This window comes from Hyperolius riggenbachi, chromosome 10, assembly GCF_040937935.1.
Source record: "Hyperolius riggenbachi isolate aHypRig1 chromosome 10, aHypRig1.pri, whole genome shotgun sequence".
Taxonomy (NCBI): domain Eukaryota; kingdom Metazoa; phylum Chordata; class Amphibia; order Anura; family Hyperoliidae; genus Hyperolius; species Hyperolius riggenbachi.
This window is the reverse complement of record NC_090655.1, coordinates 130,453,887-130,733,384: the sequence shown is the minus strand read 5'-3', so window position 1 is coordinate 130,733,384 and position 279,498 is coordinate 130,453,887. Positions and strand designations below refer to the sequence as shown.

General features: G+C 43.7%; 3 protein-coding genes and 1 long non-coding RNA gene across 8 annotated transcripts in view; 3 read left to right on the top strand and 1 right to left on the bottom strand.

The window, feature by feature from the left end:
* Nucleotides 1–38,846: 38,846 nt before the first annotated feature.
* Nucleotides 38,847–157,326, bottom strand: SYNPO2L (synaptopodin 2 like). The gene is made up of 4 exons (XM_068258048.1): nt 157,062–157,326; nt 116,042–116,193; nt 92,733–93,421; nt 38,847–51,250 (listed from the first exon to the last, which is right to left on the bottom strand). Exons 1-4 carry the CDS (start codon nt 157,164–157,166, stop codon nt 49,014–49,016), a joined length of 3,183 nt encoding a protein of 1,060 aa, XP_068114149.1. The 5' UTR covers nt 157,167–157,326; the 3' UTR covers nt 38,847–49,013.
* On the top strand, nt 71,961–103,498 carry LOC137536071 (uncharacterized). Its single transcript, XR_011024515.1, has 5 exons — nt 71,961–72,027; nt 74,980–75,080; nt 95,091–95,251; nt 95,372–95,430; nt 103,486–103,498. It is a non-coding gene; the product is annotated as an uncharacterized lncRNA (long non-coding RNA).
* A 23,612-nt stretch (nt 157,327–180,938) lies between the features above and the next one.
* Nucleotides 180,939–253,747, top strand: SEC24C (SEC24 homolog C, COPII coat complex component). 5 transcript variants are annotated; one of them, XM_068258044.1, is made up of 25 exons: nt 180,939–181,061; nt 190,203–190,389; nt 190,912–191,001; nt 191,320–191,458; nt 198,756–198,928; nt 207,819–208,274; nt 209,190–209,341; nt 213,350–213,415; nt 220,287–220,398; nt 223,391–223,518; nt 226,963–227,101; nt 229,782–229,897; nt 230,906–231,030; nt 234,717–234,908; nt 235,626–235,719; nt 235,807–235,923; nt 236,794–236,964; nt 237,277–237,373; nt 239,303–239,448; nt 241,264–241,402; nt 243,475–243,593; nt 244,938–245,117; nt 246,325–246,516; nt 248,656–248,745; nt 252,844–253,747. In XM_068258044.1, exons 2-25 carry the CDS (start codon nt 190,227–190,229, stop codon nt 252,982–252,984), a joined length of 3,537 nt encoding a protein of 1,178 aa, XP_068114145.1. In that variant the 5' UTR covers nt 180,939–181,061; nt 190,203–190,226; the 3' UTR covers nt 252,985–253,747. The 5 variants fall into 5 exon arrangements, with proteins under 5 accessions (XP_068114145.1, XP_068114144.1, XP_068114147.1 ...); XM_068258043.1 differs by having other exon boundaries at nt 213,347–213,415; XM_068258046.1 differs by lacking the exon at nt 190,912–191,001 and having other exon boundaries at nt 213,347–213,415.
* A 15,900-nt stretch (nt 253,748–269,647) lies between these two features.
* Nucleotides 269,648–279,498, top strand: part of FUT11 (fucosyltransferase 11) — a 22,067-nt gene continuing 12,216 nt past the window's right edge. Inside the window, exon 1 of the mRNA XM_068258042.1 lies at nt 269,648–270,800. Coding sequence (XP_068114143.1) covers nt 269,784–270,800 — 1,017 coding nt within the window. The 5' untranslated portion in view covers nt 269,648–269,783. The remainder of the gene's footprint in view (nt 270,801–279,498) is intronic.

Sequence of the window (279,498 nt, the reverse complement as noted above, 5' to 3'; positions counted from 1 at the left end):
CCAAAATTCTCAACCGCTATCATGTAACAGTAAAGAGAATAAATAGCAAGATCCAGCATTTCAGCACTTTGTACATCACTTGTAGCTTATGTAGGCTCCTCTATTGATTACTGATCTTGTTCATTCATTTTCTGCATTAATAACAACAATTAGGACAGTATTGTATTTTATATCCCGAATTCTCCAGGACTGTCCCGAATTCCACTGCTCTGTCCATGTACCGTCCCCTCCCTATAAAATACCATACTACCTATGGTCAGTCACCTGACTGATCCTGCAGATTAGTGCCATGCAACTCAAGTCACGACTCATCCTACCCACTCCCTGCCTCCTCCATTCCCAGTTAGCTGACAGTGTGGCAGAGTGCATTGCGGACAGCTGTGTGACCTGCAGGCAGGAAATAGGAAGTGTTAGAGCCCAGCGCTGGAACAAAAGGTGAATTACTTACACAGCATCCAGGAAGACCAATGTGGAGGGAGGCGAGAAGTGGAACCACTGGCTCCAGGAGAGCTGTGGAGAAGGGGAACTAATGGCACCAAGGAGAGCCGTGTGGGGAGAATGGAACTACAGGCACCCAGGAGACCTATGTGGGTTAGAGCAGAAGTGGAACTACTTGCATCAGGAGCCCGGTGTGTGTGTGTGGGGGGGGGGGGGGGGAGGTAGTGTAACTACTGGAACCAGGGCTACCATTGTGGGGAAGTTGGAAAGTGTAACTACTGGCACTAGGAGACCCGTGTTGGGGAGAGAGGGGGAATTACTGGCAACAGGGAGACCTGTGTGAGGGAGCGGGGAAGTGGAACTACTGGCACCAGGAGACCTGTGTGAGGTAGGGAGGAGAAACTACTGGCAACAAGGGGGCCTACATGAAGGAGGGGGAACTACTGGCCCCAGGGAGATCTGTGTGGGGCTGAGGGGGGGGGGGGGCTACTGACACCAGAAAGGCGTATGAGAGGAATCGGCGCGGGAGACTTGGGCGCAGGATACAGCTGGTATATGGCTGATCCTGCTGCTGCACAAGTCCCGACCATGTTAAATACTATTCCCCCTCCAGGACGTCATGGATGGTGGGGAATGAAATAACTTGGCTTCCAGCAATTGCTGGAAGCTGAATTATTGTGTTTTAAAAGTAACTTCAGCTTCATCTTCTGACGGCACCGAAGTTACTTCCTGTGCGCCCAAGTCTCCTGCGCTGGATTCGCTGTGTTCGCCAGAAAGTCGTATGTTGGGGAGGGAGGGGGCAGGTAACTGTACAGAGGAAAAGTGTGGCAGGGTATGTCTTACGGTCCCTCTTTATTGGCTTCAAAAGTTTGGAAGTATGGTGTATTTCATTCAAATAACAATTACAAAATAACCTCAAATATATAATAAAAAACACCGGAGGAATTTATCAAGCAAGTGACAAAATAATGACTTGTTTACCTTTGCAAAAACTATTCTCTTTCCTAAGGGCTCTTTCACATGGACAGCAAAACAGCACGTTTTACAGTGGTATGAAGCTCAGTTTTTCTTCTTTGCACTAAAAGATTCTTTACAGTATAAAACCTACTACCAGAAAAAAAAATTGGTAGCAGAACAGCATTCAAACAGGTAAACACAGCACTTTCTTCTTCAGTGGGAAGCTTAGTTCCACTGCAGAAGTTGAGCAAGTAATTACATTACCTTGTTTGTTTATTTATCAGCCACTATAAACATTGGTAGCTGTGCTTCAGCTGAACACAAGCACACAGAACAAAGTGCACAGAAGACAAATTCTCACTGGATACATATCAGATAGTTTAACACAGTGTGCATTTAAAAACGAGTGCTTCTCCAGCAGTCTGCAGGATATCTCCGCCACCATCACTGCTTCAGTTTGCCGCATCTGCTTGCACCCATTGAGAAAGAACACTCTGTTGTTCGAAACAACGCCGTCTGTCTGGGTAATACTTGGCGGGGTTTGCCCCTTCACCACGCTGTTATGAACTATCTGATATGCATCATACTATTTGCATTCGATTATCCAAAGGGCTTTTTTACATGCAATGTGCCCACAAAATGGATATTTGACTCAAATTGCCCATACATGCAGTATCTCTATAGACATACAGGTTAAGATTTTCTCCTGATCCTCGCATATGTTTGTATTCAAATATGGACATTGCTGTATTTATGTACTTGTACCCTATAATGTATTTTATGCACGATTTTGATTGTATAGGCCATCTGACCGATTGTGTAGACCGTGTTATATCTTTTGTACAATATACTTCCTTTTTGCAACCAAAATTGCATGGTGTGCGTATCTCATTGTATACATAATAAAAAGTAAGAAAACATGTTTTATTGAATGTTATGTTAGAGTTTAATTCCACTCACAAGCTGCAAAAGTGATAAATATCGGACGCCTCCTAGGCACTCATAGAAAACATTGGTAAAAGTATGAAATTTTGGCACCCGCTGTACCCGATAAATAGCAGGAGCCGGGTGCATCCGCAAAGAAAAATTTGGCTACAAATAGCAGGTGTTGGCATACTTGTACCAATATTTTCTATGGGCGCCCATGAGGCACCCAAACTTCTGCTGCTAACGGGCACCCGAATTTCCATCACTGGGAGGGCAGGGTTACATACCAATACATATGTGCCGTAGCTATAGTTAGTATTTCTGATGCTAAATCCAGGATAATTAACACAAAAATGGGTATCCTGAATAATTTACTGCATTCTACTATTTGCCTCTACAGTGTCTTTTTAAAGTGTACCAGAAACAAAGACTCTTCAAAGTTTTATACATACCTGGGGCTTCTTCCAGACCCATCCGCACAGATCGCTCCCACGCCGCCATCCTCAGTCTTCTCCATCTTCTGTACCGGGTGCCGTAATTTTGGGCAGTCACGGCTAGTCTGAGCAAGCGCAGTACGCTCCCTCTGTCTCCCTCTGGCAGAGAATAGTACTTCGCCTGCGCAGTACTATTCTCCGCAGCGCACTGCGCTTGCCAATGGCGTAGGGCCCGCAGTCGCAACGGTCGCCATGGCGACCGGGCCCAGCTACTGAGGAGGCGGAGGAGGGGCCCGGGGGGCCCATGTCCGCTTGGAGGGCAATGTGGCCCGTGCGCGCTATTGGGAGGGGGGAGCCGCAGCCGCGGGGAGGGCAGCCCGACCTCTCCCTCCCTTCCTCTCCCCGGGCCCCCCCCCCTCAGATGCAGAGTGAGCGCGCACGGAAGCGCTGTAGGCAGCTTGCTCAGACTGGCCGCGGCTGGCCAAACTTACGGGACCCGATGCAGAAGACGGAGAAGACTAAGGAAGACAATGTGGAAGCGATCCGTGCGGATGGGGCTGGAGGAAGCCCCAGGAATGTATAAATCGTATAAATGTATAATATGTATAAAAAGTCTATGTCTCTGGTTTCCTTTAAGTATCTCTTGACAGCGTGCATTATTATAGTTGTTTCAACCAATTATGCAAACAAGAACCAATTATGAAAGAAACTAATTCATGCTGCAAAAAACGCTTAACATCTAAGGCACACTAAGATAAGTGAATATGACATAGTGAGTATGAGGTGAGAATTCCATCTAAGAATGATTAGGGTTTCATGTGACCAGCATTAAAATCTAATCAGAGAATTACTGGCAGAAGTGAGGAAGCCAGGTTGGGGAAGATTTGCTGAACCACTTGTAACGTGAACAGGCTTTCTGCCCTCTCCCTTGGCTGCTGGCTCACACCTTTCTCATAACTAGCAATGACAGTCATGTATGGCTATGAGAAATATAAATATGTGCCATTATCAGATAGGAACCCATACCTACTTTTTCTTTGCTACTTCCTATCATTCCACACAGGTTTCTGGATTTATTGTATATGCATATACTCTGTAATAATATTTCAGTAGATCAGATCACTATAATTTACTTTAAGAATACTGCATTGTCCTGATGGCTAAGTTTAGAAGAGAGAATGTTCTTTAGCTTTATAAAATCACAGTATTCAAGGAACAAGGGAATGGGTGACATCAGAACTAAAAAGAGCACTAGAAGTTTAGGTCTTTTGTTGTAGTCCTAACATTGTCTCCTGCTCTGCACTTATGAACAGTTAGCAGCTCTGAGACAGCTCATGGCGGATTATAGTTCTCTGTACCACCAAATTCACCAAATACACCACAGACATTAAAGGGACACTTAACTGAAAAAAACAAATTGCTCATTTACTTACCTGGGACTTCTACCAGCCCCCTGAAGTCCTCCTGCTCCCTTATCATAATTCCGCGCTCCACTGTTCCTCCGCTGTCCCCTTCTACAAGCCGGATGACCCACGAGACGCTCGGCCACTGTGCATGCGCAGTGCTGGCTGTGTGCCTTCTTGTACTCCAGTGGTCAGTAGCATACTGCATGATAGCAACTTTTGCTTACTGTGCAAGCATAGAGCACACCCATTTAAGGAGGCGCATGTCACAGGGCCACGCATCCAGCGTACGGAGGCTGACAACGAGGGAACCAGCACGGGATGATGGCAAAGGACAAGCAAGACTTCAGGGGCCCGGAAAAAGCCTCAGGTAAGTAACTGGGCAGTTTTTATTTCAGTTAAAGTTTCCTTTAAAGGGGAACTTCAGCCTAAATAAACATACTGTCATTAAATTACATTAGTTATGTTAATTAAAACAGATAGGTAATATAATTTCTTACCCACACTGTTTTAAAAGAACAAGAAAATATTTGTTGTTTCATGGGGGCAGCAATCTTTTTCATGGGGGCAGCCATCTTTTTGGTTGAAGGGAGGTGACAGGGAGCATGAGACACAGTTCCAACTGTCCTGTGTCCTGATCACCCCTCCCAGCTGCGCACGCTAGGCCTCAAATCTCAAATCCAAATAAAAAAAAAATTGCACCAAAACAGCAGAAGGTGAACTACAACATTAGAAATCCCATCATGCTTTGCACAGCATCAGAAGAAAAATGCCTGGGCAGTTTTATTCTGTGCAGCTAAAAATGAGGCTTTGGTAAGAAAAACAAAGCTATGATGCTGTGAAACTGTTAAAGAAACACCAATCCTTTTCAGTGCTGCTGAGTAGAGTTAGTCTGGAGGTTCACTTTCAAGAGACAGTTAAGCAAAAAATAAATAAATTATGATATAATGATTTGTATGTGTAGTACAGCTAAGGAATAAAACATTAGGAGCAGAGACATAAGTCTAATATTGTTTCCAGTACAGGAAGAGTTAAGAAACTCCAGTTGCAGAATGGCGGAGAAGGCGCCCGTGGTGTGAATATACTGTGTGTCTTATTGCGGAGTAATATTGTACATATAAAAAAGTGATGTATGGTCCTACCTTAAAAAAGTAGTTGTAACGATCGGTGAAGCACAGAGAGGATCTGATTACCAGTGATCTGCAGAATCACTGGGAATACAGTTGTATACCAATTATACGTGATCTGCAGTATCACTGATAATCCGATATACTAGCTAACCTCTGTTCACCTGAGTAGAGTGTAACAGTAACACTTTGAGGACTAGGCCTCAGTGCAGCAAGGAGTACTGCACAGATTCCTTCCGCAGACCTGAGCTCTCCAAGACGGGAGGAGTCAGACTGACAATAGGAGGGAAAGTCTGAAAGTGACCCTCAGGAGGAAGGGTCGCTAACAGAGCGAGGAACCGCCTCTAACGGTAAGGTCGGTTCTCGGGGTCGGACAAGCCAGGTCGTACACACACGGACCGATAAAGTACAAGATCAGGAGGCAAAGACGGAGTCAAAGTACAGGCAGGGTTCAGCAACGGGGTATCAGATATATCGGGGTACAAAATCAGGAGGCCGAAGCAGAGTCAAAGAACGAGCCGGGGTTCGGCAACAGAGTATCAGAAATATCGAAGTACAAGATCAGAGTTCAGGAGGATAGTCAAGGCAGGCAAAAGTCATAACAGATAATCACAATCAAACTAGTACTTTAGCTATCAACAGAATCTAGCTAAGTGTAGGATTACAGCTCCAGCTGGTCCCGGCACACTTGCGGATCTGACTACGGATCTGGGTGCTCCCACATATGTGATCGCACGCCAGACAAAGAGCAAGTGAACAACCAGCAGTATATATACTCTAGGACCTTTCCAGGACCTCCCTAATTGCTGGTCCAATGAGAGCAGTGGAATTTGTCAGCTGACCCAGCTGGTCAGCCGACTCCCTTCTAACTGCTATTTAAACTCTGCCTTTGTGCTCGCGCGCGTGTAAGTCTGAATCTTGGTGGACTATCAGTCCCAGCCACACCAGTACTGTCATGCAATGCATCTAGTGCGGGTGCCGCCTCTGATGCGGATTCCGCCGTTACCAATGCGGATTCCGCCGTACTGCCTATGCGGCATGCGGCGTTTTTTCCGCGTCGTGACGCCATGCTGGACGCGGAAACGGCCGCCTCACCTCGAGAGACAGCGGCCTCTCCACGTTTCCTTACAGTACCCCCCCCCCCCCCGAGGAGTGGACTCCGGACAACTCCCACCAGGTTTCTCGGGGTGTAAGGCATGAAACTCCCTCACCAACTCATCCGCATGCATACGGTTCCCAGGTACCCATTGCCTCTCCTCGATGCCATACCCTTTCCAATGTATGAGGTACTGTACCGAGTTTTGTACCTTGCGAGCATCTAATATTTTTTCCACTTCATATTCGGGTTGGGTATCTACCAACACGGGAGGAGGAGGAGTAGGACCCACCTGGACTGCAGGTTTAAGAAGGGACACGTGGAAGGACTTCACCCCCCGCATGCTGGTGGGAAGGTCAATGGTATACGTAACATTGTTAATCTTTTTAGTCACGGAAAATGGGCCCACAAACCTGGGACGTGTGGATACCCAGACTAGATCTCCTGGCTGAAACTTCCATTCCACGGACCGTCTCTTATCTGCTTGACCCTTCTGACTCTGGAACGCCTTCTGCAAATTCCCCTTAACAATTCCCCAATTGTCCCTGAGTGACCTCTGCCAATCCTCTAGTGCAGGAAATGGGGACGAGACAACTGGAAAAGGGGAGAATTTGGGTGACCTCCCTGTTACAATCTGGAATGGGGAAAACCCAGACGAGGAATTCTTTAAATTATTTTGGGCGAATTCCGCGAAGGGCAAAAATTTCACCCAGTCACTTTGTGCCTCTGCAACGTAACATCTCAGGAATTGCTCCAGAGATTGGTTAATGCGTTCTGTCTGCCCATTCGTCTGTGGGTGGTAGCCTGACGAGAACGACAATTTCATGCCCATTTGGTGACAAAATGCCCTCCAGAATCCAGACACAAACTGGACTCCCCTATCAGACACAATGTCTTCCGGAATGCCATGCAGCCGGAAGACGTGAATGATAAACAATTCGGCTAATTCTTGAGCCGAGGGGAGTCCTTTCAGGGGCACAAAATGGGCCATCTTGCTAAACCGGTCGACTACCACCCAAATAACAGACATGCCTTCAGACCTGGGCAATTCCCCCACAAAATCCATGGACAGGTGGGTCCATGGCTCACTCGGGGTGGGCAAAGGCTGCAACCTTCCTACAGGTGCCAGCCGGGAGGGTTTACTCCTGGCACATACCGCACACTCCTTGCAATCTGTTGCCAAGGAAGGCCACCAAGCACACCTGGCAATCAGATCCTGCGTTCTGGCCGCTCCAGGATGACCAGCATTCTTGTGGGTGTGAAAGAGTTGCAGAACTTGTAACCGGAATGGCAGTGGGATAAACAAGACCCCTTCGGGTTTCCCCTCAGGAACATCCCGCTGAAAGGGACCCAAAATCTCTGTCCAATCCTCCCAAGTCTCCGTGGCGGCTAACACCAGTTTCTGCGGGATGATGGATTCAGGAGCGGGGGGCTGTGCTGTCTCAGGTTCAAAACACCTGGAGAGGGCATCTGCTTTGACGTTTTTGCTGCCTGGAGTGTACGTGATTATGAACCTGAATCTCGTAAAAAATAAGGACCACCGGGCCTGACGGGGACTCAGCCTCTTAGCCCCCTCGATGTATTCCAAGTTCTTGTGGTCAGTGTAAACAGTGATCGTGTGCTCTGCCCCCTCTAACTAGTGGCGCCACTCCTCAAATGCCAACTTAATAGCCAGAAGTTCCCGGTTGCCTATATCATAATTTTTTTCTGCAGGTGAAAACCTGCGGGAAAAATAAGCACATGGGTGTAGTCTGCCCTGCAACCCAGAACGTTGAGACAGCACCGCCCCCACCCCAACTTCTGAGGCATCAACCTCCACAATGAAGGGAAAGGACGTGTCAACATGCCTCAAAATTGGTGCTGAGCAATTTTTTCAATAGAGCAAATGCCGCCACGGCTTCAGGAGACCAGTGGTTGGTATCCGCCCCTTTTTTCGTGAGACTGGTAAGGGGGGCAACTAACGTGGAGTATCCCTTAATGAACCTCCTGTAATAGTTCGCGAACCCTAAAAATCTCTGCAGGGCCTTCAACCCCACTGGCTGTGGCCACTCCAACACGGCTGTGACCTTGGCAGGATCCATTGAGAGGCCCGAGGTGGGAATTACGTATCCCAGAAACGTGACCGTGGTCACTTCAAATATACATTTTTCCACCTTAGCGTAGAGCCTATTCTGTCTTAATTTGTTTAGGACAAATTTCACGTGGACCCTGTGTTCGGAGAGGTTATTGGAGTAAATTAGTATATCATCGAGGTATACCAGTACGAATTTACCCAATACCTCCCGGAATACCTCATTGATTAGTTCCTAGAAGACGGCTGGCGCATTGCACAACCCGAAGGGCATCACTAAGTACTCGTAATGCCCATCGGGTGTGTTAAAGGCCGTCTTCCATTCATCGCCCCTTCTAATGCGCATTAGGTTGTATGCCCCCCTCAGATCTAACTTAGAAAAGATCTTAGCAGTAGTGACCTGCGTGAATAAGTCGTCTATCAATGGTAACGGATAGCGATTCTTCACCGTGATTTTATTGAGACCTCGGTAATCGATACAAGGTCGAAGACCCCCGTCTTTCTTCTTAACGAAAAAGAAGCCGGCCCCAGCAGGTGACCGAGAGGGCCGAATAAACCCCTTGGCCAAGTTGTCACGAATGTATTCCTGCATAGCCAACTTCTCGGGACCGGACAAGTTATACAGGTGACCCCTAGGGGGCATACAACCAGCACGGAGATCAATGGGGCAATCGAACGGGCGATGAGGAGGTAATTGATCAGCAGACTTGGGACAAAAAACATCAGAAAAATCGGAATATACCTCGGGAACACCCTCCACGTAAACCTTGGTCTGACCCAATGTCACCTTCCCCAGACACTGCTGATGACAATGATCGGACCATCTGGTTACCTGGCCCGTAGCCCAGTCGATTTGTGGAGAGTGGGCTTGTAACCAAGGCATGCCTAGGATAATAGTGGAGGTTGACATATGTAAAACGAAAAACTGTAATTGTTCCCCATGCAGTACCCCTATCGTGACCTTCACCTGCGGAGTCTGTGACAGGGGACGATCCCGTTGCAGAGGGGAATCGTCTACTGCCGTGACCTGAATGGGGGGTGTCACAGGAGTGAGCGGAATACCCAACTCCTGAGCAAACTCAAAGTTCATAAAATTGGCCGCTGAGCCTGAGTCAATGAAAGCCTCAGTAGCCACAGATTTCTTCTCCCATGTAACTGTACAAGGGAGAAGCAATTTCTTTTCTTTAAGGGGTGCAAGTGGCGTGCCTAGGGTGCCACCCCCCACTACTCCTAGGCAAATTCGTTTCCCGACTTGTTCGGGCAGTTGATCCGCCATTCTCCGCTTTCGCTCCACCTGGGTCAATTTCGAACAACCAATCTGCATTGGTTCGGGTGGAGGCAAGGCCGGAGGAGATGAGACAGATGAAGATGGTGTTACTAAGGGTGCAGCGGAGGGTGCCGCATATGATGTTACCCTGGCACGGGGACTGCCCCGAATCTGCCTCTGATGGCGTACTCGACGGTCGACTCGAATGGCCGATGTGATGGCCTCATCGACTGTCCTGGGCTCGGGCAAGGTTAGCATTAAATCGGAGACCTCCTCCGATAACCCAGACAAGAAGTAATCCATGAGGGCAAAATTATCAAATCTGGCCGTGACTGACCATCTGCGAAATTCTGCCGCGTAATCCTCGACTGAACCCCCGTCTTGCCGCAAAAGTTTAAACTTCCGCTCAGAGGTTGCCGCAAGGTCAGGGTCGTCATAAATTACGGCCATGGACTTAAAGAATTCCTCTACCGAGGTCAGAGCAGTATCGGTAGGAGGCAGGATGTATGCCCATGACTGGGAGTCACCAGTCAGCAAAGTTTTAATAAAGGTGACCCGTTGGGTCTCAGTCCCCGAGGATCGGGGTCTCAACTCGAAGTACGATAACACTCTACTCTTAAAATTCCGGAAGTCAGACTTGTGGCCGGAAAATTTATCTGGTATGGGCATACGTATGTCAGCACTAGGAGGGGATCGCACTGAATCAACTGACGTCTGGAGAGTTCGCACAGAGCCTGATAAGACATCAATCATAGTCTTGTGGCTACCCAGCACTTGGTTGATGTTTTCCACCGAAGTGGCAAGTGCGCCCAGACGGTCAGTGTGTGCGTCCATTTGCATTTTTTGGTCTGGCGTTCTGTAACGATCGGTGAAGCACAGAGAGGATCTGATTACCAGTGATCTGCAGAATCACTGGGAATACAGTTGTATACCAGATTATACGTGATCTGCAGTATCACTGATAATCCGATATACTAGCTAACCTCTGTTCACCTGAGTAGAGTGTAACAGTAACACTTTGAGGACTAGGCCTCAGTGCAGCAAGGAGTACTGCACAGATTCCTTCCGCAGACCTGAGCTCTCCAAGACGGGAGGAGTCAGACTGACAGTAGGAGGGATAGTCTGAAAGTGACCCTCAGGAGGAAGGGTCGCTAACAGAGCGAGGAACCGCCTCTAACGGTAAGGTCGGTTCTCGAGGTCGGACAAGCCAGGTCGTACACACACGGACAGATAAAGTACAAGATCAGGAGGCAAAGACGGAGTCAAAGTACAGGCAGGGTTCAGCAACGGGGTATCAGATATATCGGGGTACAAAATCAGGAGGCCGAAGCAGAGTCAAAGAACGAGCCGGGGTTCGGCAACAGAGTATCAGAAATATCGAAGTACAAGATCAGAGTTCAGGAGGATAGTCAAGGCAGGCAAAAGTCATAACAGATAATCACAATCAAACTAGTACTTTAGCTATCAACAGAATCTAGCTAAGTGTAGGATTACAGCTCCAGCTGGTCCCGGCACACTTGCGGATCTGACTACGGATCTGGGTGCTCCCACATATGTGATCGCACGCCAGACAAAGAGCAAGTGAACAACCAGCAGTATATATACTCTAGGACCTTTCCAGGACCTCCCTGATTGCTGGTCCAATGAGAGCAGTGGAATTTGTCAGCTGACCCAGCTGGTCAGCCGACTCCCTTCTAACTGCTATTTAAACTCTGCCTCTGTGCTCGCGCGCGTGTAAGTCTGAATCTTGGTGGACTATCAGTCCCAGCCACACCAGTACTGTCATGCAATGTATCTAGTGCGGGTGCCGCCTCTGATGCGGATTCTGCCGTTACCAATGCGGATTCCGCCGTACTGCCTATGCGGCATGCAGCGTTTTTTCCGCGTCGTGACGCCATGCTGGACGCGGAAACGGCCGCCTCACCTCGAGAGACAGCGGCCTTTCCGCGTTTCCTTACAGTAGTCCATCCACTAGGTTATAAAAGAACAAATACTTTATTCGGCACTTTTAAAAGATAACGCGTTTCGCGAATTTGTTCTTTTATAACCTAGTGGATGGACTACTTTTTTAAGGTAGGACCATACATCACTTTTTATGTGTACAATATTACTCTGCAATAAGACACACAGTATATTCACAACACGTGCGCCTCCTCCACCATCCTGCAGACGACTCTCCCCAGGCTTGGAGTTACCACTTTGGCAAGTAGTCTTTTTCGAAGGAACAGCGACCACCGGCAGAAAAAGCCAAGCAGGGACGGTACCTCCCCGCACGCGCATTAAATGGTTGCCGAACTTACAACCTAATTTTGTGAGTATAATAGCTTAAGATCTACTCTTTGATATCTCAAGCGTTACTCTCAATACTACACCAGATTGGGCGCCCAGTTCTCTTCCCGTCCTTTTCTCTACCTACCCTAACCAAGAAACTCCAGTTGTTATCTATGCTCTTTGATATCTCAAGCGTTACTCTCAATACTACACCAGATTGGGCGCCCAGTTCTCTTCCCGTCCTTTTCTCTACCTACCCTAACCAAGAAACTCCAGTTGTTATCTATGCAGAAGAGCGTTGAGCTCCACAACTTTCAAAGTCACAGAGAGGTCTGTCTTCTGAAGCTTATTATCTCAAGGGTCTGGCACTGTAATTTTTTTTTCCTGCAGACAGAGAACAGGTTTAAAAGTTCACTTGCCTGCTCTGTAAAATCATTTAGAATGCCGAGTAGTGTGTAAACTGCAAATATTAGAGAATGATGCTATGTTATAAAAAAAAAAACCTATATAACTGAAAATAAAAATATGAGAAATTTTCTTTGCTACTAATGTTCAAGTAATTATCCATCCTAAACATACATTTCATTATATCATAATTTTTTTTTTTTCGCTTCAGTGTCTCTGTAAAGGATCGCTATTGCAAAAAAAATCAACTATTTAAAATACATACATATTATTAGACGTACAATTGAGTAAAATTCACTACTAATACCCTTTTTCCTATGTCCCCGTCACTTACACTAGGGAGAAAACATCTGGCACATCAGTATTTTATTATTATCATATCAATTTCTCTATTATTCACAACAACACTCCCTGGAAAGGATCTATACAGAGATATCGGTCAGCCTTCTTATTTTCTTGCACACTATTTTAGCAGTTGAACTGAGCAACTTCCCATCAGTAACAGCTTTTGAAAATCAAGAAACCCTGAGAATACCCAAAGAGGAGAAGAGTCCAATACTAGAGATAGTGGCGAACTGCTCGCCAGCCAATAGCTATGTGCAAGCTGACACTGCAAAACTTTTGGGTCGCATTGTTCCGCAGCAGTACGTATGCCCTGGGCCCAGACGCATTCATTAGTACGCATGCCCTGGCCTGGCGGTGCACATCCTTGATTGCGCGCCTGTGGCCGGGCACACTTTGTGACGTCACACTCATGCGTAAAGCGTATCCGGCTACAGGCGCGCAATTAGGGACGCGCACAGCCAGGCCAGGACATGCATACAAATGAACTCATACGGGGCACAGGTCATGCGTACTACGGCAGGACATTGGGAACCAGAAGTAGTACAGGGCCAGCCTGCCCATAGCTATTTGTGGCGAGCAGTTCGCCTATACAGGTGAGCTGCTCGCATACATCACTATCCAAAACGTGTCAGAGTAATAATACTTAGTGTAAGTGACAGCAACATAAAAAAGGAGTAATTTATGGTGCATTTTACTCTGGGACAAATTTACATCTTATATGTATGTATTTGAAATTTTACAATTTTTCATGATAGTTGTCCTTTAGCATAGTGTGTGACCCTGGGGAGCACTGAGAAGTTACAGGGGAGCTGGTAGCCCTGCAGCCCAGTTTCCGAAGGGAAGGGATTGTGCTCTACTTTAGTATGTCTGTCACAGTACATATTGGCATACAAGGTTCCCTTAATGAACTGTCACTCCCCAGTGCCAGGCGGTAACAGTAAATTCGGGCGCCTGAGGCAAGTGGACAAATCGGGCGCCGCCATTCACTCCCATAATAAATATCGTTTAATGGGCGCCCGACAGGAAAAAAGGGCGCCGGAGAAAAATAACGTTTTATAAGCGGCGCCCGGAGACTTTTACTGTTTTATAACTGCTTCTCATGATTACACATTATTTTATGATTTATAATTTTTTAAACATTATTTTTAAACGAAAAACAGTACAATCTTTTTTAAAACATTATTTTTAAACGAAAAACAGCACAATATTTTTTCCGCACGTTATTAATGCTTATCACAGGGGGGTCTTAGGTTTAGGCACCACCAGGGGGGTCTTAGGTTTAGGCACCATCAGGGGAGTCTTAGGTTTAGGCACCACCAGGGGGGTCTTAGGTTTAGGCACCAACACGGGGGTCTAGGGGTTAGGGGTAGGTACAGGGAGGGTTACTTACTATTTTTTTTAAACGTTATTATACGTTTCACTTTTTAAACGGAAGATTAACGTTTTCACAATTGCCAATTTCATGCACATTATTTAATGATTTATAACTTTATAAAACATTATTTTTAAACGAAATATAGTACATTATATTTTTAAACGTTATCCATGTTTATCGTTTAAAACCCGGCGCCCTTTTTTCCCAGCGCCCCTTTTTAACGTACGCGTGCCAGGCTGCCAACAGCACTCATGCAGCGCCAAACAAACCATCAAACTCCCACCACCATTTTTTACTGTAAGCAAGACACACTTGTCTTTGTAATCCTCGCTTTGTTGTCTTTACACACACTTGACACTAGCTGAGCTAATAACATTTTTTTTATCTCTGTTGTGTATCTTGGTCTTCCTTTTACTCAGTTTCAAATGATAACGCTAATACCAAAAAATTGCATGCAATGTGAGACTTGGTCGTTGGCTGAGCTGGGAACCAGGCACTTTTGTAAAGTATGCTCCAACTGAATGGATGGTTTTCTAGTGTCATCTAGTGGCTATGTTGGAACATTACAGGTGATCATTCCATAAGCAGAGTAACATTGTTGACCAACCTGTATAATGCAGATGGATTTTGTGTAATGCCTATGGAGCTGTTGGGGAACTAGACTTCCAATCATGTTTGCCAGTGTCTGAAAATAAGGCTTTAGCAACCATTTTATGACTTTCATAAAAGATGGATTTTATAATGCATTACTTTGATTTTTATTGCTGGTTAATAAAAAGACTTTAGGCGTAGTATTATGTTTACCTCTTTCTGTTTAATTTTGCCTGTTTTGAAAAGCAAAAAATGACAAATGACCTTACCCAGTAATAACCATTAACTTGTCCCTAGTCCTTATAGGTAAAACAGGATAAGGCTGGATCCACACTATAAGCGCTTTTCTGAGCGCTTGTGATTGCTGAGCGCTTTCTGAGCGCTTTTTAAAAATCACTCCCATTCACTTTCAATAAGATCGCAGTAAAAATCACATAAAAATCGGCGCGATCACGCAGTTGCATATGCGGTGATTTTTTTCCGTGATTTTTACTGCGATTTTAATGAAATGAATGGGAGTGATTTTTAAAAAGCTCTCAGCAATTACAAGCGCTCAGCAAGAGCTCAGAAAAGCACTTATATATAGTGTGGATCCAGCCTAAATGTTTAATTAAATATTCTTTAGCAACCTTCAAGCACTTTAGGAAAATATTTCTTTGAAGCATGTCTATACAGTATATTAAAAATATTCATTGTCAAAGTGCTAGAAGGTTGCAAACAACTGTACTTGGACTGATTTAATAAATACACTGCATGATTAAGCAGCGCAGTTTTAGGCCCTGTTCAGTAGTGGAGGCAGCCAGCAGGAGGGATTTGGCGTTACATCCCCAGATGCTATAGCGTAGGCTGGCGGGCGCAATGCTCTGCAGAGTGGGGCGCGCTAGGCGGCTGTAGTGACCCCCTTTGGTGACAGTGTGGCCACATATGACAGGGAGGGCGCTGCTGTCGGGGACTCTCACTTCAGGACAGCAGATGGGCGATCAGAGTGGAGAGGAATGCACCCCACGGAGCTGCGCATCTCCAGTCTCTGCTTCTGCTTGTGCTTATGGAGCTCTGCTCTCTGCAAAGGGAGAGAGACAAGGGGACACTTTGGGCAGCTACTGACCCGCCTTTTACAGACGGGCCGCCTCTTGGCATGTGCCTAGTGTGCCTTATGGTAAACCCGGTACTGCTTAGCTGGCTCTACTGCAGGAAGGTTTTATTAGTTTATTGCCCCTCTACAGCAAAAAATTGCTTCCCCCACTACTCTATGGGAGGGGAACCTGAAATTGTCAATTCAGCAAGGCCCGGACTGGTGCAAAAAGGGCATGGGGAGGGCTAACATGATAGGGCTAGACTGGCCTCCGGCAGGGTAAGGGTTAACTGCGGGCCTTAGTGTGGGTACATTCAGCCTGGCCAATAGGAGAGTGCAGGGGGTTGGATCAGCAGGAAAAATGGGTTTATAGGTGGGGGGTGCAGCCTGGTCTCTTCAGGGAATTCAGCCACGCGACAAGCTCGACAAGCTGCATGGCTAGTTCCCCTTACCATGGAGGTTGAGGCCTTAATCCAGCGGATCCGAGAAGAGGCGGCTGCCCGGGGAATTGGCTGGGTCTCCAGCCAGATGAATATGCTGGATGCAGCACCAGCATCAGTTGCCGCAGGAGTGTCCACGAGGGCTCGGGTGGTCCGTCCCCTCGAGCGTCTCAGCCCAGACTCCTCACCCAGAGCCCAGCACCACTCAGGGAGCCCTGCGCAGGACCCTCCAACACCTCCTGCCAAGCACAGCAAAGCTTCGGGCTAGAAGGCGGCTGGGAGGAATCCAAATCCTCGGCGGGGCTCCCCAGAGGAGCCCGCAAAACGGCTTTCCCGGCTGCACTGCCGGCGTCAAAAGGTGCCTCCCCGGCGGCAGTTCCCCGTCTGGGGAATGGGCCTGCTCGGCGCGGGGATCCATCCGGAGCTGGCGCTTCCACCCCCAGCAGCACAGCGTCCAAACCAGGGAGGCCGGCCCATCCTTCTGGACCACCATCTGACAGCTCGGCTGGGCCCGCGGCAGCAGCCATCTTGGATCTGACGGCCAAGTCTTCTAGGCATGCCACGCAGCCCTCTGTGTCTGGCTCAGCAGCTGCTCGCCCCAGCGGGCAGGCCTCCCCCTACTTTCCCCCTCCAGCCGATGGCTGTGTCTGGCTCAGCAGCTGCTCGCCCCAGCGGGCAGGCCTCCCCCTACTTTCCCCCTCCAGCCGATGGCCGCAGTCAGGACAACAGGAGCAGGAGACCCCAGTCCGATGCTGAAGACCCAGGGAGCCCTCCTCGAGGAGTCACCGGGGATTCCCCCAGGCAGAGCTCTGTCTCCTCCACGGAGGGTGAAGGTGAAGATGGACATCATGATGGATCTGGAGCATCGGCTGACCTGGGCTCAAGCTCAGTGCAGCCAGGTGAGATTGCTGTGGATCTGGGGCAGATTAGTGGGAGAGGGGCAGGTGGGCAGACTAGGAGGGGTTCTGGGTCAAATGTTTCTGTGCCTTCACATGCTCTTTCTGCTTCTGTTGATGTTTCTCCTCTGTCTCTTGTTAACACATTGTTGTTGGGATTACAGGATGCTTTACAGGCCTCGCCACCCCCTCTCCCGCAATTACCTACTCTGTCAGCCGCTTGGGTGGGTTCTAGTCAGGTGTCGGCTACGGCGAGTCAGGTTTCAATGAGTTCAGGGTTGGTGCAGATTGTACCCTCCCCATTACCAGTGAGTACAGTTGGTCAGGTTGCTGGTTTGTTATCGGTACCCCCGCCCCCCGTAATGGTCACACGGTGGTGGTTACCCCTACCCCCACCCTCACATCCGAGCAAGTGAGATTGTCAGGCTTGGCTAAGGGTGAGGTTTACGTATGTTTTGAGGGTCCCTTAGGGACTCATTTAAGGCCAGAAGTACGAGAAATAATTTGGAGGGGAGAATATATCGAGTTATTCTCTTTGCTCCCTTTGGAAAAATTTAACCTCGATATGGTTAAACCGGATGAGAGCAAGAGAGAGGAGGAGGAGCATAGGCGCTATCGGTTAATCCCGCGTACTTTTCAAAACTGGCGCCATGCCTTTTCTATATATGCAAGTATAATTGGGGAGCGATAACCGGACTGTTGCTCTGGGTTATTCTGTTACTTGGATTGTGTGGGCAAGGCATATCAGGCCTACGGCGGGATTGCTTGACTGAGATACGATAAGCAATTTCGGCAGCGTAAGGCGGTTCGTCCCTCCATCCGTTGGGATCAGAAGGACATCACGTTATGGATGGAGTTGACGATGACGATGCTGACCGGACGTGGCAGTCAGCCCTTTCAAGTGGGGGCCAGCGGTTCTGGAGCCTCCGGGCAGCTGGCCGCAAAGAAAAAGGGATTGTGCTGGCAATACAACGAGGGTTATTGTCGATTCGGCGGTTCCTGGCGCTTTTTAAACACGAGTGTTCCTCCTGTGGTGGCAACCACTCCTCCTCCAAATGCTTCAAATGCAAGGGGCGTTCCACGGATCCTTCAGGTAAGAGGGAGGACGCCGGTGAGGGTCACAAAGATGGAACGGTTTCTAAGTCGATACCCTGATTTATCAACCGCTTCCCTATTGTTACTTGGTTTTACGGACGGCTTTGTGATTCCTAGTGTTTGTACCTCCACTGCTCGCCCCCTTTCCGTAACCTTAAATCAGTTGCCCTGGGCCCAGACGTCATTTCACAGAAGTTGGCCAAGGAAGTTTCCTTGGGGCGCATGGCGGGCCCATTTAGCGAACCTCCACTCGAAGACCTGGTGGTCTCTCCATTAGGGCTGCTTCCCAAAAAGGAGCCCAACGCATTCAGGCTTATACATCATCTCTCGTATCCCAAGGGTTTGTCAGTCAATGACAGCATAGATCTGGGGGAGTCGTCAGTGATGTACACGTCGTTTGATGAAGCGGTTAAGTGGGTTAGGAAACTGGGCCAAGGGGACCTCATGGCAAAGATGGATGTGGAATCTGCGTTTCGCCTTTTGCCCGTGCATCCTGATAGTTTTCGTCTCTTGGGATGTTTTTGGGAAGATGTTTCTATGTGGATTTATGTCTCCTCACAGGTTGTTCCATTTCCTGCCAGCTTTTCGAGTCATTTAGCACGTTCATTGAATGGGTGGTGTCGGGTTTGAGATCCGTTATCCATTACCTAGACTACTTCCTTTTCCTGGGCCACAGAGACTCGTCGCATTGCGGTTACTTGCTATCGACCATGCAGCAGGTGTGCCAGTTGTTCGGGATCCCCCTCACGGAGGATAAGACTGAGGGTCCTCAAACTACCATCAAATTTTTGGGCATTATTATTGATTCGGACGACATGGAATGTCGTCTTCCAGAAGACAAAGTGGCGGACCTGCGGAACTCAATAGCAAAGGCTTTGGCTGGGACAAAGATTACTCTCCGGGCACTTCAATCTTTGCTGCATAAGCTAAATTTTGCCTGCAGGATTATGCCAATTGGGTGCATTTCCTGCAGGCGGTTGGCTTTGGCGACAGCAGGGGTTAGCATGCCCCATCACCGAATTAGGTTGCGCAAGGAGTTGCGCAATGATTTGGCCATGTGGGTCTCCTTCCTGGCCAACTTCAATGGGAGTTCAGTATGAATGGATGAGGGTAGTGATAACTATGACCTCGAGCTGTTTACTGATGCTTCTGGGGCCCACGGCTATGGGGCTTATTTTGTTGGTCAGTGGAGTGCTGCCCCTTGGCCGGAGGACTGGGTCCAGGCGGGTTTCACAGAGAATTTACTGTTATTGGAATTGTTTCCCATCGCAGTGGCGGTGGAGCTGTGGGCAAAGCACCTCAGTAACAAAAGGATTAAATTCAATTGTGACAACCTGGGAGTTGTAATGGCCATAAATCGAATTTCAGCTTCATCCCCCCTGCTATTTGTCTGCTTCGGCATTTGGTGTTGGCTTGCCTTAGTCACAATATGTATGTGTCTGCTGTACATATTCCTGGAATTGCTAACGACGTGGCTGACGCCCTCTCTCGTTTCCAGTGGGATCGTTTCCGAAGAGAGGCTCCGGGAGCCTAGCAACAGGGTCTACCTTGCCCAGAGGTCTTATGGACGATTCCTTTCGAATGATAGAGGAGTGGATGCAACGGTCGGTGTTGGCTTCTACTTGGAGCGGTTATTGGGCGGTCTGGTCACAGTGGGCTGATTTGTTACAGCAATTCGGCACCTGCGCATCGGTCGAGGATCGTTTATGTGTATTGTTCCATTTTATGGCATGTAACGGGTCTGCAGGTGTATCGCCATCGGCGTTGGCTAAAAAACTCACGGCCCTTGCCTTTTTGTTTAAAATGCAAGGGGTCCCTGACATTACGAAGGATTCTTGGGTACGTTTAGCCTTGAAGGGCTATCGGTTGGGTGTCGCTGAGCGCGACATGCGTCGTCTGGTGTCTTTCGAAATTTTGTCTGCCATGTTTGCACGTCTGTCTGAAGACTGTTTTTCACCTTACGAGGTCCGTTTGTTTGCTGCTGCTTTCTCGCTTGCTTTCTTTGGGGCCTTTTGGGTAGGCGAACTGGTGAGTCCGAGTAAAGTTAAGCCTGGTGGTTTTTTGGGGGGCGATGTATGCATATCCTCGGGGTCGGTGGTCCTCTATTTGTGGAGATCAAAGACCGATCAATTAGGTAAAGATAGGGCAGTAACCCTTTTTCCAGTGTGGTGCAGTCAGTCAGATCGTTTCTGGAGGTTAGGCCTCAGCAGGGAGTGTCTTTTCTTTGTCAAGCGGATGGGTAATCTCTGTCCAGTTTTCAATTTGTGGCAGTTTTTAGAAAGCTGCTTAGTCTCTTAGGTCACGACCCTGCCAGTTTTGCATCCCATTCTTTTCGAATTAGGGCCGCTACTGAGGCTGCAAGATAGGGTTTGGACAATTCATGGATAAAACGAATAGGACGTTGGAAATCATCACGTTTTCTCTATTATGTCAGGCCACATTTGTTGTAAATTTTGGGTATTATTTTTTAGGTAGTGTTCTGGGGTCTGCTACATGTGTTTTTTTGTTATGTTGTTACGTGTTTCAGACATTTCACCTTGCCTGGTATGGATCCTCGGCCATTTGTACGTTGCCTGGGGAGCTTGGCGAACATGAGTGAGGCCTGAGGGCCGGCAGCTGGGTTTATCTCGTGCTCAGGCTAGTGTACGATGGATTGGGGTGCCCGGTATGTTGTGGGCTCACGTTGTGCTGGAAGTTCACCTCTTTGCTAGGTTGGATCGCCCCCCCCCCCCCCTTGATGTATTGGTGATCCATGCAGGCGGTAACGAATTGGCCTCGCGCCCAACCAGAAAAATTGTACGGGACATTAAATTAGATTTTTTACGTTGCAGTCTTGTTTCCTAAATACAATAGTGGTTTGGTCAGAGGTAGTGGGCTGGCTTCGCTGGAGACAGGCTAGATCCATTGACAGGGTGAATAGGGCCCTTAAAAAAACTGAACAGGGAGGTGTCGCAATTTGTGGTCCGGAATGGTGGGGTAGCGGTACGCCATGTGGATCTGGAAGTTGGCTTCCAGGTTTTTGAGATTGGACGGGGTTCACCTTAACGCTGTGGGTACAGATCTTTAGACCTTAGCTTTGAGTGAAGGGATCCAAAGGGCTCTCAGGTTGTGGTGGACCGCGCAGGCATAAAGTGTCCTGCCAGCTCGGTGTGGAGGGGGTGTGGCATCCGGAGGTTGTCAAAGTAATGGAAGGTGAGGTTTTGCCTTGGTGCGGATACCTCTGAAGAAGGTCAAAGTCTTCGGAAAGATGGATATGTTGAGCGGAATGCAGCTGTCCCTGAGCCGGCGTTCGCGGCTGGGGTCCTATACAAAAGGGCTGCATTCCTACATCTTGTATATGTTAGTTGTGGTACCTCCGGATCCCTCCCCCATATTCTTTTCATATTGTTCTGTTGTTAATCAATAAAGTTTAAAGGCTGCTCTGGCCTTTATTTTCCCACGTTAAAATGTAGTCCTTTGTCTTTGTTCAAGTTTTTTGTTTATCATGTGGTGCGGGTACAAGCCAATGGCTGAGGGGTTTGAATAGAAGGAGGCTAATAGGATATGTCCTCATCAAGAAAAACACACACTAACTTTATGGGAACTCTGCTATTCATAGCATTGTGAATTCAGACAGATAACATTTATTCACCAAACACGCTGGTGCCCCCTGCTGGTCATATAGCCATTGTCTATATGCAACTGAAGCCCTCTCCAACTGACTTGCTCAGCTTCTGCTTGATTATCACTGCAAGCTAGGTGTATTATGTGTGCACTTCTCATTGGCTTATAAGCAGCCTGCAGGCTTTATAAAGCAGCAGAGAACTGTTTGGGAGTGAGTTTCTCCAATTGTGTGTTTGGTTAGTTTTAGAGCAGTAGGAGACAGGCCTTGGAGGTGGCAGCTCCAAGGTTTTGGCTGCGCTCACATATGGTGTTAGATGCTGGCTCTGGGGCCCCGGGCAGTGAGAGTTCCCGGGGCCCCAGGCTGGCTCATGCACCATTGTTTTTAATTATTGTAGTATCCCATGCAGTTTTGTTAGGAGGGGGGCAGATAAGAGGGAATATCCTGCACGCTGGTGCCCCCTGCTGGTCATATAGCCATTGTCTATATGATACTAAAGCCCTCTCCAACTAATTGGCTGACTTGCTCAGCTTCTGCTTGATTATCACTGCAAGCTAGGTGTATTATGTGTGCACTTCTCATTGGCTTATAAGCAGCCTGCAGGCTTTATAAAGCAGCAGAGAACTGTTTGGGAGTGAGTTTCTCCAATTGTGTGTTTGGTAAGTTTTAGAGCAGTAGGAGACAGGCCTTGGAGGTGGCAGCTCCAAGGTTTTGGCTGCGCTCACATATGGTGTTAGATGCTGGTTCTGGGGCCCCGGGCAGTGAGAGTTCCCGGGGCCCCAGGCTGGCTCATGCACCATTGTTTTTAGATAACATTTATTCGTCACAGCAGGCATTGCCCTGCGCCTCCACTTGCGACATTGTGCCTGCGCTTGCTGTAGTTTTACGCACAGTGCATCCAAATCCCCATAGCCATGCATGGCACACCTATAGCGATTTGGATGCAAATTTGCATCAGCATGGGTGCTGCATCCATATTGGAAATGGACTTGGCAATTCTGTAAAAACTCAGCCAAAAGGTGGTAACAGCATTCAATATCAAGACAACCACTAGGGGGACCTTAGGGTTAGGCACCACCAGGGGGGTCTTAGAGTTAAACACCACTCCAAAGGGGAAGCAGGAAATTTGGACGCTTGAGGCAAGTGGCCAAAAAGGGTGCCACCATTCACTCCCATAATAAATATTGTTTGACGGGCGCTGAACAGGAAAAAAGGGCGCCCAGAGATTTTTAACATTTTCAAACTGCGCTTGTGATGATTTAAGTTTACAAAATGTGCCCATGATGAATTACGTTTGCAAATATACTACATATGTTTTGTATTTAACTAAAACGTTATTTAAAATGTTATCACTTGCTGTTTGTAAAGCATTATCATCCACATAATAAAGTGATCAGTGAGTAAATTGTAATATATTTTTTACAGTCACTATTTGTAAAACATTATTATCCAGACAATAAAGTTATCACTAAGGCGGGTTAGGCACCACCAGGGGAGATTTAGGGTTAGGCACCACCAGGGGGGTCTTAGGGTTAGGCACCACCAGGGGAGATTTAGGGTTAGGCACCACCAGGGGGTCTTAGAGTTAGGCACCACCAGGGGGTCACAGGGCCTGTACACACTGCTGCGCTTGCGTTGCGTTTTTAAAAACGCAAGGTCTTTTGAAAAAGAATGAAAATCGTGATAACTTGTACACACTGGTGCGATGCGTTTTTAAAAAAACGCAAACGCAGTGCCTGCTGCGCTTTTTTAAGCGCAGCGCATGAAAAACGCATGAAAAATGCGCGCTTGCGTTTTTGCCTGCGTTTTTCAGAAGTCAGTATTCCAGAAGACTCTGCAATGTCCTGATTCCTGTTGAAATGTAAACTAGAAAAAAAACAAAGGATTCTTTAGCCAATCAGCAATTACAAGAAAAACGCAAACGCACAAAAAACGCAGGCAAAAGCGCATGCGTTTTTAAAACTACAGGCACTTTAAAAACGCATGCGCTTGCGTTTTTGCCTGCGTTTTTCAGTGTGCACAGGCCCTTAGGGTTAGGCACCAGCAAGGGGGGGTCTTAGGGTTAGATAGAGGGAGGGTTCTGTGTGAGAGTAGGGTTAGGTATAGTTGTAGTAAAATGTTAGTAATATTAATTAATGTTTTACTACAGTTATTACGAACCTACTTATATATGTTTTTTCATTGTTATAAACAATATTTTCAGATTTTATTACATAAAGAAACGATAAATGAAGGTTATACGCAATATTATACAATTATAACGATTATACATATATTATCGTTTTTTAACAAACGCAATTTTAAGTTTCACTTTTAATACAGGGAAGATTATTGTTTTCACAATTTGTGATTTTATAGACATTATTAAATGTTTTTAATTTGTAAAATATTATTGTAAACGAAATACAACACAATATGTTTATAAACGCTATTACCTTTTATCGTTTACACCACACGTCCTTTTCTCCCAATGCCCTTTTTGCATGGACGCCTCTAAAGGTGCCCATTAGCAACACGATCCCGGAGTCGATTGATCATTTCTGATTGCCTTGGGAAACAATCAGTCGTGTTCATTAACGGCCAAATAACCACTAACCGATTTAATCAGATTTATGTTACTGATGTGTGTTTCAGAGCAATCTGATTGCATTGGGTAGTAATTTGGCTGTTAATGGGTACAACCAATAATTTCTGATTGATTGCTGCAGTGATCTGAAACAAATGAGCGGCTGCGGGATTGTTTCATTAATGGGCACCTGGACGCCGGTTTACCACTTGGGGCTAATGTTGTGACGTGATGCTCTGCCCTCTCGCATTGCACCACAACGTCATAACAAAATTCATATCACCCTGCAGCAGAGTGCACCTACGGGGTCATATGCACAGTACCGCCATTAATTCTCCCCCCTCCCCAGGACCCACACACGCCACCTGCACACCCTTCGCCGACCTTCGCCGTCCCTCGCCTAGTGACCTACTCTTGTTTTCCCTGTCGTATTTGTGGAATTCCTTGCATGTGTGCCGCACTATCACTAACAAGTAAAATTTCTGCATCGCGCATTGACTTCAGTGCATTCCGCTGCGTCACAGCGGAAGTCGCACTGTAACACATTGTTAAGGTGTACTGGGCCCCATACACTTTCATTGCTGTTGCGTTACCCTGCGTGCAGAAAGGGTAACGCAACGCAAAAAATTGTATTGTACTAATGTTTTAGCTATTTCCTTCGCCCCTTTCAATGGGAGCCTTTATTGCATGGTATGTCAATTTGTATTTTTATTGCATAGTATGTCAGTATGGTTGGCATGTCAATTTTGTCTTCTTTTTCAATCATATAAAAAAAATATTTTTTTAAAGATTTAAAAAAAAAAGTTTTCCTTCTGTAATGTTGGTGAGTTCTGTGACATAGGGTGGCACAAGGACACTAAGGCGTCAATTCACCAAGCATTACCACATTCGATAATGCTGAAAACAGCTGATTTTACCAATCACTTAGGAAAGTGTCAATTTATCAAGGCTGTTACCGCATGGAAAGGTGAAATTACCCACTTGTGCGGTAAACACCTCAACAAATGTCAGTAAATGTCAATTCATGAAGGTTACAGCATGTGGTAAAGCCCTGGATGATTACTGGCCGTTCTCCTCTGCCGGAATCAGTACGGGACTCACAACACTCACAGAAGCAAAGACAATTCCCTATGACTGACAGGAGCAGAAGCCAATAGGAACAGCACCAGTCTCCTGCAAGTGATTTTGGTTAGACCCGAAGCCTTCTCTGGAAGGTCCTACTTTACTACCCCTCCCCCCCTCCCCCAGGCAGGGAGCAGAGAGAGATAGAACAAAAGATGTTTCCCCTGCCTCCCTTCGGCAGTTTAACCTCTTACATTCCTGTTTGAAGATGCATAGTAGCTAGTGGTGAAATCCCCTAAGCAGGGCATGTTTAAAGTTTTTTGGAAGTTCATCTAAGCTGCGACAAAGAAATAAAATGTTCACAAAGACTACTCGAGACTAATAGAGAGATTCAGAGCGAGCAGAGGCAGTATAACAAAACATGCACATCTACAGGGATGTCAGGATGCCTCTTACTATGGTAATGCTGTCTCTGCATGGAGAACAGATGTAGCAACACAGACAACTCACACTCTCGAGCTGTTAAAACTGGGCTTCGGGAAATTACCGAACTTCTACCGCACCTGTGTAAATATTGATGTATTAGCACACAAAAGTCTAAAATACCGAATGCGGTATTTTCCCCACTTGTTTTTTGTTTATCAAACAGCCTTGATGAATTGACACCTAAGTGTTATGCTGATAGGTGTGTTAACTTTGCCTTAAAGATACATTTATAGTCGGACACATTATTTCTACTGTCACGTTGCCGGTGAGTTGGGCACAGCAGCTCACACTGCTGCCACAAAACTCCCCAGCAGCGTTAAATACTATTCCCCAACCGCAGGAGCCCTGAATTACCTTTATGCGCCCCACACAGCATAACATTGCTGCTATGGGGTGCTTGCTTTCGGCGCCCGGCAGTAAGCTCTGTGGGCCAAAACCACCTGCTTCGGCAGGATGTGCTCTGTGCCATGGAGGGGAAAGGATGCAGGTTCAGGACAGGCACTGTCTGCCATGGAGGAACATATGTGTGTGATGGTCACATTTCCACAGAAGGACTTCATATCTGCTGGGGAAATGGGATCAATAGCTTTATGCTTGTCTTTTTGTGTGTCATAAGGGGGCATGTCACCTGCTATGTGAGAGCTACTACAGTAGAGGGAGTATTTTGCATTGTGTAACAGCAGTATTAGAACATGATGCCTGCTTGGTGTATTTTGTGTGACATGTGAGAGTACAGCCAGCAGGGTGCACTGTGTGATGGTTACCTGGCAGCTGGCTACAAGGAAGGGCTATACCTGCCACGGGGATTTAATGAAAGGAGGATACTGGAAGAACTAAACTCCCAAGAGACAATAAATATAGTAGGGTCTTGGTTATCTGGCACAGGCGGGGATTACCTGAAGAGTTTAAACAACTGGGGGCCTCTTTCCTTCCCCCCCCCCCCCCCCCCACACACACACACAGCAGATGCAGTGCACAGCGGAAACCACTTACCAGAAATTCAGGTGCAGGAACTTTTCACTTCTTGTAGCTTTTGGCTGCTTTGCTGCAACCTCTGTATGGCTCCCGATGCATGCATGTGACCTGATGCAGGTCAGATTACACGTTGGGAGCGTATATGGATGATGCTGCAGAACAGCCAACAGCTGTAAATGTGAAGATGACCAGCAAGGTCTGGTACTGTAAGTGGTTTCTACTGTGCACTGCTCTGCATTAAATGGAGAAAGGCATGCCCCCTCTGTTCTCTCTTTTACTGCTAGTTGTATGAGAATCCCTTCATTACTTTATGCAGCTCTGTCTCTAGGGGCGGGCAAGGTGGGTCTCCATCTGGGGTGCAGTTAGGAAAGGGGTGGGCACAGTGATTAAGGAAGGAGCTGTGGGCACACTGGGACCAGTCCCCTCAACGCAGATCACTTCCTTGCTGTCCTCTTCCTGGATGCTACGGTAGATGCCCTGTTATCTTCAGCCAGTCGGGGCCAGACTGGACCGGACTGCAGTCTGCCTGCACTCGCTCCCCCATTACGCCCCTGCATCTGGGAGTGTTCTGCACCTGTGCAGTAGTACGGGGGGGGGGGGGGGCATAGAGGGGCTGTGCATAGCTGGGCTGTGCATGAGCAGTTTGCCTCGACTTGCGAAGCTAATGGGGCATCTGCCGGAGCTTTCAGGAGCCAGAGGAGGACGGCGAGAAGCGATCTGCATGGAGGGGCCTGGAGGAAGCCCCAGGTATGTATAAAACATTTTCACCCTTTCGTCTCAGGTTTCTTGTCTCGTGTCGCACAAAGTCCCTTTGCTGCCTCAATGAGGATCCATCCGTGCAGGCTCCGCCTGCAGCTGCTGACATCCTTTGATCTCCTGATAGGCTGGAACTGCATGGGCACAATAGAAGGAAGTGAGTCACTGCACAACACAGCATATGGCCAATTGGAGGAGAGCAGAAAGCTTTGTGAATGCTGTCTCTCCCTCCTCCCATCTCATCAGGATTTGCTGCGGTCTAGCTGCCTATGATCTGACCACCAAGAGGGCAAGTAGATTTGCATACAGTATTTGAAAATACCATCTAGTTTGTGTAACGAAAAATCCGCAAGCCGGATGGATTGCGGAAATATGGTCGCATCCAATCCGGCAAGCGGACTTTCCAACGCGGGATGCGGAAATTCGTCCGCATCCGCTGCGCAAACTCGTCCGAGCACTCTGCTCCAAACTCACCAGCATGCTGCTCACCGGGGCTCTGCCATCTTGCCTCTAGGGGGCGGGTGCGCACGACAGACACGCCTTTATACTCTTAGAAAGCATGTCAGCTGACATTTTAGCCTGCTCTGATTGGTTGCTGCCTGGGGTGGAGACTTCTCTCCCAGGCAGTATATAGGGAGGTGCTTTTCAGTCACACTTCGTCTGTGTTTGCGATACCCTGTGTCAGCACTCAGACCTAGTCAGCCTTGTCTCTGATATTGTGTTATATATTGGTTTATCACCAATATATGCACATATTATACTGTTTGATTTATCGTGTATGATTCTGTGCCTGTCTTGACTACTCTTCTGCTTCCTGATTCTGTACTTCGCCAGCCCGTACCGTTATCGACTATTGGCTTGGTTTCCGACTATTCTCTTGTCTCACGTTTCTGTACTGCTGCCGCCTGATCTGTTGCCGAACCTCATTTTGTCTGACCTTTCTCCCTTCAGTGGAACGTCTCCCACTGTAGGGTTCTATCAGAGGCTTGCCTCTTTGAGACGACCGCCACTAGCAAACCCTTGCTGCTAGAGGCCGAGACTCCTCCACTCCGTCCTTTGGAGGATCTCACACACAGGGTTCCCATTCAGAGGTAACCACACCTCTGAGGAATTACGGTGTGGTGGATATTTCCACAGACTTGAATTTACGCTGTATATTATTATTATTGTTGTCTGCTGTTCCAGCTTGCTGGAGGTTGTATCTCTGTGCCCTATAGAGATACTCTATTGTACCAAGCACCCTCTTGCATACGATTGTATCATGTCACACTATACTTGCATTATTGGTGATTCTGCAGATCACCATATAATCAGGTATAGCATCTGTATTATTGGTGTTACTGCAGATCACCAGTAATCAGAATAGCGGTGCTTGCTGACACTAATCGTTACAGTTTGCTCTGAGCGCATTACACCCAGTTCTACAATTATCTTAAAGGTTTTCAGCCTTCCCAGTATGCAACTAGTGCTATTCATCTGACTGACAGGGGGGACAGAAGGAGACACAAAGTGACACGGGACAGAGGAGGCACAGAGGGGGACACTGGAGGTACAGGGGACATAGATGGCACTATCAGCCGACTTAAGAACGGATTCAGGTTAAGAACGAAACTCCAGTCCCTATCTCGTTCGTTACCCCGGGACTACCTGTATTTTATCCATATCGGTCACTTACGAATTGAACAACTGTTAACCTGAGTGTCCACCTTTAATGGAGGGGTGTTGCCCCCGTTCTTCTACTTCTACGGACAGCGACATGTTTTAACCCAAGTGGGGTTGGGTCTAATTTCCCCACCTGCCTACTGAGTGGTTACCTGAGGTAACCCACCCTTCTCATATATTTACTCTTTTGACCAATTGGTTTAACAGATTGCACTATTGGCGCTCTCGATCTTCTTTGTTTTTCAAAAAACTCAGAAAATTGCTTAGGTCTATAAATCAAGAAATCAACCAAAATTTCACTAATATTTATCCAAAAAATCAGTCATTCCCAATCAACTATATCAATAAAAGGGTAAAATCTGATCAGATTTCTTGCTCAAATAAAAAAAAACTGAATTGATATTCTATTATCCATTACAGTAGACTATCTGTAATTTTAACAATATTTTAGTATGTCCTATTCTGTAAAGATGAAGCCGGCACCATCTGTTTCTGCTCTTTTATTACCCACTACCGCACAGGTACAGTTTCACTTCCTAACTTTTGAATGGGGAAGCGGGCAGAGGGGGGAGCGCTAGCGGAGGGGGTGGGGGGAATTTCCGACCCCCCCCCCGCGATCGGGGCATGCTCCCCCCTTATGCCTGCGACCCCATAGGGGGGCAGTATTCGGGCGAACAGGGCCCTGTTCGTGCCGAACAGGGGCCCTGTTCGGCCAGGCAATGAGCCGTTCGGGCGAACCCGAACAGTTTGGCCGAACACCACCAGGTGTTCGGCCGAACGCGAACATCACCCGAACAGGGTGATGTTCTGCAGAACCCGAACAGTGGCGAACACTGTTCGCCCAACACTAGGTGTGAGTAGTGGGTGCCATGTTGGGGCTGGGTGCAAGTACTGTGCCATGTAGGTGTGAGTACTGGGTGCCAGCTATAGGGTGAAGGGGTGCAGGTATTGGGTGTCATGTGGCTGTTTGGTGCAAGTACTAAATGCCATATTGAGGCCGGATGTGAGTATTGGGTGCATGGTGCTCGGTGCAAGTACTGGGTGCTTGCTATAGTGGGGGTTACTGGTTGAGTGTAATGTATGTGGGAGCTGAATATTGGTGGGATTGTTGTGGGTGCAAGGGGTGGGAGATCACTGTAAGTACTGCTATGAATGGCATAGTTGCTGCTAGGGGAGGTAGAGGTCAGTGTGGTTGCTGGGGAAAGGGTAGGTCAGTGTGGTTGCTGGGGGGAGAAGTAACCGTGGGTGCTGTGGAAGGTAGAGGTCAGTATGGGTGCTGGAGGAAAGGGAGGTCACTGTGGGTCCATTGGGGGAGATCACTGTGGGTCTTGGGAGGTAGAGGTCATTGTGGGTGCAGGGGGTGGGAGGTCACTTTGGGTGCTGCTATGAATGGCATAGTTGCTGCTAAGGGGAGGTAGAGGTCAGTGTGGGTTCTGGGGGAAGGGTAGGCTATTGTGGGTGCTGTGGAAGGAAGAGATCAGTATGGGTGCTGGAGGAAGGGGAGGTCACTGTGGGTGCTGGGAGAAGTCTGTGTAGTTACCAGAGGAAAGAGTGGATGCTGGGTGTTGGGAGAGGCCACTGTGGGAGCTGGCAATGGGAGAGGTCACTGTAGGTGCTGCTTTTGGGATTGGATGTCGCTGTGGGTGCTGCAGGGGACAGGGAGGTAGCCACTGGGGGAGGGAAAAATCACTGTGGGTGCTGGGGGAGGGATAGGTCAGTATGGGTGCTGGGGTAGGCAGGATCACTGCTAGAGCTGGGGAGGGAGAGGTCACTTTTTGGGTGCTAGGTGGAGGGAGAGGTCACTGTGGGTACTGGGGGAGGGAGAGGTCACTGTGGGTGCTGGGGGAGGGAGAGGTCACTGTGGGTGCTAGGTGGAGGAAGAAGTCACTGTGGATGCTAGGTGGAGGAAGAAGTCACTGTGGGTGCTGGGGAGGGAGAGGTCACTGTGGGTGCTGGGTAGGGAGAGGTCACTGTGGGTGCTAGATGGAGGGAAAGGTCACTGTGGGTGCTGGGTAGGGGAGAGGTCACTGTGGGTGAAAGGTGAAGGAAGATGTCACTGTGGGTACTAGGGAGGGAGAGGTCAGTATGGGTCCTAGGTGGTGGGAGAGGTCACTGTGATTCCTAGGTGAAGGGAGATGTTACTGTGGGTACTGGGGAGGGAGAGGTCAGTATGAGTCCTAGGTGGAGGGAGAGGTCACCGGGTACTAGGTGGAGGGAGAGGTCACGATGGGCACTGGGGAGGGAGAGGTCAATATGGGTCCTAGGTGGAGGGAGAGGTCACTGGGTACTAGGTGGAGGGAGAGGTCACTGGGTCCTAGGTGGAGGGAGAGGTCACTGTGAGTGCTGGGGGAGGGAGTGGTCACTGGCTACTCGGTGGAGGGAGAGGTCAATATGGGTACTAGGTGGAGGGAGAGGTCACTATGGGTGCTGGGGGAGGGAGAGGTCAGTATGGGTCCTAGGTGGAGGGAGAGGTCACTGTGATTGCTAGGTGAAGGGAGATGTCACTGTGGGTACTGGGGAGGGAAAGGTCAGTATGGGTCCTAGGTGGAGGGAGAGGTCACTAAGTACTAGGTGGAGGGAGTGGTCACTATGGGTACTGGGGAGGGAGAGGTCAAGATGGGTCCTAGGTGGAGGGAGAGGTCACTGGGTACTAGGTGGAGGGAGAGGTCACTATGGGTCCTAGGTGGAGGGAGAGGTCACTGTGACTGCTGGGGGAGGGAGTGGTCACTGGGTACTAGGTGGAGGGAGAGGTCATTATGGGTACTGGGGAGGGAAAGGTCAATATGGGTACTAGGTGGAGGGAGAAGTCACTATGGGTGCCCCCAGCACCCATAGTGACCTCTCCCCAGAGGGAGAGGTCAGTATGGGTCCTAGGTGGAGGGAGAGGTCAGTATGCCACACTAGGACTTCTGTCTGGGCCACTTCACTTGAAAGTGTCCCAGGCGGGGGCGGAGCTTCCCGTGGATGGGCGGGGCTTATCGCGGTCGGGGGCGGAGCTTATTTTGCGAGCCGAGAGGGGCTTTTTTTGAAAGATTTTAAAAAGGGGGGTGCTTGGGCACCCAGAGCACCCCCCTGTGCACGTGCCTGCTAGGTGCTATGCACCTGCAGAGGGAAATTCCTGTCGGCAGGTGGAGCTGTGGAGTGTAGAGGAACAGCTCCTCTGCCCTACCACACACGCCAGACAGGAATTGTACGAAGGGAAGAAATGCAATCGCAAGAGAAGCGATTGAGAGTGAGCACAGAGACAGATTGTGTATGTGTGCATAAAACTAGTCGCCAACCCGCGACTGTGCACACACCACAGCAGATAAGAAGCAGGAACGCGATCGCGAGAGGTGCGATCGCCAGACGTGACACAAGGTTACAGCAAGGCGGAGCACGAGAGTAGCAAAGGCACAGCAAATCATACAAAGAGAAGATGCGGAAAATAACAAACGCTAGCTAACCGCGAACACCGCACTCATTTGCAACAGTGCACGCGGTTATGCGCAGTCTCCACGTGATAAGCACAATAGAGACAAGCACGCCTAACTAACCATCGACAGACAAACATGAAACAGGGGACGCGAACGCTTGCTTAACGGTTACCTCACCGAGCCTCCAGCAAGCGGTCGTAGCAGACAAGACAGACACACGAAAACGGACAAGCGAGAGATAGGATCCACAGCACTAGCGAAAAGTGGCTAGCGCGATCCAGGTACAGAGTAGGAGAACAGAAGGATCCCCAGCGCTAGTGAAAAGTAGCTAGCGCGATCCCAGAAGGCAGAACAGAAGGATCCCCAGCGCTAGCGAAAAGTAGCTAGCGCAATCCCACAAGACAGAACAGAAGGAACCCCAGCGCTAGCGAAAAGTAGCTAGCGCGATCCCAGAAGACAGAACAGAAGGATCCCCAGCGCTAGTGAAAAGTAGCTAGCGCGATCCCAGGAGACAGAACAGAAGAGATAGCTGGTAGCAACCGCTGCACTAGCTATACTCCAAGAATAGAGATCAGAACCATTTCCTGTCGACCACCGTTGGGACAGGACAATGGCAACAGGCAAGACAAGACAGAACAGGCAATACAGATAATACAACCTGACTGGGCTAGAAGGGGAGCCTAAAGCAACCCCCAGGAATTAACTATACTAGATAGCAATGGCTGACACTCCAGCAGTGTCCATCAGGAACAGACCATGGAAGGGAAATGTCCAGCAAAGCATTCTGGGATCAGAATGCTTTTATAGTGCCAGTCATCAAAAGAAGGCAGGTAACGGATTTGCATGACTAATGTATGCAAATCCCTCAGCAACACAAGCTGCACAACTGACAGAAGGTCTCCTTTCCAGAGTCCTGCAGCAAGCAAACCTAAACAATGGTCAAAAGGCTGCCTGCCTGCGCAGGCAGCTGAGCGGATTCTCACACATATCCAACAGTTACACTTGGGTATATATAGCATGTATGGTTAGCAGCAGCCAATACAATTCAAATCTTTTTCCACCAATCATAACAATCCTGTATGTGTCGGACCTGATGGGGAACTGATCTGCTGCTGCTCGATAGGTCCAAAAAATACTGGTCCCTCCCACTCACCAACACCCCCCCCATGAGTCATGGGTTCTGACCCCCTTGGTCCGCCCTTCACTGCAGTGACTCCATCTCCCCGCCCTAGGCGGACCTGATGGAAGTCCTGCAGGATGACGTGCAATGGGTGGCGCAAAGCGTCGTTCCCGCACGTCTGGGCGGATGTATGGAGACGCGAGCGGCTAAAACAGCCGCCGACGTCACCAGATGTATAGTAGGAGGTCAGAGCCTGGAGAAAATCAGAAGCCACATAGCTGGGTGCGACGATAACACAGGATTGTTATGATTGGTGGAAAAAGATTTGAATTGTATTGGCTGCTGCTAACCATACATGCTATATATACCCATGTGTAACTGTTAGATATTTGATTGTCATTCAGCATAGCTTGACAAAGAGGCGTGCAGCCTTGAAACATTGCTTTTACTTGCTGGAATGCTTCAAATATAGTAAAAGAGCAGAAACCTAAACAGATGGTGCTGGCTTCATCTTTACCGTCTGCTGATTGCTCCGGAGTGCTGCTGGATTATTAGCCTGGCACATCGCTTGCTATCAACAGGAGGTGTGCAATCACACAACTACTTGCGAGTATGTCCTATTCTCACACAGAATCCCCCCTCACACTTACTGATCCTCACAGGTGGTCCCTAACACTAAGGCTGGTTTCACAGTGGGACGTTACAGGCGCACGTTAGAGCAGCCTGTAACGCACCCCCACCGCACAGCAATGATAAATCAATGGGCTGTTCACAGTGCCCACGTTGCGTTACACAGTAACGCTTCACGTCAAGACAACGTACTGCATGCAGTACTTTATACGCGGCTAAGCCACGTTAGACTGTTTGCACATGCTCAGTACGGGTGTTTTTTCATTTTAGGGGCGGAGAGGAGGCGGGGAGAGGCCGCTACGTAGCCAGGCACATGGCTACTTATTATTCACTGCACTTGCAGTGTTTACATCCTGGAGCGGCCGCTGATTGGCTGGCGGGACCACGTGATGTGGAGAGCTCCACTCACGTGGTCTCCACAGCACCTCGGACAGAGCTGCTTGTAACGCGGCTCTTGGCAGCGTCCTGCTCCAACACCACCAGGCGTTGCGTTAGGGGCACGTTATGTGCCCTATAACGTCCCCTAAACGCAACGTCCTGGTGTGGAAGAGGCCTAAAACTACCTTGTGGGAAGCTAACCTTAACCCCCCCATGCCTAACCATTAGGACACCCCCGGGGGGTGCTCCACGTCTGCTATTTATAGCCACAATATACAGTGCCCCAGCTCCCGTTGTTTTATCAGGCAAGTCTTGCACCCAAACTTGCAGCTATAGACTATTTGTTAATGCACATTGGCGGCTGCCAAATGTTATGGTGCGCATCATGCCCAAATTTACATGACCTGACAAAAGAGCGTCTGATATCTTATTTATTTTGACATGCACATACTGTACACTAGACAGAGGCAGACATAGGCCCGTGCAGCTACACAGGGTCCCCATGCCCTCTAGGGCTCATGCAGCTGCACCATGGTTAGGGCATGATTATTCTGTAGGCTCTTCTCTGTGTATTTCTCTTTTTAGCTCAGGAGGAACAGTGATATTTGCTTGTGGCCCAGTCATATACAAGTACAAAATGTGTGCTACATTAACACAGTACCTACAGAATCTAACCTAGAGTCATGTACTTTTATGTTATCGACATTATTTAGATCCAACCATAATATGCTATGATTATGACTACTCACTTGGGGCCCCTTTATTTATTCTGCACAGGGGCCCACTATTGGATTTGTCAACCACAAGTACTAGATATGTTGATACTGAGTTACTTAGGGTGGCACAATTTCATATTAGTTAATCACAATGATTGCTAAAGGGAACCCGGAGCGACAGGTGTATGGAGGCTGCCATATTTATTTCCTTTTAACTACTTTTGGACCTTGCTAATTGAAATTTACGCCCTGTTTTGATGGCTGTCTGCCAGGACGTAGATTTCAATTCCCCGCCGCTGCGCGCATCCGCCATTTTCGTCGCTCCCGCCAATCTTGCCACTGAATCCCTGCTGTCTCCTGTCGCAGCTCCCTCGGCTCTGAAGTCTCTATGATTGCAGAGTTTCTGTGAGCGGGTCAGGAACCGATTTGGCTCCTGGCCCTGTCTTTCAATGTAAGCAACTCCCATTGGCTTACATTGAAAGACAGGGCCAGGAGCCAATGAAAGCGGCTCTTGGGCAGCTCACAGGAACTCTGGCGTCATAGAGACATGAGGCGGTGACGGCTGTTGCGTCGGGTATGTGCAGCAATTCGTCGGGATTCTGCCGTTTCTGTACCAACAGTCTCTGGTCCTTAAAGGGGCAGAGACCGCTGGTACTTAAGTGGTTAAACAATAACAGTTGCCTGCCTGGCTATCCTGCTCATCTTTCTGGTTAGTAGTGTCTGGATTACACACCTGAAACAAGTGTGCTGCTAGTCTTGTCAGATTTTTGTCAGAAACATCTGATCTGCATGCGTGTTCAGGGTCTACGGCTAAAACTATTAGAAACAGAGGATCAGCAGGACAGCCAAGCAAAGTGCAATGTTTAAAATGAAATAAACATAAATAAATATGTCAGCCTCCTTATCGATCTCACTTCAGGTTACCTTTAAGTAAAATAGTAGTGCCATGTGCCCACACCCACAGTGAATTTTTCTTTAGCAAATCTAGATTGTCCTAAATTTATTATAGAAAGTCCACACAGCTGCAGTCAGATAGCTACTATTTTACTAACCTTTTCGGCCCTTCCACACCGAGTCCGTTGAGCTGCAACAATCACACAGTCAGACATCACTGCATCACAAAGAGATGCAATGATATTCCCATGAGGCTTTACACACTCAGTGCAGCACAACAGGTTCCGACAAAATAATGCACAGCATGCTGTACATTAACTGGATACAAATGTGTTTACAGTGGCAGTGAGGCATACTTTCATTCTACTGTATGCTTCACTGTATGGCACACCGTAACATGTGCTGCAATATTTTGTCTACTTTTAATTCCAGCACAACTGACTACGTGAAAGGACCCTTTATTAATACTTATTAACCACTTCACCACTGAGGGGTTTTACCCCCTGAGCACCAGAGCAATTTTCACCTTTCAGCGCTCCTTCCATTCATTTGTCTATAACTTTATTATTACTTATCGCAATGAAATGAACTATGTCTTGTTTTTTTCGCCACCAATTAGGCTTTCTTTAGGTGGGACATTATGCCAAGAATTATTTTTTTCTAAATGTGTTTTAATGGGAAAATAGGAAAAATGTGGGGAAAAAATAATTATTTTTCAGTTTTCGGCCATTATAGTTTTTAAATAATGCATGCTACTGTAATTAAAACCCATGAAACGTATTTGCCCTTTTGTCCCGGTTATAAAACCATTTAAATTATGTCCCTATCACAATGTTTGGCGCCAATATTTTATTTGGAAATAAAGGTGCATTTTTTTCAGTTTTGCGTCCATCCCTAATTACAAGCCCATAGTTTATAAAGTAACAGTGTTATACCCTCTTGACATAAATATTTAAAAAGTTCAGCCCCTAAGGTAACTATTTATGTATTTTTTTTAATTGTAAATTTTTTAATTTTTTTTTAATTACAAAAAAAAAAAATGGGGAGTGTGGGAGGTAATGAGTTAATTTTATGTGTAAAAGTCATTTATTTGTATGTGAAAAATGTGTAGGGTGTAGTTTACTATTTGGCCACAAGATGGCCACAGTAACTTTTTGTTTTAATGCGACCTCCAAGCTTCCTTCCGGAAGCTTGGAGGAAGAATAAGGAGGCTGGACACGTGAGTTTTTTCTCACAATGATCGCGCTGCCCATAGGAGAGCAGCTGATCTTTGCTGGCTTAGATCAACGAACGGGAATGGATTTTCCCGTTCATTGATCTCTGGGCGAGCGGGCGGCGGCGTGTTTACTAGCGGCGGGCGGCGTGTTTACGAGCGGGAGCGCGGGCAGCGTCGGGAACACGGAAAGTACGTGTTTCTCCGTCCCTGGTTTTTAAAGGATGGAAAAAGGGGCGGAGAAATACGTACGCGCGGGGGTAAAGTGGTTAAGCATGAATGAGGGGATGGTTGCAAACTTTGAGAACATAATAACAGACACTCTTTAGTAGATCCAGTCCTGATTGTATCAATTAGATTCTGCACTGTTTCTTAATGCTGCCCAGCTCTGCAGAGTCTTTGTAAAGCTGACCCTTTGTCCTCTTTCAGAGGGACAGAAAAATGGGGCATTTATCGTGTCATTTAGCCACCCTATTGCTGGGAGTAAGTGCTTTTCTGTCTAAATATAATGCAACCGGGTAAGGGCCTGTTTCCACTACATGCAGATTCTGGATGCAAAAAAAGACTCCACTGAATGCCTATGGGTCTGTTTCCACAAATGTTTTCATTGTGTGGGAAAACGGCTGCATGATGCAGAAATCTGGATTCATTAGAGTCAGTTTTTCTGCATCCAGAATCCGTGTGTAATGGAAACAGGTGCTCAATAGCCATATCCCCCCCCCCCCCCCCCCCCGCATACATTACCTGATCCGGCCAGTGCGAGTCTCCCGGTCTCTGCTGTCTTCTTCTCCGCTCTGTGCTCCAGGCCTGCAGCTTCACTGTACTTCCTGTCCGGGAAAGTTTAAACAGTAGAGAGCACTCTACTGTTTAAACTTCCTGTCCAGACAGGAAGAAGTGAAGCCTGCCAGAGCTCAGCGGAGAAGGAGCAACGGTGACAGCAGGCCACCGGATCAGGTCATTTATTGCCGCTAGCGTCGGTCGTAGTTGCATTTTGGATGTGGAAATAGGCCCTTACTGCATGAGATAACTGCTAGAGTTGGATGTTTGTAGCTGCTGCAAGCACCCAGCAAAGAAATAGAAGGAGCTGACAGGTAAATTTTACTCAAGCTTTCTTCAAGTACCCTCTGTTTATGTGTGATAATGAATAAAAATGTACAACTGTTTTTGTTTCATTAAAACTTTATTGAAACCTTTGTAAATCTGTAACAGTGACAGGCAGCAAGTAGTACATCTAGCGGTACCCTCGGATGTTCCTGTCCCCAGTTCAGCTGTCATCTCGTTTTCAATATCATTTTGGAACATTAAAAAAAAAATTGATTGTTAATGAAATATCCAGCTTGAAGTTCAGAATAATTCCCTTTTATTTGTTTTTATTTCTTCCAAGAGGAAAACTTTTATTTTTTATATGAACTTTGGCCAATCGTAACTTTAAGGCCCAGAAACACTTGCAACTTAGGTCACCCAAAACATTCATTGAAGTTTGTATTGGATTCATTTTTTCAAGTGCCCCCCAATGCCTGCCAACTGCTTATTTGCGATCAGTTATGCCGGAAAAGCCATGACTGAGTGCTATTGTTGAACACTGCCTCAGGAACTCTTTGCTTGATCCAACTCATCCACCCCTCCCCTTTCCCCAGAGCAGAACAAGCTGATCAGCAAGTAGCCAAGCAGTTTGTTTCAGATGACCATTTTTGCAGGTGTACACCAAAACTGGATTTCAAAAGTTTTTACTTAAACAGATTTTTGACAGCTTCCAAGCCACTTTTGTCCCTTCATCTTCATTGTTCATAAGCAAAGCAAACTAATATTTGGACATTACTTTCTACCAAAAGTACCAAAAATTGTCACCTTTCATAATTGTTAAGGCCAGTCCTTTGCCGAGTTTGTTCACTCTCCCAACAGTCATGTCTCTGATGCTTTCTGACGCACTTCAATATAAGTTTAAGGAAGGAGAGTTAGACGTTTATATGTTTTATGGGATACCACCAGTTACAGTTAAAGGAATACATCTCCTGTATGAAATGCGGAAAAGAAGGCTCCACTTGCTGGTCCATCAAAGTGAGAATCTGGATGCAGCAGCTGAGACAGTCATTCTTCAAATTCTTTAGTACAAATGCTCATCAAGAAATGTTTTTTTTGGATGGTGCATTTCCGTACACGTTTACAGTAAAAAGAAAGTCTATTGTCCATATGGAGAGCCTCTTTGCTTTAACAGAGATGCACAACAATCAAGAGTTCCAGTGTTTATGGGTTGATGTTACCTGTGTTCATATTTTAATCCTACACGAAACCTTAAACAGAAAACATTATTGATATACGGCCTCTGTAAACATGAACCCCTATCCATCAATTTACTTAGAGAAGTTGATTAATGTCAGACCATCATGCTCCTCCTTAGACATTCACTTGCATGTTCTCATCCCAAGTCCTTCTTACCAAACCAATTAAGAAACCCCTGTTAATTATATTTTTCATTTCCCTCCACTTAAGACCAGTGGTGCTGCTACAGAGCCAAGGGCTCCCAAGTGAAGATTTTACATGCCAACCCTCACCCCATCCCCTAAGCAATCACTTGATACAAAGCATCAAAATCTGCTTTCCAAGGACATCCATATTGTAAGAAAGATGTAAGGGGGTGGGGGATTGGGGAAGTGGAGGTGACTGTTTGGTAATGGTTACTAAATCATGTAAAGAGATGATCTTTATGATTTTTAGCACCAATGAAGAGTAAAGGCATGAGTTAAAAGATGACCATATGTGGTCTTTCTGTCCTAAGGACCCCGGTGCAGTCACCATCTTTGCATCCTTTATTTACCCACCTGCTGAAGTCTATCTTCCCCAGCAAATTAACAAACCCTTCATTATTTATTTTACTTTGCTTTTGGTTTCTTTTTCCTTTGAACAGAGTTACATAAAGCATATTGTACAGCTAAAGTCAGCCATACACTAAACAACTGTACTGCAATCAGCACCATAATTAACATTACAATCAACAGCACATTCAACACATCCCCAAGGACCAACATTGTGGTTCTGTATTTCGATTGTGATTTTAATCGTAATGTTAGAAACATAAAAAAAACACTACAATTTCGGCCCAATTAAATGTTTTTGTCTAAATGGGCAAAAATGTATAGTGTATGGCCTGCTTTACTCTTATAGTACCTCCAGTAGAGCTAATTTAGGAATGTCCAATTTGAAGAAGCTAGACCAGGAACCAGTAAAACAAGTCTAGATGACCCAAGAAAAGCTTTCCTTTTTTTGACAGTGGTCCAAGTCATGAAGTAGTGGTAGGTCAGGCGTGGTGGCTAAAGCTTGAACAAGTAATCTGATCTCAATCACTGCAGTTCATTATCTGCCACATAACAAGATGAAACCATAAAAAAATAAGCCTGTACTTAAAATGCATGCATTGCATCAGGGCAAATCAGGCAAAACTTTTAGGTGCATGAAATTATTAGTGCAGCCTTCGTACTTATTTATGTAATGGTTTAGTCCATAAATGAAAGCTATCTTGATTTGTCGCTAACATCAGTAACTGTGAATTATGAAAGGTTCCCATATTTTTTGTAGGTTTAGGGGAAGAACCTTAATGAGTCAGAAATATCCATCTGCCTCACTAGTCTTGATCATACCTTCTATTAGTAATCACAGTGCGAAAGATACCAAGCATATACTGGAGTTTACATAGGTTATGAGGATGGAATTAAAATAAAAGCACAAACTGGATTAGTCAGATCATAGCATAAATTACAATTAAAAAGCACTGCTGTTTTTCCCTATGCATAGCCTAGTCTAGTTTTCTAATTGGGATGTAAGGCTCATCAAAAGTAAAAGAAAAGTAAACATGCAATTGGTGCATCTGCAAGCAAGCAGTGTCAAAGGGTATTATGAGTACAGTTGTGATCAAAATAAAAAATTAAAGTGGATTTATAGCCAGGAATTAAACATTGCACAGATGATTAGAAAGCAGCAGCATTAATTGGTATTTAGCTAACAATTAAAAAAAAAAAAAAGACAGTGACTGACAACCTCTGATTAACTTCCAGATTATGTAATTATGCCTCCAATATCATGCCTCACATGAAGCATGCTGGGATATTTATGCCAGTAGAAGTTGCAGGTAGCTCCACCTAGTCTCTGCTTCTCTAGAGCTGCAGTAGAATTTTTTTGCATTTTTTTCTTTTTAATAACTCTTTTTTTGAGTAAGCTGCGAGTTTAACCAAGGTGGTGCCCAAGGACAGCATACCTTACTTAAATAGGTGTATAATCATTTAGACTGCATATATTCAGAAAATATCTTATTTTGCAATGAAAGTAAAACATTTTAAATGATAGTCTGCTACCTGCATTGGTTTTATTCAATTCCAGAATTAATTGAATAATGGTCTTTAAACAGCTAAATCCCATAGTGCACTCTCTAATAGCATGTCTAAACATAGCACAGAGAAGCACTGGAAAAAAAAAATCTCCTTTTTACAGATAAAAAGAACCCCACTGTGATTCCTCCCAAACAGTTGTAAGCAAGCTCTTAGAATCCTATAATATTAGTTCATAGCCATGGAAATAATGAATGCTTTGCTCGTCTTCCATCATTCTGGGCTGGTGCACACCGAGCGGCTTTTTCAGCGTTTCTGCAGCCGCTTGCGGCTGCGGATCCGCTTGGTCAATGTATCTCAATGGGGTGGTTCACACCAGAGCGGGAGGCGTTTTGCAGAAACGAAAAATACCGGGGTGAAGCATTTTTTGGATTTCTGATGCGTTTCTGCCTCAATGTTAAGTATAGGAAAAACACAAACCACTCTGAAAAACGCCTGTTCAGAGCGGTTTTGCCGGCGTTTTTGTTACAGAAGCTGTTCAGTAACAGCTTTACTGTAACAATATATGAAATGTACTATACTGAAATCCGCTGCAGCAATCCGCAAAACGCTAGCAAAACGCCATAGAAAAATAAGAAAAAGCGTTTCAAAATCTGCTAGCATTTTGCGGATCTGCTAGCGGTTTTTGGTGTGCACCAGGCCTTAATTACATTTTAGACTTAGAAATGAAGATAGAAAGAGGTCTGGTTTGGCTGCCCTATTTACAGCTCTGAAAGAAGAGTTAAAGAACAAGTAACAGATTATGTTTGCAAATATATTTTGCCCCTTTATTTGAAAACATAAAGGGGGCAAGAGGTGTCCAATGATAGATAAAACTGTGTTAAAAACTGCTAAAATAATAAAGGGAAAGGTGGCTTACCTCAATAACGACACATTCATACACATATGAAGTTTAATTATGCACAAGCAATGTGTTTTGTGGGTCTAACGGCCAGTTTCTCAAGCCAAATACAGTGCCAGAGATGTATCTAGTGCCAAGAACAGAGTGCTCCGTTTTTGGCTGTAGATACATCTCTTGCAGTATATAAATGTGTCATTATTGAGGTAAGCCACCTCTCCCTTTATTTTTTTAGCTGTTTTTAACACAGTTTTATCTATCATTGGGCGCCTCTTTCCCCCTTTGTGCTTTTCCTCTTCCTTTGGAGGGGTGTACTCCGTTACCAAGTGGCTCTGCCACTGATAGGTCCTTTGTTGTTTTGCCAAGAAGAGTGCAACCTAATTCAGTTCCAGCTGCTCACCCGAGTGGAGTCAGGTTTATAAATCTCCCCCTGCCTTCCGTGGTTGGTTGCCCCCTGTGCAACCTTCCTTTGTGAGTACCACAACACTTTTTTCACATTTGCCATTGAACTTGTGACATATTGCACCATTGGGGCTCCCATTGTTTCTGTGTTCTTTTTTAGGGTGTTGCTCACCATCTACAGCAATTTGCAACCATGATTTACAGTATTTATTTGTAATAATATATTAAAGAAACTAACATCTCAATGAAAGCATATAGATGGCTGAAAGTATGTAACTCATACTCAAGGCTGTTTCTGGACGTACGCAGTCAGGGTAATTCTGGGCTTGAGGGTTCTCCATTATTGGCAAACATGCCAACGTCCGAACAAGTTGGGGTAGGCCACATATTAGAAGGTAGTTTGTGCTGGTAACTGCTGCAAACACCCCATGCCTTCATACTACTGCCTTGTGACATCTTGCTGCTTCCTCTGTAGCCGCTTTGTGGGAAATGTACTGGCTTATGCATCAGATACCACTGTTGCATTGGGCCCTCCACAGTCTCCAACCTATTCTCCTACCATCACTAGATCATCATGTGACTTAGTCAGGCAATGGAGTTGCATAACCCAGTACTGGAAGAACAGTGGATGGTAGAGCTGAACTACTGCAGTGAGCTTAGAACAGGTGTAGGTAACTCTGCACAATCCATTGTGCTTTCTTGCAGAGCTCTCGGCAAAGGAGAGTAAAAAGAAAAGTGGTTGGTAAAGGGGGACTGGCATGGGAGATAGATTGAGTTGCCTGTGCAGCACTGAAGCATGAGAGAGCCAGCACATCTATACGTTATATGTTAGTACTAATAAAAAGGCCCGCCCGTTAAAAAACGGGCGCTAGGTCACAGCCGCTACCCCCCGCAATGCGCGCACATACGCGTCCTGCTTGCTCATTCCCCACCACTGTCTGAAGTATATGCACACAGGGAGCTGCTTGCTTGGCAGCGCAATGAGAACCTCTGTGAACCACACACAGCAAACTGTCAGATCCGGCCCTGTGTCCTAACTGCCCTGGCTGCGCACATGCTCAGTACAAAAAAGCCAGGGACACACAACCATTCAGTTGATGACCAGGCCGGCCTTTGCTATGAGCGACCTGAGCGGTCGCTCAGGGCGCCATGCTCTCAAGGGCGCATGCGCCCTGTTGCCCCTTGCCGACCCGCTGTCTCTCCCTGCATCCTCTTCGTCTGTAGTTAGAGCAGGACTACAAGAACATGGTCGCCACAAATGCGGACAATCAGCGGCCATTTTCTTATAGCTCTGCTCTAACTACAGATGGAGCGGAGGCGGGGAGAGAAGAGTGACGTCGGCGCTGGAGCTGGATGTTAGGTGAGTCAGTCTCTGCCCGGCCCGCTGCCGCAGAAGGAGGGGGGATTGCCTGGGGGCATACTGGGGCAAACTACCTAGACTGGAGGCATACTGGGGGCGTACTACCTACACTGGGGGCATACTACCTATACTGGGGGCATACTACCTACACTGGGGGCATACTGGGGGAATACTACCTACACTGGGGGCATACTGGGGCAAACGACCTACACTGGGGGCATACTACATACACTGGGGGCATACTACCTACACTGGGGGCATACTGGGGGCATACTGGGGCAAAATACCTACACTGGGGGCATACTACCTACACTGGGGGCATACTACCTATACTGGGGGCATACTGCCTACACTGGAGACATACTACCTACGCTGGGGGCATACTACCTACACTGGGGGCATACTGGGGCATACTACCTACACTGGGGGCATACTGGGGCATACTACCTACACTGGGGCATACTACCTACACTGGGGGCATACTGAGGCATACTACCTACACTGGGGGCATACTACCTACACTGGGGAATACTACCTACACTGGGGGCATACTACCTACACTGGGAGCAACTATGCTACTACACTGGGGGCAACTGTACTAGCTACACTGGGGGCAGCTATGCTACCTATATGGGGCAATTATACTACCTACACTGGAGGTAACTATGCTACCTATATGGAGACAACTATGCTACTTACACTGGGGGCAACCATACTAGCTACCTTTACTGTGGCAACTATACTACCTATGCTTGGCTATCTACACTGAGGGCACCTACACATGAGATCCTATACTGAGGGCACCTATACATGGCTACCTACCTACCTACCTATACTGAGTCTGAGGGCATTTTTTGGGGAGGGACGCACCACAGCTATAACGAGTGTTGCAAATTGTTGGTGCTATATTTGGGCCTGTGTGTGTGCGTGCGTATGTGTGTACGCGCGCAAAGAGGATGGGGAGGCACCAAAATCCGATTTCGCTCAGGGTGCAGTGAAACCTAAGGCCCGCCCTGGTTGATGACACAGGGACACTTGCATTTTATTGTATAGGATGGTCACATGCAATAAGGGGATTATCATCATAGCACATGTACATAACTACAGACAGGGATCAGTGGGGGTGTCTTGCTGGGGGCACCAGAGTGGTAGAAAGGACTCTATTCATACTTCTGGGGCAGTGTTCACTATTACTTTAGTGCTTCTTTTGATTTTTTTGGAGCCCTCTGTAACTTTTTTTTATAACTCCCATAGACTTACTTGTGAGGTCATAATCAAAAATCCCAGAAATGTCGTAATAAGCAACAAAAACAAACAAATAATTAAAAGTCCTACTAGAGAAATCTATTGAACTCTGTTGCAGAAAAATTACATACACAACCCCTCAACCCTCACAGACATGCTTTAAAGTGTGCTTATTCTTAAGTGTGCTTAAAGTAAATGTAAAGCAAATAAAAAAAAAAAGGTCAGATACTTACCTACGGACAGAGAAGACTCTGGATCCTATAGCGCCTTCCCTGTTCTCTCTTGTTTCCCTCATTCCAATGCCGTCACCTCCGTTTACATTTGCCGCCCCGAAGGGCTTCAGAAGCACACGTGTCTCTGAGTGCTTCCGAAGAAGGATTCACAGTCGTGTATTCAACCAGTTGGTTGAATACACGCTAAGGGGATGACAACACTGGAACAAGGGAAGCAAGAGAAGATGGGGAAGGCTCTACAGGATCCAGAGCCTTCCCTGTTCATAGGTAAGTATCTGACTTTTTTTAATCAGTTTACATTTACTTTAAAGGTTGCTTATTCATTAATCCACAAATGATGTGCAAAGCATCACAATACCTTCATAATTGTATCATTCGATTTATTAGGAGCTTTATACAGGTAAGGATTTTGGGACAAATAAAACTAATTTTATTTAGTGAAGTAGACTTTTCTTCAACATAATGGCCTCAATTCTGGAATGGTTATCGAACAAATTACCTCATGTGAGGTCATTTACCTCTTGAGGTAATGACATTTAGCAATTCTGGTAGGTTTTAGTCATGTTTTACCTCATGGGGTAAATTATGAGGTAATCATAGCTATTCTCATGGAAATTAGGGGGCATGTTAGCACATAATTTACCAATCAGTTTAAGACCTGCCTGTACCTGGAGGTAAAGTTAATTTGTATGCATTTTGCACTTTTTAGTGGAGTTCCTATTGCTGTTTTAGTGTCATGCCTATTCAGGCTGTGTAATAGAAAAGAATAGTAGAAATTAAACTCCAAATATTTACTGGATTTTTTTTATTTTTATAAGGGATGCCTATAAATATAATTTTCATAGGTTGCTACATAATCAAATACACCTTCTCCCTCAAAAAAACAAACAAACCTCTTCCAAAGACTATCCTAACTTATGGAAGACAATTAAAGACTACTATTATTTATTTACTCTGAGCTTACTGCTGAATTACCTCATGTTTTACCTCACTTTATGCATTTACCTCAAATTTTACCTCATGTTTGGAAATGGAGAAAAAACTTTCAGAATTGCTAACAAAAAAGAGGAAAACAACTCATGAGGTATTTTACCTACAAAAAAATATTTACCTCACATAGCTACCAGAATTAAGGCCATTTTCTTTGATATACAGAGATCCTAAACACAAAGTTTGAAGAACTGTAGACCTTGATGAAAGAATTGGACAGTCCTATCTCAGAATGACAGTGATGGTCTTTACCCTATAAGGCCCCGTTCACACTTGCGGTTTAGTAAAAACCGCACCGGATGTCCGGACCGCACCGTATCCGGACCGGACCTGATCCGTACGGTTCCTATCCGGATCCGGTCCGTTTGCATCCGGTTTCCGTGCGGTGTGAACACGGTTGCGGTCCGGATCCGGTTTCTTAAGGAGATAACATCCTTTTAATTACCTGGGGTCTGGAAGGTCAGCAGAAGGGTCTGGGGTCATTGTTGGAGACAGGTGGACGTGTGGAGACCATCCGTGGGGACAGAGACTGCAGTTGGGACCATGGATCCAGGCATTTTTTACTCGTAAACCTGGGAATTCTCTCTGTTGTTCGCCTCCTTCAGACATATCAGACATGTTGCTGGCAAAAAGAGCTCCAGCATGAAATTGCTGCTGCCCCACTCTTCGCTGGGCCCATGTGGTCCTCATCCAAAATGCATAGGAAGTGGGGTAGAACGTCCGTTTTTTGTAGCCAGTGTGTTGTGCGCTCTCCGGCTCTCATTGCTTTGTATTGCCCGGATGGTGCAGTCCGGCTCCGCTCCGGATACGGCTGCCAGAGGAGCCGGACCAAAAAATAGCGCATGTTGGAACGGACGCCGGAGTCCGGATCCGGCCCGGATCCGGTCCGGCTCCGGTCCGGCAGAACGGACGCATGTGAACGGACGCATAGGCTTTCATTGCCATGCCGTGCGTCCGTTCCGTCCGTTCTGAAAGCGGTCCGGCTCCGGCACGGCGATTCCGGACGGCCACCGCTAATGTGAACCGGGCCTTACTCCCAAGCACACATCAACATTCACCAGAAAAGTCTACAATAAATGTGATATTGATTGTGATAATTACTATCAATCATGCATTTTTGCTTTTATTTATTTAAAATGCCACATATAAATAAATCCAAATAACAACATCAATTGCTGAATACTTCTAATCTGGCATCACGAATACAACCAACATATTTTCTAAATGTAATCACAGAATAGATGTAATGTAGAGTTGGGTTAAACAGACACGTTTACAGTCCACGCAAGTAACCATGCGACTCTCTTCAGTATTGGTTTGTTGGAACCTGAAGATGTTATTATGGCAACGCATAACAAAGAGGTTCTTAGGTAACTCTGTCCATCATATGATGAGCACCAAACTGGTATCTCATTATTTTAGTTAGCACAGGTACAGAATTTAAGTGATGGTATAACATAAAACACATCCCTTGATCAATGCTGAAACTGCACTAGTCTCCTCAAATATTTGTATACATTTCATGTATCTTCCAGTCTTTCTCACTGCATGCTCATTTTTTTAATGAGTCTGACACTACATGCTTTTTACATTCTGTACATTAGTTATACTTGGCATTTGCATTTTGCCTTCAGTGAAAATGTAATGCACAATGTTCCATCTTTGTCCATCATCAACATTTCTGACCTGTTTCTGTATTTCCTATTAAGTTCTTGAAAACTAGCAGTCTTGGCTTAACATAATGATATCTTGTGAGATATACAAGGATTGCAAAGGAATTATTCAGCCCATATTTATTACAAGACGACAGGCAAGCAAACAGAGCTTCCAATAGCAGTTTTACTAAAGGGGGAAGAACATCTTGGGGCATATTTAAAATAATCAAAAGTGAACTTTGGCTGGCCTCCAAACATTGGCCTGCATTCCTGTTTGAGATGCAGAGAATCTAGGCTTTGGTACTTGGATTCTAGAAATTGATACTCTGGGAGAGGTACCTGAACTAATAGGACCTAGAACCGAAGCAGGACGGTTGTTATACTGTGGAGACTCTAGGACAGGAGGATGATAAGGTGCCGGGCCTGTAACATTGGTAGGTGTAGATTGGCTGGTCACATCCGTTCTCCACACTGGTTCTGCAAGGGTTGTTGCAGATCGTGGGGCTAGCACAGTTGGAGCCATGTTATATGAGGATGACATTGGAGTTGGAGTTGAGAAACGCTTGATCTCATGGGCTCTAGTTTTCACCGGAACTTGTCTACCTGGACTAGGGATATTTATTTTTTGAGCTTCCTGGCTTGAAGAATCGTTAAAACAAAACATTGCTGGATTTAGCTGGTAAGGCTGATGACGCATAAAATCAATGGCTTGCATTCTTGGTTTGCCACTGGTACCTTTTTTAACTTTACTCTCTACTCTGCCGCCTTGAGATTTGGAGGCAGCTAATGGATGAAATGGAGAAACCAAGGGGTTGTATCCAATTGGAGGAGGTGCGCGAATATTAGATGAGTATTTCCAAGATGACGGAAGAGATGGAGTTGGTGAGGGCGTTCTTGGCCTTGAGTTAGGCCTCGAGTAAGATCTATGTTCTGAATCTACAACAAATTTGTCCATGCGGCTTTGCCGCTTTGCAAACAGTTCTGCTCCTTTACCTTTTAGTTCAGGTAATTCTTGGCATCCATTCACAAATCCTTCTATAGGTGTCTTTAAAATGGGTTTAGGTGCCACTGGTGGAGGAACTTTACTTTTCCGTCCTGAGGGTTGCATGAAATTGCAAGCTTCAGCTCCTAAGCTAAGAAAGTCCTCTTCTGGTCCAGACTCAAAACCTGCACCATGTTGCTCATGTTTGGGTTTATCATCAAGGTTTTGAACCATAGACAACAGTTCTGGGTTAGGCTGGTACTTCTTCTCCTCCTTTTTCACAAACATCTGTTTTTTGCCACCTCTTTTACGGGCTTCATTTAAGATTCCAGTGCGCCCAGCAGGTACAGAAATTTTTTGTTCTCTTGAAGTTACAGATTCTGGTGAATGGGCAGCAGCTGATGTATAAGAAGGTGTGTGGCTTTGAGGACTGGTAAACTGTGATGCTATAGGTGTGACTGGGGTTGTTGTTGTTGTTGTGGAATCTGTAATATTTGATTGTGAGACAACTGCTGGAGGTCCTGGCTGACGTGAAGGAGATGACAGATAGATGGATGCAGTAGTGGTCCGTGGTGCTCCAGGTGCTGGAATATAAAGAGATGCAACTGAGCTAACTGGAGTTTTTTGAGGACTTGAAGGTACATTTGGTGTCATTGGTATGAATGGTGGCGGAGCTGCATTTGCTGTCATTGGTATGAATGGTGGTGAAGCAACATTTTGCACTGGTGAGCTTTCAGTTTTTTTTGCTGGCATTGGGTTAAACATGACCGATGAGGCTATATTCCGCTGTCCAACTTGACCTGGAGTAAATGGTCGTGCAGACCTGTTGAAGATGCTTGCTCCAGAGACAGGTGATTGAGCATTATCAGCTTGTGGAACTTGAATGGGCGGGGTAGATAATGATATCTGTGCACTTGTCACCTTGGTATTCTCAGAACCCTGAGCTTCATAGTTTCTATTTAAATGAACTGCTTGATTGATATTTCCATTGAGCACTGACTTCCGAGGAGGGGCAGTGGGGGTCTTCTGATGAGCTTGAGGAATTTGTGCTGGTATATTTTCTACAGCCTGTTCTGATTTTTGCCTTTGCATTTCAAATAGTGCAGCTCCTTTCCCAGATGCCTCACTTAGACCCTTTTCTTCAGAATGCTCTTGTTGCATTTTGGGCTTTTCAATGTCCAGATATGTGCTGTCCCAATCTGAATTGTTTGTCAAACTACGTGCATCGGAGAAACCTTCCTCATCAAATTCTGACTCACTAGTTGGAAGCACACCGTCCTCGTCTTCGATATAACGATCTTCGTCTACACTTCCGAAACTCACAAGCGTGTATTTCTTTGCTCTCTGGCGTCTCTTTTTAAACATAAGAACACCTTTTGAGTGTGGATTTGGCGCATCAGTTAACAAAGATGCAATGGTTCTACATTTGGTTCTTGCCTCTTTCACGTGTTTCTCTTGTACGTTTTCACTACGGGGAAGTTCTGAAAGATACAATTGAATAACTATGAGTTAGCTACTATTCTGAATATAAAACTGATATTTTACAGAATAACACATTAGTGAAAAATCAGCAATAAAACACATTCAAAGGTTGCAAGGTTTAACCAATCATGTTGACCTTCTAGGTAAATGTACCTATTTTACTCTATGATATAATCCCAGACTCCCTAAAGCTCATATAATGATGGCATTTTCAGTAAGTGTCCCCTGGTTCCACAGTGACTGCCTCTTTCCTGACAAATATGGCAATGGAAACAAAGGCGCCAGCAGAGTAAAAATTGATCATAGGCAAAAACAGATAAAAGTTGGGGGGCAAGGATGGACTTACCTCCCCAAAACCAAACACAACCACTATGTATAGTTTAAACAAGATTTAATTCATACTCCAGAACAAATGCAACGCATTTCTCGGGTCTCTAGCCGCAAAAATGCCATCATTATATGAGCTTTGTAACATGAAAGTCCATAGACTTTCATATCATCATTCACATGGTAACATGAAAGTCCATAGACTTTTATATCATCATTCACACTACAACAGTGAGGCTCTGTTTACATCTAAAATCGAAAGCACTGACAGGCTCAGCAACGATTTTCGATTTTTTTTGCACATTTTCATTGTTCCCCCTCCCAGTGCTCCACTGCATGGTACGATTTTGTGCAGCGCTTTTGCAGAGCGATTACATTTTTTAACTTCCTGATGTCAGTCAGGAAGCGAACTCTTTGACCCGGAAAAGAGTAAATACAATGTATTTATTCTTAAAACCGCAAACACACTCGCCACATAAAGCGATTTTGTGAGCGTTTATCACTCTTCCTTTACCTTCCATTAGAGCAAAATCACCCTAAAAATGGTAAAGGCACCGCTTTGTGGAGTGCAAAGCGGACGAAATGCACAGATATGAACCTTTTCATAGAGAATCATTGCACAAGCATTTTGTGGGCGATTTTGAAAATCACCTGCACTTGAAAAAAGCCTGAAAACGCCCTAGATGTGAACGAGCCCTCAATTGCTGTGCAGTGCATTTCCACTCATTGGGAGTGAAATTCATAGAAATGTGTGGAAATGCACAACTCACAAACCCATTAATGTTCTAGGGCAGGTATGGGCAAACTTGGCCCTCCAGCTGTTGAGGAACTACAAGTCCCACAATGCAGTGCAGGAGTCTGACAGCCACAGCCATGACTCATAAAGGCAAAAGCATTGTGGGATTTGTAGTTCCTTAACAGCTGGAGGGCCAAGTTTGCCCATGCCTGTTCTAGGGACAGTGCAATTACTGCTAAGTATTCTCATATTATATGAATTATGATAAATGAATTGAACTGAGAGTATACCGTACATGTTTTTTATTGTTTTTAACTCTGATTGTTGATCATGAGATATTGAAGAGATATTAATTAAAATTGTTTATATACTTTTTCTAATCATGGAGTGGTGCTATTCATTACAGGCCGCTGTTTTCTTGGGGTTTTTTTTTTTTGCCCACCCCTATTTGATTAAATGTGCACAGTATTCCTTGTGTACAGGTAAGAATGCATCACTAATAAAATCATTTTCCTATAGCATAGCAGCTAAGATAGAAGCTGAACACAAAAGATCACATGTACTGTACATATACACATGGATATAGGCAACCACCCATATGTATATTGGTCAATCGTCCCATTAAAGAACCCTCTTCAGGAAAGATGTTATTTTACTTTCATATAGTTTGTAAAGGAATCAGAACCAGTTTTGAGACTTAAGCTTAGTACACACATTTGATTTTTATTGACCAATACTTTGCCAACTTTACCACTTCTATGTAGTATGAGGGCTTATCCACACAATCTGTTCATAGTGTTCTAAAGCTGTTGTCCCTCATACTACATGGCAGTAGTACTGGTAAATTGTCCAGTGATTGGCCAAACAATATTTCCTGACTTCCTATTGTAACAGGAAGTGGGTAAATATTTCTGAAGCAAGCCAAGACAGCAAAAAATTACAACTATTTTTGCACCATGAGAATGAGATAGAACTCCCTTCGCATTTTGAGCAATGTCCTTAATCTCTTGCACAAGGACCACCAGCAGTAATAATAATAACAATAATTAAATAGTTAAACTCCTTTCCACACTATCCAAAACGTATTTTTTGGGGGAGTCGAGTTAAGTTTTACTTTGCCCAGCTATAGTGTAGACTGCAATGATGTTGTAAAATGCCGTTTAAAGCCATTTTCTACTCCGAATACTTCACGGGGTAGTTAACAGGGGATGTGACTGCTTTCAGAAAGCAAAAGAACCTTATTAGCAATGTGAAAGGGAAATAGCTGGCAGTACTGACTTACTGACATTTAGTAAACCACACTACCCCCACCTCCCTTCCCAAGTTGTGCTACTGAAGGAGCGGGCTTTACTTCCGCTGTACATATGTTCACCAGGGAATTGGCAATGGTGCAGGTATATAAAAGGTGACATAGCATTCTGTACATAAATTAATCCTTGGGTGAATTGATAAGTGCTGGAATATTAAAATGACCTCCGAGACTGCACACTGTTCTTAAAGTGGTAATATCCTGTCACTTTAAAATGTTTATTAGCATTTGTAGATATTTGTGTTTTCTGGAAAGAATTATATAAGCTTTTTTTTAGAGTTTTTCCCCCTGAACACTTTTTGGGTAAAAAAAAATAAAAATGTGTATATATATATATATATATATATATATATATATATATATATATATGAATAAAAAAACTTTAAAAAAAAACCACACATTCAAGTTGTGTATGTGTAGTGTATGTGTATAGCTGAACACTGTAAAAATGGTAGGACTTTAATTATAAGCACCTTATATACTGCAAATACTTCAACTCGTCTTCAATAGCAGCAAACACTATTATTAAAGACTTGCAAAGAATAACTGACATTTCTACAGTACTAAAAGTAACTCTATGCTGACCTTAGGAGCTGTGCTCAGAGACAACGCAAGGACACACTGTCTACAACCCGCTTTAGCTGTTATCCTCTCTTACCAACCTTGTAAACACTGTCACTATGACTAGCACCAACTATATATATATATATATATATATATATATATATATATATATATATATGTGTGTATATATTGTATACACACACAAAAATGAAAGTAACTATACAATGTTACAATAAAAACATGTTTACATGACACTAACAAATGACACTATGTTAGACGATGATTCCAGATCCAGAAACAAAAACAGCATATATGTATCTGTAGCTTATCAAGCAAATTAGACTTTGACATTAAGGAATGTTGTTATGCAGCACTATATGCTATGTTATATTTTAATCTAGTGAAGTCAAGTACAGCAACGTCCAAGAGGTGTTATCAAACGACGCACATCAACTCACTTTGAATGCACTTCTCTTACCAAGCTCTTCACCTTGTCAAGCCAGTCACTCAACACCATTACTGACATAGTATAAAAGAAGACATGTCAAATCACAGGCACTCCCTGTGCTAAAAATATCAGCATGTTCCTCTGTACCTCTTTTAATAATCATCGTTAGTGGTAAGAACATTACAACAAAGCGTAACAAAATAAATATCTGTTGCTTGATGTAGTTAGAGAAACAATGTTTTTCTAGTAGCAGACATGAATTACCTGCATACAGATTATCTGTGCTGTGGTAGGAAGATACTGGTGAATCAGGCATGACACAGGCACCATTAGAGTTACAATGTTCCATATAGAGATGACCGGGGACAAGTGCACTCCAAGCTGGAGCCAAACCAAAGTAGGAAAATCTCCACAGCCCGCCACTGCCCTTTCCACAAGCCTTTTTAAGTCCCCACTTTTGTCTTCCCTGGCAAAGCTGCTGGGCTCACAGGCTCGTAGAAGCTGATGAGATCATGGAGTCTATTTTTATTAGCCAAGGCTTATCGCTGGACTGGGGAATGGACATTGTCACCTGTCACTTCACTTATGTTCCTCTGTGGCTGTGATTGAGCTAGAAAGAGATATTTTTCCCAGTCGCCCCCCCCCCCCCCCCCTCCTTTTAAAAGGAGTGTGAACAATGATATGTATTCCAGTCTGGAAACATAAGGTCAATACACTTGGAATACCTCATTTATTCGTAAAGATTGAAATGTTTGAATTCAGTTGATTAACTTTGTTGATTAACTTCGTACAAACACGGATTTATCTAACTGGAAAAAACGTCCATAAGAGTACAAAAATATACTCTTCAGAGTTAATCAAAGGGGTCAGTATACTCAAAGGTGATAGCTTGGCTCAGAGTAGAGTTCCTAGCTTTGTTCTCTCACCACCTTGGAGACTCAACTCTATCACTATGCAGGGCCGGTTTAAGGGGCCCTGTGGCAAACTGTAGCATTGGGGCCCCCCTGCACAAAGCCCCCCCGCCATTACCCCTCTGCTCCCCGAGGTCCCTGTAAGTATAATAACAGCCATAGTTACCTGTCAGTCCCAGCGGGTGAGCGGACAGGCAGCGGCTGCACTGTGAGGCATGCTGTCTTCCTCCCACTCTATGACGTGCCACGTGTTTACACATGACGCATCGGGTCATAGAGAAGGAGGGACACAGCGTGTCTCAAAGTGCAGCCGCTGCCCGCCCACTCACCCGTTGGGACTGACAGGTAATTATTGCTGCTATGCTACAGTACTATACTTGCAGGGCCCCGGGAGCAGTGTGATCGGGGGAAGCAGACAGCATATAGCAAGGTCGGCGGTGCGGGGCCCAAGCAGAGGTCGGGGCCCTTTGCCTCTATGGCAGCGCCGGCCCTGTCGCTATGTTTGATGTGATATTTGATATGATATAACAAATTAAAAATCCAGTAGGTAACAGGAATCCCCTCATTAACAGCACAGAATGTCCCTAGTTGAATTCACTTTGGCCCTTATTCAATTCATTTCTTCTAGTAAAATTTTTACTAGGAGATAATTTTTAACTTCCTTTTAAAATAATGTCATAAATGTAGTTCACGTTTTCTCCAAGGTGAAATGTTCGCAACTTATATACAATTAACTTTTTTCCCAAGTTTTCTCCTAGGTGATATTTTCACAATTTGTCAATAAAATCCATTTTAAACCATCAGCAAGCAAGAAAATACGCAAATTAAGTTTGATGGTGCTTCTCGCCTACTTTTTAGTACTTTTTTAATTGCAAAATGCTGAAAATGTATTTTTAAGAGGAGATGAAAAATTATCTCCTAGGAGAAAACTTAGGAGAAAAAGAATTGCATAAGGGCCCAAGGCCCTTATACAAGTCACCCTTTTCTCCTACGGTTTCTCCTAGGTGATATTTTCACACCTGAATATTAAATGCCTTTTAAGCCAACAGCAAGCAATAAGATACTCATTATTTTGACAGTACTTCTTCATCTACTTTTTGCAACTTTTTCAATTGCAGAATGCTGGAAAGTTATTTTAAACAAAAGATGAACAATGATCTCCTAGGAGATACTTGTTCATCTTCTATTTAAAATAACTTTTCAACACTTTGCAATTAAAAAGTACCAAACAAATAGGTGAAAAAGTACTATAAAAATATGTTGAGTATTTTCTTGTTTGTAAATGCTTTAAAGGGCATTTTATTGACAAGGTGTGAAAATATCACCTGGGGTAAACTCAGAAGTAAAGGTAATTTGCATATGGGTCTATATGTGTAAAGCCATGTCTACATATTCAATTTTGATTGGCCAATCAGTGACCAATTTTACCACTTCAATGTAGTATGAGAGTTTACCTACACAATCAGCTCATAGTACGCGCATACTACATAGAAGTGGTAGAGTTGACCAATCACAATTGATGGTGTATACTGGGCTTTAGCCAGACTGAAATACCAAGGAGTCCAACAGAAAAGACATCCTATTGGATGTGCCTATCATTTTTAGCAAAGGCTGATTATCAATAGAATAAGACTCTTTATTGTCATTGTACAATGAACATTGTACAACAATTTTATGTCAATTTCCAATACAGAATAACCAACAACAACATAAAAATGAATAAAAACAAAAAATGACTTCTGAACCTATTTGTCTTGGTCTTCATGAGTCTGAAACATCTACCAGAGGGCAGACGTTCAAACAACACATTTCCGGGGTGTGAGGGGTCTTGTAATATTTTCCTAATGTTTCTAAAACAATAGGAAGTGTATAACTCTTCTAGTGAAAGGAGAGGACAGCCAACTATCTGAGTACAGTTTGAAAGGTGAATACTTGAAAAATTCTCTGTTCATTTTTAGAAGAACATGAGTCTATAACACTTAAAAGCGCACATGAAATGTGCTGAAAGTTTATAATAGAGATTGTGGGGTGCAGGACCACTTACTTCTAACATGCTTTCTGCTGTTCCTCGTCTTTGGGCTCCCTCCCATTCCAGGACCATTTCCCCTCACAGCCTATTGGATGGTCAACAATCAATGAACACGCAAATCTGAACTGAGCATGCGCAAGATAGAAACCGAGCAAACCCAGTGAAACAAAAAAGCGCTTGTGCACATCTTCTTTCTTTCTTTTTTTTTTTTTTTTACTTTTAAAACTGTCTTTATATGAAAGGAGGCATCTGGCAAATGTCCTGTGAATTGACAGTAGAGACATATTCCATTCCATATTTTATTTTATGTTCCCTGAACATAGTGTTCCTGAGATTGGAACAACAGAAGACATGTACAGATAACCGATGTGTGTTGTACTCTCAATAGAGATGGTCAATGAAATGCTAATAATTCCAGTTTGCGTGCAAATTGTATGCAGCTTGGGACTGGATGAGTCAGATGCACTTCCTCTTGATTTTCATTGGCCCAATTCCAAGTTGCATATCATTTGCATGCAAGCTAGAACTATTCACGCCTCATTGACCATCTATCTATAATTTTTAGACAGTTCACTAAATATGCAAATCCCTGCTAGGTTGGCATGATAAAAAAAAAATCCTCAAATAATGTCCAAGGAACATGAATAACTAGTGAAAACTCAAATGAATAAGGAAAACTGTGCTGAAAAATGTAGCTAATATTGAAAGCAAACTTTTTCAGGTACTAAACAACAAAAGACTCTTCTTACAAAAATCAGTGCTAGCAGACAGCAAAGTGAAGGTAGGCATGATTCTGTGTGTCCATCATTTGCATCTTTTACATGTACAGTGGGTTGCAAAAGTATTTGGCCCCCTTGAAGTTTTCCACATTTTGCCATATTACTGCCACAAACATGAATCAATTTTATTGGAATTCCACATGAAAGACCAACACAAAGCGGTGTACACATGAGAAGTGGAACGAAAATCATACATGATTCCAAACATTTTTTACAAATAAATAACTGCAAATGGGTGTGTGCATAATTATTCGGCCCCCTTTGATCTGAGTGCAGTCAGTTGCCTATAGACATTGCCTGATGAGTGCTAATGACTAAATAGAGTGCACCTGTGTGTGTAATCTAATGTCAGTACAAATACAGCTGCTCTGTGAGGGCCTCAGAGGTTGTCTAAGAGAATATTGGGAGCAACAACACCGTGAAGTCCAAAGAACACGCAAGACAGGTCAGGGATCAAGTTATTGAGAAATTTAAAGCAGGCTTAGGCTACAAAAAGATTTCCAAAGCCTTGAACATCCCACGGAGCACTATTCAAGCGATCATTCAGAAATGGAAGGAGTATGGCACAACTGTAAACCTACCAAGACAAGGCCATCCACCTAAACTCACAGGCCGAACAAGGAGAGCGCTGATCAGAAATGCAGTCAAGAGGCCCATGGTGACTCTGGACGAGCTGCAGAGATCTACAGCTCAGGTGGGAGACTCTGTCCATAGGACAACTATTAGTCATGCACTGTACAAAGTTGGCCTTTATGGAAGAGTGGCAAGAAGAAAGGCTTTGTTAACAGAAAGCATAAGAAGTCCCGTTTTCAGTTTGCCCCAAGCCATGTGGGGGACACAGCAACCATGTAGAAGAAGGTGCTCTGGTCAGATGAGACCAAAATGGAACTTTTTGGCCAAAATGCAAAACGCTATGTGTGGCGGAAAACTAACACTGCACATCACTCTGAACACACCATCCCCACTGTCAAATATGGTGGTGGCAGTATCATGCTCTGGGGGTGCTTCTCTTCAGCAGGGACGGGGAAGCTGGTCAGAGTTGATGCGAAGATGGATGGAGCCAAATACAGGGCTAACTTGGAAGAAAACCTCTTGGAGACTGCAAAAGACTTGAGACTGGGGCAGAGGTTCACCTTCCAGCAGGACAATGACCCTAAACATAAAGCCAGGGCAACAATGGAATGGTTTAAAACAAAACATATCCATGTGTTAGAATGGCCCAGTCAGATCTACATCCAATCGAAAATCTGTGCTAAGATCTGAACACTGCTGTTCTTCACAAACGCTGTCCATCTAATCTGACTGAGCTGGAGCTGTTTTGCAAAGAAGAATGGGCAAGGATTTCAGTCACTAGATGTGCAAAGCTGGTAGAGACATACCCTAAAATACTGGCAGCTGTAATTGCAGCAAAAGGTGGTTCTACAAAGTATTGACTCGAGGGGCTGAATAATTACGCACACCTCAATGTTTGGAATGATTTATGATTTTTGATCCACTTCTCACATGTACACCACTTTGTATTGGTCTTTCACGTGGAATTCCAATAAAATTGATGTATGTTTGTGGCAGTAATGTGACAAAATGTGGAAAACTTCAAGAGAGGCCGAATACTTTTGCAAGCCTCTGTATGTGAGGTATTTTGCAAGGGACATCATGGGATAAGCACTAACCTCTCTGTGCCAAAAAGTTTATCTGGTGCATGTATCAGATTGCAAAATAATGGTATTGCCACATAGCTTCGCCTCCTGAAGATAATGACCGGATTATGGTGCTAATGAAAACAACTTACAGAAACTGCCTTCTATGCAGAATAATCACCTGTTCAGACATTCCATAGGCTTCAGAGGCCACAAGTGCTGCATTCTCTGCGTTACTTTCTATAAGAAAACTGATTTGGTCTATGCTCATAGGTTTGTTAGTTAAAACAGTGCCCCATAACTGAATGTTACCATGATCTTATTTTCTTAGGGTCTGTACACACCAAACTACTTATGTCGCCCGCCGGGGATCAGAAAACAATGAGGTTGGTTGTCACTGGGAGTGATTTGATCCACCGGGCAAATTACTTGCGAATCATGGCTTTGGGTTCGTGCAGGGCCGGCCCTAGGTTTCACAGCGCCCTGAGCAAAACCTGATTTATGTGCCACAGCCCCCCCCCCCCCCCCCCCTTCATCCTCTTTGCACGTGCACACACACACAGACCCATATGCAATTCACCTTTTCTCCTGAGTTACCTTTTTGAAGTCGTGACACATCACACTAAACGCTCAGTTCTCCATGACACATCACTTATGTATAATAGAAAATACTAATAACCACTAAATGTGTGAAAAGAGTGCATTATCCTGAATACACTTAAAAATGAAGGCTAGAAACTTTTAGGAATATTAATAAAAAATCAGTGGGACAGTAGGGCCCCCCCCCCCCCCCCCCAATTTGGAATGATAATACAGCACCGACAATTTTCACCACGCGTTATAGCCACAGTGCGAACCCCCCCCCCGCCCCCCCAAAAAAAATATAGGTAGGTAGCCAGGTATAGGTGCCCCCATTATGGGATCTCATGTGTAGGTGCTCTCAATATAGGTAGCCAAGCATAGGTGCCCCCAGTATAAGAAGTCAGGTGTAGGTCCCCCCCCCTTAGGTAGCCAGGCGTCAGTACCTCCAGTATAGGTAGAAAGGTGTTGATGCCCTCAGTATATAGCCAGGAGTAGGTGCCCTCTCTCAGTTAGATAGCCAGCTCTAGGTGCCCCCTTGGAAGGCGGCGCCCTGAGCGACTGCTCGGGTCGCTCAGGTCAAAGGTCAGCTATGGGTTCGTGCACCTCCGCACACACGCCTGATTATTGGCTGGGGCGGTTGTTATCGGCTGTCTCAGCCAACTTGAGTCAGGAGTGTGTATGGGCCTTTAAACCCATAGTCAGAACAATGGAACGGATGTATGTCTGTAGAGAATCCTCAGTCTTTGAAGATAAGTTTAAAGAGAAACTCCGACCAAGAATTTGAACTTTATCCCAATCAGTAGCTGATACCCCCTTTTACATGAGAAATCTATTCCTTTTCACAAACAGACCATCAGGGGGCGCTGTATGATTGATATTGTGGTGAAACCCATCCCACAAGAAACTCTGAGGACCGTGGTACTCCTGGCAGTTTCCTGTCTGTGAACCTTGTTGCGTTGTGGGAAATAGCTGTTTACAGCTGTTTCCAACTGCCAAAAAAGCATGCAGCAGCTACATCACCTGCCAACAGTAAAAATGTCACCATGTAATAAATGTCAGAAAGTAAATCAGGGATTTAAAAGATTTTACAATGGGCAAACACTGACTAAATCATTTATACATAATTATTGTAAAAATGAAGCACTTTCTTTATTACATTATTTTCACTGGAGTTCCTCTTTAAGTCAACCAACCAAGAGGAAAGGATGGATCAACTGGTTAAGGTATTTCCATCTGTGTGCTTCCCATGACAATGCTACAAATGCTTTTGTTTTATCATATCATAAACATGCTTACTCAGCTCATTTACTAGATTGGGTAAACCTTAGCCCTGGTGCACACAATTTTGATTGGTTAATAGCTGACCAATTTTACCACATCTGTGCAGTATAATGGCCAACGGACGTTGAATACTATAAACGATGGTATAGTTTACGAGGAAGTGGTAAAATTGGCCAACCATTGACCAATCAAAATTGAAAGTGTGTACCAGCCTCAAGGGCTTATTTCCACTATGTCAGAATTCCAGACGCTATACGCACATAAACAATGTATTAGTACTGACAGTTCACTGAAAATCATTGGGCTGTTTTCACCTGTGTTTTTTTGTGCATGTCACTGTCCAAAAATAAACTGACAGCATGCAGCAATTGTTCAGACACCATGCACGTTCATTCACTAAGGAACATGGTGCAGCCCTTGACAGCATGTGTGTGTATATCGCATACGAATGCACGCATTGTCCGGAGCACTCAATTTTACCCGCACATTAAAGGACAACTGTAATGAGAGGGATATGCAGGATGCCCTATTTATTTCCTCCTAAGCTATACCACTTCCCTGGCAGCCTTGCTGATCTCTAATACTTTTAGCCATAAACCCTTAACAAGCATGCTGTAGATCAGATGTTTCTGACATAATTGTCAGCTCTGACAAGATTAGCCACATGCTTGTTTCTGGTGTGATTCAAATACTGCTGCAGCTTAATAGATCAGCAGGGTGGCCAGGCAACTGGTATTGTTTACAGTCAATGGGAATCATTAAAAAAACAAACAAAAAAACACAGCCAGATACTTACAAAAGGAGAGGGAAGGCTCTGGGTCCTATAGAGCCTTCCCATTCCTCTCTCGGCCCCTGTTCTAGCCCTGGCTCCTGGTTTTTGCTCTCTCTGCTGCTTCGGACCACTCCATACTGCGCAGGTGTGAGCAACCTCTCTTGCAGACTGGGACTCGGCTCCCAAAAATTATCGATCGAAGTCCCCCGCGGCAGGGAATTCAAACGAGGAAGCTATCGCTGTAACGAGGGGACCGGGAGAGGAGAGGGAATGCTCTATAGGACCCAGAGCCTTCCCTCTCCTTAGATAAGTATCTTGCTGATTTGTTTATGTTTTAAATGACATTGACTTTAAACAGAAATAAATATGGCCGCCTCTGTATTCTTCTCACTTCAGTAGTCCTTTAATTTTTTTATTGTTTATTTCATTCTAGTTGACATGTAATGGTGTCAGTGGTCTAAGGCTTGGTTCAAGCTAGAGAAAAAATGCTAGGATTTAGTGGGTGGAGGCGCAGGCAGGGCCAGGAAATGGAGGCACAATATTTCCAGACACCACAGACCTTGTGGATGTAAATGGAATCAGTGCAAGCCAGTGGGAATAGACAGTGTACATTCTCCCTAGGCTGTTTTTTCCTTTTGTTCAGTTTAAGGCAGAATCATAGAGCTATCATTGGATTGCAAACGACCAATAGGAATCCTCCCTGGCACCAGGGAGGATTCTCTTTGGTTTACGGATGAATGGTGGACCAATGAGAATCCTTGCTGTTGCTAGGGAGGATTTCCACAGTTTTTTTTTTTGCATTCCAGTGGTTTTTTACAGTATTGTTTACATCCTATGCTTCCAAATGAGCCTATCTGCCATCTCTGCCATGGCAGTCACGTGACACAGGGGAGAGATCAAATTACAACTTGTGATTAAACACAAATAAGGGGGAATTAAACAGGATGACTCTCTAAATACATACAGGGTGCATTTCTCTATGTTGTCCTTCTGTCCTGTGCAAGAGTTCAAGTCCACTTTAAGGAAAATACACAAACAATTCATGTTCAGCATTGTGACCAGGGGCGTAGCAATAGCCATAGCAGCCATAGCAACTGCTATGGGGCCGTGGAGAGGAGGGGACCCCAGTGGTACTTGATGTGTTCACTTTGTTTCTCCACCCTCAGACTTTGTCTCAGTGCCCATGGACTACACACAGTGTACATTGCTTGGAAATGTAAATTGCTTACTCAGCTCCTATCCATAAGGTAGGAGCAAGAGGTATTGCTCAAGAGTGCCTGCATCTGATGGTCCCATAAAAATTTTGCTATGGGGCCCCATAGTCTCTAGCTACGCCACTGAGTGTTACTGCTGACAAAAGTACCCAAAAGTACTCTCTTGTTTCAAAGCAAGAGTGCTACAGCACAACATTTCTCAGAAATGTGTATTTTGATCTCTGATTGCCTATACAATTATCTTTTTACAATAAATATTTTTACTTTAAAATGTAACAAATATGTACAGAGTGACCTGATATATTTAAAGGCAGAATATGAAGGTGCCATCTTAATTCCCTTGTGAAAAATAAAACTTGCATGCACAATATGCATGCAGTCAGCTTTCCTAAAACATCTGATACACACTTCTGGATCAGTGGCTGACAAAAGTACTACACCGAGGGCTTGTTCACATCTAAAATCGACATCGCTGACGGCAGTGATTTTAGTTTTTGTGCACGTTTTTTTCCCCCCTCCCGGTGTGCTTACCTGCGTGCTTCGATTTTGTGTAAAGCGCTTTTCAAAGCACTTTTGCAGAGCGATTTGTTTTTTCACTGCCTGACGCAAGTCAGAAAGTGAACTCTTTGACCCGGAAAAGAATAAATACAATATAGTTATTCTTAAAAACGCTTGGGAAATTGCTATACCAATCGCTTTTTCAAGCGTTTTGCGATTTACCTATACCTTCCATTGAGCAAAAACGCTCAGAAAATGGTACAGGCAGCGCTTTGCTGAGCGGATTGGAAAAGAAACGCTTAGATGTGAACACTCTCATAGGGAATCGTTGTACAAACGCTTTTAGAGCGATTTCGAAAATCACCGGTGCTTAAAAAAGGGTGAAAACGCCCTAGGTGTGAACAAGCCCTGAGAGAAACTGCTATTAGGCCTTGTTCACATCATAAATCGCAATTGCTGACGCCAGTGTTTGGCAATTTTGTGTATCATTTTTTTTTGCGCTTCCCGGCGCTTGTACAGCGCTTTTCTAAGCGCTTTTGCAGAGAGATTTGTTTTTTCACTTCCTGACGTCAGTCAGAAAGTGAACTCTTTGACCCAGAAAATAATAAATATAATGTATTTATTCTTAAAAGCGCTCAGGAAATCGCTATACAAAGCGCTTTTTCAAGTGCTTTGCGATTTCCCTATACCTTCCATTGAGGCAAATCGCCCTGAAAATGGTACAGGCAGCGCTTTGGTGAGTGGATCGGAAACAAACTGCTCATATGTGAACACTCTCATAAGGAATCATTGCACAAGCGATTTTAGGGCGATTTTAAAAATCGCCGGCACTTAAAAAACCCTGAAAACGCCCTTAGTGTGAACAAGACCTTACAGTCCTTATTCTAAAAATGTCCCTTCCTTGGCTGTTACTTTGACACTATTCCTTTAAAGGACTTCCGAGGCCAGACATGCAAAAATAGATCATTACCTGAGTGCTTTTTAAACCCATGGAGGAAGCCATCGGCATCCTCTGTTCATTTCCGCCGCAATTATTCATTTAGAACTGGCTCCAGGTCGGGTCCCGACCCCACAGCACGGGTCATTTCATTATTCCCCTCCAAAGATGGCCGCCGAGCTGAGCCGCGGCTGCACAGTACGCATTGACGCGAGTGCGGCTGCGCAGCTCTTAGTCCTCCTCCAGCCGCGCCTGATGAACGCACAGGAGGACACAGGGAGCGAGTACGCGGCTGGAGGAGGGCTGAGAGATGCGCAGCCGCACTTGCGTCAATGTGTACCGTGCAACCACGGCTCAGCTCGGCGGCCATCTTTGGAGGGGAATAATGAAATGACCCGTGCTGTGGGGTCGGGTCCCGACCTGGGGCCAGTTCTAAGTGAATAATTGCGGCAGAAATGAACGGAGGGCGCCAATGGCTTCCTCCATGGGTTTAAAAAGCACTCAGGTAATGATCTATTTTTGCATGTCTGGCCTCGGAAGTCCTTTAAGGCAGTCCAAGTCAAAGAACCAGAAATAAAGCCCTTTACGCACGTTAGATGAAATACAACCACCTTTGCAGAGAATCCAGTTACTGTACAGCAGTCCCCCGATCCCTTGGCCATTTGGCAAGCCAGCCAACAGCCAAGAGCATTGTTCTCTTAACTCACCCAGCTCCCATGTGACTTCACACCCGCGCTGAGCTGTCAACCCTCCCCCTTCCCACATAGCAACATTACACATTGCTGTGCTAGCCTACAGGCTTTTTGCTAGCCTACAGGCTAGTAACACGTCTGTACAGTGTCGGCCCTGCAACATTGCCCAAAGGATCAGGTCCCGATTCCCACCAGGTGACATACCATGTACGTGTGCATGAGGTTTAAAGTGTACCCAAGGTGACATGTGACATGATGAAATAAACGTTTTATGTGCAAAACATATCAATAACCAGGCTGTTTTACATGTTTTATTTTGCTGCCTGAAAGAGTTCATTTTTAGGCATGGAAGTAACAGCTTCTGTCTTGTCGGTACCTTGTCAGTAATATAGTAAACACCACTGATAAGCAAATTACAGCCATACAAGTTTTCCTGGCAGAATACAACTTCTGAGAGCATGGGGGGTAGAAAAAGATCAATAGTTAACGTATTTTCATTTAAAGACATTTAATAGGCTGCCACTGAGCAGAGAGAAAACAAAACATCAATAGTTAAATGCACTTATTTGCTAAAATAACAGTACTGTAATATACCCTCATGACATACATATTAAAGAGCTGAGTCCCTAAGGCAATTATTTATGCCTTTTTTTTTTACGTAAAAAAAGCCACTGTCACGTGTTCCTCTTCACTAATCCCAGATGTGTAAATCGCGCCACGTAAGAGCGGCAGGCAAGCCTGGATTTACCTCATAGGAGCCTATAGGCACATATGTCCTGGCACTTTAGATTGTGCCATCCATGAACCTACAAATCCCCACCCTCAATTGCACCCAAAGTGTGCTGTCTTTCCCAGTTGTCACTTCTCCCTTACTTCCCTTAGCCTAGTACAACAGAGTAACCAAGCAGCTCAGGGTGACCCAAACTACTAGGAATGTATATGGGGATAAAAGGAACCAAAAAGCCCTCCTACTAAAAAAGCAAAGCCTAGTGTAATTGCCTTCTTAAAACAGAAGGAAATTTGCAAAAATTCAGTTATAAATGAACAGTTGTGGTTACCCACAATGCACACCTACTAAATATGCAAATTAAATATGGGTTTGATATGGCTGTATAAAACTTAAAGCTATAGGCTTGCTATAAACCAGCGGTTCTGGATGCTTGCTTGGCTTAACAAGGGCGAAAAGGGATAATTTGCATATTTAGTAGGTGTGCAATTATTGCAAATTTCCTTCTGTTTTAAGAAGGCAATTACACCAGGCTTCCCTTAGCCTGTCATAGGTAGCTACAGATACCCATTAGTATTAGTTATCCAGAATACCATCAATTTCAATTAGCTAGAGCTACCCCCAATTATTAGGTAGGTAGAAGAACATCAGTATTAAAGGGAACCTTAACCGGCGGGGGGAAAAAAATCACTTACCTGGGGGCTTTCCCAAGCCTCCTGCAGCCGTCCGGTGCCCGCGCCGGTCCTTCGGTGCCCTCCGGTCTCCCTCCGCCGCTAAGTTTCGTTTTCGGACGACTGCCAGTCGTCCTCGGGCCTCTTCCGCATTCCTCGTCGTAAACTGCAGTAAAGCGCGTCCGCATGACGCCAAACGTGTCATGTGCATGACGCCAAACGCGTCATGCGGACGCGCTTTACTGCAGTTTACGACTAGGAATGCGGAAGTGGCCCGAGGACGACTGGCAGTCGTCCGAAAACGAAACTTAGCGGCGGAGGGAGACCGGAGGGCACCGAAGGACCGGCGCGGGCACCGGACGGCTGCAGGAGGCTTGGGAAAGCCCCCAGGTAAGTGAATTTATTTTTCCTCGCCAGTTAAGGTTCCCTTTAAGTAGCTAGAGGTGGCCCTGACTGAAGGGAGATCTGGTCAGTTGAATGCCAAGAGCGGGGTTAGTAACCTCTCATTTACACTCTCATCAGGACTCTGCATAGGGAAGGAGGCACCAGGGGAGGGGAGTGAGCCACCTTTCCATCATCAGGCGCTTGTAGGCACGTGCCTACAGTGCCTCATAGTAAATCCAGCCCTGGCGGCAGGTGCGCGCACACGCTCCACACTGATTGACAGGACATACGGTACGTCCTGTTTGTATTAGTGAGGCACAATCTGGATGTACCGGTACATCCACATTGCAGTAAGAGGTTAATATTAGATACTGTAAGTGACAGCTACATAGGAAGAAAATTGAAGTGCATTTTATTCTGGAACAAATGTACATTTTATATATGAACATTATGTTTTAGTTTTTGGACCTGTAAATTACACTTTTTTCAAATGAAAGTAAAGCATCTGCTGCACCAGTTCATCTGTGTTCTCCTCTTCAGTGATATACAGCTGCCACTGCTGTATATCCCTGCCCTGCTATATGGGTGACATCACTCTGGCCACACACAGGACAATAGGTCAAACGATCATGCTTGAACTTAGATTTTGTGTTGGCAGGAAATCTAGCGTTAAATCTTTCACTCACAGGGAGCAACAGATATCTCTACAAAATTCAAAGTTTGATCCTTTATTTTGTATCTTGAAAGGTCTGTATAAAATATTGAAAGAATTAAAGGGCAGCTGAAGTAAGAGGTATATGGAGGCTGCCATATTTATGTCCTTCTAAGCAATACCAGTTACCTGGCTGTCCTGCTGATCCTCTGCCTCTAATACTTTTAGGCTACTTGCACACCAAGACGTTGCGTTAGGTGCTACGTTAAGGTCGCATAACGTGCACCTAATGCAACGTATGGTGGTGCGGGAGAGGACGGTAGAGTGAGCCGCGTTAGGCGGCTCTATCCGTATAAGGTCTCCCAGAGTGGCGCTGATTGGCCGGCGGGACCACGTGATGCGGAGCGAGACACTCCGCATCACGTGGTCCCGCCGGCCAATCAGCGGCCGCCAGTGCAGTGAATATTAAGTAGCCATGTGCGTGGCTACTGTAGCTGGCTCTCCCCGCCTCCTCTCCGCCCCCCACTGAGCATGTGCAAACAGTCTAACGCGGCTATAGCCGCTCTAACACCGTAGCATGCCGCACTTTCTGAACAACAAGCAGCGTTACATGTAACGCAACGTGGGCTGTGTGAACAGCCCACTTGTGTTACATTGCTGTGCGTTGGGGGAGCGTTACAGGCGCACTAACATGCGCCTGTAACGTCTTAGTGTGTAAGCAGCCTTAGCCATTTAGACATTAATTGTCAGATCTGGCATGATTAGCTGCATATTTGTTTCTGGTCTAATTCAGACACAACTGCAGCTAAATAGATCAGCAAAGCTGCCAGGCAACTGGTACTGTTTAAAAGGAAATACATTTTTCAGCCTCCATATACCTCTTGCTTCAGGTTCCCTTTTAAGAGACACTGAAGCCAGGCTAAATTCCCTTTTTTAACTTGTATTTACAGTATGTTCATCACTATAACCCAAGCTAAACCGACGATATCCCACGGCAAAACGAGGGGTTAATACCCTCCAAATCCCCTTTGTTCAATCCGGGGAGCCCTTCCTGAATGAGGCAGAGCTTAGGGCTGTAGCTCTGCCTCTCAGCGCGTCAATCCCGGCAGATCGCTGCCTCTCCCCGCCCCTCTCAATCTGCCTTCACAGAGATGGGCGGGGGAGAGGCAGAGATCCTCGCGGCGATTGACACGTATGGAGGCAGAGCTGCAGCTCATAGCTCTGCCTCCATGAGCAGCAAAATCCACAAGCAAGAAAGTCATGGATTTTGCAGGGGGGATTTGGGGGGTATTAACCCCTCGTTTTGCCGCGGGATAGCAGCGATTTAACTTGGGTTATAGTTATGAACATAAATACAAGTTAAAAAAGGGAATTTAGCCCGGCTTCAGTGTCTCTTTAAGTACCTTTAGAGATGATCGATGAGATGCACATTATTTTTGGCTTGCATGCAAACTTAATGCAATTTGCATGCAGCTTGGAACTGGGCCAATCAAAGGCTACCAATTTGGATTTGCCCAGTTCCAACTTGCAGACAATTTGCATGAGAACTACAGGCAAACCAGAATCATGTGCATCTAATTGACCATCTTTGTCCAATTGCTCTGCACATAAAAGATGAATCACTGATTGAAAAGCAAATCAATATTTTATTAGACCTTCTAAAACTGCCTGTGTGTGTATGCAGCATTTAGGGGGCTGGATTGGCAGATGGCAGTACATCAATGAGGAGGAGAGGACCACCAGAGAAGAGATACAGCAGGTTTGTTCCTTTTAAAGTCCTTTCACGCTGAAACCTTGCGTTGTAAGGCCTCTTTTCCACAAACTGTTTCTAGGCAATGAAATGCCTCTCAAACTCTCACAACTGCTCACTGCTGCCTGGTAACTGCTTGTCGCTGCCTTGTAACTGCTTACTGCTGCCTGGCAACTGCTTGCTGAGCACACAGCTCAACAGTTTGTGGAAAAGAGGCCTTACTGACACTGCTTTGCGCACTGTAACAGTTCACACGTCAACAGTTGCGCTATGATGCAACTGATTCCATTGTTACAACACAGAACATGCAATGCGTTGCTAGAAACACAGATTGATATGCACAATGTTAGGCAATGATGTTTGTGGTTGTGTTATACTGTATGTAATAATGCAATGCACTGCAGTGCCCAAGTATGGAACTAGCATCAGGCCGGTTTCACCTTCGGTTGCCGTGAGGTGCAATTGGCTGATTGCACTGCACCGCAACATCAAAAAAAGCCTATGGAGATTACTGCGGCAGTGAGCTGTAATGGACCAATAAAATGCACAAACTGATGCATTTCTATGGTCCGTTTACAGGCTGCACAAATCTGCATTCAATTATTAACAACGTGGATTTACTGTATCTGCATCTCATTGGCACTGGACAGTATTTAACATTAATTGCGCATGAAATAATAATTCAAAAATTACTGCTGTAACAATCAGTAAATCTTCAGCAACCCCTTACTGCTTGCATACTTTCTCTCCCCACCATGTCTAAAGCAGAGTTGTCCAAGTTCAGTCAATGATGGCCATATCCATGCCAGTATTTAGAGATGGTCATGACCATTTTACTTGTTAAAGAGGAGCTGTTAGGTATAAGGTCTCAGAGAAAATAAACACATATATCAGTAGCTAAAGATTGGCTGTACTTACATTACATATGCATTTCACTGTCCACGTTTGGATTTCACAGAATTTGTATATAGTATATGCAGAGAATGATGCTCCTGACAGCCCATGGCAGGTTCCATGTTTGTGAAGCCAAATGTGTCGTCATGTCCTGCCTGCTTCTGATCACAGAACAGCTCGTACAGAATAACACAGTGTGCAGTGAATATTAATGAGCCATGTGGCTAGGAACAATAGCGGACTCCTGCAGAGTAATCTTCCCGGAGATTTATCTGTGCTGTGAGTTTAGAAGCTGCTGAAACTTGATCCCGTCTTCTCCTTAGCAGCCGAGGGGAGGGCCCCAGAATGCTTTGCAGTATGGAATGCGGCTTGCGTCCTCCTTAGGAGCTTAGCTTTGGTGATAAGCACACATTAAATGTAAGAGAGATTTTTATCTTTAGTAATGTCTTTTGGCTTCTGTCTAAACTGTTTAACACAGGAGAATAGAGGTTTAAATTAGCTTCTGCAGCCTGACAGTTACTCTTTAAAACCCACATGCCCTCATTCAATTCCATCTGTTAGGCCTCCTTTCCACGGACCGCTGATAGGCAGTGAAATGCCTCTCAAACTCAACAGCTCACTGCTGCCTAGTAACTGCCTGTTGCTGCATGATAACTGCTTACTTCTGCCTGGTAACTGCTTGCTGAGTACACAGCTCAACATTTCGTGGAAAGGAGGCCTTAATTGGAGCTGTACTAAAAATATGTGAAAACCAAGGCCTGGGTGACTAGACTTGGACACCTCTGGACTAAGGCCTCTTTTCCACGGGCAGTTGAACTGTGTGTGCTCAGCAAGCAGTTGCCAGACAGCAGCGAGCAGTTACCAGGCAGCAGTGAGCAGTTATTAGACAGCAGCAAGCATTAGTGAGAGTATGAGAGGCATTTCACTGCCTATCAACTGCCCATGGAAAAGAGGCCTAAAGCAACACCTAATGCTATCAGAGGTAGAGCTTCATATGACACACCAATCACTCTATCTCCTGCATGCAAGGTTCAGACTGAGGCCTCTTTTCCATGGACAGTTTATAGGCAGTGAAATGCCTCTCAAACGTTCACAACTGCTCACTGCTGCCTGGTAACTGCTTGCTGAGCACACAGTTCAACTGCTCGTGGAAAAGAGGCCTTAGACTGGGATTGAGCAGGCAGCTTTGGGTCTCTGATGACAGGAAGAATTTTTGTATCAGGCATTTTCCTTTTTATTTACAAAACTGTAGAGTTTTCTAAAAAAACAAAAAAAAAAAAAACATATATGCATAATTAAATGAAAATAATATTGTATTAAATGCACATAAGAATCTATACCTGAACTAGGGCTTCATGTGTGTGATGCAGGAAGTATAATGTAGCCAATTTTAGTCTTCAGCTAAGTGCCAATTGCTAGCTGATTTGCTCCTGGCAGCATGCAGAGGAAGTTCTAGTAAGAAAGTGATCTGCAGGAGCACCTGTTATCTCTCTACCCTGATGTCCTGAGGTTTCATAAAATAACTAAAGAAATGTTCATTATCAACTCGAATAAAAAATTAAAAAAAATAGACACCACAATCAGCTAACATTCTTCCCACTTCTGTCCTATGCTGTTGAAGCAATCATACAGCTGATGCATAGGCAGATCTTTCCTTAAGTTGAACTAAAGATGAACATGTGCATGCTCTCCAAATAATCACTAAGCAGGATTGAGAGTCATACAAGATGTAATTCTTGTGACTCTTAAAGGACAACTACAGTATAGCGAAAAATTGTAATACATTACCGTAATTAAAATCCAATACATACATTTAAAATGTACATTTCTCCTAGCGTTAAAATGCACTGTAAAATACTTTTTCTCCTGTGTTGCTGTCACTTACAGTAGATTTTAAAAAGCTGACAGATCTGACAGATTTTGGCCTAATCCATCTTCTAGTGGAGGTTTCATAGTATTTCCCTTATTCTTCCCAAAAGCACTTCCTGAAAAGAATCTATACTAATATTCCGGAAATTCTCCTACTCGTTTGCACACTATGCTGGTAGTTGGAAAGCGCAACTGCCATTCGGTAAGTGGTTTTGTAAATAAATACCCGAGTCCAAAACATGTCAGATCTGTCAGATTTTCACTATCTACTCTAAATAGTGCATTTTACTTTGGAAAAAAAATGTACATTTTATATGTATATACTTTACATTTTACAATTTTTGTGATAGTTGTGCTTTAAAGTGTTCATAGCTTTTAGTGGAAGATCAGAACTCACTGAGTTATTCTTATAGCCATGAAAGGCATACCAGATAATATCATCCCTGTAAGTTGTGGTACCCTGTGCATTTATTAGTACAGGGTACTGCACTAGAGACATGACTAATTACTTTGTGAGCTATAGAAATAAGAGTCAGCATAAGGTATTTGATGCGTCTATTGGAATTTTCTAGCTTAGTTATTGCAAAACAAATGGGGAAAAAAGCACCTTTCCCAAACTGTATTATCCCTCTTACTCCAACATGCAACATGCTCAGGAAGGTAGAGCTTGTTGTCATGGGACTATACTCCTTGGCAAAAAGCAACTAACGGCATTTAACTTGGTAGGGTTTCCGTCAAAATGGGGAAATTCAACTAACACAGAGAAGAGCCAGCTGCAAGAAACTGTCAAGATTCTTCGTCAAAATAGTACATGTCTTCCTCACGACCAGAAGAAGTGGCCCAAGACTGGGATCCTAAGGAAGAGCCCAAACACCTCCTAATGACATACAGAAGAAATAAATTATTCAATTTTATGTTTCTATGATCGCTTTGTTATAGAGGCAATTGGATAGGGCTGTAAACCTCCATCTGTCAATTACCAGGTATCCATTCTGGTCAGGGGGTGGCATTAGAGCTCCCATGTCCAACTGTAGTGAGCATGGTGCTTGCGAGAGGCTAAGTGCTTTCCCCCCTTACAAGGATTTCCAAATGCTGACATGGTGAGCTGGAAACAACAATTGATGGGATTCCACATGCTCATGGGGTCTCTCTCTCTGTGCAATAAAAAGCCCTATAGCTGTGGGACAAGGATGAGTACAACGCATTAGGTAACCCTCATGCTGTTTTTTTCCCCCAAAAAAACTGAGCTTGACCTTTAATTATTTTTTTTACATTGCAAGAGCACAGTTTCGTTGTGCAGTTTCAGGTTAGACCTACTTCAGGCAGATATCTTAAATATGTATGTGCTAATTAGATACATTATTATACAGCGTAAATGCTATAAGGTAGTGGTGGGTAGGATGGAGGCGCCCAATGTGCGTTCTATTTTAGTATTTTTAAATACAAATAAAAAGTTATATAATAAAAAGAGAGGTAATTGCTTGACTCTCCAGAAGATATGACACCAGTTCAACTGGAAAAATAAGTTTTTATTCAAAAAGCAATCTGACAACGCATTTCACGGGTAATGGCCCGCTTCCTCAGGAGAATACAAAAAGCCTTGATAGCATATTGTATTGACCTGAGGAAGCGGGCCATGACTCGTGAAACGCATTGTCAAATTGCTGTGCTCTAAAATCGAACGCACATTGGGCGCCTCCATCCTACCCCCTACCAGACAGACCTCCTTTGGAGGTAATAGCTGTGCAGTGTTTCTGGGAAGTCTATCGTTCTACAGGAGAGCGACCAACCATTATCCAGCAGGACCTAGAGTACAGAGCAGGGACAGTTAATTCCCTGCAGGCTACCTTTGTGAGTATAGAGTTTATCCTCCCTATACCTAACGATACTGCACTCCCGGTCTCTCTCTACTTCTCACCTAGGTATTCTTGGCCCTTACAAGAATCATCAAAGAAAAAAGCCCTATAAATGCTGTAAGGTTTGTTATTGTTATAGTTATGCATTTGTTTAGTTTACAATTCACTTGCAATTGTTAATAATCCTGTTTCTTCTTTCTTTTTCCCAGAAATCTAGCAAAATGGAATATTAGCATGTCATTTGAATCACAGTCTGTCTCTAATCATGATGTAAGCTGTAACGGGTTGCCCAGCAGAGATCCCCCAGAAGGTTAGAACAACATATGACATGATCCACAAACATCTCTATCTAGGCCATGTGAAAATGGTTGTAGGATGACTTGGGACTTTTTTTAAACCGGCTAGCTGATGTGATGGATTATTGAAGTTCCAGAGGTGTCAGAGGAATGCAGGAGGTCCTGGACAGCACATGTTTCAGGGATGATCACACATTAGCTCTGTTACTATTTTTGCACAATTTGTCTACTTTTAAAAAGCTGTTTGTTATTTCTGCTTTCAGTATGAATGTCATGACATAGTATTAAGTAGCAAATATTTTTTAATGGAATGTTTTTTCTATGCAGTCTATATGTAGTCACATTTGCCTTGATCCAATCTACTAGTTCCACTTTTGAATTGGAATTGAGAGAATATCAATTTCCTGTAGACTGATTTTTATAGTCAGTGATATGCAAACAATTCTAACTTGATGTAAAAGTTAATGCTAATGTTATATGAATTAATGCAGCTTGAAAATGAACCAATCAAATGCTGCAATGTTTCATTGGACCACTTTCAAGCTGCAAATATTTGCATAAAATTACTATAGAAATCACCATCAACTCAGAATTACTTGCATCTCATTGACCATCCCTAGTGGCTTTAGCCTGTTTTGACAAATCTATTTGGAAAAGGAATGACAGAATCAGGCAAAGAGTCTTAACTGGATTATATAAAGATTAATAATTTTGTTCTGCATTAGTATTTAGATGCTTGTAGTCAATGAAATGGTGTATTAGCATCAAAAGAATGGATGATTACCGAGTCGTAAATGATGACCACCCCTTCCTCTTTCGTTAGGCTGCTCTCACTGGCCAACTGTCACTATCTCTGGTCTTGCGATATTATACATGATTAATGCACACTGGATTAGTGACAGTTAGTCAAAGGGACATCTTAAGGGGCCCATACACCTATTTTCCCGCCGATATACGGCCGATTCGATCACAGTGATCGAATCGGCTGTGAAATCGTTGCGCACACCGCTGACAGAACGATCGATTTCCGTCTGACATCGATCGTTCCCGTCGATCCGTCCGTGTGGAAGATTTTTCTCGATCGCCGGCGGGTCAGGAGTGCGTCGATAGTGGCGTTCGAATGCCCGACGACCGACGCAATACAGCGGGTATACATTACCTGTTCCGGCCGGCGCGAGTCCCCTCTGTCTGAAGGGTTGGGTGCAAATTACGACTCTGGCCAGAGTCTTACACTATAAACTGTACATAGGTTCACTTTAAAATGCTGGTTATTAAGTAGCTGTAGGAGACTAAATAATGAAGAGAGAGTTACAGAAGTACAAGTGACCATCAAAACTGACAGTGGTTTTAAAAACTCAAAAATTCAAACGTTTTCTGTTAATGTATGATCCTGACATTTTACTTAAAAACCAGGACTTTCAAATTTATCTTGCTACCACTGATGAGGTAAATCAGTATATTTTCTGATCAGGCAAAGAGAGTTCATCCTTTTGAAAACCCCTCCTTATAAAAACTATTGCTAGTGAACATATGAGGAGCATTATGTACAGAACTCCACATTTCTAGCATTGAACAGAGGGAAACCCTGAAATGGAACAGGCTTTCGCTAATTTTAATTAATACGGTAATTCAGTATTTAGTGAATGTGTGAACGTTTTCAACCATCATTTCAGACAGAAGATTTTTTTTTTGTTAATTTACTTATTTATTGTGGAGCATATGAGCAATTTTATCTATTCATTATTAAAAGGAAGGTGTAGTAAAACATATGGTTACACTGAACTTTACATAAAGTAACTTCTTAGCACATGGCTGGATATTACAGGTAAAAGTAGACTGGATTCACTTCTCTTAATTGCAAATTGCTGAATCACTCCAAAAATGCATGTGGGAATATTCTATAAAGCGCAAATATTAAGCAAAATACTTAATGTGCTATTTTTAAAGATGAAAATCGAATGGCTCAACTTTGCAGTTTACCCGTATTATTATTTCAAAAGATATAATATTACATTCTATACGAAATACGTTTGCATATATTTTTACTTGGTCATTCAGAACCTGTTAAAATGATAACATGCTGCACAATACCGGTTCAAATATACTTTTTGTATCTGAACTCTAAACAAGTCATATTTGGTATTACATCTATTGCCAAAAAACATCCCAGAGTTAGTATGCTAAAATATACTTTATTATTCTTTTTAGAAGCTTGAATACCAATGCCTATATCATTTTGCATGTAATTATGCATAGATTGCATTTATACCACATTTATAAAAAGATTAAGCATATAGCAAAACAAATAAAAATTTGACAAATAGCTAAGTCATTCATCCTTCTATAAACTTTGTATGACAGGAAAATCAAAATTCACAATATTTAATTACCGTAGTTGTGTTCCCCAAAAATGTTTATGTAATTTTCCTAAGAAACCTGCTCTTTAAATATAGCTATATATGCTTGTACATCATACATTTTGGACTAATATATATATATATATATAATATGTATATATATATATATATACACATTTGCTCTGCCATTTGTTGTTAGGGTAGAAAAAGACATACAGATGTTATGTTATTTCTAAGTTCCATAGCTACAGTGGAAACAGAGTTTCCTACTTACAGAACAAAGCCTGCAACGGTCAGAATTCCATTGTCTTATCTTTCATGAAGTATTAAATGTAAGGTTCTTCTGACTGATAAGTGGTTTCTACACAGTGAAATCCCTCCTAAAATATTTAGCTGACTGCTGGACTCCTGGCAGAGCTTCTGTTTTGGGATCAGTCCAGAGGTATAAGCGATGACGTTTATGTTAGTAAAGGATGGAACATTCCCTGCTGCTAATGGCACTGCTGAAAAGAGGATGAAGCCTAATCTTTCAGCTGTCTCTATTGTTTATGTGAGCTATGTTATTACTTATAATTATGTGAACAGATAGGCAGAAGTTACCAATATGATAAGTGCCCCATAATAGCAAGTTGATGGCGACATTGGCGATTACATGCCAGTGACACAGAGCTTTCCAGTAAGTAAGCTAACACATTGCTGATGCTGCAGGTTCGGCCGAGGGCTGGGCAATAGTATCATTATTCAGCCTCTCCTTGTAAATGGCCAGGGTGATAAGGTACAAGAAGCTAGTTGGGATAAACAACAGTACGGCTGAACAAATAAGCCAGCTCCTGTTCTGACCTTAAACTTGTTTTATATCACATGTAATCCTGTCTATAAATGATAGTCAGTACTGTATTTTTTGGACTATAAGACTCACCTTTTCTCCTCCAAAAGTGGGGAAAAAAGTCACGGCGTCTTATAGTACAAATGCAGAGAGTTCCTGACTTGTGAACCTCCAACCTGCCGTAATGCTGGGGATTCCCTGTACTGTGCCCATGCAGAGGAGGACACAGGGGGACAAACGGACGACACAGGGGGACACAAAGTGGCATAGAGGAGGACACAAGGGGGACAGAGGAGGACACATGGGGGACACGGGAGGACACAAGAGAGACAGAGGATGACACAGGGAGACACAAGAGGTACAAGGGGCCATGAGGTACAAAGGGGGCATGATCTAGATGCCCCTTCACCATGGATGCACCAGGTTTAGTATATATTTTTTTTCCCTGGTATTTGTCCTCTAAACCTAGGTTCATCCTATGGTCAGGAGCATCTTATGGTCCGAAAAATATGGCAAATATTAGTGAAATAAATATGGTGCTATATATCTGGAAACCATCCTGATCACTGTTTTTTGCTTAGCTAAACGGAATAAGCGAGTTTATTCTCAATGCATTCAGAACACTTAATCGAATTGATTGAAGTCCCCAAAGTCTCCAAAGTCACAAAACTTTATTTGTACAGAATGATTAAAACATATTGCTGTAAAACAGGGACAGTCTGCTTTTTTGGGCTCTTGCTCTTTATCAAGCCGTCCAACTGGACAAATAAAGTTTTTGTGACTTTGGAGACTGTGCAGACTTCAATCAGTTCAAAGTTGTGAGGATCCTGATGGTACCCAGTGGAAGGTCAAGCACATCTCACCCCGTTTAGGGGTCTTGGTCCTTTGAGATTAGATTTACCTCCAAAAGTGAAAAAAAAATAAAAAAAAAATAGAAAGTTGGCTGGGACAATTCAGATATATTTTTACTCAGAAATGCTACTAGTACAAGATACTGGGAGCTCAACGGTAACAAATATTTGGAAGATATTTCTTATGTCCTCTTGCACAGTCGTTTTGACCACATTCACTGCCATGGATTAGTTGGAGTTCGGAAGATTGAATTCAGAAACCTGAATTCTGCTGCACACCACAAGTGGACAGCATCATAGGGAGGTCACTTTCTTGCGGTTCACGCTCGGCTTTTGTGTGACTCCGATGCTTTCTCCTTCTGGCTTCTAAAGAGGACCCCCGTGACCCTGTCCATTTGTTCGGGTGCTGAAATGGGTTGTGCGCCAGGATTTGGGTTTCAAAATTCAACCTCCTAAATTCAAAAACCAACACTCTTTGTTTCCAAAGGGTAGCCTAGATTCAGTAAATCTGCAGAGACATACAACAAGCACTACTGACAGCAGAAAGTACTTTACAACACAGCTGCATGCTAAAGTCCTATTCTGACCCATACCATGCAGTAAATTCTAAATATTATGCAAATATAACAACATTAAAGGGAACCAGAGACGAAGCACCCTTATGTATTTTACCATATATATCAGTAGGAACATTAAAGAAAACACCTACCCTGCTCTGTTTCATTCTTCACTTTTCAGCTTGCTTCTTATCAGCCCTGATAAAATCCCTGCCTGAGCATTCAGTCTGGCTTTGCTATAATGACTCAGCTATAATGATTGCTGAGGGCAGGCTTGGGCTTGAAAAGACACCATAAAACACAGACTCAGCTATAATGATTCCTGAGCAAAGCCAGACTGAATGCTCAGTCGGGTATTTTATGAGGGCTGGTAAGAAGCAAGCTGAGCAGTGAAGAATGAAACAAAAAGCAGGGTAGGTGTTTTCTATAATGTTCCCACTGATATATATGGTAAAATACATGAGGGTGCTTCGTCTCTGGTTCACTTTTCTCACAGTGGTAGAAATAACTATTCCAATTCCCTCACCAACTCAAAAAATCCTTGCACCCCAGCCAGGGCACTGCAAGGAGATGGTATGTTCTCCCCATGTCTGCGTGGGTTACCTCCAGACACTCCGGTTTCCTCCCAAATTTAAAAACCTACAGATATATTAATTGGCTTTCCCCCTAAATTGACCCTAAACTATAATGGACTAGGGACTAGATTGTGAGCCACTCTGTGGGACAGTTAATAAAAAGACTATATACCCTGTAAAGCACTGCTGAAGATGTCAGTACTATATAAATACTGAATAATAATAACACACACTAACTAGCCACCATTCCACAGTACAATGGATGCTGGGAGAACAAATGTCCGTGTCTTTTACAGGGCCTGGGTAAGGTATATACCAGATGAAGAAGGCATCTAATAGGATACATTTAACCACTAAGATGCCTGACTGGCTCCCTTACTCATCCCAAGCTACTGATTGCAGATTAGGGCATTATTGGATAGCTGCTGACCTCGCAAACTCTTTCTTACATATCAGTGTTATTAGGTTCTTACTAACTAACCAAATAACCTGTATTAAGGATGACTGACTTTTATCTGAATTGGCAACCTATTTGAAGTATGTTGAATATACAGGACCCCTGTGATCAGCAACCCTGCTACACTGTCTGCCCCCTGTAATATTCTGGTTACCATTGACTGAGAATAATATGACAACTGGTGATTTTGGGGTTTCAGTACTTTCTGAGTCTCTACTCTTCAACAAGTTTGCAGCCAATAAAGACAAGGAGAATAGAGAACATGTTAATGTTAATGTTTCAGCTAGCAAGCCTGATGCATGTATTTGTGCCATATTGTAGGCAAAACAACAGCCCAAGCTGATGACACACACTTTAAAATAAAACATCCTTTGTTTATTTATTTAATACCATTAGTGAAAAACTATTCAGTGTTACCCACTTCCTGAGGTTTAAAATTCTCAGCACGTGAACTTTTTTTTTTTTTTTCCTAAATGAAATCGCCTCAGTCACATTTTGTGGAGAGTTTGATTAAATGTATTTATTCTGATAGGGTTTGGAAAGTTTAGAAATGGAGGGTTTTGCTCCTTATTAAGTGGATTATGCGTATGCTGGGATGTCAGGATAACTCATGATGCCCCCTATTGAGCAAAGGCCTAAATACTAAATAAAAAACGTTTTGAGGTAGAAAAGAGGGACTCATTTAAGACACTCCCCTGTCACACCCCTAATCACACCCTCATCACACCCATAGTCACACATACCACAACAAATTCATTAGCAAAATATGTAGTTTTATCATTCAAAGCACACTGTTCCTTTCTATTATCATTGATTTTCCTTCATATTAATGTTTAAAAGAAATACAGTACATTCATGTAAAGGATGGGAATAAAGTTTAGAGGCAATTAACTCATTCCGCATCACTGCATCGTGTATCTCCGCCCCTCTGGACTTCATTATAAACCCAGAGGCGTAGATGCACGCATCTTCAGTTCACAAGCAGGGCCCGCTCGAGCCTGCGACCCCTGTGATGCCAGTGATCAAAGTGAAGGTTAACACACAAACAAATTACTTCCTGTGTACTATTTAGTACACAGGCAAGTGTGGGGACATCTAGTTGACAAAAAAATAAAAATACAGACCACATACATACAAACTACATGTAAATTACCGCTACATAAATAAATCCTCTATTATTTATTAACCCTTTTTTATCCCCCTGCCCATTATTATCAAAATAAAACACTTGCAAAATAAAATAAAAAAAGTGACAGCATTAAAAAAAAAAAGTACATAAATAGTTACCTTAGGGAGTTTTTAATATGTATGTCATTAGTGTATATGACTGTTATTTTTGCAAATAAGGGCTTGTAATTATTTATATAGTATAAAGAAGCATAAGGGGGGGGGGGGGGACACCCTTATTTCCAAATAACATATTGTCGCCATACATTGTAGTAGGGACATAATTTAAATGTTGTAATAACTGGGAAAAATAGGCAAATAAAATGTGTGGGTTTATCTATCCTAGCAGATTTTATTTGAAAACTATAATATCAGAAAAGTAAGAAATTATTCATTTTTTCATTTTCCTTCTTCCACCCTTTAGAATGCATATAAAATAAAATAGTTCTTAGCAAAAAGTACCACTCAAAGCCTAATTTTGTGGTGAAAAAACAATGTAAAGATCATTTAGCTGTGATAAGTAGCGATAAAGTTATTTGGCGAATGAATGGGAGAAGTATGAAATGTGAAAATTGCTCTAGTTTTTAAGGGTAAAAACCTTAGTGTGGAAGTGGTTAAACACATTTTTCAGTCCAAAATATTTGGCCCTCTAAGTAAGGGACATATGGGAGTTATGCCTGGCAGCAGAATTCTGATGAAGCTCCACCAGGCCCGGGATAAGGCAGAGGCAAGAGAGGCTCCAGCCTCTGGGCGCAATGCAGGAGGGGGGCGCACAACTCATTCAGCTATCATTCCCCTACTGTGTTTGAAGCAAGGAGAAATAAGAAAAGGGGATACATGGCAATGACAGATAACTAGAGATTAAGGTGTTGGTGGTGGGGTAGTGGGGGGCCCTGGGTCACCTCTTAGTCTAATAGTAATCAGTGTGTGATGGCTGGGGTGGGTGGGATGGAGGGGCGCACTTTGATGCCTCAGCCTTGGGTGCTGGAGGACCTTGTCCTGGCTCTGCTTGGCACATTTGAGCAATGACGGCCTTCTTTTCCCTTCTGGTTGAGTGAACCCCACAGAATGTCTTCAGTTGAAAATAACTTTTCAGCACTCTTTAAAAAAAATACCACAAAATAGGTGAAAAGTACTGAGTATTTTCTGAGTATGTTCTTGCCTGCTGGTGGTTTAAAAACGCTTGATCAATACAATATAAAAATATAACCTAGGAGAAATCTTAGGAGCAAAAATAAATTGAATAAGGGCCTTAGAGAGAGATAGAGAGCATCCAGTGCATGGACACAGAGATGTGCAGTTATCCCTCTCCACACACAACAATAAAGAGATTGGGGACAGACTGGTCCTCCCTGCTCCTGGGCCCCATAGCATCTGCTGTGGCTGCCATTGCTGTTGCTACACCTCTAGCATCAAGGTACAAATGATGTGATCACATTTAACTGGAGTATTGCTTCACCAAAGCTTGGCATATCAGACAGCTGCGAGCAGCTGAGTATGCTTTTCCCAGTACTGATCTCATGCCCAAAGCTTCTCTTGCTCTCTGCTCAGAAATAGCTTACATGCAATGTGTGTGTGCAGAATGGGCAAAGGCTAAACCATGTTAAAGTAAGTTGTTCCCTTGCCCTTTTGATAGGATGAACCATAATTCTGCAATGCAACTGTACAAGTAGGCAAACTAAAACATAGTAGAGCCATTAAAGAAACATTAACACTATTCTGGCAGAATGCTCTACAAGAGATTTATTTTTCATCAAACGGTTGTGTCATCTAAAACAGCCATCTTATTTGGCGATTAGTATCAGCTGCATTTTCATTTTTCAACAAAAGGTATTTTTTTTATCATCACACAAAGTGAACCTGTTGAGTTACAAATCCAGACTACAGTATTACATTATTAAAATTAACCATCATCCTCTAATTATTTCTAATACCAAGACGTCTTTCAAAGAACGGCCTGTCAGCTGCTCCGTGCACTAGCCAGGTGCTTGCTAGCCCTCGGTACAGGCAGTGCTGGTGCGTCTGCTGCATTGAGTCACATTTGAGCGTGGCCACACTTAGTGTTGGCTAACTGCACCATGCGTAAGTCGCTAACACAAGCTGGGTTACAAACATTCGGCTGCTCAGCATCCAGCAGATGGGAAGTTTAAATGCTCGACAAGCATCTGCCTGTGAAAGAGTCCTTACTTTTTTCACCTAACTATGCCTGATACTAACTATCGGTCTAAAACTATGTTAGGCTCAAACCACTGAGCACTGTTATGCTTTATGCTGCTCATACACATTCAATATCTTCCTGATATTGCTCTCACACCTCCTATTCTACCTTGCACCACTAGAAATTAGACAAGATTTCAGTGGGTCATGCTGCCCCGCCCCTGCTAGCTTTGTACTGCACAATGTAGGACAAAGCCATGGGAACCTAGATTGCATACTGCTGCTGCCCATGCTACAACCCCCCACCACACCCCTAGTTCCCAACACTGGCAATGAGATTAGTGGATATACCAAATCAATTTTTGATCAGTAAAATGATTGAACATCCATGAGCATGTTGTCTTTTTATTATTTTAATGGAAATTTTCACTATCCATTATCTATTGTGAAAGTTAGAGGCAGAAGTGCAGTGTTGAGAAAAGTTTCATGCATTTAAACGTTTACTCTTCAAAGTTTAAGAATGCTGTTCCCCAGAACAACACTATCCTTGCTAAACCAACATTACCGATGTCAAGAAGTTTAACAAGTTGTATCACAGTAACATACCTGTGTCCGCTCTGGAGCTGCTGATGTTTCACACTACAATTATCTTACTGACAGGAACTAGTAAGTGGAAGTGATTAGGCAAACTGGAAAACCTGCTTCCGCAGGGCTGTGCAGACCCGCTCCCCATGTCATGAATGAGTCATGGCCGTAAAACTAGAGACCAGGAACCTGATTCAAATACATATGTCACAACTTCACAAGTGTTACACTGACACACATGGAACTCGCATAAATGGAAATGCCAGGTTCAATTGCAAGTGGATAACAAATACATGACTTGGATGACCTCGCATACAAGCGGTAGCACACATTTATTTTGTGAGTCAATGGTGTATTTTTGCTGGGAGAAGCATATTTCTGGTTCAAAAATGGGCAAGAACACTTTCACCTGCCCTCTCCAGGTGCAATCAATAATTCAATTCCAGCTGGTTGAGGTCTAGTAAAACATAAAATGTGTGGAAGGTCACACTTAGCAGAATCACATGAGTTTTCCAATAAGTTCTTTAGGGAAAACTCATGTGATTCTGCTAAGTATGACCCTGTCCTTTGTCAAGTGATCACTAGTTTTTGATTATTTTTTTTTTAAATAAGAACAAAGGAGTTAGTTTAACTGTACATCTCTGATAATCTTAGTGGACCTTATCTATGCATGCCCATTCGGATGTGCTCATTCATGACAAGCATAGTCAAGTTGTCAAATATATTTAGAGCAGGGGCATCAAACTCAAATACACAGCGGCCTAAATTGCAAACTTAGACCAAGTCGCAGGTCTAGCACAATGTCTAGTGGACATCTTTATCTCTTGGTGTCTAATTGCTCCCCTCTCTGCTCTATATAGTTCCCTTGTGTCTAGTGCCCCCTCCCCTTCTCTTATACAGATTACTGGTGTATAATAGCCCCCTCCCTCCTCTATACAGTTTCCTGGTGTCTAGTGCCCACCAAATCTTCGTCCAAATAAATCACCCAAAAAAAAGCATGCTGGTGTAAGATCACCATGCTTTAACACCTCCAACATCTTTGTAGGACTCTAGCAATTGGTGAGGAATGCATAAACTCTAGCTAGCAATTGTAAATGGATGCCATCATATTTATATAGCTGGTTACTTTATTGCCTAACTTATTAGGATTGAATATGCCAGAAAACCGTATACAATCATTCGAAATATTGAACAGAACATACTTAGGGATGGTTAATGAGATGCAAATAATTCCGTGTTATGGCAGATACCACCTTGTATTGTGGGAGCATAACATGGTACGGAAGCAAATAGCTACTGTAAGTGCTCCATTAGGAATAGCTAACAAATGATATCACTCTCTATGATCTATTTGTAAGGTACTTTTTCGTGTTCTGGTATCTGAACTCTCCTGATTGGAATGCCAAAAGCATTTTTCGGCATCAGTATTCTCTACACAACAGTTCATGCCTATGTGTCAGCAGAGTTGTCCTATTTAAGAGCTAGCAAACTAGTGAACATTATAAACATTATGTTTATAAAGGGGGCCCAGCTTCCAATTTCCAGACAAAGTAAAGTCACTACAGTATGTTGTAGCTCCCACTCTTAAGTCAGATAATGGCCCTGATTCACCTAACAGCGGCAAGATTGTTGTGCGCAGGCAGCCCATGGCAATTTTACCGATTCTAACACCGGAGGAGCACTGCCACTAACCCATTGCCACCACGCAAACACGTTACTGTATAAATATATGACGTTTGGGAGGGAGACACCGTGTTATTTTCTTACGGTACCGCCACACCGCCAAATTTGCACTGTGAAGCAGGTTTATTATTTTTGCTATGTTATCTTTTCCAAGAACACAATAGAAAAACAGGCCTTCAGGGATTACCGTGTTAGTACACGGCAAACCCTGTCTGGCATCCGGCCAAACAGAAAAGTGATGCTCACTTCCTGTTCTAAAGTACGCTTCCGCACATGCGTGACGCAGATAACTGCCGCAGGTTTTTAAGATGAACACGTGTTACCATAGACTTACATGACTTCCGGCCTGACACAAATCGCCACAGGTTGCTGCAGGAGTCGCCCGGTAATGTAGGCAGGGCTGCTCAAATCCGACCCGGGAGACATCCGGATAGTTGCTATCCGGATATATCCCAGGAAAGCCGTGTGGGGGGGGAGCTTAGGGGGGGGTCAATCTTACTACAAAGACATCTTCTTCGGCTCCGTACGTGTCGCCTCCCATCATGCGTTCCAAGCGCCGCATTCGCCCGTCACGTAACTACAAACACTTCCTCCTTCCGGGTTGAAGGAGGAAGTGTTTGTGTCACATGACTGGCGAATGCGGCGCTTGGAACGCTTGGTGGGAGGCGACGCGTACGGAGCCAAAGAAGATGGCATTGTGGTAAGATTGACCCCCCTAAGCCCCATCCCCCCCCCCCCCCCGCACAGCTTTTCTGGGAGATATCCGGGTAGCAATTATCCGGATGTCTCCCGGGTCGGATTTGAGTAGCCCTGAATGTAGGTATTGAATGGCGTTAGATAGGGCACTTCCAGTGCAGCATACCGTAACGTGGGGAGTGTGAACTCCCCCATAGATTAACAGTAGGCTGCGTCGGGGTGCGGTAAATTTACTGCACCGCCTCAGTGGGAAAGGGCCCTAAAGGGGAACTCTTCACTGGGTTGGGAAATGTTTTTTATAAAAAAGTGATTTCATTGATTGATTGGGGTGTACTCCTCCTCCCATTTACCCTTAAGGCTGGTTTCACAGTGGGATGTTACAGGCGCACGTTAGAGCAGCTTGTAACGCACCCCACCGCACAGCAATGAAAAATCAATGGGCCGTTCACAGTGCCCACGTTGCGTTACACAGTAACGCTGCGCCATTACACAATGTACTGCATGCAGTACTTTGTAAGTGGCAGAGCCGCGTTAGACTGCTTGGACATGCGCAGTAATGTTGGGGAGGAGCAGAGAGCGGCCAAGCACATGGCTAATTAATAATCACTGCACTCAGTGACGTACAGTGTTTACTTCCTGGAGCGGCCGCTCTGTGCGGCGATTGGCCGGGCGGGACCACGTGATGCCGCATGCGTCCAAGAGTGTGCATCACGGCATCACGGACGCCAGAGTGAGCTGCACAACGCGGCTCACTCTGACGTCCACCTTAGAGAGTACCAGGCGTTGCGTTAGGGGCACGTTATGCGACCATAACGTCCCCTAAAACGCAACGTCCTGGTGTGAAACCAGCCTTAAGGTTTTTTTTTTTTAGTTAAAACAGAAGGAATTTACAATGATGCAGCATTGTGAACATCACAATGCACCACTACTGAATATGCAAATTATTTCTTTATGACTCTGAAGTAAGGCTTGCATCCAGAACAGTTGGTGCCTAGCAAACCTATGGCTTTACAGAGCCACACCAACCCCACAAGCAGACAGCCTGTTTCGCACTTTTGGTCCTCGTCAGTGCATGGCAGGGATTGATATGGTTAAGAAATGAAAAGGAACAAGATTTGTCATTTTCACCTTTCAAAAAATGTTTGTTTTTCAGATGCAAACATTTCTCTTCTCTACTTATCTTAACATGGATTTAACAATCCTAAAACTCTATCTCTATACTATATATCAGCGCTGCGTAATATGTTGGCGCTTTATAAATACAATAAATAAATAAATAATAATAAATAAATATAACATGCTAGCTGAATGAAGGTGAATAGACATAGACTATTTGTAACACTCTCTAGGACAGTGATGGCTAACCTTGGCACTCCAGCTGTGACAAAACTACAAATCCCATCATGCCTCTGCCTCCCCGAGTTATGCTTAAAGCTGTCAGAGTATTGCAATGCCTCATGGGACTTGTAGTTCCACCACAGCTGGAGTGCCAAGGTTAGCCATCACTGCTCTAGGATAAAGCTCAATCCTGCAGGCAGCACTGCGGGGTATGAGCACTGTATACGGTAGAGGTGACTCTCTGGTACACCAGAGTGACATCTACTGTTACAATGGGAAGGGGAGAAGGGATGGCATCACAACACATGATGGAGCAGCTTCCAGTGGGCAGAGTAACAATGAGAACCGTGCACTGCTGTTGCTTATACATCTGCCCCACTGGATCTTTATTCAACCTCATGGGTGTCCCCGTGCTAGATTCTTTGTCAAGATGGCCTGAATGGCCAATGTGACCGGGTTCCATCTATCTTGTGTGCGTAGTTTAAGTCTGAAAGATAAGTGGGGGTCAATTACTAAATAGACTGCCCCTGGAAAATCTGCTTATTAATGTTGACAAAGCAAAAAATGTAAGAGATCCCGAGGCGGACGTAAAGACAAAAATTAGATACTTACCTAAGAAAAGAGAAGCCTCTGGATTCTCCAGAAGCTTCTATCATCCTCCTGGAGACCACAACTGCTGCCCAGGACCCCCTTTATGATTGCAATCGGGCACCTCTTCATTCACTGCGCAGCCTTACTCCACCATCTCAAAACAGCCGCACCTGCACAATAGCATGGAGCCGTTCAGGTGCGAGTGGCTTCAGCATACTGTAAAGGCGCAGCCATATTGGCACAAGTGCAGTGCTACCACACTCGTGCATGCATCACCATATTCCATGGCAATGTACAAAGTAAGGAACAAACAGGAGGTACAAAATAATACAGACAATGGTATACACCAATCTACGAACAAAATACAGAATCAGAACAAAATACAGAATCAGATCAAAATACAGAATTGCTAATAACAGTGACAAAAGTTACATGAATAAAATGTGTAACAAATTCTAAATTCCAAGACACAAAAGGATGAGAGAGACCTGCCCTTGTGAGCTTACAATCTAAAGCAGGCTTTCTCAACCAGGGGTCCCTGGAAACCCAGGATTCCTTGAGTACTCTGCGGAGGTTCCTTGGCATTTTCCCCCATGGGGGGGGGGGGGGGGGGGGATTATATTAAGGCACACTATAATATGGCCTTCTGTAAAAAAACACTTAATTGGTTGTCAGAATAATAATGAGCATATTAATAAAAAGCACTAGAATAAGGTTACAGTATAATGAGGAGCAGTATAATAGGGGATAGTTAAATAAACAGCCATTCCTACTTTTAAAGACCATGGGCCATATTCTATTGCTGAACTCGCCAGCGCTAAGCACTGGCGAGTTCTTAACTTAGGCGATGGGGGCATCGCCTAATCTAATTAAACTTTAGACCCCCCCAGGCGGAAAAGAACTCGCTTGGGCGATATAATCGCCCAGCGAGTTCTTAACACGGAATCCAATTACCCTTATCATGTCTCCGGGAAGCGATGCTTCCCGGCAGACATGAGCGTTAGCTTAGACCTGCAAAAAGCAGGTCTAAACTAGCTAACGCACGTCGTCGCCGCAGCATCTGGGGGTCTCCTTTAATAAGGAGACCCCCAGAGCTCCCCGTCGGGTCGCCGCACAGTTTAGAAGCCAGCGCGCAGCTCTGCCGGGCTCCTCTGTCATACGTACCGCCGCCGATCACCCGCCGCCTCTCGCCGCAAAATCCGTCACGTAATTACAGTGTATCTAACACTGTAATTACTGTGCGCATAGAAGGAGCCCGGGCAAAGCATCTTTGAATCTGCAGCCGGGCTCCCCATTGGTCCGCTGTGTGAGCCATTTTATTGGTTCAGACAGCAGACCAATGGGGAGCCCGGCTGCAGATTCAAAGATGCTTTGCCCGGGCTCCTTCTATGCGCACAGTAATTACAGTGTTAGATACACTGTAATTACGTGACGGATTTTGCGGCGAGAGGCGGCGGGTGATCGGCGGCGGTACGTATGACAGAGGAGCCCGGCAGAGCTGCGCGCTGGCTTCTAAACTGTGCGGCGACCCGACGGGGAGCTCTGGGGGTCTCCTTATTAAAGGAGACCCCCAGATGCTGCGGCGGAAGATGTCGGCGATGTTCGGCGGACGAGTGCGCATGTGTGGGGAGTGAGGCCGTGGTGCTGATGGACAGCACCACAGCGTAAACCTCACTCCCCATCGCTCGGTAACAGGGAGCATCGCTCAGGCTTTCGCCTGAGTAATGCTCCCTAACGATCGGCCATCGCGCGAAGGAAATGGGCAATAGGATTTGCCGGTAATCCTCGCGCGATGGCAAGGTGATAAGTAGCTCGCATCTGCAAGCTACTTATCACCTTGAATAGGATATGGCCCCATGTCTCCTGCAAGATAAATGCAGGGGTTCCTTGAGATCCAAAGATTATTTGCAGGGTTCCTCCAGGGTAAAAAGGTTGATAAAGGTTGCTCTAAATCTAAATGATCCAGAGGATTCAGAGACTTCCCTATTTTTCCCTATAATTTTTGTCTTTAGGTTTGTCTTTTGTACACTTTAAATAGCCCTGCTGTAAAAGTTTCCAGACCATTGATATGGAACCTCAACATCTAGTTTGCTTCTCAGGTGAGCTGGGAATATGGTTCAACAACTGTGACACATTAGCCCTCATTCAAATCACAGTTCTCCAGAGTTTTCTCTCAGGTGATGCTTTCACACCTTATCAATAAAATGCTCTTCAGCAAGCAATAAAATACTCAAAATAACTTTGATATTACTTTTTTGTCTACTTCTTAGTAATTTTTCAATTGCCACATGCTAAAAACTTGTTTGATAACTTTTACAACTATTTCTGGTGAAAAAACTCAAGAGAAAAGTTAACTTAAAGGGAAGGCGCAAACAGAAAAGAAAAATCAGAAAAAAAAGATCTACTTACCTTCAGCCCTGGCAGCCTATGTGTCCCTCGCCGCAGCTCCGGTGTCCCGGGATCCCCTCTGTTTCAGATGCCAGCCTCGCCGGGTCGGCATATTCTGCGCCTTGAGCAAGCACGCGGCCGCACCACTCGTGATCACGCTCACATGGTCTGGAGCATTCTGCGCAGGTGCAGTACTTCTGCGTCTGCAGGGAATGCTCCAAGACACGTGAGCACGATCGTGCAGGGCACAGAAGATGCCGACTTAGCGAGGTCGGCATCTGCAACGGAGGGGATCCCGGAACAACGGATCTGCGGCGAGGGACACATAGGCTGCCAGGTGCTGGAGGAAGCCCCAGGTAAGTAGATTTTATTTTTTTTTCTGCTCACACCTTCCCTTTAATAAGGGTCATTTTGAGAAACATATTGAAATGTTGGGTCAAAAGTAAAATTCAATTTTTCTACTCTACACATTCACCATCATCATCATCACAATCATTATTATTATCACTTAATGTTAAATCTTTGCATATTTTGGTTCAGAAAAACTCCTGATTGAATAAGACTGGTCTCATTGCACAAGTTAAACCAGGTAATTTTGTAATTGGTCTGATCTTATAAGTGATCAGCGCTGCGTAATATGTTGGCACTTTATAAATACAACAAATAAATAAGTGATAGTTATGTCTTAGTAAAAATGTATCCTACATTTTCTCATAGGAAACATGTTTGCACTATATAATTTTTACTTTTTGGTCAGAAAAACATTCTCAAAATAAGTTGACCCAAATTGAGTTGACTTTAGTATTTTTAGTACTTTGCCACTTGTTAGGTGCTAAATTTATAGTTTGTTGAGAAGATGAGGAGACATCATTAGAGAGAAATCTCAAGGGAAAAGATTGACTCAGGACATTAATGTTTGATTATTACAATTATGCTGATATACAGTAGCTGAAATACAATACTGTAATTTAGTTACTTGAGCTGTATAATGAAGATGGGAGTCACAGAATCTAAAAAAAACACTCTTAATTTTTGCATTCCACAGCATGAAATCTTATGCTTAGAGCATTTAATATATTTCATATGACAAAATTGTTGCTGATCGGTGTAATTAAAGTATAGCTTGCTTCCAGTAGCATTCTTTAACTTCTGTACAAATGTTAGCTGAAATCTAATATAGCCTCCATATGTAGTAAAAGAGTAAACTTATCTATTAAAAGTTGATAACATTCAATCCACCACTAAAGAAAGTCTAGGCATGTGGAGAGAGACATTTAATCTCTCCTCCAGGAATCCTGCACTTGAAACTAGTACTGACAACTGTTTCATCAATGATTGCAAAGCTAGAAGCAAATCATATAATACATGGACATTCACTATTACATGGAATGAGGATGGTAGGGTTTATTTTTGGATACAAATGAGAACTATTACTTACTTGCTTCTTTGGCTTTATCAGAGTAGGTTGTGGTCAGATCTTCATCTACAGGGTGCTCCACTGGTCCTATCATTGGGATAAGATGCCTCTCAGCTCGGATGCTCTTTGTAACATGGGGGAGCAGTAAACTCTCAGGTGAGGTTGCAGTGATATTGGATATTGGCTCAGACTCTTCAGCTGGCAAGAAGCCTTCCACATCTGAGAAGGGAGTTTCAGCTCTGCTACCATCAGGCTGGTATGTTATTTCTCTTTTGGCCACTCCAGTTGGCTGCAAGACACCCTCTGCTGCACCACCAGGACCACTTTCATAGCCACTCATCTCAGATAGTGACTGTTGCTCGTTCTCTGCCTTGTTGCTGTTGCCAGGTGGAGATCTTGGACTCTTCTTGCGTGCCCTGCGGTGCTTCTCTGGAGCAGCCTGTTGCTGGCTATGATGCTGTTGTGTACTTTGCTGATGGCCTGAAGATGCTTTGGTGTCAGCGTCACTGTCAGTCTCCCCGTAGTAAGCCTCACTATCAGGAGGAGAGGTAATGCTCTCCAGGTGCAGCAGTCGAGGTTGGCCAGGCGTGTTAGAAATTACTAGGGAAGTACCCCAAGAAGTTGGGGGTTCTGGGCTTCTGATGGTGTTTGGGCTGCTAGGGGACGGATACACTCTGTGGGACCGAGGTGTCTGGGCTCCTGCTGCTGCCCTGCATAGGATGAAAAAAACAAACAGAGTCACATTACATGCAGTCAGTTCTAAGTTGGGAGGAGTGCACAGAAGAGGAGAATGCTTTAGTATCAAGGCTGTGAGCTAGACAGAAAGTTCAAGAGACCCAGAGGCTGTCCAGGCTATATACTTATCCGCTCAATACTTCTCATCCCTGGGGGAAAATGCTCTGCCAACACTGGGTTGTAATGGATAAGACTTATTAATGTAACAGAATAGCTTTAATTTCATATCTACCAAGCATTCAGATGACCATAAACTCGGGAAACCTAAAATTGTTATATCAATTTTTAATTGGCTACTACAGGCTAAAGTGCATAATCAGTTAACATAGCACTATGTTTTTTCTTCTTAAATGAATTAGCATTTAAAATAATCTTTATAAATTACAGATGTCACTGACCCCACCTTCCAGTAAAGGCTCGTACACATGTGTAACTTTTCCGCCCAACTATCGTCCAAACTTGGTCTGTTGGACGATAGTCGGGCTTGTGAATGGGTGACAAATGACTACACAAGCGACTGATAACAGGCGGTTTGCCTGATCCAACAGGCAGATCGACTCACACGACTGTTGGTCTGATATCGTGCAGTTGGCCGAATGTGTACAAGTTGTTTGAACGTCTAGTACTTGTTTTTAATGTGGCCATATCGTGAGGTCCGTCGTTCCGCTTGAATGTGCAGTATGCAAATGAGTTGGTCGTTTAGTTGGTTGGTGTGTGGAAAATACAAGTCCTGCAATCGCTTGGTCATGCAGTCGGTCATGTTGTTAGGTTGGTCATGCGGAAAAGTTGCACGTGTGCAGGAGCCTTAAGTGTGGTAACATTGTTGCAAATTGCTCAGCAGGAAAAGAATGGTGTGGTTGCCTATGGCATCAAAACAAATCGTGTCTGTTAGGGTTGGTGCACACCAAGAGCACTTTTGAGCGCTTTAAAATCGCTAGCGCTTCAAAAAGCGCTTGGCTAATGCCTTTCTATGGGATTGATCACACCAGAGTGATGTGATTTTTTTCCTGCAGCATTTTGGAGGAGCATAAGTATATGAAAAGTTGAAAAATGAAAAAATCGTTTTTTGCCCAAAGCTGATCCCCTCTAGATCAGTGTTTACAAGAATTACAAAATCACAACAACAAAACAGTCCAAAATCACTAGGCATAAACAGGAAATCGTTAGGCACATGCCCAGAATCACTACTGCAAATCTCTACAAAAATCGCTAAGCATTGTAATCTGACATCATCTGTTATTAGAATGTAGTGACTTGATCAGCTGTAGTTTATAATACAATTTATAGCACACAGCTAATTGCGATAAAATGCATTGAGAAGAAACATTGCAAGACTGAGGAATGACATATCACTCGATCACTACAACCATCTAATCTGGTGCACTGCAATTTAAAACCAGGAACTTCTCAGGACATGATTGAATGTTTAATGTAATCACAGACAGTGACACTTCACATCACATGTCTTTCAGAATGTCATCTTCTCCATTACTGACACTATCCCCTAGTTAGACTTTTTTACATTTACGTACATTTTTATCTGTTAGTGGTAACATGAATCTGACTGACTTCAGAGAATGGCTATCTTTAACATTTACTTATTTAAATGAAATATCCTAATTCTTCCTTTTTTGTTGTAAGCAGGTAACTGTGGATGCTTGAAGTCAAGCCATTACATGATCCTATGATAGGTTAGCTTCACGCAGATTTCTATAAGCTACTTGTGCTATGGAGGTAGCTCACCCTCTGCTGGGGCCGGAACAGCACTGCTTTACTGAGTCAGAAAACTCATTCAAACCAAAACTGTAAGTTGTTATTCATAGATCTAGAAAAATAAATAGTAGAGGGTAAAGGTCTGCACAAGTTTTATGTTTACATTAACAGAGAATTATGAGATGGCAAACAGGTGTGAATTTTTGTTTCAGCAGTTTTGTGCTCCAGCAGGACTTTCACAGAACAGAATTTTCCACTCAGCCAAGATCAGGTCAGTCTATCCATGCAACAATCATTCCTAACTATATCACCTGAAAGGGCCTTAAATTGCACAGAAATCTATTAGGCCCCCTGCACACCATGTCACGCTTCCCTGCCACATCCACGTTGCAAGGGCCATGCAAGTCTATGGAGACTTGCACAGTTCACACAATGTGACGTGGTGCACTGGAAGGATCCAAATTGCTGCAATTATGGTGCAAAGTCTGCAGCGCGTTACCGTATGACCCGTGCCTACTGCATGGATTATGCACTAATGCAAGTCAATGGGCAACGCAGCAAGGGTGTACAACGGAAGCGCTGTGTGACGCGGTGCACATACATTGACCAACAAGAATCCCAAATGACATACCTCCTGCCCAGCAAGGAGTACATCCTTAGCTGGGGGGTGGCACTATGCATATGATCCTGTTGCCACGCTGTGACACAGCACCCAAAATACTACAATTAGGTGTGCAACCGGCCTTGTTTTATCTGACCCTGAAATAATTATCATCATCAGAGCTATATAAATCTCATGAATATGCTTACTGGTGTAGTAACTGATGGGCTGATGTATGAAGAACTGTCAGATTTAAGCTGATGGCCTGATGCCCTACTCCTGTCCAGCGAAATTCCCTGAAAATAATTACATACATTTATAAGAGTACTGAAGAAAATGGATGAGCACCAATGTCACTGCATGCAAATAAACATCATCAGGAGAACGTGCAGCATCTTTGGGAGATATTTTCTTTCTTTTGCTTTCTTTGTGGATGTTGGAAATTGTGACAAACAGTCTTTGTATGTTTAAGATTGAAAGGTAATGTTTTATTTTATTTTATTGTAACCCCCCCCCCCCCCCCCCCCCACACACACACACAAAATGTATTCATTTTATATGTAACTAGTAAAAAAGCCCGCCCATTAAAGAATTGGCACTAGGTTACGGGCGCTCCCCCCCTCCCCCCAGCAATGCGAGCACAGATGTGTCGCGCTCGCCCGTCCTCCACAGTTGTCTGCAGTATATGCACACAGGGAGATGTTGCTTGCTTGGCAGTTGGAAAAAGATGTTATTTCCCACAATGCAATGAGGTTCACAGACAGCAAACTGTGAAGGATGAGGGTTGGAACTCAATGGTGGATGACCAAGGTAAGGCAGTTATTAAATTCTTTCTTTGCTTCTGTATTCACAAGGGAAACATCACTGTTGCAACTTACAGATGTAGAAGAGTCTCAATATTCCAACTGTAATATTAAATACTCAACGCAGGAAAAAGTGAAGGCAAGACTAAATAAATTAAAAATAGACAAGGCACCTGGCCCGGATGGCATGCATCCTCGGGAATTAAGTTCAGTTATAGATATACCCCTTTATCTTATCTTTTGTGACGCTCTTTCAACTGGCAGAGTCCCAGTGGATTGGCATACAACCCACGTTTTCCCATTATTTAAGAAGGGCAAAAAAATCAGATCCAGGAAATTATAGACCAGTAAGTTTAACATCAGTTGTATGCAAACTATTTGAGGGGTTGCTAAGAGATACTATACATGAAATCATAGTAGAAAATAATCTTATTTCTCAGCATCAACATGGATTTACTAAAGACAGGTCCTGTTTAACTAACATGCTCAGCTTTTATGAGGTAGTTGTAATGATCTGCGATCGATTTCCACCGACAGCGCACTCCAGGTGCGCTGAAGCAGATGGGAATCCCCACAATCACGGAAGAAGTGTACCCAGTATGTGCAAACACATATGCAGAGGGAAATTCCAACCAGCAGGTGGAGCTGTGGAGTACAGAGAAGCAGGTTCTCTGTACAACCACAGATGTCAGATTGGAATTGCACGACTTGAAACAGAACAGAGCAAACAGAAACAAGATAGCAAGATAGTAGAGGACAGGAACAGAAACAGACTATATGTCTATCGTCCCCCGGCGACGATAGACATATGAAACAGACCAGAGGGTGAAGACCAATCACACAAGAGGCGATTGCTATCAGAGATACAAGACTGAGTAAAGACAGAGCATAAAGGAAGATACAGCAATAGGTACAATGTGAAGGCCAAGGAAAATAACAAATGAAGTAGCTAAACGCGGTCACCGCACGTTATGCACAACAGTGACAAGCGCGTTAACCTCACGGTCACTGCACGTTAAGCGCAACAGTGACAAAACGTACCAACCCTGACTAACATGGAGAACAAAGTCAAACAGATAGCGGGAACGCTTGCTAATCGGTTGTCTCACACCAGACAACAGCAAGCGTTCCTTCCAGACAGAACAGACAGAAGGAGTAACCAGTAGCAACCGCAGCTAAGCTCATTGGAACAGCGCCACACGTAATTTTGAATATAGAAACATATAACACTTTATTCAATTTTGTACTTCCAATATAAACATTAAAACATTAAAAACATGACATGCCACAACCATGGCATGTCATGTTTTTAATGTTTTAATGTTTATATTGGAAGTACAAAATTGAATAAAGTGTTATATGTTTCTATATTCAAAATTTACGTGTGGTGCTGTTCCAATGAGCTGAACTCTGTCCTTTCTAGCCCCTTTATTGCTCTAGCACACACTAAGGGTAAGAGTGCAAGGTGTTCTGTGTAAACCGCAGCTAAGGTTATACTCCAAGATACAGACAAGAGGGGAACGCTGGCTAAACGGAGGCCTCACACCAGACAACAGCAAGCGTTCGTTCCAGACAAAACAGACAGAAGGAGTAACCAGTAGCAACCGCAGCTAAGGTTATACTCCAAGATTCAGACAAGGGAGATCCACCGCCTCTAACGCTATGGCGAATGCAATCTAAGAACAGGACAGAACGATTCACTGTCAGCCACTGCTGGCGACAGAACAATCGCATGGACAAGACAAGACAGAATAGGCAGTACAAATATACACAAACCTGACTGCAATAATAGGAGTGCAAGGAGCACTCCCCAAGAATAAACTACACTAGAATATAGACAATACAATCCAAACAGGCTGAGGCTCAAGGTGAGTCTATCAAACAGAACTTATGACGAGCAAGGAACTCTGGGAGGAAGTGACATATATACTGAAAACCTTCCAAGGAAGCAGACAAGCAATTTGCATGACATGTGGATGCAAATCAGTCCACAGCAGCAAGCTGACAAAAAAGGCCTCTTTTCCCTGGACTGCATTATGCAACCTGCATAAGAAACCAACCAAATGTCCAGGGAAACACGGCCAGCAAAGCTGATTCTAACAGTATTGAACACTAATGTGGATATTGGGAATTCTGTACATGTGATATACTTGGACTTTGCAAAGCCCTTCGACACTGTTCCACACAAAAGTCTGGTGCAAAAGTTGAGGATGCAAGGACTGGGGAAGAGTCTGTGTGCATGGATAGGGAACTGGCTAATGGACAGAAAACAAAGCGTTGTGGTCAATGGATCATACTCAAAATGGGTGACTGTTAGCAGTGGGGTCCCATAGGGGTCTGTACTGGGTCCAGTGCTCTTCAATTTATTTATTAATGACCTAGTAGATGCAGTAGTAAGCAATGTAGCTATTTTTGCAGTTGATACAAAATTGTGCAGAATCATCAACTCTCAGGAAGATATTGCAACAGGATCTGGATAGGATGGCTATATGGGCACATAAATGGCAGATGAAATTCAATGTTGAAAAATTTCATGCATTTTGGTCATACCAATGGTCTAGCACCATACAAAATAAATGGGATACAGTTGGGGACATCAAACTTGGAGAAGGACTTAGGAGTACTCATCGACAACAAGTTAAATAATCGTACTCAATGCCAAGCCACTGCAGCTAAAGCTAACAAAATTTTGGGATGCATTAAAAGGGAAATAAAAACTCGAGATGCTAGCATAATATTGCCCCTGTTTAACTCTATAGTAAGGCCACATCTGGAATATGAAATTCAGTTCTGGGCACCACATTACAGGAAAGATATTGCAGTTTTAGAGCAGGTGCAGAGACAAACAACAAAATTGATACGTGGGATGGAAGGTCTCACTTACCAAGAAAGGTTAGATAAACTGGGTTTATTTAGTCTCAGGCCCGACCCTAGACTTTTTGCCGCCTGAGGCAAAATTCAAAAAATCGCCGCCCCTCCCCCCCCCCAAGCCGTGTGTGTGTGGGGGGGGGGGGGGCGCCCGAGCTGGAGGGGATAGCGGGCAGGAAGGGGGTATTGGGCCTGGCGGCGGGGAGGGGGGTCGGACCCCCCCCTCCCTCGCCTGGATCCCCCGTCCTCCGCTCCCCTCCAGCTTTAGAAGTGAGGTCGCTGGCTGCAGCTATATTGTAAGAGGCAACGGGCGGGGATCACTCACCTCTTCCTCGTTCCAGCCCGAGCCTGCGCTCCACTGACGTCACTTCCTGCGCAGGAAGTGATGTCAGTGGAGCGCAGGCTTGGGCTGGAACGAGGAAGAGGTGAGTCCTCCCCGCCCGTTGCCTCTTACAATATAGCTGCAGCCAGCGACCTCACTTCTAAAGCTGGAGGGGAGCGGAGGACGGGGGACCCAGGCGAGGGAGGGGGGGGTCCGACCCCCCTCCCCGCCGCTAGGCCCAATACCCCCTTCCTGCCCGCTATCCCCTCCAGCTCGGGCGGCCCCCCACACACACAGACGGGCGGCTGCCGCCCCTCCAGAAGTGCCGCCTGAGGCAAAAGTTTCACCCCGCCTCATGGGCGGGCCGGCCCTGTTTAGTCTACTTATTTAGTAATTAGAGGGGATCTAATTAATATGTATAAATACATCAGAGGGCAATATAAAAGCTTGGTGGAGGAGCTTTTTGTCCCTAGGCCTTCTCAAAGGACTAGAGGACATGATCTGCGCATGGAGGAAAAACGTTTTAGCCATTTATTTAGGAAAGGGTTCTTTACAGTAAGAGTGCTTAAGATGTGGAATGCATTGCCACAGGAAGTAGTTATGGCAAATTTTATACCTGCATTTAAAGGGGGCTTAGATGCTTTCCTTGCGTTGAAAGACATCCATGGCTACAATTACTAGGTAATGCGCAGTGATGTTGATCCAGGGATTTTATCAGATTGCCATCTGGAGTCGGGAAGGAATTTTTCCCTTTTGGGGCTAATTGGACCATGCCTTGTGAGGGTTTTTCTCCTTCCTCTGGATCAACAGGGATATGTGCGGGAGCAGGCTGGTGTTGTACTTTGTTCTCTGGTTGAACTCGATGGTCGTAGGTCTTTTTTCAACCCAAATAACTATGTAACTATGTAAGTCTGGAAGCAGGACCACACACACACATAGGGACAGGACGCAGCCAGAGACACAGGGGTTTTATTATATAGGATTGTTCACTTCCTGTACCCTTGCTTTACAGCACTATGCTTATAGGCGAAGGCCAGATGTAGTTTATATTTGCAGATTTTTTGAGTTAAGAATTTGCTATAAACTCTAACTTATTACAAAATTGAGTTTATTCACAACATAAATTTATTTACAAAAAAAAACAACTCATCATCTATTTCTTTCAAAAGAAACACTACAGCACAATTCCCCAGTAGTTATGTCTCGTACACACCATGCAATTTTACAGTCAGATTGGTGGGAAATTTCCGGTCATTCAATCATTTTCTGCATTTATGATCTACTTCTGTACGTGAAAAGATTCGATTTTGCGATCAGTATTACACAAAATCAATCCCTTTCTCGATCGGAAGCAGATCAGACATGGTGGAAATTATCTAATGATGCTACATTTTCAATTGATCTTACAGGAAAATTGCACGGTGCACCAGGGCAGGCATTAGAGTTTTCATCCATCATTTTAGCAACATGAAACAAAGTAAATCTGTCTAACTTGACACCTGCAGCTATTAACCAAGTCATCAGATAGCAGTGGCATTTGCTCTTACTTATCCTCATCCCACTGAACGAACAAAGGTGATAATTCATCCTAAAATAAGCTACCACACATCTCACTGAACAACACAGCAGTCCAAATGACATAAGAGGATTGTCTGCGAAGTGATAATACTCCCACCTACAGACAGATTATGCAGCTGACATGTCACTAAAGTCTGTGTAGTTTCACCACATGTTTGTGTTTCACACGTGAGGGCGTTCAGATTGTTTTTACAACAAAACACAGCTCATTGCTACAATCCAAACACATACAGGGATAAGATGATTAAATGCATTACTTCAGTATCAATTGCTGCACTTTCCCAAACATCCCCCATCCCTCTATGTTAACAGTAGACACGCAGACAGCTTAATGGTGACTCATCAATGTACTGCTGCTTTACACTGTACAGTCAGCAGCGTGGGGGAGGGACTTTGCCCCAGCTATGTTGCACAACTGAAGTGGGGTGAAAGGCATGGACATGGAAAAAAAGCTGGCTTTGCTGTGTGGAGAGGCTACCTGAATCACAGGACTGGCTGACCAAAATTAGTAATATTTTTGAAGGTAAAACGTTTTTCCATTAATGCAATTAGCTGTCTGTAATTCCACCATATAAATGGCTTTAGAGTTAAGCACTTCATATGTGTTTTATGCTCAAATGCCTACTCTATATTCACTTTTTCACACTATGCAGATTATTAGGGATAAATCGTAATTGCTGAATTCTGATTTTGTCAGATTTATGACTTACCATAAACATTTCTAACTTATTAACAGATTTTTCAACTCCATGTATTTTGCATTGAAGTGTTTGGAGGCACCTTTCCAAGTTAAATGCAAAGATTCCAATGAGCTATTGTTACCACATTTGCTATGAATGTCAGGGGCAGGGCCACTTATGAGAGCATTTCCTATTTTTTTTTTTATACACACATATTTTAACTCCTTTTCCATTTTTTTGTGACATGTTTACACCATTACAATACATAGCAAATTTAGTTTCAATAGGCTGTATGCAATTAACTTTTCTCTTAAGTTTTCTCATAGATCATCATTTTTCATTTTGCCTAAAACATAACTTTTTAGCACCTAGCAACTGAAGAAAAAATACTAAAAACAAGTAAGCAAAAATCAATATTAAAATTATGTTGAGTACTTTCGTGCAGGGCAGGATTTACCATAAGGCACTGTAGGCACGTGCCTGCAGGTGTCTGATGATAGAAAGGCGGCTGATTCCCCTCCCCTCCCCTAGTAATGAGCAGAGCATAAATGAGAGGTTTCTCGTCTGACTCTCGGCAATTAACTGACCAGATCTCCCTTCAGTCAGGGGCAACACTAGCTAGATAACACTGAAGGTACCTCTAGCTACCTAATGCTAAGGGGCCTCTATAGCTACCTATGACGGGCAAGGGAAATAAGGGAGAAGTAAGAGCTAGACCAGCCAGTACACTTGGGATGCAGTTTGGTTGGGGTTTGTAGGTTCATGAAGGGCGAAGTTTAGGGTGCCAGGAAATCGGTGCCTGTAGGTTCCTGCGAGGTAAATTCGGGCCTGCTTTTGTGTTTACTGGGGTTTTAAAAACGAAAATGTAATTGATGATATGGAAAACTATTTCCTGTGAGAGACCTCAGGAGAAAAGTGAATCGAATAAGGGTTAATATCATGCTGGAGGGCGGGGGCTTCGCATTTCTTGGGGAAAGTGCACCGTAGACTTGAACAAAAAATATTTGGGGTTGATGAAACCTAACATACAGTATAAGCAAATACTGAATTTTTTATTTCAACTTCGAAATGCCCATTTATGACCACTTCAGATTCTGAATTCTGTGAAATTCATAAGCTCACCTATACAGATCACACACATCTTTTATTAAGTTGTGTAAAACCTGGCTTGGCATCCATGGTCTATGTAATTCCGGTATAATATCATATGTTACATTGCTCTGGGAATAGCTGCATATCCAGATCTTACATCAAGTCATAGCTAAATACATACATATTACTAAAGCTAGCACAGATTCCTCAGTGTTTACATATGCAGAAACGTTTCCGCAGCTATTAGAGGCTTGTGGAAAGGCACTGGTTCGGGCAGCTGTTTGAAAGACATTAATGTTCAGCCAGCAAGCAAGACAAGCAGTTAATGCCATGTGAAAATCAATAGTTCACTGCTGTGACTGATGCTATTTCTCCCCAACAGGTGGACAGAGTCCTTCATGCTGGGATTAGGTAAGGTGGGTGAGGGGATCGCTATTTTCAGACATGTTAAGCTGTTGACTTTGCTGCTATGTCTCCTGCTTGTTCTCTATGCAGCTGTATAAAAAAAAAACGTCCTTTGGTCAAATTTGAGCTTGGTCCACACATAAATCTGTACATTTTCAGTCTAGTCCTGTCCTATCAGTTTTGCATCAGTTTTATCTGACTATGTTTATTTATCTATTCAAAATACTACTTTATATCCATAGGTTTACAGTATTTGGACATTCTGATAATGATCCAAACTAGTCTGTTTCTCTGGATCTGCACTTGATCTATATCTGTAACTTTCACTGTACTCAAGTCCAATTTAGTGATGGTCATGTCTAGGAGAACGCATGAAGAAGAATATGATCAGTTTGGTCAGGTGATAGATATGCAAGTCTCTGATTTGCTAGTCTCAATCATGTGCTAAAGCAGAATGTGATCACAGCAAATCATAGCTTTGCAAATCTATCAGCTGATCAAACAAAGCACATGCTTTAACTCCATGAGTTCTCCTAGACATTGACCATCACTTATCCTACTGATCACTTCTATACAAAATCGATCAGAAATCAGATTGGACCTGTCTGAAATTATCGATTCGACCCATGGATCTGATGGCAAATTGTATGGTGTGTACCTAGCATAACATCCAAGGTCGCAGCAGCCGTCATCTGAGGGTCCCATTAGCTGTCATCAGAGGGTCCAGCAATCCCATCCAGTATCCCCGCTCTTTAAGTGTCCCAGTCGCCGGCTCATCTTTACTGCAGTCTTGCTTGTATGCAGCCTCGCGGTGATCACGCGGTGATTACGCGCTGCCGCCTTGCCGACTTCCTCCATAGTTACGGCATCCTCTTCTTAGTTACAGTGCCCCCTTCTGTGTGATGAGCAGCGCACGTGCACCTGACGTCATGCGTCAGATCATACTGTACATACGTGACCCCGGCGCACGTGCGCCACTCGTCACACAGAAGGGGCACTGTAACTAAGAAAAGGATGCCGTAACTATGGAGGAAGTTGGTGGGGCGGCAGCGCGTAATCACCTCGTGATCACCGCGAGGCTGCATACAAGCAAGAGGAGCCAGCGACTGGGACACTTAAAGAGCGGGGATACTGGTTGGGATTGCTGGACCCTCTGATGACAGCTAATGGGACCCTCAGATGACGGCTGCTGCGACCCTTTGGTAATGACAGTCAGATGGAGGAGGGAAGGATCGCGGCAACAGGATCAGGTGAGATGCAGCAGGGGTGAAGTGTAGTGTAGTTTGGGTTGGCTGGAGGGGTTAGTTAGTAAAGTAGAGTGTAGTTTGGGTTGGCTGAAGGTGTTAGTGAGGGAAGTGTAGTGTAGTGTAGTGTAGTTGGTGGTGGTTGTAGGGGTTAGTGAAGTAAGGTGTAGTTGGTGGGGGCAGCAGGGGTAAGTGAAGTGTAGTGTAGCAGGTGTTAGTATAGATGGGCAGTGTAGCTTAGATAAAGACAGTTTTGAGGGAGTTAGAGGTCCATAAGAAGCCCCTGCACCATAGACGCACCTAGGTTTAGTTGTTTTTTTTTCCTGATTTTTGCCCTCTAAATCTAGGTGCGTCTTATATGCCGGAGCATCTTATATTCCGAAAAATACGGTAAAAATATATTTAAAGAGTGACGGCAGATTATATTGAGTGGAATGTTTCATGATAACTACTAGGTAATGCAGGACTGCATACTAAAGCTTGTAGTACAGGCAGTATCGATATAAATGTGACACAGCACTCGGTATCAGTCCCAGACAGCAGCTTTCCTGAAAAGGTCCATTGGTAAAGCAGCAAATCTCCAATCCATTATGTAACTATTATTTATGTTACATAACAACCTCTCCAGAGTCCAAACCACTACTGTACCAACACTCGACATCCTCTTGTGAATGTCTGCTACCGAGCAGCTAGCCTGATGTAGAACGTTTTTCTAAAAATAACCACAAATAGTCGAACATTCTGGGAAATAAGACCAATCTATTCATGTTTTATTCTTTTTTCAAATGGATTCTGAAGCTTTTTTTTTTTTAAGATTTCCTATTTTTCACTTATGGTCTTCCATACCCCAACACCATCATTACACAGTACAGACTGAAAACCATCTACCATACTGAAAATGGACACTGCACCCCAACACTTCACTCCTTATTACTCCAGCCTGTTCCCTAACCTTTTAGACTAATCTGCAAGAAACTGTGTAACCTGCCATCTTGTGAATTGTCTAAAAAGAAAGCATAATGAGAGTTTATCAAAGCGCTGATGCTGGAGAAGGGTGAGGTGAGACCAGGCCTTGTGTTTAGGATTCCAGACACTGAAAGATCCAACAAGGGAGGAACCAATTTTCTACCCACAACAGACATGAAGATGGTTTATGAGGTACTTCAAGAAAAAGTGTACTTACAGCAGGATTGTTAACCACAAAATCAAATTCCATTTAACCACCCTGGCGTTCTGATTAAATCGCCAGGGTGGCTGCGGGAGGGTTTTTTTAAAATAAAAACTGAAAGTTGGCTGCATGAAAGCCCACTAGAGGGCGCTCCGGAGGCGATCTTCCGATCGCCTCCGGCGCCCAGAATAAACAAGGAAGGCCGCAATGAGCGGCCTTCCTTGTTTTGCTTACATCGTCGCCATAGCGACGAGCGGAGTGACGTCATCGACGTCAGCCGACGTCCTGACGTCAGCCGCCTCCGATCCAGCCCTTAGCGCTGGCCGGAACTTTTTGTTTCCGGCTACGCTGGGCTCAGGCGGCTGGGGGGACCCTCTTTCGCCGCTGCTCGCGGCGGATCGCCGCAGAGTGGCGGCGATCAGGCAGCACACGCGGCTGGCAAAGTGCCGGCTGCGTGTGCTGCTTTTTATTTCATCAAAATCGGCCCAGCAGGGCCTGAGCGGCAGCCTCTGGCGGTGTTGGACGAGCTGAGCTCGTCCAGACCGCTCAGCAGGTTAAACACTGCAATGTGTTTGTAATGCTGCCAAGAATCTCACTCTGCAGTGCAAGCTCTCCAATCTATTTAGAACTGTCTCTGCTGTAGTTATCTTTTTTTCAGTCACCCAGCCTCTATTCTATACCATCACTGAGGAGAAAGCTTGTCATCTCCCCTCCAACATTCCTGCTTCTCATTGATTGGTCTGAGCATACATATGCATGACAGGCTGAGGCTGCAACATGATCCTGTGGTCACGTGTTTACAAGCAAGCCAGAGATGATGCGGCAGAATGGAGGAGAAAAGAAAAAAAAAATGTCATCAGGATTTAGCTTCACTCTATGGGAAAAAGACATGGCCCCTGCCAGGAGCAGAATTCTCTTCATTTACTATATAAAATTCACTGAAATCAAAAAGCGGACAGTACAATATATCCGTTTCGTAAGTAGATCAAGTATTTATTTACTTATATGTGTTTTTTTTTCCTGGTATAGTATGGCTGATCCTCCCGCTTTAAGTAGTATCTTTATCTTAAATGCCAGTGTAAGCCCTTTAAAGCAAACCTATGAGATTTGTGATGCACACATGTATGCTGCGTACACACTTGCGATAACAATCGTTCGTAAACACCAATTAACGATCGCTCGTCCGACAATTGCATAATGTTCTTTCCGTCGTGATCAGAAGCGATCGTTAAGGAGAGCGAGGAAAGTGCAATCATTGCACGAGCGAATTTTCCAACAAGTTGGATCCTATCGCGCGATCATCGCTGTTAAAGAAAGGTGTGTACAGCAATCGTGCGAGAACGATCGTTACAGAATGTAGTGCGCAACTGCGCATATAACTGGAACCTACGTATTTCCGGTGTATTGTGTTTGGTAACGATCGTTCTGTGAGAATTTTGAAAAAAACACATGAAACATCAATCTTGCTGTTAATCCAAATGTTTTCTAAAACATTAATTACGTCATATCCGTGGGCGCACGCAACCATTCTTCACTGATCGTTCGTTTCTGCAATAACAATCGCTGTGCTACATTCTCAGTTGCCTAATTTGCATTTACTGCTCTGCTTATCCAACTATCGTTCGTCGCGGAACTATCGTTCCTAACGAACGATCGTTATCGCAGGTGTTTGCGTACCATTAGATACACACCTGGGGAGGGGAAGCCTCTGGGGTCTCCAGAGGCTTCCCTGTCCAGAGGCTTCCCCGTCCTCCACCGCCAGGCTGTTCCAATGCTGAGACCCCCTGAAACATGACCTGACCCGGTCCGTGCTACTGTACAATACATGCTCTTACAGGGGTGTTGATAGGATCCTAAGAGATCTGGGGCACTTTTGGGGACTCTTGCCAAAAAATGGGTGTGGCCACGCACCCAAATGTGGGTGTGATCATGGGTGGGACCACATTTACATGAACCTAAGGTCTAAGTAGGCCTTCCCAGCAAAATGTTGGATGAAGCCCCCCTCTCCATTAATACAAAAAAAAAATGCAGCATATCACATAAATAGGCAGTGTCACTTAAACAAAACTAAGCAGAGTTACCTGGCTTCTGTGCTGGCTGGTCTGGCTTCCTGCTGGGCAGGCTGGCCTGCTGCCATGTTATCTGTCTATCCCCCATAGCATTCTTTGACCTTCTAGTGGACCCCTCCCATGCTCCCATTGAGGTACCACAACTATCAGCATGGGGCATACTAGCAGCTGTGGTGCCATGCTGGCTGCTGTGGTGCCATGCTGCCTGCTGTGGTGTCTTAATGGGGCATGCTAGGTGTTGTAGTGCCACGTCAGAAGCTGTGGTGCCTGGAGCCACCATTGTGTGTATTCTCACTGTTCTTCCCCCTGACCTCCCCACCAAGCAGAGTAGCACACTACTCATCTCCTCCATCCGCTCTGTCTGAAGATATAATCTGTAGCTGGCAATTCTCCCTCTAGCATCTGACAATCAGACAGTAGAAGCTATAGCATCTGATTCAATCTCAGACACTAGGGGAAGAAGCCCAGAAAAGATGTCTGGAGACCAAGGGGATGGAGGTGAGTACTGCCACCCACTGCCTGACTCTGCCTAGGGGACATCCGGGGCACCCCAGAATAGACCTGGGGCACATGCCACTGATCTTTGGGGCTAGCAATGCCCCTGTGCTCTTATATCTCGTCTGGACTATTGTAACATACTACTTTGTGGACTACCAATTAACGCTGAACTCAGCTGCTTGTCTCATTCATCTTTCTTCGCGATCTCCCTCCCCTCTCTGTCAAGCTCTTTACTGGCTGTCAATTAACCAAAGGATCCAGTTCAAACTCTTAACCCTACCCTACAAAGCTCTCCACAATCTCCCTCCCCTGTACATCTCCTGACTAATTTCCAGATACCAACCCAATCGCAGTCTCAGATCTGCACATGATCTTCTGTTGTCCTCCTCTAGAATTAACTCCTCACATTCACGTTTGCAAGATTTTACACGTGCATCACCCCTCCTCTGGAATGCCCTCCCACAACACATCCGTCCCTCGCCAACCTTTGTTACCTTTAAACGGTCACTAAAACTCACTTGTTCCGACTACCTTAGGCCACTTCCCCTTTGTCCTAAGACCAAATTGCACTCCTACTAGGTATCCTAAAACAAACTGCCTCCATATGTTTGTTGTATACTACCCCACCTCTAGTTCCCCCCCATTCCTTTAGATCAGGGGTCTCAAACTCGCGGCCCGCGGGCCATTTGCGGCCCTCAGTACAATATTTTGTGGCCCGCACCAGTAAAAAGCAAAAGAGACATGGAAGCAAACTATTTTAAATTATAGTTCGCTTCAGTGCTCCCAAGTAATCTGCCGTATTCCCGCCGCTAAACGAGGGCTGCAGAGCCCCCAAATCCCCCGGGCAAACATCCACGACTGCGCTGAGGGGCAGAGATTCCAGCTGTAGCTCTGCCTCTCCTGATGTCAATCGCCGCACGGATCGACGCCTCTCCCCGCCCCTCTCTGTGAAGGAAGAGTGAGAGGGGTGGGCAGAGGCGGCAATCCGCTGCGATTGATGTCAGGAGGGGCAGAGCTGAAGCTGAAAGCTCTGCCCCTTCCAGGTAATGCCGGCAGATTGCCCCGGGGCGATTTGGGGGCTCTGCAGCTCTCGTTTTGCGGCGGATTACTTGTAATGGGAGCACTGAAGCGAACTATAAGGTAGGCACTTCATGTTCAGAAGAAGTAATTAAAACTGTTAATAATGACATTTGAGGACTTTTTTTGTGAAATCCCTTATGCGGCCCAGCCTCATCCTGACTTTGCCTCCTGCGGCCCCCAGGTAAATTGAGTTTGAGACCCCTGCTTTAGATTGTAAGCTTGCAAGGGCAGGGCTCTCTCCCCCTTATGTGTCCTGGAAATCACTATACATTTTATTAATCATGTTACTTTTATCACTATCATTACCAATTCTGTATCTTGTATTCTGTATTTTGTATTGTTTTTGTATTTTGTCACCAATTATGTATGTTGTATATTGATGTACGCCATTGTCTGTATTATTATGTACCCCATGTTCGTTTCTTACATTGTACAGCGCCACAGACTATGTTGGCGCTTTATAAACCAATAATAGTAGTAATAATACTGTGCAGGCGGCCGCCGCATGTGCAATAGCATGGCTTTTTATGCGGAAGCCTGAGCGGGTCCGTGCTACGGCACATGTGCGAGCCGTAGACAAGCGTCAATGGTTTTGTGGACCGGACATGGCTGGGACAGGCCAGTAGAGGAGGACGGGGGAATCTCTGGAGGATCCAGAGGCTTCCCTCTCTCATGGTGAGTACCTATTTGGGATAGGGACAGGGATTTAGGATGTGTTATCTACTCTGTACTAAAGTTTGTGTCACCAAGTTGTAGCCACATCTGGTAATTATTTTTATTTTTAAAGTTTCGTTTTAAACGACTCTACAGAATACAAAGCTGATTCAGTGTTATTAACTGTATTTTAAGTCCAACTCTACTTAAAAGGAACATGAGGTTTGAGACCTATGGTAGCTGCCACATTTATTTTCCTTTTAAACAATACCAGTTGCCTAGCAGTCCTGCTGATCTTTCTGGTCAGTGGGGTTTAACACCTGAAACAAGCATGCAGCTAATCTTGTCAGATTTGTCATAGACATCTGATCTGCATGCTCGTGCAGGGTCTATGGCTTAAATTATTACAGGCAGAGGATCAGCAGGACAGCCAGGCAATGTCAATTATGTAAAAGATAACAAACATGTCAGCCTTCATATTCCTCTCGCCTTGAGTTCCCTTTAAAACTTATTTTAAGTATTACATAGAGTAAGGAAAGGATAGAACAACTTTCAGTGTATTATTGCCATCTGTGTCTCCACAAGATTTCCAATTACTTCCTGTATTTTAAGACATTTGAGAGTGAGAAAGGAAATTAGTGAAATTTCTACAACAGAAACACCGCAAACAATAAAAATTGACTTTACCCTTCTCCCCCCAAATGTTTTTTTTTCACACCGGTGTGTGACATCACCCTCCAATTCCTGTTTCCTTTGTAATGCTCCATCTACACGGAGTGATCCGGCGGCTCGATTAGCCGCCGGATCGACTCTTCTGCATCCCCGTGCGTACCCGCCGTGTTCCCGCTCATGCGTCAGATTCGATACCCGCTCGTCCCCGCCGGCGCCGCTTATCTTCCGCTCGATTCCCCGGTATTGACGAGCGGGTATCAAATCCGACGCACGCGCGGACGAGCGGGTACGTGCGGGGATGCGGAAGAGTCGATCCGCTACGTGTAGATGGAGCTTAACAGCTTGTCATTCAGCCCTCACACACTGAGGATTTTCTGAAGGCATTCAGTACTGTAAACAAATTAACCTTTTGGATTGGTTGGTGAGTCCACACATGATACAATCTGCGACTCGTTCAGAGATTAGATATAATACTAAAACAATTATGGTAAGGTGTTCTCTGAAAGGCATTATTCTTTGCCGAGGAAATTCAGCACAAGTGCTTAGACTGAAACTATTTTTAATTGTTTATTTTATAACAAAACCATGCATAACAGACTACAAAAAAATGACAAAATGTTTCTAAAAATGAGATGATATAGTACATTATTGGAAAATAAAGTAGAAAAAAAACTGAAGAAAGTCTGAGTAGCCTATGGAATTACAGTGTCTATCGGAATTGTAAGTCCAAGAAGTTAAGAGAAAGTCTTTGTTGAAAGTCCTAATGAAACAGTTGGGTCAAGGTCCAATCAGGACAGCAGATAGGTCTGGGATGGATGGACCAAGGGTTTATCAAGCATGGAAGGAACTTGTAGATCTGCAGTGCAGACTTTTTTTAAGTGAACCCGAGGCGAAAGTGATATGGAGGCTGCCATATGTATTTCCTTGTAAACAATAGCAGTTGCCTGGCAGCCCTGCTGATCTATTTGGTTGCAGTAGTGGCTGAATTACACTAGAAAAAGTCATGCAGCTAATCTTGTCACTTGATCTGCATATCTATGGGGCTATGGCTGAAAGTAATAGGGGCAGAGAATAAGCAGGATAGCCAAGCAATTGGTATTATAAATATGGCAGCTCCAATATATCTCCCACCTCGGGTTCACTTTAAAACCTCTCTCAGTCAGGAGTTTGAAGGAGGGAGGAGTTTGAAGGAGGGAGGGGCTGGACTTCACACAGGTCCACCCCTTTTATTAGAGAAGAAATCAGTCTGAAATCCTGAGGATATATCAAAACTCCCTGGCCATACATCAGACAATGAATATGATAAAAGTTTCTAAATCAGCATGTTCTCTCGAATTCCTACATATCAGCACTGGTGGTTCATCTTCTTTTATATAGGTAGAAGGCTGCGCATCCCTGACCCAACTTTACCTCAACGTTGGTGCAGATGTCCAGTATATTATATTTTTGCATGCAAAACTATGATGGAAGCTAAAATTTCTCCATAAACCAGTATTGCATTGTTTGGATGCGGGCATACATTTTAGTCCAGGGGGGGGCGGTGTGCGCCACAGCGATTAACCATTCAATTGTACAGTATTGGGTCAGGGATGCGCAGCCTTCTACCTATATTTTGTTTCCACAGTTCTGTAACTACCAGGCTAGCAGCACCCATTGTGCTATCCTGTTTTGCATGGCAAGTATTTAGTTTAGTTTTGCATATGTTTTGCATCTGTCTGATTGCTGGGTGTGTATTTGAGCTATTTAAGCGGTGCATATGAGGTGATGAGTCATTCAGTTGCAGCCCATATTGGTGAGCGCTTGCTTTGTTTTCTGCTGTCATCTTCTTTTATGTCAGAAAATTCATAACTTGGCTTCTGAACAAGTGTTAAGTACGATTGACATCTGGACACCTTCATATTTTGCTCAATATCAATCTCCCTTTGTTGAGAATCGTTGGCACCAATCAAAATATAAAAATACTAGCTAATTGCCCGGCATTGCCCGGGTATGTATTTGGCTGGTGTTGGCTCTGCCCACTTTTTCTAACCCTAACACACAATTACTCAATAACCTACTTTGGGAGCTTTGCGGTCTTTGGCATTAATATTTTGCATTGAAATTAAACAAATCTGATTGGCCGTGGCTCCACCCCCTTTTCTGAATTTGAACCCCAGTCACCCAATTACCAACTCTACCAGGTTTGAGGCTGGTGCCATTAACAGTGCAAGAATGGCAGCAATTAAATATTTCCCTTGAAAATCAATAGGTATATTTTGATTGGCTTTTGTAGGCTCCACCCATTTTATTGAATATTAATCTCAGTCACCCAGTGACCAACTGTGCAAAGATTGAGAACCCTGGCATTAACAGTGTAAGAATGGCTGCAGTTTACATTTTCCCAGTGAAATTTGTATTTGTCTCCGCCCACTGATGACCTGGCCTTGCTCGGGTATGTATTTGGCTGGTGTTGGCTGCGGCCACTTTTATAACCCTAACACACAATAATTCAATGACCAAGTTTGTGAGCTTTCCAGTGTTTGGCATCATTAATTTGCATTTAAATGAAACAAATCTGATTGGTTGTTTGTGGCCCCACCACCTTTTCTGAATTTGAACTCCAGTCACCCAGTGACCAACTGTACCAGGGTTGAGGCTTGTGCCATAAACAGTGCAAGAATGGCAGCAATGAAATATTCCCCTTGAAAATCAATAGGTGAATTTTGATTAGCTTCTTTAGGATCCACGCACTTTTCTGAATATTAATCCCAGTTACCCAGTGACCAACTGTGCAAAGTTTGAGAACCCTACCAGTAACAGTGTAAGAATGGCTGAAGATTACATTTTCCCAGTGAAATTTGAATTTGTCTCTGCCCACGTTTTGGTTATGGGAATAAAAAGTATCCTATATGTTATTCCAGGTAATGCACTATGTGTGTGCCAAATTTTATTAAAATCTGTTCAGCCATTGTTGGGTGATTGAGTAACAAACATCCAAACGTCCAAACATCCAAACTTTCCCATTTATAATATTAGTAGGATGATATTTTTTTTTATTTATTTTATTTTATTTATTCCTAGTGTTTTCTGTTTTTATTTAGTCCTGTTTTATTTATTCCTAGGTGAATTAGAAGTGACATTAGGTTCAACCCCCCCTCTACTCTCTCCTGGCATTCTGTTTGGTTCCTTTAATTCTGCCAGAGGGAGAGATCTACAGCCCCTGTTTTGCAAACCCTTATTAGACTGGATGTAAGAATTTGGGCCTGGTGTCATTTAGTGGGCGAGCCAGGCTTGCCGGGAAGCGGTTTATTGGCAGTCCAGGATATAGTTTTGCCATTAAGGCTCGTACTTCCTCTTCCTGTGGAAGTTCAAAATAATTTTGTGCTTTTCGTTGACTTTCAGGTGAATGTCAATTATTCATCATACTGTGTCATGTCCCTTATTTGAAGATGCATCTTCAATTCTTGTCCTTGGTGCCACATTTCAGCAATAGGAAGTGAGTAAAATTCTCCCAAATGCAAAAAACAAAAAAAAAAATCCTGACAGAGATTCTTAACCATCCTTGCTCTGTCCAAATTCTAATAAATTTATATTTATAAATTTATAAATATTTTAGGAGGAATGATGCTCTATAAGAAACTCGTTGCTAGGGATATATGGAGGCTGCTATTTTCTCCCCTGCTAAAAATGTCATGCTGATCTTTTGCCTTCAGTAATCTCTGAATCACACAGACTGGAGTTAGAAAGCCAGATCTGCATGCTCCACCTGGGCCAGTGATTCAGAAAGCGTGGAGCCAAAAGGTCAGCACAATGGTCAGCCAAATAGCATTTTTAAAGGGTAAAAATACAGCATTATTACCAGGGATAGGAACATTTTTGACACAGCTCAAATTAGTTGATGTGACTGAATCTGGAAAGGTGTGGTTCATCAACACATTTCTCCATTTCTCAGTCCATCCTAAACACTGGCATGGATATGGCCTTCGAGGGCTGGAGTTCAACATCTCTGTTCTATAATACTATCACTACAGGTTTCCTTTAAAAGTCAACTTATCCCAAACCTCAAAGGACAATTTCAGTGCAAAACTGCATATCAGTGCAAAATGGGATTTATGAGGTGCAATTTGCTATTTTAAGCATTAGGATATGTTCACAGTAACACTTTGCATTGTGTTATATATATATATATATATATATATATATATATATATATATATATATTAATATTATAATCACGTTGGTAACATGATACAATTTTATATACAGTATATTGTAACTGGCAATTCCCAATGCCTTAGCAGTGCAGAGTGGTGTAATTTGTTGGCATAAGGTGATGCATGCAGTGCAGTAAAGCATAATGTCCATGTTAACAGTTGCAGTGAAGCATATTTTGGATGTACTGTATGCTTTACAATGCACCGATAACCCACAATGCTACTTCTCCCCTCTGTTGGGTTGTGATCCTGTTTTTACAGGGTTTGCAAACTGAAGTGTAGGTTGTGCTTCTGTACAGGGGCAAGATATCAGCAGGCCTGGGGCCCACACCAAAAATTATTGTGGTACCTCCTCCGCATCATGCCCAGACAATTCGTGCTTCCACGTATTGTGCAGAGTAACCACAGGAAGTGCTGTTATATTTACTGAGTTCATGCTGCACCTGATCTCCTTCTTTTTTTTTTCATCTGAGCCACGTGCTCTATACTGCCACCCTGAGGCTCATGATGACTTGACATGCATCGGGAGTGTCTGGATGTCAGCATGCATTGTGCAGATGCCAGGAGAAGGAGGAGACCAAATGCAGTGTGGACTATTTTAATATAACAGCACACCCCTGGGCCACCTTCCCCCTTCCTGGGGTTGTGAGGGCTATTGTTAAGCTACTGCTTCTGTACTGCCTTTTGGTCAGTGAAACCACACACCAAGTTAAAAGGCCAGCAGGGAAGTCTTGAGATGAAAGGGGCAGGGCCAGCCTTGACTTTGACAAGAAACATTACATATTATTACATCTTCCTACGCCTATTTATGTAACTAACAATAATTTTGGTATGCGGTGCTTGTTGTGTTTCTATTTTTTACCACATGCTCAATTTTAGCAATCCTTGTTTGTGATAGGTGGTTTGTGACAGTTGTACTTTAAGTTGAGAAGAATAATATTATGAAGCTATTTACCGTTTAACACGAATATGGAGACTGCCGCCTGAAGAGTCTATCATTTGCATTGCTTCTGCATGTGTTAGTCCGGCACAGGATTTTCCATTGATGGAGATGAGCTCATCATTTTCACGTAGACCTCCTCGGCATGCCTTGCTGCGCTTACGTACCTATAAAATATATAGCATAAAAACTGTTCACTGGTGTAATCTGTGTAGACATCTCAAAACTGCATTAAACCAAAGTGGTCAATTCAGATTTCAGTTTAATAAGGTCAGTTAGGGCCCTTTTCCACTGGCTGCGATCCACTTCAAAAAGCATATCGCAGCAGTTTTGCAGATCACAACAGCACCACAACGCAAGTGGAAATTGCAGGTTGTGCGATTGTGTTTCCTAGTGGAAAAGAGGCCTAAGAGGGACAAATTTACTGAGGCATATTTATCAAACCAGGAAAAGGAAAACTGCAGCAGAACTGGTGCAAAGATGGAGCTATGGCCCAAATCAAGGCTTCTGATTGGTAACTTTGAGCAACTGCTCCACTTCTTTGCCTGGAAGCAGGAAATTTGGGCACATGAGGCAGGTGGACAAAAAGGGCGCCGCCATTGACTCCCATATTAAATATCGTTTAACAGGCGCCGAGCAGGAAAAAAGGGCGCTCGTGATAATTTATGTTTTCAAACTGCATCCGTGATATTTAATGTTTCCCAACTTCGCCGGCGACCAGTAACGTTTACACATAAAATAATACTTACTTATAATCACTTTTCATAAATCATTATTTTCAATATATAAAGCCGTCAACAAATAAATCGTAATATACTTTTTTTTTTTTTTTACAGTAATTAAAACTCTGTAAAACATTTTTATCCACCAAATAAACTGCACAACAACAAGATCATAATATATCGTTTTTCACACTTAATTCTTATAAAACACTATTATCCATCTGATAAACCGAGCAATAGCTAAATCTGACAAAAATGGTTTCAAACAACATACTAAACATATCTATCATATTTAACTAAAATGTTATCACTTACTCTTTGTAAAACATTATTATTAACACAATAAAGTGATCACTAAGGGGGGATTTAGGGTTAGGCACCACCAGGAGGAATTTAGGGTTAGGCAGTTGGCACCACCAAGGGGGTCTTAGGGTTAGCCACTAGTGTTGGGCGAACACCTGGATGTTCGGGTTCGGGCCGAACAGGCCGAACATGGGCCAGATGTTCGGCATGTTCGGCCCGAACGCCGAACTCAATGGAAGTCAATGGGACCCCCGAACATGCCCATTTTGGGGGCCCTATGGGGTCGCAGGCATAAGGGGGGAGCATGCCCCGATCGCGGGGGGGGGGGGTCGGAAATTCCCCCAACCCCCTCCGCTAGCGCTCCCCCCTCTGCCCGCTTCCCCATAAAAAAAGTTTAAAGCAAGTTAAATAGTACTTGGTGGCTGGCACTGGCAGTGGAGTGAGGAGGAGTCCGAGTAGCAGAGTGACGCGTTGAGGCCGGGCAGCGGGCGGTTCAGCGGTAGTACCCTTGTGGTACTTCCGCCCTTTCTCTGACCTCACGTCCTCTACGTGATGACGCATACGAGGGTACGCGTGACGCGTACCCTCGTATGCAGAGGACGTGAGGTCAGAGAAAGGGCGGAAGTACCACAAGGGTACTACCGCTGAACTGCCCGCTGCCCGGCCTCAACGCGTCACTCTGCTACTCGGACTCCTCCTCACTCCACTGCCAGTGCCAGCCACCAAGTACTATTTAACTTGCCTTAAACTTTTGTATGGGGAAGCGGGCAGAGGGGGGAGCGCTAGCGGAGGGGGTGGGGGGAATTTCCGACCCCCCCCCGCGATCGGGGCATGCTCCCCCCTTATGCCTGCGACCCCATAGGGGGACCGTATTGCGGCATGTTCGGGTGAACAGGGCCCTGTTCGGGGCGAACCTGAACTTAAAAGGCCGAACACCATCAGGTGTTCGGCCGAACTCGAACATCACCCGAACAGGGTGATGTTCTGCAGAACCCGAACAGTGGCGAACACTGTTCGCCCAACACTATTAGCCACCACCAGGAGGATCTTAGGATTAGGCACCACCAGGGGGTGTCTTAGGTTTAGGCACCACCAGGGGGGTCTTAGGGTTAGGGACCACCAGGGGAGATTTAGGGTTAGGCACCACCAGGGGGGTCTTAGGGTTAGGCACCACCAGGGGTTCTTAGGGTTAAGCATCACCAGGGGGGTCTTAGGGTTAGGCACCACCAGGAGAGATTTAGGGTTAGGCACCCCCAGGGGAGTCTTAGGGTTAGGCACCACCAGGAAAGATTTAGGGTTGGGCACCACCAGGGGAAATTTAGGGTTAGGCACCACCAGGGGGGTCTTATGGTTAGGCACCACCAGGGGGGTCTTAAGGTTAGGCACCACCAGGGGGGTCTTAAGGTTAGGCACCACCAGGGGGGTCTTAGGATTAGGAATAGGTAGAGGGAGTTTTCTGTGTGAGAATAGGTTTAGGTTTAGTTGTAGTAAAATGTTAGTAATATTTACTAATGTTTTACTACAGTTATTACGAACGTACTTATATTCTTTTTATGATTTGATTTTTTGAAATATGTGAATTAAGTTGTAATCTGTACTAAATGACTTTTTAAAGGTTTATCAATTTAATAATAATTGTTTAATAATTGTTACAAAATATTGTTCAGAAACTTTATAGTAGTATAAAATGTAAAGATATGTTTTTGGATCCTGATCTGGTTAAATCATAAAAAAAAACCCAAAAAACAGTACTTAAACATCGTTTATGTAAAATCCATTTTAAATTATAATCAACATTGTGAATATACAAACGTTATTGTAAGTTTACGTCTATAATTACAGAGAATAGTGTTTTACCAATACAAAATTTCATAGACATTATTTAATGATTTGAATTTGTAAAACTTTATTGTAAATGAAATATTAAAATATAATTGTTTTATAAACGATATTTCAGATTAAAGTTTACACCAAGCGCCCTTTTTTCCCGACGTCCTTTTTGCGTGTACGCTCTTTGCCTGTTTTGTTCTAGATTTATTCCAATTTTCTTTGCGGTGGTTTTGATAGCTCTGCCCCACTGCTTCGTGGCATACTGGATGAGGCCATACATATTTTGTTAAAATTGCCAGTATTCCTAAAGCACTTTTGCATTGCATCTTTTTCACAATAAATAAGACAGAAATGTTTTCATACAGTAAAACATTACTGCCATTTTCGTGCAAATAACATTGCAGTTTACAAATCATAGCTGTAAAAGCAAACTGTATTGAGGGGAAAAACTGCACAATTTGGTTCAGTTAATAGTATAGCAAATCGAGCAGTTAAATATACAGTAGCTGATTTGCTCTGGCTCTGTGACTGTATCCAACCACCTGCAACATACTGTGTCAGTATGGTGAACAACTGCAATAAACTGGAACTGCATTTAGGCTGGCAAGAAGATAAGTAATGATGAATGTCACCTCATGTTGTCATACAGTGTGCAGTGGAGGGGGGAAGGCTACCATAAAGAAGATTTAATAAATCTCTCCCCAGAATATCTCACACCAGTATTATCTCAAGCACTTTGGGTGCAGTAGATTCCATAAGGCGGGGCACTAAGTCAATAAATATCAATAAGGGGTTGTTTTATCATCTGATCTACAAATAAAAAGTCCTACAAAATAGAAATATCCCATACAACTTCAGTTGGCTTGGGAGATCAGTTGTTTTTTGAATAGTCCACTCTATGGGCTTGATTCACTAGACCGTGATAACTCAAATTTCACACATTATCAAAGATATCACAACTTATCAAAGTTAACACGCCTTATCAGAGTAGCATAGTGAGCGCTACGAACTTATGCCTGCTATTTGGCAATGGCACGCGTCCTGCCCTGAGCCCCTGTGGGTTTGTAGCACTTGCTATGCTACTCTGATAAGGCATGTTTGATAAGGTGTGATATCTTTGATAAGGTGTGATATTTGAGTTATCACGGTGTAACATGCTTACCTTCCAGCGGTGTCTCCGCCGTGGTCCTGGCGAGCAGCGGGGCTTCTGTGCCGACATCCTCTGGCAGCGTCCTTGGCATCCCTGCGGCAGTGAGTTCCGGTGCACGAGTGCGCAGTACAGACAATCGCGCGCGACTTTTGACAAGCCTTATAGGCTAAGGAGGAGGATCTAGTGATATCACCAGTGATTACATCACTTTGTGGGAAGTATCATCTAATATGGGAGTGGTTTTGCAGTAGTGATTATGTGTATTTAAGGCCAGAGCTATCAGTCACTCGTTGGCTTTGATACTAATCAGTTTGCTGGTTCCTAGCCTAGATAGATTCCTTGAGCTACATTAATATCAGTTCGCCGGTTCCTAGCCTACATAGATTCCTTGGGCTACATTAATATATTGTGTAGATGCACAATATATATGTACTCCAGTTAGTCAGTTATTATTATTGTAATATTATCTATTGTATATTTTTTCTTTGTATTGAACCTCTTGCCTGACCCTTGACCTTGCTTTAGCTAATCCTTTTGTACCACTGCCTTCTGATACTTGTGCTCGACTCAGCCTGTCCCTGATTACGCTTTTGCCTCATCCTACTGTTACGACTGACATCTGAATCACGTGTATGACCGTGCCTGATTACTGACTCTGATTTCTCTAACCGATTTTGTACTTCGATATCTCTGACTGTGTGTATAACTTCAGGCCTGAAACTGACTACGCTTATTTACTGTGTGTGACTAGTGCTAGTTACGCTATCACCTCACCAGAAGAGTGACACACGGTTTAGTGAATCAAGTCCTATGTATGTTGCATGGCGCTGGCACTATGACATGGGCATAATGCATGTTATTTTTGTACCAAAAACAATTGCTATATGATATGCATGTTTTTCTACAAAATTTCCAAAAAATGCTTTTTGCATTAGGGTAATGGGATCTGTTACAGAGCTAAGAGGTAACCATGCCCATCCAATTCTAAGGGCACTAAGTTCACAAGCAACAATGCAGTACAACTCAAAATAGAATTGTATAGTTGGATAACTGGCCATTGCCCTACTTCCAAGTCCCCAGAGGCTTTTATTGTTAATTTACAGTAATTTATTTTAAATCTGGTTGTGATTTATATCTTGGTTTGAATGGCACTCCAGTGCATTGAGCTACCCTGCTGCTACAACTTTACTAAGCTTCCCATTACTAAGAATCCCAATATTTAGCATCCCATCTCCGCCTTAATGATTCTACTCCACATGTTGCTTGTTCATTGGATCAGGTGCGTGGTCTAGATCAAAACACATGATTGGTCCAAACTGACCAATAGAATTAATCTGCAAAAGTCTAGTGGAGACCTCTTAAGCTCTGTAATCATTGCCAAACTGCCTCTGATGAAAACATAGGGAGACCTTGGGAAATGCGTCAGGCCACTGCATGCATTTTATTTTTTTCTATCCAATTAATATTTGTTTTTTTCCTATGGCACAAATAGCATGTTATTTACTAATATCCCACTCCAGCTGATGACTCATCTGGAGAGCTTCAACAGCTTCCATATTGGATCCCTGGACGGTGCTTCCACAGAGACGGGACGATCTTGAACAGATCAACAGTGGTTTATCTACTAATATGCTTGTATGCTAAATTGTAAATATTGGCATTTTCCACCATATAATAAAGTGAGCCACTCTTTGCATAGATCATGTACAGGCAAACAGAGGCGCCAAAAGGATAAAAGTCGATAAACAGTTTAAAAATCGGGGGAGGCCAAGGTGGATTCCCCTCCTCCAGGTAGACACAACAAAACTGTTGATAGGGTTCAACAAAATATTTATTTACATACTCCAGAAAGTGCAACACGTTTCAAAGGCATATCCTGCTTCCTCAGGCTATGAACAGAGCATAAAACTCATGCAGGTCTAGTACAAAGCAAAGCGCTTCAGTAATCTTTGCATAGAGATGAGGATTTATTTTATACTTTTAAACACAAGGAGCGCTTCTTTCTTATCTTTTTTACAGTAAAATCTGAACACATCTCCCATGAAAAAAAAAATCGCTTTTTTTTTTTTTTTTTTACTGAATCAGAGACAAGATGGCAGCATTGCAGAGAACTTGGAAATCATCTCCAGTTAAGACTCCCTACATACAGAAAAGGTCACTGTCATCTTCATCCTACATCACCTCCATTGTGATTGCTCCTTGTTCCTGATGAAGCAGCAATATCTGTGTGGGACGTCTTCACCTATACTGTAGTTCAATTTAACTTTACAAATATTGTATTGTAACTTCAACAGGGAGACCCTATAGTGATAGTTTTAAGATTTCAGTGGGTAAGTTGATTAAAATAGCAGTTTTGAACTGGGCATTTAATACTCAGTGCAGTATTTATAGCCAAGAGCTGTACAGGCCTAGAGCTCCATACCTTACATCTGGGAACATTTGCTGCTGAAAAAAAAGCGCAAAGGGACAAATGTGTTTTTTATGAGCCAGTCTCCAGCAAGCACAGGAAATCCTTTTGTAGAGTAAAACAGTGACCAGTAAGCAAGAGCACAGCACAGATGATGGTCATATACTGCTTTGTTGTACACAGCTATGTATAGCGCACTGAACAGAGCTCATCCTGGGCACACAGCAGAGGCTAAAAATATAATGCAGGCTCTACAGCTGTCTGAACATTCCTGAAAAGAGACTTTAGGATGATTCTGGGGATCAGTCTAAATTTCATGAAGGGTTTCCAGTTTTGGAGACAGAATCCTTTCTCATCGCAGATGCAAAACAGAGAACTCGAATGATAACTATACATGATAACATTTCCCCCTCCTTAAAAATGCCATTCCAAAGATATTATTTCATCATATTTTCTAAGAATTAAACTGATGTCACTTGCGAATGTAATCATGTTTGTAGTAACAGTAAAGTATCATAATCAATGATTACAATTCACATTACAGCTTTTGTAGGGTAAACCGTTGTAGGGCTGGGTCAGAAATAAAATTCAGATAGGCCTGGGCATACTGTAGCATTGTTGAACTGTGTCTCAGTGTGTGATAGGAAAGAACATCAGACTGATATGATAGTTGCGCGTATGCGCTGTGCAGACTTGCATTTTGACAACACACTGCTGCATCTTTTCTGTGCACAGCAGTGTCCTCTTCAGTTTAGTTAATTGGGGCCACCACTCTCACGGAGAGCAATGCAGGTTGCCAGGCCTGGATTTACATCACAAGAGCCTACAGGCACAAATGTCCTGGCTGGCACCTTAGACTCCGCCCTCCATGAACCTACAAACCCCCACCGAACTGCACCCCAAGTGTGCTGGCTGCCCCAGCTGTCACTTCTCCCTTACTTCCCTTACCAATCCAGCAGTGGCTGGATAGTGGGATGGTTAAGGGCTCTGCCTCTGACACAGGAGACCTGGGTTTGAATCTCGGCTCTGCCTGTTCAGTAAGCCACCACCTATTCAGTAGGACACCTTGGGCAAGGCTCCCTAACACTGCTACTGCCTATAGAGCGCGTCCTAGTGGCTGCAGCTCTGGCGCTTTGAGTCCGCCAGGAGAAAAGCGTGATATAAATGTTCTGTTTGTTTGTTTTGTTGTTGTTTGTTTTGTTACATACAGATGTCCCTGAGCATTAGGTAGCCAGAGGTACCATCAGTGTTAAGTAGTAAGTGGTGCCCCTGACTGAAGGAAGATCTTGTCAATGGAATCCTGAGAGCTGGGTGAATAACCTCTCATTTACTTAATGCGTGAGGACTCAGCATAGTTAAAGAGGGAGACACTAGGGAAAAGGAGTGAGCTGCCTTTCCATCATCAGGCGCCTGTAGGCACATGCCTACAGTGATTTATGGTAAATCTGGCCCTGCAGGTTGCAAAGCAATGCAAGAATGTGGACAAGTGTTTAGCTTCCTTCACAAGCTTCTCAACTCATGAAGATAGTGGTCCACTCAAACCAGTTTGTAGCTATTTCATTGCAAGGTGATAAATCAGTTGTAAAACAAGACAAGATATGGACAAACATCACTAATGTAATTGGCTAGTATTCTCTAATCTGAGGAACCAGTAACCCCTCCCCCCCCCCCCCCGATTCTTTTTAAGAATTATCCTCCCTCCGTAAGCTGCACACGCCACAGAGCGCAACCGCTCCCCTTTTTCCTCTCTTCTTACCTCGTGGCAAGCACTCATTACAGCAGCAGTTATAATACGCAGGCGTGACATTGCATCCATGCCATAATACAACTGCCTTTTAACTTTGTAAATAATCAGATGTGCCAATGAACTGTTTTAAATCAGAAATTAAGGTAATCATACTGTATATACAAGTCAATATTTTCATCAGATCACTTTTGATGAAACTGACAGTGATCTGTTGACGTCACAGCTTGATAATCTTTTAATTGATTTCAGACAGAAGCACGATCAGGTATGGCAGTAAATGTTCATACAGCTGAAGAGAGGAGGAATGGTAGAGGATTAATAGCCACATTTCTTTTTACTGCTTCACGCAGTATATTGCCAGCAGAGAAGACTGTTGGATAGACTCTCGATCAGATTTCTACCAATGGACCTGATGCAAGAAGCAGTTGTTCAATTTACGACTTACCAATCAATCACGGATCTCAGAATGACTAACCGCTAGCGAGATCAGGCCAATATCAATCCATCTATGGCTAGGACTTGTATACAGTGGATCTGAACAGATACTGCCAGGGGTGCACAGTAAAGGGACCCTGGAAGAGGTAGAAGAAGTCGTCGTCCCCCACGCACAGAGGAAAACAGCAATGTGTGGACATTACCAAGGCTGGATTTATACTTTGTTGTGCCCCTAGGCCAAGCAAGTTGTGGCTCCCCTTTTCTATGTGTATCATCCATGTACCGCAGCCCCTTTCTTTCATGAAAAGCTCCCTTGAGCATCATTTTCCCATTTACTATGTGTTGCTACCAAGTTTCAGCCTCCTCTTTCCTATGGACAAACTCCTCTTTTATGTTCAGGTGCCCCGTTGGGCTGCTGCCACCCAAGGCCTGGGCCTTTGTGGCCTTTCCAGAAATCCGGCCCTGGACATTACTTGTGCATGCCTAATCTGGATACACATACACAGCTGGGAGCATGGCCACCAGAAAAGAGTCCTGTGCAGGATTGGTGGATTCGAAGAGGATCTGGGGAGCTAGTGGTGAACCATCCAAATGTTTACCACTACTAAGTATCTAAATTTTGACCCCCATCCTCATCACAGGTTTGCTTTGAGCTCTCATCATAAGTTTCTAAACTCCACAAGATAATAGTCTTCTACAACTCTCTCTCTTTAGTCATTTAGTCAAGTCGAACTCTTTATGACCTCATGGGCTGTAACATTACAAGTCTGTCTACCAGCACTGTTACTTGGAATTTTGAATTTGCTTATTAACTGCTACTATACAATACAATAACATTTCTATAGCGCTTTTCTCCCATAGGACTCAAAGCGCTTAGGCTCTCTCAGATTCAGTAATTAGTAGGATGAAGTATTCACACAACAAAAGTTATATTTCTGCAAATGCCAAACTGAACAGGTGGGTTTTCAGTCTGGATTTAAACACGTCCAGGGATGGAGCTGTCCTGATCTGTTGAGGTAAGGAGTTCCAAAATGTAGGGGCAGCATGACAGAAGGCTCTGGGACCAAAAGTTTCCAAGTGGACTCTGGGTATGACTAGATTATTAGAACCTGTTGATCTAAGAATGCGGGGATTACTAGTGGCTAGCATGTTTATTCATTTATAAAACAAAATGTGGACAAAATGCCACTAACATCATTAATTTGTATTCCCTGGCTGTCATCTGAGTACTAATCAGATGTGCCAGTTATCTATTTTTACTTGAGCTGTGCAGTGCTGTATCATTTTCCTGAAATCATCTTTCAGTGATAGTATACACACTACTGACACCTTTAGGTCAACTGGTAGAATAGAAAGAGCTCAACTAAGCATCATTGGGCTGGGCGAGAAATAGAAACTGTTTTTGTGATTTTTATATTGCCGTTTTTTTTTCTATCCTTCAATTTCATCAGAATCAAAAGTTTAGTCAGAAATTTGACTAATGCTAGCGATTTAAGCTTCATATGTAAGCTAGACAGATTTCAGCTGAGGCAGCCGGCCTGGATCATCTCAGCAGAGAATATAGAGAATAAAGTATATGTACAGCTGTCCGCAACGTCATTTAATGATCTGCTATCCCGTAACGTCATTCCCTCCTCTCCTCTGTTGTCCTAGAGATCAAATCAAGATCACTACAGGAGATAGCTAGTTAGTTAGTTAGTGTGCATGATGCAAGAAAAGACACAGAACATTTATATTGAGCTTTTCTCCTGGTGGACTCAACATGCCAGAGCTGCAGCCAATGATAGTCATCATAGTCAATGGTGTTGGTGCTCTCAAAAGGCATTAGCAGTGTTAGGGAGTCTTGCCCAAGGTCTCTTTACTGAATAGGTGCTGGCTTACTTGACAGGAAGAGCTGAGATTCAAACCCTGGTCTCCTATGTCAGAGGCAGAGCCCTTAAAGGACAACTGAAGTGAGGTATATATAGGCTGCCATATTTATTTTCTTTTAAACAATACCAGGTACCTGGCTATGCTGCTGATCCCCTGCCTCTAATACTTTTAGGGCTCTTTCACACTTGGACGTTGCGTTAGATGCGACGTTAAGGTTGCATAACGTGCTCCTAATGCAACGCATGTTACCTTTGAAGTTGCACGTTATATAGAGCCGCATTATGCGTCTCTTCATGCGTCCATGATGCGTACTTTTTGACGCATACTATCGGACGAAAACGGCGCATGCGTCAAATTAAAAAAAAAAAAACAGTACTGAGCATGTGCAAACATTCGAATGCAGCCACATACGAGTATAACGCACAGCACACTGGTCACTGCAACGGGCACAGCATATCCGCGCAGAATATGCTGTGAATGCACCATTCGGCATCCTGCATAGTGTGGACCAAGTCTTAGAGCCATTTACCCAGGAAATACATAAACATTTACAAGTACAATTCTTTTTACTTTTATAGGGGTAGAAACTATATGTGGTGATGTTGTCTGCCAGTGCTATAGTTACCTTCAGTATCACCAGTGATAAAGTTATAGGTGGTTGTGACTACTTGCTGGTTAACAGCTCTGAAACTTGTTCCCAGTATAACACTGATGCACAGATGAGCATGGAAAATGTTAAAAACACAAGCACCTTTTATCACCCGCACTTGTCAGCTATAGTAATAAATAAATCTGCTGCACTAAAAATAGCATTCCACAGACTCACATGCAGCACCCAAAAGGCACATATTGTTTCCTATTGCTGTTTGTATGGTAAAACATAAATACCATCTTTACTTGGTTTGTATGTATGCATTTTATAACAGTACAGGTCTTACAGAACTGAACACTGAAAATGTTATGCTATTGTGTAAAGAAAAAATCCACTTTCGTTATAGAATTGCTATAATGTGCTGCCGCAGTCTTATACCAACTTATTGTTATTAAAATTACATTTACAGAATTTTAGAATCAGCCAGTAAGCATAATTCTACCCATAGATTCAGTAGGTCTCTATTTGGAGTACTGATGCCATGAGACTTTTTGGCACTTTCAAATTGCTCCATGAGTACTTACATGAACTTGACAGGGGCCTTTGTTAAGCCTGGTACACTCATCCAATTTAGATAGGCCAATCAATGGCCAATCTTACCACCATCATGTAGTATGAGAGCTTACTTACACAATCTGTTCATAGTATTTAAAGTCTGTTGGCCCTCATACTCCATAGGGGGGGGGGGGGGGGGGGGGGTAAAATTTGTCTTGGCCAAATTTTGATTGGCCAATCAAAATTGGAGGTGTGTATGCACCTTTACTCTTTTCCAACACCTTTAAGCTGTGTACACACTTGAAAGATTAATGAAAGATATTAGACCAATTTTACCCCCTTCCATGTAGTATGAGAGCCCTACTCTACACAGTCTAGTCTATGGAGCTGAACTCCCCATCAGATAAAAATCTTTGCAAGATCCTGCACACACAGATGCTGTACACATTCAAAAGATCAGTATCTGCAAAAGATCTGTTCCTGCAAAATGCATTCATAGTCTATGATATCTGCAGATCTCATACACACCTTGTTTAACAGACATTCATCTGCAGATCAGATCCACCAGGATGGATCTTCAGATCTGCAGATGATCTGCAGATGATTGTCAGTTCTGCAGATGAATGTCTGGTAAACAAGGTGTGTATGAGAATCAGATCGCCAGATATCATAGACTATGAATGCATTTTGCAGGAACGGATCTTTTGCAGATATTGTTTCCTATTGCTGTTTGTATGGTAAAACATAAATACCATCTTTACTTGGTTTGTATGTATGCATTTTATAACCGTACAGGTCTTACAGAACTGAACACTGAAAATGTTATGCTATTGTGTAAAGAAAAATTCCCCTTTCGTTATAGAATTGCTATAACGTGCTGCCGCACGTGTGCCCCTGCTAAAACGCCGCTATCCCGCTATCCCGCGGCTAAACGGGGGTCCCTTCACCCCCAACCCCCCCCCCCCCCCACCCCCCCGCAAAATCAACGACCAAATTGGTCGTATATTTTGCTGCTCCTAGAGGCAGGGCTAACGGCTGCAGCCCTGCCTCTAGTCGCGTCTATTAGCGGTGCATCGCCGCCTCTCAGTGAAGGAAGACTGAGAGGGGCGGGGGAGAGGCGGAGATACGCGCTGACAGACGTGCGTGGGGCAGGGCTGCGGTGGTTAGCCCTGCCTCAACCAGGAAGAGATCCTCGGCTGCTCGGAGGGGATTTGTGAGGTGAGGGACCCCCGTTTAGCGGCGCAATAGTGGCGGTTTAGCAGGGGCACACGTGCCCCTGCTAACTATGAGCTCTGAAGCAAGATTTATTCTCGCTTCAGAGTCTCTTTCAGCTACACATACACACTCTCTATAACTGTCACCCAGAAAGATCACTGGTGATTCTTTCTAAGCACATCCAAGAAACAATTACCATACAGGCTTTATGCTGACCAGCTTGTTTTGTTCTACACTATGTGAGAGTGGCGACCTTAAGATTTGCCCCACCATAGGGAATACAGTAGAGGAGCAGAAGTGGTTTGGCTGTTATGCCTAGTACACACCATACAATTTTCTGTAAAGCCCCATCTACACGATACGATTCTTTGTGCGATTCGATTACGATTCTATTTACGATCCGATTAAATCCGACATGTCCGATTAGGATTCGATTCAATTCGATTTGCCATTGTTTTGTAATGGCAAGTCGAATTGAATCGAATCGAATCCCGATCCGAAATGTCGGATTTAATCGGATCGTAAATAGAATCATAATCGAATCGCACAAAGAATTGTATCGTGTAGATGGGGCTTAAGATTTACCTGCCATATAGATAATTTCCAACATGTTGGAAATTATCTATATACCCATCTACCTGCCTAGCAATTAAGCATTGTTCTACTCAGCAGGAGATAACCAGAAGACAATGCACCAGAGATAATGACCAGTCTCTACCAGTACTTTACAGAAAATAATATAATTACAGAAAATCTAACAGAAAAATTTAACAGAAAATTGTATGGGCATTAGTTATCCAACACAGCAGATCGCTAGAAATATAGTCAATGATGGTGGGGGATACTTGCACACACACTGGATTTGCAAACAGTGTTTTCAAGAACAATCATTTTTGCTGAGGGCCTTTTTCCACTACCCTGCGATTTGCGATTTGATTCTGATCGCAAATTGCAAGGTACATTAAACTAATGGAAACTGCAGCAGCAATTTCAATTAGTGCGATCTGATTGTGATGCGATTTTGGTCAAAGCGCGATCGTCGTCCTGCCGCATTTTGGATGCGATTGAGCTTTACTACACTGAGTATAGTGGCTCAATCGCAATCACATTTCATAGTGGAAAAGAGCCCTGACAACTGGCTGACAAAAATGTTATTTCAGCATTAAACTTCAGAAACATTGTGAATGACACAGTTTTATTTGTACATAAAAACAAAATAAGTGAGCTGAAATATTATTTGCTATTAGACCTTTAAATTCATAGAGCCAAACTAAAGTCATTGAGTTTCTGTCAACAAAAGTGGAATTATCCTTTAAAACTATACACATTTTAACCTCTTGAGGACCAGAGGTTTATACCCCCTAGTGACCAGGCGATTTTTTTTACAATTCAGCACTTCACAGCCTTAACAGTTTATTGCTCGGTCATACAACTTAGCACTCAAATGAATTTTACCTCCTTTTCTTCCCACTAATAGAACTTTCTTTTGGTGGTATTTGATTGCTACTGTGATTTTTTTTTTATTAATTAAAATAACTTTTTTTAAACTAAAAACCCCTATTTTTTTGCTACATTATGTCTCAGAGATAATGTTCGGTGAATTTAATGTATTGGAGGTAGAGTTTACTGCATTACATGTGTCAGAGGCAACATTTGCTGCATTTCATGTGTCGGATGTAACTTTTGTCTGCACCTTATGTGTCGGAGGTAACATTTGCTGCATTCCATATGTAGAGATGGCCCGTACGGTTCACACGCGAACTTCGGTAGTTCGCATTCGCGGTGAACCGCAAACTATATGCGAGTTCGACCCTCCCCTATAGTACATCATTAGGGTCAACATTGACCCTCTACATGACAGTCAGCAGACACAGGGTAGCCAATCAGGCTACACTCCCTCCTGAAGCCCCACCCTTACAAAGCGCAGGCAGCGCCAGCCATTTCTCTCACTCATGTGGCTGTAGTAATTAGAGAAGGGAGAGAACCTGCTGACATAGGGAAAGCTTAGTTAGGCTCTTGTGTTAGGCTTGTTAGGTTGCTCCTTCTTGCTGATACTTATTGCTAAAAAGCACTCCTCATCCTCAACAACTCTTTTGAAAGCTAATGTTGTTCTTGTGATCTTTTTTGTGAGTGTGTGTGTCCCACAGACACTTGTGTTGCATATACAGCCCTGTCAGTCATTCGCAGCTGCTGGACCTTGGCCCCTTGGTGATTCCTACTGTGCCACTGCCAGGCCCAGCACATTCAGTGACTACCTGTGTGTGACAGCTGCACATTTGTAATATCAATCACTACATACCCACCTGTACAGTGCACCTACCTACCTACGTGAACGCACGCAGTTTTATATACCACCTTTCACTGCACCGGTTGACGGTACCAGTGTGTGTGACAGCTGCACATTTGTAATACCAATCACTGCATACTCACCTGTTCAGTGCACCTACCTACCTACGTGAGCGCACGTAGTTTTATACACCACCAGTCGCTGCACCTGTTGACGGTACCTGTGTGTGTGACAGCTGTACATTTGTAATACCAATCACTGCATACCCACCTGTTCAGTGCACCTACCAACCTACGTGAGCGCACGCAGTTTTATATACCACCAGTTGCTGCACCTATTCACTGTACCTATGTGTGTGACAGCTGCAAATTTGTAATACTAGTCATTGCATAATTGTTCACAGTACCTGTGTGACCGCACGCTGTTTAATATACCAGTCCGTGCATACCTGTTAACTGCACGTGTGTGACAGTTGCACATTGTATTGTAATACCAGTCACTGGATACCTTTCACTGCACCTGTGTGACTGCACATTGTATTAGTCAAGTCAGTGCATACCTTTCACTTCACCCCCCCCCCCCCCCCCCTGATATGGACAAAACAACAGACAGAGGCAGACCCAGAGGCAGGCCACCTGGCAGGTCTGTTCGAGGTCGTGCATTTTGTGCGGCCCTGGCCCAAAGTATAGTGCTCACTCAGAAGAAGGCACGTCCCATCAACTCCCAAGATTGTCAGGACGTGGTTGACTATTTCACACAGAACACCTCATCTTCCGCAGCCACCAGCGCTACTACAAGCACCACATCCGCTGCATTTGACACTTCGCAGGAGTTATTTGGTGGGGAATTGACTGATTCACAGCAATTATTGTTACAAAAAGATGAAGGCGCTAAGCAAGTTACACAACCTCATATGTCTGAGTTAGGCGGCGACACTATGGACGTAACGTGTGAGGAGGAGGATGATGAAGTACCTGCTGTTGGTGCAGTTTATGAGGTGTCTGAGGCAAGCAAAGCTGGGGAGGATGATTATGATGATACGGATGCCACGTGGGATCCCAATAGACAAGGTGACCAAGGGGACAGTTCAGAGGGGGAGTCAGAGAGGAGTAGGAGGAGACGAGTTCCTGAAAGAAGCAGGGGGAGCTTATCATCAGAAACAGCTGGTGGCAGTGTCCGGCACCATGTATCGCCACCTATGGACAGCCAGCCAACATGCCCTTCAACGTCAGCTGCTGATGCCACCATAGTGCCATCACCCCAGGGGGGGGGGGGGGAGTCAGCGGTTTGGAAATTTTGTTGTGTGTCTTGCTCAGATCAGAGCAATGCCACCTGTTCTCTCTGCCGCCAAAAATTGAGCCATGGAAAGGCCAACAGCCGCGTAGGGACAACTGCCTTACGAAGGCACATGGAGAAAAGGCACAAACTGCAATGGGAAGACCATCTGAGGAAAAGCATCACACAAAAGCAAAGCCACCCTTCTTCTCCTCTTCCTCCTTCGGGTGCATCATCTTCAGCCGCTTTCTCCCTTGCACCTTCACAATCACAGCCACCCTCCTCCACTCCGCCTCTCACCTTGAGCGGTTCCTGCTCCTCTGCCCACAGCAGCAGCTAAGTGTCCGTGAAGGAAATCTTTGAGCGGAAGAAGCCAATGTCTGCCAGTCATCCCCTTGCCCGGCGTCTGACAGCTGGCTTGGTGAAACTGTTAGCTCGGCAGCTGTTACCATACCAGCTGGTAGACTCGGAGGCCTTCCAAAAATTTGTGGCCATTGGGACACCGCAGTGGAAGATACCAGGCCACAATTATTTCTCCAAAAAGGCGATACCAAAATTGTACCATGAAGTTGAAAGGCAAGTGGTGTCATCTCTGGCACACAGCGTTGGGTCAAGGGTCCATCTGACCACGGATGCCTGGTCTGCCAAGCACGGTCAGGGCAGGTACATTACTTACACAGCCCATTGGGTCAACCTGGTGACCACTGGCAAGCAGGGAGTATGTGGCTGTGCAGCTGACCTAGTTGTGACACCTCCACGGCTTGCAGGCAGGCCTGCTGCCACCTCCTCTCCTCCTGCTACATCCTCTTCACTGTCATCCTCCTCCTCCTCCTTGGCTGAGTGGCAGTTCAACTCTACTGGTGCTGCAATCTCCTCTTCAGCTACACAGCCCCAGCTCCCCAGGGCCTAGGCTGCATGTCAGGTACGATGGTGTCACGCCATCTTAGACATGTCTTGCCTCAAAACGGAGAGTCACACTGGAGCAGCTTTCCTGGCTGCTCTGAACAAACAGGTGGATCAGTGGCTGACCCCGCACCAACTGGAGAGCAGCAACGTGGTGTGTGACAATGGCAGCAATCTCATTTCGGCTTTGAATTTGGGAAAGTTGACACATGTACCCTGCATGGCACATGTGCTGAATCTCATAATTCAGAGATTTGTGTCTAAGTACCCAGGCTTACAGGACGTCCTGAAGCAATCCAGGAAGGTGTGTGGGCATTTCAGGCGGTCTTACACGGCCATGGCACGCTTTGCCGATATTCAGCGGAGAAACAACTTGCCGGTGAGATGCTTGATTTGCGATAGCCCAACTCGCTGGAATTCAACGCTCCTGATGTTCAACCGCCTGCTACAACAGGAGAAAGCCGTCAAACAGTATCTCTACAACTACAGTCAAAGGACATGCTCTTGCCTGGGGAGATGGGGATGTTCTGGCCAAAGTACTGGAAACTCATGCGAAATGCCTGCAGGCTCATGCAGCCGTTTGAGGAGGTGACAAACATGGTGAGTCGCAGTGAAGGCGCCATCAGCGACTTGATCCCATATACTTTCTTCCTGGAGCGTGCCGTGCGTAGAGTGGTGGATCAAGCTGTGGAAGAGCATGAACAGGAACAGGAGGAAAAGTTGTGCGATCAATTTGCAGCAGAAGCAGATGATTCCTCAACACCTGCGGCAGCACAGAGGAGGTGAGGAGGAGGAGGAGGAGTCGTATGGGGAAGAGGAGTCAGATGATGAGGAAGGTGGGGGTTTTTTTGGAGGAGGAGGAGGAGACGGCGGAAGAACAACCGCAGTGTAACGATTGGTGTCAGCACGCAGAGAGAATCTAATTATTGGTGATCTGCAGTATCACCAAGAATGCAGATATATGCCTGATTATTGATGATCTGCAGAATCACCGATAATACAGATATATTGCTAACCTCTGGACACCTATAGGTATGTGAGTGTTTGGTGTAACAGTAGTACTTTGAGTAATGCACCTGCTGGGCAGGTGATCATAGGCAGTAAAGGAATACTGCTCTTGAGGGCACAGGAACCTTTCAGCAGCCTGAGACTCTCCAAGGGGTGGAGTCAGGCTGGAGATAGGAAGGACCAGAGAGTGAGTGACACCTGAAGGTGGATGTCACTATCTGATCTGGAGACTATCTCTTAAGAGGAGAGATAGCTCTCGAGGTCGGGCACACCTGGTCGGCAACACACGGACAGATTAAGTACAGAGACAGAAGGCTGATTCGGTATCCAAGGCAAGCAGGGTCTGGCAACGGAATATCAGATATGCGAGGTACCGAATCAGAGATCAGAGGGATAGTCAGGAAAGCAGTAAATCATAACAGATATCAACAGTGCCTAGTATGGGTGTGAGGTCCTTGGTCTCTACACCCTGGAACTAGTCTGATGAATAACAGATAGATAACACAAATTCCCTAGTCTGGTGTGAGGTCCGTGGTCTCTACACCCTGGAACTAGTCTGAAGTATAACAGATTGATAACGCAAGTTCCCTAGTCTGGGTGTGAGGTCCGTGGTCTCTACACCCTGGAACTAGTCTGAAGTATAACAGATGGATAACACAAGTTCCCTAGTCTGGGTGTGAGGTCCGTGGTCTCTACACCCTGGAACTAGTCTGAAGTATAACAGATGGATAACACAAGTTCCCTAGTCTGGAGTCTAAGCATAAACAGAATAACAGTACAAGTAATCTGGCTCAGTGTGAATTCCCAGGTCCACCTGGTTCAAACACACTGTTGGATCTGACTAAGGTCTGAGTGCTTCCACGTAGTGTTCGCAACGGCAGACAACTTGAGACTGGCCAGCAGTAACTATATATGGAGTAGTGCTCTCCGGCACCACCCCTAATTGATCAACCAATAGTAACCTGCTCTGGAGTCAGCTGATCGGCGTGATCAGCTGATCTCTCCTTGCCCAGTAAAAGAGTTCTGCCTCTCAGCACGCGCGCGTATTCCTAAGCCTGCATGCACTAACAGACTCAGCCACATCAGACACATGCTGCAGCGTGCAAACCGCCGTGCTGGACGCGGAACCAGCTGCCTTACTGTTGTTACATGCGGCGGCTTTTCCGCGTTCTGCCCTGTTACCAGACGCACGCTTCCGCGCGCAAACCGCCGCATTGGACGCGGAATCCGCCGCCTCCTCAGCAGCACACGCGGCGGCTTTTCTACGTTCTCTCACACGCACCAAGTATCGCAGGGGGCTTGTGCTGCTCAACTTTCCCGTGGTATTGTGCTGGGGGGAGGAGGAGAACTTAGCTGACATCACTGAGGAAGAGCAAGAGGAGATGGACAGTACGTCTGCATCCAACTTTGTGCAGATGGCGTCTTACATGCTGTCCAGCCTGTTGAGGGACCCCCGTATAAAAAGCTCAAGGGGAATGAGCTGTACTCGGTGGCCATGCTACTAGACCCTCGGTATAGGCACAAAGTGGCAGAGATGTTTCCAAATCACTAGAAGGCAGAAAGGATGCAGCACTTGCAGAACAAGATGGAAACTATTATTTACAGTGCGTTTAAGGGTGATGTCACAGCACAACACAATGAAGGTAGCACTGCCAGTAATCCTTTTCCCATGTCCACGCAGGCAAGGACAGGACGCTCCAGCGATCTCATGGTGATCTTGGACATGCGGACATTCATTAGTCCAACGTCTCGTCTTAGCCCTTCCGGATCCACCCTCCACCAACGCCTCAACCAGCAGGTAGCCGACTACCTGGCCTTAAGTGTGGATGTAGACACTGTGAGCAACGATGAACCCTTGGACTACTGGGTGCGCAGGCTTGACCTGTGGCCAGAGCTGTCACAATTTGCCATCCAACTTCTGTCTTGCCCTGCCTCAAGCGTCCTGTCAGAAAGGACCTTCAGCGCAGCTGGAAGCATTGTCACCGAGAAGAGAATTCGCCTAGGTCACAAAAGTGTTCAGTACCTCACCTTTATCAAAATGAATGAGGCATGGATCCCCGAGGGCTACTGCCCGCCACGAAGACTAAGTCAGTCCCCACACACAGCATCTCTGCCTGCACGCCATGTGACTGCCTGCCCCATGACTAAAGGTGGGCATACACTGGTCGATTTGCCATCAGATTTGACCAACAGATAGACCCCTCTCTGATCGAATCTGATCAGAGAGAGATCGTATGGCCACCTTACTGCAAACAGATTGTGAATCGATTTTAGCCTGAAACCGGCCGGCGCGAGTCCTTCTCTGCTGTCTTCTTCTCCGCTTCAGCTCCGCTCCGCTCTGGCTACTGAACTTCCTGTCCAGGGGAAGTTTAAACAGTAGAGGGCGCTCTACTGTTTAAACTTCCTGCCGGGACAGGAATTTCTGTGTAGCTGCAGGAACGGTCCGGAGCTCGGTGAAGAAGACAAATGCCGCTAACGACGCACTCCTGACCCACCGGCAACCGAAAAAAATCTTCCGCGCGAATGGGTAGACGGGAATTGACGGGAACGATCGATTTCGGACGGAAATCGATCGTTCTGTCAGCGGTGTGCGCGACGATTTCACAGCCGCTTCGAACACTGTGATCGAAACTGCTTTATATCGGTGGGAATATTTGGTCTGTCAGTGTGAAGCAGTACACTAATTACACTACCTGACTGGTGTATACACATGCAAGATGTTTTAAAGCACTTTAGGCCTCCAATTTAGCATGCAATGTGATTTCTGCCCTTAAAACGCTGCTGTGCGTCGAATCCAGATTTTTCCCGGGGAGTTTTGGCGTGTATCCCACTCCTCCACTCAAAAACTCAGATGTTAGACCCCTTGAAACATCTTTTCCATCACTTTTGTGGCCAGCATAAATGTTTCTAGTTTTCGAAGTTCGCCTCCCCATTGAAGTCTATTGCAGGTCCCGAACGTTTGCGTAAACCAAACTTTTTGTTAAGGTTCGCGTTCAAGGTTTTTGGGGAACCGAAAATTGGAGGTTCGAGCCATCTCTATCCATATGTTAAAAGGTAACGTTTGCTGCATTTCATGTGTCGGAGGTAACGTGCAATTATTGCATCCTGCAATTATTGTATGATGACCATAGTGGCTGCATTTGATATTTCAGGGCTGTTACAGCATTTGGCATTTTGGGGGCTCATGAATACTAAATGGAATGCTAATACATGAACCAAAAGAAACATGACAGGAAAATTGATCGATTTCACTGGCCACTTTATTAGGTACATCTTTCTAGTACTGAGTTGAACCACTTTTTGCCTTCAAAATTGCCTTAACCTCTTGAGGACCGCAGTGCTAAACCCCCCTAGTGACCAGGCCATTTTTAGTAAAATAGGCCACTGCAGCTTTAAGGCTAAGCTGCAGGGCCGCACAACACAGCACACAAGTGATTCCCCCTCCCTTTTCTCCCCACCAACAGAGCTCTCTGTTTGTGGGGTCTGATTGCTCCCCCCATGTTTATTTATATTTAATCAATATTATTGTTACTTTTTTTTTTTTTTTTTTTTAAACCTGTTTCTTTAAAAATCTTCCCTCTCCACAGCCAGCCAATTATGGCGATCGGCTGTCATAGGCTTCTGCCTATGGGAGCCGATCGCTCTCTTGTCCCCCAGGGGGACAGCTGTGTGACATGGCTGTCCCCAGTACAGCGCTGCTGCCGATCGCAGCGCTGTACATAGAAATAGATGGCGATCACGCCGTCTAACAGTCTCCCGAGCGGCAATAGCTGCCTCATCACTGCCTCATTTAGATCTCATGTAGGCCTTATAGACATAAGGCTGCAGAACTAGAGATGGCCATAGAGATGCAAAAATTAATAAATGTTATGCAGCTTAGGCCTAATCATGATGACAAACTCTACTGAGCACTGAGATCAAGTTCCTTCTGGCCTCAGTCACACTCGGGCATCATAGCATTGCTGCTATGACGGCGCCCAGTTTCGGTTCTCGGCTCTCAGAACCGCGCGCTGAAATGAACTGATCCATGCTGGAGGACCTTGTCCCAGCTCTGAGGCCTTGCCTAACTTCATACTGAATCAGTTGCGATAAGCATGCAACACATTGCAATGAAATTGAAAATGAGTGTCTTCTTTTAAAGACATGTTACTTTGTCGCCATTTATTTGGTGGGCATAATATGCGCATGGTCAGGTAGCGCACAGCTCAGCTTATCACAACTTACTTCTATGACTCATTTTCTTAAATTAAAAGTGGCAGTCATGCAAGGCCATTTTCAGGCATAGGCAAAACAGACAGTAACAAATGAAGAGTGTGCCAAAGAGCCATGCAAAGTTCATTAGTTACTATACTCAGCTGCTGTTAACATGATGGCAGTGATAGAATTAAATTGGGGGGTTAAGTATTGGGGCTTGACCAGTATTTGGTAGTGTGGCTACTATTGTCACACTTAAATCCTAATTCTAACATTTTTTTTTTCTACATAATGCCTCTCCCAGCAAGAAAGTTGACTCTGTGTGTGTGTGTCTGCACCCCATCCTTATAACTCCATCCATATACATTAACAGAGGCACTTAGACTGAACAGACCGTTGCAATCCTCAGAGAAACTTTAGAGTTTAAAAAAAATGTTTTTAGAAGAAAAAAGAAAAGGTTGCATTCAAACCTAAGATGAGCAAGATGGTTACTTCTCTCCAGCAATTTTGTTTTGTACGGCACTAATACAGTGGTTTGCACTAAAAAGCCAACGGTACTGGCATGTTAAAAAAGACTGCTTTGTTTTTTTCTGCTTACAAATCTGTCATGTAAAATGCAGCATGATAACAGTTGGGCCTGTGATACAGTTGGTAACTATTTACCTCAGAAGTGCAGTTGCCTGGTGTTACAGTGATATGCTGGCTCTCATCCTTCCTTTCACACTTCCCAAAGGTGACAGTTATCTGAGTGTGGAAAATGCATGCTCACAACTTTCTAGTTATAGTTTGTTGTCTTGTAAATAACACTGAGATTAACTGGCTAAGTGACACTCCATCCTTGTTAGGAAACTGTTTCAACTGTTTCAAAAAGACTTCATCAGTGAAGTCTTTTTGAAATGTATTGCTTGTACAAATGACCTTTCCAGTTCAAATCACAGCCAGGTATGAATTTTTCCAAACTGTCTATAAGCTTTAAGTGCACTTCTTAGCAAGCATGGTTTGGAGTACATATTGTCTAGAAATATCCTACTTTTTGCAGCAATCAGAGCAACCTAGAGCAAGAGCACTTGCTACACATATTTAGAGATTATCAGAATTATTGCCAATAAAAATACTCCAGTGTAAAAGTTAAGGCAGAACTTTGAGCATCGGTAATGCACCTGAAAGGAAAAAGCATATCCTCACCTTTTTATTATTATTATTATAATAGTATTCATATAGCGCTGACATCTTCTGCATCACAACTGTGATGTGGTGAACATCTTCTAGTCACATGTTACAAGATTGCTCCTTTAACCAGTCCCTTCTGGTAATGGGTACTAGGGGAACGTAAAGGAAATATCGACAGGCCCAAAAGCCAATCACCCTTACCTGCTTTATAATGTAAATGCTTGCTGGGAGATCACTACATCTACACCACAATCTGCAGCCTCTTCAGGAGTCCATACTACCAAGCTGGGGCACACACCACAGAGTGCGGAAGCAGGAAATTTGGGCGCATGAGGCAGGTGGACAAAAAGGGCGCCGCCATTCACTCCTATAATAAATATCGTTTAACCACTTCAGGACTCAGCCTTTACCCCCCCTTAAGGACCAGCGCTGAATTCTAAGATCTGTGCTGGGTGGGCTCTACAGCCCCCAGCACAGATCAAATACCAGGCAGAGCGACCAGATCGCCCCCCTTTTTTCCCCACTAGGGGGATGATTTGCTGGGGGGGTCTGATCGCTCCTGCATGCGTGTGGGTGGCGGGGGGGGGGCACCTCAAAGCCCCCTCCACCGCAGGATTCCCCCTCTCCCTCTTCTCCCTCGCTGCCCCGGAGATCGGAGGCTGCACAGGAACGGATCTGTCCTGTGCAGCCTCTAACAGGCTCCTGCCTGTCATGTGACAGCGATCCCCGGCCGCTGATTTCTGCCGGGGATCGCTGATCTAGTACAACGCTGCTACTGTTAGCAGCGTTGTAAAAATGTAAACAAAGCGGATTATTTCCGCTTGTGTTTACATTTAGCCTGCGAGCTGCGATCGGCAGCCCGCAGGCTATTCACGGAGCCCCCCGCTGTGAATTGACAGGAAGCAGCCGCTCGCGCAAGCGGCTGTTTTCTGATTAATTAGCCTGCAGCCGGCGACGCAGATGTGCGTCGCTGGTTCTGCAGCTACCACTTTGCCGACGCGTGTTATGAGTGCGCGGTCGGCAAGTGGTTAATGGGCGCCCAACAGGAAAAAAGGGCGCCGGAGAAAAATAACATTTTACAAGCGGCGCCCGGAGACTTTTAATGTTTTATAACTGCTTCTCATGATTACACATTATTTAATGATTTATAATTTTTTAAACATTATTTTTAAACGAAAAACAGTACAATATTTTTTTAAAACACTATTTTTAAAAGAAAAACAGCACAATATTTTTTTAAAACGTTATTAATGCTTATCACAGGGGGGTCTTAGGTTTAGGCGCCACCAGGGGGGTCTTAGGTTTAGGCACCACCAGGGGGGTCTAGGGGTTAGGGGTAGGTACAGGAAGGGTTCTGTGTGAGAGTAGGGTTAAGTATAGTTTCAGTAACATTCTTATTAAACTTTTATAAAACGTTATTATACATTTCACTTTTTAAACAGGGAAGATTAACTTTTTTACAATTCCCGATTTCATACACATTATTTAATGAATGTTACTCATGCTTATCGTTTAAAACCCTGCGCCCTTTTTTCCGGGCGCCCTTTTTTAACGTACGCACAGAATGCACAAGAAAGTAGTTGTGTGAGAGGGAATAACATAGTGGGCATTAGAAAATGGAAAATAAGTGCTGCCCCTACAATGCTGCTCTTACCCAAATGGGAATCTGGGATCCTGAAACACACTTTGGAGGACATAAGAAAGCAATGTACAGTGGAACCTTGGTTTGCGAGCATAATTTGTTCTGGAAACATGCTTGTAATCCAAAGCACTCTTATATCAAAATGAATTTCCCCATAAAAATGAATGGAAATCCAGTTAATTGGTTTCGCAACCCAAAAACAGTTATGGTAAAACTAGGCCTAAGGCCCATTTAAAAATGGGCGCTAGGCTGTGGCCATGACCAAAGCACTGTTCTCTCTCTCTTTTTCATGAGCCACGCGTGCACACGTCGCGTGCGCACCCACCCAAGCAAGTTGAACACGCACCTACCCGCGTACAAGCCCCCCCCCCTTCTGGACCTGTCCTCCTCTGCTGCGTCATTCCCCCAGCTCTCTGCAGTGTCTCTGCATCCCTGCACATGCACAAAACTGAAAAAGCACTGACACAGGGACATGGGACGAAGAGATAATTGCCTATTATTAGTTAGGATAGTATAAAAATATGTAACCAAGACTTTCACTATAGCTAACAGAATCATTGCCATCTGTTGGCTCGCCACAAACTTTTTTTGGTGTGGTGTGTTGCTTTAACAAGAAACTTATCCAATGACAGTTACTTTTGAGGATTCCATGGAATTGTGACTTTGCACAGTCTCTGCACTCAGATTAAGTACAATCCTGCAGCCCCAAAGGGAGAAAATCTGTCGGCTCAGTTGTGATGACAAGATACATGTATATTTTTTTTTTGCTTGTATATCAAGACGTTGCTTCTACATCAAGTCAAAATTTCACAAAAATGTTTGCTTGTATTGCAAAGCGCTCTTAAACCACGTTACTCTCAATCCAAGGTTTTACTGTAGATGTTCTGGGAGTAATGTGAGTCAGGACATGCTTGGGTTGGCCCTAGGAAGTAGTAGGGTAGGGTGATATTCTGGCGTATGCTGAGAAGCTAATTTATATTAGACACACTATGGAGGAAGCCAACATACTTTGCGGGCTTTGTGAAGCTGAGATACATACACACCAAACCCGAGGACAGCTTTTTCCTCCACTGCTTACGCCCCAGCTGTGCATCATACTACCTCTATCTTAGGGCAGACAAGGCTGTTGACGAGGGCAGCTGCTGACAATGCTCATGGATCCTCCCTCCTAACTTAGAAAACCTATGTTTACAACTATTGTTACAGCTGATGGTAGTGTCATCTAGGGAGCAGGGCCGGTTTAAGCAACAATGGGGCCCCAGGGCAAAATAAACCTGGGGGCCCCCCCCCAACATATACCCCGGAACAAAAATCGGCATTAGGGGACCTTTTTTGCAGCTGATATAGTCAGGGTGTCAAGTCCCAATCGGTCAGAGCTCCACATTCTGGGTATCCCAGCCTGCATGGGGGACAAGGGGTTAAAAAGTTTCAGGAGGGGGGACCCCACATAATTTTTTTTTAAAAATTCCCACACTCTAAACGTAAAAAAAATTGGGAAAATAGGAAAAAATGCCAGGGATCTTCATACAGCCATATTGCGGCTGTATAGCGATCCCTGGCCAAAGCGCTGCGGCTGCGTATAGACCCCCTGGAAACCCTGTCAGGAAATTTATTGCGCTTTCATTGATGCATGTAAAATTACACTACCGTTAGGTTTGCTACTAAAAGTTACATTTACCGCATTTAAAACTATACTTTTTTCCTTCTAAACTTTAAAATCGATTTTCTCAAAAACTATAAGGTCTTTTTGAAAAATAGTTTTTTCCTCTTATTCCTAATGATCTCCTTAACATATCCTGCAAATTTAGGGTTTCTAGCATTTAAGATGGATTAGCTATTAACCATTAAAGTCGGCAGGTTTTTAAATGTGTTTTTTTTTTCCTTTGAAACTTTAAAATCGATTTTCTCAAAAACTATAAGGCCGATTTGAAAAAAATGTTTTTCCTCTTGTAGCCACTGGGGGCCCCTACAAGCTCTGGGGCCCTGGGGCAGCTGCCTCCTTTGCCTTAATGGTAGCGCCGGCCCTGCTAGGGAGTGTTACATATGATGGAATTTGGAGCACAGTTGAGAAAATATGGAAAGGAATAATGAGGGCCTAGGTAATTGCCCATATTGTCTTCTGCTGTGATTACCGGGCATGTCTCATGTCTTCTTCCTATTCTAGTCTTAATAAGAAGCAGAAGTGATCAAGGCCAGCCACTCAGAGACGTACATGTCAACACCATTATCAAATCAACTGAACATCAATGGCTTAGCTGTTTTTAGGCATAGGCTAAATGGACAGATGCTTAGGGTGACAATTGAAGGAGGAGGCACCATAGAGCTAGTCCAAGCATGCTGATTTTTATATCTTTTTTATATAGACAACTGCTAGTTCTCTTAATAATGGAATGGATGATAATTTCAACAGTTAATCTAGTACTGCTGAATAAAATAACACAGGAGGCCTGATATGGCAAGTGCAGTTAATGTACTAATAAGGCTGCAATTGTTTTAGATTTGGCGTGTATTGATTGTTGCAACTCTTCCAGATTTCCAGGGGAATATTTAACAATTAACAGTATAAGCGGTTATACTGTATATTCACCCGCACGCACAATACAAATTATAGGAAGAGTGTGTTATGTGGGTTCAGTCAGTTTGGGCCAGTGAAGTATATCTGGTGTGGTGATAATGTATTATCATTATAGATTTATTTTGAGAAACAGAGAGGCACTATAATTGGGAATATAGTAAAGGGGAGCACTGTAATGTGGGCAGTTGGAGAAATGAGTTGGCAGCCTGGTCTGTACTGTGTTCCTTCAAATAAATGTTCTTTCATCATCAGATGATCTATGCAGCAGTTCTTTCACAAATGCAATGTAAACTCAAGGAGAGGTTATCAGTATGACAAGCAACATCCCAAACAGAACCTTAAACAAGCAAGAAAATTCACTGGTGTTGGAATTTATCTCTGCCATTGCTTCTACCGTATGACCAGCCTCTACCTGCCATACTTTCTGTTCATTTTGACATAAGCATGGAAGTATTTGTCCTGCTGGATTCCTCCTCCTTGCAGTAGTTACAACAACATGATACCATAATAAACTGCATGGTGATCACATGGAGATATATTTCCAAAAGATCTGTAAACTCAACGTGTGCAGCCAGTGCACGTTACATTTACAGGGATTTACACAATTTATGTAGCGAGTTACACAAATTGCATAACTCCCTACATGATACATGCATCACTTACATTGCCTGTTACCCAAAGCGCCCCCCACATAGTTGCCATTTATCTCCTCACCCCCTGTTCCCTGCAGAGTCTCTGCATTGAGTCTCCTCTTCATTACAGAAGCCCCATTTTGTATGTTGCCATCTTCTGCCTCCCAATCACATGACATGCTTCAGGAGCTGGAAGACTGCAGCATAAAGCATGATGTTAAACACATCATTCTTTTTTTTACTTGACAGAAAAAAACAAGGGGTTTATGCATTGTTTACAGTGATATGAAACTCAAATTTTATCTATGGTCTAAAGCATACAACAAATCGGAAAAAAATATGATTAGTTTTCACATTCCTGGAAGGGTTAATAGCTCAAACTTCTATTTCACTCAGAAGCTAGCTGATAAGATTGATGTTGTAATTCCAAAATTATCAGATTGTGTTGAGATGTATTAAGCTGAGTACAGTAGAGTTTTAGGAAAGGTTCTGCTGTATTCAGGAGGGAATCAGAGATCTTTCTCTTGTATTATAAACTGTCTTCCCGATGCGGAAGTATTTACGCATCGTAGTCTCTCACACTGCCCTACGCGCGGCATCACAGCGGCACGTAGGCGCACCTTGATGATGCGCAGAGATGGTCGCATCCACTGCTGGCGTGACTTCAACTACCCGCCCAGCTCATAATCAATTAGGGGCGTTACCTGGACTATTTAAACGGCAGGTCAGCAGCACCTGAGCAAAAAGGCGCAAGGTGTGACTCTGACATACTGCTGGTAAGTTTCATGATACTGTTTTCACCTCCACTTGCCTTCTAACCTGCCTTTTTATCCCTCATTTATTCCTCAAACCTGCCCTATTTATACTTCACTTGTTAACTCACTCTACCTAACCAACATCCTTGTTTTTCACACATTAGTATATTTTACACTATAAACACACGTTGTACGATTACTTTATTACCATCACTATATTTATCATCACTACACTTCCTACTCACATTAGCCAGTCTAGCTTCACCCCTCCCTCCAAAACCTCCTTTCACTCCCCCTATCCATACCCCCATTATACCTTACCCTAATTACCTTCCCTGCCAATCAAACCAAACTTCTCTCCCCCCCCTCCGGAAATAAAACCCAGCCCCCGTCTTCACACTTTCCCAGCTCAAACACACATACACAACAAAGAAATTGATTTGTATATTAAGCCTGTTTTGTCCGATCACACACCAATATGTGCTTTTTATTCCCAGTTGTGTACTCCTACTCTTACTGCCTGATGAAGCGGGTATAGACCTAGCGACACGCGTTGTGTTAAACCCCTGGCGTGTACCAATAAATATACCTTTGTTGAAATACACAGCTTTTTGTGTCTGCTCGAAGGAGGTAAGTCCACCACTGCCTCCTAAGCAATTTTAAATACTGGTTTTATCCTTTTGGCGCCTCTGTTCAGTTTATAATACATTATACATCCACCTTGGTGGAGGGGGATACCCCTTTTCTTCACGTCTACAAAGAGCGACTTCTTAATCCTGAGGGAGGACAGGTTAATCTCCTCACCTGCTTACACAGTGGTTGCCTGGAGGTAACCCTGGTTTGTGAGTATACATTTTTACTCTTTTTCATCATACCAATTGCCTTGACTTACTACACTATATTGGGCTCTCTATTCTCCTTTTTTACAGAGATCTTTCTTTGCTTCAGAAATTACTTCATTATCATTACAAGACAATCTGTTAATTTGTCCTGCAACAAGCAATGTAATCAGCTTGGCTTCAGTGAAGTGTAAAGGGAGCCATACATCAGGCGACTGGGCAGCCGATCGACCATCCGATTAGATTATTATAGTCAAAGCGGATGAAAATAGGTGCCGCCAAGTACATGCCCGACTGACAATGCGACCAATTCCAGGACGAAATTAGTTGCATAAGTTGATTGCACATGCTGCAAGATGTTGGGCCGACTTACTCAATCAGGTGAGCAGCGGTAACGGCATGCAATTTCAGGATGATTGACGAACGTGAGGAAACCCCTGGCACTGTCCCGCCTAATGTTAAATGTCCCCCCGATGCCCTGTGCAAGTTATACATTACCTGTCCACAGCCTATGCTTGTTGCTGCTGGCTCCGGACTGTGTACGCTTTCCATAAATGCGCGCCTCACATAGTTGCCTAGTAAGGGTGCGCGTATGACGTCAGACGTCATACACGTGGCCACGTTACTAGGCAACCACGTGGTGTGTGTGCATGAAGAACAGAGCCTGGAGCCAGCAGGGACAAATGGAGGCTGCAGACAGGTAATGTATAACTTGCACTGGGCACTGGGGGGGGGGGGGGGGGGATTTAACATTAGAGGTATAGCGTTGGGGCGGCGAGGCGGTCAGATGCGGCATCACAAGGCTAATTCCAGATCGATTTCAGCATGAAATTGATCGGGAATCAGCCTGCTGTGTATGGACAGCTGCAAGTTCTCTCTCTAATCAGATTCGATAAGAGAGAGATTTGTCTCTTTGTAGAATCTGCACATCATCGCTAGATGTATGGCTAGTGGCTACCTTAAATGTTCCCTCCAGTAATATTATATCAGTCTTTTTCAGTGTTATTACTATTACTTTTATGCTGTGTTTAATGTTTTAGGGCAATAATGCAATTTTGAGTTTCATACAACTTTAAAGGGAACCTGAGGTGGGGATCTAAATTAAAAAAAACAATGCTACCTGATCCAGGGGGCCAGGCAGATCAGGTAGCCACCATTCAGGATGCTCTCTGCCTGCAGTGGGTTGCAGTGGGTTAGTCTCATTTTTGTGACCCCTGGGGTCACAACACTGGAAGAAGATGCTCTGTGTCTCACACACAGCAAGCAGGGAGGCGGGGGAGTGGCAGGGGGAGCAGCCAGGGAGAGAAAGAGCTGCCCAATGGCAGCTAGGAAAGGCCTGCAAGAACGCCCCCAGAGGTCGTTTGAGCAGGGAATACCTCTCCTCCCTTACCCCTCGAGATTAGCGACAATTGCTTCTCACCAATTTGGGGGGAGTGATATAGCAGCACAGGTGGGGGGGGGGGGGGGGTCAGAGATTGGCGTGGCGGCGACCAAGAGGCATGTCCTGCGGAAGGGAACATGCCTCTGTGTTCCACCTGCCCCCCGCTGCACCACCTCGGGTACACTTTAAGGACAGAGCTGTGGATTCAAGCTTGTATAGAACTTTGAGCTAGGCGTGTCTCTAGGGGCTTAGTACCAGGTCACTGGCTCCAGATCTTGTCAGGAGTACCCGGGATATGAGGATTCAGAGTGCCCGCTGGCATTGCTGTTATAGTCGAGGCGTCCCCGCTGTTACTATAGTTGCAGAAGTGTGGAGTGCAGTGGGCGGATGCTTTCTAGCCTGGCTGAGATCACATGGGGCTGGACAGCCAGTGAGGCAGAAGTGGCTGCCATGTACTGCTCCTTATTTGAATGTAAAAGCTCAGTTTCAGCTGGAGCTCGGATGCTGCTGCGTGGGCTGTCCTGCTCTCTCTTCCCCTGCCTTGATAATGGACACTGTGTGACCTGGCAGGGGAGAGAATGTGAAGTGCAGCGGACCCAAGAATGTGAAGTCCAGTGGCCCCACCCCCCCTGCACCAGACATGAACACACACAGCATCCTGTGTGAACTCTGAATCCCCTGTGGCTGTGTAGCTAGTGGTAAAGCTGTGATCCTTGAGCATTTTTCTCCTCTCCTCTGTCATCTCGTGCTCTTTCCCCTCTCTCTGTCTGTTTTCCTACCCCCCTTCCATCTTGTCCAACACCCAAACAACACCCCCCCCCCACACACACACACACACACACACACCACCACCACCACCGTTTTTTAGTCCTCTTTCCATCCATTGTTTTTCTATCCCCCCATCTTGTGCTTCCCCCTGTTCTCCCTTTCCCCCTACATCTTGTGCTCCCCCGGAGATCACAATCTAATCCTACCATAGTCATATGCCCTACCATATTATTATTATGTATTTATATAGCACTGAAATCTTCTGCAGCACATTACAGAGTACATAGTCATGTCACTGACTGTCCTCAGAGGAGCTCACAATCTAACCCTACCATAGTCATAGTCTAATGTCCTACCGTATATTTATTATGTATTTATATAGCACTGACATCTCCTGCAGCACTTTACAGAGTACGTAGTCATGTCAGTGACTGTTCTCAGAGGAGCTCACAATCTAATCCTACCATAGTCTAATGTCCTACCATAATATTATTATTATTATTATTATTATTATTATTATTATTATTATTATTATTATTATTATTATGTATTTATATAGCACTGAAATCTTCTGCAGCACTTTACAGAGTGAATAGTTCTGTCACTGTCCTCAGAGGAGCTCATAATCTAATCCCTACCATAGTCATAGTCTAATATGCTACCATATTATTATTATTATTATTATTATTATGTACTTATACAGCACTGATATCTTCAGCAGCACTTCACAGAGTACATAGTCATGTCACTGACTGTCCTCAGAGCAGCTCACAACATAATCCTGCCATAGTCTAATGGCTAGCACAATATTACCACCAGCCAGACCTCATCATCACCACCAGCTAGTCCTCAGCATCACTACTAGCCAGGCCAGCATCTCTGCAGCATAATAGCCAGCCAGGCCTCAGCATCATCACCATCCATGCCAGCATCATCACCAGCCAGGCCTCAGCATCACCACCAGCCAGGCCTCAGCATCACCACTCAGCATCACCACCAGCCAGGCCTCAGCATCACCGCCAGCCAAGCCTCAGCATCATCACTAGCCATGCCAGCATCACCAACAGCCAGACCAGCATAGTATCATCACCAGCCAGCATAGCATCACCGTAAACCCAGCACAGCATAATCGCCAGTTGAGCACAGCGCCCAGGCCAACTGAGGATAAGACAGAAGCCAGGCTGCCTATTTATGTGAATTGTTGCGTATTTATGAAATTTAAAGGAGTTATCAGGCTAAAATTCGTAAAATGAGCCTTACTGTGTCTGCGTGATGCGCCTCTGTCAATCATGGCCACATGTGCCGTGGCAAACTGCACAGGCACAGAACTACTGCACCTGCGCAGTTCACCGTGGCCCATGTGGCCATGATTAAAACCGGCGCTTCGCACAGACACAGTAAGGCCGGCCCCGCGGTCGGCCTGAATACCAATCACAGAGCCCGGGAGAGCAGCGGGGAGAGGAGGGGTCGGCGTGGGACAGTCGGCTACAAGGGGCTGGAGAAAGCCCCAGGTGAGTAAGGCTCATTTTACGAATTTTAGCCTTATAACTACTTTAAGCCAACCCATGACCACACCCATTTTCCTGCTGCATGGCCACACCCATTTTTTTGCTGTGGTGCACTAGGCGCTGCACATTCTCTCTCTTGGTGCCCAGGGGTTCCCCAGATCTCCCAGAATCATAGCAATGCCCCTGCTGTGAGCCCTAGTTTACATTGCTCAGTTGCATTGCAGAATAGTTCTGCATGTCAGTTCACTGCCCATACAATTGTATGGGTCTGTTCACAGTACAGTGATGTAAAGATCATGTTAGTCTTGCTGCGTGCAGGTTTTGAATTAATTGTCTATGTCCAGTCTCCATTGCAGTTAACACATGTTAACACGTGTGTTATGCAACTGACCATTGTGAATCCAGCCTTATACAATTTTTTGTTTTTTTTTGCTGGTCATCTTTTCTCAATGCATAAAGAGAGGAAATAACAAGATAGAATTACCTGGCAAGTTACGCAGTACATTTTTTGCACACTTGCATAAGCGATATACTTCCAATGGTTCCACAAATGAAAAATGTACTTCTTGTATTTTGGGTCTGTGATCAATGTGAAATAGTATTACTATTGTATGCCAAGTATTACCATTATTTATATTCTATTATATTGAGATGCTTTTATGTTAGGATCCTTAGTAGAATATACTAACTATATTCAAGTTCTAATTTATAATTTTTTTAAACAAAGTATCAAAGTTTGATGCCACAACAAAGCAACCAAATCTGAGGATATCTTTAGCTCTGAATGACTTTGAAGCAATGGGAAAGTACAAGAGTCAAAGACAATGATCTATAGAAAGATCTGTTGCCCAGTGTCAGATATTTGAGGCCGTGAAGAAGACACAACCTCCTGGTCTATATTAAGCACAGGATTTTGCCTATTCTTTCCTTGCAGTATAAAAACAGACTAATAAAGTAATCAAACCACATCACTTGTTTTTTTCATTTTATAAACCTGGCCGATAATGCAAAATTTTACATTGTAAAGATATATCATACAATTTGTGTAAATGCATGAATGTAGCTAATGACTGGTTGTTGCATCTGCCAGTTAGGCCTAGGGCCCACAAGACATCGCTCCTGTGCTTGCAATCGCTTTGTGCGGCATTTTCCTGCGCATTTTTCACAGCAATTGGAAGCGTTGTACAATCTACTGCTAGTAAACGTACAGTGCATTAGATTAGTGTTTCTGTGTACTTGTTTGTATTGATTAAAGTTTCAAAGCGAATCTTAAGGGAAAACTAACTTATGATATGATGTATGTGTCATACAGCTAAGAAATAGAAAAAGAAAATTAGTAGCACAGATATGAGTCTCGTATTGTTTCCAGTACAGGAAGAGTTAAAAAACTTCAGTTATCTATGTAAAAGAGCTTTTCTGAGCTCTCCGACCCAACTTGGGACTGCTACAGTCCTGTTTTCTGAAGCACTTATCTCAACCTGTCTTTCACTGTTTCTTGTTTGTTTACGTTTTTTCTGCCAGGAAGTTCAAAGGGTCATACGCTCTGCTCTGTTTCATCATTTAAAATATAGAGTGTAATCTGTAAACTGCAAATATTAGAGAATGATGCAATGTTATAGAAAAAAAGCTATATAACTGAAAATAAAGATATGAGACTCTTTTCTTTTCTACTAATGTTATATTAATTATCCGTACTACACATACAATTCATTATATAAGGTTGTTTTTTCGCTTCAGTGTTACTTTAAGTACCTGCCTGGTCTCCTGATGTCAATTTCCACCTGATTCATGTGCTTAGCCCCACCTCCTTGCACAAAAGGTCAAAGGCGCTTCTCTATCTCCAAGTAGCGCTCCTATCTTTTGCATTGATGCACAAAAGGCGTTTCGCTGCACATTTTCCACATCAGCTGGAAGCACTGTACAATCTCTTGCGATTGTACAGTGTTTCCGATTAGAGTGTTTGTTTGTGGTTGTTTGTTTTAAATAAAGTTTTAAGTATCTGCCCAGTCTCCCTATGTCAATTTCCACCAGCCTCCAGCACTTAGCCCTGCCCCCTTGCACAAAAGGTTATAGGCGCTTCTCTATCTCCATATAGCGAAACGCCAATGACCTCCTCTGAAACCCCCTATGCAATGGCTGGAGTGTCTGGATTTTGTAATGGTTAAGGGCTCTGCCTCTGACATGGGAGACCAGGGTTTGAATATCAGCTCTGCCTGTTCAGTAAGCCAGCACCTATTCAGTAGGAGACCTTAGGCAAGTCTCCCTAACACTGCTACTGCCTATAGAGCACGTCCTAGTGGCTGCAGCTCTGGCGCTTTGAGTCCGCCAGGAGAAAAGCGCTATATAAGCGTTTGTCTTTGTCTTTGCAATGGAAATCAGGATCCTTGATTAACAAAATCTGCATGCAGCAGATATCTCAATGCAGTGGAGAGATCTATTAGCCACTGTACAATGGCATACAATACAACACCATAAAATTACTACACAGTCATTATCACTGGCATTATTGAGTGGACGTTGTTTAGAGAACTCTTACACTTCACAACGTTACTTGTGAAATACATACAGCAGGATTAGTGCTCACTAGTTACCCTGCCCTGCAATTCCCCAGTACTCCCCACTGCTGGGAAAAGTTCTAATTTGGATTGTTATGGGAAAATAACTACTAAATGAATGGTCACTCTGATGATGACAACCATGCAGACTGGCCATCAAGTCTGTCATTGCAGTGCATAGTTAGAGGTCATCTTCTTCAGGGCACTGATAGACGTAAACTGGCAGTACCACTATGGACCCACCTGAAAGTCAGGACAGCTGATATAGAACTGTAATGAAACTGAAATGTAACAGACCTATAGTGGAGACACAATATTTATTTTTTAAAGTGCCAACATTGCATAACTAAGAGATCTGTAGATCTTCTAGCGTTCTATAGTGATGTACACAAAAACTGCATTGCTGTTATAAGGTCCACCCACCCCTCTACCAGTATCTTTAGAGTTGTCAAGGTGACCAGTCAAAGATTTGATTCTGAAAGCATAACTATTAAGTATAAAGGATTGAAAAAGAAACAAATAGCACCTAAAGCCACTAAGGCAGATTTCCCATCATTATGACCAGCAGACCCACAAATGCACACACAGTACATTGCTAACTGAGCTCTGTATCTTTAAAGTGAGGTCAAAAATAATAATAATAAGCATTACTAATTGTAGTACTCTTCTAGTGAGGCAAAAAAAAAAAAATCAGCTACATTTGAAATTACCTGGGCTCAGAAATCTACACAGATTTAGCACACCACAGCAAGTCTGAAAGAGACTCTGTAACAAAATTTTGAGTCTTATTTCTTCTATCCTATAAGTTCCTGTACCTGTTCTAATGTGCTCTGTCTAACTGCAGCCTTTCCTAGTTGCACAGTGGCTGTTATATGATCTAATCTTCTCTCCTCTGTCGGCTCTGTCAGGCTGAGGCAGTCAGGCTGGAATGTGCTGTGCTGCTTGTGATTGGGTAGAAGCTATACACACCCTCTCCAGGCCCCCTGCACACTCTGTATGACTCACACACTGAGCTACTCTCCGCGTATCACTTGCTATGTCTTTTGTTTGTAAACATTGCATAAAAATGGCAATTACAAGCCAGGATTGCAGCAAGGAGTGGCAGAAACAGCACAGAGGGGCCCAGGAGAACATAATGAATAGAATGATATGCTTTTTATTGTAAGAATTTTAGAGTACAGATTCTCTTTAAGACCATGGAGCAAAATCTCACTCTCAGACCCCAACTCCAAAGCATTAACTTCATTTAAAAGTTAGAAGTCACAAAGTGAAGGTGCTACTGAGCGGTTTCCTCTTCTTGGAAGAATCTACTTGCTTGTTGTCATGTTAATCCTTTCCCTTTAAATATGGTCCACGTTATTTACTCAGAACAAAAATGTAGACCAGGTATTCTGACTTTGCTCTGGATTTACACTTTGTTCAGAGTCAGTACCTTACTGAAGCTATAGGATCAGCATCAAAGCCAGGCCAAAAGATTCAGCAATGGCAGATCCAGCACACCGGCCCATTCCAGCTCTGTCCTGTCCGCTAAACCGCTTGTTAATGCTTGTCAACGCTCGTGTTTACAAAGTAGCACCGACCCGCTTGGGCTTTGGCAGAAAAAGCCCAGCCCAAGCGGGTCAGTGCTACTGAGCAGGTACAGTACAGCCATCCTTCAGGGGTCTTAGCACTGAATGGCCTGGCAGAGGAGAACGGGGGAAACCTGTGGAGGACATAAAACATCACAGGTTTACTTTAAAGGCAATCTAAAGTGAAATAAATGTGCCCAGTTTAACTTCCACAGGGCTTCTTCAAGCCCCCTGTAGTCCTCCTGGTCCCTTGATGTAGTTCCGCTGTTCCATTCAGCAGCTGTCCCTTCTAAAAACTTCTTAATAGCCCTCCCGAGGCCCGGAGTGTTCTGCACTTGCCCAGTTCATAAACATTTCAACTGCGCACGCACTAACTGCTCCAGGCCGCAGGGGTGCGATCGAGGAGGCGCACAGCCGGGCCATGCATGCACAGTAGCCTGCGACTGGCCCAGTTAGCCAGCTTTCAGAGGGGGACAGCGGATGAATGGAACAGAGAGGAACAATGGCTGGGGACCAGGAAGCTACAGGGGCCTGGAAGAAGCCCCAGGTAAGGCAGGCAGCCCTGCTGATCTATTGAGCTGCAGTAGTGTCTGAATAACGTCAGAAACAAGCAACTAATCTTGTCAGATCTGAAAATAATGTCGGAAACACCTGATCTGCTGCATGCTTGTTCAGGGTCTATGGCTAAAAGTTTTAGAGGCAGAGAATCAGCAGAACAGCCAGGAAACTGGTAAATAAATATGGCAGCCTCCATATCCCTCTCGCTTCAGTTGTCCTTTAAGTAAGTATTTGACCTGTAATCGTGTTTGTTTGTTTTTACTCTTTTATGGGTTTTTTGGGGGTTTTTTTACTGGCATTTACACAACAGACGTTCCAAAAGTGTATAAAAGCCAGTAGCTGCTTTCGATTTGTTCATTTGTTATACTTTACAAAGAGAAAAAACAGGTATATACGCTTTAACAGGAATGGCAAACATGCATGAATTGTTGTTGTGATGGTACACTACTGGAAAAGTTTGAGAAACACTGGAAACCGTCATATCAGCCAATCAAAATTGGATGTTTGTACCACGCTTTAGTAAGAGGCTGTGATAAACAACACAATATACCTGCATTACTGCACTGATTTAAGCCATGTTTTATAAATACTGGCCACTGCTATGTCTCTGACATTGTTTACATTGAGAAATTAGACATTGGTAGCCTGTACGTCTCCATACGCCATGCTTTCTGAAGTGCTGATGCTGTTTCCATGGGAATAAGGAGTGAAGATACAGAATTTACAACATGGCATAAGCTATTAGAAGCAGATATTGCAAGCTGGGAGCAACACACACTGCAACTAGTTTAAAATCAGTATAAGCAGAGTAAAAAGTTAACACTGAACATATTGGAGGTGACAGGGTAAATACTGCCTGATTTTAAGACATTTTAACAACACTTAAGTATAAGAACACTAAAGCTAGCTATACAGTGGTCAATTATGGCCTGATATGCCAGTAAAACTGGAAGTTGATCAGATAGTGATCAATTCCTACGTTCCTACACAGGGAACTCAATATCAATAGTTTATAGCAGAAATCTATTGAACCTCTATCAAATGGCAATCATTGTACTGCTAAATGCAGTGCAACCTTATGGGCCATCGGTCCTGCTCTCTCTTCCAGCCAATGTTCCAAAATGATCGATTCCTTTCTGAAAAGAATCAATTCGGAAGAAATCATTTCCTACCACTGCATACACTACCCATCAATTTACAATAGATTCCAGCAGGGAATCTACTGAAAATCTATCAAATTGCAGAGTTGCACTCTTCGATGCAGTACAAAGCTATAGGCCATTCATGTGTTAATGCCCCACCCCCAATTGTTTTACATTTTCCAACCTGCCCGATCGATTCTCTCAATCTTTTTTTTTCTTTTTTTAACGGATCAAAAATCTATCAATCTGACACTTTGGGAAATCAATTCCCAGCAGATGAATTGAATCAGCAAAGAGTCGAATGAGAAAATCGATTAGTGTATGGCCACCTTAAGACTTTAAAATTCAAGAGCACTGTTCTAAATTGGACAGAACTGCACTAGACATTCCCTATACAACAATATTCAGGCTAATCAGCTGCAGCTCACAATCACAGTTTTCAAGTAACCAGGCATATGAAAGAAGACACTGATAGGTTGATCTGAGCAAAAGCTACATATTTGCACAAATGGTCCTCTCAAGTTCACCCTATGGCTTCTCTAAGTACACAAGCGTGGAAGGAATATGCAGCTACTGATGTCTGAACTCCTGGCCTGCATGTTTACTCCAGGTCACTGACTCTGCATATAGCAAAGCTATGGGAAACCTGTGACAGTCAGGGAGCTTAAAGTTTCTAAAAGGGTCAATAATTAGCAAGAGCTTCCACATTATTAACATGAGCACTTTAATAAGCTGTCACTTCACACAGGTAGTAAAACTGACATTTACAGACAACAGAAGCCACCTGAGCCTGCACATGTCAGCTCCTGGCTCTAAAGAGAGATTTGGTATGTTACTCTGTTATTAACTAAATAGGCTTACAGAGGGTGTAGTCTGAAGCTGTAGATTCCAAGCAAAAACCCAATACTTCCATACGAATCTCTCATAGACTACACATTAAGGATTCACTCCAGAATTTAGGGGAATTCTTGAGCTTTCTAGTCTACTGTTCCTGAGCTAACAGATCACAATACCATGTAGTAGCTTTAACTGCATCTTTTGCATTAGTACAATTTAACAAAATACAGTATTAAATTGGAACCGTTGGATCAGAGAATTGCAGAGTTTTTGTTTTTTAAACAATGGTGCTACTGAGCAGCTTTCACTTGGCAGGACCCTTGTGCTAGGAAATAAAGTCTGGGCCACTAAGCTATATTGTGTTTTGTACTTATTACAGTACATATGTGCAGCAGCTGCACTGGTTTTGGTACATGTGGATATGTATCATTTATAAAAAATCTTTTACAGTTAGCTTGTCCAGGACATATCCCTGCAACTAAAGTGTGAACAAAACGAGTCTATTCTAAACAACAATTAGTGTGACACAGGAGTTTGAACTGGGTTGTTGCAAAGTCATGTAGTGCGGCCACTTGGCCTTGTGGTGTCAGGCCTTATGATAAGGGTGTACCTTTGACACAAGGAGAGGTAAGCTCTTCTCTGATCCTCCATTCAGTCGGAAGCCCCAGGGACCCTCTCCGGACAAGTTGATGAGGATATGGTCGTCGTTGCCCATGTTTGTATGTTCTGTTCTGCAGGACTAACTAAATGATCTCCATCACATCTTCTCCTTTCTCCTGTATCAAGTGTACACAAGCAAACAGCAGGACAGTGAATCCTGGCTGCACTGAACGCTTCTGGTAGCTTGGCCACTTGTTACGATGAGTCAGTAACACTTCTGGGAACAGTCCAGTGGCGTCCCCAGCACTTGTCATGTCAATCTTGCTGTCCTCTACTTATCAAAGTCCCTCCCTTACTTTACCCCTTCTCTGAAAGCAGATCCCACCTACTCCTCTGAGAGGCCTTGTCACACAAACTTTTGATTCAGTCTATTTATAGCTGCATCTTTCTGAACTGTCTTTCAATTATATTACATTTTTACACCGTCAGCCTCCACCTGTTCACATTGTTGGAATGCCACTGCTAGAATCCTTTTAGTATTGTTTGCAGAGAAAGGAAGACCATACCTTCTGTCACCAACTAATAAAATAAATGTTTAGTTTTGGTTAAAAGTAGTATATCATGTTCAAGTGAAGACATTCTGCCAAAACGGCTGCACCACTAAGTAATTATGCAAAATAACAATGTTTATTCAACCACAATAGTCATAATTGACAACAAATGACTAAACCCAACTAAAAAGTACATATAACCACGAAAGATAACCTCCTGCTCGATCATAACTGCCTCTCCCTCTCAGTGATCCCTAGCAGCTGCACATGAGAACTCAATCTGGATTAGTTGATCCAAAGGAAGATATGATATAGACCCGGGTCTAAAATTGATCAGATATGGAAATAAGTCACCAAAGTGCCAGTGCAAACCAAATTGATAGGATAAACAAATAAATATGCTCAATAAAGTGATTTCCCGGTAATTCTATATATAATACATTTTTAGACCTAAGTCTACATCATACCTTCCTTTGGATTGACTGATCCATATTGAGACAAGGCAAGACAGCCACTCAAGTAGTTTTATATTACCCTTTTACTATACTATGTATAAATCTCACTATTTATAGGTGACAAATAGAAGCAATAGTAAATATTTAACATGCCACTAAAAGTTTCAGAGCTCGGGTGATTTACTAAGATCAATGTAACTTTATAGTCTGACAGGAGTGTAATGACAAATCATGGGCCCCCCAGCAAAACTTTGATGGGGACCCCCAATTTGGACACCCCTTTCCTTGCCACCCCTTGGTGACCTTGCAAGGGTCACATTGGTGGAAGCGGTGGAATTATATATCAAAGTTTGATTAAGGGCCACTGGATTCTAGAGGACCGGCCTTTTAAATGTCTTTGTCATTTATAGATTTACGATGGGGGTGCTGTTTTGGCTTAGCTATTAGTCCCCTTTTGAAGTAGGAACCAGGAATGTAAAGTGGATCTGCTGTAGGGTTTTTTATGGCACTCTCCCCAGGGAGAAATAAACCCCACACCATTTCCTATAGTGTGTGACTGGCTTGGACATGCAGAATATTTTCTCGTTTTTTAAGTGAGGCTGGAGGCCTAAAGGGGTACTCCACATCACGCCTTTGTGCGCATTTTCATACGCTGGGTGAATATGTCACACCATCATAAACTTTACACTCATTACAAGTTTAGCCACAAAAATACCTGATATGATGGATGAAGGCAGGGAAAGTTAGTAGTTGGGGTCCCCTCACAGCTCTGGGCCCCCCTGCAGTTGCAGGCACTGGCGTAGCAATAGGGGGTGCAGAGGTAGCGACCGCATCAGGGCCCTTGGGCCAGAGCGGCTCTGAGGGGCCCACTCTCAACCACAGTATTAGCTCTCTATTGGTCCTATGCTGGTAAAAATCCCTTCTATAGATGCTTTTATTAGTAGTAATCATTAACAAACTGTTCCCCAACTCCTTCTTGCACTTCTGACACTGTGGTTGTCCTTGGCAGGTTTTGGTGCGCCGTATCGATTGTTGTGTATAGAGCGCTTGGAGGGGCCGAATGTAAACCTTGCACCGGGGCTCATAGCTCCTTAGCTACGCCACTGGTTGCAGGGCCTGCTCCTCTGTAGTTATGACCTGTACTCTGTACAGCTGAGCCTTAGCATTTCATTTAGCTCCCCACGCTGTTCCTTGTCGCACATAATGTTACTGTGTGCATCCTCCTCACTGTGATAATGTTCACCAGAGGATTTCATGTGTAATGTTATAGATATCCAAGTCACCCAGGTCACTCAGCAAAATGTGAACCACAAAAGTAAGGTCTGGTGTATGGAAATTTCACATACATCACAGGCAGTGCCATTTCTAGCCATTTCGGTGTGCTCAGCATGGCAAACAAACTGTATCCTCTTGCCCAGCAATAAAACAAAACAAAAACATGCCTAAAAGAAAAATACTAAACGAACACCTGAAACTGAAAACAACATACCAAGCAAGCACCCTTTCAGAAACATCCCTCTTTAGTAAAATATCAGTAAAATTTACCAATATTTTACCACAGCAAAACCTAACCATATTCTTTTTTTTTAAACGATTCTTTATTTAGGAAAAAGTTTTTACAGTAAGTCCGACAGTAAATTGCAAGCAAGTAACCGTGCATACAGATAACATAGATATATTAAGGTCCAATGGTCAAGACTGGTAGTACTCAAACATGCGTATGCAGTGAGTCAGTGAGTGCCTTGTGTATTCCAAATGCCCAGTGCAATAGAGGCCATGATGTCCGGTGTCGGCATCTACGGAGGCACATCAATGTTTGCTTGCAAAACAAAATTTACATGACAACATGTGGAAATTATACTCTGAAGCAAGAATAAAAGACAGAAAGAAAAGAAAGAGATCCCCAGCACCAAAGGGCCCTAGGAGAGGGGAAAAGAGTGGGCCAAAGAGGAGGCATCCAATAGATCCCTAACCCTATTCTCACACAAAACCCTCTCTCTATGATACCTAACCTTAACCACTTCCTACCCATGGCTTACCTTAACTGTCCACCGCACGGCTAACCTTAACCCCCGCATGGCTAACCTTAACCTTTCCTCCCAGTGCCTAACCTTGACTGCCAACCTGCACACCTACCCTTAACCAACTCCCCGCCGCCAAAAGGATAATTTTCAGGCACTGCCATAGGCGCCCAAATTTCATAGTATTGGCATTATTTATAGAGGTGCCTATGGCAGTGCCCAAATTTCTGCTGCTAGCGGGTGCCCAAATTTCCTGCTTCCGCTCAAGCACTCAGATCCTATTAATACTATGGGCTTGATTCACTAAGCAGCGCAGCTTAGTTTGAGCAATGCAAGTTAAAATCCTCAGCTTAGTGTGCGCTTCTAACTTACGTGCGCTCCCTTGTATTTGGTGGCTGCTGCTTTACTCCCGCCCTGAGCCCTGTTGCGTCCTGTAGCTGTTTAGGATGTGATCCCTGCACTTTGATTGGCCCAATAGGCTGCCAGTCCTGCCCTGAGCCCTCTCGCGTCCTGTAGCTGTTTAGGACGTGATCCTTGCACTTTGATTGGCCCAATAAGCTGCCTGTCAAGTGACTGGCAGCCTATTGTGCCAATCAAAGTGCGGGGATCACATCCTAAACAGATACAGGATGTGACTGGGCTTAGGGCGGGAATAAAGGAGTGGTAACTAATTACAAGGGAGCACGCGTAAGTTAGAAGCCCATGCTTTGTGAATCAAGCCCTATGTCCTCTGCCGTACATTTTGACAGACTGACAGGCAGCAAACACAAAACAGAGAGGTCAAATACTGCACTGATTTTCTATGACACAGTTCTCAATTTATCCATTCCACTTCTGTCTGTTGAGTTTTATTGCATAATAATCATGAGGCACACATCTTTCTCGACAGTGGGACATAATTAGACATAATGAAGGTCATTGGTAATTTGGGGTGGGGGTGGAGGGGGGAGCATGCTTTGTGTCCATATTAACAGATGCGAAGATGATGAAGTTGTTGTAAGGAACATTCTGTTCCAAGCTGTCTTGGATGCCTGTCATAAGGTGAGGAGGAAAGCAAGCAGTGTACCAATATTTTCTGTAGCATATCTTAAAGAATGGCCACCAGGGGATTCTTTAATTTGGGGGACCTAATGATTAGGAAGTAGAGCAACCCCATCATAGAAAGGTTGACCCCACACCAAAACTCAAACTCTCAGGGAAACCACCAGCAATTATAATAGTACTGGAATCACTGACTTCTACAACCCACAAAGAGGCTATACCCCTAAAGGAAAATGCTGCGCCTAGTACAGGAAGTTGTCATCAAAACTGTTATCTACAGAATGGAAATTAATGGCAATTTACTGCACATTGCCATATGCATGTCTTATCTTTGAAACACACGTGGCACTAATAGTGTAATAGGCAGTGTTATCCTGGTATTGGTACCAGTAAAATTGCAGACTTCTGCAAAATTAACAGCTTTTTGTGCCACAGGCCCCGTAAAGCAAACCTATGAGAATTGAAAACGAAAAAAATTACATACTTACCTCGGTAGAGGGAAACCTACAGAGGCTTTCCTTGTCCTCCTCCGACTCGCTGTTCTGCTGATGCTTGTGGCTGCACTCCCATATGAGAACGAGTGTGGGGTGGCTTTCGCCTAGGCAGTAGCAGGGAGCCACCAGCCAGACTCAGCAGAGAAAGCCAAGCCATTTGGCTCTGTGCTAATGCGCAGGTGCAAACCACCTGCGCAGTGTGGCTGAGCTCTGTGGGCAATTAATTGGTGACAGGCTCCTGGCACAGGATCAACGAGGAGGAGAAGAAGGACGAGGTAGCCTCTGGATTATTCACCTCTACTGAGGTTTGGGCATTTTTTTATCCCTTCAGGTACACTTTAACAGAAAACTGGCATGGTGAAAAATTATTTTTAAGCTATCAGGCTCAAGTTATTGTTTTCTCATCTTATATGTATTCCATATACTGTATATTCTATATACAGTATATTCTCTCTCTTTCTCTCTTTATATATATATATATATATATATATATATATATATATATATATATATATATATATATATATATATATATATATACACAGTGGGATGCAAAGTTTGGGCAACCTTGTCAATCGTCATGATTTTCCTGTATAAATCATTGGTTGTTACGATAAAAAATGCCAGTTAAATATATCATATAGGAGACATACTCAGTGATATTTGAGACATGAAATTAAGTTTATTGGATTTACAGAAAGTGTGCAATAATTATATACCGTATTTCGCGCCGTATAAGACGCTCCGGAATATAAGACACACCCAGGTTTAGAGGGCAAAAACCAGGGGAAAAAAAAAATACTAAACCTGGTGCGTCCATATTCCAGGAGAGTCTTGTACATGTCGTCCTGTGTGTCCTCATGTGTGCTCCCCATATCCCCATGTGCCCCCATGTGTCCTCCTGTGCCCCCATGTGTCCTTCTGCGCCTCCCATGTGTCCTCCTGTGTCCTCATGTGCCCCCCATGTGTCCTCCTGTGTGTCCTCATGTGCCCCCCATGTGTCCTCATGTGCCCCCCATGTGTCCTTCTGTGCCCCCCATGTGTCCTTCTGTGTGTTCTCCTGTGTCCCTATATGTTCTCCTGTGCCCCCCCCCCCATGTGTCCTGTGTGTGCTCATGTGCCCCCATGTGTCTTGCTGTGCCCCCTCATGTGTGCTCCGGTGCCCCCCATATGTCATCCGGTGCCCCCATGTGTCCTCATTTTCCCCCCTTGCCTTAGTCTCCTGGCCCCCCATGGAGTGTCAATAGCGGCGGCAACTTACCTTTGGCAGGCTCCCGCGGTGATCAGTTCAAGCCGGTCACTAGAGCGAGAAGTGCCTGGAAGACGGATGTCTGCAGTCATCGCGGGCGCACTGCGGAGGTAAGCTACCGATACTTATTGCTACACCTGGGGGGGCCAGATAAGCAGGGGGGAGGCAGAGGAGGCAAGCGAGGGGCAGCGCAATCATCTAGGATCACCGCGGGAGCCTGCCAAAGGTAAGTTTCCGCCGCTATTGACACTATGGGGGGGGGGGGCAAGAGACTCAGGCAGGGGGGAGGAAGGCAGGCACAGAAAGGCAGGGAATCCCCGACGTGGCGGCGGGTCGCGGTTCGTATCGGCGGGCGTTATTAAGTCGGGGATTCCCTGCCTTTGCCGTATAAGACGCAGGGACTTATTCTCCCCATTTTTGGGGGAGAAAAAGTGCGTCTTATACGGCAACAAATACGGTAAATAAAATTAGGCAGGTGCATAAATCTGGGCACTGTTGTCATTTTATTGCTTCCAAAACCTTTTGAACTAATTATTGGAACTCAAATTGGCTTGGTAAGCTAAGTGACCCCTGACCTACATACACAGGTGAATCCAATTATAAGAAAGAGTATTTACTGGGGTCAATTGTAAGTTTCCCTCCTCTTTTAAATTTTCTCTGAAGAGTAGCAACATGGGGGTCTCAAAACAACTCTCAAATGACCTGAAGACAAAGATTGTTCACCATCATGGTTTAGGGAAAGCATACAGAAAGCTGTCTCTGAGATTTCAGCTGTTTGCTTCCACAGTTAGGGACATATTGAGGAAATGGAACACTACAGGCTCAGTTCAAGTTAAGGCTCGAAGTGGCAGACCAAGAAAAATCTCGGATAAACAGAAGCGACGAATGGTGATAACAGTCAGAGTCAACCCACAGATCAGCACCAAAGGCTTACAACATCATCTTGCTGCAGATGGAGTCACTGTGCATCGTTCAACCATTGGCGCACTTTACACAAGGAGATGCTGTATGCGAGAGTGATAAAGAGGAAGCCTTTTCTCCATCCACAGCACAAACAGAGCCGCTTGAGGTATGCTAAGGGTAGCCATACATGGTACAATTTTACTTTTTTTTTCGATTAGATAATTTAGTTCGATTATTCCGTTAGATCGAATATAAAGATTTTTCCAGCATGTCCGATCTGCTTTTTCTTGAAAAAATGTGATAATCGTTCGAATTTCTTGATCGAAAATAAATATTTTCAACTTTCATTCGATTCGATCATTTAGATTGAATAAATGGAATAATCGAACATTTTTATTGTACCATGTATGGCCACCACATTTGGACAAGCCAGCTTCATTTTGGAATAAGGTGCTGTGGACTGATGAAACTAAAATTGAGTTATTGGGGTGTTATGCATGGAGGAAACAGAACACAGCATTCCAAGAAAAACACCTACTACCTACAGTAAAATATGGTGGTGGTTCCATCATGCTGTGGGGCTGTGTGGCCAGTGCAGGGACTGGGAATCTTGAAAAAAGTTGAGGGACGCATGGATTCCACTCAGTATCAGCAGATTCTGGAGATGAATGTCCAGGAATCATTGACAAAGCTGAAGCTCCATTGGGGATGGATCTTTCAACAAGACAATGACCTAAACACTGCTCAAAATCCACTAAGGCATTCATGCAGAGGAGCAAGTACAACGTTCTGAAACGACCATCTCAATCCCCAGACCTGAAATCTGAGTTAAAGAGAGCTGTCCATGCTCGGAAGCCATCAAACCTGAATGAAATAGAGATGTTTTGCACAGAGTATTGGTCCAAAATACCTTCAACCAGAATCCAGACTCTCATTGGAACCTACAGGAAGCGTTTAGAGGCTGTAATTTCTGCAAAAGGAGGATCTACTAAATATTGATTTCATTAATTTTGTTGGAACAGTTATTGCACACTTTCTGTAAATCCAATAAACTGTGCGTGTCTCCTATATAATAAATTTATTTTTTTATCGAAACAACCAACAATTTATACAGGAAAATCATGATTATTAACAAGGTTGCCCAAACTTTTGCACCCCGCTATATATATATATATATATATATATATATATATATATATATATATATATATATATATATATTGTAAGGAACCCTCCTGTAGCGTGTTCTGTCCGTTGCAGTGGAGCTGCAAACAGACAGTTCTGGCTTATCTGCTTGCAAATGGTAATCAAGCAAACTCAGGATTGAATAATTATCGTTCAGCTGTGTGGAAATTCACATACTTCCCCCCTTGCCTTAGTCTCCTGGCCCCCCATGGAGTGTCAATAGCGGCGACAACTTACCTTTGGCAGGCTCCCGCGGTGATCAGTTCAAGCCGGTCACTAGAGCGAGAAGTGCCTGGAAGACGGATGTCTGCAGTCATCGCGGGCGCACTGCGGAGGTAAGCTACCGATACTTATTGCTACACCTGGGGGGGCCAGATAAGCAGGGGGGAGGCAGAGGAGGCAAGCGAGGGGCAGCGCAATCATCTAGGATCACCGCGGGAGCCTGCCAAAGGTAAGTTGCCGCCGCTATTGACACTATGGGGGGGGGGGGCAAGAGACTCAGGCAGGGGGGAGGAAGGCAGGCACAGAAAGGCAGGGAATCCCCGACGTGGCGGCGGGTCGCGGTTCGTATCGGCGGGCGTTATTAAGTCGGGGATTCCCTGCCTTTGCCGTATAAGACGCAGGGACTTATTCTCCCCATTTTTGGGGGAGAAAAAGTGCGTCTTATACGGCAACAAATACGGTAAATAAAATTAGGCAGGTGCATAAATCTGGGCACTGTTGTCATTTTATTGCTTCCAAAACCTTTTGAACTAATTATTGGAACTCAAATTGGCTTGGTAAGCTAAGTGACCCCTGACCTACATACACAGGTGAATCCAATTATAAGAAAGAGTATTTACTGGGGTCAATTGTAAGTTTCCCTCCTCTTTTAAATTTTCTCTGAAGAGTAGCAACATGGGGGTCTCAAAACAACTCTCAAATGACCTGAAGACAAAGATTGTTCACCATCATGGTTTAGGGAAAGCATACAGAAAGCTGGCTCTGAGATTTCAGCTGTTTGCTTCCACAGTTAGGGACATATTGAGGAAATGGAACACTACAGGCTCAGTTCAAGTTAAGGCTCGAAGTGGCAGACCAAGAAAAATCTCGGATAAACAGAAGCGACGAATGGTGATAACAGTCAGAGTCAACCCACAGATCAGCACCAAAGGCTTACAACATCATCTTGCTGCAGATGAAGTCACTGTGCATCGTTCAACCATTGGCGCACTTTACACAAGGAGATGCTGTATGCGAGAGTGATAAAGAGGAAGCCTTTTCTCCATCCACAGCACAAACAGAGCCGCTTGAGGTATGCTAAGGGTAGCCATACATGGTACAATTTTACTTTTTTTTTTCGATTAGATAATTTAGTTCGATTATTCCGTTAGATCGAATATAAAGATTTTTCCAGCATGTCCGATCTGCTTTTTCTTGAAAAAATGTGATAATCGTTCGAATTTCTTGATAAATATTTTCAACTTTCATTCGATTCGATCATTTAGATTGAATAAATGGGATAATCGAACATTTTTATTGTACCATGTATGGCCACCACATTTGGACAAGCCAGCTTCATTTTGGAATAAGGTGCTGTGGACTGATGAAACTAAAATTGAGTTATTGGGGTGTTATGCATGGAGGAAACAGAACACAGCATTCCAAGAAAAACACCTACTACCTACAGTAAAATATGGTGGTGGTTCCATCATGCTGTGGGGCTGTGTGGCCAGTGCAGGGACTGGGAATCTTGAAAAAAGTTGAGGGACGCATGGATTCCACTCAGTATCAGCAGATTCTGGAGATGAATGTCCAGGAATCATTGACAAAGCTGAAGCTCCATTGGGGATGGATCTTTCAACAAGACAATGACCTAAACACTGCTCAAAATCCACTAAGGCATTCATGCAGAGGAGCAAGTACAACGTTCTGAAACGACCATCTCAATCCCCAGACCTGAAATCTGAGTTAAAGAGAGCTGTCCATGCTCGGAAGCCATCAAACCTGAATGAAATAGAGATGTTTTGCACAGAGTATTGGTCCAAAATACCTTCAACCAGAATCCAGACTCTCATTGGAACCTACAGGAAGCGTTTAGAGGCTGTAATTTCTGCAAAAGGAGGATCTACTAAATATTGATTTCATTAATTTTGTTGAAACAGTTATTGCACACTTTCTGTAAATCCAATAAACTGTGCGTGTCTCCTATATGATAAATTTATTTTTTATCGAAACAACCAACAATTTATACAGGAAAATCATGATTATTAACAAGGTTGCCCAAACTTTTGCACCCCGCTATATATATATATATATATATATATATATATATATATATATATATATATATATATATATATATATGGAACCCTCCTGTAGCGTGTTCTGTCCGTTGCAGTGGAGCTGCAAACAGACAGTTCTGGCTTATCTGCTTGCAAATGGTAATCAAGCAAACTCAGGATTGAATAATTATCGTTCAGCTGTGTGGAAATTCACATACTTGCATCCATTGGCTGATGCCGGTTTAAAAGTCTGCCTCCCATTTTACACCCTACCCGTCATAGCGGTCAGTTCGCTGGTCTGCTGGGCACCTTGTTACTCTGTATAGTTCTGTTATTGTAGTTCTATGCGACCTTATTACTTGTGCTTTAGCTAATTTCTTGATAAATACATATGCAGACTTGCATATGTATTGTTCTTATTTTTGTGTATTGCCTAGTTCCATGCTTCATGGACGTTCGCTGCATCCGCGGTAGGTCAGCAAAGTCCATTATCCAGATAGCTTGGATTCTGCCAAGACCACGTTTGGTGACTGGTAGTATTCCTGCTCCTCTAGTTTCTGGGAACGTAACTATAGGCTGCAGTTGCTATTAGTTACATTCTATCCTGTAGTCTTGCCAGGGTGGATGCTTGCTGGTGACTGTTGTTAGCCTGCTTGCTCTGCTTCTGTGGACGTGACTGTGAGCTGCGGCTGCTCCTGGTTACGCTCCAATCTCTAGTCCTGCCTTGTACTTGTCTGAATGTTTGCTATCGCCAAGGCAGCGCAACACACTGTGCTGCCATTGTGTTTTATTTGTAGTGGTATCGGAAGCCCAGAGCTGCAGTTGCTCTGGGCAGCCTGTGTAGCCTCTTCCATTATTCAGCTACCAGCCTTGTTGCTCTGGGTGGTCAAAGTATAACCCCCAACCATTACACACACACACACACACACACACACACACACACACACACACACACACACACACACACACACACACACACACACACACACACACACACACACACACACACACACACACACACACACACACACACACACACACACTAGCTATATAAGCCACTTAACAAGCAAAGACACAAAGGTGTTTCTTTCACCTTTTAGCAGAAAAAAAAATTACATAGATAAGGTGAGAAAGACTGGTTAAAAAGGTGAGAGAGGGATTGAAATAAAATGGAAAATCTGGGTTATTCTTAGCACCTCTACATACGGTAATAACTTATTTGACCTATTCCTCTCCCCCCCCCCCCCCCCCCCCTCCAGTAATAAAGCACTAAGCAGATAGCTTTTCTTTTTATTTCCTTTAAAAAGGCACAACAGGTGCAATATTATTAGATTCTCGCAAGGGTTTGTTGGCTGTAACAGGACTCTGCAACTCTAAATCTAGTGTTTCTCCAAATAAGTAGTGTGTGGGATTCAACTAGTGTCCCCCTGCCATTCCTAAGAGTGAATACAGGGAGTCCACTTAGAAAATGGATTTCCATCATGCAAGGGTGCGACACAAGAAAAAGCAAAACTCCCGAGTTGGTGTCAGACTTCACTCTATCCTTTTTATCCACTTTACTGAAAGCTCAGTCTGAGAGGAGTGTCCAGTGTCATGGCTGCCACTGCAGATCAGCTAAATATGACATCAGTGGCACTGCAGTGCCCAGACTCCTCACATACATAATGGTCTGAGCATCACTGGCAATGCCCAACTCTGCCTACACAAAATAGCAAAGCTCTTGTGCCTATTGAGCTTCCAGAAAAGCTTCATAGTCTGCGTCATTGAGAAACACTGGACACCATTCTCATACAGTGCAATGCAAATGCAAGGCAAGTAAAGGTTAAGGATGCAAGGAAAGGAAGTGGAAGGATGAAAGGAAGCATAATAACTGCAATACTAAAACCAACAGAACTAACATGATACACGTGCCATACACCTGTGCCATAGGAAAACATGGACATTACTTTGAAAATCAGTTTTCTTTCCGTTTTAACTCAGAGCAACTGATTAAGTGAAAAGGGGACTTTTTGGGTTGAAATCTTCCAATCCTCCAACCCAAGATATACCCTAGGTTCAGCTCTCTTCAATATGCAGATTACAAGACACTGTGGGAAAGGTAACATTTTCCCTGCATGCTCTGCATTTGCTGTGGGAGTAAAGACACTTCTGTATTCACATACGTCATGTACTCTACATTATAAGGACCGTACATTGCCAATGTCCACTCATATCCACGGGGAAGAGGGAGGGAGAGCATCATTGTCTAATGAAATTTGCCCTGTTATTTGTAGTTATGCTATTTACAGCTCCCGGCACATTGAAGAGACACTAGGTCACAGTAGCCAGATTTCTGCATCTTTAGTAGGGATGATCAAAGAGATGCAAATACTTCCAAAATTATGCAAATATATGCAACTTGTAAAAGGACTAATCATTTAAACCTAGGTTTAAATTGATTGGTCCATTTTCAAACTGCATACATTTGCATTCAAATTAGCAGAAATTTGCATAAACTCTGAAGAATTTGCATATCTTTGATCATGCCTAATCTTTAGATGTCAGAAACTCTGCCTCACCCTGAGCTGGCCAAAGTGTTCCAAAGCTCTGTGATCAACCCCAACTGTTTTGTCATGGCCTGCCCCCAGCCAACAACTAGGCTGCAGCTGTCGAACTGGCAAGCGGGGGTGGCCACAGAGCTTTGGAACACTTCAGAAAAGAAAAGAATATGGAAGTTTTCTTAGGGAAATCTAATGATTTACGGGTGAGTTATTAACCCAACCACCCACAACTTCTTGCAACACAGAGAAGTACATTAAATATTTTTTTTTTATATATATATATCTTGGTGCTCTTCAATTACAGTGACCAGACTTCCCAGTTTACCTAGGACACGTCCCAAAATTGGAGTCCTTCGTCCCAGGCGATGTCACCAGGTGGGTCACAGGATGTTCCAGGTGGGCCGCCGAAAGTCCCAGCTGCCGGACTTTGTAGCTGCACAATTGGCTCCCATGCTCCATGTCCACCTCCTGAAAACAATGGCCTGCCCACAGAGACGTAGCTGGGGTGGAAGGGACAAGGGGCCACTCTGACAATCCGTCCTTCTTCTTTTGTGTCCCTCACCTAGCTGTTGCTGGGCAGCGTGCATAAATTTGTGGTGGCGGGCTCACTCACACTGCTTAACTACATGTGGGGAGATTCTGCCTAAGTATATTTTGGGATGGGAGGGTACAATGCTTAAAGTGAATCTGTAAGGAGAAATAAGGCTTCCAGAATCATTCTCAAACCCACCGTTCCTGTGCAAGGGCCCTCTAAACATATCCGACAAGCGCTTGTCATATTTGTTCTGGCCGCATTTTTGTCCGTGTACAAGCACTTATGTACTGCACATGAGTGAGTACAGTCTGCAGCTATGCAGTAGCATAAAGCCACTTGTGCATAAGCAGCTTTGTGGTCCTGTGGTACTCGCACATGCAGATAATGTCCCACAGAATTATTTGTCAATGTTTTTTTTATTGTATTGTGAATTTATTAGGATGGATCTAATGCTGCTCTGTAAAAATGATATGTAGCAGCAGCAGAGCAACACTTTTCCTGCCCTATATATATTTTTCACCATTAATCAGTTGGTATCCTACCTAATATAAGCCCTGGAATCTGCGTCCGCAGGCTGCATCCATGTCAGGCACTGAGTGTGTAGGCATAAAGCCTGGCTGTTTGGAAGCATGTGGGAGGAGGAGGATGTGCGCTGCCGGACATGGGCATGCGTGTGTACGGGTGGGCAGGGGCACAAGGCGCAGTTCCTGCTTTTCAAAACAGGCCAAATTCCCTAGTGTAATATAATATGCTATGCCTGCCTCCTGACATTGGCCTAAACGTACCCTCTATCTATTTCCCCGACCCCCCTTCCCCCCTTACCCGCCCCCGTTCCAAGTTGGGCCCAGAAAAATCTGGTCACTGTACCATTTCAGCCCGCGGGTTGTTATCACCTTCTGATTGAGAGGAATTTCACATTTCAGCACTCCTCCCTTTAATTCCCCAATAACTTTATCACTACTTATCACAACAAAATTATCTATAACTAGTTTTTTTCCACCACCAATTAGGCTTTTTTTGGGTAGTACATTATGCTAAGAATTATTTTATTCTAAATGCATTTTAATGGGAGTAATAAAAAAAAAATGGAAAAAATTAATTATCTTTCAGTTTTCGGGCATTACAGTTTTAAAATAAAACGCTCCACTGTGGATAAAAGCCACACATTTTATTTGCCCATTTGTCCCGGTTATTGCAACATTTAAATTATATCCCTAGTACAAGGTAGGGTGACAATTTTTTATTTGGAAATAAAGGTGCATTTTTTCAGTTTTATATCCATCATCACATGCCCATAATTTAATAACAATATACCCATTAAAATACGATATTGGTGCCCTCTTCAAGCACTTTTCAGTGTGAATCTTTACAGCGGGATGCGCAGTGCATGGCCCGAAGGTCTCTTAAAGGACAACTGAAGCAAGAGGAATATGGAAGCTGCCATATTTATTTCCTTTTAAGCAATACCAGTTACCTGGCTATCCCGCTGAACCTCATCCTCTTATACGTTTAGCCATAGACCCTGAACAAGCATATACAGATCAGGTGTTTCTGACAATATTGTCAAATCTGACAAAATTAGCTGCCTGCTTGTGTCTGGTGTTATTCAGACACTTCTGCAGCCAAATAGATCAGAAGACCTGCCAGGCAACTGGTATTGTTTAAAAGGAAATAAATATGGCAGCCTCAATATTTCTCTCACTTCAGTTGTCCTTTAAGCAGGGCAAAAGAATGTTTTATTAGTGACTCAGAGCACATACGGAAGTGATCATTACCAGTATAGCACCAATGAAAAGCTAATCAAGCATCTGAAGGAGAGTCCCTTTAGCATAGGGGCCCTGGTGTGGTCTGCATCTCCTATTGCAGCGCTACTGCATAGAACAATGGTGAGTCAGTGAATGCCTGTTGTCAGGGCAACCAACACACACAGCTTAAGGGCCGGTTCACATGGATGCTTGGCGGGTGTTTACCACCAAGCATCTGGGACTCGTCAGTTAAACGTTCCCATTCAAGTGAATGGGAGCGTTTAACATTGCGCATTTACCGTCGATTGCGCAAACCCGTCGTTCCGATACCGATTTTCCCCGTCATTTCAGCTGACCCAAGAAGCCTCATGCAGCATCTAGAGTCGATTCACCACCGCGTGTTCCTGTCCCCTTGCAAGAAGACCGCCGAATGTGACGGATGCTGACAATCGCTGCATAAAAGCCCCCAAATGAGATGTTGCATGACAGAAGAGACGAGAAGCTGGAAGCCGCCCATCGGAACCGGCCCTTACTCACATACTCACTGCTTGGTCCAGAGCACTTGACTCTTGCTCTACCCATGTGAATACACACAATTGTACTGCTTTGCGACAACACTGTATGCAATAGATATGAAACTGTTTCAAGAAAAGCACTCAATAATAAAGAATAGACGTGCTTACGCCATTGTTTGTGTATCTTCGTACACATAAAATGTTAGCTGGTTCTCAAGAAGTACTGAAAACCAACGTACTGTTCTCTAGTATATGGATGACATCGGAGACTTATAACATGCCATCTGCTGCTTAGGTCAGCTGGTAGAGGATAATGACATTTGCAGGTCAGCAACAGTTGCAAAGCCAAAGGTTGACCATGTATAATCTATATGTGCTAGACATCTATTTATAAAGAGACGGGGTCCTGAGAATCCCCCAGGACCAGAGACCGACAAACTTTCTTTCACTGTCCCCTTCCCCCACACTGACACACTCTGCCTTTAACTACCTGTATGACTGTTTATTGGGTGAACAGTTCTGTTCAAAATTATTCAACCCCCACTGAAATTGAGTGTTTTGGCCACTTTGACATTGATTTTGATCATTTCAGTCATCTTGTTTACAATTAAATCAAAGAGGCACTTGTAAGTCAGACAATATAACATAACATTTATAATGAAATAACCACAAATGTATTTTCTGTGCTCACATCATTATCAGTTTTATTCAACCCCAAAGTGACATTCATTCTTAGTACTTAGTACAACATCCTTTTCCAGTTATAACAGCTTTTAAACATGAAGCATAGCTTGACACAAGTGTCTTGCAGCGATCTATGGGTATCTTAGCCCATTCTTCATGGGCAAAAGCCTCCAGTTCAGTCACATTCTTAGGCTTGCACGCTGCAACTGCTTTCTTTAAGTCCCACCAGAGGTTCTCAATTGGATTTAAGTCTGGTGACTGCGATGGCCACTCCAAAATGTTCCAGCCTTTAATCTGCAACCATGCTCTAGTGGACTTGGAGGTATGCTTGGGATCATTGTCCTGTTGACAGGTCCAACGTCTCCCAAGCCTCAGGTTTGTGACGGACTGCATCACATTTTCATCCAATATCTCCTGGTACTGAAGAGAATTCTTTGTAAACAAACCCAAAACTTTTGTGGTTTGTCCACATGACTTTTGGCATACTGCAGTCGACTCCTCTTATTCTTTGGAGACAGCAAGGGGGTGCACCTGGGAGTTCTAGCATGGAGGCCTTCATTACGCAGTGTGCGCCTTATTGTCTGAGCTGTAACTTCAGTACTCGCATCTGACAAATCTTTTTTCAGTTCCTCAGCAGTCACACGGGTACTTTTCTCCACTTTGCGCTTCAGGTAGCACACAGCAGTCGAAGTCAGCATCTTCTTTCTGCCATGACCAGGTAGCGTTTCAACAGTGCCCTTTGCCTTGAATTTGCGAATGATGCTTCCTATGGTGTCTAATGGTATGTTTAACATCTTTGCAATCTTCTTATAGCCATTGCCTTTCCTGTTAGGAGAAATCACCTCTTCTCTTGTCTTCCTGGACCATTCTCTTGTCTTCACCATGTTTGTAAACACACCAGTAAATGTCTAGAAGGAGCTGAGTATCCTAGTCATTTTAAATCTGCCTAATTGGTGCTTATTATGCTTGATTGCTGCTTGTTAACATCCACAGGTGTTTTCAATACCTGATCGAAAACACTTGAATGAACCTCTGTTCTTAAGAGTGGTAGTCTTTAAGGGGTTGAATAATTGTGTCAATGAAGAAATCACACACAAAAAAAAACCATTTAATACTGTATTACAAAAACAATTGATGTCTGTAACAATCGGTGTCAGCCAGAACAGATTTTCTGATTATTGGTGATCTGCAGAATCACCAATAATACAAGTATAGCAAGACACACAGGATACAAAGATGTAAGATGGTGTTTGGTGCAACAGTAAATATAGATGGAGATACCCACTGTCCAGAGGAGCTGGTGTAGGGGGTATCTCTAATCAACACAGTAATCTGTATTCCAGCAAGCTGGAGACTCAGAGGCGTAATGATAGATTCACCCGAGGAGCGGGTGATGCACAGTAAGACAATCATTGAATCACTCGAGGAGCGAGTGATTCAGACTGTACTGCCACAGATGATTCCCTGAGGGGCAGGAGATGCAGACAGTATTAATGATAGCTAGTCACCTGAGGAGCAGGTGTTAAAGACTGTACTGCAGCTATCTACCTGAGGAGCAGGTGATTCAGACTGTACTGCAGCTATCAACCTGAGGAGCAGGTGATTCAGACTGTACTGCAGCTATCAACCTGAGGAGCAGGTGATTCAGACTATACTGCAGCTATCTACCTGAGGAGCAGATGATAACTAAACTGAGAGCCCCTCACCAGGACTAAGCTCCCTGGTGAGAGCAGAAGATTGGTTGTAAATCAATTGACTTACCAGTATGTTTCTAAAATGTGGGATGAAACCAGAGTGTCCATCCCGTAATAGTAAAAACTGACATTGGCTTAAAGCAAACCTGTGAGGGGGATGTATGGTAAAATTTGGATACTTACGTCAGTATTGGGAAGCCTCTGGATGGTCCAGTAGCTTCTCAGAACCTCTTCAAGCTTGCCATTGCTGCTCTGTCGAGACTCCCGTGTATGAGCGCGCCTCAACTTGGCATATGCGAATAAGGTTTGTGTATGCCTAATAGAACTAAGCGCTTGTGCACAGAGGAAAAAAGTGGTGCATGAGAGACCTCGTTCTACTAGGCATATTCAGACATTACTTGCGCACGCCCACTTTGGATGCATTTGTACACAGTGGGAGCGTAGCCACGTGAAACATGTTCAACAAGCTCTTGTCAAAAATGGGACCCAGCGCTGGGATGGTTAGGCTGCAGGAAGATCAGTGAAGCCTTTAGACTATCCACAAGCTTTCCACAAGTATCTAATTTTAAGGTGAAGGTATTTACGTAAATGAGTTACTTTAGTTTACCACAAAGCTTAGACATAGAATGGAATGAAGTCTATAGCGACCTCTGCTGGATGACGGATCATAATGAGTGACCTAACTAAAGGGTATATCAAAAGGGTCCTCATTCTGCACAGCACTGTGGCAGAAGCTGTATTTTCTAACAACAAACACATTCATCTATTCCTTGCAATTTAGGCACATACCTTTAAATGACAAATTGTAGGATTTCAGAAGAAATGTAAAGGACTTGCAGACTTACAAAGAAAATATTTGTGATTGTATACAAATCATCCCTTAGTGTAGGCAGTAACAGGAAAGAACACACACACATACTTACCCTCCAACAAGTGTGAGCAGAAAAAAACCACACAAACACAACCCCCCGCCAACCCCCCCCCCCCCCCCCTTCCCTAAGTGTATGGTGAGGAACAGTAAGCACATACACACACACATTCCACCGACACCCACTCCCTATGTTGCAGAGTGGGGCTGTTGGTACAGCGCATAGAACACATGGCAGCAAGGAAAAACTGAGGAGACCCGACGCAGTGCGGGAGCAGGTAAATACTACACCACTCCCTGTGGGGGCAGGCCCATGGGGGGTCGCAGGAGCCTATGTCAATGTTATGTCACTGCTTCTCATGAGCTTCTTCCTTCCTCCAAAATTCCCTTCCAAAACACATCCATTATTCTCCAACACTTGAAACCTTTACGTGTACCCTCAAAAATTTGCCATTCTCACTGTGGTGTTATTATTAGATTATACTCAGGATTGCTGACACGTTTGCGAATTAGAGGTTGAGTGATTGCAGGTGCATGCAGCATCCAATTTTGTTTTGATTTCTGTAAATAAGTCCAGCAGTCTGGATGTATAGTAAAACAAAATTCTCACTGTGGAAGCCTGCATGAGACTGCAGTCACACTCCCACACTTGCTAAGTTACACATTTTCCATTAACTGCCAATGTGCCCTAATATGACTCAAAACAGGAGACATTCTTTAAAAAAAAATCAGTCCAAGTTTGCTGGATCACATATGACATCTACACTGGGGAGGCTAGCAGATCCTGGAGCAAATCAGGCCCATTGAGCACATTGTGAGCCTTGCTTAGCCAGCAGAGGCAATCCCATCTCCTAACATGGTTGTAGCAGGCAGCATGCAATCGCTGAGCAATGGTAGGTTCTAGACTTGTGAGTATCTTGTTGAACCCTAGCCTTGTAATAATAGCAAAAGAAAATTGGTTGCTATTAGATTTGTAACAACAAGAACAAATAACATTTGTAAAGCGCTTTTCTCCCGTAGGACTCAAAGCGCGTAAGCATGGCTCAGACCAATAATTGGTTGATTGGTAAGTCGTGGAACAGAGGAAAAATTCTGGAAATGCCAGGCTAAACAGGTGGCTTTTCAGTCTTGATTTGAATAACTCCAGGGATGGGGCTGTCTTCTTTATTGAGTGTGGTAGGGAGTTCCAAAGAGTAGGGGCAGCATGACAGAAAGCTCTATCTCCAAAGGTTTTGAGGTGCACTCTGGGAGTGACCACATTTATAGATCCTGCTGATCTGAGGTTGTGAGAGGTGAGGTGCAGCTTCACCAAGTCCTTCATGTATCCAGAGCCCTAATTGTGCAGTAATTTGAATGTCAGCAGTCCAATCTTGAAGAGTATTCTCCATTCTATTGGTGGCCAGTGCAGTGAGCGAAGGATCGGTGTAATGTGACAGTGGCGAGGCTTATTTGTTAGCAATCTGGCAGCAGCATTCTGCACTAATTGCAGGCAGCACAGGTCCTTTTTGGGGAGCTTGCATAAAGGGCATTGCAGTAGTCCAGCCGTGATGTGAAGAAGGCGTGAACTAGGGTTGGAAGATCGTCTGGGGGAATCAGATGTTTAATTTTTGCAATGTTCTTCAGATGAAAGTAGGAAGATTTAACTACGGCCGAAATTTGGTTTCTGAAACTCAATTCGCCATCGATTAGCACACCAAGGCTGCACACAAGGTTGGAGATGTTTATGTCTGAATTTCCTATGGCAAGCGCTGGCTTTGGACAACAAGGACCTCAGTTTGGTCAGCATGCAGATTTAACCAGTTATCATTCATCTACGCCTGTTGCTCAGCTAAGCAAGAATTTATTTTTGGAGTAGGGTCTGTTGCATCAGGTTTGAAGGACAGGTATAGCTGCGTGTCATCGGCATAGCAGTGGTACGTTAAGCCATGTTGTTGGATAATTGTACCGAGTGGTAAAGGCCAAAGGCCCTAACACCCTTTGGTTTGAAGTAGTAGGTGGAAAATAACTGGCCTTTCCCCTGCTGCTTTCCTACTTACCTTGGTATTCTTGTTCTCCAGGGTGCCCAGTGCATGCAAGTGTGCTAACAGCCAGGACCTTATCCTGTTTTTGTGAGAGGTGTCATGTGTATGCATGCCCCCTTTGTCAGATAAACATATGCATGCACAAAGGCTTATACACCATGCTTGGGTACACTTACATGCATCGAGATTTCACTTGGTACCAGGGAATGTGCATATAACCTACTAGGTTGAATGGTGCTTCAGGCAATCCTTGGTTAAGGTGGACTCTCCCTCTGGTGTTGTGTCATCAGATGACTAATTCCACACAGGTGCAACCGTAGGATGCACAGGTGCGCAGTATGGATACACTCATCTTCAAAAGTACTCATGGATGCAAGCACTTCTGAAATCCATACCTCTGCTGTCCGCCCCGTCATGCCCAGCCATATGCCTCCTTGGTTGTGCTCCCATAGCCAGGAGCATTCTGCGTCTGTGCTGTTACAAACCTTAATTAACTGTGCAGGTGCAAAACATTCTTGGCCGCGGGAGCACGACCACAGAGCTGCGCAGCAAAAGCCATGCATGTGCGGTAGTCCCAGCTACTGTGGGAGAACAGCGAAGCACAGGAGGACAGCGAGAAAGCCCATGACCTACAAGGGGCTGGAGGAAGCCCCAGGTAAGTATAAATCCTTATGTTTGCTTGATCTCAGGTTCTCTTTAACTAGAGTGACCAGACGTCCCGGATTGCCCGGGACACGTCCCGGATTCGGGGTCAGCTGTCCCAGGCTTAATGAGGTCCCGGGAAACGTCCCGCTTTCAGCAGCGGGACGTCCCGGCCTCGGGACTCTGGCCACTCTCTCCTCAATGAACTGGCAGCGGCGTCTATAGACGCCGTGCCAGTTCATTGCCCGCAGCCCCGCTCCAGCCTCCTCTTCCGGTGTCTGTTTCCGACACCAGCAGGCGAGCAGGGCTACGGCAAGATGGCTGCCGGAGCCCTGTACTGGAGACCTATTTGTGTCACTAGTACAGGGCTTCTGCGCCATCTTGCCGTAGCCCTGTCAGCGCGGGAGACCAGAGCAGGAGGAACAAGACGGTCCCGGGACGGAGCAGCGCGCCAGAGGCCGGACACTTCTGCCAGGTGAGTAAATGCTTTCTTTTCCAGGTGAAATGTTTGCCCGCATTGTTTCTTTTCTGGTGAAATGTTTGCCCGCATTGTTTCTTTTCCAGGTGAAATGTTTGCCCGCATTGTTTCTTTTCCAGGTGAAATGTTTGCCCGCATTGTTTCTTTTCCAGGTGAAATGTTTGCCCGCATTGTTTCTTTTCCAGGTGAAATGTTTGCCAGCATTGTTTCTTTTCCAGGTGAAATGTTTGCCCGCATTGTTTCTTTTCTGGTGAAATGTTTGCCCGCATTGTTTCTTTTCCAGGTGAAATGTTTGCCCGCATTGTTTCTTTTCCAGGTGAAATGTTTGCCCGCATTGTTTCTTTTCCAGGTGAAATGTTTGCCCGCATTGTTTCTTTTCCAGGTGAAATGTTTGCCCGCATTGTTTCTTTTCCAGGTGAAATGTTTGCCCGCATTGTTTCTTTTCTGGTGAAATGTTTGCCCGCATTGTTTCTTTTCCAGGTGAAATGTTTGCCCGCATTGTTTCTTTTCCGGTGAAATGTTTGCCCGCATTGTTTCTTTTCTGGTGAAATGTTTGCCCGCATTGTTTCTTTTCTGGTGAAATGTTTGCCCGCATTGTTTCTTTTCTAGTGAAATGTTATTGTTTGCCCGCATTGTTTCTTTTCTGGCGAAATGTTTGCCTGCAGTGCGTTTCTTTTCTGGCGAAATGTTTGCCCGCAGTGCGTTTCTTTTCTGGCGAAATGTTTGCCGCATTGCGTTTCTTTTTTGGTGAAATGTTTGGCCGCAGTGCGTTTCTTTTCTGGTGAAATGTTTGCCCGCAGTGCGTTTCTTTTCTGGCGAAATGTTTGCCCGCATTGCGTTTCTTTTCTGGCGAAATGTTTGCCCGCAGTGCGTTTCTTTTCTGGCGAAATGTTTGCCCGCATTGCGTTTCTTTTCTGGTGAAATGTTTGCCCGCAGTGCGTTTCTTTTCTGGTGAAATGTTTGCCCGCAGTGCGTTTATTTTGTACTGACATGTTGCCCGCATTGCGTTTATTTTGTACTGACATGTTTGCCCGCATTGCGTTTATTGTCTGGTGAAATTTGCCCGCATTGCGTTTATTTTGTACTAACATGTTGCCCGCATTGCGTTTATTTTGTACTGACATGTTTGCCCGCATTGCGTTTATTTTCTGGTGAAATGTTTGCCTGCATTGTGTTTATTTTCTGGTGAAATGTTTGCCCGCATTGCGTTTATTTTGTACTGACATGTTTGCCCGCATTGCATTTATTTTATACTGACATGTTGCCTATTGCGTTTATTTTCTGGTGTCCGGGGTAACTGTTACTGCATTTATTATTTAATGGTCATAGATGGCTATGTTTGCTGCTTTGTGGTTACGGTATACTATTAGCATCACACAGTTTCTGCACACCCATGATACAAAGTCTCGTTTGTCCACATCATGGCGTAAACACTGCTTTCTTATGCCTCGCTGTTACATCATTACGTTAGCTCCGCCCATACAATGTCATGGCCACGCCCATTTTTCCGGCGCGGCGCGCGCCGCAGCCCCCCTCCCCCAGTCTTCGCCGCTGCGCGCTCCTCACTCCTTCCCACTTTTCGCCGCAGCGCGCTGCGCGCGCCGCCCCCCTCCCCGTCCCAGGTTGGACCCACAAAAATATGGTCACTCTACTTTAACAGAGGACAGCGTGGAAGAATGGGCCTTCTTAGGTAAGTATCAAACCTAAAAGTGAATTTCCTCACTTCAGAGTTGATTAACTCTGCTGTGTTTGATTGGAAATTAGAAATGACCACTGGCTCACTCCACTGCTACTCCTCTGCTTGACTATTTAAAACAAGAAACCTTGAAAGATTGCCAAGTGTTTGTTTAGATGTGTAGAATCTGTATAGCCTAATACCCATAACAAAGATGGCGCCGTCTGTCAATACGCATGCCCCCATGTTATCAGCTGATAGCTTGTTCTGTTTCTGCGCAGTACTCTCTTTGAGGCCGCTTTCCTTGGTTGGGCGGAGTGTGGACGTGGCAGAGCCTGACAAGCTGAGTTCTCCAGTGGGTGAGACTGGACGTCATTTCCGATAGGAACTAGAGACGGCGCTTTCTGGAAGCGGACGGGGAAGTGAAGGAACAAGCCGGAACGTGAGGAGGTGAGGGGAGCCGAGACACGGGGGATGGTATTATGCGGGCTCCAGGCCCTCACCCTCTAGTTTGTCCACATGGCTGACACTCCAGTTCAGAGGCAGCTGTAAATGGCCATGCTGCCATAAGCGTATAGCGCAGCCAGGCCTGGAATGACAGAACCTTCCCTGTCAGCGCGATACGGAGGCAGGAAGACCTTTCCTAGCTGGAATATCTGCCGTTGTTGTTTCACAAAGTACAGCATTGGCTACGGTGGTAACACTGTAGCTAATGGACTTTAGTCATGGAGTAGAGATAATGCAATTTCCTGTTAATCTGACTATCTGCTGAGCTTGCACAGGAATTTATCTTTCTGCACCCAATCATCAGGGAGGCATGGAACTTCTAAGTGAGCCTGTGTCCAAATTTGTTTTAAGTGAGATGAGACCGCATCCTGAGTCCTAAATTGTGCCCGCCTCTTCTTCACCTAGCTGCTCTCATTGGCCAGCTGTCACTATCTCTAGTCATGTGACATAAGTGACAGATTAGTGGGCACTGATCTTCAATTAGCCTAGTATAACAATTATAGTGTGACAGCCAATAAACCTATAAACTAAGGACTGATGTGTGGTCAGGCTATTTGTTGCCCATAGCAAAGAGTTGTAAAAAAACAAAAAGGCAACCCCCCCCCCCCCCTCAAAAATAGTAGGACAACCTTTTGGGGGGCTACCAACAGACAATCTCACATACACTGAGGAAGGTAAATACAGGATGCAGACTTCCTGTATTCAGATTTTTAAAAATTATAAAACCTACAGGCTGCATAGAAGACAGAGGATGCTTTTAAGGGACCACTATCGCGGAAATAGTAGGCAGTTAAAATCTGACAGAACCAACAGCTTTTGGGCCAGTCCATCTCTTCGTGGGGACATCTCAGGGTGTTCTTTGTTTTCAACAGCATTTCCTGAACAGCAGTTGCAAAGTCTAACTGACAAAACTGGTGTCTTGCTATTTTGGCAGTTAAACTGCTGTTCAGGAAATGCTGTTGAAAACAAAGAAAATACTGAGAACCCCCATGAGGAGATGAACTGAACCAAAACCTGTCGGTTCTGTCAGATTTTAACTGCCTACTTTTCATCATAATGGTCCTTTTATTATTACTTGTATCTTTGCATACATTTACAGTATTAAATGCTTTTGTAACTTTAGTATACCTTTAAAAGGGGGGGTGTTTGAGTGGCTGTATGGCTGATATTTTGGTGAAACCTCTCCCACAGTGTGCTGTCTGTGAATCTCATTGCATTGTGGGAAATACCGTCTTTTTCCAACTGCAAAGCAATATCTCCCTCTGTGCATAGAACTCTCAGTAAACAAACATTCTGTACAGATCACTAGGCAGAACTAAAGATGTCGCTACCAGTGATAAGTTTCAGAATTTAAATTAGGGAGAGGAAATCTTTAACAATGGGCAAACATAGTCTACATAATCTATAAATGAAATTTGTAAAATAAAAAAAAGTAGTTTATTATTTTCACTGCAGTTCCTCTTTTTAAAGAATTCATCACCGGCATCTGCTTACAGTTTAAAATGACCCTGTGCCAAATTTCATGTGGTGTTTTCTAATGCTAGGTGCACACTGAGATTTTCTGGCAGATTTACTGACAGATCCATTATTTCCAACGTGTCCGATCTGATTAACAATTGATTGCCGATTGCTTTCTGATCGATTTCCGATAGGAGTGAATGGAATACAATCGATCGGAAAATGACCAGAAATCTTGTTGGCAATAGCATAAGAGCTGTTGCTCCGGTCTATTCTTCCTGGTGCTGATGTTGCTGCAGATTTGACAGTAGCCATGCACTTTCCCACCTGTTCATATACTAGCTCTGCATTGGAGCAGAGACTGGTTATCGTATAAGTGGAGACTATGGCCATGCCTTGTGAAGCCCTGATCACTGTCTGCCTATATAACACTTAAGCCGCATACGCATGCTAGAAAATACTTGACTGAGGCGGTCGTTCTGCGCCATCTCAGCCATGATTCTAACCTGTGCATATCAGCCCCCCGACATTGTTTACCAATCTGGCATGATAGATTTGTTAACATGACAAAAGAAGACATTGGGCCTGATTCACAAAGCGGTGCAAAGTGTTTGCACGCCTGTGAAAAGCCCTTTATCACGCCTAAACTCAGTCGGTGCGCGCGATGCGCCCATTAAACCCTATGGGCGCTGCGTGCGGAGTTGCGTGATTGCGCGTGGGACTTTGCGCGCAATAAAGAGCACAAAACGGTGCTAACTCAGCAGTGCAAAAGTTATCACGCCTAAAGTCTTTTAGGCGTGATAACTGAGTTATCACTGCTTTGTGAATCAGGCCCATTGTGTTTTTGCTTCTCTTAACCACCTGAAGTTGTGTACAAGCCTAAAGAAGCTGGTTTCATGTCAGGTGGGGGAAAAGATACCATAAAGTATAGTAGGAAATTACAGTACTACAACAGAACCCTACAGCCTCGTTTTTCAAAACCAGTACTACAGGTAGGCAGGTAAAGCTGTACGCAATGCAGGCTTATTGTATCAAGCATAAAGGCCCATACACACGTCGGATTTTTCTGAACGACGGGTCGTTTGAACGCCCCGTCGTTCAGTCGTTCGCACGCGGAATCAGACGTGTGTACGGACTATCGTTCGCGTGATAAGAATCGCTGGAAACCAGTCTTATCACTCGAACGATAGTCTGTACACACGTCGGATTTGACGTGCGAACGACTGAACGACGGAACGTTCAAACGACGGGTCGTTCAGAAAAATCCGACGTGTGTATGGGCCTTAACACACATTTCCTTTTAAATGGCAGTCGGTCAACAAATTTGGGACACTGGAGAGGCATTTGCTCCACATACAGTAGGAAAGGAGTGATACTTCAAATGAGATTATCTTACTGTGGCCATGGTATTTTCTTAATAGGTGTAAATTACAATCGTTGTTGTGGTGTTATGTGAAACCCGGCTGAAATTCCTGGAGGTATCTACTGGTTGATGCTATGGGGGGATGTGTGTGTGTGGGGTGTTTGTGTGTGTATGTGTATTAAATGGATGGTGTAGATCTGAGTGATGCTAAAAAACAAAGGAAACCTAACAAAGCTCTAAAGATACAGACACATGCTCCATTAAAGATGCCTGTTAAAATCATTGAGCACTTCATAAGGTGACATTTCAGGGAATTAGTGCTGTACAGGCATAATGCTTGGATGAAGCTGAGCAGCCTGTACTGTTCAGTGGAAAGGGGCGGCATAACAGCAAGTGGGGAATGAGCAAGTTGTGTCCGGCAGCACAGGGAACAAAACATAGTAATGCACTTGTTTGTCATATGCACCCACTCTGGCAAATAACATTATGGTACATTCGTACACATATTCTCCCCTGAAATAGTCCTAAACCATTGTCTCAGCTGGCATGTGTATGAGGCTTAACTACTTCACATTTTATTAGACATAAAGGAGATGAGAGGACATTTTTGGCAGTGAAAGTGACAGAAATGGGGATATGAAAATAGGCAAGTACACGTTAAAGCCAGCACCATATAATACATTGAGTAGGAGGAGGCGCCCCAGTGTGTATATAGCTTTGTGGTCTTACCTCGGGTGAGGAATGGATTATTAAGGATATTTATTGGACACAAATGATGGAGAATTTCACCGGCGGTACCTGTTTCTTCATGCCAAGATTAGTGTCTGTTAAGCTGAATACTCACCACTCGACAGATGAACAACTCACATTTGCGTGATTATGCGCCTGTACTCACGTCGCTAGATCGCAGAAAGGATCGCTTACCGCTCAAAGTATCGTCAGTCGTCTGAAAAATCATCAGGAAAATCATGGTTATGGGCCTTTAGGAGAAATTCTTGGAGTGTTTGTACGGTGTTTCTCCAGCAGAAATTGTTATATTGAGCTGGCCTGTGATTTTATCCAGGGTTTCTTTTTTGTTTGAAGAGCAACCAACCACTTAGTAGAGAAGCACCCAGAGCTATCTGTGTGGAGACTGAATACACCACAAGCTTTATTGTGATTGCCTTTAGCAACCCATCCTTAGTATCCTTAGTAAGTAGCATTCTTATAGCTCCTTATCCCAGTGTTTTTTAAATGAATTATATTGGCGCTCCTGGATTTTCTGTGTCCTTTTCACTTTCTAGTGTTCCTCTATGGAAAGCCCCTCACCGGATACATACTAGCTCCATATAGTGCAGAATGTGTTGCATTATGGCCACTTTACATTTTAGTTTTGCTTTTAGAACCATTTTGAAACCTTTCTAAACATAAAAAAGAGACAAAGTAATGAGTTAGTGTTGACTATTTCAGCACTGCCCAATTGGTCTTACCAGCTTTGTTGCTTCTGCCTGCAGTCCTCGAAATCCGTAGATGAATATAGGCTGCATGATAGGTTGAGAAGTGGTGCTGTGATTCTGGTTGCAAATGGTGCATATGCTGATGCCTTGAAAACAAAGGTCTTCTCATCCCTTCGCATAGAAATGCTGCACTGTAGTCCATGTTGAACTTGTGGGTACTACACTTTAGGGATATATGACACTAGAAATGTTTTTAAAACCTGCGAGAAGAACTAGATACTTAAGTAGAGGTAAGCCTCTTGATGGTCCAGAGGCTTCCCCGATCTTACATCCCTCCGTTCCTGTGCTAGGTCCCTTAAAGCATATTCAATAATATTGTTTTATGGTCCACACATGCACAAAACCGCTCATGCACAGCTTTTTCCTACATGCACAAGCGGCTTTGTGCTACTGCAAGGTTCACAACTTGCTGCCACCTGCACGGCCGCTCTCGAACAGAGACAGGAGTGCCACCGCAAAAAAGAGGGTCCTGGCTAGCAGCAGAGGGGTTGAGGGGGAACGGGTTAGCTTCTGGATCATCCAACAGAGACTTCACTCCACTAAGGTAAGTATCTAGATTTTCTTTTCCCTCAGTTCAGATTCGCTCTAAAGCAAACCTGAAGTGATACTTACCTAAGAAGAGGGAACGCTCTGGATCCCATAGAGCCTTCTCGGTCCTCTGCTCTCATTCCACTGCTGTCCTCCATTCAAAATTCGCACCTATCCATAATGTGCAAACCCAGGCTCGCATATGTGCAGTACAGATCTTCGGAAGTGCTGTGGGGGGGGGGGGGGGGGTTCGTTAGCAGTGGAAGAAGGGCACAGAGAGAGGACCAGGAAGGCTCTATGGGATCCAAAGCCTTCCCTCTTCTTGGGTAAGTATCTAGTAAGTATCTTTTTTTTTTTTTTTCCATCGCTTCAAGTTTGCTTTAAGTTCATATGAGCAGCCTCACTTCATGGAAAAATGTTTTTTTTCTAGTACTGTGTGGGTACTGTGCTGTGCTTCTAGTATTTGTTTATGTAAAAGTTTCTTGATTAGCTATTGTCAAATCGCTTTTTAAAGTACCTGGCCAGTACTCCAGATATTGGCCACATGCTGTACCACTGACTGCTGTCGCTTTAGGTTGCCGTCTTTTCAGATATTCAGTCTGTCTTACCCTCTTGAAGTCTGAACGACAGGGTGATGCACTGCAATCCAGTACCATCCACAGAGGCCGGTTTCTGAACTTTTCATATGTGTTGCGCTAATACATGTTGTTTTAATGCAACACATACTTGTCTTTTTTTGCGAGTCCATGTGTACCATTCATTTGATGTTTCATTTTTACATGAAATTTGTTTTGGGGCCCACATTAGAGAAATATGCTGCCATGTTCTATTCATTTGTAGCAACATTTTGTTAAAGTTGTATTCATTCAGTTCTACTGTGAATGAGTAAATTTAACGCATGGTTCAGACAGGCATCATTATGTTGGAGACAGTACCTGAATGCTGTTTTCCTATCACAAAGTAATAGTGTATGCTGCAGACTGGTTTGAACTTGTTTGAATGAGTTGTGTTGCCAAGTAAATGATATCCTCACTTGCATTAAAGCTGATGTTTCACTGTGCATATGTTTATAAACGTAAGCTTAGCTCCAAACGCTAATATGTATAAAAATCATGCTGCAATCGGGTTTGCTCTTTATGTTTTAGCCATCGGGGGAGTATGCACTAAACTGCTTTAAACAAAATAATGTGCATAAAGTCGTACCACACAAAGCGTAGAGAAGAATGCATTATACTGCATGCAATGCATTACGCTCTGCTCATCGTACAGAAGATTTTCCACGTGTGATTCTACTTAAGGGACCATTATCGCAAAACATTGTAAAATTTAAAATACATGAAAACACATAAAACGTACATGTCTTCCAGAGTAAAATGTGCTATACATTACTTTTTCTCTTATGTTGCTGTCACTTACAGTAGGTAGGTTTTGGACTAGCCCATCTCCTCATAGGGGATTGGCAGGGTTTTCCTTATTTTCAAAAGCACTTAGTATTCAACAGTTGATCAGTCCGACTGCCAGAATAGTGTGCGAATAGGTAGGGGTGCTATAGATCCTTTTAAGGGTGTGCTTTTGTAAAGAATAAATAATGAGGATCTCCCATGAAGACAAACTTCTTATTTGTATGTGTTTACATGTATTTTACTTTTTTTTTTTTTTGTAATTTTGGTCATTTAACATGGTTTTTAGTGAATATACCTTAAGATGCCTTATTTATTGTGGTATGCAGGGCCGGGCCGAGGCATAGGCTGGAGAGGCTCCAGCCTCAGGGCGCAGTGTAGGAGGGGGCGCACAATTCATTCAGCTGTCATTCCTAATTGTGTTTGAAGCAGAAAGAAATAAGAAAAGGGGATACATGGCAGTGACTGCACGCCAGATAACTAGTTATTAAGGTGTTGGGGAGGTTGTGTGCCCTGTGGCCCTCTTAAGGCCCATACTCACGGGGGACGGCCGTCGCCGCAACCGCGTGGCACGCGCGTGTTGCGGCGACAGTTCCCCCGTGTGTATGATGCGCGCGCCCCAAACCGTCGCCCGTCGGAGCTGTCGCCAGGCGATTGACATGTTCAATCGCCGGCTACAGTCGTCGCCGCAACCTCGCCGGAACTGTCGCTAGCCCCGCATGTGTATGCGGGCTAGCGACAGCTACCCACACACACCACACGGAGCTTCCGGCGGGGGGGAGGAAACTCGGCGACAGCTTCCGCCGCATCGCTAATCCCTCTGCTGCCGTGTGGATGCAGAGGGATTTGGCGACGAGCTGTCGCCGAACTGCCGCCGAACTGTCGCGCACACGCTCCCGTGTGCGGCGACAGCTACAATTGTACCCCCGTGGGTACTTAGCTTAAGTCTAATAGCAATCAGTGTGTGATGGCTGGGGTGGCAGGGATGGAGGGGCTCACTTTGGTGTCTCAGCCTTGGGTGCTGGAGGACCTTGTCCCGGCTCTGGTGGTATGCTTTAATAACACCTGCCAACTGAGCTTTCTCTTAGAACTGGTTCATCACATGAAAATGGTTGACAATCCTATTTGTGTGTCATATGCCAAAATATTCTTGATCTAGCTTCTGTCACAGAAAGTTTACATGGATACCTGTAGGGCCCATTTGCGCTATCACCACAGGTGTCCAAGATGGTGTGCTGTAATCATTCTGTACAAGTAAATGAGGCAACACCTATTTGCTTTGAAGTCTCTTGCTGCCAGTTCACCCCAGTAACCCCTCTGACCCAAACCAAAGTATTTATGACTTATTGATACTTCCATTTCAAATGTTTCTCTAGGCATGATTTAAGAAGGACGTTTTCACCTCTCCAAAACTCTAGTCTCAAATTTGGATTTGTTTTCATGCAAGTACTAGCAAGGGTAATCAGGGTAACAGTGTTAAGTCAGGTGTATAAATAACTGGTGCAGTCAAATATCACTGCATGTCTGACTGTTGACTAAGTACCACTAAAGCCTTTAAAGATGGCTTCAGCTAAAGTTTTTTTTTTTTTTTTTTTGGTCAGGATTGTTTAAATACCTATTATTATTATTATTATTATTATTATTATTATTATTATTATTATTATTATTATTATAATAATAATAATGAAACCGTTCTCTGTAAAACACTCTTTCACTTATTTATGTAAATGTTGTTGGCGCTTTATAAATTAAATAAATAAAATAAATGTTGTATGGCCTAGGTGAGAATTGTAACCACTTTAGGCCTCTTGCACACTGCAAGTGATTCTGATTCAGATTCCGCTTTTTAGGCCTCTTGCACACTGCACGCGATTCCGATTCAGATTCCGCTTTTTAATCAGTTTTTACATCCGATTCAGATTCCGATTTGCAGTTTGCTCCCTGCACACTGCAAAGCGGAATCTGAATCGGATGTGAAAACTGATTAAAAAGCGGAATCTGAATCGGAATCACTTGCAGTGTGCAAGAGGCCTCAGATTGTGTTTTCTGTGACCTCATTTGGCAAGTATTCCTTCAGCTATTGACACCTAAGTTGCTTACACACATGAAAAATGTTGTCCGCAAGGATCGTGATTAGATTCCTCGGATGACAATTTGGGGTCGAGTGCTGTACAGCTTCATGCTTTCAGCTGCTCTTGATTGAGGGGAATACATGTCGGTGTGGTGCATAATGGAATGGTAGGGGTAAGGAGGAGAGCAGTGGGCTTGCCATAGATGATCCAGTACTCCTGATCTCTCGGCAATGCGTCGGGAGGATCGGGGCTGCTGGACACTCTAGATTCCTTGGCATTTTATGGGGTTTTATGATGTATGCAATTAAACAGGTTTTGTTTAAAAAATGTTTTTCTTTTCTCAAACAGCAACATTTAAAAAGTGCGAAACAACAAAATCCAAACTTTCATACTTCTATGTATGTACCATGTAAAAAAAAATGTTTTTTTCTTGAATAATATTGACATGCTGTTGACATGCTGTTTGCTGATCTGTGAAATGGACAAAAAGTGCCTGTTCTCAGCTCAAGTGTGAATCGAGCGTAACGGATCAAAAATCATGTTTTGTTAATTTTAGAACTACTAAGGCAATGTTTAAAATATTAATGTGTATAAGTAATACACGTATATGTAAAGAAAACAAGTGCCCACCTACATACTTTTATATGTATTCTTTGATCTCATTAGGATCCCAAAATCATGAATAATGATTTTTACATGGTAACTACAAATATTACCTTTACATACGTACTATAATTTTCTTTTCTTTCCTTTTTTTTCTTGTACAGGACCAGTCTGGGGATGCACAGAAGATGAACATAAATCAGCAACCACATTTAGCTAATCCTTACATGCAGCCCCAGCCTGGAGGGTTCCAGCAACCAGGATATGGTGGTCAGCCAATGCCAGGAGGTCCTCAGTACCCTGGATACAATGGACCAGTACAAGGTTATCCACAGCATGTTCAACCACAAGGTACTATACCTCAGCTGTGTTCTGTTTTACTTTCACTGCTCTTTTTGTTTCTGTTTGTCTTGGAATCGAGATGGTGGAAATAGACATTTATCTGAATGACAGTATGTTTTTGTTTGTTGTGCTGTACTTTAGCTGGGGGAGGGATTGACATGGTGTTTTTGAGATAAAGCTAGTGTCAAGACAGCGTAATCTCCAAATAGCTTAGAGGATAATGACTGCTTGGAGTGTGGGCTCATGTACACTACAAAGTAGGGGACCCCATTGGTGAGTATGGGGGATATTGCATGGGGTGCATTGTTGGGTCATTTGGTGGGAGGCTGTAGCCAAGGTTGTAATAGCAGTACTAAGGCTAATGTTAAAACTACGTGTCCCATAGACTGTGACACAAGCTAGGTAAGCCTTTTTTTCCCTAATCCCTTCATTCTAAATTGTGCCAGTTAACGTTCTGGTAATAGCTGTTATATTGCTATTCTACAAGACCTGTCCTAAGTGCTGTTTCTGTCTTTCACATTGTATTTCCAGGTTTTCTGTCTAATTCAGGGTTCCCTCAAAAAGGGTCTCCTGATTCTTTCACCTCTGGCACTTCTTCTCCTGTTCCCTCTCACTACATAGGTAATTGTGATATACCATGCACCTTATATCAACTTATTGTTTACAAATCTTTACATATTGGTGTTCTTAATGTAGTTCACTTGTGGAATATTCTTCTTGTTTTACTGTTACAAGTGAAGGTAACCGTTTCTGTGGACATATCTTATCATTGTATGAGTTGTATTTCATGAAGGAGCCTATTGTGAAAAAATGTTTGCTTTGCATATTTTCCATTGTAAGATCTTTGAATCCAGTGGGATTTCTAGGAGTTAATCTGTTCATCTGAGCAGTGTTTTGATTGTTACTTACACTGGGTACTTGTTTATAATTGATTCTCAGGTCCCGTGAGATCTCCACCCACGTCAGGTGCTGCAACTGCAGCGGGGACATCTCTCCCTGCAGAGCAGCTGCAATATAGTCAGTTTGGTCAGAGTGACGTGCAGAATGGACCAGCATCATTATCCACACAGATGCAAAGGTATGCTGCAATTAAGTTTGTGGGCTTTTTTATTGTATAATGCATGCATGTTAATGTAAATGTATTTATTTATTTTTTTTTTCATTTTACCTGGAGACTTTCTAATTTTCTAGTAGAAGTTTTAGTTTCTTGGCTGCCATGCTCATTCCTGCATCTCACTCCTTTCAAGGTATCTGAAGTGAGTAAAAAATAAAACATTTTGCCTGAATGGTCCAAAGGCTTCTAGAATCCTCTTACAGCCCACCATTCCAGAAAAGGGTCCTTCTATACATGTTCAACTTGTGCCAGTCGCCTTGGTTTCTTCCGGCTGCGATCACAGAAGCAGAAAAGTGCATCTGGACTGGGCATGCCCAAGTAAGGTCTGCACATGCCCAGTAGAAAGCGCTAGACACAGAGAAAAAAGAGGTGCACAAGTTGCTTAATTTTACTGGACATGTTCAGAGTTCACTTGCACCAGACCAATGTGGATGTGTTCATCAGCAGCCAGGACCATGGCCAGAAGATCACAAAGGGACCTTGCACTGGGACAGTGGGCTCTACAGGGATCTGGGAAGCCCATCAAAAGGTTTCGAACTACTGAGGTGTTTTTTTTTTTTTTATTTTAACTCATTTCAGGAGGTCTTTAACCTGCTGAGCGTTACGCCGCTCAAGAGGTTTTGTAGCCTCTGAGTCCCAGAGGTGAAACCTATTAGATTAAATGTGATCAGAACATATTAGCTAGCTCTAGGCTAGCTAGTATAGGTGGCCACTGACCACCCCCCCACCACCAGCTCCCCCCCCCCCCCCTTTCCTCCCAATCCAGCCGCTTATACATTACCCAGCCTCTATCCAGCGATCGCCGCAACCTCTGCAAATAGCTCCGCTCTACGCTACGGGGACGATCGTACATAAAGGAATTGACGTCAAGCGCAGTCCCGATCCTCCCGATAGAGAAGAACGGAGCTGTGTGAGGAGGCTGCGGCGATCGCTGCAACCAGGCCGTGTAAAGTATAAGCGGCTGGATCATGGGAGATGGGGGGGGGGGGGGGGGGAGTGCTGGCCAACTATACTAGCTAGCCTAGTGCTAGCTAATATGTTCTGGTCACATTTAATCTAACAGGTTTCACCTGGGGGACTCCAGAGGCTATTAAAACCTCTAGAGCGGGATGCCCGACACAGTGTCATGCCAACTCAGATAAATGACTTGGGGTCTAGAGGGGGTTGTGATGGCCCTGCCAGCATGCTTTCTTGGGCTGCCTGACATACTGGTGAAGTCATGGAATGAGCACGAGAATTATTCTAATACAGGTGGTCCTCTACTTACAAACAGGTTCTGGGAGATTGTAAGTTGCATTTGTTTGTAAGTTGAGTCCTGTGTTAAACATGGTGAAATGTCGATAAATGTGTTACTTTCGGACAATTCTGCATTTGGCTATATAGTATAAACTATGTTGTTTGTTTTTAATGTACTTCAAACCACTTATAAGAGTTTATACAATACTGTAACATTTAACATGAGTGTGTACTAAAAAAAAGTATTGCATATTTTGTACATGAAGATAACTTAATATCTGAAACTTAACTTTAGATGTCACTGCATCTTATAGTCCAAATGCAGGGACTATAAGATGCCCTGACTTGTGAACGCCTGCCAATACGAACCTCCAACTCGCCGCAGTGGCGGGGACTTCCTGTACTGTGTCCATGCAGAGGAGGACACATGGGGACAAATGGAGGACACAGGGGGACACAATGGGGCATAGAGGACACAAGTAAAACTGAGGCGGAGACAGAAGAGGACACGAGGTGCAAGGGAGCAGGAGGTACAAAGGGTGCATAAACCACATGATGCCCCTTCACCATGGATGCACCAGGTTTAGTATAACATTTTTCTCCTGGTTTTTGTCCTCTAAACCTAGGTGCGTCTTATGGTCCGAAAAATAAGGTATAGCATAAAGTGAGAGATGATCCAGACTTTTGAAAAATGGTTCTTCTTAAACATTGTGAGCACTTTACTGGAAGCAACTTCTACTCCTGTGCTGTTGTATGGGTCTATTAGACTCCTAAAGCGGCACATTAAACATTACATATGTTTTGCTTTTTGAGTGCTCAGTTACCGTATATTCCGGTATATAAGACGACCTCCAACTTTTCCAGTTAAAATATAGAGTTTGGGATATACTCACTGTCTAAGTCTACCCCTCTTCCAACGCACAGCAAATAAAAAGAAAAAAATCATATACTGGTGCTATGTATTTATTTATTTATTGTATTTATAAAGCGCCAACATATTACGCAGCGCTGGACAATAAATAGGTATGAACAGATACTGGTGCTGTACTGTATGTGGTACCCAGTATAGAACAGTATATAGTCAGTTGACTGGTTGGATTGGTCAGCTCTCCCTAAGTGGATTGGCCAGCTCTCCTTGCCTCCCTGTTTATCAGAGCGGTATGGAAGAATAGATCGCACTGTGCCCATGAAACACACCTCTTTCACACTTCTGGCCCACCCTTGTATCCTATTTACCTCCTCCTCTGCCTCTCAGATCTCACATTTGTGCGCCTGTGCCGCTCCACTACAGCGAGTTCTGAGAGGCGGTAACAGAATAGGGCGTATCACCCGTCATCAATGACACCCGGCGTATAAGATGACACCTGACTTTTCAGAAGATTTTCAAGGGTTAAAAAGTAGTCTTATACGCAGGAATATACAATACTTCAATGGGAACAAAAGTTTAAAATAAGGGTTTACTTTAAAGAGACCCTGTAACAAAAAAAAATGTTCCCCTGGGGGGTATTCACTTCGGGAGGGGGAAGCCTCAGGGTCCCAATGAGGCTTCCCCCACCCCTGTAGCTGCAGGCAGTCCAGCGTTGGCTCCCCTGAAGTGTCCTGGAATCCTCCCTTGACAAGCCTGATAAGCGCTGATTTATTTGCCTTTCCTGTCTCCAGCGGGGGCGCTGTTGCGACTTTCCACACGGAGATAGGCGAAAATAGCCAATCTCCGTCGGGACCGCTCTACTGCGCAGGTGCAGGAGACTTGCACCTGCGCAGTGGAGCGACCCGACAACGATCGGCTATTTCTGCCTATCTACAAGGTGGAGAGCCGATCCTGCGCCTGCGCTGGAGCCGGGAAGGTAAATATTTACATCCCCGCTGTTCGGGGAGCTTTATCTCTGAAGCCGTGGGACCGAGGAGGACGGGGGAAGCTTCAATAGGATCCGGAGGCTTCCCCCACCTGAGGCGAGTACCCCCCAGGGGGGGTTTCTTTAAACTAGTTGCCACAGTAATGCTAGGCTTTTTTTTTTTTTTTTCTTTGCGACTCTCCATTTACTACATTTGTTCTTTGCCTAAAGATGTTTTTCACACCGTGAGCGGCTTAAAATTGTGGCAGTGAGTATTAAGGAAAATAGTGACATGAAAAATGTGGTTTCCTCTGTCATTGTCTCCCTGTATGATTTTCACTTTTTCTTTTACTAGTTGCAAATGTATTCCTAAGTTATTCAAGACTGATATTTCAGACTAGATGACCCAGTAGCATTTAGAGAGCCCAAGACAGATATTTCAGACCAGTTAATGCAATAGAGACCAGAGGGGCAGCTCATAGAGACACAGGCAGGGAGACTGAACATGCCGTAATTCTTCACACTGACAATATATATTGCTTGCTGATATCTGCAGAGAACTCATTCTATTGTGCCAGAATTTTGTACTACAAAGACAAGAACATTAGTGTAGTGAATAGCATGCTCACCTTGCAGCTCAGGGTTCCTGGGTCAAATCTAGGCCAGGACATTATCTGCATGGTTTGTATGTTCACCCCGTGTTTGTGTGGGTTTTCTCCTACATTACAAAAATGCAGATAAGTTAAAGGACAACTGAAATGAGAAGAATATGGAGGCGGCCATATTTTTAACCAATACCAGTTGCCTGGTGTATGCTGCTGATGTTTCATGCATTGGTAATGTCTGAATATAATGCCTAAAACAAGCATGTGGTGAATGCAGCTAAACTAGTCAAACATCTGATCTGAATGTTTGTTCATGATCTATGACTAAAAATATTAGAGGTAGAGGATCAGCTAGACAGCCAGGCAATTTGCATTTTTTAACCCATTGTTTATCACAGGGCTGTGGAGTCGGTACAAAAATCCACCGACTCCTCAGGTTAGGATTCCTCCGACTCCTCTAATTTGCATATTACAATCTTGTTGATTGAAAGTATATAACATGAAATGCATCTCTTAAAGAGAAACTCCAACCTAAAATTGAACTTTATCCCAATCAGTAGCTGATATCCCCTTTTACATGATAAATATGATTTTCACAAACAGACCATCAGAGGGCGCTGTATGACTGATTTTGTGCTGAAACTCCTCCCACAAGAAGCTCTGAGTACCCTGGTACTCTGGGCAAACTGCCACAATGTAACAATGTTCACAGACAGGAATTAGCTGTTTACAGCTGTCTCTAACAGCCAAAACAGCTAGGAGCAGCTATATAACCTGCCCACAGTAAAAATGTCACCATGTAATACATGTCAGAATGTAAATCGGGGAGAGGAAAGATTTTACAATGAGCAAACACTGACTAAATCATTTATACATAATTATGGTAAAAAATGAAGCACTTTTTTTACTACATTATTTTCACTGGAGTTCCTCTTTAACTGCCAACGCTTAGAAATTATAAAAGACAACTTAAGTGAGAAGGATATGGAGGCTGCCATATTTATTCCCTTTTGCCAATGCCAGTTACCTGGATATCCGGCGGATCTTCTGCCTCTAATACTTTCATAGACTAAAACTATTCCTTGGTAAGTGTACTTTTAGAAGCTACAGACAGGAACAAAGAACATCTATCAGGCCCTAGGCAATGTAACTGTGGGTACATGTAAGAGTGATGTGCAGGTACTCTGCAGGGGAATGAGGAGATTCTTCCTCTATTAAACATTCTTCATGCATAATCTGAACCAGGTTTATGGGTGATAGACAACACCTCTGTGTTCAATGTGCACAACATTGTCAGTGTATTCCCTGCAGCTCTGTGGGGAGTGCATATGTAGAGTATAGTACTACTGTGTAACAAAGTAAACCTGAGACAGATGAAATTAAAGTTTTATACATACCTGGGGCTTCCTCCAGCCCCCTTCAGGCTAATCAGTCCCTCGCTGTCCTCCTCCACCACCTGGATCTTCTGCTATGGGTCCCGGTACTTGAGGCAATCGGATGTAGTGCACATGCAACACTACGTCGCCGGGAGAGTACTACACCTGTGCAGCACTATTGCGCAGATGCAGAACGCTCCTGGCTGTGGAAGCGGCACACGGCCGGACTGCGCTGACTGGCTATATTACCGGGACTCATAGCAGAAGATCCAGGTGGCGGAGGAGGACAGTGAGGCACCGATTAGCCTGAAGGGGGCTGGAGGAAACCCCCCGGTATGTATAAAACTTTTCTTTTCATCCATCTCGGTACCCTTTAATTGCAGTCATCAAACCAAATTTTCACAACATATCAAATTATTTGATTTCCTGAGCAAAAGGAGTACATGAATTTGCATAAATCAGCATCAACGCAGAATTCTTTCCATCTCATTGACCATCTCTATTAGTGACACAGCTACATATCAGGCTGTATTCTTACAGCATAGATGTTATTTAGTATATAGAAGAGATTCCTGTTTACACATCATATATACAGTCACAATCAGATATGTACATCCTGACTTTAATAATAGAGGGACTGCTTTATTGAAGCAGCACAAGTAACTAATTTTTGATTGGTTTTCCATTTTTGTGGACTAAGCAGAGCTATTACTGTATATATAAATTATTTATGATGACTATTATCTGAGAAATAGAACATTTTATCATATTTTCTATTTTAATTACAGTTTAAATTCACTAGGAGTCGGTGCATTTTTTTTCCCGACTCCAGATACTCAAAAATTGCTTCCACTCCAACTCCACAGCCCTGGTTTCTCAAGCCTGTCCTGGTGACTCCCCAACGGTGCATGTTTTGCAGGCAACCTCTTCTATGCACAGGTGGGGTAATCAGTGTCTCTGCTACATGGAATCCACGTAGGTGAGACACTAATTACCTCACCTGTGCATAGGTGAGGTTGCCTGTAAACCAATGCACCATTGTGGAGTCATGAGGACAGGTTTGAGAACCATTTAGAATGTCAGGCCCCGACCCCTTTAAGAACCAGAGACTTTTTTTCAGTTTGCTGTCTGTGATCACTGTGATTGGCTCACCGTGATCACCTGGTAAGAAGCCAATGAAACTCTGTGACAGCATGCAGTGATCAGCTTGGGACCACGCTTTATCAGAGTTGGAGAGCTGCAGATGCAGCGTAGATTCTAACTATCACGATCACAGATTCTAACTACCCCTAGTCAGTTAAAGGGGAACTGAAGTAAGAGGTATACGGAGGCTGCCATATTTATTTCCTTTTAATCAATACCAGTTGCCTGGCAGCCCTGCTGGTCTATTTCTCTGCAGTAGTATCCTAATAACACCAGAAACAAGCATGCAGCTAGTCTTGTCAGATCTGACTTTAAAGTCTGAAACCCCTGATCTGCTGCATGCTTGTTCAGGGGCTATGGCTAATAGTATTTGAGGCAGAGGATCAGCAGGGCTGCCAGGCAACTGGTATTGCTTAAAAGGAAATAAACATGGCAGCCTCCATATACCTCTCTCTTCAGTTCCCCTTTAAAGGAGAACTGTAGTGAAAGGTATATGGAGGCTACCATATTGATTTCCTTTTAAGCAATACCAGTTACCTGGCTATCCTGCAGATCCTCTGCCTCCAATACTTTTAGCCCTAGACCCTGAGCAAGCATGCAGCAGATCTGGTGTTTGACATTTTTGTAAGATCTGACAAGATTAGCTGCATGCTTGTTTCTGGTGTGATTCACACTACTGCAGCCAAATAGATCAGCAAGGCTGCCAGGCAACTAGTATAGCTTAAAAGGAAATCAATATGGCAGCCTCCATATACCTCTCACTACAGTTCTCCTTTAAAAGAACATAAATATGGCAGCCTCCATATACCTCTTACTTCAGTTGTCCTTTAATTTGCTTCCCCATAAATTTGCCTTGGACTACGAAGGCATTATGACTAGGCTAGGGATTAGACTAGGAGTAAGGGACAGTTAGTGAGAACTGAGAAGACTATATACTCTGTATGGCCCTGCGGAAGAAACCAGTGCTAAATAAATGTAAAGTAGGAGACTGTAGCAGAGAGTGTCCTAAACCTATAAATATAAATGTTGACAATATAATATTATCCATATAATTTGTTTTCTTTTATAGACCACCATTGGCTCAACCATACATGCAACAAGCAGGAGCTCTTCCACAGCAAGCTAACTTTCAGCAATACCCTCCAACCTCCACCAGTACACAACAACTAACCAACCAAATGATGGGAATGCACATTGGAGGTGTGCCAACATCTGGTTTACCACCAACAACACTACCATATGGTGAGATTATTATTTCATCTTGTAAAAGTCATGATACAGTATTTTTTGTAGAAAACAATTTTTTATTTTTTATAAAACATAAAAACACGACATAAGACCTACATCTGAATCCCTCCCTTTCCCTCCCATCCCCGGTCGGTTCCAGTCTAAAGGAGCAGCAAAGTTCATAGTCCATATATACAAGTATGGGAGCAGGATTGTGACATCTAAAGGTGCAGTATACAAGGAGAGAAAAAAGGCAGTAAAAGGTTAAGAACACATCATTACATTCAAGAGGATCACTTCAGTAGAGAGCACACAGAGGTAATTAAACAGAGAAGTTATCTACATGTCTATTTGGAATTTAGACATCCATTTAGTCCAGATTTTGTAGAATTTCTTTAATGAACCTCTATTAGCATATATACCTTTGTAAATAGGCAAATCGTAGTTAATGGAATTAATCACTTCTTGTGAGGTGGGAGCATATGTAGATTTCCATTTCCGAGTGATTTGCCTTCTAGCATAGAATAGGATCATTCTGGCCAAGAACAGTTTTCTTTCGGAGAGAGATTTGACGCTAAAGATATTAAGCAATAAGCTTTTAGATGTGATTGGAATAGATGGGCTCACTAGTTCAAAAAGGAGGCTGTGGATATTCTCCCAGTAATGTTTTATTTCAGAGCATGTCCAAAATATGTGCAGAAAATGGGCATCAGAGTCGCCGCATCTCCAGCATCTATCTTCGTGTTCAGAGCTAATCTTGGAGAGCTTGTGTGGTGTAAAGCATACTTGGTATAGATATTTAATCGCAGACAATTTGTGTCGGGCTGCTATTGGAGTGGATATAAATAAGGATATTGAGTCATTCCATTCAGTCTCTGTAAGGTCTGGTATAGCGTTTTTCCATAAGTAGGGTTTGATTTTGCTTGGGTTATTAGTGTTTATAAGTGTGGTATAGACAAGGGAGATGAGACCTGTCTGACCTGAATGGCTCAGAATATCTTCAACGGGGTGAGATTGCATAATCAGTTTTGGTGTAGTAAATTGTGATTGAAACGCGTGTCGAATTTGGAGATATTGAAAGTACATCGAATTAGGTAGAGAAAATTGTTGTTTGAGAGTATTAAATTGTTTGATCTCATCTCCCTTAACTACATCCCTAAGCCTCGTTATGCCCTTATTGGCCCAGATCGATGGATATGATACAGTATTTAATACCAATTGAAAATAAACACACACACACACACACACACACACACACACACACACACACACACACACACACACACACACACACACACACACACACACACACACACACACACACACACACACACACACACACACACACACACACGCGCCCTACTCTAACCATGCAAAAATGATAGTTTTTATTAGCATTCTAGTCGGAACTGTTGTGTGCTGCAGCCCCCTGTATGTATGTATGTATGTATGTATGTATGTGTGTGTGTGTGTGTGTGTATCTATCATATATATATATATATATATATATAATCTCCCCTGGGTAACAATAACAGCCGCTAGGAGTTTTATAAGGGTAAATAGACCACAAGCGGCGGTTACCCATTGCGCATGCTCGGCACTACACTGCGCAGTAGGCGGGAAAGCAATATTTCAATGGTAGCTGAATTTCCATAGAACACAGGGACATTTTTTGTCACAATACCAAGATAGTTCCCACTTAGATGCACATTTTTAAGCACCTGCACTTAAAATCACATAAAATGTATGCAATTTGCCATAAGAAGCCCATTGTAGCAATCCCACTATGCTACTCTGTATTTCTGCTTTTTTAAACACACTGCATGCTGTATTTCTGTGTACTACCATTATTTTGTGTAATGGAATGGAGTCTGAAAGTGCATTCAAAATATCTTGCATTTGTGTGCGGGATTACACACAATGTTTATTGTGACAAGTTGAGGTTCTTTAAGTAAGTGTCACATCTTTCCTTCCACATTCCATCTTGCTGCTTTAGTACCCACATAATGCTTCAAAGTACTCTCCAAAGTATGCGCCAGCTGTCGTTTATCTAATTCTCTAAGCCCCCCCCCCCATGCACTAGATATAGTTAACAAAATACTTCTAAATGATTTAAACCCCGGCAGTGCTTAGCACCGAATTGTCCCTCTATGATCCAGAAACAGGCAAAACAGGCTTAGCTGCACCGTCTCGTCTGTCATTCATGATCAGCAGGGTGCAAATTATCTCACTCACACTTAACTGCTCAACTGTTTCTAGGGAACATTATGCAAGAACATCAGGCTTTCCAGTACTTCATAATTAAACATCAAAATTACTAAGATTCACATGCAATAAAGCATATCAGGTACTAGATGTCAATGCACCAAATATACACCAAATATCAGGTCGAGCTTTATCAAGCTCTGCAAACTAAAGAGATTTGATAATGTTAAAACAAACTTTACACAATGAGAAATGATATATATATATATATATATATATATATATATATATATATATATATATATATATATATATATATATATATATATATATATATATATATATATATATATATATATATATATATATATATATATATATATATATATATATATATGCTCTTGATCTCTTCCTGTAGCAATGTTCTGTCATCTTTGCCTCTCCACAGTTTGCAGGCTTGATTTGGTACATTTCCCTAGTTTTTAAATCTATACAATCACCATTATGAAATCTAAGCTACAAGGCCTTTCTCAGCATTATGCTTGATGTAGCTGATGTTCTTACCCATCCTACATGCATACATCGCTTTTTTTTACCCCCACATAATCTATAAATAATATATATCATGGGCAGTAGAGCACATTAAGATTCCCATTGTGCTGCAATTTGTAAAGGATCTCAGTGTTCTCCCCAGAATTTCTTACCAGCCGGGTGGCATTAAAAAGTAGCCGGGTGGGGAAGTAAGGTCATATTGGGTGGAGTTGGAGGGTGATGTTGGGTGCCACTACTAGGTAGGGAGGGGCAGGGTGGATCGTGTTGGGTGCTACTTGGTAGGAAGGAGTGTAGGTTGATCATGCTGGGTGCTTTTGAATGAGGAAGTGGGTAAGGAGGAAACACACTGGGAACTACTGATGGGAGACTGTTAGCAGTGGGGTCCCACAGGGGTCTGTACTGGGTCCAGTGCTCTTCAATTTATTTATTAATGACCTAGTAGATGCAGTAGTGAGCAATGTTGCTATTTTTGCAGATGATACAAAATTGTGCAGAATCATTAACTCTCAGGAAGATAGTGTCATATTGCAACAGGATCTGGATAGGATGGCTATATGGGCACATACATGGCAGATGAAATTCAATGTTGACAAATGTAAAGTCATGCATTTTGGTCGTACCAATGGTCTAGCACCATACAAAATAAATGGGATACAGTTGGGAACATCAAACTTGGAGAAGGACTTAGGAGTACTCATCGACAACAAGTTAAATAATCGTACTCAATGCCAAGCCGCTGCAGCTAAAGCGAACAAAATTTTGGGATGCATTAAAAGGGAAATAAAAACTCGAGATGCTAGCATAATATTGCCCCTGTTTAACTCTCTAGTAAGGCCACATCTGGAATATGGAATTCAGTTCTGGGCACCACATTACAAAAAAGATATTGCAGTTTTAGAGCAGGTGCAGAGACGAGCTACAAAATTGATACGTGGGATGGAAGGTCTCGCTTACCAAGAAAGGTTAGATAAACTGGGTTTATTTAGTCTAGAGAAAAGACGCCTTAGAGGAGATCTAATTAACATGTATAAATACATTAGAGGGCAATATAATAGCTTGGCGGATGAGCTTTTTGTCCCTAGGCCTTCTCAAAGGACTAGAGGACATGAGCTGCGCATGGAGGAAAAACGTTTTAGCCATTTATTTAGGAAAGGGTTCTTTACAGTAAGAGTGGTTAAGATGTGGAATGCATTGCCACAGGAAGTCGTTATGGCAAACTCTATACCTGCATTTAAAGGGGGCTTAGATGCTTTCCTTGCGTTGAAAGACATCCATGGCTACAATTACTAGGTTATGCCTAATGATGTTGATCCAGGGATTTTATCTGATTGCCATCTGGAGTCAGGAAGGAATTTTTCCCATTTGGGGCTAATTGGACCATGCCTGGTGGGGTTTTTTCGCCTTCCTCTGGATCAACAGGGGTATGTGGGGGACGGGCTGGAGTTGTACTTTGTACTGGTTGAACTCGATGGACGTATGTCTTTTTTCAGCCAAAATAACTATGTAACTATATGTAACTATGGGGAAGTTACACTGGATGATCTCGCATGATGTACACATGCTTGTTGCTTGTCTATGTGGTAAACAGCATGTACTACAGAGGGGGGAAAAAAGGACTGGGAAAGAAAAAACAAGGAGGAAAGTGTGTGAGAGACAAAGGAAAATGTGTAAGAGGGAGAGACAGACTAAAGGTAGAAGAAAAAATATGTATACCAGTGTGGAAAAGAAAGGGGGGGGGGCAATAACAAACAAAAAAAGTGTGGGTCAGAGAGGAGAGGATTGCAAGCAGTACTACCTTCTAAATATGAATGTAATACGAGTAAGAATGCAGCACTCTCACAGCTCCTGTAACTTGCACAGCACACTGCAGAAGGTCTGCAGACAGGTTTACATCAATGTAACATCTCCGAGCAGAGCAGTTGGGGGGGGGGGGGGGGGGGGGAGACAGCAATATAGTAGTTGTAAAAATGTCTGTCTCCTCTCCTCCCAGCAAACAAAGTGCATCTGAAAGGGGGGCATGCCAGGCACAGTAGGCAGAGGCAGCTAATAGATATCAATCACCACCTTACCAGGGATTAACAGATAACCATCTGCCCTGCAATGCTGTCTCCTCAGCATAAGCGAGCACTGATCCACTCTCTTCCCTGTGCTCTGATTTCTGACCTGCGAGGCTGGAGCACTTTCTGGGAAGTTTGCTGCGATGTGAAGACTTGCTGGAGGAGGAGAGCCCGTCCTCAGCACTAGTCATGCAGATCGGGATTCAATAGCTCCGGCTCCTTCCTTTTGAAGTTCCAGCGATGCCTGTGTAACTTCAGTTACCAGGCTTGGTGACGTCACCAAGCCTCGTAATGTAACTGTACAGAGAACGAGACTTCGGAGATGGAGGAGGAAGTGTTGCTGCCGTCGCTGGAGAAAGCCCTCAGGTGAGTACATCTATTTACTCAACGGGCTTAGGGGGGGGGGGGAGGAGGGGGATAGGCCACCCGCCCAGCCACAATAGAAGGGGGATCCCCCCACCTGCACAGAGGGGGATCCCCTGCCAGCACAGCCTACACATATAAGGGGGAACCCCCGCACGTTCTCTGCCCTGCTGGCTGCCCAGGGATTCCCTAGGGTGTGCTTGTTCTGCACGCTGTGGGTAGCACAGATAGCTACCCACAGCATGCTAGGAGGGGGGGGGGGGAGGGAGATCAGGAGGGGGACATCTGGCTACCTATATACCTGGCTAAACATCTGGCTCACTATATACCTGGCTCACTATATACCTGGCTAAACACCTGGCTCACTATATACCTGGCTGAACATCTGGCTCACTATATACCTGGCTGAACATCTGGCTCACTATATACCTGGCTGAACATCTGGCTCACTATATACCTGGCTACACATCTGGCTCACTATATACCTGGCTACACATTTGGCTCACTATATACCTGGCTACACATTTGGCTCACTATATACCTGGCTACACACCTGTCTCACTATATACCTGGCTACACACCTGTCTCACTATATACCTGGCTACACACCTGTCTCACTATATACCTGGCTACACACCTGTCTCACTATATACCTGGCTACACACCTGTCTCACTATATACCTGGCTACACACCTGTCTCACTATATACCTGGCTACACACCTGTCTCACTGTATACCTGGCTACACACCTGTCTCACTGTATACCTGGCTACACACCTGTCTCACTGTATACCTGGCTACACACCTGTCTCACTGTATACCTGGCTACACACCTGTCTCACTGTATACCTGGCTACACACCTGTCTCACTGTATACCTGGCTACACACCTGTCTCACTGTATACCTGGCTACACACCTGTCTCACTGTATACCTGGCTACACACCTGTCTCACTGTATACCTGGCTACACACCTGTCTCACTGTATACCTGGCTACACACCTGTCTCACTGTATACCTGGCTACACACCTGTCTCACTGTATACCTGGCTACACACCTGTCTCACTGTATACCTGGCTACACACCTGTCTCACTGTATACCTGGCTACACACCTGTCTCACTGTATACCTGGCTACACACCTGTCTCACTGTATACCTGGCTAACTATACCTGGCTGCACATCTGGCTAACTATACATCTGGCTAACTATAGATCTGGCTGCACATCTTTTACCTATACATCTGGGTCTTATACTCACCATTGGCATGCTGATCCTTCGTCGCGTACCTCTGACAGCTTCCCCAGTGTCTTCTTCCATGTCCCTTGGCAGATTTTGCTTCTCCCTCGGCGATCACATGTCCCCCGTTGATCGGCGTTGATGACACCAGGGTCACACAGCGTCAACATCTTGCAGAAAACATTTTTTTTTTTTTTTAATTCAATACAATAACCTGTATTGAATTCAATATAAAAAAAATGGTTGCAAAAAAAAAAAATGGTTGCAAATTATTGGGAATTAATTGAAACACTTTTTGCACGAAAATCCTGGGGAAACTGAACGCCAGGTGGTTAAATAACTCTGCTTACAGCATAGGAGGAGGTAAGCCGATTACAGCCGGGTACTCACCAAAACTAACCGGGTGGAGTGCCCGGCAAAAAGAGCCTGGGGAGAACACTGCTGTACTTGCATAATGCATGTAATAGAAACCTCTTCAGAGCATAGTAGACAAAAGGTGATTAATTTCCACTCGTCTCAGCTGCAGTCTAGCCTTTTAACATCCATTAAAATGCACGTACATTACAAATCATACGCACAGTTGCTTCATGCTTGCAGATTTACAGAAAGCTTTAATCAGTTGTAGCTTTATTCCACTTGAAATGACAATACGGACGCGTTCACACTTAGGCGATTGCAATCATGATTTTGCATTGTTGTGTTCCGCAATTTTTCATCTATTGTGTTTTGCAATTCTTGTTCCAGTGAACGAGAATCACAACGCAATCGCTGGGAAATTGCTACGCTTACAATTGTCAGAAGTTACAAATGCGCCACAATCTCTGCAGCATGAATAATCCCATAGGATTACTTGTACAGGAGCGCCTGCAGTTATCAAAGCGCAAATCGCGGGCAGAGAATGCCCGAGTGTGACTGCAGTCTAAGGTGTGATGGGAATAGTTATTTTCTCATAGTGTACACTGTGTAAGAAACTGCATAATTTGGCATTTAATAACTGTTCTGAACACCAATACTTTTTTCATTGTCCCTTAGTGCATCACACAATTATATTATCAGCATTCAGGACATAGTCTGCTGCAAAATGTATATGGTTATGTATCACGTGGGGTCTGCTTCTGGTAATTGGCACTAAATTTAACATATTCTCCCATATGCAATTCACTTTTTCTCAGACGTTTTCTACTAGTTGATCATTTTTCATCTATTCTTTAAAATAACATTTCAGTTTTTTGCAATTGGAAAAGTGCTATCAAAGTTATTTTTGTGTATTTGCTTGCTTGTGTGGGATTTATAGGCATTTTATTGACAAGGTGTGAAAATGTCAACTTAGGGGAAAAAAGAGAAAAAAGTTCATTTGCTTATGGACCATTATCTGAGTAGTTTTGCGCAGAAGTTCCATCTAAGTCAGTGTTAAAGAGAACCCGAGGTGGGTTTGAAGAATATTATCTGCATACAGAGGATGGATCTGCCTATACAGCCCAGCCTCTGTTGCTATCCCAAACCCCACTAAGGTCCCCCTGCACTCTGCAATCCCTCATACATCGCAGCCACGCTGCTGACAAACAGCTTGTCAGAGCTGGCTGTGTTTATCTCTATAGTGTCAGTCTGCTGCTCTCCCCACCTCCTGCAGAACTCCAGTCCTCGCCTGCATCTCTTCCCTCCCTGCTGATTGGAGGGAAGGGATGGGGGCAGGGACCGGAGCTTTGCAGGAGGCAGGGGAGCAGCCGAGACTGACACTACAGATGTAAACACAGCCGCACAGCATGGCTGTTATTTATGAGGGATTGCAGAGTGCAGGGGGACCTTAGTGGGGTTTGGGATAGCAACAGAGGCTGGGCTGTATAGGCAGATCCAGCCTCTGTATGCAGATAACATTCTTTAAACACACCTCGGGTTCTCTTTAAGGCCCATACACACGTCTGATTTTTCGGAACGACGGGTAGTTTGAACGTCCCGTCTTTCAGACGTCCGCCCGCTAAATCGGGCGTGTGTACAGACTGTCGTTCACGTGATAAGACTGAGTTTGAGTGATCTGCCCGGCGGATCGCTGAAACTCAGTCATATCATGCAAAGGACAGTCTGTACAGACGTCTGAACGACGGGACGTTCAAACGACCCGTCGTTTTGAAAAATCAGACGTGTGTGTATTGGCCTTAAGTCCCACCAGTCATACTACTCACACACTACGGGAATCCATACACTGTAAGGGCCTGTACACACTGCTGTGCTTTTAAAATCGCATGCGTTTTTTAATCACAAGGTCTTTTGAAAAATCCTGAAGACCTGTACACACTGGTGCGATGCGATTTTTCTATTTTCATGAAGGCTTTGTGATTTAAAAATCACATGCGATTTTAAAAACGCAGCACAAACGCAGCAGTGTGTACCGGTCCTATCACTGTATTGAGCTAGAATATAAGGATACTGTACTTAATTGCATAAATGTGAAAGTTTATGCTAATTGATGCTATAATCCGCTTACTTCCACAGGCACTCAACATCCTCTTCCACCATCCTCTGGAAGTTTTCCTGCATCAGGATCGGGTGCTTACAACCCATATACCGGTAGCCAAGTTCCCTCTGCTCTGAATCTGTCACAAAGCATGCCGCCTACCAGCTTACCACAAGTTCAGCCACCCCCAACGCAGCATTTTACAGGACCACCTCCTCCACAGCGCCTTCCTTCTCCACAAGGTTTCCCTCCTCAACCAACTGTAGCAGCTTCAAATTATCCTTCTTCTGTTTCTGGAGCTCCCCCTCAAACCACAATGCAAGGCCCTCCATTACAAGGACAGCCTCCCACTGGACCCATGTTAAGTCAGCCAAACCATTTATCACCATCTCAGTCCCAACCCAGTGTTCCTGGAGTTCTACCAGGTCCCCCAATGACAGGTCCACCTCCTGCTATGCAGCCTGGACAGGGAGGATTTCCTCTTCAGCAGAATGGTGAGCAGTTTCATTCCTATCTTTTTTTTTTTTTTTTTTTTTTTTTTTTGCACGTGATTATATTATGCTGCAGTAGCTATTTTTCTGCTTGAAGGTCTATGCAACTTACGGTAATGACTTCTAATGGGACATTTGTCCTATGCAGGTTTACTGTAAAGGTGGCCAAACAAAGTTCAAACATAACGGATTTACAATAAAGTGTATTCATTTGCCTAAAAGCTTCTGCTACAGTGAGGATTGTTGGATGTTCTGAACAAAAATCAGATGATGTACTATTTGTGCTGAGAACCAACAATCTTTCAACAGAAGGATTGATGGAAACCCTCATGATCTAGCACTGTTTGTTTTGTTTTTTAGTTTTTTTTTTTGTTTTTTTTAAAGAAGCATTGAAAATTTGTATAAAGGCCTGAGCACACTAACACAGTTGCGAATGCTTTTCAGCATCTGTAAAATTGATGTGTTGGGGAAAAGCAGACAGAAGCATGCCTGTGTGCTCCGGCTTTTAATTAAGATGCCAGGTGAATGAACAGGGACATACAAATATTGTATTCTTGTCATTACTGTATTTTGTCAGTGTCAGAAAATCTAAACCGTGTGTGTGTGTGTGTGTGTGTGTGTGTGTGTGTGTGTGTGTGTGTGTGTAATGATATATGTATGTTTTGTGTTATTGAAATTAAGCTTTTTGTGATTAATGACTATGTAAATATGCTAAATCTAAATCAGATATTGCCCCTGATGAATGGTAGATGGTGATACTGAGCAATATTTGAATTCTATCTGATATTTGGATTTTTTTTTTTGTGATCTACTTCTAGGTTTATAGCTGTAAAATAACAGTAGTTTAATGTGTTTCCCCCTTTCTCTTTTAGCTCTGTCTTTACAAGTGAAAATCTAAAGCGTGCCTCATTTTTACAGGTTCCTTTGGACAGGTTAGGGCTCCACAACCCGGATATCCTGCAGCATATCCTCGGGCACCAAACTACGGAAGCCAGCCTGGCCCACAAGGTCCTCCAGCTCCACCCCCTCCCGCACAGAAGCGACTGGACCCAGATTCCATTCCTAGTCCTGTAAGTAATTCTTACCATGTTTAAAAATTGACAGTAGGCGTATGTTTGGAGTTTTATGAGCTACTTGTACATGAATATGTACTATTTAGTCATTGGCCATTAAAGTGGAACTAAACTCATAACTTTCTCTCTGCTCTTAAAGGTTAGATGCAGCATGATAATCTTTATGGAACAAAAATCTTCATTAGGATTTATGAAAACCCTGAAAACAACTGAAGTTTTAACTTGCATTCACTGTTCAGAGAGCACTAAAAGGGTTAAGCCTCAGTGTTTACCGTATGAGTAGGGATGATCATTGAGATGCAAATATTTCTGGGTTGCTACAGGATTATGTAAATCTGTAAGCAATTTTATGCAGCTTTAAAATGGACCAATCATGTCCCACCAAGGTTTAACTTGATTGGTCTGTTATCAAATTGCATATGTACAATCATCTCTAATGAGAAGACTGTATGGCAGAGTTCCTCTGTGGGCTATTCATAGCAACTGATAAGAACTAATTAGACAATTTGATCTGGCTAAACGAACACAGCAGTTCATTTCTTTAGCATGTATTTGTGGAATTGAGACTTTTCATTGCGTTCTGTACAAGAGTTTGGGTCCGCTTTAAAGGGATAATTTGCATATTTTGCAGTGATGCATCATGGGAAACTGTACTTACTCACTTAGGTAAGCTGAATTATTGCATACCTTCTATTTTAAGAGGGCAAAATTATTTTGGCGCCTGGCGGTTGCCTATCCAAACGATTGATGGACGTGCTATAAGATAGTTGCCTTAGTACCTGTATTTTAAAATAGTATTTTTGGCAAGCTAGAATCTCTCTGCGGTCCTTTGTTTCCGCATTGTAAACTCCGCTTAAAACTGGAAGTCTCACCCTCCATGTCATCCAGTCCAAGTAGAAACCTAGACGTTGCCTAAGGAGGAATCTATATATACAAAAAACAGTTCACAAGGGGTTTTAAAGGAACAGCATCAGTCTTTAATTCTTCATAAATGTTATGTCATTTGATTGTAGTCGTATAGACAGGATATCCAATCCTAACACCAACAATGCCTGACACGTGTTTCACGGTAAACTGCCGCTTCCTCAGAGGCAAACAAGTACGTGCAGTCTGTTAAAAATACACAATATATACAAACAATTATCAATACACCTACCCTCCATCAGATGTCTGCGTAAAGCAAAATCGGGGTAACATCCCCATCTAATAAGTTATCTTACCACAGTAAGTCAGACAAATCGTAAGGAACAACCACAAAAACCATATTCCATGCAGTAAAGAAGCACACAGTCTGACCATAGATGTTGTCAGACTGTGTGCTTCTTTACTGCATGGAATATGGTTTTTGTGGTTGTGCAGTAGAGTGATTGCCATCTTTATATGTTTTTTTAGATTGAGATCCATTCACTTTTCCTTACGATTTATCTGACTCACTGTGGTAAGATAACTTATTAGATGGGGATGTTATCCCGATTTTGCTTTACGCAGACATCTGATGGAGGGTAGGTGTATTGATAATTGTTTGTATATATTGTGTATTTTTAACAGACTGCACGTACTTGTTTGCCTCTGAGGAAGCAGCCGTTGACCGTGAAATACGTGTTAGAATTGGATATCCTGTCTATACGACTACAATCAAATGACATACCATTTAAGAAGAATTAAAGACTGATGCTGTTCCTTTAAAACCCCTTGTGAACTGTTTTTTGTATATATTTATGCTAAGCGGGGTGGAACTAACTGGACAACATTTTATTCATCTTTGTTAAGGAGGAATCTAGCTGGATAGAATCCTATAAGACCTGGTTTAAAGCATGGCAAAAATTGTGCCTATGTTATTGCGCTGTTACCGTAGCAATCGTGTAATAGGACGAGCAGCAACGTCTCAAAAGTTTAAAAATGGAATAGCCATGTATTATTATTATTATTATTTTTTTTTAATTCTAAGTGTCTAGTTCCTCTTCTTCCATCGGTAACAGCTGTTCTTTCCAACAGTAATCCCCACCTCAATTGGACCGATGTAACTGCTATATTTTCTTCTCCTATGCTTCACTTACACTTAGTGTTTGACTAGAGTATAAAATACAGTGTATGAAAGGCAGAATATTGCTGGGAGATGCTGGATATCTAGAAGCATCAAGGAATAAGCACCACCTTGTTTTATTTGTATGTGTACATGACTTTCAGGTTCACTTTAATGTATGCTTTTTATCAAACACATAAGTGGCAATAAGCGTCCTGCAGCTTGTCACATTGTAAATACAAGTGGGTATCTTTTTGCACAAGGTCCTCTAGCTTCCTAACCTGTATTGGTCCAACGCAGTGTTCATGCCCTGATGCATTCTGACACCATGAGAGCAGGTAGTGCTTTGTGCAACACTGTTCATTGTCCATTATGATGCAGCGGCTCTCAGCTCGGGATAAGGCAGAAATAGCCAATCCCAGTTGGGTCCGCTCTACTGTGCAGACGGAAGTCTCCTGCACAGTAGAGCGGAAGTCGCCTGTGCAATAGACCGGACCCGAGTGGGATCGGCTGTTTCCGCCTTATCCCGAGCCAAGAGCCGCTACTGCGCCTGCTCTGGAGCTGGGAAAGGTAAATATTACAGGCGCCACAGCCTGACGAATTGTCGGGTGTGGCTTCGGAGGGGCCCAGCGAGACCACCCTGGATTGGAGGAGGATGGGGGAAGCCTCGATAGGATCCAGAGGCTTTCCCCTCCTGAGGCAAGTACCCCACAGGGGCACGTTTTTGTGTTACAGGTCTCTTTAAACAATACCAGTTGCCTGGCAGTCCTGCTAATCTTTTTGGCTGCAGTAGTGTCTGAATCACAACTGAAACAAGCATGCTGCTAATCTTGTTAGATTTTTCTCAAACATCTGGTCTGCATGGTTGTTCAGGGTCTACGGCTGAAAGTATTAGAAGCAGAGGATCAGCAGGACTACCACGCAACTGGTTTTGTTTAAAATGTACTGCACATGGAGAAAAAAAAAAAAAAGGCCCTGTACACTCTGTCCAGGCTCACCTGACTATATACTGTCTGCCTAATTGTCTATTGATTAATTAAAATGGCATAAACAAATGTCAGCCCCCATATCCCTCTCACTTCAGGGTTCTTTTAAATGTCCTTGAAAAGCCAGGCATAGGTCCAGAACTGCTAGTGTACAGCATGTTTATCTTATTACATTTACAGAACCAAATAGCTTGCAGACATGCTTTGTCTGGTTTAGGAAGGAAATACTGTAGTAGTATTAATAGGGGAGTATTTAGGTTTTTCTTGCCTATCTACAAAATTGTAATGGTTCCGTTTCCCTATGACTTACTAACTGAATAGCCTGTAACAACTTTCTAAATGCAAAATTGTTACCATTACTGAAGCTTTCACTAATTTATCATTGTGAAGATTTAACACATTGCAGACCTGATTCTCTATGTAAAATGGTTATGGTAACATTGCTCTTGAATTGCTTTTTTTTTTTTTTTTTTTTGTACACCTGTGGTCTAGCCTTTCCTTACAGTCTTACAATGTATTTTATATTTTTTTCTAAAGTTCATTTAAGGTGCTTACACATGCTAGATGGAACTCTGATAAAGCAACCGTGAATTGAGCATCTGTACAGGTGTCCCTTGAGCTTGTTTAGAGATTCATAGCACCGGATCTTTAAACGACATCTCCCACCATAAGCCGATCTGTTGTCCGCCGCACATCACCCCTCGCCCCGCCTCTGTAGCAACGCATGTTTCGATCTGCTTTTGTAGAGCAGGGCGTCCATCCTGTCACCTGAAGGGTCAGTCCCTCCAGTCAATTACAAATCAGCGTGTGTATGCACCTTTACTTTGATAAGTAATAAATTGCATGTTATGCTTCTGCTGTCTTCTACTGGTTTTAGAGGGAGGTGGGTGGGGATAAAATTGTTACCCTTTTTCTGTTATGTTTATCGTTTAATGTTCTCTCTTTGCTGTTTTGTGGCATCGCTTCTTGTTCTCAACTTAATATACAATTAAGCAGCTCAATGAAATGCCACCCCAGCAGAAATCAAGGCACAGGATAGACCCCGATGCAATTCCTAGTCCAGTAAGTGAAGAGCGTGTCCTTCCTAGTCCTGTGTGTGGTTGTGACCCGCTTGAATCTGCCCTGCGCATGTTACTCACTTCACTAACGCATGCAGCCTTCCGTTAATGCTAGTCATTGTATTATTCCTTCATTGTGGTTGCCTAGCTAGTTGTAGTTCTCCTAAACAAACCTCCTTGTTTGTGTTGCACAAGTGATGGTTGGGCCATATTCTTCTTTTTTCTTATTCTTTCTCTCACACCCCCATTTAGAGGTAAAAGACTAGATAGGGACAGAACAGAATCTAGGAGCCTGTTAAGTAATGTACTTTACTATATATATTATATTCCTACTACTAAGCTTAAAGAGGAACTCCGGTGAAAATAATGTAATAAAAAAGTGCTTCATTTTTACAATATTTACCATGTATACATGATTTAGTCAGTGTTGGCTCATTGTAAAATCTCTTTTAAATCCCTGATTTACATTCTGACATTTATCACATGGTGACATTTTTACTGCTGGCAAGTGATGTAGCTGCTGCTTGCTTTTTTAGCAGTTGGAAACTTCTGTAAACAGCTATTTCCCACAATGCAACAAGGTTCACAGACTAGAAACTGCCAGGACCATGGTCCTCAGTTTCTTGTGGTAGGGGTTTCACCACAATATCAGCCATACAGAGCCCCCCGATGATCAGTTTGTGAAAAGGAATAGATTTCTCATGTAAAAGGGGGTATCCGCTACTGATTGGGATGAAGTTCAATTCTTGGTCACGGTTTCTCTTTAAGTTTTGTTTTGTTTTGCTTTTATTAGTTCTTTTTGACCATTTTAGATGTGATTGCATACAGTACATCTTTCCTTACATTATCTTGGAGTGTTTTTAGTTTTTGAGAAGTCATTGTAGTAGATTTGATTCTTTGAGCCATAATGAACCTTACAGGACAACTGTAGTGATGTAGGTATATGGAGGCTGCCATATTTATTTCCTTGCAATAGCAGTTGCCTCGCTGTCCTGCTGATCCTCTGCCTCTAATACTTTTAGCCATATACTCTGAACAAGCATGCAGCAGATCAGGTGTTTCTGACATTATTGTCAGATCTGACAGGATTAGCAGGATGCTTGTTTCTGGTGGTGTTCAGACACTTGTGCAGCCAAATAGATTAGCAAAACAGCCAGGCAACTGGTATTGTTTTTAAAAGGAAATAAATATGGCAGCCTCCATATCTCTCATTTCAGTTGTCCTTTAAGGGCTTGCCCACACACATGCAATTTAAAAAAAAACACATAAAAACGCTGTCAAAATTGTAGAGAGAAACTCCTACAAAAGTGCATACCATTATATGCATATTTTGAAGTGTTCTTTGAAATGCATCCTTCTATTAGTTATTTCAAGGCACCAAGCACTTGAGCGGAGCCATCAGAAAGTAGTTATTATGCACTTTCTGTGTCCTTGCAGATCACAGTATGTGTTTGGTTGCTGAAGTTTGCAATACACAAGTGTAGACAGGCCCTAAGGCTTCTCTCTAACCTCAAATATTCCACCACAAGTGTGAAATTGTTCAGCAGCGTGGCCACTGTATTGCTGCTGTTTTTCTCGTCTCCTTCACTTGGGCAGAGGTGCTTTGCTTTCAGAGATGGTGAAATGTAGCTGGGGCCATTTATCAGCCCTACCAATCAGGGCCCTGGAGGGGGTGTGGCTTACATGTCACACAGAACTGCTCTTTAATTTTGAATGCATGGAGCAAGGTGGGTGTTTCAACAATAGGCTCCAAGGAACTGTTGGGGAGCTTGCCCATCTATCGACACAGCTATAGACACAAGCCATGGAACCATGTTGAGATATATATATATATATATATATATATATATATATATATATATATATATATATATATATATATATATATATATATATATATATATATATATATATATATATATATATATATATATATATATATTCACACACAATGGTTAGTTATTGACAGAACATAAGCCCTGTAATCCTGTCAGTCAGGGAGCACTTATTGGAGACTGTTTAAAATTTGAGGTTGTTTCAATACACGCATAGTATGGTGTATTTTGTTCCTAATGTAACTGAAGTCTATTCTTTATCTGTGATTATTGATAATTTTCATCAGGATGCTACCTTTTATGTAGAAAAATTCTTGTGCAGGGGGGCACTTAGGCACCCTTGTCACGGAGTAAAACAAAAAACAAAAAAATCTATTTGAAATAGGACTTGGTATTTATCATTCTCTAAATAGGAAGGCAGTGAGGTCTATTGGCACAAGGTTTGAGTGACTGGCTTTTTTTATCATTTGTAAATAGATCTGACTAGGAAGCATTAACTCTGTACGTATTTAGCTACTTGTAGTATTAAACAAAAATAGAATCTCGCTGGAAATGTAGCGGCCAGTTCCTAAGCACTATTAATGTACCACTCTAATGATCATGGAGATAATACTGTAGACATCTGATCCTCCCTAGTCTTTTATTCTATACTCCACTGAAATGTAATCCTGCTTATTAGTATGCAGTGTCGATTTGCGCCTGTGTCCAATCCCTTAAAAGAAACCAGAGACTTAAAAAAATGAAAGCATGTACTGTATATCTACATGGGGCTTCCTCCTGCCCCCTTCAGGCGTGGGCTCCTTTGCCATCCTCCCTGTTAGTTTTGACCCTCTGCTGACTGCCCCGGTAAATTCTCCCGCCTCCCTTAGTCCTGCTGTACTGCGCATACGTGGCTCGGCTGTGCGTGCACCTAGTGTTCTGCACCTGCACAGTATGCTCCCAGGGATGGGAGCACAAAAGGGGTGCACGCCCTGGCTGGGCATGCGCAGTACAGCACGACTAAGGCCTCGTTCACATCTGATGCGTTCAGAAATGTGTAAAAGCGCATGTTAGGGGTAAAAAAAAACCACACATGCTTCTAAGCTATTAAAGTGCACCCATTCACTTGTATTGAGGTGCACTTTACAGCTCAACGCACAGAAATGCATGCAACACTATGGTTTTGTAACGCATCTCAGCGTAGAGCTTAGATGTGAACCATGCACATTACTTAAGAAAATCAATAACTTGCAGAACTCACAGCGCAGTGTGCTGTGAAAAGCGCACAGAAACGGCCCTGATGTGAACGAGGCCTTAAAGTGAACCAGAGACGAAGCACCCTTGTGTATTTTACCATAGAAATCAGTGGGAACATTAGAGAAAACATTTACCATGCTCTCTGTTCCATCCTCACTGCTAAAAGTGTCTGTTATCTAGCTAAGATAAGAATCCCGGACTGAGCATTGAGTCTGGCTTTGCTATAATGACTCAGCTATAATGATTCCTGAGCAAAGCCAGCAGGGGGCAGGCTTGGACTTGAAGACAGCAAAGAACACAGTCTCAGCTATAATTATTCTGTAGCAAAGCCAGACCGACTGCTTAGTCGGGATTCTTATCTTAGAGGTGATAACAGGCAAATTAAACAGAGAACAATGTAACAAAGAGCAGATTAGGTGTTTACTGTCATGTTCCCACTGATTTATAAGGTAAAATACATGAGGTTGCTTCATCTCTGGTTCTCTTTAAGGCAATCAGCCTGCGGCCTGGAGGGGGCTAAAGTGCATACTCCAGCTCCCTTCAGGCCGTGGGCTCTCAGGTTGTCCCCTCAGGATGCGTCAATATGGTATTTAGGTATGTATAAATGCTTTCATTTGTTTAGTTTCCGGTACACTTTAAGCTGTATGGGTAATTGCACAGCTCCAGCAAGCAGGGCTACACAAAGGATTTTTCAACCTGAAAAGTTAAATTCCAAACGTAACACTTTTATAGCCTATACTACGCTTTGTGGTTGACTTCAGAATTTTCCTTGTCCCATCTTCGGGTTTAGCAGCACTATAAAGTAAATGTTGTCTGGAACTCCGCTGTTTAGGTTTTGTGATTTCCACTTATCAGATTCTCACACCAGAATCACCGGTGCTTTTTGATTTAAGTTCTATATATTTGCATGTACCAGTAATTCCAGATTTTAGTCTAAAAATTATAGTTATTGGGTGTCTGTTGTGTGGCTAGGAGTTCTGCCTCACCTGCAATCATACATGCTGTAGAATGCTTGCCCTATTGCTATTACAGTCCCTGCTGCAGTTTGCAGCCTGATTCCCCCTTCTTGTCTTCTCTCCCTTCTCCGTAGTACAGAGCTGAGGGATATGAATAGTGTGTTTGTGCTGGGATTATGGGTAAACTCTGTGCACGCAGCTTCATCTGTGCGCATTGCACAACTCTTGAGTAAATTGTAAATCACTAAATTGTTCCACACCCTGAAATAGAAACTTTAACTGGCAGATATGGTTAACTAGGGTTATGTTTCAAAGAGGGAGTGGTGTATTCATTTTACTCTGTGTGCTTAGTCTTATTACTCCTCCTTGTAAAAATATTGCAGACTAAAAGTTACAGCTCCTTTTTAAAAAAAAAAAACCAAAAAAAAAAAACGCACACTTTTCATGTTTTCCTATTCTAGATCATTGCATTTGTTTAAGTTGCTGCTCTAAATATGTGCAATTTCAGCGTAAATACAGATCTCTGGGATTTAGATTCTAAAAAATAATTACAAAATTCCAGATTTCACAAGTGTGTCCAGTCTTGTAGTTTGTCACTTTTCATATAAATTTTTTTTTTTTTTGGAGTGTAAAAAAATGATTCTAATTCTAAGGTTTTTTTTTATTATACAATAAAATCTCAAAGGGAGGTGAATTTTTTTTTTAATTTTTTATTTACATAATGTAACGGTAAGGTGATCAGGTAGATATGTTTTGAACTTTCCCTAAATTCCTATGGGTTGTTAGAGCAGTGAAGTAATCCATCAGTCCTGGACTGGACTTGCTGGAAATTTTCACGTGGCATAAGTTTGCACAATTTAGCAGGGTCCCATCAGAGCATAGTGAGGATGGCTTGCAGTATGTGCTACTGTAGAAGCATCTTCACACCTGTAGTGAAATGTATTTATAATCATTCCAGAAATACCTTGATCCTTTGAAGGAGGATAGCACTACTGATGTGTCTAGGAGTTTGCAATCATTTGGCTGCCCATTTCACTAAACGTTAAGCAATCCTTACTGTGCTTTGATGTTACCCAGATGATGGTTGCAAACCTTTCCCACCTGTCCTGTTCATATGGCAAACCAGGGTATGTTTCTGTGATTCTTTTGGCTGTTGTCCTCTTAACCTTACTCCCAAAACCGGCTTCCTTATGGGGGCCCCTAGGTAGGCAGGGAATTGTGGAGGCAACAACTTTACTTCAGTACAGTATTAAGATCTAAGGGGCTTCACGTTAATTTTTGTCTATGGTCCCATATTACCTAAAGACATCCCCAAAGACAAGGACCCCCGGCAGCCTTATTTGGAAGGTGAATGTGTTTTTTTTTTTTTTTGCTGACAGTCTTTCATTCTGTCTGGAAATCCATTATAGCTGGAGAAATCCCTAGTGACTAGTCAGATGATAGGTTTATGTACACTGGTTCCCTGCCACGGGCTTCTGCTTTTCATAATATGTTCTAGTTCAGGGAGTCAGACAGGTTTCCCAAATACATTTATGGAAATATAAAATGTAACTACCCCAGTCTACCAGCAAAACGTGAATAAGTAAATCTATGCTACTTAGTTCAGTTTTGTTCATAGTCTGACTGGTAGTGCTTGTACTTTCTTTCCTTTATTGGGAGTTCTACATCTTTCCTTTTCCACCTGTTGCACATGAACCATGAAGCATCCCATTGTAGACACTTTTCATTAGCTTATGTTTTTAGAGCCTCCCTCCAGGCACAAATGTTATATAAATATGGTCACTCAGGGGCAGATCTTTTTGTCTGTGTATAAGCTATTCAGTTAGCTGAAGTCAGATCATTTTTTTTAAATGACCTGGTGAAGAGCCCAGACATTAGTGGCTGTCATTTGCTACAACTGCCTCAGAAAGATTCAGACTGCACCTATCCATTTGCAACCTGAACAGTGGGTATTTTTTAATCTCAGCATCAGCACCCACAAACATGGATGCTCAGTCACTGTGGTCTGTAGCTTTTGCTCATGTGATCAGTATTTCAAAAAAATAGGCCTCCTTTTTTTATACAAAAATGTAGCACGTGAGCCCTACAATTACTGATTATGTTCTTAGATCTCTGCCTGGAGATGGGCTTTATATTGTGCATGTGGTTGAATTCACATTTCTGTTTTCTAAAGGGACAACTAATGCCCACTATTGTATACCAAGAGACTTTTGCTACAAATGGTCATCCTTTCATTGTTAAAGAAGAAAAAAACTTGCTATAATTGTACTCTGCATATTGTAAATGTGGCCTTACATCTAGCGATTTGGCGGCCTGGTTAACCAACCAATTCGATTCGAGAGAGAATCAAGTTTGTCCCAGTATGCGGAAGTCGGGCCCAATCCGCAGAGTTTCCCCACAAGCAAAGTGCTGGAGAAACTCTGCCACGGGATAATGCTGCCGCCGTTTCGGACGACATTGCAGCATTTTCTTGTGCGGGAGCTAGTGAATCCAATAGCCGTGCGCAGCACGGCTTCTGGAAAGCGTCTCGCAGCCACACGTGGCGGCTAATGGAAACGGGCCCTTACTGAAGTTTGTAATCATTCCCCAAACCGAAGTTCTGGTTGTAGGGAAATTCTCATTTGTCACTGGTAACCTCACAGAAAAGCTATCCTTGCTGTGGTTTCTATGAAATGCCACAGGAAGTGAAGTGTGAAAAAGATCTTCTTAATGGTGACACAGCAATAAAATCCCACGCAGAAGTTCCACTCCCCTGCTCTGCTTAAAACAAAATGGTTTTGGTTGGTGTTCCATTATAGATGTGGTTTAATGATTGTGTTTTGTATTAACTATCCCTTCTTTATCACAGATTCAAGTCATAGAAGATGATAGAAACAACAGGGGTTCTGAACCTTTTATCACTGGACTAAGAGGTCAAGTTCCACCGCTTGTAACCACTAACTTCTTAGTCAAAGATCAAGGTACGATTGGTTATCACTCAGATAACGTAACTAATTCCATGGCCTTCCTTTTGCAAGTGCCTGTTGCACAATATACTGAGCATTGGAAGTTGTGAAAAAGAAAGGGGTATTTGGTATATTGTGGATTAATAATGCATTCAAATAATCACTGTAAACTGCAGGTAAACCCTTCACCCATTATTAAAAACTGCAGTACAAAAGTTCCTAACAATTACATAAGAGATATGACAAAAGATAGCCATAAGCATGCAGTGTTTTAATATCCTTCCTGAGGTGCAGTTGTAGTAATGGTCATCATGGTAAACCCATATACTATTCAGGTTTAGTGTTTACCATCACTAAAGAAGCTTTAAATAAAATGCATCAAGGTACCCCAATAAAGGCTATATGATGTCACCTTGGTCAGTGCGTATAACCAAAACTGCATTGTATGCAAGGTTGCTTATGGACTTTAAGATTTTGTGGGACGTTCCAAGCTAGTGTGTCCATCTGTTACAAATTGAAACTAGAACTTCCAGTTTATACAGATGTGTTTTTGTGCTACCTAGTTGTGCATATATATTTAAGACCGTGTTGCCATGCAAGATTTGTGCTGACATCTGCAAGTGAGTTCAGACGAAGTGGGAGGAGGTCCACTAACTGATATCTGTGAAATAATCCTCAGTGAGCATTCATTTCATCATTCAACATCCCACAATCAAACATCTGCACAAGCCCAATTTTTCAGCGTTTAGTCTTTACTAGGCCAGGTGACTTCTTTAAAGAGAGTCTGAAGCCAGATTAAAAAAGGCTTTTTATCTTATATTCAGCAGGGGCATGTTTGCCCCTGCTAAAACGCCGCTATCTCGCGGCATAACGAATCCCCCCTGCAAAATCCACGACCCTGTGCGCTTCCGTGTGATGCAGGGCTATGAGCCGCAGCCTTGCCTCACACGCGTCTATCAGCGGCGGATCTCCGGCTCTCCCCTTCCCATCTCAGCGAAGGCAGACTGAGGGGCGGGGGAGAGGCGGAGATCCGCCGCTGATAGACACGTGTGAGCCAGGGCTGCAGCTCATAGCCCTGCATCACACGGAAGTGCTCCCCGGAGGTAGCAGGGGGGATTTGGGGGGTAAAGACCCCTCGTTATGCCGCGGGATAGCGGCATTTTAGCAGGGGCAAACATGCCCCTGCTGAATATAAGCTAAAAAGCCAGTTTTAGGCTTCTTGCACACAGGGACGTTACAGGCGCACGTTAGTGCAGCCTGTAACGCTCCCCCAACGCACAGCAATGTAACACAAGTGGGCTGTTCACACTGCCCAAACAGCAAAGTGCTGCATGCTGTGCGTTTTCCGCGGCTAAGCCGCATTAGACTGTTTGCACATGCTCAGTCATGTTGGAGAGGAGGGGAGCTCAGCCGGGCACATGGCTAATTAATATTCACTGCACTCAGTGACGTGCAGTGTTTACTTCCTGGAGCTGCCGCTCTGTGCGGCGATTGGCCGGGCGGGACCACGTGATGCCGCATGCGTCCAAGAGTACGCATCACGGCATAACGGACGCCAGAGTGAGCTGCACAACACTGCTCACTCCGACGTCCACACCAGAGAGCACCAGGCGTTGCGTTAGGGGCACATTATGTGCCCTATAACGTCCCCTAAACGCAACGTCCTGGTGTATAACTAGCCTTAATCTGACTTCAGACTCTCTTTTTAAGTCGAGTGCTTTACTTCTTGCCCTGTATAGGTAGTATGCAGCATTTCAGGACTTCCTTTAATTTTGATGGGTTTTTGTACCTCCTCATTGGGTTACATGGTTGCAGGTTGTATTATATATTTGCAATGCAGAAGGTACCTACTGGGGGAACTTATCGTTGATGTTGTGTCCTAGAATGATTAAAAGTACTTTGCTGACTATTAAGGTTCTTCCATTGACCTCAAAGTTGCAGATGTTTACTGCTAAAATATATTTATACAGTACATAAGTGTTTGACTAGATAATTTTACAACATGAAACTTCACAGATCTAGCACTTGGGCACCTGCTAACCTTAATTCCAGATAAACATTGTCTTTTTTTCTTCTTTTTTTTTTGATCTGGAGAGGAGTTTTTTTTTCTTAGTATTACAATACTAATCACAAAGCTTGGCCTCTTCCTCTTTGCCTCCAGGTCATTGTCTATATTATGTATGTGGTAGGGTGCTTTACTCTACATTTCATCATAAATAAGTTTTTGTGATAATGATACCAGCAATAAAGCATCATACGCATGCTAGAGTTCTAAGCTGATGCAGCCCGTTGGGCCCATCTCTGCCCAATATCATATCTCATGTGCACAGCCTCGCAAAATGCTACACCAAGAGATTTGTGCTGCTGGATTGTTTCCGCTGACCGCATTGTTCTTCTCCTTACCCCGCTCACTGAAAGCTGCTCCATTGTCCCTCTTCCCCTCTCCATAGCAACAGAACACTGTACAGCACTCAGCCCCAAACTGTCACCCATGGGATAAAGTCCCAATCCCTGTGGGCGGCACTCTGTGCCTGCTTACACACCTTTAGGTACAGGGTAATACTGTAAAAAAAATTAAATTTCCATCCCTTCTCCAACACTCTGGTATAATTATGTTACTGATGGAAGCAGACATATTGCATGTTTGCCTTTTACTATATTTAGAGATTGTTGTGCATGGGTGGGAAAAAAAAAACTCATCGGTCACCTAGATAGTCTTCTTGATGGGTTTGCTTTGCAAGCAGTCTTACGTCCATTGGATAATCTCTTCACTGTGGGATGCATTAGTGGGATGCAGCTTCCTGTTAGCACAGTCACAAAAAGCTCTGACTGCTGCGTTTGGATACTTGGAAGGTTCTTTTGCAAACTGCATACATTTGCATAAACTCAGAATGATTATCCTTTCATTCACCATTCCTGATTGTTAGTACCGTCTTTGTGTGTTAGTATGGAGAATGACGTCTCTTGCATTGTAAAATACATAATTTACATGTTTCTTCTGTGGCAGGAAATGCAAGTCCACGGTATATAAGATGCTCTTCATACAACTTCCCCGCCACTTCAGATATGGCAAAGCAGTCCCAGGTCCCACTTTGTGCTGTCATTAAACCTCTGGCAACCCTTCCATCTGATGAGGTAAGAGTTCATTTCTACATCTTTTTTCTGAATTATTATAACTGTGGGGCTATTACCTTTACTAATCTGGTTTTCTTGTGTTTCATTGTATTTTATTAATTGGATGTTGGCACCTTTTATCCAAGATAAGAATGTATAAGAATTGAATATACTGCCAGCAAGATAATTATGCTGATTGGACAAACTAGCTTATTTTATCAATTAGCAAGGTCATATTTTGGAGAGCAGTAGACATATATATTATTATAAAAATCAGTAGCCAGCCAAGCAAGTGGCTAGAATGATCCCTTATGATTATTATTATTTTTTTTTTTTTTTAGGATTTCTAGAAAATCTCTAAAAGGTCAAATGCCAGCTGTTCTTGCCTGTACATTATTTTACCATAATTTAACCTCTCCCTACTCTCATGATGCCTAACACCTATGACCCCCCCCCCTCACCCCCTGGTGGTGCCTAACCCCTATGACCCACTTGGTGGTGACTAGCCCCTATGACCACCACAAACCCCCCGCCCCCGGTGGTGCCTAATCCTATGACCCTCCCCAGTGTTGTCGAACCCCTGCAAGAGTCAGAACAGTTAAACATACATGCGTGTGTGTGTGTGTGTGTGTGTGTGTGTGTGTGTGTGTGTGTGTGTGTGTGTTTAGGTAAGTTTGTTGAAAAAAGATCATTTGTAACATAGGTGAGAATAGCGGAAGCTGCTCATTATGGTGCAAAAAGTTGAAATGTAAACTATTTTTTTTCTGTGAAAGCCTAGTGAGCAGTTTGAGAAACATTTTATACAGTTTTTTAGAAAATTTATTAAATAATGGGTTATTAAAATGAGAAATTTTGGTATAGAAATGAAAGTTAAAGATAACAAGCGATAAATTTGTTTTACATTTTCGCAGCACCCTTTTACAAACGATATAATTGCTTTATATAAATGTGGCGCCATTTTTATGCACCTGGCGCTAATAGACAAAAGATTTGCATTGATGTGAATGAGGCACCCTTTTTAACCATTTCAGCCCGCCGGGATTTTTCACCTTCTGCATCAGAGCAATTTTCACCTCCCATTCATTCGCTAATAACTTTATCACTACTTATCACAATTTATTGATTTATATCTTGTTTTTTCCGCCACTAATTAGGCTTTCTTTGGGTGGTACATTTTGCTTAAGAGCCACTTAACTGTAAATGCATTTTAACAGGATTAATAAGAAAAAAATGGAAAAAATTCATCATCTCAGTTTTCGGCCATTATAGCTTTAAAATAATCCACGCTACCATAATTAAAACCTATGTATTTTATTTGCCCGTATGTCTCGGTTATTATACCATTTAAATTTTGTCCCTATCACAATGTATGGCACCAATATTTTATTTGGAAATAAAGGTGCATTGTTTCCGTTTTGCGTCCATCACTATTTAGAAGCTTATAATTTAAAAAATGTTTGTAGTATACCCCCTTCAAATGCGTATTTAAAAAGTTCAGACTCTTAGGTAACTATTTCTTTTTTTTTTTTTTTTATTGTAATTTAAATTTTTTTACTATTAAAAAATTTATTTGGGTAATATTTTGGTGTGGGACATAAACAATTAATTTTTAATGTTGTTATGTTTGTAAATTGTAATGTAAAAAAATGTGCAGATGTAGTTTTACTATTTGGCCACAAGATGGCCATCTTCGTTTTTGTTTTCCCTCCTTGTACTTCCGTTCCCTCCTTGTACTTCTCGCTAAGCGGAAGTACAAGGGGGATGCGGAAATTGTTCCGGCCAGAAGGTGAGCGCTTCGGTTTTTCTGCAGGGGACAGGGATCGGTGATCGAGAACCACTGATCCCAGGGCTACCGAGGGACACAATGGGGATACCGGAGCGCACCCACGATCTCGCGCCGAAGCGTGGGTGCGCAGAAGAGCAGCCGCCCGGACGTGAGCTTCACGTCTGGGTGGCTGAAATGGTTAATAGGCACCATTATTACGTGCACAGTAGCCTGAGTAGTATGAGTGGGCGCCAGGCAGAAGGAGAGCCTCTGGGAGTGCAGACAGCACGCATATGGGGAAGGCTACAGCACATGCCCGATGGTCATTTGTTCCAGTTCAAAGTTCCTGACTAGTACTAGTCTGGGCCTACTAACAGGATTTATAACGGACGAAAGGCAGCGGATATAATACATTACACCATTTTTTTGGGTCTCCGATGTATTTTAAGGTTTGTCCAGTGTCCAATGTAAGATGGTTAGGTATCCATGTATATAGTTTTATATACAGAGAGCAGCCATAGTAACTGGGTTTTCTTATACATAAAATTTTCTGTCAACCTATGCTGCAATTAGTCACTGTTGCATTAGCATATTTGTATATTATGTGTGTTCTTCCATTCATACATTGACTGAAGGTTGTGTATTTGAGAATTGACCCTGTCGCTAAAGACAGCCACTCCTATTGCAAGTCTGTAACTAGCCACATGCTGCAGCATGTACCGTATCAACTACCAAACTTCAAAAAATTGCCTATTTGACTTGGCCCTTGGAAAAACAGAAGGGGAAATTGGTTGCTAAGGCCAAGACTGATCTCAGTTTTGTGTAAAAAGCCAAATTCAGTCTGTATCTTGCACCAGGGCTGTGGAGTCGGTGCAAAAATCATCCAACTCAGACTCCTCAGTTTATGAAACCACCGACTCCAGGTACTCTAAATGACTCAGACTCCTCGACTCAGACTCCTTAGTCAAATACTTACTAGGGCACTGGATTTGGTACAAAAATCATCCGACTCCTCACTTTATGAAACCTGGCCAGGTACCCAAAAATACTCCAACTCGACATTGCACTGAATGCCTTTGTTTTCCATCTTGATTTTAGGTTTAAATTAAAAATAGAGTTGCAGAGAGACTGAATTAATAAAAAATTATACAAAAAAAAATAAAAATTTTGTATTGCCCTTTGTGTTGAATAGAATGGTTGATTGGTGATTAAGTATCCAATATTTTCAAACTCTTGGAAGACCCATATGTACATATATACAGGGCTGTGGAGTCGGTACAAAAATCTTCCAACTCCGACTCCTCAGTCTATGAAACCAAGGACTCAGACTCTCAGTACCCAAGGGCTCCAACCCCTTAGTGTAATACTTACCAGGGCTGTGGATTTTGTACAAAATCATCCGACTCCTGACTCCGACTCCTCAGTTTATAAAACCACCGACTCCGGGTACCCAAAATTGCTCTGACTCCACAGCCCTGCATATATATATCTCTTTTATTTATTTTGAGTAATATGTTAATTCAGTATATTTTGTTGTTGTTTTTCCAGTGATTGTATGCACTGTTTTCCTTGGACAGCATGGGAGTGTAGAATATAATATGGTGGTGAATTGTTGTTGGAGTGAATAGCAGTGCTCATCTTTTTTTTTTCTGCCTAGATGTGCCTTGTAAATTAATCCACTCTGCATTTATACCTTTCAGGCTCCCCCTTGTGTAGTTGATCATGGTGAGACAGGACCTATTAGATGCAATAGATGTAAAGCCTACATGTGTCCCTATATGCAATTCATTGAGGGAGGACGAAGGTTCCAGTGCTGCTTCTGCAGTTGTGTCACTGAAGGTGAGTTTCTGATATCTGTAGATCTACTGTACTAGATTTTTTTTTTTTTTTTTTTATCAGATGGTAAGATTGTTATGGAAAGAGATTTGGAATTCTAGTGTGCATACAGTGTCCCACAACGCCAATAATAATGTCATTAGTGATCCATTCTATTGCATCACTCATGACCAACCTCTACTGTTCTCCTTTTGTAGCCCTTCAGCAGGGTTCCTCTTACTCATCCTTCCCCATCCCATCTCCTTAGAGCAAAACATGCTACTGAGCAGTGTATATGTATAGCAGTCCTTCTTAGAAATCTCTTTCCTGGGTGTCCATTATTGAAAATGCACACATTAGATGGTTCTCCACATACAGTGCTTTGCAAAAGTATTCGGCCCCCTTGAAGTTTTCCACATTTTGTCACATTACTGTCACAAACATTAATCCATTTTATTGGAATTCCACGTGAAAGACCAGTACAAAGTGGTGTACATGTGAGAAGTGTAACTAAAATCATACATGATTCCAAATATTTTTTGGCAATCAATAACTGCAAAGTGTGGTGTGCGTAATTATTCAGCCCCATTTGGTTTGAGTGCAGTCAGTTGCCCATAGACGTTGCCTGATGAGTGCTAGTGACTAAATAGTGCACCTTTTTGTAATCTAATGTCAGTACAAATACAGCTGCTCTGTGACGGCCTCAGAGGTTGTCTAAGAGAATCTTGAGAGCAACAACACCATGAAGTCCAAAGAACACACCAGACAGGTCAGGGATAAAGTTATTAAGGAATTTAAAGCGGGCTTAGGCTACAAAAAGATTTCCAAAGCCTTGAACATCCCACGGAGCACTGTTCAAGCGATCATTCAGAAATAGGAGTATGGCACAACTGTAAACCTACCAAGACAAGGTGGTCCACCTAAACTCACAGGCCGAACAAGGAGAGCGCTGATCAGAAATGCAGTCAAGAGGCCCTTGGTGACTCTAGACGAGCTGCAGAGATCTACAGCTCAGGTGGGCGAATCTGTCCAAAGGACAACTATTAGTCGTGTGCTGCACAAATTTGGCCTTTATGGAAGAGTGGCAAGAAGAAAGCCATTGTTAACAGAAAGCATAAGAAGTCCCGTTTGCAGTTTGCCACAAGCTATGTGTTTTCCGGACAGTGGTCATCCTGGCTTGAGTATAGAGAGACTGTGTGGTTAGACTGGGAGACTGTCAATGGACATCAGGGAGCATATATGTATCCATATAATGGGAAACTCTGGATGGGTTATAGTATACTATCCTATATGGTACTTTGCTCAAAAGTTCTAGAAGCTTGACAGAGTTTTGACCTGTATATGTATAGGTGTGAGTTTGTTTTTTGCTTTCTCTCTTTCTTTTTACCCGCAGCTCTGTGTGTCTCTCTTGACTTGGAGCTGGGGTTATAGGAGATATTTATTTAGGACTACAGGAATGCAGTTGAGGGGTATAAATATGATTTGATATGGAGACTAGGTGCTTTGTAAAAGAGGATAATGTAGAGAATTTCTGGATGCCTTCACCATTATGGGTTATATGTATTGTAATAACTTGAACAGATATCTTATATGAATGTACTCTGAACAAATTCTTTTTTTTTTTTTTTTTTTTGACTGAACAAAATATTAATAAAATATGATTTAAAGATGTGGGGGACACAGCAAACATGTGGAAGAAGGTGCTCTGGACAGATGAAACCAAAATGGAACTTTTTGGCCAAAATGCAAAACACCATGTGTGGCAGAAAACTAATACTGCACATCACTTAGTACACACTATCCCCACTGTCAAATATGGTGGTGGCAGCATCATGCTCTGGTGGTGCTTCTCTTCAGCAGGGACAGGGAAGCTGGTCAGAGTTGATGGGAAGATGGATGGAGCCAAATATAGGGCAATCTTGGAAGAAAACCTCTTGGAGTCTGCAAAAGACTTGAGACTGGGGCGGAGGTTCACCTTCCAGCAGGGCAACGACCCTAAACATAAAGCCAGGGCAACAAGGGAATGGTTTAAAACAAAACATATCCATGTGTTAGAATGGCCCAATCAAAGTCCAGATCTAAATCCAATCGAGAATCTGTGGCAAGATCTGAACACTGCTGTTCACAAACGCTGTCCATCTAATCTGACTGAGCTGGAGCGGTTTTGCAAAGAAGAATGGGCAAGGATTTCAGTCTCTAGATGTGCAAAGCTGGTAGAGACATAGCCTAAGAGACTGGCAGCTGTAATTGCAGCAAAAGGTGGTTCTACATAGTATTGACTCAGGGGGCTGAATAATTATGCACACCCCACTTTGCAGTTATTGATTTGTAAAAAATGTTTGGAGTCATGTATGATTTTTGTTCCACTTCTCACGTGTACTCCACTTTGTATTGGTCTGTCATGTGGAATTCCAATAAAATTCATGTTTGTGGCAGTAATGTGACAAAATGTGGAAAACTTCAACGGGGCCGAATACTTTTGCAAACCACTGTAGGTGGTTGGTCATGGCCACATCTGCTTAGAATCTAGTGTGTGTACAGCAGTGGCCCCCAACATTCTTAGATGTGACAGCAATAGATCCTAACTCTTGTATCATTTTGTCACTTTACAATTAACAGTGGTGGGGCCATTGTCACGAAGTGGCTAAGGAACTCTTGTTATGTGTCTGTGATGTCTACTAAACTGCAGTTTGTTTTGTTTTAGTGCCCCCTCAATACTTTCAGCACTTGGATCATACAGGCAAGAGAGTGGATTGCTATGATAGACCAGAGCTGTCTATGGGCTCATATGAGTTTACCGCAACTGTTGACTACTGCAAGGTATATTCAATTTAAACTTTTAAATGAAATTAATCACTTTGCTCACTTTGACAATGGCTCAGTGTACAGTACTTTCTTTTATACAGTATGGTACTAGCAATAAATAAAGGGCCAATAAAAGAACTTTATGTACACGTCAAAATGTCAGTCTTCATATAGCATTTGGCATGTGCATGGCTCATAAACTATCCAGTTAAACTACTGATAGACATTCTGTTGTTGCCTGAGCCAGCCATTAACAATTGGATATGATGAGAAATTGATATCTGAATGTGGGCCTGTGTTACACCTTTCAAACTGTTGAACAAAAAGCAAAGGTTAGCCAGGCCTGATCCTCTCATCATTCTAGAATCTGCATTGTTATCCCCATTTCAAATTACCAGTTGAATCGATGACGCAAAACAAACATGCATTTTTTGGAGCCAGAACACCAAATGCTCATTAATTGAGGGAGGAATTAAAAGTGCATAAGCAAGAAAGCCAGGCAGATAATAAAAATGTTTTAAAGTGAGTTGGCTAAAGTGCCTTTAATGTACTCATCTTTAGGTTTCCTGTGTTTGGATGTATTTGCAGCAGAACAGATGCTTAAAGTGTATCAGAGACGGCTGAAACAAAAGATTTGACGGGTTTTCCTCCAGCCCCATAAGCACCGCTGAGTCCCTCGCCGTCCTCCCACGTGCCTTCATTCAGCTGCAATCAGCCCCAGTAATTGGCTCAGTGGCGTTAGTTGGGGTCTTCTGCGCATGCACGGGACCTCTTTTTTCATGCGCAGAAGACCGCCAACTGACATGACATAACCAGTTAACGGGCTGATTGCGGCTGAACGTAGGCATGTGGGAGGGAGGGACTCAGCGGTGCTTATTGGGCAGGAGGATATCCCGGGTAAATATCAAATCTTTTGTTTCAGCCATCTCCAATTCCCTTTAAGTTATAGGATAATATGATTAATTTCTATGTGCATTTACTTTAAACAAACTTTTTTTTTTTTTTTTTACATTTTAACTACAGAATAACAAGTTCCCGAATCCTCCTGCTTTTATCTTCATGATTGATGTGTCATATAACGCTGTGAAAAGTGGGTTAGTAGCATTGGTCTGCGAGGAACTGAAGCAGCTTATAGACTACTTGCCCAGGTGAGCTTACATTAGCAAACTATAGCATTTTATTATTCATATGTTTTTACAAGTGCTTCTTGTGTGAGGGTGGGCTATTGCAGGCCTGCTCTGACAAGAACAGCTCTATGTATAGAAATGCAATCCAATACTGTGACAGATGTACGTCAGAAGTGCACACCTGTAAATAACCTTGTGCATTGACTGCCAGGGCCTTCTTCCACTCTAAACGCAATTGTGCAACCTTCAATTCCCACTCGCCATGATTGCATCATGAAGCATTCGGGAACGAAGCACGATCGCGCCGAAAATCCGGCAGGCCGGCGATTGCATCTTGGGCAAAAAAAAACTATCACGCTAATGAAAAATGAGCACTGCGATATGTTTATATATTTGTGATGGGCAAAACTGCGAGAATCCACTTTTTGAAGCTGACTGCAACTAGTGGGAAAGAAACCTTATTGTCTCCTGATCTGATTGAATACAAGTCCAAGGGTGGACTTGTATTCTTGAAGAGATTTACAGAGCCGCCTGATAAAACGGGGATTTGCCTGTAAAACGCGTTGCCAATTGTATCTAGGAGTATGCAAATAATATGCAAAAATAAATTTGTTTACTTTAATCGACAGCATCGTGTCTGTGTTGGGTGAGCTGAGCCACCACCACCTCCCAATCACTTTTAACAATTTTAGCGAATTTTATCCTTAATTGTGTGCTAGAGACTGTACATACACGTCTATCTCATCATGTCACATGTCACTTCGGGTATACTTTAATGAAGATATTGCATAGCAGATCTTAAAGAGACTCCGTAACAAAAATTGCATCCTGTTTTTTATCATCCTACAAGTTCCAAAAGCTATTCTGTGTTCTGGCTTACAGCAGCACTTTGTACTATCACAGTCTCTGTAATAAATCAACGTATCTATCTCTTGTCAGACTTGTCAGCCTGTGTCTGGAAGGCTGCCAAGTTCTTCAGTGTTGTGGTTCTGCTATGAACTCCGCCTTCCAGGCCCCTCTATGCACACTGCCTGTGTGTTATTTAGGATTAGAGCAGCTTCTCTCTTCTCTCTTATCTTTTACAAGCTGGATAAATGTCCTCTGAGCTGGCTGGGCTTTCACATAGTGAGGAATTACAGACAAGGGCAAAGCTGTTTGCAGGAAGAAAAGAGCAGCCTGAAACGTCAGTGCATGAGAGATGCAGGGGGAAAGAAACACACAAATGATCTCTTGAGATTCAAAAGGAAGGCTGTATACAGCCTGCTTGTGTATGGTTGTATTTTCTATGTGTGGACATACTGTACATCAACCTACTTCCTGTTTTGGTGGCCATTTTGTTTGTTTATAAACAAACTTTTTAAAACTGTTTTTAACCACTTTTAATGCGGCGGTGAGCGGCGAAATTGTGACAGAGGGGAAAGGGAGATGTCCCCTAACGCACTGGTATGTTTACTTTTGTGTGATTTTAACAATACAGATTCTCTTTAAAAGGAACCTGAGGTGAAAGACCTATGGATGCTACTATATTGTGTTTCCTTTTAAACAATACCAATCGCCAGGCAGTCCTGATGATCTTTCTGGTCAGTAGCGTCTAGTTGCGCACCTGAAACAAGCATGCAGATAGTCTAGTCAGATTTTTGTCAGAAACATCTACATGCTTGTTCCGAGTGTGATTAAAAGTGAGGTAGTGGACGAGAAAATAAATTTGTCAGCCTCCATATTTTTCTCTAATACAAGTTACTCTGAAAGTGCCACTTTCACACACAGATAGATAGAACATTGCTTCCTTGGTCACTCTGTTAGAAGAAATTTAAAGGTTAAAGCATGCCACCCTTAGGTTCAATAGAAATGTGAAGAGGAGGCACTCCTTCCTAGGAACATATATGATGTGCCTTGGCTGTCCGTGTACCAAACAGATACTAGCAATGGGAAAATGAATCCGGCATCATCAGTAAAGTATTATGCTTTTTTATTGAATTTTCTTCATAGCAATCAGTCACAAAGTATGCAACGTTTCGGGGGGATCCCCCTTTCTCAAGCAAGTGACAGAATGTGTGATAACAAACGTAGTGAACAATTGGTGGCCATGTATAAATTGTTCACTACGTTTGTTATCACACTATGGCGTCAATTCACCAGAGAGGATTTACTAAGAGAAAAAAGGTCGTTTATCTCATGAGGTATTTTAACACTCTGGAGTCAATTCACCAGTGTGAGAGGACAGAGAAAAATGTTCGATAGCAGGGGATAATGGAGAGATATGCATGAGGAAAGTGTGAGAAAGCAGAGAGTTAGCTAATCGGTATTAATGATTTGCATGGGATACTTTTCCTCTGTAAGCTTGAAAGTGAAGCATTGTGGGTAGGAGGCGGAGTTTTACCACTACGTGACCAGAGTATTCCCGCCTTTTACTGCCGGATCATATCATAAATCATATCACGAGTGAGTCTGAACTTCACCACCTCTGTCTCAGTAAAATTATCAAGAACTGTTCTTTCACGAAAAATACGAGAGGCGATTAAACAGACCCTCCTCCTGCGCCTTCGTCTCCTCATAATAGAAGCAAGCTCTAAGGCCTAGTGCACACCAGAGCGGTTTGGCTGCGTTTTGCGATCCGCTTGCGGCTGCGGATACGCTTGGGTAATGTATTTCAATGGGCTGGTGCACACCAGAGCGGGAGGCGTTTTGTAGAAACGCATACTCCCGGGCTGCTGCAGATTTTGGATTGCGGAGGCGTTTCTGCCTCAATGTTAAGTATAGGAAAAACGCAAACCGCTCTGAAAAACGGCACTTCAGAGCGGTTTGCCAGGCGGTTTTTGTTACAGTAGCTGTTCAGTAACAGCTTTACTGTAACAATACATGAAATCTACTACACCAAAAACGCTTCACAAAACCGCAAAATGCTAGCTGAAACGCTACAGAAAAATAAGAAAAAGCGTTTCAAAATCTGCTAGCATTTTGCGGATCTGCTAGCGGTTTTTGGTGTGCACCAGGCCTAACAGAGTAAGCTCAAAAGGCTCCATCTTCCACAGCAGCAGCTGCTGTGTGAAAACCACGATATCTCCAGGTTCATTCAGGGGATTATTCTGTCACTTGCTTGAGAAAGGGGGATCCCCCCGAAACGTTGCATACTTTGTGACTGATTGCTATGAAGAAAATTCAATAAAAGACCATAATACTTTACTGATGGTGCCGGCTTCATTTTCCCACCCTTAGATTCAATGTTTTGTGGGAGCGTGGAGAAAAAACAAAATTCCTTCCCAGTTATATTACCTTCTTTCGATGTGCCCCTGTTGGATATTACATGTTACTTGTATTTTTGTGCCAAGCTCCTAAAGGTGCGTACACAATTACTTTACGTGCAATTACTGTCACCCGTGGGATTCAGGACTCTATCCCTCGGGCAACAGTTGGAAGCCGAGTTCTGTACTGAAATGTCACTAGCCTATAGGGTTATACTGTATATAGTAACGGTTGTGTCATAATGTACAGATGCACTATACTTACTTTGTATGTGTTCTTCCAGATTCACTAAATCTGTGTATGCAAATATTTTTATTCTGCACAGGTTTTTTTTTTCTTTTACTAAAGATTGTACTGTGACGTTAAGTGCCGATGGTGTTTTGAACTGGGAATTTTCCGTTTTATAGATTTTTGGGGGCGGGAGTTACTTTTTCTGAAATTTTAATTTGTGTTTATTTTTTCAGGGAAGGGAACCTGGAAGAGTCTGTGATAAGAGTGGGCTTTGTAACCTATAATAAAGTGCTTCATTTCTATAATGTGAAAAGCTCCCTGGCCCAGCCTCAGATGATGGTTGTATCAGATGTGGCAGACATGTTTGTCCCTCTGCTGGATGGCTTCCTGGTCAATGTGAACGAATCTAGGACGGTCATCACCAGGTAATAAACACTTTGTTTTTCATGAGACGCTACTTTTTGAAGGTTTTTATTTTTATTGGGAGTTAGTCATGTTTTGAATTGACTAGAGAGCAGTATACTCGCATGCCTGTTTTTGGAAGTTAGAACTCTATTGCACTGACTAAAGTACCATATTTTCCTCCGTTTAAGAAGCTCCAGAATATAAGTATTAGAAAGGTTCCACAATATAAGACACCCTTACGTTTAGAGGGCAAAAACCAGGGAGAGAAAAAATATATAGTAAACTTGGTGCATCCACATTCCAGGAGCTTCTTGTAAATGTTCTCCCCCAATTACTGTGTCCTCCCTGTGATCTGTATCCGTAGTGTGATCCCTTTTACCTCCAATGTGACCCCTCTTTTCCCCGTGTGACTAAACTGTCCCCAGTGTGACCTGTTCTTTCCCTCACCCCATGTCTCCCCCCCCCCCCCTCCCCCCATGTCTCCTGCTCCCTCATGTATAATTAGCTGTGTCTTGAGCGTGTCTTACCTAATCCATGCTCCCTCGGCCTGATGACGCAATCGGCAGAAGCTGGCACTAGAGGAGCAGTGCCAGAGATGAGAGGTCTGCAATTGCCGAGGGAGCCATGGATTAGGTGAGAGACACTGCTGACTGACGGTTTTACAATACTTTTGAACCAGGCTGAATATTTTGTTACAAGAATGTTTTATTTTTATTTATTTTTTTCTCTTTTACAAGTTTGCTTGATCAGATCCCAGAATTGTTTGCAGACACAAGAGAGACGGAGACAGTTTTTGCCCCAGTTATCCAGGCTGGGTTGGAAGCACTGAAGGTGGGGCTTGCATGGTTGCTAATATTTTTACCCAAAATATTGTATTGAGCAGAATTATAAAACTGCATGCATGTGCTCTCCATTTAGGCAGCTGACTGTGCTGGAAAGCTTTTTGTTTTCCACACCTCTCTTCCCATTGCTGAAGCTCCAGGGAAGCTTAAGAACAGGGATGACAAGAAACTCATCAATACAGATAAAGAAAAGGTAAGTTTATATTACACAACATTCAGTGTTATATTCAGTATTATATCTCTTAACATTCTAATGCAGCTATTTACATCAGCTATGCAGATAACATCATGCAGATAACATCATGCAGCTATACACCTCAACAGGCGAAGTATATTTTCTTATAAGTAACCTTTTTAAGTGTACCTGAGATGAAATAAAAGGAAAAATTCATACATACCTGGGGCTTCCTTCAGCCATCATCCTCCTGATTGCTGTCTTTCTCCGTCTCCTGGAACATCCACAATTCTCCCGGTAACTTTGGCCAGTCGGCGCAGGCGCACTGCAGCCACGCATTTGCAGTAAGCCCCAACTCCTATAGTTACCGGGAGCTGTAGTGGAGGATCCAGGTGGCGGAGGACTGCTACGAGGGAGCAGTCAGGCCAACGTGGGTAGGAAGATATAGTAGATTCTATGTACCAAAGTAATTCTGACCATGCATGGACAAATTTTAATGCGGCTATTATGAAAACCATTATAGCCAACCTGTGACATTAAAATCAATTTAGATGCTTACCTTACTAGAGGGAAGCTTCCCTGAGAGTTGTCTTTTCCTCCATGGTAGTTTTTAATTTTGTGCCCTGAGTTTTGCTTTGTTACAAGTATGAACTGTATTTTCTATAAATAATTGGGACATAAGAGATAACTTGGTCTAAAATATTTGGTTGAGCTGCATTGAGATCAATGCATTAAAGCTCCTCCCATTGTCTGTACCATTTGCTATGTTAAATTTGTAAAAAAGCTAGCAAAAAATGTTGACTTCTGCACAACACCTTTCACGTCTCTTTAAAAATTATTGTAGTTTTGTTTTGTGATGAAAGCATAACCAATTTGTTCTTTCTGTAGACGATGTTCCAGCCTCAGACAACTTTTTACAACAACTTGGCAAAAGACTGTGTTGCTCAGGGCTGCTCTGTGGATCTTTTCCTCTTTCCAAATCAGTTTGTGGATGTGGCTACATTGGGAGTTGTTCCATTCCAGACTGGGGGTTCAGTTTACAAATACACTTTTTTCCAGGTAGGTATTTCTGTTTGTACAACAGTAACCGATTGCCACTTAAACCTTGTACACATGTATGCCACATAGAGGGCAGTGATGATGCTGTAGCAAGCCACGGAGCAGGAGGGGCAAGTAGGAGAATAATGGCCTCAGCCTGTGCTCTGGTGAGATGACCCAACAGTCTAGATCTCTCTACCACTCATCTGGGCTACCGTACACATGCTAGATACTCTAGAGGTGACCCCTGAACGGGTCAGATACTGTTTGTATAATTCTGTGATATTATACAGTTTCATATATTTGATATTCATGTAACTTTTTCAACTACAGGTGGAAACTGACAGAGAAAGGTTCCTCAATGATCTACGTAGAGATGTCCAGAAAGACATAGGGTTTGATGCAGTTATGAGAGTCAGGACCAGCACTGGTGAGTACTTACATGACAAAACAATTTACTAATTTTAGTAACAAATCTATTACTAGAATGAAGTATTGTTCATCAGCTGCAGGATTCCAATTTAGGTTTGATAAAAACTTTCATATCTCTTCTAGTAGCTATTGAAGGTTCCAAGCCAATGATTTTGTTCTTCTTTGAATTATAACTAATACAGCAGTTTTAATTTAGATGTGCACCTTTCTTTACTGCATATTGTTTCTTCTGTTGTCATCATAGCATTTTATAATAAACCTCTTAACCAGCCTTAAAGAGACTCTGAAGTCTCATACAATTCAGCTATTTATTGCAAAAATCTCTTTAACATTATTGCCCTAACTAAAACACTGCATCCCCGCAGCTGAACACTAACTAAATCCCCCCCTCCCCCCAACTCCCCGGGGCACATTGCGGGGAGCGCTTCCGTGAGAGGCAGAGCTTTTGGCTGCAGCTCTGCTTCTGCACGCGTCTATCAGCGCGTATCTCCGCCTTCGGGAGAGGTGAAGGTACGCGCTGATTGACGCGCATGGAGGCAGAGCTGCAGCTGAAAGCTCTGCCTCCCGAGGCAGCAAAATCCACAACCAAGAAAGTCGTGGCTTTTGCGAGGGGAGTTAGGGGGATTTAGAGTTCAGTTGCAGGGATGCAGCGTTTTAATTAGTGGTAGGTGAACAGAGGCGCCAGAAGGATAAAAGTACATAAAATTTTTAAACAATTGCTGGGAGGAAGTGGCGGACTCCCCTCCATTAAAGCAGACACCAAGGACTGTAAATATATAGATATACACATTTATTGAAAATACTCCAAAGATGCAACGCGTTTCGCGGGCACAGCCCACTTCTTCTGGCAATAAGCAGGGGATAAACAGCAATTCAGTTATAGCAAGCAGAGCACCAGGTGGAGGGGTGATCTACCCCCTTTCTTCCTATCTACAGAGAGCGACTTCTTAATCCTGAGTGAGGACAGATCTAATCTCCTCACCTGCCTAATGAGTGGTTACCTAGGTGGTAACCTGTGTTTGTGAGTATTATCATCTCACTGTTTCATTTATCCAATCAATTTTGACATACTACACCATATTGGGCTCTCGATTTCTCTTCAACTTTAACTGGCGTTTTAATTAGGGCAATCATGTTAGATTGTTAAATGCTATTTAGAAATAAAAACTGACACTTACCTGGGGCTTCTATCGGCCTCCTGCAGCTGTAATGTTCCACGCCGTCCTCCAACGATGCTCCGTTCCCCACCGCCGGTCCCGGTCTAATCCACCAACTGTGGCTGCGCGGCCGCGCGTGTCATCAGAAGCTTACTGTGCAGGTGCAGTACAAGAAAACTTCGTACTGTGCAGTAGGCGGCTGATGACACACGTGGGAGCGAGCACTATTCATCTTCTTAGACGAATATCGGATCGGTGGCGGGGAACGGAGCATCGTTGAAGGACAGTGTGGGACATTGCAGCTGCAGTGGGCCGATAGAAGCCCCAGGTAAGTGTCTGTTTTTATATTCAACACACACGCGCGCACACGCACACACACACACACACAGCACCCCTTTAAAGAAAACCTGCAAGCCTGCACCTGCGCAGTAGAGCGGTCCCGACTGAGATTGGCTACTTCCGCCTACCTCCGTGCTGAGAGCCGCAACAGCGCCCCCGCTGGAGTCAGGGAAGGTAAATATATCAAGCCTTGTTTGGTTTGTCGAGTCAGGATTGCGGGAGACTTCGGGGGAGCCAGCGCTGGACTGCCGGCAGCTACAGGGGTGGGGAAGCCTCATTGGGACCCTGAGGCTTCCCCCTCCCAAGGTAAGTACCCCCCAGGGGAACTTTTTTTTTACAGAGCTCAGAATCATATTGCAGATATCTGATACATGTTTCGGTGAAGGATTTCTGACTTTTTTTTATTTCATTTACTTTACCTTACCTTTTAGGCATCCGTGCCACAGACTTTTTTGGTGCGTTCTACATGAGTAACACCACCGATGTAGAGTTAGCTGGGCTAGACTGTGATAAAACCATCACGGTGGAGTTTAAGCATGATGATAAACTAAGTGAAGACATAGGTGCAATTCTCCAGGTAAGATTCAGATGTATGGATGCTGATGTAAAGTCAGAATTGCTTTTCTGCTTCAGTAGTATAGCACTATGTGAAAACATTAAAGGTGGCCATACATATAGTGAAGATGGGCAGATTTTACCAAGAGACCCATCTCTCTCTGATCGAATCTGATCAGAGAGACCTGTCAGCTGACGTGTACCGCAGGCGGGTTCTTGGATCGTTTTCAGCTTGAAATCTTGCGGGAATCTGCCTAGTGAAGCTGCCTTGCCACCCTCAGCGCTGTCCCCCTAATGTAAAATGTGCCCCGTGTATGAATATTTTACCTGTCAGCATACGCCGCTGGCTCAGTCTCCGCACTCTCCCTCCCTTACATGTGCCCCATGTGGTTGCCGGCGTAATGGGGTTGTGTGTGTGACATCACACGTACACTGGGGGGACAGTGCTGGGGGTTCTACTGTTTGTTGCTCGTTCACACATAGTTAATGTAGTGTACCTGATTGAGCACGGCCCAATATCTTGCAGCATGTTTGATCGATACATGAGACCATTTTCGTCCCGAATTTGGTTGCATCATCAATCGGGCATGCTCTTGGCGGCACAAATTTTCATTCGATTATAATCGATGGTCGATCTGCCACCAAGTCACCTGATGTATGGCCCCTTTAAAGGACAACTGTAGTGAGAAGAATATGGAGGCTGCCTTATTTATTTCTTTTTAAACAATATCCGTTCCCTGACAGTTCTGCTGATCTATTTGGCTGCAGTAGTGTCTGAATCACACCAGAAACAAGCATGCAGCTAATCTTGTCAAATCTGACAATAATGTCAAACACCTGATCTGCTGTATGCTTGCTCAGGGGCTATGGCTAAAAGTATTAGAGGCAGAGGATCAGCAGCATAGCCACTTGTATTGCTTAAAAGGGAATACATATGGCAGACTCCATATCCCTCGTTACAGTTGTCCTTTAAGACCACAACATGCAGGTAGTTTGTTAAAACAGACCCCCGGGTTGCCCTTAGTTACGAGATTCATCAGGCTTTGGAAGGTTTTCCGACAAGCTTTGTGTTCAGCATGTGTATATTATTTTTGTGTATGCTTATTTTCTTTTGTGTGTGCTGGGTTTTTTTTGGCTTGAGATGTGTTGGTTAGAAGAGAAAAGGTTTGCCATTCTGGAATAACTGTTCACAACCCCTTATGGAACAATTTCCCTTCTCTCCCTTCTTAACAGGAATGGAGTGCATTTCATCAACAGTGACAAACACTTGGTTATAATATAAATAATATATTTTTGTTGTGGTCCCTCCCTTTCTGTCCATGAGATCACTGGATTCACAATAAAGCCAAGACGGCCACTGAAATCTGGATAGGATGACACAAGTTAAATGTTTGTAGATACTTATGTCTAGTCAAATGCAGTGGATTAGGATTTGTGTGGCCCTGCACAAACTACTAGACAGTACTTCTTGGCTGTAAAACATATGAAGTTATAAATTCCGTGTTGAGCCTATGAGGAAGTGGCAATGTAGCCGCAATCCCCCATCAGGTAGAAAACCAAAAAACAAAAGGGGGTGATGCACTAGCTTTTAGGAATATTGCCACCAGGTTTGTGCATAGGAAATGTTTGTTTGTTTTTTAGTGGAATTTGTAACTGGAGTTTGTAATGCAAACTAAAGTTTAATTTTATATATGGATTTTATCACCTATAATCTGTTTCTCTGGTGATACAATAAACCCCTATGGTGCACACAAATATCCTTCCTGGAGTATACTGTTTCTACGGATGATCTTTTCTCCATAACTTACTCTTGTTTCTCTCTATTTTTATCTGACAGTGTGCTGTACTGTACACTAGCTGCGGGGGGCAGCGTAGGCTACGTGTTCATAATATGGCTTTGAGTTGCTGCACGCAGCTGGCAGACTTGTATCGAAATTGTGAGACTGACACTCTTATCAACTACTTTGCCAAGTTTGGTGAGTGTTGTGTTTGTGATGTATTTACTTTTCACACTGACCAATAGTCTTCAATCATGCTGTTAATGTAAAAACCACATTCTTACATTACCTGCTGCAGTCTCTGTTCTATAAAGGGAACACTTGCAGTAAGCCAGGAGTAAAATGTGGCGCAGAATGTTAAATTTTGTTGCAGCGCTACGGTAATGGTAAGTTTACTGCTACAAGGGTTAAAGTTAGGAGCCCAGTTAGGGATAGGCATGGGGAGGGGGTGTTAAGGTTAGGTGCCCACTAGGAGAGTTTTACCGTTAGGCACCACCTGGGGGTCCCTGGTGTTAGGCAACGCCAGAGGGGATCAGTTAGTGTTGGGCATCAAGTGGGAAGGTTCTGTGTGAGAATAATTATAATTGCAATATTTGTATAGCGCTTTTCTCCAGAGGACTCAAATCGCTTGCCTCTCAGAAAGCATTAGTAGTAGTAGTTAGGGAGTCTTGCCCAAAAACTTCTCACTGAATAGGTGCTGGTTTAATGACATGGGAAGAGCAAAGATTTGAACCCAGTTCTACTATGTCAGAGGCAGAGCCCTTAACCATTACACCTTTCAGCCACTCTATAGGGTAGAATAGGGTTAGGTTAGGGCATAGTAAAAAAAATGGTAAAGGTTATAGCTTCACTATACAGCACAGTGTTCTGAATTGTGTAGCGGATAAAATACAGCTGAACCGCTATTTTATCCACTACCCGTCAGTACTGATGCCACCTTTATGGCAGGAAAAAATAGCAGCTATTTTATCTACTACAATCACGCCCTAATTTAATTGCAGCTATTTTACAGTTATGCCTATTAACTTTTAGATATAATTTGAACGGTTACCAAAAAGTCCTTGTGAGGTTTAAGAAATAGTTTTATGGCTGCAAGGTTCTTGTAAACATGCAATGTTCTTCAGGGGACAAGCTTATATTTGCAAGTGTCTATCAGTCAAGGGGAATGACCGATGAGTTATGGCCCATACTCACGGGCAACCAAAACTGCATGTCGCTAGCACACGGGAGCGTGTGCGCGATAGTTCGGCGACAGCTCGTCGCCACGTGCCTCCGCATACACACTGCGGAATTGGGACTAGTGGCGCGACGGAAGCTGTTGCCGACGTTCCTCCTCCCTGCCGGAAACTCAGTGCGCCGGCTATGGGGTTGCTGTCGCTAATCCGCATACACACGCGGACTAGCGACAGTTGCGGCGAAGTTGACCGGTTCAATCGCCTAGCGACATGAGCGGCGGTTCGGGGTGCGCGCCCGTGCAACGCCTCATACTCACGGGCGACCTGTCGCCGCAACACGCGCGCTGCGTGTTGCGGCGACAATTGTAGCCCGTGAGTATGGGCCATTAGGTTACAGAAATGCTCCTCATGCTTGTATCTCTTTGATAATAAAAATACTATTCACACTTGTTCACCCTGTTGATTGTATGCACAAAATGTTGTAAACTCAACAAGGTCTACAAATGATCTGCAACACTACAAATCTTTTGTAATCTGTTGAGGCTGTAGTGGAGAAGAGATTCAACTTCTCTGGCTTTGATATATTTTTGGATGGAACATAGAAAACATTTAGCAGCTTCTGTGAAACATTAGGCCAATCTGTAGTATTATTCAAGTTTTTTGGTACTTTGCATGCATCTTTCTAAATAAATATTGGGTGAGGTTTTCACAGCAAGGATAGCTTAGGGCTCTTTCACACTAAAGCCCGTTTCCTGCGTTTTGACGCAAAGTCGAAATTTTGCGTTAAGCAAGGTGAAATGAAAGTACATAGACTTTCATTTTAGCTTTCACACTCGACGCTGAGTTTCGGTACGTTGCGCTTCGACGCACCCGGGAGCTTTTAATCGTCGGGAGCCACGTTTTTCCGTCGCGTGAATTTATAGCTACCGCCGCTGATTGCGTCACACCGCAGAATCCCGACGACACACCTCAGGCTGTTCAACGCGTGCAGGAGAATGGCTCCTGCACGCGTTGTCTGATGTGAAAGAGCCATCATTGTTTAGTGCGTGATTGTTTATCAATAAAAGTGAACATTTTCTCTGTTTTCTTTTGCAGCTTTCCGAGGAGTTCTGAATAACCCAACAAAGTCTGTCCGAGACACCCTGATAAATCAGTGTGCGCAAATTCTGGCATGCTATCGCAAGAACTGTGCAAGCCCTTCTTCTGCAGGCCAGGTATTGTCATGAGAAACTCTGGCTTAAAGGGAAGGTTCAGGGAACTCTTGAAAAAAATAAAAATCCCTATCCACTTACCTGGGGCTTCCTCCAGCCCGTGGCAGGCAAGAGGTGCCCTCGCCGCCGCTCCAGAGGCTTCCGGTCGTCTTCGGTGGCCGACCCGACCTGGCCAGGCCGGCTGCCAGGTCGGGCTCTTCTGCGCTCCATGGCCGGGCTCTTCTGCGTCCCACGCCGGCGCGCTGACGTCATCGGACGTCCTCCGGGCTGTACTGCGCAGGCGCAGTAGTTCTGCGCCTGCGCAGTACAGCCAGGAGGACGTCCGATGACGTCAGCGCGCCCGCGTGGGACGCAGAAGAGCCCGGCCATGGAGCGCAGAAGAGCCCGACCTGCCAGCCGGCCTGGCTAGGTCGGGTCGGCCACCGAAGACGACCGGAAGCTTCTGGAGCGGCGGCGAGGGCACCTCCTGCCTGCCACGGGCTGGAGGAAGCCCCAGGTAAGTGGATAGGGATTTTTATTTTTTTCAAGAGTTCCCTGAACCTTCCCTTTAAGCTCACAAGTAGTAAAAGTTATATCTAGGAATACTCATGGAGAAGCATGTGATCAGTGTGGTCAGGTGATGGGTATGCAAGTCCCTGATTTGTTAGTCATAAATATGTGCCAAAGCAGGCTGTAATCACAGCAAATCAGAGCTTTGCAAATGTATCAGCTGATCACACAGTTCCCGTTTTCCTGTGGGTTCCCCTGGACGTGACTATCACTAATCACAATGAGTTTGATATTTTACTTCCCAACTGGCTGGCGGTTTACACTCAGATATAAAATTACAGGCAAACATTTGTAAGATTAAAGGAGAACTGTAGTGAGAGGTGTATGGAGGCTGCCATATTTATTTCCATTTAAGAAATACCAGTTACCTGGCTGTCCTGCTGATCCTCTGCCTCTAATACTTTCAGCCATAGACCCTGAACAAGCATGCAGCAGATCAGGTGTTTCTGACAATTTTAACAGATATGACAAGATTAGCTGCATGCTTGTTTCTGGTGTGATTCAGCCACTAAATAGATCAGCAGGGCTGCCAGGCAACTGGTATTGCTTAAAAGGAAATAAATATGGCAGCCTCCATATACCTCTCACTACAGTTCTCCTTTAAAACATGAAGCTTTTTGAAAGCATTTTTTAATTCAAGGAGCCAGGGTGGAATGAAAGAAAAAATGGTCATAAGTTTAAAAATTCTGAATTCTTCTTTTTCTATTGTCTTATACTTTATGATCTGACACCAGCATACCTCAGAAAAGAATGTGTCTAGGCCTCACTTATACTGAATTGTTTTTTTTTCCTTGCCAGTTAATTCTCCCAGAATGCATGAAGCTGCTTCCTGTGTACCTGAACTGCGTACTCAAAAGCGATGTATTACAGCCTGGTGCTGAGGTGTCCATTGATGACCGAGCTTATATACGACAGCTTATTTCCTCCATGGATGTTGCAGATTCAAATGTCTTCTTCTATCCAAGGCTTCTGCCATTTGTAAGTGATTTTCTCACATATGCATTGTAATGATTTTACTTTGTCATTAAAATGTAACAGTTGTCTTTTACAACACCTATTCTCACTGAGGCCCCTTTTACACTAGCCGTGCAAGTGTGTGTTGGGTCACCCGTTTTTACCGTAGGGTAAAGCAACAACAATGCAAAGCGACGGGGCCTAGAACACTTACTGCTTCGCATTGTGCCGGAAGAACTCGATCGGCCGATGAGCCGCGGCAAAGTCAACAGCTTGTTACCGTCGGTCATCTGCCCCCATGCAGTAGTCAGCAGAAGTGATGAAAAATCAATGGTTGATGCAGAAATTTTGAACATGTTGGCGGCGGTGCAGCGCGCATGCGTGGAACAATGTGAATATAATGAGGAAACCAGGGAATCCTAGTGACGTGCTTCCTGTCCAGCGGGGAGTATGTCACTGGGCGAGGTGGTGGCGCCATGCATATGACTCTTGCCAGCTCACTCTGCACAGGGTCATGTGTATGACGTTTTCTGCATTGCGGTTCATGTCTGATTATGAGCGATCCGCCGGGCGGATCGCTCAAGACCAGTCTTATCACCCGAACGACGGACTGTACACATGCCCGATTTGGCGTGCGGACGACTGAACGACAGGACGTTCAAATGACCCGTCGTTCGGGAAAATCCAACGTGTGTATGGGCCTTTAAGCTACATACACACTTGAGATAAAAGTCTTTGGAAAATGAAAGATCACAGACCAATTTTACCCCCTTCCATGTAGTATGAGAGCCATACTCTACACAGTCTATTCTTTTGAGCTGAACTCCCCATCAGATAAAAATCTTTGCAAGATGCTGCACACAAAGATGCTGTACACATTCAACAGATCAGTATTTGCAAAAGATCAGTTCCTGAAAAAGATCCATTCTTGCAAAATGCATTCATAGTCTCTGATATCTGCAGATCCTCATACACACCTTGTTTAACATACAGATTTGCAAACATGTGGTATCCTTTAAGTTTGGGATGATTACACTGCGCAAAACGGGGTTCCAGTTTCGAATGACTGTCCTGCCATATAAGAGTACTAACAAAAAATATCCTTTAGCTTTGTAGGTATTTGAGGACTAGAATTTATGTGCTGCTTTCTATTCTAGCAGAATCAAAAAAACATTTCTTATTGCTGTAGACGGTGGAATAAGTTTGTTTGGTTTTTTCTTTATTCATACAGACCAAAGTGGATCCTTCCAGCGATACTCTGCCTGTAGCTATCCGTGCCTCTGAAGAACGTCTTTCGAAGGGGGAAATATATTTGCTGGAGAATGGCTTGAACTTCTTTATATGGGTTGGTGCAAATGTGCAGCAGGCTCTTATCCAGAACCTCTTTGGAGTGTCATCATTTAGCCAGATAGACTCTACTATGGTGAGTCATGGCATTATTATTTTTTTAAGTTAATTTCCTAAATGTACAAAAAGTTTTTGGGAGGGGAAAGGGACAAGCATGTACACACAAGCTGTTTGTGGTTTATTGTAGAGTTGCTTTGTTCTTTGTTGATGATTTTTATTTTCTGTATGCACAATGCTCTACATGCCTTTTTTATTATGTACCATACCTAACGTGGACCTGAACTGAGAAAAATTATTAAAACTAAACACATGATGTACCTGAAAATGAATGTTACGTTTTTACCTCACTTTCAGTTCCACTCAGAAGCTCTCCATTTTCTTCTAACAATGATCCCTTCCAGTTCTGACAAGATATTGTCAGAACTGAAATAAATCAGTTGCTGTCAGTTATAAAGGACAACTGATGTGCAAGGTAATGTCCATGCTTCCCTATGGCTCAAGTGGGCTACATTACAGTTAAACAGTGTGCTGACCAGGAAGCTGTTATGGGGTAGTGGCCATTTTCTAAATGGAGGACTGAGAATGCCATTGATCGCAAAGGACAAACAGGATGCAGGAGAGGAGAATAAGATTGAGTAGACTCTGCAGGAGGTAAGTATGATGTGCATATATTTCATTTGACTTTCAGTTCAGTTTTGCTTTAAGGGTCCTTTTACACTATGAGTTGCTGTCAGTTGTAAATGAAAGGACAACTGCAACTGATGTGTAAGGTAATGTCCATCTTTCCGTATGGCCTATTTCACACTATTTGTTGAAAAACGTAAAGCTTTTTAACAATGCTTTGTTATGAAGGAAAAAAATTCATTAAAACGCAATGCATCGCATTAAGTATAAAAGGGCCCACATCACACATTTTGGTTACTCTATATTGGAAAAAAATAGGTGACATCGCTGGTGTTTTTGAGAGCAGGAAAAGAGTAATTTACCCTTCAAATTAGAACTTTGTCTACATAACTTTAGCAGTAGCATTATATTGAATTAATGACCTTCCAATAGGGTCTTTGTGCCAGGGGCAAGTTAGTTATATTTGTGTTCTCTATATGCTGCAGGAGACGGTCACTATTCGCTATTGAAGTCCATAATCATATTTCAAGACATCCATGGAAAGGAACCTAGTAGTAAAGAATAACACTTACACTGGAGTCTTATATGGATAATGTGTTTAACATTAACATTAACCAGAATGTGTGTGTTCTCTACAATATGGGCACCCTAGTACATTAATTTATGGAAATATAAATAAATGGTTTCAGTCTGACAGCACTTCTGTATACCCAAACTGTGTAGATAGATACAGGTTTGCTGTCTAGAGGGACAAACAATAATATGCATTTGTACCTCACCAAAAAATGTCTTTTGAAAAAGCAATGTATATAAGGGGAGGAATGTTTCTTGAAAAAGTCACAGAAAAGAAGGTATAGTGGTCTCATCAACACTTTTAGCTTTTTTTCTTTAATACATATATATATAATATATTTAATACATATAGATGTTATGAGCCATTATAAGTGATTAAATCTAAGCAATGCATAACTTGCTCTGGTCACCAAGGTATGAAATGGTCTCAGAAATAAAGTGAACCTTAAGCCAGAAAAAAAAAGTTTTACTCACCTGGGGCTTCTACCAGCCCCCTGCAGCAGTCCTGTGCCCTCGCAGCCACTCACTAATCCTCTGGTCCCCCGCTGCCAGCTAGTTTCGTTTTGACGACAGGCCCGTCAGGTAGCTTTTTCCACATTCCCGACTGCAATTAGCGATATTGCGGGCCACAACGCGTACAAAAATACGCGTTGCCGCATATCTATGCGTGTGTAATGCGGCAACGTGTATTTTTGTACCCGCAATAGCGCTAATTACAGTCAGGAATGCGGAAAAAGCTACGCGTGGCCAGTCCTGACGGGCCTGTCGGCAAAAACGAAACTAGCTGGCAGCGGGGGACCAGAGGATTAGTGAGTAACTGAGAGGGCACAGGACTGCTGCAGGGGGCTGGTAGAAGCCCCAGGTGAGTAAAACTCATTTTTTTTTCTGGCTTAAGTGTATCTTTAAAGTAAATGTGCACTGTGTAAATGTGAACACATTCCTAAATGCTTTGAAAAGGGTATGAAAGAGGCTCAGAGTATGGCTCTAAATAATTGTTTTTTCCCTTTTTTTTTTAAAGAGTGCATTACCAGTGTTTGACAATCCAGTGTCAAATAAAATGCATGCAATTATCACCACGTTCAGAGCCCAAAGACCACGATATATGAAGGTAGGAAGCTTACGAATTATTGCTTTTGACTTCTTTATCTCATTTCTTTTCACTGTATTATAGCTTGCTGTTCATCTTATAGCCCTGTTTATCAGATACGTGTGATTGTATGTTGGAAATTATTCTTTTGTCTACCAAGATCCAGTTAATATTTTATTCCCCTTTAGCTCTTAGAATACTGTGAAAAGGATTACACAGCCTTATTATACAACATAGTATATCTATAAGCTGAAGAGTGTTTGTACCTTGTGTAGATTACTCTTAAAGGTAACCTGAGGGCAAAATATATATTGGCTAGTTCCAGCATATATACATAGTCTGAGGCTCAGCCAATTTCTCTCACTGTTCTGCCATTGAGAAAGGCGCTATAGCGTTATTGCCTTTGTTTATGTAAAATGTTGAGAGAAAACCTTGAATATTGCCTATAAACCAATGCATTATCCGTATACCGCCACAGTGCTTTTCTCAATGGAGGCAGGGTTTCCAGAAGGAAAACAGAGGGTGGAGGAATCAGGTGAACCTCAGACTATGTGTATACGCTGCTGGCTATATCAAGTAACATGTCTAACTGAACAAGATTATATAGATTTTTACGGTGACCTGAGTTGATATTTTTATTCAACCTAAGGTCCCCATAGACATTTCTAATAGATTAATATTTTCTATAGTTTTAATGAACTCAGCTGCTGTTGATTAAACAGTTGATTAAACAGATTGTTAATCTTTCTCCAGATTAATTGTACTACAATTTATCTTAACATTTTTACAGCATGTACACCTTTATTAAAGATGGTGTTTCTCAAGTACCCCCTATTGTGGGTATCATCCCAGGTACATATACATTTGCAAGGAGTACTCCATAATGCTGTAGAGATGCTGAAATAAGGAAGGTTTAATATATTCCTATGTAGAGGGAATGTTCTGGGTACCATAGAACCTCCCTAGTCGTCGATTTGTCCCGTCGTTCCTGCGCTGTCTCACATTGAAGTATGCAACCAGTTGGGTCTTCTGTACTCCTTGCACAACCTTCTGGGACACAAGTACTTCTGAAGACTGCCCAAAGAGTGCTGACCCAGCCGGGCATAGGAATGAGTGAGTGGCTGGACTGAGGATTTGAAAGGCTCTGTGGTATTCAGAACTTTCTCTTTATTTAAGTTCCTGTAAAAAGTCTTAAGTGTTTAAAAGGAACCCGAGGTGTGAGATCTATGGAAGCTGCCATATTGATTTTCTTATAAACAATACTCGTTGCCTGGCAATCCTGCTGATCTTTCTGGTTAGTCGGGTCTAAATCACACGGCTGAAACAAGCATGCAGCTAATCTTGTCAGACGTCTGATTTGCAGGCTTGTTCAGGGTCTATGGTTTTTAATGGACTAGAGGCAGAGGATTAGCAGGACAGCCAGGCAATGTGCATTATTTAAAAGGAAGTAAACATGTCAGCCTCCATATCCCTATCACCTTCCCTTTAACCACTTCAGGACCACAGTGCACAGTTTAATTGGCCACTGCAGTTTCAAGGCCAAGCTGCAGGCCCGCACAACATGGCACACTAGTGATTTCCAAACCCCCCCCCCCCCACCACCACCACCACCACCACCAACAGAGCTGTCTGTTGGTGGGGTCTGATCCAACTGGCTTCAGCCTATGACAGCCGATCACTCCCCAGCCTCAGGAGGGGACAGCTGTGGTACACAGCTGTCTCCAGTACAGCGCTGCTGCTGATCGCAGCGCTGTACACGTTAGACTATAAGTCTCCCGAGCGGCGATAAGCCCCCTCCCCCGAGCAGGAGATGCGCGCGATCTCCTGCAAACGGCAGCCCCAGGGCTTGACACCGATCAGTTAGGTGGTCCTGGGGCTGCCACCGTGGCCACGCCCACCGGCGTGAGGTGGTCCTGGGGAGGGTAAAGGATACCCAAGGTATACAGACATGTATAAATGGCTATAGGCATGTGTGGCTAGGAGTCATACTTTCTGCCCCTCAGATCACTGCCATCCCCCTCAGTTTGTTGTAAATGGCCCATTAGTGCATGCAAGTCAGCCAAGTTGCACAATAGTGCGCATGCGCTGGCCTGGAGACGCGACGCCTCTGTCGGGATCCTGTGGTCGGGAGTGCATGCGCAGTACGGTAAGCATCATAGCCATGAATCGTGGAGGTGTAGCGCCGGGCCAGTGCATGCACAGTAGTGCGCAAACTGGCTGACTCATGTGCACTAATATGGCCTTTTTGCAGACGAACGGCTGAAAGCATAAGGACTCATGCCCACACATGCCTGTAGCCACTATTTACATGGGTCAGTTCACTTTGGGTATCCTTTACATAAATTATCTCTTAATCTTAGAATTTATTATGATTTGACTATGACAAATTCAAGTATCCCCTGAGCGCCACATAAGTACTTACTCGGGTAGGCATACCAGATTTTGAGAATGTAAGTTGTACTAAATTGAACAATACAAAAGCATGCAAGTGCCAAGTGGAATCAAATTAGTTTTGATAACCATATACATCTGATTTAAAATTCTTGCTGTTCATGTGAAGACGTCAACAACATTTCTAACTGATTGTTTCGAAATCAACCTGTGTACAACCATCTTTCATTTTCAGTTGGATAAATTGATCAGTTGATTAAATGTTGAGTTTTTTTTTTTGTTTTTGTTTTTTGTTTTTTTGTTTTTTTAATGTTTAGGGACAACTATCAACCTTAATGGTTTTTCCAGAACTGCATTAGTACATGAAGGTTGAAGAGTGGAAAAATAATATGGCATTGAGAGTTAAAAATGTCTCCCTTTTCACAAGTAATACGTCCACTTCCCGAGATGACACTGTTCCTTGCATTTCCTTGCAAGTTAAAATTAAAATTTAAAGGGCAACTGAAGCAAAAAATATGAAGGCTGCCATATTTATTTCCTTTTAAATAATATAAGTTGCCTGGCAGCCCTGCTGTTCTATTTGGCTGCATTAGTATCTGAATAACACCAGAAACAAGCATGCAGCTAATCTTGTCAGATCTGACAATCATGCCAGAAACACCTGATCTGCTACATGCTTGTTCAGGGTCTATGGCTAAAACAATTAGAGGCAGAGGATCAGCAGGGCTGCCAGGCAACTGGTATTGCTTAAAAGGAAATAAATATGGCAGCTTTTATATCCCTCTCGCTTCAGTTGTCCTTTAAGGTTGAAAAACAATACATTTTTTTGAAAAAATCTCAAACATTATTGTAAAAACAATCTTTTTGTGGATCATCATTAGGGATGGTCAATGAGATGTGAATAACTTAGTTGATGCAGCTTTTTATACAAATTCAGCTTTAACCTCTTGACGACCAGCTAACGCCGATTGGCGTAAACTGGTTGTCTGTGGGTTTCCATGGAAATGGCCGCTCGCGGCCGTTCCATGTCAGTTCACGGAGGGTGTCTCCGTGAACTGCCTGCGAGCCTCAGATCGCGGCTCGCAGGCGAAATGTAAACACGCGGGGAAGAAATCCCCGGTGTTTACACTGCACGGCGCTGCAGCTGCAGCAGCACCGTAAAGGAGATCGGCGATCCCTGGCCTCTGATAGGCTGGTGATCGCCACGGTCTGATAGGCTGAAGCCTATCAGAGGCGGTACAGGACGTATCGCTGTCCTGTACCGCCTACAGAGCCAGGGAGAGGGAGGGAAGGAGAGGGAGGGCGGAATAGCGCTGTGGAGGGGGGCTTTGAGAAGCCCCTCCCCCCCCCCCCCCCCCCGCAAGGCACAGCAGAGCGGCGGCGATCAGACCCCCCCCAGCAGGACATCCCCCTAATGGGGAAAAAAAGGGGGGGGGGGGGGGGAGTCTGATCGCCCTGCCTGCAATACGATCTGTGCTGGGGGCTGAAGAGCCCACCCAGCACAGATCAATAGGAAACCACTTGGTCGGCAAGTGGTTAAAAAGAACCAATCAAATTTTGCAGCAGCTTCGTTCATTGATCTGTTTTCAAGCTACATGAAAGTGCTTAAAATCTGCATCAAAATGGAATTATTTGCAAGTCTTTGACTGTCACCATCAGATTGCTTTAGTTTAGATGGGATACAAAATGTGTGCCTGTATTTTATACAAATTGTTTTGTTTTTCCTAGTTGCTGGTTGTAAAGCAGGACGACAAGCTTGAGATGTTCTTCAAACACTTACTGGTAGAAGACAAGAACCTAAATGGAGGGGCTTCCTATGTAGACTTCCTCTGTCACATGCATAAGGAGATCCGACAGCTCCTCAGTTAGAAGAAATGGTGGCTCTCGCCAACAGTGACATTTGAAATATTTTGCTAACCTTCTTGGTCTTTTAACTATGCTACTACAAATGAAGATGCCCAGAAATGAGAGATGTTTTCTTTCCGATTACTTCTTGTCTTTATTTTACCTAACTGTCCCTTCACCGCCCAACCCTTTTTTTTCCCAGCCCCCATCCTTTCACTCCTAAAAATGAAGATGCTAGTCAAGGATAAATTGAATGTGCCCCACTTCTACCAAATTGCCCTTGCTGAGGATTGAAGAGTTGTCTCTTTTTGGGATGAATGTAGAGTGCACTGCTAAGAAGAGAGGATCATGAAGCTCACGACACACTGGTTACTGCTTGCTTCCGCTGGTCTGCCTTGGATAAATGAAAAAAAGTTGTTGATGCCGCATATGAACTGACTTGGACAGTATATGAGTGTGTTTCCAAATATTTCATGAAATCATTCTTTTAAAACAAATAAGATTTTTTTTGATGCCACTCCTGGAAACTGAAGGTGTCCTCCTTTTTATTCATTTTTGTCATTAAACGAACAAGAAAAACCTGAAGACTGTACTGGTTAAAAATAACGGTTAAATTAAAAAAAGTCACTTATGGCCCCTAATATAGAGCATATATATATCAGGAGAGAAAGCATGATTATAGTCCATGATTTTGTGCCCACCACCGTTATCTAGCCCCCTCTAAATGATGGCTTCTGGCAATACTTTATTTTTCTATAAATAATTAAATCATCCATCTTTAACGTTCTTTTAGAGTTGACGTTATTTATTCTGTGTGAAGCTGGTTTATAAATATATACTGGTAAATCTTCAGGTGAATTTCCATTTTCCATCCACTATTTAGATATTTATATTCGCTGACACTTTTTATCATAGTGTTGAGTATAAACTAGATATCCAGATTATAAAATGTTTAGCCTGGTCATTAAATATAGAATGGTATTCCGCTTCCTAGACTGTTCCAAATTAATAAAGGTAAAACAAGGAATATTTAAATCTAGTTGCTGGAGGTTGGCACTCAACCTTTTTATCCATTCAAATGATGGAAAGTTGAACTTGTAGTGAGTACAGGTATATTGAACCCCCTCAGACCTATGAGCACTGATTAATTTTCTGACTGTAGGCAGTAAGAGCAATGACTGTGTGTAAAGTGCAGAAGATCATAGCAACCCTGATATCAGATCAACTGAGCTAACGTTTAGTTTCTGTGGTTATTGCACTTTACAAACAATTGTTTCTTCCTGAACTATTCAGCGATAGTATGTTTTAGCATTTAGTTGTTTTAAGTCTTTGAAGAAAGCTTTGCTTTATGTGTTTTGTTGTAATATTTGTTAAAAAACGTGCTGGGAAAAGCAGAGAAGGGAAAGCTACCTTGGCATCACCTTGTTATCTTCTTTATAAGAGCAAGTGTGGTATATAATGACATAATCAACCTGTCCTCTATCTAGCCTTAATTAAGCATTCCGTGCTCCATATATTCTGCTCCCAGCAGCTGCCTTGCATTTGTTACTATGCAGAATGGGAAGGATAATGATCTCTGAGAACAAAGTGGCAATCTCAGATGGAGACCTCCTCAGCACGTTGTCCAGTGAAGGATTATACCTGGTAGAGGACTGTCAGTATTTTATCTTACAAGCACTGAAGCCCCTCAAAAAAAGAAAATAGGCTTTAGAAGCCTTTGCATTGCAATTCTTCACATTTGCTTTTTTGATTTTAAGAGGGAACCAATATAAATTATATAGATATACAGTATATATTAAAATATTTTTCTTTTTGTGTGTTTTGTCAATGCATCTTTACATTTGTACATAAATAAAAATCAAATTATAATCCCCTGTGCTTAATGCGGGTGTCATAATGAAATAATTCAGGACCTGTTCAGTGAGAGTGTACAAAATTAAGGGCCATGCTCTTGGTGCGTGGCAGCATTCCCCTGTAATGGCCGTGGATGGTAGTCCTCCCAAGAGTGCTCTTCATTGATTTTTTTGAGAATGCACAAGTAGGGTAAAACATATTAAGGGCCCTTTTCCACCTGCAATCGCTAGCGTTCACGCTGAACGCTAGCGATTGCTGAATCGCAAAACCGGCGATTCCCCCGACGTTTGCGGCCGCGATTTTGCTATGCTATGCACTGCATAGCAAAATCGCGGCAATTATCGCTCCGCCGCGCGTTCGCGTTCCCCGCAAAAACGAATCGCGGTAGTGGAAATGACCTACCGCGATTCCCATGTTAAAAAGCAAACCGTAGCGATTGTAAAATCGCTAGCGGTTTGCGTTTTTGCGATTCAGCATCGCAAACGCCGCTAGTGGAAAAGGGCCCTAACAGTTATCTGAAATGATCAGTATATGGAGCCTCAGCATGTAATAGGCAGTGCTGCTAGTCAGTCTGCAAATTAAATGAAACCAACAGAGGTATGCAGCACTGCACACATTGTTACATAGTTGCATTTAGTTTGGTTGAAAAAAAAACATCCGTCCATCAAGTCCAACCAGAAAAAAAAAAGAAAAAACACCATCCTGAACACATATCCCAGTTGATCCAGGGGAAGGCGAAGAACCTTTCAAGGCCTGAGCCCATTAGCCTTAAAAGGGAAAAATTCCTTTCTGACTCCAGATGGCAGTCAGATAAATCCCTGGATCAACTCTTCTGGGAATTACCTAATAATTATAGCTGTGGACGCCCTTCAATGCAAGGAAAGTATCCAAGCTCTCTTTAAGGGCCCATTCACACTTGCAAAACGCTAGCGCTTTTGCTAGCGTTTTGCTCTGGCGATTTTTGGAGATTAACGCGAAAATCGGCATTCACACTTGGCGATTTTTTTTATTTTTTTTTTGGTGATCGTGTTTAGCGCTTCTATAGCCTTAAACACGATCGCTGGTAAATCGTCTGAAAATGGTGCAGGATACAAATTTGCGTTTGGCGATTTGTGTTAATCGCCGGCGAATAACGTAAATCGCCCAAGTGAGAACGGAACCATAGGGTATTATGGCACTAGCGCTTTAAAAAGCGCTAGCGCTTGAGCGTTTTGCCGAAAGATGTGAACGGGGCCTTAATGCATTTATAGAGTTTGCCATAACTAATTCCTCTGTTGGTTTTATTTCATTTGCTGCCTATTTCTTGCTGTTTTTTAGAAATAAAATGTGTAGAGCATTTATGGGCTAGCATATAGGTGGTGTGACTTCAGACCAATAATATAATATCTGAACCTACCTGTTGCATAGGTACACTCAGCAGGGTTGCCCTTTATCACAGTTTTTTGTGTTCTAGCACTGAGGGCAATGGTGTTGCTGATTAGGCAATTTGGGGATATCTGGTAGCTGCATATAACTGAATTTTTACCTGGCTCCTCAGCCTGCCCCTTCCCCTTCTTCTCACTGCTTTCTGCAGGACAAGCCCATCCAGTGTACCTATGCTCTCTCCCTTCCTGCTGTGTGGCGTCTCCATGGGCTTTTATTGCAGCCTGTTTTTGCCCGTATTTGCTGCTGTAACTAAGGCTGCAATGCAATCTGGCACTTGTGCACACGTAGCAGGGAGGGAGAAAGTTCAGGCATAGGAACTGCCCTGTATTTCCTCCTTGCAGAAAGATGTGAGAGGAGGACATAAGCTGCCACTTCTTGCATTGGCTGCAGTACCTGGCCACTTTGTGTGCTGGCTGGCCAGATCCTGCAACATGTACTGCAACAAATGACAGCAGATGTGGTTCACTATAACTGGGTTGGCTACCAATGGCTGTCTGCCATTGATATATATACCTACAGTATGATCAAACTTGTAATCTCTCCTGTTTCTGTTACTTTGTGACATACTCATTGGCCCTTATTCAATGCACTTTTTCTCCTAGATTATACTTTCACACCTTATCAAAATGCACTTTAAGCCACCAGTAAGCAAGAAAATACTCTTAGGCCCCGTTCACATCTGAGCGGTTTGCCGGCGATTTCGGCAAAACGCTCAAGCGCTAGCGCCATAATACCCTATAAGCCCGCTCTCACTTGGGCGGTTTGCGTTAATCGCCGGCAATTAACGCAAATCGGCAAACGCAAATTTGTACCCTGCACTATTTTCAGGCGATTTCCTGGCGATCGCCAGGAATGCTATAGAAGCGCTAAACGCAATCACGGAAAAATTGCCAAGTGTGAATAGCGATTTACTTTTTTTTTTTTGCGTTAATCTCCAAAAATCACCAGAGCACAACGCTAGCAAAAGCGCTAGCGTTCTGCGTTTTGCAAGTGTGAATGGGCCCTAAAGGCTGGTTCAAATTTTGCACTTTTTCTGAGCTTTGCTGATCGCCGGCGGTCAGCAAAGTGCTGCTACTAATGTATCCCTATGGATACGTTCACACTGTGGCGTTTATGATTACAATCATTCACAAACGTGCTGCATGCAGTGTCTATGGGGCAATTATGCTGTGATTCTTGTGCTATTGATGGGAATCTCAAGCGGAAATCGTGCTGAAATTGTGATTATTTTTTTTTTGCAGCCAAATTGCCAAATAAGCGTGGAGTGTGAACTAGCCCTGAATAATTTTTAACTGAATATGTAAAATGATCACCTAGGATAATACATAAATTGAATATGGGCCATTGCCTCTGTGGAACGGATCTACATTTTTCATTAAAAAAAAAATCCAGAGCCTCAGGAGTTTGAAAGCTAATGGGTTAAAACCTGCCTTTTCTTTTGAAGAATTGGGAAAACTTTCTACTCTGCAATAGGCTCTACTCACAAAACTTCTTATACATTACTTATCACCTAATTAATAAAAATAACCTTTCAGCACATTTACAGGCAAAATAATCACTCAAAGTAACTTGTTCCTGATTAACTTCATTTCAATATTACTTTTCTTACCTTAATTATATTTTTGCTCTTTGGGAGCTTACAAATTTAACACCGATGAGGTGAAACCCGGTGAAAAATGTTTGTGAATCATGCCCAATGTCTCAGTTTTACACAATTCTTTAGGGCTGGTTCACACTGCAAGATCTTTTTCTAAGGGCTTGTGATTCTAAAGGGAGTCTGAAGGCAAAATGAAAAAAAAAAACAGAGGGAAGGCCTTGGGTCCTAGTATAGAGCCTTCCTGGTCCTCTCCTCATCTCGTCGTTCCTGCGCTGGTTCCCTGTTAGTTACATTTTAAACATCTGGTCTATAAGGAACAAAGTTCTTGAGATCTAAACAGCTGAAAGGATAAAAGTTTGTTTTGCTGAAATATTGAGTGTAACAACTTATTTTTAGGCTTCTTTATAAAAATGTTTACTGCAGTATGTGTGAGAGGAAGTACCTAGTGGACAACTCTCTGTGCTGTGTGAAGTCACTTTCCCAAATCCCTGGATTGCCATGTTACTGTATGTTTAGGAGGGAAAGCTGATTCATGCTATGTCAGCTGTTCTTGTGTGTTTAGCAGGAGGTGGTGTTGGCATGGTATTAAACTGCACCATATAAATGCAGTAGGGGTGGCAGCACCTTCACCAGTTGTCACATGCAGAGATTTTGGATGGTGATGCTGAAGCTGAGCTAAACACTTTTAGGCACCGTTTACACTTAATCAGTTGGTGCGCAGTTTGTTTTTCTTCTCCATAGCAGTGCATTATAAAAACTCTTTCAGTTAAAACGCATATAGTGTGAACTGTGCCATAGGAAAACATGGGCATTACTTTGAAAATCAGTTGTCCTTTCAGTTTTAACTGAGAGCAACTGATCAAGTGTAAACTGGGCCTTAGGCTTAATTCCCACTTGCGTAGAGAACGTACACGTCCTCTCAATGCAGGAAGCGGATCTCATTATTAAAAATTAAAAACAATGGTGCATGAGCCAGCCTGGGGCCCCAGGAACTCTCACTGCCCGGTGCCCCAGAACCAGCATCTAACACCATATGTGGGCGCAGCCAAAACCTTGGAGCTGCCACCTCCAAGGCCTGTCTCCTACTGCTCTGAAACTTACCAAACACACAATTGGAGAAACTCACTCCCAAACAGTTCTCTGCTGCTTTATAAAGCCTGCAGGCTGCTTATAAGCCAATGAGAAATGCACACATAATACACCTAGCTTGCAGTGATTAATCAAGCAGAAGCTGAGCAAGTCAGCCAGTCAGTTGGAGAGGGCTTCAGTTGCATATAGACAATGGCTATATGACCAGCAGGGGGCACCAGCGTGCAGGATATTCCCTCTCATCTGCCCCCCTCATTATTAAAAATAGGATCCTCTTACGTTAACTAGATAAAAATTCATGCAGAGTCCTGACTGGCTATGTTTTTCTGGACGAGTGGAAGCATTGCTAATAGCCACCTATGGTACAACGCACCCGTCCCCCAGATGCGAACATTACATTAACCACTTAAGGACCGCCCCCAGCCGATGGGCGGAGGTAAAGACCAGGCCTAAACGACCGCAATACGCCCATCGGCGGGGGCGGCGGCAGGCGTAGTTATGCAGCGATTACGTCATTCGTGACGCGATCAGCCGCCGGCAACTGGCTCCACCCCCCTCGCGCTGTAACCGGCCGGTCGGAAGCGCCGGCGGGTTACTAGCACCCGGATCGCCGCTCACAATGCGTATAATAGGCTTTGTAATGTATACAAAGCCTATTATACAGACTGCCTCCTGCCCTGGTGGTCCCAGTGTCCGAGGGACCACCATGGCAGGCTGCAGCCACCCTAGTCTGCACCCAAGCACACTGATTTCCCCCCCCCCCCCCCCTGATCGCCCACAGCACCCCTCAGACCCCCCCTGCCCACCCCCCAGACCACTGTTACCCAATCACCCCCCTAATCACCCATCAATCGCTCCCTGTCACTTTGTGCCAACGCTATTTTTTTTTAACCCTAAACTGCCCCCTGCTCCCTCCTGATCACCCCCCCCCCCCCCCCTGTGTACTGTATGCCTCTATCCCCCCTGTAATAACCCACTGATCACCTGTCAATCACCCCCTGTCACTGCCACTCATCAATCTGCCCCTTGCGGGCAATCTGATCTCCCACCCACACCAATAGATCGCCCGCAGATCCGACATCAGATCACCTCCCAAGTGCAGTGTTTACATCTGTTCTCTCCTCTAAACACCCACTAATTACCCATCAATCACCACCTGTCACTGTTACCCATCAGAATAGACCCTAATCTGCCCTTTGCAGGCACCCAATCACCCGCCCACACGCTCAGATTGCCCTCAGACCCCCCCCCCCCCCCCTTATCAATTCGCCAGTGCATTATTTACATCTGTTCTTCCTTGTAATAACCCACTGATCACCTATCAATCACCCCCTGTCACTGCCACCCATCAATCGCCCCCTAACCTGCCCCTTGCGGGCAATCTGATCACCCACCCACACCATCAGATTGCCCCAGACCTACCCTCAGATCACCTCCAAAGTGCATTGTTTACATCTGTTCTGCCATCTGATTACCCATCAATCAGCCCCTGTCACTGATACCCATCAGATTAGACCACTATCTGCCCCTAGGGCACCCAATCACCCGCCCACACCCTCAGAACGCCCTCAGACCCCAGCCCTGATCACCTCGCCAGTGCATTGCTTGCATCTATTTCCCCCCTCTAATCACACCTTGAGACACCCATCAATCACCTCCTGTCACCACCTGTCACCCCCTAGCACACCTACCCATCAGATCAGGCCCTAATTTGCCCCGTGTGGGCTCTTGATCACTCGGCCAAACCCTCAGATCCCCCTCAGACCCCCTTCCGATCACCTACCCAGTGCATTGATTGCATCTATTTTCCCCTCTAACCACCCCCTGAGACACCCATCAATCACCTCCTGTGGCCCCCCTAGCACTCCTATCCATCAGATCAGGCCCAATACAACCTGTCATCTAAGAGGCCACCCTGCTTATGACCGGTTCTACAAAATTTGCCCCCTCATAGACCACCTGTCATCAAAATTTGCAGATGCTTATATCCCTGAACAGTCATTTTGAGAAATTTGGTTTCCAGACTACTCACGGTTTTGGGCCCGTAAAATGCCAGGGCAGTATAGGAACCCCACAAGTGACCCCATTTTAGAAAAAAGACACCCCAAGGTATTCTGTTAGGTGTATGACGAGTTCATAAAAGATTTTATTTTTTGTCAAAAGTTAGCGGAAATCGATTTTTATTGTTTTTTTCACAAAGTCATTTTTCACTAACTTGCGACAAAAAATAAAATCTTCTATGAACTCACCATACACCTAACGGAATACCTTGGGGTGTCTTCTTTCTAAAATGGGGTCACTTGTGGGGTTCCTATACTGCCCTGGCATTAGAAATATCTCTGTAAATAGACAATTGTGTGTAAAAAAAAAAAAAATCAAACAATTGTCAATTACGGAGATATTTCTCCCACCCAGCATGGGTATGTGTAAAAATACACCCCAAAACACATTATACTGCGTCTCCTGAGTACGGCAATACCACATGTGTGGCACTTTTTTGCAGCCTAACTGCGCTAAGGGGTCCAAAGTCCAATGAGCACCTTTAGGCTTTACAGGGGTGCTTACAATTAGGCACCTCCCAAAATGCCAGGACAGTGAACACACCCCACAAATGACCCCATTTTGGAAAGTAGACACTTCAAGGTATTCAGAGAGGAGCATAGTAAGTCCGTGGCAGATTTCATTTTTTTTTTTTTTTTTTTTTTTGTCGCAAGTTAGAAGAAATGGAAACTTTTATTTTTGTCACAAAGTGTCATTTTCCGCTAACTTGTGACAAAAAATAAAATCTTCTATGAACTCACCATGCCTCTCACTGAATACTTTGGGATGTCTTCTTTTCAAAATGGGGTCATTTGGGGGGTATTTATACTATCCTGGAATTTTAGCACCTCATGAAACATGACAGGTGGTCAGAAAAGTCAGAGATGCTTTAAAATGGGAAAATTCACTTTTGGCACCATAGTTTGTAAACGCTATAACTTTTACCCAGTCCAATAAATATACACAATGTTGTTGGTTTTTTTTTATCAAAGACATGTAGCAGAATAACTTTCGCGCTCAAATGTATAGGAAATTTTACTTTATTTGAAAAATGTCAGCAAAGAAAGTTAAAAAAAGTAATTTTTTTGACAAAATTCATGTCTTTTTTGATGAATATAATAAAAACTAAAACTCACAGCAGCAATCAAATAGCACCAAAAGAAAGCTGTATTAGTGACAAGAAAAGGAGGTAAAATTCATTTAGGTGGTAGGTTGTATGAGCGAGCAACAAACCGTGAAAGCTGCAGTGGTCTGAATGGAAAAAAAGGCGAAAAGACTTTGGTCCTCAAGTGGTTAAAACGGAGTAGACAATAAACTGGTCTCTCTGTGCTGAAAGGAAAGGAGATGGGAACCAAGCCTTAGTGGTCCATGTGAGGCAAATCATTTCAAATTAAAGCAAAAATGTTGATTTAATGCAGTAGCTGTTGTTTTAGATTGGACCATTTTCCAAGCAGTACACATTTTTATAAAATTAAGTTACCTCCATACAGAACTCAATTATCAGCCTCCCATAGGCCATCCGTGTTGGCAGGGCAGTCTCTAGGCCAGGCATGGGCAAACTTGGCCCCTCAGCTGTTGAGGAACTACAAATCCCACAATGCATTGCAGGAGTCTGACAGCCACAGTCATGACTCATAAAGGCAAATGCATTGTGGGATTTGTGGTTCCTTAACAGCTGGGGGGCCAAGTTTGCCCATGCCTGCTCTAGGATATTTTGCTCCCAGGCTGCTACTCTACTTGCCCATCCCTCTGCCTCCTCCCCAACTCGAGCACCTATTTAATGTAACAGACAGAGGAGCCCCCAGTACGGAGCAGTGCTTTTCAGCGCATGAAGATTTGGGCGCAGTCGGCGCCACCATAGACTGTAATAGGAATTACAGCTATAGCAGTGCTCAGTGAGTAACATCGGAGCCGTCATAAGATGGAGCTGAAGTTGCTTTTAAAACGCAATAATTCGGCCTCCAGCAATAGTTGGAAGCCGAATTATATCATTCCACACCATCCATGGCGGCCTGGAGGGGGAATAGTAATTAACACGGCCGGGACTTGTGCTGCAGCAGGATCAGCCATATACCGGCTGTATCCTGCGCCCAAGTTTTTCCTGCGCCGATTTCAAATGTATGCCCCCCCCCCCCCCCCCCCCAGTATTAGGTAGCAAGATGCAGCATCTCCCCAGCATGGGTATCCATAGGAGCCCCCAGTATTAAATAGCCAGATGCAGCAACCCTACCCTGAGAGTGCCAGACAGGGCACTATCTGCATGGAGTTTGTATGCTCTTCACATGTCTGTGGGTTTCCACCAAACACTCCAGTTTCCACCCACATCCCAAAAACATACAGATGAGTTAATTGGTTTCCCCCTAAATCGGCCCTAGACTACGAAACACACACTACATGATACATACATAGATGTATGACAAAGGTAGGGATAGATTGTGAGCCCCACTGAGGGACAGTTAAGCAACAAGATAAAATACTCTATACAGCACTGCAGAAGATGACGGCACGATATAAATAATAATAGGTAGTCAGAGAGAAACCCCCCACTCTGCATAGGTAGCCAGAATGCCACCTCCCCTAGCATATATGTAGCCAAAACAGCATGAAACCGCTCTGGAAATTTCGGTTCATCCGGCGCTGCCATAAGCCGACTGTGAATTGCGGCGCCCCGCCCCCCAAACCCCCGAGTAAGTGGTGGCCTAGAGCGGGAATAGTAATGAACGCCACTGGGACCTGCACTGGGTGAGCCATTTTTCCACTTTACCCTGTGCCCAAATTTCCTGTTGCCTTAATTACATGAACACAGCCACAGTGCCCCTTCCAAAATCCACACGCTGCCTCTATCTTCTTCCTGCTAGGCGTCTGTCGCGTTGGTAACAACGCTCCCAGTGATGACACGCACTTAAAGGAAACCTGTAATGAGCTTAAAAAAAGTCCTCCGCCATGGCTCACTTTCGCTGACTTGCAAGTCAACATCCACTGTGCCTGCATGGCCCTTGCCACACATGTCCTCATTCGTTCTCCCGTCGCCCAGAGCATCCTGCGCAGGCGCAGTACAAGGGACGCGGGTGGCCAGGGCCACGCAGGTGCAGTGGACGTTGACTTGCAAGTCGGAAAAGTGAGCCACGGTGGGGGATCGAAGGATTGTTCCAGGACGACACTAGGGGGCTGCCAGAAGCCCCAGGTAAGTGAAACTTTTTTTTCAACTCATTACAGGTTTCCTTTAAGTGCATGTTATCACAGGGGGCGCTGTTACAAATGTGATGGACCCCTAGGAGGAAGACGGTAGAAGCAGCGTGTGGATCCTGGAAGGTGAGTTACCGATCCCTACATATGTCCACGCCCCCTATGCTGCTACACCCCAGGCGGTGACCTGCCCCTAAAAATGGCCCTGCCTGTTGGGGTGCTTCTTCTCTATGAACCCAATCCAATTCACTTTTTCTCCTCTCTCCTAGGTGATATTATTACATCTCAATTTAATGCCTTTTTAGCCGCCGGTAAGCAAGAAAATACTTTTGACAGTACCTTTCTTTTTCAATTGCAGAGTGCTAAAAAGTTATTTTAAACGGAAGATAAAAAAAAAAAATATCTCCTAGGAGAAAAAATGTGAAGTGGATTGTGCCTTAATTCAGGGTTGCTACCTCATCCCTTTAAATTAGAGATGGCTCGAACCTCCGATTTTCGGTTTGCGAACCTCGAACGCGAATTTCCACAAAAGTTTGCGGACTGCAATAGACTTCAATGAGCAGGCCAACTTTCAAAACTACAAACACTGTTTCAAGGAGTCTAACACCTGGAGGGGGACATGGCGGAGTGGGATACATGCCAAAAGTCCCAGGGAAAATTACGGATTTGACGCACAGCAGGGTTATAATCCCTAAAAGGCAGAAATCACATTGCATTCCTAAATTGGAAGCCTAAAGTGCTTGAAAACATCTTGCGTGTGTAGATGTACTGTAGATCAGGTAGTGTACTGCTTCACACTGACAGACCAAACTCACTGTGTAACGCACCGCAAATAGATGGCCGTGCTGGTGCGCATGTTGGCGAGAGTGCAGGTGATGGCGGCTTTCCAGCTCATAAGGTTGGGTTGAGGTAGCTCAATGACAGAACAACAGTGACTGTCCAGCTGATCGAATTTGGTCTGTCCACAATGAAGCAACGACCTTATTTGCTTGAGTGTGCCCCCCAACATACTCATATAGGTCATTGCTTCATTGTGATATGCAAGCTCCTTCACCGTGGCAAGGTAACAATCACGAAGGGGAATTGACACATGCCTTTTGTTTTGTTGTTGCAGCCGCAGTGCAGCCAGAAAAATAAGCCAGGCATGTACACGCACCAGAAAAATTATTATACTTTTTGTTAGCGGCCTTAAAAATTCAGGAATCCACCTGGAGTCCTGGACCCTGTTGGTGGTGGCGGAGAAGGCAGTCAAGCTGTGTGGGGACTGACTTAGTCTTCAGGCAGGCAGTAGCCCCCCGGGATCCATGCCTCATTGATTTTGATAAAGGTGAGGTACTGAACACTTTTTTGACCTAGGCGACTTCTCTACTCACTGACAATGCCTCCAGCTGCGTTGAAGTTCCTTTCTAGGACGCTTGAGGCAGGGCAAGCCAGAAGTTGGATGGCAAATTGTGACAGCTCTGGCCACAGGTCAAGCCTGCGCACCTAGTAGTCCAGGGGTCCGGAGTGGGAGCTTGAGAAACAGCTACCACACACATCCAAGGAAGGACCCAATGTGCTGTATAAGTAATGTACTTGCCCTGACCGTGCTTTGCAGACCAGGCATCTGTGGTCAGATGGACCCTTGACCCAACGCTGTGTGCCAGAGATGACACCACTTGCCTTTCAATATCATGGTACAGTTTGAGTATCGCCTTTATAGAAAAATAATTGCTGCCTGGTATCTTCCACTGTGGTGTCCCAATCGCTACAAATTTTCGGAAGGCCTCAGAGTCCACCAGCTGGTATGGTAACAGCTGGCGAGCTAACAGTTCCGCCAAGCCAGCTGTCAGACGCCAGGCAAGGGGGTGACTGGCAGATATTGGCTTCTTCCGCTCAAAGATTTCCTTAACGGACACCTGGCTGCTGTGGGCAGAGGAGCAGGAACCGCTGGTATAATACAGCATGCAGTCACACAGATGCAGTGAAATTATGCACTTACTGGTGTATAAAACAGTGTGCAGTCACACAGTTGCAGTGAAAGGTATGGGAATCAGGGTTCAATTCCGGTCCGGAGTGGGAGCCTGAGAAACGGCTACCACCACACATACAAGGAAGGCAGCAGGCACAGCTAGTGATGAAAAATAACAATACAGGACTCTTTCGAAGCCCTGCTGTATAATGGACAAAAAATAGGGATAATAAAAATTGCACCCTGCAGGAAGAAAACACAGAGACAACAGGAGCCCAAATGGTGCAGTATGTCACAGTACCAGAAGCATGTAAAATATGCAATTGTATTATACTCACAAAGGTGGGTTGCAGAATGGCAACCGACCACTAGAAGCAGGTGGAGATGTATAACCCCGACTCCATTCGGGTGACCAGACAGAGCTGGTGATGGTCGCACTCTTGATAAAAAGCAAACCTCAAATGACCTAAACTGGTCAAAGAGGGTTGATCCCCCTCCAAAAGGAGGGTGAAGGCACAAGGTAAAGGGGGAAGAGGCGCCCAGAGCAGATAAAATACGTTAAAAACAAATAAAATGAAAAAAGTGAGGCGCCTTATTTGTGGCTACAAGCACTATTAGGCACTGCTATTTGGCCTGAGGAAGTGGGTATGCACCCACGAAACGCGTTGCCAGTGCAATAAAATTCTATTAATACGTGAATTTGTCTTCATTGAGGTAAGCCACCTCACTTTTTTCATTTTATTTGTTTTTAACGTATTTTATCTGCTCTGGGCGCCTCTTCCCCCTTAACCTGCTGTATAATGATGAGACGAATACACTTGAAATCCTTTAACGAGAATCTGTTATGGAGGGCAAGTCTGCCATCCATTCAAGTGAAAGGTATGCACTGACTGCTAGGTATAATACAATGTGCAGTCACAGATGCAGTGAAAGGTATGCACTGACTGGACTAATACAGTGTGCAGTCACACAGATGCAGTGAAAGGTGTGCACTGACTGCTGCTATAATACAATGTGCAGTCACACAGATGCAGTGAAAGGTATGCACTGACTGCTGCTATAATACAATGTGCAGTCACACAGGTGCAGTGAAAGGTATGCACTGACTGCTGCTATAATACAATGTGCAGTCACACAAGTGCAGTGAAAGGTATGCACTGACTGCTGCTATAATACAATATGCAGTCACACAGGTGCAGTGAAAGGTATGCACTGACTGCTGGTGGTATGATACAATGTGCAGTCACACAGGTGCAGTGAAAAGGTATGCAGTGACTGCTGGTATATAATACAATGTGCAGTCACACAGGTGCAGTGAAAGGTATGCACTGACTGCTGATATAATACAATGTGCAGTCACATAGGTGCAGTGAAAGGTATGCAGTGGCTACTGGTGGTATGATACAATGTGCAGTCACACAGGTGCAGTGAAAAGGTGTACTGAATGTGCTGGACCTGGCACAGTATAGCAATTAGCAAGGGCCAGCTGTGATAGACAGGGCTGCATATGCAGTGTCAGTGGGCCACACACACACAAAAAAACACTTCACAAGAACATTAGCTCTCAAAAGAGCTATTTTGGTGGTGCTTTCAGCAACAAATATCAGCAAGGAGAAAACTAACAAGAGCCTAACTAAGCTTTCCCTATCTCTGCAGCAACCTCTCTCCCTTCTCTCACTAAAACAGCAGCACACAGAGTGAGAACGTGGCCGATGCTGCTGCCTTTTATAAGGGGGGGGGGGCTCCAGGAGGGAGTACAGCCTGACTGACTGCCATGTTTCCGCTAACTGTGATGTAGAGGGTCAAAGTTTAGCCTGATGATGTAGTATAGGGGGCGGGTCGAACGCGCTAAAGGTTCAAGTTTTGCCGCAAACGCGAATCCCTGTTGTTCGCACTCATAAGTTCGCGTGCAAACCGTTCGGGCCATTTCTACTTTAAGGCTGCTTACACACCAAGACGTTACAGGCGCACGTTAGTGCGCCTGTAACGCTCCCCCAACGCACAGCAATGTAACACAAGTGGGCTGTTCACACAGCCCACGTTGTGTTACATGTAACGCTGCACGTTCTGTGCAAAGTGCAGCATGCTACGGCGTTAGAGCGGCTATAGCCGCGTTAGACTGTTTGCACATGCGCAGTGGGGGGCGGAGAGGAGGCGGGGAGAGCCAGCTACAGTAGCCGCGCACATGGCTACTTAATATTCACTGCACTGGCGGGCGCTGATTGGCCGGCGGGACCACGTGATGCGGAGTGTCTCGCTCCGCATCACGTGGTCCCGCTGGCCAATCAGCGCCACTCTGGGAGACATTATAGGACTCGAGCCGCCTAACGCGGCTCACTCTACCGTCGGCTCTTGCAGCACCATACGTTGTGTTAGGTGCACGTTATGCGACCTTAACGTGGCACCTAATGCAACGTCTTGGTGTGCAAGAAGCCTAAATATTGGCACATCTAAGTTAAACATGTTCCGAGGCTACTCGCACATAATCAGTGCCTAAACTACATCTAACTAGCCACAAAACATACATCACAACTTTTTGAGATGAGAAAGAGGGACACTTAAGCCACGCCCCCGCCACACCGCAAGGCACACATACCATAAAGATTTCATAAGAAAAATATGTTGTTTTAGAATTCAAACCACACTGGCCCTTTCTATCCTGGTTTATTTTCTTTCATGTTAACATTTTAAAATTAGTAATATATCAATTTAAAGGATGGGAATAAAGTTTAGAGTCAATCAAACGCATTTTTTAGTAGAGAAATATATATTGACATAGAAAGAGGGACAAATGAAGAGAAAAGAGGGACAGGGCTCCCAAAGAGGGACTGTCCCTCTAAAAGAGGGACAGTTGGGAGTTATGCACAAGACATGTCTAATTCATATGTTGGTATTTAAAGGGATGAGGTGGCAACCCTGTGCCCTATATATGTTTTATTGCACAGTGCAAAGTATTACTACATGTTAACTCACTGTCAATACAGCTCACTGCGCATGTGTAGTTCGAAACATGCCCATGAGCAGTTCATAATTGTTCTGTGCTGCTTGGAGGAACTTCTGGAAGGCTTCATAGTTGAACGGAGGGGACCCTAAAGACTACTAGTAGCAGGAGGTGTGTAATCTAGCCCACCATGGAGTTTATAAGTTTATTATTTTTTATATATACCAAAATCTGAATAAATGAAAACAATCAAAGAAATACATTATTTGCAGAAACGTGAAAGTGGTGAGGTCAATAGAGTGCTGCTGTCTCATGCACTGTGTGTGCAGAAGGTTCTAACAAGTTCTCATTTGCTGGAGTATCTAGTTGAAAAATCAAGGTAGTTTACTCCCTGTGCTGTCTGACTCAACTGTCAAGATCCATCAAAACCAGAGAACTAGCAAAACAGAATTGCAAGGCAAAGAGTGTTTTCTGAAAACGGCAGTCCTGATTGTAAATGCTACATAGGCAAAATCAGAAGTGAAAACAAAATAGAATGCTTTTTTACGTTGTCAATAAAGTTCATTGAAAAAAAAAACAGACTGATGCATCTTTCCTAAGCAGCCACATATACAGGAAGCAGTCAGAGCTTTTGGGAAAACATGCAGCTTCCTGCAAGAGAACAGATGTAACTGTAATAGAGAGTCTTCTAGTGCAATGTACAGCATTCTAGTGACAATCTGGCTACAAAGCGTTCAGCTATGAGGAACAGGAAGGAGGAGAAGGCACCTTGTCGCAGAGGGACTGCTGTTAGGACTTGCCACTTATATTACAGCACAGAATCCAAGAGCAGGAGGAAAGCTAAAACTTTAAAGGGATGCTTCTGTCAGCTCTGCATGGCACAGTACTGCAAGAACAGGACTATGGGCATTTTTTCATCAACAGTCCATGCTACCTTTCACATTGCTGCTTTGTTAGTTTTATGTCTACTTACCTGTGTGTGGGCTGGTTCTGACTATGATCAGTGGGATAACCCTGGACCTGACTATAATGGAGGAGAAACAATGCTGTCAGATCAGGGAATGGATGACATAACCCAAGACGTCGTGCATAGTGAACAGCTATCTGAGGACACTGATATAGTGATGGAGCAGAAATTAGTGACCATGCCTGGACAATGGGAGCAGTCTTCTTTCCAGCCCAATAGTGCCTTTGCCACACAAGATTTGGGTGCTATTGTGGTAGACTCTTACAGAGGTCCAGGGAACAGTGATACTCGGAACAACAAACAGTTGCCAATTCTCCTATGGTGGAGTGAAAACCTGTTTCCACACTTTCCTGGGGACACCGAGCGGATTGATTGTCCCCAAAGCTCTTGCATGGTGACAAAGAACAAGAGTGTGAAACTGCATCAGAGGACTAAATGTATTATTTTTTATGGCACAGATTTCAGGGCATATGAAGCTCCTCTGCCCAGGCTGCCCCACCAGACATGGGCACTATTTCATGAAGAATCTCCAATGAATAATTATGTACTGTCACACTTGCCAGGGATCGGGCTGTTTAACTACACAGCCACCTTTCGACGAGAGTCTGATTACCCGCTCACCTTGCAGTGGCTGCCTACTATCAGTTATTTACACCACCCAGCGGTGCCTTTGGCAGAGAAAAATATGTGGCGTGAGAAGGGATATGCACCTGTGCTGTACATGCAGTCCCACTGTGATGTTCCTTCTGACAGAGACCGCTATGTGAAGGAGTTAATGAATTACATTCAGGTGAGTTATGTCCTCTCCAATGCCAATCTCTCTTTTTACAGCATATTTAAAGTGATTACCTCTGTAGTAAAGGGAATATGGGGGATTATATTTATTTCTGTTAAAACAACGCCAATTGTCTTGCTGTCCTTGCAGATCATTTGCCTCTAATACGTTAAAGGTGCATACACACGTCCAACTTTAAGCCTGATTCAAACTGGTCGCTTGAACAACTTGAAGTACAAACAACAAGTCATTCAAACACCCTGTACACACTGACCAACAAAGCGGCTGATATCCTAATTTATATGTCGTTAAACGACTGATCAATTGACTGTATGTTTGAACGTCTATTAAAGTGTGTACACACGTCCAACTTTACACCTGATTGTAATTTGGATCAGTCATTTGAACGATTTGTCAGGCACACAACAGGTCATTTAAACGTCACGTACACACATCCAAACAAAACTTCCGACAAACTAATTTACATGTCTAACAAAAGAAAAAACAGGGCACCGAGAGCCCAATAGTGCAATATAGTTTTAACAGAGAAAATCTGTCTAGATAGTTCGTGCAGAAATATACTTACAAAAAAGGGTCACCAGCAGGCAACCACTTGAAAGGCAGGTGGGGAGAATTGGTACCCGACCCCACTCGGGTATAAAAGTCGCTCTCTGTAGACAGGAGAAAAAAGGGGGCGTACCCCTCCACCAAGGGTGGATAAGTAATATGTATCAAACGCAGATAGAACAGAGGCGCCAAAAAGAGTAAAAACACTATTATTTAAAAACAGTAAAAAGAGGGAAGGTAAGGTGGACTTACCTCCCTCTAGCAGTGGAAAACAAAACTCTGAGGTAGAGTAGAATGCATTTATTAAACAGTGTAACTCCTAAAGATGCAACGCGTTTCGCGGGCCACAGCACCGCTTCCTCAGGCCATACAGGAGTTCAAAAAAGCTGTAAATGGGACATATACATAAATCAACAAAAAGGCATCAAACACTGACAGAGGCATACAGCTGTAACATTAGAACATAAATTTCATTATAACCAGCATCTGCTGGTCTGTGAAGGTCAGATAAGTCTATCTTATCTAAGCAAAAAACACACACACACACACAAAAAAAAAAATTACAAAAAAAAAAAAAAACACGCAAAAAAAAAAAAAAAAAAAAAAGTTGTGTGACAGTGGGGAGAGTGCATGCTCTCTAAACTGTTTTTACACTTGCATAGTCTTGGCGGATATATCATTGTGACTGTTTCAGTCCGAATATACATGTGTAAAGATTCTTGCATTAGCTAGAATATAGTAACCCTCTCAGCCCGATTAGCTGCATTGAAAGCAGGCTCAGGCAGAGTAGGATCACCTAGGATATGTGCTATATAACACTAAATGCTTATAAGTAACAACAAGACATTTACCAAGTGCTTGCTCTAAAATTAATGGCAGTGAAAGAACGATGTGTAATAAGGTGGTAGTGTCTACTACCAGTGGAACAAAAAAGCGAGGAGCTGGCTGTTAGCCAGTGGGTGACATACCTGTATCCAATCCAAGTATTGAATGAGCACCTCTGTGCGGGCGTGCTCCATAAAGCCTCTATTTGTACTTAGCTAGGAGAGGTGGGGGCCAATCAGTGTGCGCCACGCGCCGGAGAAGTACGCCCACCATCGGCCTGGCCAATGGGGAGATCCGGTGGAATTCCAACAAAATGACGCCTATGTGGCGGTCGCCATCTTGTGGGTTGGAATAGGAATGTCTCCTGTATGGCAGTCGCCATTTTGTTGGTTTGTATGTGGGGCAGACATAATAATGTCGCATGGGAGGGCGGCCGCCATCTTGTGGGTTAGAAAGGTACTTTTGTGTATTGATGCTTCGATGGTGGCTGCCATTTTTTTGGTGGGGAACCAGGAACAACTATATGAAGCAGAGTGCTGATTGTGTTAGACAATTCGGGAAGCTATTTGCAGAGACAATAATTATAAACAGCATATGATCAATAATCAAATATAAATAAACGTGCAACGGGAAAAAAAATAATAAACGTGCAACGGAAAAAAAAAATAATAATAATTAAAAAATTTTGTTAATAGGTATCAATCTGGTGTTATGCTGAAACTTAGACATGATATATAAAATACTCCATAAGATATCAGATTAAATGCGATGTATAATAAAGGATGTATAAAAAGAATGTATGAAAAACATTCTACAAGGTATCTAAAAAGACCATACAATATCGAATTGATAATATAAAAATAAATATAAATATAGATGTAATAGACAATATGGGTATAAATGCATGTTATTAAATAAACCTTAAAAAGGACTAAAAATTCTAAGACATCTTAAAAAGAGAGCGACTAGAAAAGTACATAAAACATTCGGTCAGGTTGCTGCAGCCGGCACCATAACAGATTTCCAGTTTATGAGTAGTGTAATTAAAAATTAGTATATTTTTTCCAGAATTTCATTTAATCCATCCGGTACTAGACTTTTTAGTATCTGGATCCAGTACATCTCCTGTTTTTTTAGGGTATCAAAGGAATGGGGCAGTGAGGGCGGTAGTGCTTCAATGAAGGTGAACTTAAGGAAGTGAGGGTCGTTGTTGTGGTGAGTGCCGAAGTGACGTGAGACGCTGTGGAGGGGATAGTTATTCAGGATGTTCCTTTTGTGTTGGCCGACCCTGCTCCGGGCCGTTTGTGTGGTCCGACCGACATACTGCAGTCCGCAGGGGCATGATATCAGATAAACAATATTAGAGGTGTGGCAGGTGATGTTTTGTTTGATTGGATACACAATGGTGGTGGCTTTAGATTGAAAGGAGTTTGATTGGATGATGAAAGGGCAGGCGAGGCAGCGTGCGCTGTTGCAGGGGTAGGATCCTGCACCTCTAGGGTCCTCTTGTATTTGAGTGTTCTGTGTTTTTAGTCTACTGGGTGCAAGAATGCTGCGGAGATTGGGAGACCGTCTGAAGGTCAAACGGGGGGTGTTAGGGATGCAATGTTTAAGGAATGGATCCGCCAGGAGGAGCTCCCATCTAGATGTTAGGATATCCCTGATGGTTCTATTTTGAGCACTATATTTTGTAATAAATCTTAGGCTGTTTGTATAATTATCAGTGTTTAGTTGACGGTCTTGTGTAGGTTGTGTAATGGATACCGGGGGAGGACGGGAGGCTTTATATTTGGCATTTTTTATGAGTTTCTTGGGGTATCGTCGTTCTAGGAACTTTTGTGTTAAAGTAACAGATTGTGTCTGAAAATCTGATTGGTCCGTGCAGTTGCGATGTATTCGCTTAAACTGGCAGTAAGGAGTATTGATGGTCCATGGCCGATAATGAAAGCTGTCAAAGTGTATATAGTTATTCGCATCGACCTTTTTAAAAAATGTTTTGGTTTTTATGTGATTGTTGTCTATGAATAGTGTCAAATCTAGAAAGTCTATGGTCAAGGGGTGGTGTGTAGAGGTAAATTGGAGACCGGCCGGATTATTGTTAAGGTAGTTAGTGAACAAGGGTATATGTGATGGGTCTCCTCGCCAGATAAAAATTAGATCATCAATGTATCTTTTGTAAAGTACTATATTATGTGAAAACGGATGATCGGTGGTGAATAGAATATGTTCAAGTAGTCCCATGGACAGATTAGCATAGGAAGGTGCAAAGGAACTGCCCATGGCAGTTCCAGTGCGCTGATGATAAAAATGGTCAAGAAACGAGAAAGTGTTATGGGAAAGGATGAATTCTGCACATTGTATCAAAAACTGTTTTTGTGGGGTGGGCATGAGAGGGTTCTGGTTTAAAAAATGGTTAAGAGCAGTAAGTCCGAATGAGTGTGGTATGTTAGTGTAGAGAGCAGAAACATCGCAGCTCAGCCAGCAATAATCCGGTTGCCATTGTTGTTCTTTAAGTAGTTTTATGAGGTGATGAGAGTCCTTTAAATAGGACGGGAGTGTTAAAACATGTTTTTGCAGATGTGTATCAAGAAAACGGGAGAGGTTGCTTGTGGTAGAATCTATTCCCGATATTATGGGGCGGCCGGGGGTTTTTGTGATGTTTTTGTGGATTTTTGGCAAGTAGTAAAAAAACGGGGTTTTGGGTCGTGGGTTGATGATGAAGTTTTTTTCATTTTTAGTTATTATGCCAGTAAGAAAGGCAGAATTGATGAGAGATTTTAGCTGTTTATTGTAGTCCAATGTAGGGTCGTCTGACAGGCGTTCATAGTGTGTCTGGTTGTCCAGCAATCTATGAGCCTCCTCTAGATAGTCTGATTTGTTTAAAATTACAATTCCCCCCCCTTTGTCCGCTGGCTTGATAACCAGTTCATGGTTGTTTTGGAATTTATGTAGGGCCCTCCTTTCATTATGTGTGAGGTTTGTATTACATGGTAATGTTAGATCCATTTTCTGTAGGTCATCTAAGACCATTGTATAAAAGGTTTGGAGGTGGTTACCCTTAGATCCCGTGGGATAAAACCGTGACCTGCCCTTAAGTTCAGTGGTGATGTATTTCTCTAGGGAAACCTCGTCTGGATTCACCGTGACCGGTGGAATGGAGTCATTATTGGTTATTATTACTGAAGTGTTAATGGATGCTGATTGGGTTGGGAGTGTATGAGGGTGTTCAAATTTTTTCATGAAAAAATGTCTTTTAAGTGTCAGCTTACGGGTGAAGGAGTTTAGGTCTGCAAATAGTTCAGAAAGTTTAGAAGAGTTAGTGGGGCAATAGGACAAGCCCTTTTCAAGTAACCTGGTTTCGTCTGTAGTCAAAATGTAATTAGAAATGTTGAAGATACATTTTCTAATCGAGGTATCTGTGGTAATGTGATCTGACATAGTAGCGGTGGGGGCTATGTGGGTTCTCTCTTCTCTCTTTTTTCTTTTCCCTCTAGATCCTCTCTTTCTGGGTCTGAGAGTTGTCGCTTGGTTGACCCCTTGAATTTGAAGGAGGCCCTCTGAGCTATGGGGCTTGGTATTGGTAAGAGTAAGGTGTTTGTGGTCAACGTGGAGGGAAGGTCTAAAAAAGGGCTGTTTGCAGTGGGGGAATTGCTATTATTTTGAGCGTCTGGTGTGGCCCTAGTTGGTTCTGGACACTGAGAGGTAGAGGACGGAGTGTCATTGTCACAATGGTTTTGGCTGCATGGAGACAGGATAGATTCGTCATGAATGGTAAGTTGTGATGCTCTCAGGTCTTCATCTGGTTCAGTAGATACCGGGCTATTTGTCGGGGGAGAAGGGTTGGGGTTCGATGTGAGGGAGAGGGGAGGTGAATTGGGAACAAACTGGAAGGAAGGTGGTTTGTTAGGTTTAAATTGTATACGTCCTGTTTTGGACAGAGGATAATTCTTTTTTGGGTGTCCTTTAGTGGTCAATTTCTTTGCAGTTTTCGTTTTTGCTAGAGGCTTGTTGAGGGGGAAGCCAAAAATGGTCCCCTTGGCTGCTGATGTCGGGTGGACCACCTCCCCGGGCCCAAGCGGGGCCGGCTGGATGTGTTGCTCAGGATTGCATGCTGTCGCGGGGGGTGTAGGGTTGTTGTTTCCAAGTGGTTGGGGACCTGGCTCTGTATTGTAGGTTTTCGTGTTTAATTGGCTCATCGTATTTTGCTTCTTGGGAAATAGGGTTTTTTCCAACATGGTGGTGTGGGCAAAACTAAATTTGGGGGGATTGTAAAGTGGAGGAGGAGGGATGGGTGTTTTTAGAGCCGAACTCGGTGGTGGGAAAGTGGGTGGGGGTAATGGATGTGGTGGTGGATAGGGTGGGAAGAAGGAAGGGGGCTGTGATCTGGGATGTGGTATCGAAAGGCTCATGAGTGGTCGTGGATGGGGTAACAAGGTGGGCGGTGGTAGTGAAGTGGGGTTGGGAGCTGGTGGATAGGAGGACGGGAACCTGGTTTTTCGTTCCCTTTCCCTATGTTCTGCGTAAGCGAGCCTGTCTCTATTTAATTTTCTAAGTTTCGTATCTATTGTGTCCAATTCAAATTTTTTTATGCAGGAAATCAGATTCGACATTAAAGGTTGGTATTGCCTGTTTTTGGTGTGCAGTGAAAGAGTGTTTTTGGATTCTGTGATGATCGGCTGCAGTGCTTCAATTAGTTGAGTCCTCTTTTTTATTATTCTTTCCATCATACCCCCCGTGCATACTTCTAAATAATCATACCACTCTTCTGTGTAAATAGTGTCTTTAGGAAATGAAGAGAGGGTCTTAATTCGGATCCCGTCAGGAGAAATCTTCTCTTCTCTATAGGTATTTTGCATAGCTATATCGGCCTGATTGAAAAATTCGTCCTTCAAGGCCGTTTCTAGTTTTTGAAAAACGGGTTTAAGATCAATCTCTGGCAGGGACTCTGTTATGTGTGTAGATGTTACCGGAGTGTCCGGGATCGTGTCTACTTGGGCACGGAACTGCGCCAGGAGGCACGTGCGATGGCTGGCTCGTTCTTCAATAAAGTCCATGTTGTTTGTATTGTGTGGGCTGCAATCGGTGCTGTCACTCTGTGCTGTGCAGAGGAGGTACTTGTAAAACAAGTGTTGTTTTTTTTTTTTTTGTAATTTTTTTTTTTTGTGTGTGTGTGTGTGTTTTTTGCTTAGATAAGATAGACTTATCTGACCTTCACAGACCAGCAGATGCTGGTTATAATGAAATTTATGTTCTAATGTTACAGCTGTATGCCTCTGTCAGTGTTTGATGCCTTTTTGTTGATTTATGTATATGTCCCATTTACAGCTTTTTTGAACTCCTGTATGGCCTGAGGAAGCGGTGCTGTGGCCCGCGAAACGCGTTGCATCTTTAGGAGTTACACTGTTTAATAAATGCATTCTACTCTACCTCAGAGTTTTGTTTTCCACTGCTAGAGGGAGGTAAGTCCACCTTACCTTCCCTCTTTTTACTGTTTTTAAATAATAGTGTTTTTACTCTTTTTGGCGCCTCTGTTCTATCTGCGTTTGATAATTTACATGTCTGACTGTTTGTCCGACTCCAATTCACTTTGTTTTACTAGTTGGTCAAATGACCGCTTGTACACACATACGGACCTGACAGTCGTTTCAACGACAAGTGGTCCAACTGATCCACCAAGCGGATCGGGCAAACTGGCTGTTATCAGTCGCTCGACTGCACGTACACAAGTGCGAATGACAATCACGAAAATCAGGACGTGTGAACGCCACTGATCCAAAATAAAAATAAAGGTCAGCCTCGCTTAATATTTCTAGGGCTGTAAGGTCTGTACAAAAACCATCCGACTCCAACTCCTCAGTTTATGAAACCACCGACTCCAAGTACCCACAATGGCTCAGACTCCTTAGTCTAATACATACCAGGGCTTTGGATTTGGTACAACAATCATCCGACTCCTCAGTTTATGAAACCACCATCTCCGACTCCAGGTACCTAAAATTGCTCAGACTCCTCGACTCCACAGCCCTGTATATGTCTAATAATGCATATTTTATAAAGAATACATACACTCCATCAATTTTCCCATTTGATTCCCTGCAGATTCAATTCATCTGCTGGGAATCGATTCTCCAAAATTTCAGAACAATTTTAACTAAAAATATATGAAAAGTATCCATCAGACAGAATGGAAAATTAGAATTTGATTGGGGGCATGGCAAGATCATTGGTTGATCAATGGCTTATAGCTTTGCACTGCGTCAAAGAGTGCAATGCTGTGGTTCGATTGATTTTCAATAGATTCCCTGCTGGTATCTTTTGGAAATTGATGTGCTATGTGTGGTAGCAATCGATTCCTTCTGAATTGATCCTTTTCAGGAAGAAATCGATTGTTTCAGAAAACTTGGTAGAAATCTATAAAGGTACCCATACATCTAGCAATTTTGGCAGCTGATCAACCAATAGAAAAATCTCTCTTTGATCAAATCAGATCGGAGAGAAATATGTTTGGCCGCCATAAACTACAGGCCGATTCCTGATCAATTTCAGCGTGAAATCTTTCGGCAATCGACCTCTTGATGTCACCTTGCCGCCCCCGCCATTGTTCTCCTTAATGTGCCTCCTCTTCCACGTTCCTGCCCCACGTAGTTGCCAGCGTACTGCATGTGGGCGCATGTGTTACGATTATTGCATGCCGTTACGGCCGTGCACCCAATCGCGCATGTTAGCCCGAGATTTCCCAGCATGTCCGATTGATACATGTGACCAGTTTCGGCCCGAAATTGGTTACATCATCCATCAGGCATGCTTTTGGCGGCACTGATTTTTATCCGATTCGATATTCACTACAGAATCGGATGGCCGCCAAATCTACAGCTGTATGGCTACCTTAAAGGACAACTGAAGTAAGAGGGCTATGGAGGCTGCCATATTTTTTACATCTAAGCAATGCCAGTTGTCAGGCCCTCCTGCTGGTCCTCTGCCTCTAATACTATTAGCCATAGCCCCTGAACAAGCATGCAGCAGATCAGGTGTTTCTGACAATGTCAGATCTGACAAGACTAGCTGCATGCTTGTTTCTGGTGTTATTCAGATACTACTGCAGAGAAATAGACCAGCAGGGCTGCCAGGCAACTGGTATTGATTTAAAAGGAAGTAAATATGGCAGCCTCCGTATACCTCTTACTTCAGTTCCCCTTTAAGTGTATGGCCAACTGCAATTCCCCTTTAAGTGTATGGCCAACTGCAAGTGCAATTCCATTTTCCCCATGTAAAAACTCCTTGCCAAATTATATTTATATTATATTATATACTTTACAAAGCA

Coding starts and splice junctions, on each gene's coding strand:
- SYNPO2L (XM_068258048.1), bottom strand. CDS start 157,166: ATGGGCAACGACGACCATATCCTCATCAACTTGTCCGGAGAGGGTCCC. Junction 116,194..157,061: donor TACCTCTCCTTGTGTCAAAG/GTACACCCTTAT, acceptor TATATTTTATAG/GTACGTAAGCGCAGCAAGGC. Junction 51,251..92,732: donor TGATAAAGCCAAAGAAGCAA/GTAAGTAATAGT, acceptor TGTATCTTTCAG/AACTTCCCCGTAGTGAAAAC.
- SEC24C (XM_068258043.1), top strand. CDS start 190,227: ATGAACATAAATCAGCAACCACATTTAGCTAATCCTTACATGCAGCCC. Junction 190,390..190,911: donor ACAGCATGTTCAACCACAAG/GTACTATACCTC, acceptor TTGTATTTCCAG/GTTTTCTGTCTAATTCAGGG. Junction 235,720..235,806: donor CTGGGTTGGAAGCACTGAAG/GTGGGGCTTGCA, acceptor CTCTCCATTTAG/GCAGCTGACTGTGCTGGAAA.